At 42.4% G+C, this 288358-nt stretch overlaps 1 protein-coding gene and 2 long non-coding RNA genes across 12 annotated transcripts in view; 2 read left to right on the forward strand and 1 right to left on the reverse strand.

The window, feature by feature from the left end:
* Nucleotides 1-3020: 3020 nt before the first annotated feature.
* Nucleotides 3021-227420, reverse strand: PLEKHA7 (pleckstrin homology domain containing A7). 9 transcript variants are annotated; one of them, XM_066640650.1, is made up of 27 exons: nucleotides 227206-227420; nucleotides 226993-227069; nucleotides 226714-226771; nucleotides 122691-122774; nucleotides 112699-112810; nucleotides 91927-92031; nucleotides 89772-89844; nucleotides 86531-86631; nucleotides 72047-72165; nucleotides 68385-68858; nucleotides 63135-63654; nucleotides 62668-62754; nucleotides 58455-58508; nucleotides 44573-44641; nucleotides 44380-44460; nucleotides 41947-42096; nucleotides 39477-39578; nucleotides 29681-29789; nucleotides 28444-28679; nucleotides 27628-27816; nucleotides 27344-27461; nucleotides 25945-26024; nucleotides 25220-25420; nucleotides 17655-17807; nucleotides 15384-15517; nucleotides 11411-11553; nucleotides 3021-6301 (listed from the first exon to the last, which is right to left on the reverse strand). In XM_066640650.1, exons 1-27 carry the CDS (start codon nucleotides 227292-227294, stop codon nucleotides 6279-6281), a joined length of 3741 nt encoding a protein of 1246 aa, XP_066496747.1. In that variant the 5' UTR covers nucleotides 227295-227420; the 3' UTR covers nucleotides 3021-6278. The 9 variants fall into 9 exon arrangements, with proteins under 9 accessions (XP_066496747.1, XP_066496739.1, XP_066496730.1 ...); XM_066640642.1 differs by having other exon boundaries at nucleotides 28486-28679; nucleotides 72047-72225; XM_066640633.1 differs by having other exon boundaries at nucleotides 72047-72225; nucleotides 227206-227419.
* On the forward strand, nucleotides 154343-156881 carry LOC136663783 (uncharacterized). Its single transcript, XR_010795045.1, has 4 exons — nucleotides 154343-154437; nucleotides 154717-154799; nucleotides 155653-155778; nucleotides 156697-156881. It is a non-coding gene; the product is annotated as an uncharacterized lncRNA (long non-coding RNA).
* Nucleotides 227421-281704: 54284 nt separating the features above from the next.
* Nucleotides 281705-288358, forward strand: part of LOC136663787 (uncharacterized) — a 13487-nt gene continuing 6833 nt past the window's right edge. Inside the window, exons 1-3 of one of the 2 annotated variants that reach the window (XR_010795046.1) lie at nucleotides 281705-282274; nucleotides 284066-284243; nucleotides 284840-286907. This is a non-coding gene — a long non-coding RNA (uncharacterized lncRNA). Of the gene's footprint in view, nucleotides 282275-284065; nucleotides 284244-284839; nucleotides 286908-288358 lie in introns of those variants that run through there. The other variant, XR_010795047.1, reaches the window with a different exon arrangement.

The following is a 288358-nucleotide window of genomic DNA, read 5'->3' on the forward strand; positions in this document are numbered from 1 at the left end:
GCAATGGGGCCCAAAAGAAACTTTGCACCCCCTGATAAAATTCCTCTCAGTGGCCTCTGTGTTTCTAAACACATAAAAAACACACATATAAAAACACAACACACATTAAACAGCAACAAAAAGCAGAAGTGCCCATTTCTTTTTTATATGTTTGGAGGTGTGGGGAGCCCTGTGGAGGGCTCCCCAGACCACCAGGACTCTGGCACTGGCTGCCAGTAAGTGAAAAAGCCCCTCCCATCTCAGCAGCAGCAGCACAATCCCAGGGATTGTGTTGCTGCCTTCCCCCCTTCCTGCCCCTTAAAGGGGCAGGGACAAGTGCTTCCCTGGCTGGTGGATGGCAACCTACCAGTTTGGGAACCATTGCACATGAGAGATTTAGTTCATGCATTGCATCTATTACAGACAAGAGGGTTTGTGTAACAAATTGTCATGATTAAAAATAGTAACAATGGGTTTTTCTGCATGCTGAGCATGTATGTTCTTCAACTATTTTAAATGCATATTATATAGTATCAAGAATTTGGCAGGTGAGAAAATACCTTCACCATGCAGAAAGGAAGTAAAATTTAAGTCTACATAAGGCTGTTCCAATCAGATATAAAGGAAAGAACAAAGTGCTTTCCTGGCCTGTCTAAGGCATCAGAAACACCAGTTCATACATATACTTTAAGGAGATGGAAACTGTGCTTGGTATAATTATAGCAGATAATGAAGATTTGAAGTATGCAACTGCCATATTATTGTTAAGTGCAAGCAGATTAAGAGTACCATGGATCCTGGAACAGGTATCCAGTGCCAAATTCCATATCCAGCAGATGAGTTCTGAAATTTTTATTTAGCATCAATAGCGAGCATGATCTTGCACAGAGCAGAGAAGTTGGAGCTTGATAAATCAGGACCCTCCATGCAACTTGCCTGAAAACAAGCCCACTGGTTGCTCATGAGATCATACACTTGAACAGATTTAGTCAGTCATTCAAAAATGTGTCATCTACACTCCTAATTAAATTCCCATGCAGTGTTCAGTGGCACCGGTGCAGGCTCTGCTGCATCCTGTGGAAGAATTTCGGGTAAGGGGACATGACATGCATGGATACTGCTGATGCAAGTCCAAGCTGATCCATGTAGGACAGTGGTTCTCCAACATTTAGCACTGGGACCCACTTTTTAGAATGAGAATCTGTCAGGACCCACCAGAAGTGATGTCATGACCAGATATGACATCATTGAGCAGGAAGATTTTTAACAATCCTAGGCTGCAATCCTATCCATACTTACCTGGGAGTAAGTCCCATTTACTATCACAAAAGCATATACAGAATAGCCTGTTAAAAGTACATATCTGAAACATTTCCCCAAATGCAGTTACATTCCATGGAAGCATCAAGTCTAAAACATTAAAAGTAAAATATTGAAATGAATTGGGACCCACCTGGAATTCTTGCAATCCACTTGGTGGATCCTGACCCACAGTTTGAGAAACACTGGTGCAGGATATGGTGCACCAGTCCTGCCCCCTCCCAGACCTTATCTGCCTATTTCTGCCCCCATCTCCTCCCTGTTCCACCCTGTGCCAGACTTACCTGCTCTGGCAGACATTCACTTTGTCAGCATATATGGAAAGGCTCCAGCTTTCCTACTGGCACAGCAGACATTAACACTGTTGCAAAATGCTTTATGGCACTTTTGCAACAGCACATGCTGGTGGAACAAGCGTTCCACCAGTGCTGAAGATGCATAGGATTGGGCCAAAAGTCCCTGCTTAACTACAGGTTAGGTTCCAGGCTCTGCACTTTGTCACTTTTGCGAAGGTGCAATATATCCCTCAGCAGTGTGTTGCGCTGGTGGGATAATGCTGGACCAGCAAGAACAATGTTTCAGCTTAAGTGCTTTTCAGCCTAAGCAGCTGTTCATAGCTAAGATATCTGTAACTCAGGGAGCCAGTGCAATTCCAAAAACTTTCCTGTGGGCAGAAGTATGACTATTTGGTGTCCGCCAGGCCAAAGCAATTAACAGCACAGAAGGATGCTGCCATATGAATGTTCCTTTAGTCTTAATTTTTCATCACAACCATAATTAAATTATAAGATTTAAAATGTAAGATTTTGTCTGTGTTGGATTTTCAAAGAGAGGACATGGCAGCTCCAGAAAGCCTTGATCAGACTCAGGTTTAGTCCTTCTCTCCTTCCCTGGTAGTGGTAAAAAGTGCCCATATTTTGTTAATCTGTTGTTGGAGTTGCCTCCATTCAGGGCCCACTTTTTCTCAAACAGTATTAACGCTTGACTGCGCCTCGCAATATCTCAGCTCTCCCTGTGCTCAATCAGCCTTGACCACACTGACTGCTTCTTTCATCCTCTCCCTCCCTTCTGTCCCCAGGAATCCCTATATTTTGAATGTTATCCAATGTTATTGAACTGTTGTTTTTTCCCACTGCTACAGCAAGTGGTCGCTATTCTAAAAGTTATTAAGTTGCTCTAGTTATCACTAAGCAACATTTCATGGCTGCATCTGCATCGAAGCCCTAAACCTGTAAGTCGGATGCTCATAATTCAAACTTCTGTAAGTTGTGGACCTTATGTATTCTAAAAGTTCAGTGTTAGATTACAGTGTCTTCTTTTATCCTCACAATCAGTCTATAGCTTAATCTGAGTAGCTTGCCTGTGACTACCCAGTGAAGCTTAATGACTGATCATTGCCCAAATCCAATACTTGATTTACTGCCCCAAACTTGCTTTTTTGTATTACATTTATCATGAAATGGCATTATATTTAGCTCATAGGAACTAGCCATCAGTTGAAAACATTTGCCATGCAATGCAACATCAGGTACTAACAAGACATAGGAGATAATGATTCAAATATTTTTGAAGTCAATCATCTCACTGGGCTCATCACAGATTTGAATCAGTAGTTACAAAATATATTAGCAAAGCAAACAAAAAATTCCACAGAATCCTAGATGGGTTTTAAAACTATTACCTTCAGACAGACAAACAACGGTTGGAAATCCAAAGGCAGATTAAACATCATGTTAATAGTTTAATATGTACATATAAATTTTTTCCCCCAAAGGGTTACATTTTATTTAAATTAATGTTTTGTTGCAAAATATTTATTTCAACATTTTTATAAAAGGCAAAAATAAAATCATTTGATTTGGCAAAATGTTACAGACTTGACACTGTGGCAGTATTGAGTTAGTTAAAAATAAACTTCATATTCTAAATACATTTCTCAAGAATAGCTTCCATGTATAATCAAAATAGAATAAGAATTTTTACATAATAAATCTAAACAAAATTGCAGGTTTTTTTTTATAAGAGACATAAGGTAGGTGGAGACAGTATTCTTGCAATTTACTGATTTCAAACAATAACATATGTGAACTTTTTTGTTTGTGAATAATTCTTCAATCTAAAGTGTCACTGCCAGACTAGAGCTGCCTTATATCCCTCCTTGATATGAAAGAGTGTGGAAAAGTCAGACTCTACTAAAGGGGATTTGTTCATATTTTGGAAGAGACCAACAAGAATAATACTTGAATAATAAAAATAATAGCAAGACTGATGAGCTGGAGAACAAGGCTAGAGACATATGACTTTTTTCCTTCACAGAGATCATCTCTGTGAAGGAAAAATTATGGATACTGCCCACTGGCAGTATTATTATAAATATGTTGCAAGAATTCTGTCACAAGTGCATAAGTCAAATACACCAGTTGATGGGCACAAAGTTGAAAAACAAGACTGCACTACTTTAACAGATGTTCTTAGTAGCATCATATTCAGCCCCTTTCCCAGATGATCTTCCTTGTGTCTCTTCAAGTGTTAAGCAAAGCAGTCCATACCAGCTTTCCCATCTCCTGCATATGCAACTTCTCCACATTTGTTCTGACCATTCCATTCTAGCCCAAGGCAAAAATGACAAGAAACTAAAGCCTTGCCTTCCCCACAAGCTGGTTCAATAAAAGGTATGAGCTACAATGCAGGGAGTTTCTGAAGACATTGCAAGGTCCCAGTGGCGCTTACAAGGTCCCAGTGGAGCTTCTGAATGGCAGCTCCCCACCTCAACACAGAATCAAACGGATTTTGACACTTTCCCCCCAAATCAGTCCTGGTCTACCATAGCACACAGGGAACGGCTGTTCAAAAAAGCAAACACCAATTTAAAAGCACCACCAAGTGTAGCAAGTTTATTGTGCAGCTCTCTGAATTTTGATTATCTCCAGGTATGCTACATTCCTTATTTTGGGACCAACGTGGAATGACTTCCTGAACTAATATTTAACCCAATGCAATCCATGCAATGCACTCAGTTTATATTGTAAGAACTCAGGATTTTTGGAACCTCACGAGCATAGGACCTTCCTTGTTCCTTACATCAAAGTTTGCAATGTTCACCACTGCCCATGGAAGGCATTTCTCACAGAAGAGACTAGAAAACCCTGCAACTGCAGGCTTTGGGGTCACAGCCAAATTACTGTAGCAACTTACAACTAGCCTTACAGGTTCCATTCTTCCCATGAAGACTAGTCAAACAGCCTCCATATAGCAAAGGTTTTACATAGCATATCAGCTTACTTTATGGTATCACTTGGAGAGTCTTCATGAGTTCATGTCATTGCTAGATGTTCTTGTGGCAGCAGAGGGTGGCATGAAGACTGTCTTCTCCATTGCAGCACCTCTTTCTGGGTGAGCAATGTAATGTGCAAACCAGTCCTAAGGCATATTATACCATTAATTTGATCACAATAGTCCAAATGGGTTAGTATTATTTTTCAATATGGTCTGTATAAAAGGAATATGTTATAGATGAATGATACAAAAAGGATACAGTTTCACAATAGACTGCAAAGCATTTATGAATTTAGTTTTTGCATCGGGCTAAAGTCAACCCAATACAAACACAGTTGCACATTTGCAATTCATATACAGAGTACATTCACTTTTTCAAGTAATGCCACCTCAGCTAAATCATTGCATTTCTTCTCTTCATGTGTCACTAGTTGGCCATTCATTGCCCAAAATTCAAGAAAATACATCCTATGCAAATGTCTGAACAAGACTGAGGGCAGCAGTTGAATTAAAAAGAAAGATTAAAAAAAGAATATAGATCTTTCATAGAAAATTATACATTATTGCTTTTTTATTGCTCACTTTCTATAATTCATTTTAAGCAGACAAAAAGTCTGCATGCACAGGATTCCTATTCCGCTCATTAGAGATCCAGTGGCTTCCTCCCCTTACTCTTAGGCATGAACCCAGACGCACAAGCAGCACAGCAGACTCTTACAGGGAACATCTCTCTTTGCTTGGACTTGAGTAACTCAAATCCAGGCAAGAGGGGACTAAACCTCCTGTTTCATGTAAAGGTCTATCATGCTGTTTCTGCACACCATGCACACAGTTTGAAGAGAGGTGTGGGGGAGGAGAAGAGGGGGAACCAGGACTCTATTGAATCTTCTAGGAATCTTCTGTGTATATGTACTGCTTCTGTGGTGGGTCAGGGACCTAAATGTTTCTCTACCCAGACCCCTCAAAATACCTTTTTAATAATAACCAGACTGTTGTTAAATTGGAGCAGGATCAAGTTATTAAACCACTGTTGCCAATGCTAACTGGCTGTACCGTTTACGTAATGCAGGTACATCTTTTGTAAGTTGTGCATTTGCCTTTTAGCATAGACACAAGATTACAGGAACACTGAAAATTTTAATACATAAATAAGATGCCACCAGATTGTTAGTTAGTGGACATGAAGGCATTATCAACTCTGAGAAACTAGGAAAAGACTGCAAGTTACTCCTATTTAAATGCTATTATGTGCTTCCAAAAATTTTCTTTTTTAAAAGCAAGAGCAAGAACATCTGTCTTTAGAACATGCATCTGAACTGCAGCCCTTAGGGGCTTTTTTGTCTCAAAAAATTATATATATACATATATTGATATGTAGTCTGTTTGCAAAAATAAACTGGATGACAATCCATCATATTACACCCTTTAGACCCATTTACAGAACTTGAATGCACTTTATAGCAGGTTGCAGCCAATGTCAATATTTTACATAGTATATTCAAAAGTGCTGTTTTCATATTAAAAACCAGAAGACAGGTAAACTTAAATTAGTTAGTTTGTAAAATCCCTCTTATTTAATCTGCATTTGTAAAATGTGTTCATATGAAGAATAGGCCTGAAAGAAAGTTAAAGAAGTGCCTTTCTTCTTCCTCCTCCTCCTCACTGCACTCCATCAGATGTTTGTTGCTGATTTGTACCAGGTATCAGTGTTCAGTTACCGCTTTGGCTAATATGGAGAGAAACACAATGTGGTTAGACATGATTAAGCAGCATTGTTATCGCACAAATTCTGAAAAATGTGAATTTTTCAACAGCCTTTAGCAGAATGGGAATGCACAGTAAGTGCATATTTTAAAACATATGAACAATGAACACCTGACATTACAGGAATTTGATAAATGTGTCTTGAATAAACATAGCCCTTATGTTAGACTATAACCAGAAATTACTTTTCCCTCTGCTTTTTGCAAAGAGAATACCAATTCAGGTCAAATGCAATGTGGGAAGCATGATTTCGAGTTAGTCTGTGTTATGTCATCCTGGGGTGCAAAAGGTGCAAAAGAGAGTGACTAAAATGATTACTGGGCTGGAGCACCTTCCTTATGAGGAAAGGCAATGGCATTTGGGCCTCTTCAGCCTAGAAAAGAGACGCCTGAGGGGGCACATGATTGAGACATACAAGATTATGCATGGGAAGGATAAAGTGGATAGAGAGATGCTCTTTACACTCTCACATAACACCAGAACCAGGGGACATCCACTAATATTGAGTGTTGGGAGAGTTAGGACAGACAAAAGAAAATATTTCTTTACTCAGCGTGTGGTTGGTCTGTGGAACTCCTTGCCGCAGGATGTGGTGATGGCATCTGGCCTGGATGCCTTTAAAAGGGGATTGGACAAGTTTCTGGAGGAAAAATCCATTATGGGTTACAAGCCATGATGTGTATGTGCAACCTCCTGATTTTAGAAAAGGGCTATGTCAGATGCAAGGGAGGGCACGAGGATGCAGGTCCCTTGTTATCTGGTGTGCTCCCTGGGGCATTTGGTGGGCTGCTGTGAGATACTGGAAGCTGGACTAGATGGGCCTATGGCCTGATCCAGTGGGGCTGTTCTTATGTTCTTATGGGGTGAGATAATGGTAAGAAGATTTTTGCACATTCAGGATGCAGCAGGAGCTTTGCTCTTTGTATATCGTGGCTAACATACTGTTGTGAGAAGAAGTATTTCATTGCTCCAAAATTTGGTTAAAAGGGAGTATTCTTAAAGAAGATGGAAACTTGTTTGGGATACTTGAACTCGTATGGAATGAGTACAGATGCCATAAAAATAGATTACTGCCATTTGAATAAATACTACTATTCTGATAAACATGTTGAGTTTCTAATGCTTATGACCAGAAACTGAATTGGGAGTAGAACGCAGAGGTAACAAGTCTTAGTTCATCAAAGTCTCCTAGCAGCCTGAGTAATCGCAGAACAATTTTTTCTGTCTTTTATGAGATTGTCCTCCTAAATAAGGTCTATTTTTTTGAAATCTTTTCTGATGAACGATTTCAAAACAAACACACACAGAAGCAAACTAAATCAGAGATGATTAAAGAAAGTCTATGTGTTACATCCTATCATGGGTTTTAAACATCCTCCTTAACCTATTCCCATTCCAGGTTGGAGATGAAAGACACCTGCCCGACTGGAAAGGGGTCACCCAGAGAATTTTGTGATGATGCAGAGACCTCTTGGGAGGTTCATTCTTCAGTTTGGCCAAACTTTCCCTGATTGAGATGCTCAAAGAGTTATGATATCATGGCTGGTAATCTGTCTGCACTCTCCTCCACTTAGGCTGAAGAAGATGGCTATCACTGATCTAAGTGAATGGTGACTTCTTTAGGACCCTTGTTAATGCTTTCATTGGGTGATTTCCTAAGATTCAACAATGACCTGCAAAATCAAAACTAAAGTATCAAACAAGGTTCTTTGGATCTGTCTAATCACACTTCTTATAATCTCTCTTAGCAATATGTAGAGGCTAAACATTTGCAAACAGACCTTAGCAAAGACTAAACAGTAAGTTAAAAGGATTAACAAGAAAAGGCATCTGCAAAGACCTAATGCACTACCATATGTTGTTAACTGGCAGAGAAGTGAAAAGGAGAAAGTGCAGTGATATTTGCTTTATACTGGAATTATTATTATTATTATACATGCTATTTAATCTACAATATTTCCTAGCTATAACTATGTTGCTGTTAAAAACTCATGTCTAAGCATTTAATATTGGGCAGCCCAGTTCAATGTAAAGTCCCTAGTGCCGATGCAGCTGCAGCAATGAGGCACTTGCAGCATGCTGTGGGGGAGTTTTGAGTCCTAGAGGCCTCCTTGATGTCAGGAAACGTTTATCCCTTGCCCCAGGATAAGCCTCCACTGTTCTGATGGGTTTACTTGGACCTGTGCCAGGGATTTTGCTGGCCTAAGTCCAAGTGGACCCAGTTAGGTGGATGGAGACCTGGAAGGGAGATAGGATATCAGCAGAATTGCTGCCTCTGATAACCATCCCTTCCCTCCCTTGACATATCTTCATCCACACCCTGGTCCCTGCCCCATTCCTCCCCCTCCCAACTCACCACCCACCCCCTGTGCCATCTTTCCGGTACAGGGGCTTCAGGAGTAGCCACTGCTGCACAGGAGCAGCCAAACCATTTGCGGTAGTGGCTCAGCTGTGCTCAATGGTACTTTGTGTTTTGCAACAGCTGTAAAGCACGCTGCACCACTGGGACACAGCGGTCTGATAGGATTGGACTGAAACTTTATTTGATATCATAGTGCTAGGGCCACCAAAATAACTTTTCACAAACTTACAGCATTAATGAACATTCCCACAAGTTCATATGCACTTCCCAGAAGGACACTTTTCGAAAATGACAGGAAGAAAGATTCTTTAGATCACTGACATATGCATGCACTAATTAGGATTGTTTAAGATTTAAAGACAATGTTAGGTTCCAACTATGTTGAAGCATACAGTTAATGGCAAAATAGACAGCCAAGAGCAGTTAGTTCTTACTTTCAAGGTGTTTAGACAAATGTGTAGTGAAATCCATTGCTTAAGGGGGGTGGCTGAGGTACAGAAGGTGAGGGTGCTTTAGATAGGTAGGTCAGTTGCGGAGCTAGAAGGGATCATACACAGGAATTAGGCACTATGATTTGCACATACACATACACGCTCTAAAACAAACAAGTCACTTGACTATAAGATGGCATGGTCAGCTATTGGCAGTGCTAAGCAAGATATTCTGTGCATTGAAAAAATATACAAGTTATATCCTGCAATCTGAATTATTTTTGAATTATCTGAATACACGGTACAGTTGCGGAAACAGAAACTGCCACTTTTCATTAAGCCATATTTCACATTCTTACAGCTATGTTTCGTTGCCTCAGAGAGTCTCAAAGTGTGTGCTGCTGTGCGGCCTCTTCCCGGCACGCTGGGCTGACATAGCACAAGATCTCACATGAATAGCATGAGATCTTGTGTAATGTTGGCCTGGCAACCTGGAAAGAAGAGGCCGTGTGATAGTACACCGCACCCCTGGGAGTGTGAAGGATGTCATGGACCTGGTAAGTTTGGGAACCACTGCCCTGTCTTCTGCCTTACGTTTGCTCTCTGTTAATTTGAAGTAGGAGCACAGAGTGAAGTATTTAAGAAAGGAAGCTTAAGTACTTTCATCTCTAATGACAAAATTGAGGATGGACCACTAAGGATGCTCAGTCGCACTGCACATGTGTTGTATAATGAAGAGTCCAGGTTCAATCCCTTGGAAACACCTGTCTGAAACTCTGGAGAGTTGCTGCCAGTCAGTGTAAACAATACTGACCTAAGTGGATCAATGGCCTGCTTCAGAATAAGGCAGCTTCATGGGTTCAGAGGTGGTTCTCCAGAATGTTTTTCCTCCAGCAGTGCACCAGAGCCTGAGCAGTGCTGGCTTCCATTTTGTGACCAGCTGCTAAAGCTAAATTTGGGTCTTTCAAATCATCTATTTTTCAGAAATAATTTCTTCAGTGAGTAGTCAGAATTAATTTGCAATTATCAACAAACCAAATTATATTTTGATGGTCTTGCTGTGCTGTGATTTAGAATTGATGCAATCTACCCTTGAAATCAATCCATAAAACAGTCACTGGGGCGCCTGTAAGCAATCTGCTGGCCCTGCCAGATAAACCAAATACACCGCATTGTATCAGTAATGCACTGAAGTGTTAGGTTACATGGGGGGGGGGGTGGTGGTACCATTTTTGCAATAGCATCTTCTGCTGTTTCTGTATCATGCTATCATTCTCAATGTACAGTGCACAAATATACATTTTTTGCTTTTATCATATTAAACTCAAAAGAAAGACAAATCACTAACATTTCAAGAACAAGGTGCACAAAAGTCAAAGCCAATCACCAACTCTAAATCTTGAGATACCACTACAATTACTGTCAGCATTATATTGTTGAGACACACACACACACCCCATATACATTAACAGAAAAAGAGATGAGAAAATGTGGTATAATCTATAATGCTAACTCTGAATTTGTCGGGATTCAATTGGAATTTGGAATATATACAGTATATGGAATTTACTGCTCAAGTAAAAATCACAAAACAGTCTAATGATGATCCTTTTGGTAACTGACTTGTTGAGAGCATATGAATGGAAAATTCCCTTATGCTGCATCAGTAAACTATACCTTCAGCACAAAGGAAACCTGCCAACAGAGCAGTACTTGGACTTACTGCTTGGACATACAGTCCAAGACATGGCAGTTGAATGGACATACAGCTGAGTAACCAATGGCCCATCTTCAGATATCGTTCCAGGTTTCTACTGCATGTTTCCAAACTACTTTAAACTCAATTCCCAGGCGAACACCTTGATGTTTGCCATTTCATTCTTGCATTTGGAGTTGGTACAGTTCATTAAATCTCAGTTACTTGTGGTATGGATGCCATCCTCTTAAGCAGGAGTGGAAGGAACTATCGCAGAAACTGTGTGGCATGCAACAATCTCCCTGTCCTGTCCACTGAGTGCTCTGGGTGGTGATGACACTGTGCCCACCACTGCCTATAGCACAGATTGATATGGTGCAGGTGAACGGTGAGTTCAGAGGCTCAGATCCACTCTGGTGTGCCTCCAAATAACACTCACCTACGCACTTCCACTAGAGTGAATATAGTACTAGCTTCACCACTGGTAAGAATACAACTCCAGAAGGAACATACTTAGGTGTTTGTAGAATTAAAGAACATATTGTCACAGTCATTGCTTTATAAAAAACAACTGAGCAATACCTGCCACCTCCTTGCTCCGTTGAGAAGCTTCAGAAGCCAGTGCGTATGATATGGTAATGATGCGTTCTTGCTCTTGCAACTGTGAATCTAAATTAGCAGAGTTGTGCTTGTCTTGAGCAACTGGAAGCTGTAGGTTGTGCATACTAGGATGGAAATAAAAAACAAAAGTCAGAATCATTAAGTTTAAGCACATGCATGTACATGTACACGTACACACAGACACAGACATACACACACTTAATCTATCATGCTGAAGCGGGGATTTATTGTATTGTGCATAATCCCAGATGTAATTTAAACTTTTCAACTTGGTAAACTTTTGTTAGCACTAGGACAGAGACATGGTTTGAAGAACTAAGGCATGGTTTGCAATTTTAACTACTATGTTACAAGACAAGCTGAAACAGTCTTACACTAAAGTCTTTCAGTTTATCCCAGATAGGTGCAAACTCTGGTAAAAATGCAGAGCATAGTGCGCCCTCAGTACCATGGGGGATCCATTCCAGGATCTCTCACTGATACCAATTTCCATGGATAATTAAGTCCATGGAAAGCCCTTCAATTACCTCCTGGACGCAACCGTAAGGCACTTTCAGTCATATCCGGGAGGTTCATGTGAGACCTTCCAGCGTAGGTTGGCACCTGCAATGAGTCAAATCTGTGGGTGCCAACCCCGTGAATAAAGAGGGCCTACGCCTAAGCCCTTCTCCCTCCATTACATTTAGGGCACGCATGAAGATTCTGTGGAGCCATGTAGCAGGGTATAAATAAGCAAATATATAGATGATTATGAAATACATGTGTGCTTTCTCCCTGCAAGACCATCTTGTTGTGCTTCTTCTGCCTTATCCAAACCCCTTCCTGGGTTCTACCTAGGCTCTAAGCCCTTGGAAGATTACTGGGTCATCTTTTGCTGTCCCCTGAAGCTCCCAACAACTCGTCCCTTCCCTTTTCTGTCCCTAACCAGATCCAGAACTTCCTTTGCTGTCATCACCTTCCTGCCTGCTCATCCAGTCGCTGGACCAAGAAGAAAATTCTGGGACTAATTTGAGGGGAAAGATTTCTGGCCACCAGCCACTCTAATTCACCTCCCCCTTCTCTGGGCTCTCCACCATCATCTTGTAACATAGGATCTGGGTTTAGATAAAGTGCTGTGTTATTCCAAGCTTAATGAGCTACACATTTCTGATAGTTCAATACTTTTTACTGAGACATAAAAAGACTGAATGAGTTTGAGAGCACTGCTCTCAAAATAAAATGCAGAGAAATCATTAGGGGGCTCACGCACAACAAGAAAATGAAACCCACTATCTAACTGCTATTCACACATGATCTGACTTGGCAGATCTTCCCAGGCTTCAATATTGCCTAGCTGGAATGAGGAGAAAATTGCCAGAAATTTGTGCATAGCCCTTGGCTGCAATCAGTGAGTGCAATGCACACTGATGGGACTAAATTCATTCTTGTACTTGCACCAAAAATAAATAAAACCAGCTCAAAGAGTGCTGAATCATGGTGCCTGGCTCCATGCCTTCAATCATGTGACTTTCCTGAAAAAAAACTTCTGACTTTGTGCCATTGGTCCCATAATCTGTTTGAAAAAATGAACCTGCTCCATTCTCACTCCCCTCCCACTAATAAAGAAACCAACTGGATTATTTTAACTCGTTCAGCATTGTTTAACTGCTGCATCTTCCTGGTGCCGAAAGGAAAGATGACTCAGCAAACAGCTCAATCAAATAGACAATACATTGTACATCAATGCCTCTGTAAGGTTCCTTATTCACATCTTAAACCCCAGCCATTCTGTCACACAGGCCCTCAATTTTCCCAGAAAACAGTCCTTCCCTGGGAAAGCAGAATGCTAGCTCTGAAAGGAATTCCATATACCAAAGCCAGCCACGTCATCCTATTTTCTCTGGACAATGATATGTGTTCAAAGATTTAGGGAGCAATCCTACCCTGCACTGGAACAGGCAAGCCAAGAGACTTGTGCTGTATCCAGCATGGGAATGGGGCCCAAAGTGGCTCAACCAGATGTAAAGTGAGGTAAACTTTTCCCCTTACCTCCGGGGATCCATAAGTGCTGGATCCCAGCTCTGCCTCCCACTGCCTGCCCACCCGCCCCTGGAGCCACCCACTGCCCGCCCTCCCTCCCCCCGCCCAGGAACACTTTCCTCCTGCTTCCTCCCCACCCACTCTGGAGCCTTGCGTCAGCCCAGCTGGGCAAGGCTCGCTGCCTCCGTTGGCGTGGATGCTGAAGTCAGCCTCCACAGGCCAGTGTGCCTCTGTGCATCGGCCCTGCCAACTCCCAAGAAGGTGCAAATGTGCCTTATGGCATGTTTGTGACCCTCCTGGGCCAGTCCTCTTCATGGGTGAAAAGGGCGCCTCTGGATTGTGCCCTTAGAAGTGTTATTTCTCTTTGCTGCATTCAATGAATATATTATGGACATACTGTATAACTTTTTTTCTATTGCATTTCAAAAGCAAGCCAGTTTGAACTACTAGTTTGGCTTGCTACTTGTACAGCAACAGTGAGGTACCAGCTAAAACCTGAAACCATTTCTTCCCTCCCCTGGCACTTGCCAAGCTCAGACAGCACTACTGTGGCACTGTTTGTGGGCAAAACCAGTACTTATTGGATAGTACAGGTTGAGTCTCATTATTTGCAAGGGTTTGATTCCCAAAACTCACATGGATGGCAAAAATCACATTAAAGCAAATCCATTTAAAAAAAAATGTCTCTTTGCTAGGTGATTTAAAAACAGCCTTACTTACCTTTGTGATGTAAGACAGAGGTATTACGCAGACAATCCACCAATCAGTCTCTCTCGACGTGCTTAGAGAGGCTTCACTCCGAGCCAGCGACCCCTCTCTTCACCCAGAGCACAGCACTGGGAAAGAATGCAAAGTGATTATCATTCTTTCAGGTGCTCAGGAGGAGGGGAGGGGTTGCTTGCCTTGGAGTGAAGCTGTTCTATTTGCCTGGAGAGAGAATGATTGATGTTCAGGGGAAAGGACGGGTAAGTGCCTGGAGACAGAATGATTGATGGATTGTCAGCCGGCTGCCCTCTCTCACATTAACGAGGTTATTGTTAAACAACTTTTTCCCTTTAATTTAAAGGGCCCTTCCCATCGCTGAGATAAAACCACAGGTGAAAAATCCATGGATAATTAGGTTATACCTGTACTTATGAAATCGCAGTTACCTATGCTTGCAGTCACTGATTGGCTGATTTATCACTCATGAGATTCAGTTGGCAGCAATCAGGCAAACATAAGCACATTGTAAAACAAATAACCTATCACAGTAGTGCTCAAATTTGTGGGTCGTGACCCACCAGCCTGTGTAACACTGTCCCTTTCCCTTTAAGTGGTGGGGCAGAGGGAAAACAGTGACGCGATCCTCAGGATTGTGCTGCTGCATGGCAAGGAGGACTATTTTTAGACAATTTACATGCTGCCAGGGTTTGGGGGATGTGGGGAGCCCCACAGAGCACTCTGCAGGGCTCCCTGCTATTGCAACCCACTTCTGGTTTCATTGCAATTGCAACTTTCACTTTTTACAAGCCAAGGGAAGCCCTGCAGAGTGCTCCGCAGGGCTCTCCACACCCCCAGGACCCTGGCAGCACGTAAATTAAGTCTAAAAATAGCCACTCTTCCCCCGTGCTTGACTGCAGCACAATCCTAGGGATCACATCACTGCCTTCCCCCCTCCCCGCAAAGACATCTCAAGAGATTTACTTCTGAGAAGTTTGAGTATCAGTGACCTATCATATAGTTAGGCTTATTTTGCTAGAGTCCATTGAAAAGTTATTTGATTGCACTGAGAATCATTCATAAAGCAGGATTCGACTTTACTCTAGTATAAAGTATATAATTGATCATATCTTTCAAAATGGTACACTAGCAGTTTCTTTCAGTTTAAAACATCAAAAATGAACAGAAGAAAAAATATATATAGGAATCTGACCTTGACTTGGTAAGAATATTCTTTATTTTTTCTGCCTTATGACGTCTTGCTGCCAATTCTTCAGGTGTGAGAGGTTCATCAGGTTCAAGCTCAATATAACGCTCTGGAATTGCAACCTTTTCAGGTTTTGACAACTGGGGGTGGGAAAGATTGTTGTAAGTTCTTGGTCTACTATATATAGAAATTGACAATCAATGGAGACGAAACCCATCAAATCTAACTAGAAAAAAATCTTTCTTCTGTTGCAGCACATTTATGAGGCTTGTAACATACCCGTGGGTCAAAAATTCTGAATGCTGTTCAACTTTTTTTGAAAAGAACATTTACGTAAAGAAAAACAATTCTGGTATAGAATTGGTGTGGGTACCACAACTAAATCTAGCATTATGATATAGAATGGTCAGAATTTAACAAATGCACCCAATCTGGCATTAACTATTCCAGGGGTCTCCAAACCCTGGCCCGGGGGCAGATGTGGCCAGCAGCAAGCCTCTATCCGGCCTGCGGCCAGCCTCTTGTCCCCTGAAAGAGGACTGAACGCTCAACTGAACATGACCAGAGCTGTGCTCTGATTGCATCTGGAGGGTGCTCTGAGGGCCGGAAAGGCTGAGTGAATGAGCCCACTCATTCATTTATTCATTCATCTACGTTCCATCCCTAATTTATTTATTTAAATTTTATATTTAAATTTTTTCCCAGCCCTCAGCACTGCACCAGATATTTCATGCAGCCCTCTGGCCAAAATGTTTGGAGACCCCTGGCTATTCAATGGCTATCACCACATTGTGTACATTATGTAATTAACTAAAATAAAAACTGGTCTAAACTGAATTTACTTTGAATGAACAAAGAATTCAATTTTTTTAAACACAGAAGTTAACACTAGTGTTTCATGATTGTCCTGTTTTACCTGAATATTGTATAGATTGTAAGGACTGTGTGAACTGTACTACTGGGTCAAAGCTAAGGCTCAAGCTACATGTGATGTTTAAAGTATCATTAGTCTTGACTGGCTTGTTGCTTTTTTTTTTTAAAGGAAACAACAACCAAACCAGTCCCTTGTAGATCAGAACCAGACAGGGGTAGAGCTACTACAATCCCTAATGAGGTTCCAGTCCACAATGTGCCCCAATTTGGCTACCATTTTCTAAGGCAATCTGGGCTTATGTCATTTTAAACATGATACGCATCATTTTATCCTTGTGCAAATAAAGAAGGGAAGCTTGGATGCAAAGATGGCTCTAGTGAGCTAGGAAGCTGCTTGGAAAGACAGAAAACAGAGAGACATTAGGTAGCAATATGCCATAAACACAAGATACCACCCGATTTCTTCACATCATCAAGAGGAATGGGGCATCCTTTTGCAAATGAACCTGCAACGATTAAGCTTAGACCTGGATGTGGTCCCCATGTCAATAAAAAAAGAGTTTACCGATTCCTCAATTAAATGTATTAAAATTATTAAAGACACTTTAAGATTTGTTTTTAAAAACATGCCCTTGTGTTCAGTAAACATTTTCTATTGCTTCATATGTATATGATACAACACGTTTCCTCTGAGCCACCAGATGGCTCTACAGCATTTCAAATATATGCTTATAAAACTGGTTAAAACCACTATTTCCACATAGTCTATGATGATAATGTATACATTCTTGGGCTTAACATTTACCTTGTTTTCTAGATTAGCTAAATTCTAACAGATCACACATCTGGATAAAATTGTGACTGACAGTATACTTCTTTATTAATTCTTTTGCTCTGTTTGGAGACTAGTAAATTAATACTTTAGTAAAGTTAGTCTAATAACTAACTGGTACAAGTAGGGTGTTGGGTCAGTGATACAGGGCATGCTTTGCATGCAGGGGTTCCCAGGATCAATCCTGGCATCTTGAGCTAGGGCACAGAAAAATTCCTGACTGAAACTTAAGAGAGCCACTGCCAGCCTGTGTTGACTGTAATGATCAATGGTCTGATTCAGTATAAGCAGCCTCCTATGATCTTACAAAGCAGTCTTCATTTTCTCATTTTCTCTAACAATATTCTAGTTTTCAACACTTGTTAGAAATGCAATTTAATGTTCACAGAACCCAAACAAACAAAACAGAGAGGTCTTTACACTGACACCCCCTTAAAAAGTTCCCTAGTAAATTGCTGATTAATACTAAATAAAAACTTTTTAAAAAAAGTTTCTAGTAGGTATAATTTTGAAAACAAGGGAATTAAAGATTTTGCAAATAATGTAAAGACAAACCTGATATCCAGCCTTACCTCTCTGCTAATATCTAAGTTATAATCCTGAGGGTCTAGGTCTGCTTCTGTCACTGCTACAGGTTCAACTTTTAGCCAGTTATTTTCCTCTTTTTCTTCTGTGCGTACTGCTCTTTCCAATAGCTGCAAGTCAAATTCTTGCTCCCGCTTCCACTAGTAACAGATAGGAAACAATTAAGAGTTTGCCCATTCTGATCATATAGAAATGTTCACTCCTGTAACCTCACATTTTCAACGGATGAAAGTGAAAACTGAGACTTACCATAACATTTGTTTCTAGATGCTTATTTGATGGCTGTCCTTGATGAGATACTCATCCTCTCTAGCCAGCAGAGGGCACCCTAACCTTAGTAAAAGAGTTGTTAATTTATTGGGATTCAGTCCTGATTGTCCTGATCTTTCAAGTCAGGAGCCACCTGTATTTCAAATGTAGTGATCATCATGATAAAGGCATTCTATACCTTAAATGAAAGTACTGCCAGGACAACTATAGTCAGCCACACTATACTATGAAGACCAGTATATCTCAACTTTGATCACTAAAGATAAATAGCAGGCAGATAATAAATTCAAACCTTCCATTCTCAGATCTTTACTGAATGGGGAATAACCAAACAATTACCATGTAGACAAAGCCACTCTCTCAGTAATTCACAAGCACGCTCTCTCTCTCTCTCTCTCTCTCTCTCTCAATTCACAAGGTATACAGATAACAGAGCAAGCTTGTGAGTTATATGAGTTACACACACACACACACACACACACACACACAATTTGAGGGTAGGATTTTGTCTGTGATATGTTACACTTTTGGACTGCATGTTACCTCTCAGTAATGCATGTCGATCAAGCCATACCATGCATAAAGATGCTGAAGTTACCTTTGGATGCATCTGAGAAACATGATGACATCTCAAAGTTAGAAAATGGGCAAACAAAGAGTGAAAAGTACTACAATGAAAAAAGCCTTCCTTGGAAACAATAAGACCTTAAAGAAACATTTGAGCTTAGGTCCTCTCATGGAGACAGAAAAGAGGCTCCTGACAGGAAAATAAAATCCAGCTTCCTCTACTGATTCTAAGCACTTTTCTTTGGAAGTAAAATAAGCCTTTTTCTTGCCTTAAAAATACAACACAAGGCTTGAAGGAAAGGATTGCTAACTACTGCCTGAGAGGATGAGTATTCCATGCAGGTCCACCATCTAAGAGAAAAGAATCTATAGTCTTTCTGTTAAACCATCTGCAAAAATTATAAGTCAGAGCAATGTTTTCATGACAACTTTTCGTGATGTGTTTGGAATATAGATGTGGTTCATGTACTGCATGGCTGAAAAAACTGTCAATTATACTGCCAATTAAACCAAAAGAGATAGTCACTGTGTTCATATAATGACACCAAATGTCTACAACCAATGCACCCTTTAAATCAAAAGAGTGAATGAGAACCTTCAAGAATGACAGGATACTGAGAATTCTCACTAATTGACAAGATTTAGGAGTAGCTGTTCTTAGTTCACAAGGAAATCATTAAAGTGCAGTCTTAATATTTTATATAAAACATCCTTGAAAATGTGTAAAATACCACTGGAATTATATTACATAACAGTAGTTTACATTTGATAGACCTTGTAAAACCATCCTCAAGCTAAGTTACATTAATCACACAAAAAAATAATCAAAGTATCTTTGCCCAGTAAATGTTCACCTGTTACAAAATAAGAGAAGGCTTGAATAAAACAGCCGTTTATTTGGAAAATAAATTTGAAATTCTGAATTTTTTTTGCCAGCTGCATAGGCCACAATCCAGAGAATCATGTGCTCACCAGGGCATTACACCTGCAGTGATAAAATCAACTTCCCAAAAATGCTATATGGCAAATAGCTTTCGAAACAAGAATGTTTCAAAAACAGTGTGTTATATAACATGCAGGGAGTGTGCGCGCTCACGTATGCTATTCATAAGAAAAATAAAGTCAAGTTCAGTGAGTTCCTGCAGGTCTGGCAAAGTGAATGCTATCCAAGTAACTCTCCAGATTATAGTCTGCAAGGTTCACAAACATAACTGCATCGTTTATGTTCTCATTGAATACCTCAAGTATTTTATAAGGTCACACAAAGGCATTCCATCTATTAAGCACCAAAACATAGCTATGAATCTGCAGCACTGAAAACAGACACCAACTGGTTTATTTTCACCCAGTGTTCTTAGTGGCATGAAAATCTCTTTTCATAGTGAACTCAGATAATTGATGAGGGAAAATGTTATTACAAGCACAAAAGTGAAAGACATTACTGTATTTTTCGCTCTTAGCTCAGCATAGGATAGTATCCAGACCTTGTGTGAGCAAAAAGAAGCTCGGGCAAAGGAATTTTCCGGGCTCTCCTCCCCACATTAGTCTCTTGTGCCATCTGAAAAGCCAATCCTGAGGGTTGGGGAACCCTTGGGAATAGGGTGGGGTGGGGAATGCAGGGGAAGGAAGAAATTGCTGAAAATAGGAGGAGACACATTCTCTGCTGTGGAAAGGAGGGAATAGGAACATTCCTCCTACTTGCACAGATATAGCTCACGGTGATTTTGGTTTTGGGGGGAGAACTTATTCATGCACAAGCTCTTGATTTTCACTCACAAAATATTTGTACTTGTTAAGAATATTAAAAATGTAACCTAATTTAAAGGCAATTATTGCTCCAGTAAATATTGGAGAACAATTTTTTAAAAGAAGGTTTTCAAAGGGAAAAATACAATCTTCTTCACAATTAAAGTACACCATAACCAGACATCTACTCAATATTCAAACCAGGCCTGATTGCCAGAACATTTAACAAGTAAACACAATATTACTTCTAAATTAATTTTATGCTATAAGAAAAACGTGCATTCAGTATTAGGAAGCATGTTTATTGGCGCAGATATGGAGTCTTTTACAACAAAATTAAACGAACAAATCATGTATTCTGCTCAACATTTTTATATCATACTACATTTAAAAAGTGATTTTTAAAAAAATATCAGTGCATTGTAATAAAAGTAGATTTACACATCCAATGTATGCAATGTTATAAATTTTGCACACTATTACATATTTCACTGTTTTCCATTTTGGCTGCTAAATAATTGTAGCGCTGTAAATTGTGCTATCAAATATTACTTTTTGTGCACTGGAGCCCTTTGGACACATAACAAAAATAATCAGGAAACATTATTTTTATGGGCTAAACTATGCCATATTTTTACAGCAAGAAAACACCAATATGGCACACAAATATGTAAAATTATTTGTTAAAAGTTATGAAATGTTTGTGTTAGAAATAAGCATGTGTGCAAGAATAGTACAGTTTTTTAAAAATCAGGTTTAAATTATGCTACTTAAAACCATGGGTATGGCAGGGTTTTTCATTTCCTAAGATACTGTACTGTTTCTTAATCAAAGTGAGGCTGTTAAGATATAAATTTGACTGCACCAGGTCCCTTCAGAATGAAACGTATATTAAGTAAAGTAATAAATAGTAAGTGAATTGCAAATTAGTGCTATTAAAAAACTATTTAACATTAGAACAAAAAGGTTAAAGGGTAAAAAAGCCAACAAAAACCCAGTAAAAATTTAACAAAAAATTACTAAAATGCAATTAAGCCTGGCAGAAACTGAGCAGTCTAGTTAGAAATAGTTTTAAATAATTAGAAATTTGAAAAAACAACAACAAAAAGGTATTATGTATGATGAGTGACAACTCTAAAAGCAAGAGACCTTGTGCAATGAATTAGGCAGGTGATGAGCATTCTGTGGTTCAAATGTACCAAAAGGAGGAAACAAAACAAAAAGTCATGCTGCAGTGATTGTGTAAAACCGTTGGTATTATAACAACAGTATTATTCCAAACAACAGAGTCCAATGGCACCTCAAAGATTAGGACATTTGCAGCCCAATCCTATACATGCATACTCAGTAGTAAGTCCCATTGGGTTCAATGGTGCTTACTCCAAGGCAAGTGTGCATAGGATTGCAGAATCATTGTAGCATAAATGTTTGTGCACCAGAGCCCTCCCTGTCAAATGCATATGGTCAAGTGAGGTATTCCCAAGTGGTCATGCATGAAGAGGTCACACAGGTTTTCCCAAAAACAGAGAGAAGGCGAAAAAAATACATGTGAAGCCACTAGAACAAGAAATAGCTATAAGTGTGCCACAATACTATGCAGAGCACAAATGAATATAGAGTCCAAACAGTGTGAATTAAACATGGAAACAGAAGTTTACTTACAATATGGGTAAAATTATTGATATGGGTAACATTATAAATTACTACTGCAGAAGAGTTGCTCTCTGTTGCTTGCAAGGGACAGCTCGTGAGAGGGAAGGATCATTTTCCAGGGCAAGTTATAGATCCCTCAAGATGGGGTGGAGAACATTGTGGGACCAAATAACATTAGTCAAGGACCCATTCACATGCACATCTTCTAACATTAAGTATGCCATCTGCCAACAAACCCATTCTGCTATTTACATAGGCCAAACAGGACAAACTCCATGCATAAGAATTAATGGACAAAAGTCAGTCACAAAAATAGTTACACTAAGGACACAAGCCTAACCAGTTCTACTCAGAAGTAAGTCCTATTTTGTTCAATGGGTCTTACTCTCAGGAAAGTGTGTTTGGGATTGCAGTCTTAGAAATCACTGGAGGATTATTTCAGTGTCCCAGGAAATTCTGTAGTAGATGTTGAAGCTACCATATTCCAACAAGTTGAGAGGAACACTCCCAGGTGAAGTGCTAAAGTGGAATTTATTAGCAAATTTGATACTGTGGAACTTTTGCTCAACAAATCCTGGGAATAGTTAGCTCGCTGTGGCTGCAATTCTATGCAAACGTTCCTGGGAATAAGCCATACTAAAGATAAAGGGATTTGCGTCTAAGTAGACAAGACTTAGATTGTGCTCCAAGAGAAGAAACTGACCCGATTTAGATGCTCAGCTAGTCAGGAAAGGGTCACACCCATGGGGATGGAATGTTGTACTCATTTCTGCTCTGCATAATACTGTTCTCTCTTGCACCTTTGACTTTTTGGCCTCACTGTTAAAAAATGATAACACAGCACCTCTTCTCTATATTCAGGATCTATATGCCTTCTATATTAAGTGATTTAAAGAATCACTTCATGCATCTGATGAATTAGAGTTCTGGTACGCAAGAGCATATGCAAATAAATGTGTTAGATTTCTTGGTTTTTTGTCTGCAACAGACTAACAACAACCCCACAGGAATTTATCACAGTCCTAAAGTCCTAAACACATGGACCACAAGTTAGCACATCCCTAGCATAGCTCACAGGGGTAACACCTAACATTGCCTTTTTTCCCCCAAAACCAACACTGTAAAGCATGTTCCTTTCATTTAATATGACTCTCTTTTCTGCTTTCTGTGTTGTACCAACAACATTAGCAATGAATACATTCCAGAGAAGGAATCATTCTGAGAATCACTTGGAAAATGCATAATACCATAGATACTCGCCTATAATATGTAAAATTTTTGCCAAGTAATCAAGCTCAAATTATCACTTCACCTTATCTCCAGGTCAGTCAGAGGGCAAAGCCTTTCAACTCTGATAAGTTTCCTTTTTCAAGCAGCAGGCAGCTCCTTAGAAGCAATTTGTTAACCTTTTATTCTCCTTCCTTCTGCTGCAGCCTGGTTCTGCTTTGCAAATGCTTGCAAAGCAGGTCTGTTTTTTGAAACACCAGGATGGGAATCCTCCTTTCCATTTGAAGCAGGCTACAATTCAATGCACCCTTACTTAAGAATAACACCCATGGAAAGCAGTAGGCCTACTTCTCAGTAAAAAGGGTTGCAAATATATGCAGCTCCATCTCCCTGCTGTGAATTGAATTGCACACTCCCAGTTATGTGTTATGGGTTGTATGTTGTACGTAGAGCTTCTGGCTTAACACACCAGACACCTTAAAGGTGGATTTGATTCATGGTTCTCCTGCAATGGTTCCCAACCTTTTTCACTTGCATATCCCTCGGCAGCCCATTTCCATAAATTGTACCCTTCATATTAGCAAAATGTTTGTAATTGTTTACAAACAATTGTAAGTTGTTTACAGTGCACTTACTCTGATAGTGCTTACAAAAAGGTGATGAAGACCAGAATTTAAAAAGAATAAAAATGTATCTTTTAGTATGTTTTTAATAAATTAGAGACTACAGTTCTTAGGTAACAATTACTGGTGGGTTATTTTTCAGGATCTGGCCTCGAGTAAAATCAGACAAAATTAAAGTAGGACACCCCCCTAAATTTAACCCCTGACTAATCCGAGGGTCACAGAAAATTCCGTAATTGTTGACTCAAAACCTGTCCTTAACTTATCTGTGGGGTCGACATGGGCGAGTATCTGCGGTAAGTGCTGAAGTTCAGCTGTTTTAATAGACTTTAAATTCTCTCAACTGTGCAATGGACTGAGATCAAATACGAAAGCAAATCCCACTGAAATCAGCCAAAATTACTTCCATGTAAAGATGATTAGGAAAGCAGCATGGCACCCTAATTCAAAATAGAGTGGCTATGATAAAAAGAAACAATATGCACACGAGAGAAAAACAGCACATGTAGTAAGAGTAACAGCACATGCCCACTGCTTGTCACAGACAATTAGAATTGCTGAAGAGATAAAATAAACACACAGCTCTTCTCTTTGGCGGTGAAAGTTGCTGCAACAGAAATAGTAAAAGTAAAGCTTTGATTCTGTGTGGAATTGTCTCTTCTGCATGTGCATATCGCTTCTTTGGATTATGGCCATTCCTTGGAAGTAAATCCTATTAGCTGGAATGCAATATACTTCTATGTAATGCATTTAGGATTGGTGTGTAAAATAACAATGACTGCATCAGTAAGGATTGCTTTGGTTAGTTGCCAAAAATTAATTCCCATAGGCTTATGTTTAACACAACTTTTAAACTCAGAAATAATTTATTTTTCACTAACTGAATGCAGAGCCTTGCTAGAACATTCTATGCACTTGAAACATAATTTATAAAGGGACATTAGCAGCTGTATAAACATCTATTAAATTTGCTTCTATGCTTAATAGTTAATATATAAAATTTGTCAAATCCTATTTTTTAAAAAAAATCTTTTATAGTACCATAGGTACTATGGTATACTGAAGTTGCAATATAGCTTTCTAATGCACTAAGAATATTCTATGGGATTCATTCTTATATGGCGCAATCAAGAAAATTTACAAACTTATTTTGCTTTCATAGCCTAGTTTGAATCAATAGGGGGAAAAAGCCAAGACCAACTCAATATCCCTCTCTGAATGTTTTCCAGGAAATTCTTTTCTCTTCTTGCTACACGTTTCTTATGCCAATTTATTTTTGCACCTGCTACATTAAACTGCAAGTGTTTATAGTAAAAAGCGATTTCCTGTTATTCACACTTCAGAAACTGATATAACGCTACAATATAATGAAATAATACAAGTGTCATTCACTTTCATTTGAAAGTGCTTACTAGAGAAGCTACAGGTATTTTTACTCTAGTCCTTTTAAGGCATGTCTAACATACTGAGCCTATGTCTGCAGAAACAGGCCGGATGAATGCACGTGATGAGACAGACTGTCTTTCTCCTTGACCAAGAGTCCTCTTGCGTTCACGAACTAATTGCTTTTGATGTCGCTTCATTCTTTCAAGTTGTTCCTCAGCACTCATCTTGCCTCTTTGGTGGTCTCCAGAATATAAACGCTCCAAGGCACTCTTTGGTCTTTCCTGTCAAAAGTGACACAAAACATAATTCACAAATAGTAGCTTGGAAAGTGTACACTGGAACTGCTAACCAATTCTGAACCAATTGTATTGATTTTATGCCCAACCTTTATTCTCTTTTTTCAATGCAAACTGATCCAGAAAACCTCTGAGTCTGTCCTGTATTTTTAAGATGTGCAGTTTGACACTACTGTAGGAATACAAAACACAAATTTGGTTTGTCTATCATATCTTATGGGAGAATGCGCTATGGCTGCCATCTTAAAAGTAGACACACTCTGGATGACTGACAAGCACTTGCTTCTCCAGAAGACAATTCAAAACGCTCAGAATGTTTGAAGCAATCACTATAACTTCTAACTTAAAACCTATAACCACATGTCTGTTTCAGGTTGCAGTGGTACAGTCTGTTTATCTTCCTAGATAAGTCATATACAATGTGCCATCAGATATGAAAGTCAAATACATCTCTATAGATCATATTGTTCAAAATGATCTGGCACATGTAAATAAATGTGAAATGTTACCTTGGAACTCTCTCTTCGAAGTGTTGCATATGATGAAACTGTTGAAGATTGTTGTAGTCTGGAAGTTGAGCCAGATAACCCTTTAAAAGAAGGGGGAAAAAGTTTTAAAGTACTACTGTACTGTACAAATGCTGCAGGTGCTTTCTAGGTTTTGGTTATATGATTACTGTCATCTACACAGCACAGCAACAGGACTACAAGACCTTGTATCAAAAGACCACTACCCATTTGCCAAGGCTATTAAAAACTCATCATGATCTGAACAGTCTGAAGGACTATCTGAATGATATTGTAGTAAGTCAGCTTGCTCTCCTTATATGTTGAATTCCAATGTGAGTTTTGATATTAGCTTTATAAATGTCCAATGTCCATTCAGACTCAGTATCTGAACAATTTGGCTCAGTTTTGATGTGCAACTAGGGCATAACCAAAGCTAATAACAGAACTCAAGTAGGAATTTAAAGTGGAATAACAGCAAAGAACAACTTGAATAACCACAGGAATGGAGAACACATCTTATGTGAGAGCTGCAGAAAAAAAATTAAGAGACAATGTGGTGTAGTGGTATAGTTGTGGTGCTTCGCTCAGTGCTGGAGCATAAACAACCAGCAAAGCTCCAAGATCTCATGAGAGCCAAAAACACAGGATCTCATGAAAATCGGTGAGATCCAAGATTGTGGGCCACCAGGAAGTGGCAGTGAGAGAAGCTCTTGGGGGTTTAAGAGAAAGGTAAAAGCAGTAAGGAGGCGGCAGAAGAAAGGAGAAGGTTAGAGGGACAGAGAAGGAAAAGAAGTAGGGGAGAACACGAGAGAGGGGGAAGGAGATGGGGGGCAAAGAGAGTCCCTCAGAGGAGAAGGGTAGAGGAGAGAAGGAAAGCTATAGCAAGAAAAAGGAGAAAAAAATAGAGGGAAGAAGGGAGCAGATGGACAAGAGAGAACAAGCATATATAGGAGACAGAGGGAAAGGCTGTCTCCCGGAAAAGACGAGCAAGACAGAAGAATACTGGGCAGCCCTGACCTGGGCAAGAGAAGGGAAACAGAAAGGAGGGCAGTTCTTCTGTAGTGACACCAGCTGGAGAGAGTTCACACCAATGGGAAGGGAAGTGAGGAAGATTCCTGCAAGGGAAGAGGCTCAACTAGTGAGCACAAGAAAAGAAATACCATTACCAGAACTATACTGCATGCCAGCCCAATACTGGATAGGATTGGGCTATCTGTCTGCTGAAGGGACAGATGTAATGAGACAGGATTAAGAATGGGACTCAGTCTGGTCTCTTTTAGCCTTTTGCTTCATGACCAAATGAGACTAAATATGAACTGTTATCCTGAAACAGCACATCAGAACTATAACAGAATACTCTTATGAGATAGCTATACAGAAAATCAATTTCTCGACTTACCTCTGCTGGGTAAAGTCTGGTATCTACTGTCAGTACCTAGAAAACCAATGGAAGGTTGGCTCAGATCACTGCCTATTGTTGCCAGTTCGGGTTCACTCACATATGAGCGGAGTTCTACCTATACAGAAGAATACATGATTAAACGAGGACAGTTTTATAGTATTGTTAGAGATTTATAGTATTTCCCTGCAAACCCTACATATCAGAATCACCATACTAGACATACTTTATTTAAAATTTTAAACAACTCAAATACATTTCAAAACCTGTGGTTGAATGCTTACTCTATAATCTCCATTCACATACTGCCCTAGTTCTCGGTCTCTTTTTCTTTCATCTGACTGACGTTTCAGGCCCCGCACGGATGTGTGCCTGATAACAGTGGCCTCCTTGGGAAGAGGTGGGATGGCTGGTGGATGGTCATCAGGACTGTACAACTGTGGGAGAGGAGGTCTTGGTGGTGCTTCATCTTCCTAATAAAAGGTCAAGAATCAAACTTGCTTAAGTATGCGCCAGAGTGTTATGGTTATTGCTGAAAAGAAGTGCAGTTTAAATATATGCTAAATGGTAAAACAATAAATTGCAATAATGTGTGTGTAGCTGAACTTCTTAGCCTGAACATTTCTTCAGAAATGGTTTCCTTGGGATTTCTTGGTTTCTTGTGCTTAACATTTGTATAGCATTTTCTAAGTGTATTACCTTTATGTAGTTCTTACAGCAGCCTTGTAGAATAATAATTATTATCCCCATATTGCAGCTGGGGAAGCTGAGGTCAAGAGGGAGTGGCTTTCCTATGGCTACCTAGGGAATCATGGCAGAGGTAAGATTTGCATGGGTAAGTACTGGTTCATAGCTTAGTTTTTTAGCCAGTATGCTACACCAGCCCTTATTTCCCCCCCTGTCTTTTTAAAGCAGTAGTAACTGAGTATAAGACATTGCATTATTACAATCAAGAGCACTCTTAATCTGACATAAAGAGAGCCAGAAGGAGACATTGTTTGGTATCAGGCATCATTACTGGAAGTTGTATAAACACAACAAACTCAGTCCCGGCTACATGACCATCAATAATTATAAGATACAGTAGTCACTGACACAACCTTTGGATTCAATTTAACTGGTGACTGAATTGGAGGTTCAACCTTCTTCAGTTGTTCAGAAGGAGAGAACATTCTAGGCTGCATATAAGGCTGAGGAAAAAGTCTGACTTCCAGAGAGGGCTTGACTGGACTAGATGATGAATTTTGCTGAGTAGAAAGTTTGTTGTCTGCTGATCTGAGAGTAGATGACAATGAAGGCACTGGAGGCTTTGAAAATGAAGGCACTGTTTTTCTATCTGCAAAGGGAAACACATGTTACACTCATATGTAGATCAGATATACTGAGGAATCCTCCTGCATAATGGAACTGAGCATAAGATTCAGATATACCACCTTAATATTTACTGAACAGTTTCTGAAGATATAAAATGATACATATAATTTTATTCCTCCTCTAAGATAACTGATATTAACCAACAGCCAAATCTGGTGCAAACAGAGCTGATGCCTGAAACAGTGTCAAATTCCTCCACCCACCCTGTTTTGCTCATGCCAGAGTGTACCTCCCATCACCATTGCTGCCACATCCACCACCTCCTCTGCTTTTTCTAAATTAGATGGGTGTGGAGGGTCCTGGGAGCAGAAGCTGTCTGCTCCCAACATCCTCCCCACCCACCCAGTTTAGAAAAAGTGACAGGGGAGGAAAAAAAGCAGCAGTAGCAGCTGTTTTCCTGACTGCAGGAGTGATCAAGAACAAGATGGCAGCAGTGGCTACATCGTCCTCTAGCTCCACTGCCGTAATCTTTGGAAATTCAACTGGAGGAGGAGATCACCTGAGCCCCCAATCCTCCTCTCACTCACTTTCCAAAGAGACCACGCAAGAAGAAGATGGGTACACAAGAAGAGGGCTGTTCTGAATGACTGGGCAGGTGGTGGTCCAAGGAAGAGGGCAGGTGGGCAATGGGGATCTACCCTCTCATCAGTTTGCCAAGTTCACTATTTGAAGTAGCTGCTTCACCTGCCTAAAAGGATAGCCGACTCTGGGTAAGCTAATGAAAAGTTGCTAATAGTGAAAGGCACAATTAAACTTTGCAAGAAAAACATTTCCTTACCTTAAGGAGGCCTCCGTGACTGCCTCCCCCCCCTTTGCAGGATACAGTGCACATTCCATTGGCATGGCTACATCAGCACTGAAAAACTGGATAGGATTGGGCCCCAAGTGCCATTCAAGTGAGATCTTCACCAGGAGACACAATTATAACAAGTGAATACAGTATCAGTGCCCCGTTTTCCTTACCTGGATTCTTTATTGATTCTATGATTACTTTATAGTTGGATTTATTTGCACTTAAACCAGCTGTAACGTCTTCAATTCTCCATAAATCTTTTTGCATTTGAGCTTTCTCCTAATAAGCAGTAAAAGGTGGGGTAGGAGAGGAATTGATATTGGTTATTTCACTATATATTCTCAATTTATTTTGTTTTAAATCATAGTTTGATTGCTCATTGTCAAAATGTATCCATTATAACTAAACAAGCCATAAAAGAGCACAGGAAACTCTGTCATAATATAACTTTACTAATTCCTGTGCTTGTGACATACTATTCATAAAGGGGTTAAACTGTAGGGTGTTAATATTGAACACAGATGGTAACTAAAACATCCTGCCTTTTATAACCCTGCAACTTAAAATATATGGTTAAAAAAGACCCACAAAGTGTGAAGCTCTATAAAATAGACACCAAGAGGGAAATATAGTGGTTTGGATCCAAAGAAACATGAAGAAAAGGAAAATAGGGGCTAGTGCTGCTGTGCAAAAGCTAGGCAAGAGTTCACACTGGTATCAGACATGGTCCTACCATGTGGGATCATTACTTTGTACACCAAGGTATAATCAATTGGTCTCGATATTGAATGTCTGGGTAGTTGGCATCCTTCAGTCTTGGAAGACTATGGTATCACGCTCTGAATGGTGGTTCTGGAACAAAGTGTCCTCTCCAGTGCGCAAAGCCTGGGTAATGTAGATATGGAGGATAGACTGTTTCCCATGCAGCAAATCCCCCCTCTCCACGTCGCTGAAATGGTCCAATGGAAAGGCAGAGGCCAATACGGTTGGTTCCAGCGGCCTCACAGGAGTTGCCAGAACGTGACTGTGTTCAGCCATGAACTGCCTCAGGGACTCCGGCTCCGGATTTTGCCTCGAGGTTGACTCCTGAAGCCTTTTCCTTAACTGGATGTAGCCACAAGGCAGTGGAGGTTTGGGATCAGAGTTTTCCTTCTCTCAGATGAGCTGCCTTCCCAGGCTGACGAGCCCCATCTACCCGGTGGCTGTTTAGTCGCCTCTTACGACAAGTACAGCCAAACTGAGGGCCTATTCTTATCCCCAGCCCCCAGTGGATAAGAACTAGAATCCAGTTAAAGCTCAAGGCTGTGGAGCAGCTAGATAGGTCCAAAGTAGATAGAGAGCAGCTAAGCAAGCACTTTTGTCAGTAGAGGAGGGAGAAACTCTTCTTAACATCTCTTGCTTTGCCGCTGCAGTCATAAGTACCCAGGAAATGAGACCAAAAGCTTAGCCCTGTACGAGATTAGTTTATGGGGGCATTATCGACTACTGGATCTTCTCTGTGTGTGCGCCATGTAATTATGGATCATGGAGCCATCTTGTGATTTTATATAAATACTGAATTTTATCTATATATTGCTATGATGTACATGCCAATAAGGATTACAACAACAACAACAACAACAACAACAACATAGCATTTTTCATTATTCTGCCTGTGTAAAAGTTTTCATAAGTTCTTGCACAAGCATAACTTCTTTCGATTACTGTCACTTATTTCCCCTGCAACATTACAGCTCTTCCATGAACAGAAGGCAGCATTCACATACATAGGGTACTTTTAGATACAATACAGTATGTCAAATACAGTTGTGCACCATTTAATGATGGGGACCACAATCCCCGTTGTCAAGCAGCACTTGACACAATGCGGACCCTTCACAGGGAAGGGGATGCTCTGCTTCCCATCCTTCCAGAGGGTCATCTGAGCCTCCCAGAGGCAGCGCATGTCCGAGCACTGCCTCTGCAAGGCTCAGGCAACCCTCCAGAGGCAAGGGAAGCAGAGGTCCCTCCCCTCGCATTCAGAGGGTGGGGGTGTGCACCCCCAGACAAACACATGACTACACGTGGTTGTCGGATATGTGATCCCGGTGTTAGCTGGAACAATGCTAAGGGGCGCACACATAAGAACAGCCCCACTGGATCAGGCCATAGGCCCATCTAGTCCAGCTTCCTGTATCTCACAGCGGCCCACCAAATGCCCAGGGAGCACACCAGATAACAAGAGACCTCATCCTGGTGCCCTCCCTTGCATCTGGCATTCTGACATAACCCATCTCTAAAATCAGGAGGTTGCGCATACACATCATGGCTTGTACCCCATAATGGATTTTTCCTCCAGAAACTTGTCCTATCCCCTTTTAAAGGCATCTAGGCTAGACGCCATCACCACATCCTGCGGCAAGGAGTTCCACAGACCCACCACATGCTGAGTAAAGAAATATTTTCTTTTGTCTGTCCTAACCCGCCCAACACTCAATTTTAGTGGATGCCCCCTGGTTCTGGTATTATGTGAGAGTGTAAAGAGCATCTCCCTATCCACTCTGTCCATCCCCTGCATAATTTTGTATGTCTCAATCATGTTCCCCCTCAGGCGTCTCTTTTCTAGGCTGAAGAGGCCCAAACGCCGTAGCCTTTCCTCATAAGGAAGGTGCCCCAGCCCCGTAATCATCTTAGTCGCTCTCTTTCGCACCTTTTCCATTTCCACTATGTCTTTTTTGAGATGCAGCGACCAGAACTGGACACAATACTCTAGGTGTGGCCTTACCATTGATTTGTACAACGGCATTATAATACTAGCCGTTTTGTTCTCAATACCCTTCCTAATGATCCCAAGCATAGAATTGGCCTTCTTCACTGCTGCCGCACATTGGGTCGATACTTTCATCGACCTGTCCACCACCACCCCAAGATCTCTCTCCTGATCTGTCACAGACAGCTCAGAACCCATCAGCCTATATCTAAAGTTTTGATTTTTTGCCCCAATGTGCATGACTTTACACTTACTGACATTGAAGCGCATCTGCCATTTTGCTGCCCATTCTGCCAGTCTGGAGAGATCCTTCTGGATCTCCTCACAATCACTTCTGGTCTTCACCACTCGGAAAAGTTTGGTGTCATCTGCAAACTTAGCCACTTCACTGCTCAACCCTGTCTCCAGGTCATTTATGAAGAGGTTGAAAAGCACCGGTTCCAGGACAGATCCTTGGGGCACACTGCTTTTCACCTCTCTCCATTGTGAAAATTGCCCATTGACATCCACTCTCTGCTTCCTGGCCTCCAATCAGTTCTCAATCCACGAGAGGACCTGTCCTCTAATTCCCTGACTGTGGAGTTTTTTCAGTAGCCTTTGGTGAGGGACCGTGCCAAACGCCTTCTGAAAGTCCAGATATATAATGTCCACGGGTTCTCCCACATCCACATGCCTGTTGACCTTTTCAAAGAATTCTATAAGGTTCGTGAGGCAAGACTTACCCTTACAGAAGCCATGCTGACTCTCCCTCAGCAAGGCCTGTTTGTCTATGTGTTTTGAGATCCTATCTTTGATGAGGCATTCCACCATCTTACCTGGTATGGATGTTAGGCTGACCGGCCTATAGTTTCCCGGGTCCCCCCTCTTTCCCTTTTTAAAAATAGGCATGACATTTGCTATCCTCCAATCTTCTGGCACAGTGGCCGTTTTGAGGGACAAGTTGCATACCTTAGTCAAGAGGTCTGCAACTTCATTCTTCAATTCCTTAATAACTCTTGGGTGGATGCCATCAGGGCCCGGTGACTTATGAGGTCTGAAACATCTTCTCTTTTAACCTCTATCTGACTTAACTCCTCGGTCAGGAGGGGCCGTTCGGGCAGCGGTATCTGCCCGAGGTCTTCTGCCGTGAAGACAGATGCAAAGAACTCATTTAATTTCTCTGCCATCTCTAAGTCTCCTTTTATCTCCCCTTTCCCTCCCTCACCATCCAGAGGGCCAACCGCTTCTCTGGCGGGGTTCCTGCTTCTAACATATTTGAAGAAGCTTTTATTATTCCCCTTAATGTTGCTGGCCATGCATTCCTCATAGTCTCGCTTGGCCTCCCGTATCACCTTCTTACATTTCTTTTGCCACAGTTTATGTTCCTTTTTACTCTCCTCATTAGGGCAAGACTTCCATTTATGGAAGAAAGCTTCGTTGCCCTTCACAGCCTCTCTAACTTGGCTGGTTAGCCATGCGGGCACCCTCCTGGATTTAGTGGAACCCTTCTTTCTTTGTGGTATACACCTCTGGGCCTCTATTACTGTTGTTTTAAGCAGCCTCCATGCACTCTGGAGAGATTGGACTCTTTTTACCCTCCCTTTCAACCTCCTTCTAACCAGCCTCCTCATTTGGGGGAAGTCTGCCCGTTGGAAGTCAAGGGTTTTTGTTAGAGATTTGCCTGGCATTCTTCCCCCAACGTGCATGTCAAAACGAATCGCAGCACGATCACTGTTCCCCAATGGCTCAGTAATGTTTACATCTCTAACCAGGTCCTGCATACCGCACAATATTAAATCCAGAGTCACCTGTCCTCTGGTGGGCTCCGTGACTAGCTGCTCTAAGCCACAGTCATTTAGCACGTCAAGAAATCCGGTTTCCTTATCGTGACCAGAACACAAATTGACCCAGTCAATATGAGGATAATTGAAGTCCCCCATGATTACAACCCTGTCCCTCCTTGTCACCTCCCTGATCTGTTTCCTCATTTCAAGGTCCCCATCCGATTTCTGGTCTGGAGGACGATAGCACGCCCCCAGTATTACATCGCTACACAAGCCTGGTAATTTAACCCACAGAGATTCTACGGTGGAGTCGGACCCACCTTCAATCTCTACGTTGCTGGATTCTATCCCTTCCTTAACATAAAGGGCCACCCCACCTCCAACACGCCCTTGCCTGTCCCTTCTGTAGAGTTTATAGCCCGGGATTGCGGTATCCCACTGATTCTCCGCATTCCACCAGGTTTCCGTTATGCCCACTATGTCAATGTTTTCCCTTGTCACCAGACATTCCAGTTCTCCCACCTTTGCTCGTAGACTTCGGGCATTCGCATAAAAGCATTTGTACACAGAATGCCCTAGGATGGGCTGCTTATTCGCTCCTTTGTCCCCACATCCTCTCATTGTGCCAAACCGTCTATCACATCCCATCACGCTACCTTTCTCAATTTCTTCTCCTACTCTGCCTTTGTATTGTTGTTCTCTAACCTCCCCATCCTCATCCCATAGGGATGAGGAGTCCCGAACTGGATGCCCCTCGGCTCCTGTCAGCCTTCCCCCAGTTTAAAAGCTGCTCTGTTTAAAAGCTGCTCTGCCACCTTTTTAATGTTATGCGCCAGCAGTCTGGTTCCATTCTGCTTCAAGTGGAGCCCGTCCCTCTTGTACAGGCCCCGCTTGCCCCAAAACGTTCCCCAGTGCCTAACGAATCTAAACCCCTCCTCCCTACACCACTGTCTCATCCACGCATTGAGATCCCTGATCTCCGCCTGCCTAGCTGGCCCTGCGCGTGGAACAGGTAGCACTTCAGAGAACGCTACCTTTGAGGTCCTGGCTTTCAGCTTCCTGTCTAAAAGCCTAAATTTGGCCTCCAGGACCTCCCAGCTACACTTGCCCACATCGTTGGTGCCGACATGCACCACAGCCGCTACCTCTCCCCCAACACTGTCTACTAGCCTGTCTAGACAAGAAGTGATGTCTGCAACCTTTGCACCAGGCAGGCAAGTCACCATGCGGTCCTCACATCCATCGCAAACCCCCCCTCTATGTTTCTAATAATCGAATCCCCCACTACAAGAAGCCCCCGACCCCCCTCCCGCCAAGGAGTATCCTGAGTGCGTTTGGATACGGGCCCATCCCCTGGAGAAGGGGTCCCCCCTAGGGGATTGTTTCCCTCCTCTCCAGGATGACGTTCTCCAGCTCTGAGACTTCCCACCCGGGCAGCTGAGGAGCTGCACACCTGAGGTTGGGACGAAGCCTGATCGTCCCCGGAAGTCTCCCCACGGTCCTCCTCTGCCTGCCTGCGCTTCTCCAGGTCGGCCACCAAGGCTTCAAGGGAGTGGACGCGTTCCCTGAGACCCTGGAGCTCCTTGCACCGAGGACACACCCATGATTTATGCCCCAGAGGCATATAATCATACATGTGGCGCTCAATGCAGAACACTGGATAGCCCCCACCCTGATGCTGGCTGTCTGACTGCATAGCTTTTTTGTTGTTGTTGTTGTTTTATTTAGGTGTCCTTTTAAAAACCCTACACTGGATAGCAGCCCTCTTCTCAAGGGAAGAGGAAGGGCAGTGTATGGGGCCCTGGCCTCCTCGCCCTGCTGTTGAACTCGCCCAGATGCTAAACTCTTAGTTTACCTGACACTTGGGGTCCCAGAGGCACTTAGGGTTCCCAGAGGCCACATGCGTCTGGAGGGCCACACGCGTCTGGAGAGTGTACACCTGTACAGTGGCTTGGATTCAAAAGCTCCCATGTGTTATCAGAAGGCACATAATCAGGCGTGAACAGGCAAAACAATTTCTGTTGAGTTCCCCATCCCCTGCAGTAACAGATGTGCACCATTCCAGAGGGTCTGATGACCTACAACAGCAGCTTTTGGGAAGGTCCATGGCACAACAGTAGGAGGAAAGCAGGAAAGCCCCTGTTAACATGCCATGTTCTTTGGATCAAAGTCACTGAAATGAATGACACAGAGAAGCTAAGGTAAAAGAAATTTCACTATATTAAGTGTCTTTTGATAGTGAGTAAAGAGATCCCAATAAAATTTAATTTTAGAAGAGTTTTAGAAGGGCAATGAAAATGTTCTGATACGTTGGGTTTTCATTATTTAAACGCCTGTTTAAGTATGACTTTATGGAATGCTTCATTGGTCCACAGTTTAAATTATCTGCAAGCTGCTTTTGAATCATATAGCACAGGCATATAGCCCCAATCTGGCCTGTGGGGAGCCCTCAGTCTCCAAAGAGCCTCTGGCCCTTTGGAGAGTTGCTGGAGCCCACGCTGGCCTGATGCGACTACTCTCAGCACAAGGACCAACTGTTTGACTTCTCGTACAAGCTGAGGGCTCCCTCCACTGCTTGCTGTTTCACATCTGTTAAGCTGCAGCAAAAGATAGGCTGGCCTTGTTTTGCACAAGGTCTTTTATCAAGTTATCGTGAGACCATCATCATTCATTCATATAAGGTCCATCTCTAATATATTCACATTGTAAATGTAAATTAATTATTTTTTTCCCTGTCCCCAACACAGTGTCAGAGAGATGACGTGGTGCTCGTGCCAAAATGTTTGGACACCCCTGATATAGCACAGTTCTAGGCATATCTAGTCAGAAGTAAGTTTCACTGAATTCAATAGGACTCATTCTAGAAAAGTATATATAGGATTGTAGCCAAACTGTGTATAACACATGACATTCTAATGTATAGTTATCCATTCAGATATCAGTCACAAGTTTCTGTTGCTTTAAAAAAAAAAAAAAATCAAGCAAATGTCAAGAATTGTAACAAAGAAAAATAATGCTTGCGTAATTAGTTCCCAACTAAGTGTTGGGCTGGATCCTAGGTTTCAGTGGGGCAATCTGAAGTGCTGGGTGATGATCAGGATGCCTGACAACAGAAGCTAAGCAGGGTCAGGCCTGGTTAGTACTTGGATGGGAGACCACCTGGGAATACCAGGTGCTGTAGGCTTATACCATAGTCTTTCGAGACTGAAGGTTGCCAACCATTTATTCAATAGATGAAAGCTCCTTCTGAGAATGGATGAAGAGCAGTGCTCATTCAAGAGATCTTTCTGGAAGTGCAACTCTCCATTCCTTGAAAGACCTGCTGATGATGGAGGAGCACTACATCCAAACATAGGATTCAACTCCTTATTACACAGGCCAAAAATACATTTTGCTTCCTTAAACATTACATCAATTCCTGGGTATATTTGGGGTGCTGATTCAAAAAATGGCATCCATTTTGCCCTATCATGTCTAGTTTTGGAGACACGGCATAGCCTCTTTAGTGAATGGTTCAAGCAGCTTCCTCATGAGGAAGCCTACACCATGGCCTTTATATATCTGGACTTTCAGAAGGCGTTTGACACGGTCCCTCACCAAAGGCTAATGAAAAAACTCCACAGTCAGGGAATTAGAGGACAGGTCCTCTCGTGGATTGAGAACTGATTGGAGGCCAGGAAGCAGAGAGTGGGTGTCAATGGGCAATTTTCACAATGGAGAGAGGTGAAAAGCAGTGTGCCCCAAGGATCTGTCCTGGGACCGGTGCTTTTCAACCTCTACATAAATGACCTGGAGACAGGGTTGAGCAGTGAAGTGGCTAAGTTTGCAGACGACACCAAACTTTTCCGAGTGGTAAAGACCAGAAGTGATTGTGAGGAGCTCCAGAAGGATCTCTCCAGACTGGCAGAATGGGCAGTAAAATGGCAGATGCGCTTCAATGTCAGTAAGTGTAAAGTCATGCACATTGGGGCAAAAAATCAAAACTTTAGATATAGGCTGATGGGTTCTGAGCTGTCTGTGACAGATCAGGAGAGAGATCTTGGGGTGGTGGTGGACAGGTCGATGAAAGTGTCGACCCAATGTGCGGCGGCAGTGAAGAAGGCCAATTCTATGCTTGGGATCATTAGGAAGGGTATTGAGAACAAAACGGCTAGTATTATAATGCCGTTGTACAAATCTATGGTAAGGCCACACCTGGAGTATTGTGTCCAGTTCTGGTCGCTGCATCTCAAAAAAGACATAGTGGAAATGGAAAAGGTGCAAAAGAGAGCGACTAAGATGATTACGGGGCTGGGGCACCTTCCTTATGAGGAAAGGCTACGGCGTTTGGGCCTCTTCAGCCTAGAAAAGAGACGCTTGAGGGGGGACATGATTGAGACATACAAAATTATGCAGGGAATGGACAGAATGGATAGGGAGATGCTCTTTACACTCTCACATAATACCAGAACCAGGGGACATCCACTAAAATTGAGTGTTGGGCGGGTTAGGACAGACAAAAGAAAATATTTCTTTACTCAGCGTGTGGTCGGTCTGTGGAACTCCTTGCCACAGGATGTGGTGCTGGCGTCTAGCCTAGACGCCTTTAAAAGGGAATTGGACAAGTTTCTGGAGGAAAAATCCATTATGGGGTACAAGCCATGATGTGTATGCGCAACCTCCTGATTTTAGAAATGGGTTAAGTCAGAATGCCAGATGTAGGGGAGGGCACCAGGATGAGGTCTCTTGTTATCTGGTGTGCTCCCTGGGGCATTTGGTGGGCCACTGTGAGATACAGGAAGCTGGACTAGATGGGCCTATGGCCTGATCCAGTGGGGCTGTTCTTATATTCTTATGTCTGAACCATTCACTAATGAGGCTATACTATATCTAGCCGTGATAGGGCATTTTTTGAATCGGCACCCCAAATTCATATCAAACCACCATAAAGTTTGGGAAAAACTTTTCTGACCCTCAATTTTGTAATCAGCTGTTTATAAAGTTATAATTAATTGTAATTTCCTAATAACTAATACAGTTTCTGTATTAGGTCTGTAATATACTTTAAGTGTTTACAAGCAATACCTCTTTATAAACATCAATATAAATTTTTATTATATGGTCAGAATGTATTAATTCATATTAGCAAAGGGAGAAATTTTAGTACTGTATCTTTAAAAAATGGAAATACATTGTGATATGCAATCTGAGAAATATTGAATTGAATCCCAAAGAAACATTCATGCAAGCTATCTCCTCTACAGTAGGTGCCTGAGCCCCTTGAAAATCCAAGTGATCCTTGGGAATGGTACAGAATGTGGCAGAAGGGGGCTGCTGTGGAAAGGAAAAAAGATTGAAAGTTGTGTGTAGGACAGCTGCATTCTCCTAATTAGATTGTTGTCTCACATTTGGAAGATAAGCCCAAGGGTTTGGGCAAGAATTAGTTGAATGATGAGACTGAAAATGTTGTCTCACCTGAGAAAAAAATGATCTGTTCATCTGTTCTTGTAGGGCTTGCTTCAGTAGGTTTACATCTTTTTCCAACTTCAGGTATTCATTCCAAGCATTTTCCATCTCCTGTTGGCAAAGAAAAGATAATCAGCTTTGCTTTTGAAAGCAAATACAAGGTATGAAATACTGTAGGGTAGACTAAGAATTTAGGTGTGCACTTTATGCAGGTTGTTACTTAGTACTCCTAAATGCACTGGGGTATCTCAGTCACATGTCTTTTTTCAAGGTTAATGCTAGGAACACATGAAGCCCAAGCCAGATTTAAAAAGTCATCTTTTTTCCCCTAAGCCCCCTTCTGTGGGGGCAAATCTTATCCCTCTATCCCAAATTGACTACAACTGCCTAGTGATCGAATCTGACCTGCAAGGCAGAACACAAACATTCAAGCATCTTCTACTAGAGGTGAAAAGGCCATTTAGGCGAAAAAGAGTTAATTGACTTAAACCTCAGAAGTCCTCCATCAACTTTATGCTAATGACATCCCCTCCATATCTTATGTTTGGGGAAGGGTGCAGCAATTCTTTCAACAGGTTGGTGACAATTGTTACTCCCCAACTTTAATTCAATTATCTGATTCTGGTTTAAAAACACTAGGTCAGTGGTTCCAAAATTTTTTGACTGGCAGCTCCCAACCTACTGGGCCTTTGGCCATGGTTCCCCATTAGAGCTTCAATCCTATGTATAGGGCAGTGCATTTTTTGCGAAGATTCCGCAGCTCCCCTAGGAGTCATGGTTCACAGTTTGGGAACCACTGAACTAGGCAACATGTCTAAGATAATTAAATCTGTGGGAACAAAAGGAAGTCAGGAAGTGCCCCTACTAGGGAACATCCACTAAAATTGAGTGTCCGGAGAATTAGAACAGACAAAAGAAAATATTTCTTTACCTAGCATGTAATTAATCTGTGAAATTTCTTGTCCCAGGATGTGGTGATGGCACTTGGCCTAGATGCCTTTAAAAGGGGATTGGACAAATTTATGGAGGAAAAGTCCATCACAGGTTACAAACCATGATGGATATACCTCCTGGTTTTAGAAGTAGGCTACCTCAGAATACCAGATGCAAGGAAGTGGCAACAGGATACAGATATGTTGCTGTGTGCTCCTTGAAGCATCTGGTGGGCCATTGTGAGATACAGGTCTAGATGGGCCTTTGGCCTGATCTAACAGGGCACTTCTTAGATACTTGTTCACTCCCCCCCACCCCCACTGGGTAAAAGCCTTATAAAAAGTCTGACCAAACAACACCAAATTGTTCCCTCCCTGAACCTGGTTCCTAATTAATCTATTCTTACATTCTTATATTTTGATTTTTTTTTCTTAGCTGCCTCGGGCATCTCATCTTTACCAAAAGAAAGGTGGTCTATAAATATTTTAAAATAAATTAAAATATATTATTTTAAAGGATGGCATTTATTACTGACTTGGAACAGCTAACAAGCTGCTAGAAATATTATAGTGCAATATTTAGCAGGATAAGTTTATCTTATTTTTAGAAAAAATATTTTAGCACTCTCTTGACTTTATTCTTCTATCGTACATGGCCTATATATTTAAAGCAAGTAAAAATATAGATGCAATCTAACTAAATACTGTTTCGATACAGCATTAATCCAGCGGTTCTCAAACTACCAGGGAGTTCGAGAACTGCTGTAAGTCCTTGCTGGGGAGCAGGGAAGGCAGCGGGGGCAGGGGGAAGGCAGCGACATGATCTCCAGGATCGCATTGCTAAGGGGGCTCAAGGACTGTCATGAACTTACCAGTTCCTGCAGCAGCCTCCTGGGCGTGCAGGGAAGAGCATCCTGAGCTTTAGAAAGTGAAAGCAGAGCAATCGCGCCCCACGTCTAGTCTGCAATCACAAACTGGAAGTGGAGTATGAATGCTCTACTTTCACTTTCTAAAGCTCTGGGAGCACTGTGGAGGGTTGTGCAGGCCTCCCTGCACCCTTGCAGGGACTAGGAAATACATGCCAGTCCCTGTGCCCCACTTAGCAATGTAATCCTGGGGTTCATGTCACTGCCTTCCCCTTGCCCCTGGCCCTTAAGAAGGATCCTGGATCCAGGGCCCTCAGATTGGGGCATCACAACACCCCAGTTTGAGAAACACTGCCTTAACCCATTTGAACGGACCCGACACGAGTATTACACTGAAGTGCTTAATCCACAAACAATCCTGACTACTTCTTCCAGAATAACTGAATATCTGCTCTGAATATCTGAAGATTCCATGGCCGGCAGGAACCTCAAGGGGTGCGGGGGGGGGGGGTGTGTGTGTGTGCAAATGGAAAAGATCAATGAAAATCATCACTCCTCCCCTTGCACAGCAGAGTTTCTCCTGCAAATGGAAGAACTACTTGGGGTATGCAACCTCATTTTTCTAGAAGCTAACTGCTTATTCACTTGAATGATGCATCTTTAGTAACATCAATTACTTACTGTAGATACTTTGGATATTTCAGCCCGAATATGTATAAGATCCTCCTGTAAAAGTTTCTGCTGGTATGAAATTTTTTCTGTGTGCTGTGGCTGGTCTTTGTACTGTTCCATCTGCCTATGTAACACTTCCAGGACAGATTCTAACTGATCCTAAGGAAGAGAATTTTTTTTTTTAAAAGAAGAAACTGAACAACAGTTTTTATTAAATTAAAAAAATTTCTTGTAGAAACAATAATATTTTTGATATTTATTCCTTGTCTGGTGGGATCGCCATGGTAGGGTCAGTCCTTGTCATCTGGGAAGCTCCTCCTTCTCAGGCAGGCAGGTCAGGTTACAAAGTCTTCCTGACAGGAGAGGCTCCCTCAACTCCCCAGACTGACCTTGCATAGTAGGTTTGGTTTTTTTCTTGGACAGCTTATCTAACCTTCAAATTTTTTCCCCTGGGGTTTTGGCCCCTTTGATTTTTAAACAAGCTGTGAGGGAAAGGGTTGTGTCTGTTTTGCCTGAGCTTCCCTGACAATGATTTTGAACAGATTTTGCACAGGAAAAAGAATAACTTTAGCTACCTACACAAAGTAAGATTATGCATGTCTACTCTGAAGTAAGTTCACTGAGTTCAATGAAACAAGATCCTAAAAATCTGCATAACTGCTGGTAGTTCTTCATTCCCAAGAGACTTGAGTAGCTCAAACAGCAAAACAGTCAAACTGCTTCTGAAATTGAGTTTCAAATGCATCTTGTGGCTGGGCATAAGAGTCTGCTTTAAAGGAGGAAAAAGTAAACAAATGTATTGAGACACTTAAGGCTTTGGGTGCTCCTAAGACTGCTCTTTAAATCTCAGTCAGAATGAGTAGATGTCCAAAGTATGGTTTAAAATGGGTTTGATTAAATCAGAATAATTTAGAAAAAGTCAACTGGCTGCTCAATATTAATACAACTTTAAATCTGACTCATTTCAAAGTGATAAGGATTCTAAGGTGTCGATCCTATGGGGCCCTTGCACTGCCAGAACTAGTGTTCTGGCAGTGTAAGGTTCCTTATGGCTGTTGCAAAAGACAACACACTGTTTTGGAATATAGCCAAGCTGTGTTCATCATCAGTTGTGTTCTGGTAATGCTACCATCATTTCAATATCTTTTTATTCCTGGTTACAGCCAGTTTAAGGCTGGGTCCTGACTCTCCCACATGTGACCCCCACACATAGTGCATATTCCCCCTCCCCCCAGCTTATTGGGGTGGTGGAGGCAGCAACAGCTGTGTCTCCCCACCATCCAATTTGCTCAGCTCTCTCCCTCTCTCTATTGGTACTGTAGGGATTTGGGGAGGATAGCTGAGTTAATTAGCTGGGGGTGATGGTGGTGGCAAGAAGAAAGAAATGCTGCGTGACTCTCAGGTGGTAATGCCTCCTCTCTTCCATTACACTGGGCAGCTGTAGATCCTTGTCAAGGTAGGAGTTCTGTGGCGGGTGCCTTACCTGGCCCCACATCATGATACCAAACATATATTTACCCCAGTAACCCTAATTTAGGGTGCAATCCAAAGAATGACTTTGGCAGGCCCAAGTCCCTTAGGTGAGCCCAGGAGGGTCGCAAACGTGCTGTAAAGCACATTTGCACCTCCGAGGGAGGAAGCTGTGTTGGTGCATCTAAATGTGCCAACACACAGAGGCTGACACAAGCCTCCTTGGCAGCTTCCCCGCAACCGCTTGTGTCGGCGCACCTGCACTGACACAAGCGGCAACGGTAGGCAGGTGGGGGCGTTCCTGGGTGGGGGGAGGGTGGGTGGTGGGTGGCCCCAGGGAGCCGGAGGCGGCGCTGGGACCCGGCAGTTATGCCAGATCCCAACCCCCTTCCTCTGGGAGAACCTCCTCGGACTTGCACTACCTCTAGAAGTGGCGCAGGTCCGAGGAGACCCATGGGCGCAAGCAGCCCTTACCCAGGGGTAAGGGGAAGAGTTTCTCCTGGCCTCTGGCTGAGCGGCTACTGCCAACAAACCTGCATTGGATGCAGCACAAGCCTCCTGGCTTTTCTGCTCCAGCGCAGGTTTGGATTGCGCCCTTAGTTAGATACTGATAAATAGAATTTGGCAGTGCAGTCCTATAACTGAGGAAGATGTAGAAGAGAGTTCCAATTCTATAGGGTGGTTATATAGTTATCCAATGTTGACTTCTGCTTTGAACATTCTCATTCCAGTTCCATTCCCAACAGCACAGCTGGGCAATAACACATACTTGTCCCTGTCTTACATTTGCCCATTTTAGTATTCAAGTGGCAGCTCATTTTCATTCCCTCTCCTGTTCCCACCATGAGCACAACAGTTGAGCATAGATTCTAAAACAAACAACTGGAATAGTTATACCACGCAATGATTTTCATATTTTGATTGTGAAGCCTATACAAAATTAAGATGGGTATATACTGCCATCATATTTACTTTATTTTCCTTCAGAGCTCTTATTTTGTCTTCTAGGTCTTGTAGAATCCTATCCTGCTCACAGAAGACACTTAGTTTCACCTACAAATAAGAAAAAATATACATATGGTTAGGTTAACACACAGGACTGAATTTTGCTTGAATAAGGAGAGCTGTAAAGCAAATTTTTGATTCTTTGTAAGATTATACTTACATCAATATCACTTTCTGCAATCTTGATGGGCTTTGTATTTCGTTCTTTTATAGTATCACGCCCTGTTACCTAAAAGTAAACGATTGAAGATTTTAGGACAATATTTAGACATCTTAAGAGGACAGCAACAAAAAGCACAATTTTGTTTGGGTAACTCTTTAATTCCCTCTGTATTTTAAGACTGATTTAATACTGTATTTATAACAAACTATTTACATAAAAACTGAAATATTTTAGAACAATGATTTAAACTATTTATAGAGTTTTATTTCAGCTGTGTAAACTCTAAACCAGTGGCTCCCAAATTAGCAGGTCGCAACTCACTAGGGGAACTGGAAATGGGTCATTCCCCTTAAGGGAAGTGGCCCAAGAATAGGTGCTCCAACAGCACCGCAGTGATTGTGGCATCACTGGGCCTTCCCCCACTTCCACCCCACCCCTGCCAACACTTACAATATTCCCGAAGTCTGAGTAGGTCTTAAGCAACCACTGCTCTAAACTAATGGTGAAATCTGGCAGATGCTGCTGCCACCACCCAACCTCCATATATTCAACAGATCTTCCACAGGAGCCCTCAACAAACACTTCTAGTATGATTACAGGATATAGCAGGACATGCTGTATGACATCTTGCAGATAAATGATAAATCACTAATCCTATTCAAACTTTTGAAAATTTGTCCCTAATATTAAGCATCAGTGGTCCAAATTCTAAGTGGTTAGGTGCCTTGAGATTTATTAAAAATGTATTTCTAAAAACTGCGTTCATATTCACAAAGGCCACCTGTGGCTATACAATAGATAATTTGACCCTCATCTTTAAAAGTATCATGGTCTAAAATGCATAATCACCCTTTCTATTTTGGCTAAGATCCAGAAGATCCCTTGTGTGAGTCAAAAGCACTCCAATCACACAAGCTCCACCACCGAGCTTGCCATTTTCTAACAATTCCTCCTTCCCGCAACAGCCCCCTGTGCTACTTTCCAGATGGTCCATTCTCAGCAGTGGTTCCTCAGGAGGCAAAAGCAAGTGTAGCTGGTGGGAGAAAACAGGAAAGCCCTGTTTCATATGCAGATCCAATCTTTTAGTTTGCAGCACTGATCCTGCAGGTTGCATCAGCAGGTGTTATTTAGCTGCCTCAATTTTAAGTATTTTGAAAAGAATATGGGGAAAGCTGCATTAGCACAAGTAAGAAGTCTTGCAGCAAAGCTTGCCTGTGTGAACTGCCTTGAATAAAGTCAAAGGAGCAATCCAATGACCAAAAGGGTAGTATATAAATACCAGTTATTATTATCATTATCCTGCCTATCACAGCTGCCCATTCTTCAGCTGGACTTGGCATTAATTACTAGTCGGGTTGAACCTAGGGGCCTAGGATTTTGCAGCGTAATTACAAATAATGTGTGCTGAACCAAGCAGGGTAGCTTTTTGAATTTGACTGATAGTGATTTTATCAAAGTTCAGATGTTTTAAAAGCAGTTCAGGCATTTTTGGGACTGTACCCAGTGTACCAATCACAACTGGGATGACTAATGCTGGTTTGCACCATAATCTTTGAATTTCAGTTTTTAGATCCTGACATTTACTGATTTTTTCATGTTCTTTTTCATTAGTCCTACTATCACTGGGTACTGTTATGTTGATAATGGTCACTTAATTTTTTTCTGTTACTGTAATATCTGGTGCAGCGGCATAGCTAGCAAGGGACAGGGGGTGGTGGTCTGCCCTAAGTACCAGCCTTGGGAGAGAAGGTGTGACATTACAAATGACCGCAACTGCAGTGTTTAGGAATAATACCATCATGCTATATACCGTTGGATGCAGAATTTACAGCAGAATGCAATGAAAAAACAGGAGTAAAATATCTCCTTGTTATCAAAAGTTATGCCCCAAAAAACAGGAAAACAAAAATGCATGAACCCCTATGGAAAGTGAAACTGGGCCATATCATGCATTTACTTGTGAGTAGATGCTTGCCTTTGTCCATCAGAAAGGGCAGGCTGAGAGGAATCTAACGACACCAGAATGGTCCTGATCTGATGAACGCAGCCCCCCCAAAAAAACACCAGAGAAGGAGGTCCCTCCCCTCCAAACTGCGAATGTTTTGAGCCCTATAGAAAGTGAAACTAAGCCACTTGATCATGTTTACTCATGAGTAAGCAAACATGCCTTGGCTGATGGTCAGGTCAGGCAAAGGGGAATGCAGGGATAGCAACATGGTTCCAATCTGATGAAAGTGGAGCTAAGCAAATGCTCTAAAAGCCAGCTCCTCCCCCCCCATGAAAATAAAAAAACAGAGGCTTGAGCTGGTAAGGTCAATTTTTTTCTCTTGTAAAGCCAGGTGGATCCTGACAGTGATATGGTTTAAATATAAGAACTTCCATTGAACTGGGCACTGGGGAGGCCTGAAAATCTCACTGGTTATTTTGAGGGGAGGGGATGTTATTGCAGGCAGGCTACAGTAAAAATTCACTTGGTGGAACAGGGCTGTCTTCCCCTTATTTAATTTTCTGGCCATTATTATTATTCATTTAATGTCAAGACTATTAGTATCGCTCAGTCTCACCTACCTCACAGGGTTGTTGTAAGGACAAAATAAGGGGAGGAATCATACACACTATCCTGAGCTCCTTAGAGGAAGGGTGGTATAAAAATGTGAATTAATTATGTAGTATGGGGTGACAAAAATATATGGGCCGCAGGTGTCAAATGACCTAGCTACCCCACTGATCTGGTGTAATATGCACCAAAACTTTATCAGTTTGTATTCAAAAATTCCATAAGATCTTGACTTTATCATTTCCTGTCATTTTTTCAGGTTTATGCTCCCACCAGTTATTAACTGTTTCGATGTTGTAATTTCCACATAAATTCCAATTGGTCATTTGAGCCACTGTATCGTATCTAAATTTATAATCTGTCTGTGCAATCTTCTTGCAGGAACTAAGTACAGGTTGAGCCTTATTATTCGTGTGGGTTCCAAGTACTCACATGGATGGCAAAAAATGCACTATAGCAAATCAATTTAAAAAACAAAGTTTCTTTGCTCCGGTGATTTAAAAACAGCCTTGCTGACCTTAGTAATGTAAGATAAGAGTCATTAACATAACAATCCAACAATTAGTCGCTTCACTCAGTCCCTCCCTTCACCAATGCAAAGTGATCACCTTTCTTTCACGTGCTGGGGAAAGGAAGGGTCGCCTGGAGATTGATGGATTGTCAGCCAGCTGCCCTCTCTCTCTCTCATTAAGAAGGCTATTTTTAAAGGACTCTTCATTTTTTAAAACTGATTTTAAAAGGATGCATTTTTCCCCTTCTCCAGGGATCAGCACATTCCTTCTCATTTGCAGGGGCCATTCGTGTTGACTCAAATCTGTGTATAAAAAATCAGTGTATAACAAGACTGGATCTGTATATGATCAATTGTTTCTTTGGCTTTTTTGCACAATCTGCATTTTGCATCATTTGATGATTTTTCAGTTCTGGCCTTTATTGCATTTGTTTGAATAGCCTGCTCTTGAGCTGCTAATATTAATGATTCTGCTTCTTTCTTTAAAGTTCCAGATATTAATCATAGCCAGATTTTTTCATTATCTATTTTTGTCTTTGAACCTTTCCTTATATTGGCCATGCAATGGCTTATTGTGCCAACTTTCAGTTCTTATTTTTATAGCATTTTTCTTAAACACTTGTTTTGTTTGCTTAGCTTTTAGTCAGTTCCTATTCTTTACTTCAACAAGTGCTTGTTCCTTACTCTCTTTTATCTAATCAGCCAGTTCATGTTTCTCTTCCTCCACTGTTTGTTTTACAGTACTTGCAAAAGCCCTCTGCTGTCATGTTTCCAAAGCAAGTTCAGGTGTGCGCCACTTAACAACCATTCACTTAATGACAAACCCCATATATGATGGTGATCAAAGTACAATAAAGATGTACTTAATGAGGCAATCACGTCTCCCATAGCCTGCAGCAGAGTGACTGTTTACACAACAGAGAGGCTCTTAAGAGGCAGTCTATCTCCAGTAGCCTATGCAGCCTGCTAGTGTCAGGCAGGGAATGTCTGTTTACACAACAAAGGCAATTGATGGCACTGAATGTTCACTTAATGACCTAACTGCATAACAATGGGGATTGGGGAATGTATACCCGTCATTGAGTGGTGCACACCTGTACAATCTGTCCATATCACTCAGCGGGTGTAAAGCATAGTGTATTGTCATAAGTTTTCATATTTTCCAATCCAAGGTATCCAAATCGGCTTGAGTCCAATTAATTATTCCAGCAGAATATCTTATACCTGGTAAGGCCCAGTTGTTAATGGCCTTAACTGTATTCCCACCATTTAACTTATATTTCAAAATGTTTCTAACCCTCTGGGTATATTCCTTTTTGACAAAGGTTTTCACTTCTTCATGCTTGATGTTATCCAATTGTAGAATGGCAAGATACAAGTATTTATAGACTTCTTTCTGGTTAGACTTTATTATTTGGCCATTTGGCATTTCAATGCCCTCTTTCTGTGATTTTGACCTCTCTTCATAGCTAGTGTAGCACATTTTTCTAGGCCAAATTCCACTGAAATTTCTGTACTAAATATTCAAAAAGTTGTTGTTTATTGTCACTGCACAAGACCACCAGCTTATGGACATGTGGTAAGACTGATCACTGCATCAGGTGAATTGTATTTTAGTTTTACAGATTTTAATTGAAAGCTATACTCAACTAAAACTGAAGTTTAAAATCCTAGAGCTATCCTAACTGATGGAAAAGAGTCATGCTGCAGCAGTCATATCCCTACCCTTGCCACAGATGTGAACCATCTTCCTTCAAATGGATCACCCGATATCCAAAGTAGATATTAGGTGGGCTGTTACTGAAACCACTATGCCCAGATATTTGCACCTTATAATGGACACATACTATTGATACCATTATTTATGCATGTTTTGGTCAGTTATCTCAATTTCAGTATGTGCACACACACCAGATCTTCTTTTTGTCCCATCTCCTCTACATAAACAAATATCTACAACTATATCACTCCAACAGTAAAACTTCCATCATTAAGGTTGCCTTCTCAGGGAACAGTTTCTAGACACACACTTCTTCAACTTTGCTTAAGTTACACAGGTCTGACAACAGACACAGTGCCTGGCAACAGAATCCTGTGTATGCTGCCTTGTATGCTGCATTCTCTTTCAATGCAGAATGAGTTCTGCATTGAAAGAGAAAGGGCTATAAATGTGATAATTTCCCATCAAAGTAGGGGAAAAAGTAGCTTACAGTATAATTCAAACTGAGAAAATATGTCATGTTAGAGAATTTTCCTGAGCTTTATTACATAAAAACACACTATGCCTCCAAGGTATCTAATTATCTTTGCAAGACAAAGGTGTTTTTAACTGTAGCTAAAATCTATTTTCTGAAATGTGAAGATCTCCCGTGTAATATTGAGAATCACTGTTTGCTACTGGATACAAAGGACTTCATGGCTATGGATGTATACTGCATGGGGAGCACACTGACTGGGCACCTCCATATCCATGGAGACTTCATGGTAGTGCTGCACCCTAGATCACAGGTGGAAGCCCTGTTGCGAATTTTTGATGCAGAGTTGGGTGGATCAGGATCAGAATGAAGGGGGATAGAAGAGATAACAAAGGAATATGGTATCACCTTAAGGAAATAGAGAATAGACTGAAAATCCTCTCATCATACATGATCTCATAACATTTTCTTGACCCGCACAGCCAATGGCAGAACAATCTCTATTTTGAAAAGAAGGCAGACTAAAGCAAGGCAGACCAAAGCCAATTATCATTTCCTCTCCATGCTGAATATACTATGTCTGTGACCCCTGCTTAGCCTCTAAGGTTCATGTGCTGGAAGTTATATCAGAAAGGGGGTACCAGATTACATGGAGGACCTATATTCATGCCCATACAGCAGCTTGAATATAGGTCCTCTATGTAATCTGGTACCACAACTAGGCATGGAAACTGCTGCCTGATTGTATGTGGAGTCTCCACATGTAAGTTTGTAAGCCACATATGTCTCCATATGTAAGATAAGTGCTGGAGATACTGATGTCAAGAGTGAGTGTGGATGAACATGATTACACTTTCCCTTCCATGTAAATAGCAAACAGAGGAATAACAAGTGAACTGATCTTAGGATACACCAATTACTTAATGAATATAGGAAGAGGTTACCTAAATAATCTGAAAATACTGCAAGCACCTTAGAAGTACAAAAACAACAAGAAGGTTGGGAACCACTGTGCAAAGTTGTAGTTATTTTATCCAACCATTTTCAGAGAAGATGAATCTTGAATTATTATTTAATTTCTTTTTAAAGTTACTAAGGTTTGGTTTATAATAATTTAATTTTATAAAAATTCATATGCCATCTCATTAAAACATTCAAGGTGACTGACACAATTTTACATACAACATATAAATACATAATAATTAAAACCACAATGAAACATGAACAAACAAAAAATCCTCCCTCCAAAAGAAATATTTAAACATAGCCAGAGAAAGCCTGGAAAAACAAAAAGGGCTTTAATAAGTGCCAACATGAAAAAAAATATGAAGTACAGCAGATCTTCTGAGGGAGAGCATTCCATAAGGATGGTGCTGCCACCAAAAAGGCCCTCCTGTACAGCTCCACTAATCATAGCTCAGATGGATGAGGGATGCACAGGAGTGCCTCCCCAAAGACCCCAGGGCATGGGTATATTCATGGGGAGAAGGCTGTCCTCTAGGTACCCTACTCCAAGCCAATAAAGATGGTGTTTCCCACTTACACTTAGGCATAGCATTACCTCTACATATGTATGTTTACATCCTTCATGCACATTACATCAAAATGCAAGAGCGAGAGACTACCAAGTACTTATTTTTTAAAACCTGAATATATTTTTCTTTCCTTCACAAGTGGAACAGCGGATAAACTTTACCACACTTCAATTAAAATTTGGGTGGACACAAGATTACCTTAGGAACCAAATCCAACCCACCAGCTGCCATTTGCCATTTTGTGGTCTACACAAGAGGATTTTAAAATGTTATTCAATTCTTGACGTAGCAGGCAAGAGTTCATGCAGTGTAGTGGCAGTGTATGAGAGAATGAGAATGAGCAGTGTATGAGAATGAGAATGAGAAAGAGAATGAGCAGTGTATTATGTGTTGGGAAATAATCTCAACTATAAATTTGCAAGTATCATAAATTCACAAATATGATACTAAATGCATACTACATGTTTAGGGTTATGACAGGTTTACTTTTTTGTATTGATAGCAGTCACAGAGGTTCAGTCCAGATCGGGGCTGTGGCACAGTCCTTTAACAATGGTAGCTTTCCTACTGAGCAAATAGCACTACCGGGAGCCTGATTAGGAACTGGTCCATGGTGGGGCAAAGAATCAAACCCCCCTCAATCTGGATTTTCTCGCCTGCTGCTGTTATTCACATAAGAAAAATTAAACCCATGAGGTTTAATGATGAACTCAACATCACATATACTTTGGCACTAAGGCACACTCTCAGCATCACCCCTGTATCTCTAAAATAGATGTAATAATGCTAACCTTCCTAAAAACGTGTCAAAGATTGTGGAGATAACAAATGTGAACTGCTTTGAATGTTCAGAAAGCACTATATAAATGCTAGGAGTTACTAGTATTATTATTAGTTCCATTTACCATTCATGACTATTTGTCCCAGCTCCATCTTCAAGTTCCCACAATTGTAAACTGATAAAATGCAAGCCAGATCATCAAATACAAGAGAGTGTATTGCCTTTTGGCAGTATCCATGTTTAGTTCTATTCAATCCAGCACAATACACGTTTTAAAAGTGCTATTTTGAATATTGTGTGAATTCAAAGCTTTCTATAATAAGCAAAAAATAGAGAAATACTAGATATTGGCATAACAGAGCATGAACAACTAGTATAACAACAAATATGCAAGCAAGGGAACCTTTCTGAAAGCTAGAAGAGACACAATGAACAGTGGAAAAAATACAAAACATATAAAAACAGTTTTGTACAGTAATATAAAATTAATTTATCAAAGCAGCAAAAAATTGAAACATAATATATAATTAGCATGCTTTCATACTTTCATAAATATAGAAATGGAATCACCACCACTAGTTTCCAACACATGAGAAAATGAAACCAAGCATTACTAGGCCAGCCATCAATATTGCACACTGCCTCCAAAAACACATATCTTGCAGAAAGCTGTGGTGTATATATGTACATATACCATGAGACACCTGTGAAAGCTTAGCTTTGGAAACACTGATTGCCATTGGAGAAAGCAATGGAATGGTGACGTTTCAGCTACAGGCACTCTTACATTTATACTGGACAGTAACCCTTGTGCTGAGCTCTTTAGCACTTTGTAAACCATGTTGATCAGAGGTCCATTATTTTTTATCTGTTTCAAACAAAAGTTTAATAAATATTTTGTTATAGAGGAAAAGTTGACACCAGAAGTCAATGAACAACATAATAGGAAAATATATTGACAGAATCAGTTGTAATAGCATGACTTTGCCTTGATGCAATTTTGCCCTCCATTCTCACACAGCACATACATACAAAGGGTTGATCAACACCCATTTCTTGAAAACTGGAGGAAGGAGTTGATAGGGGCAAGAGTTCATGGGATTAATAACTGGTGATTTTCTATAACTGATAAATTTTCAAGTCTGGGTGAACTGCTCTTCCAGTAACCACAGAATACAAACTGGGATTCTAAAGAAAAAATATGTAGAACTACTATATGGTCTTCCAGGCTGCTTCTTTATGCAAATCTGGCTGGTCACTAATGCCTGAACAGCCTTCAAAATGGCGCTTTGTTTGGATTGCTAGGGTAATTAAATATTCAGAGTTTTCTTTTGGTAAGTTGTACGTTCTGACAAACAGCTACAATGGAGAAAGAGATGACACCTTTCCTAGTTTGCTCCTCACCTTGAGGGAATGATGATGTCCTATATAATACTGAAATCAGGTGGTTGAGTACATATAAGTTTGGACATGAAAACCCATCACCCACCCAAAAATAAGATAGTAGTTTATACATATTCAGAGCGCTCCCTAGGAATGCATAAGTAGACAACTTTGCAAAACGAAAGAAAAACACATCTTCAAAAATGGCCCAGTAAGCTTCAGAAACCTAAGAAAGCTCTTGAAAGTCAGGGTGTCAATTAAAAAGTAAAAAGAAAAACAGTTTATGGGAAGAGAAGAAACTGGCCTGCACAGTCTTAATACACTTTATACAGCAGTTAGTTGCTAACTGTGACTCACTGCACTTAATTAGTAGTACTGGGGAGGCGTATTTGTGGATCCTGTATCTGCAGTTTCATTTATCCGCTGATTGGATCTGCGGGGCCCCTGCGACCCCCCTCCATGCGTCCGCTCTGGAAGTTAGGGAAGCCCTGCTCTCCTTGCCTCTGGAGCTTGGGGGGGGGGCATTCCCTCCTATCCGCAGTTTCATTTAACCATGGAGGATTTCAGAATGGAACCCCTGTGGATACAGGGGCACACCTGTATTGCAATTACATCTGTCATTTTGAATTGTACTATATTATACTAGTAATTAAACATTTTCACTTGCTTTTGGTTTGTTTCTGGTCACAATTCAAATTACTGGGATTGACTTATGTCAGGGGTGTCCAAAGTTTTTGGCAGGAGGGCCACATCAGCTCTCTGACACTGTGTCAGGGGCCGGGGGGGGGGGAGAGAATTAATTTACATTTAAAATTGGAATAAATTTACATAAGTTTACATAAATGAATATATTAAAGATGAACTTATATGAATGAATGAGGGTCTTGCAATAGCTCAATGCCTATAAAAGGCCTTGCACAAAGCAAGGCTGGCCTTTCCTTTGCTGCCACTGCTGCATCACAGATGTGAAAGAGCAAGCAGTGGAGGGAGCCCTCATCCCACAGCTCACACGATAGGCCAAACAGTCACCCTCACGCTGAGAGAAGTTGCATTGGGCCACTGCAGGCTTCAACAAATCTCCGGAGGGCCAGAGGCTCATTGGAGGCTGGGGGCTCCCTGAGGGCCGCATTGAGAGGCCTCAAGGGCTGCAAATGGCCCCCGGGCCGGGGTTTGGGCACCCCTGACTTATGTGGTCTATGACAAGGGTATCGGAAGGGCTACCTTCTCTCATCTGTACCTGACTCTTTGCAGAAGTTGTCCTAAGAGGCCCAGCTACAAGAAGGTTACCAGAAATGGTATTTTCTAAGACAGTGTCCCCTAAGTCATGCACGTAGCACCTATTTCATGTTTTAGCCACCAAATTAAATATATTTTGTTTATACACACTTTTGGTGACAGGTAATTTTGAATTGTTCCTTCTACTACCTTTATCTACTATAGGATGTCTCAAAAAATGTACAAACATTTTAATGAGCTCCAATCCATACTTCACTGCAGAAAATGTGCACCGCTTCCATATTGAAAGGAATCAACTGAAGAGATATATGGAACCATCCCAGCACACGATCAGAGGCTGTCTGCAGACCCCATTGTCAATGACATCAGCAGTGTACAGACACCAATGGGGAACATTTTAAGCACTTGGTCTAATCAATCAATCAATTAATCAATCAATCAATCTGTGACTTGATTAACTAATAAGCAACTGCTTCTGTGTATACTATATGCAGCAAATGTGTGAATTATAGTTTCTTAGTATGTTTGTGAATTTTAACAGATGACGGCCAGGTGTTGGGTGGGGTTCTCAAACTGTGGATCTGGGATCCACCTGAAAGTCCTAACCCAATGTTTGGTGGCTCACAAAACTGACAAGACAGATTAGGCTATGTGCACTGAAGGTTAAACAGGCTGCTATTGTGGGAGAGCACTGCTGCCCAATCACCATTATAAATCCCAAAAGGTGAGGCTGTAAGTCAGGCAGCAGGCTCTAGGGCCTCTAAAAAGTCTGAGAACTGATATAATGCAGTTTTTTTTTTACGCATGCTGCTGCTTGTCTTGATTGAGTTTTGCTTCAAGTTGTTTTATGTTGAATTATATGAACTGCAGTCATAAAAAGTAGACAGTTCAACTAATGATCAAACAATTAGTTCAGCCATTATGTTTAAGAATTAGTCTAGATAATCAAAGTATCATATTGCATAAATTGAAACCAGCACGATAGTACAAAAAAGCTGCATCTTTGACATGGATGAGCCCCTTCATCTACGCGAAGCTCCTTCTGCCCACTCCCTTTAGACTCCTACACACGTTTATTGTACATTTCAATTTTTATTTAAATTGTAAATCGCTTTGGAAGCTTGTCCTGGCTGAAATGTGGGAAATAAACAAGCCCTTGACTGAACCATTTTGTAACAAAATTCCTGCCAAATGGCAGATAAGTGGGAAATGTTTGTATATCTCTTTCTTACAGTTAATAAATCTGAATTTGTCTTTATTTTTCTCCAGGAACCAAGACAGAGTTTTATTGTTGCTGACCAAAGGAAGGCCCTACCATGTTGCATGACGGACACCTGACAAAATTGCCAGGCTAATGGCCCAATCTTATCAAGGACATGCTAGCAGAACTCATGTCCTGCCAGTGTAAAGCTCGGACTATTGTTGCCACAGTTGCTCCATTGTGGCTCGTTAACAATGGCACAGGAGACAGTAAGCCCTGTGCTGGCAACAATGAACCTCAGTCAGAACAGATAAGTTGGTAGAGGAGTTGGTAGTTCCGGTTTAGGTGGTGGCAGCTGCACACATCAGATATTAATTCCCCTTTCCCAGATTGGACCTGCTAGAGGCTCTTCAGACTTATGCCAGTCAAAGAGCTGAGAGAACCCGATGTGAACAAGGAGACTTATAGGCAAGTAAGTAAAAAAAAGTCTTTGCTCATCTCTTCTGGGTAACCTGGTCCCTGGCCAGCCCATAGCATGCAGTGGAAACTGCATCAGTGGCACTGCAAGCTTTAAACTGGCTAAGCATATTACTGGCCCTTGATGGACATTGAATGGGGGGGGTGGATGGATTATGCATTTATAATCAGTTGACCTAGCCTAAAGAGCTAGAAGAGGGAGAAAAGCAACAACATCCAATCTCAAAAAGCAACCTAACAGATTAACCTTGATTCCTAAATTTAGGAGATCTTGGGCAGCACTTCAAAAGGAAGAACAGTAGCTGCAGTCAAGGTCTTTTACCTGATCAAGAAAAAAAAATGGGTAAAGGGATGCTCAAACTGGAAGAACTATAGAACCCCAGATGGCAGAGCAGCGGACACTGCAAGCATTTTTCCCCTTGCAAAATGCATGTCTGTACACGCGTGAGTTTCTTTTTCTTGTGTGCTACTATGTGTTCCACTGGCTAGAAATAGAGAATGTGACGATGGAGCTGTTAAGGACAGGCTGCTCCTACAGCCTTCAACACTTGGTGCATTGCTTTTTGTGCTCTCTCTCGCTCTCTCCCTGAGAAAACCATGCAAGGAGCGTGAGCCTGACCTCACCTTTGCAAATCCAAGAGAGACCCCCCCTCCCCGCAAATGCATAGCATCAGCAAGAAAGAGGTCATGAGGACAAAAACGCTCTAAAGAAGGAAAGGAAGATACAAATTAGGCAGGGGGAATTAAGCTCCACAGATACCCCCTTTACCACAGTTCCAAGCAGCAGGTAGGGGAAAGGCAGGTAGCAAAAGATTTTGCATAAGAAAGGGTGCTGGATCAAGGAGAAGAGTTTCCTCACTGTGTACATTTTTGTTGGTCTGCTCAGGCCACTGTACCTGACTCTAGCAACTTGCTCCTTGTGCATATGTCTGACACAACACTTAACTATCCCTTAATTATAATTCAGGAACCAGTGGCAACATTGTGAAAGATTTCCCCTTTGTTTTTCTTAGTAATGAACTTCTGAGGGCATCTGCATCTTCCAACCTCAAGGTGCTACAAATCTGTTATGCTGACACAATGAATCACAACATTTAATCCAAAAGGGACTCCTTAGTGTTGTAGGAAGTCCAGCCTCTGAAACATACCCCAATGGAAAACTGAGGCAAAAGAGAAAGCTTTGTGCCTCAGTCTTCTCATGTTGGAGACATTAAGATAAGAACATTAGTCACATTGTCTGTATTAAGCCCACATCATGTTAATTACTACACTTAAATTTGATTCCCTTCACCACACAAAATCTTGAACGGTATCAGACATCAGTAGAACATAATGATAACAAAAATATAGGCCAGATTGGTGCTTCTTTTACACTTGTAACTTGTGCGTTCCACCAGTGCAGGCAGCTTTAAAGTTCTTTGTGGCAGCTGTAAAGTGCTTTGTGGCAGCAACAGCAGCTGGCATGCCAGTGGGAAGGCTGAAGCCTTCTCCTGAGTTCGTCAGTGAACCTTGGGAGGCCCGCTGGAACAGGTAAGTCCAGCACAGGGGGGTAGAACGGGAGGAGATGGGATGGGGGGTGAGTGTATTGGGATGGGAGGGGCAGGTTCAGAGATAGAGGCACATGTTCTTATCCAAATCCCCTTCGCAGGCCTGTTCCACCTGCATGGAACAATGAAGACCTGCAGGTCTGAATTGCCCCACAGAGGTTGCTGGGGATTACTCCAGGGCAAGGGAACAAATGCTCTCTTTACCCCAAGGAGATCTCTAGTACCCCCCTCCCGCCACGGTATGCAGTGGAAGCTGTGCCAACATCTCTGCACTGCTACACAAAGATTTAGATAGGATTAGACTGTTAATGTCGCTGCTAGTATTCATATTTTTTCCTTACTGCACTTAGTTACACTGCTGACATTCATAATTTGAATTCTTATTTCTTCTTGTGTCATTTGTACAGACACAATGATTAAATTACTGGAATTGTGCTTTCTATAGATATGTGTTACCTTTAGATCCAGATATTCTAGGTCTTTCTTTAGCTGGATGTAGGTATCATCAGCCTGCAAATGGAAGGACACAAAAAGAATAAACAGCAATATACTGCATATTGTACTCTCTGACTAACTGGCAAGGACTTCTGGAAACTTGTGCAAAAGCACATAAAAGAAACTAGTCAACTAGGAATGTTCTTAAGCATCAGCACACTGATGTTTATGGCTGAATGAAGAACGAACAAAAGTGCATCAATGGCAATGCATCACCTCCATCACCCTCTAAATTAAGATAGCAAAATTCTTTTCCATTCCTTATATTAGGCAAATGTATAGGTATATCATAAAAGTTATAAAAACCACCTGTACACCATAAATTATTTTAAAAGACGAAGATACTTTTAAGAGTAAGATGATACCATTCTTGTTTAACTCACCTTATTTAACTTTATTTATTGATGGAATGATACTCCTTTTCATAGTTTACTTTTTGTAACGTATTTACCATTTTCACACAAACATCAGTCATAGGGAACACAATGTTGCATCTCCCCAATCCTAATACATCCAGCTGTTATATACTCAAGGAGGCAAAATCCATCCCTCTCTCCATATTCTTATTGATGGTCCCCCCACTACCATCTCAACATTATATGGTCCTTGCGGGCAACAAAGAAGACTATCTGCTTCAGGGTGTTTTCAGAGTTTTTTTCACCCTTACTTTCTTCTTTTAATTTACAGGTGCATGTCCTTCTGCCTAAATACATAGAAACTACGTTTGGCATGGTCCCACTTTGCTTGCAATCCGATAGGCACTCAACCACCTGGGTTCCCTATTGGAATATATCATGCAAATTCCTTTGTTTAACTGTCACCTAGCTAGTAGCTATAATAAAACTATATAAAACTGAACTTTTAATTGCCTGACCTATAATAATGCTGCTCTTTATACACTGCAGCGATTTATGGAAATGTGTGCAACTGGTATTCAATGTGCCCTTACATATGACATTCATAGCAAGGTATAGCGAAACAAATTGAATTTCTTAATTTAATTGCTTCTAAAACACTGTAAGAAAATACGTGACACTAAGAATTAGTGATACTACAGTGAGGGAAGCCTACTCCAATACGATAGCTTGAAATTTCTGCACTTTGCCCTACACATTTTTGGATAATGAAAATATTCTATATCAGCATTTCACAATGTTTGTTCCCCATTGTACCACTTTCCATGGTCCACCTATTGGAAGTACCTATTGGTAATGATGTCATTACCAGATACTTTTGGATTGGGAGGCAGATGCAACGCAACAGACACTGGTTATAGGCTTAGGGCAGATGCAAGGGCTTTTTTGAGTGTACGAAAAGTGCATGCTGGAGTTCTGCCCACTTAGCCAAATCACTGGTGTACCTAGGAGGGGCAAGTGGGGCAAATGCCCCGGGCGCCGACCCTCCAGAGGCGCCTCGGAGCCTCGCCCTGCCCCCGCCCCTGTCAGGAGGAGTGCCCAGGAGCGCTGCAGAGAGGTAGCTTGCTCTCTGAGCCACCCCTCCCCTCCCCTCAGTGGATTGAGTTAGTCCTGAGTGGACTCAGTGGACTGAGTCACCCCTCCCCTCCTCCTTTATAAGAGGATAGGAGACAGGCGCCCTAGAGAGGCACTTACGCTCTAGGGCACCCATCTCGTGCCTCAGGGGCGGAGCGGAAGTGGTGCGCGCCCCCGACGTCGGAGCGGATGCACACTGCCTTCCGGCCCCCATGGAGCCTCTGCACAAGCTGCACAGAGGTCTCCACTGCAGCAGTCTCGGGCCGCTGGGAGCAGCCCCAGACCGCTGCCATGAAGACCCCCGCGGCACGGAAGGCTCCGTGGGTACCTTGGCTGCCTCCCCCTTGTTTTCAAAGGTGGAACGGTGGAGGCAGCTGCGTGGAAGTAATTGCGATGATGATGATGATGATGTCACCGCAATTACTTCCGGGTCACATGCATGGGGGGTGGAGAAGAGGGGTCGAAATGGGGTGGGGGTGGAATTCTGGGGGTTGCCCCGGGCACGGGGACCCCCAGGAACACCACTGCCTCCTTCAACTGTTTGTTGCATTGCGTTGCTGTTCACATTGCCTGGTGGCAGGGATCTGGGATCCCATGAGTACCACTGGACACCGCCTCAGGTACCACTGTTGGTATGAGTAGCACTGGTTAAGAAATGCTGTTCTACATATTATGCATTAATTATGTCTTGCATATATATTAATATATATTAATATACGTGGGCAAAAAACAGAAAATCACGAGTGACTAATCAGTCAGGTTTTAGTTTTGATTATTTAGTTCAACTATTCAGGAATGGATACCATTTTTTTTCTCTGTGAGAGATCTTAATATCATGATTGAGTAATGTTCTAAACCAGTGGTTCCCAAACTGGTGGGTGGGGGCCCACCAGGGGAACCAGAAGCAGGGCTTTACCCCTTAAGGGGAAGTGGCCCTGCAGTGATGGTGTTGCAGTGATCATGCCACTGCCATGACCAAGGAGCTTCTTCACATACTTGGGGGGTAGTGCTACTCTTTGGCAGGGTGCAGGGGGCTCGTAGCTCCTCTGCAGGTCTCCCTGCTGCTCCTATCAGCTCTTATGTTCAATTGCAACCGACTTCCAGTTTTGTGATCGTAACCCAGAAGTGGGTTGTGACAGAAGTTATATGCTGTTTGGATTGCAACTGGAGATAAGCAAAGATAAGAAGGGACTGTGAGCTTCTGCATCCTGCCAAAGGCCAGTACTACCTCCCAGGAATGCAAAAAAGCCCCATGACTGTGGCGGCATTATGATAGCTGTGGTGCCATTGCTGGTCCCCACAAAGACTTACAGGGTTCCCAACAACTCTGTAGGAGTTTGGGAACCGCTGTTCTAAACTAAAGCTCCTTTACTACATTGCTATATGTCCAGTATTTCCTCCCATAATGCCGCTTCCTTAGTGCTGATTTGTTATAGCACTCTTTATCTTGGCATGGTTAACAGCTATTCTGGCTAATGGGAGCAACGCATTTTGGGCCAATGATCTCTCATTTCCTGTTCATCAGATTAACAGTGTATTCTATAGTACAGTTTCGCACAGTGAGTAGTTGCCTTTCCAGAACAAATCTTCAACCTCACAAGAACTATTACTGCAGTGATTTATTAAAGAAGCATTATTGTTACACACACCCTTTTGATTGTTCAATTGGTCAGCAATGAAAAAGGACAACTAGACTATGATAAGCTAATGTATACATGAGGAACTGATACAATGCTGAGATAATACATGTTAATGTATCTCAGTTTGAAGGAGAAAAAACAAGCAGGATGTGTGAAGTAAGCCACTTCCATCATGAAGGAATAGAAAGACTTACTTTCTTCAGCCAGAATTAAAACATCTGCAAACGAGTAAGCTTGTTTTTTCAAGCATATTTTTTTTTAAAAGGGCAACATTCACGAAAATAACACTGAAGCAAAACAATATTCAAAAAGCAATTATTCATATGCAACAGCATCCTGCAGCTTAAATATGCTTATAATCTCCAACACATGCCAGAGCAAATAAAACTATGAATGATTCAGGAACTGGAACATAAGAAGGGCAAGAAACACAGACCCAAGCATGGCACCACTGAAGCACTTGCAGTGTCACAGACTATCATATACAGCACAGATAATCCAATCAGCAGCTAACCTGATAGGTAGAATTAGTTGGCAAGTGCTGTAGTAATTGGGCGATTGTGTAATTTCGTATACTAGCCAACTTAGCCTGATGTCTCCTTAATCGAATGAGAAGCAATGTTAGCTCTTCAGGCTGTAGGTATTTGGACACATTGCAAAGAGGTAATTAGCAGTTTTCAGGGAGAGTCATTGTAGCTATATTCTTCACCTAAAGGTGCCCAGAAAGTGTTTATTTGATACAATTAATCAACTATTGCATATTTTTGTTTTTGGCTGGAATATTGAATTTGTCAAATGTTAGAACACATAAAAGTAAAGCAGGACCAACCTCTCTCCTCACTATAGTAAACATTTCAGCCCATAGTTACCTCAATAGCCATTGAATGCAGAATACATTTAAAGCCAGGAAGTCATGTTACCTGACTCTGTTAACAAGGCATGAAAAATCAATAAAGAATGCTTTGGTCTCAGACATCCTTAGAAGTTCTAAAAGAATCAGCTGGTACATAGAAGGGGAAGGAAATTGAAAATGCTTGCACTTACCGATTTCCCATGCAAACTTGGAGCACTTACAGTATGGGTCATATATCCCATTGCAGGCATGGAGCGCCTATCTACGTGCGCAGAATTCTACACAAATTGAAAAGCAACATTAACTTCAAGTGCAGTCATATATTTTAGACTTATTAAACCCATAAAATTTACAATTCCTAGTTGTTGCATCAGAGTAGGATGACTGGAACCAAATTTCCTATTGAGACCAAATATTTCCTAAACAATTAGGCATACTAATTGGTTCTTCTAACAGGTAAAACATGCTAATTTCCAACTAATTTGATCATTTATACTACCTTGAAGGATATACTTTGAATAAATTACACAACTATAAAGTATATATTTTTTACTAATTTCAAAAAAACATTACATAGAACACTGTTTATTTAACAGGTAATTAACAATCCAAAACTTTAAAGTATATCAGTAAAAATGAAGCAATACAATTTACTCACCTTTATAATATGGTTTTGAACCTTCCTTGGTGACCCAGCAAAAGGAACATCTATCATATGCCTATCAGATGGTTTGACAGTGACTCTTTCTGCAGGAGTGTGTGGTCTTCTGGGTGGAAATATTTTAGGGGGTCCTGGTGGAGGTATATCAGAAGGAGATGGAGGAACAGAAACTGAACGTGGAACTTCTAGTGAACTTCTTCCCTTTCTATGTTCTGTAAAGTCCGGAGAACCTCCATAAATAGGGGCTGTCGGACTGCCATGTTTAAACTGTTGTCTCTGTTGCCACTCATACAGCTGCCATACAGTACCATCTTTGTTAGCTTTCCTTTCATCATGGGACATCTTCAAATGACTAACTCGGTCTTGAGCGTACTTGTAGTCACTAGGTAAATTCCGATTTGGGGGAGGTGAACTTCCTGAAGGCTGCCTGGTGTTCTTTGGCAAGGTATGATAATTCTCAGGAAAGGATATAGAATGACTGGGTACTTGGTGAATAAGAGTTTGATCAGATGTATGACTGTGAGAGAAAAAATAATTAGATATTAAATTAATATGCAGGTAGTCAGTTCTTCACAAAACCTAACATTGGAAGGGATTTATTTAACTAGGTGCCCAATCCTAACTAACTTTCCAAAACTGATGCAGCCCTGCCATTGGGACATGTGCTGCATCCTGTGGTGGTGGTGAGGTAATCACAGAAGCCCCACTACATAAAATGTTCTCTTACCTTGGGGCTACATGGGCACTGGAAAACTGAATAGGATTGGGCCCCAAAAGAAGTAAATGCAGTATCTTACTGGCCACAGCAACCAGTTAGCTTGAAGGCTGGAAATAGATTACAGTTTTTTCATCAAGTTGAAGGTGATTTGAAAAAGTGATCTCCCATCACATTATCTGTACTCACCCGACTTTCTGGTAAATGGATATTGCAGATTTTTGTATTGTTCAAAATATTTCAAGATGTGATAACCAAAGTTAAAAATGGGTCAAAAACATGATAGGAAGCCATGGGAAGCCATGCCGATTTTAGGTCACTTTCTATTCTATTAAAAACTACTGTCTGGCTCCCACCTAAGGTGCCACTATGAAACATTTTGGTCTATATTTTTCTTAGCAAGATGTTGGCCACTAGGTGGTAGGGTACACCAGTCAACAAATAGAATTCTTTTATCCAGAAGAAAATAATCATCTTAATAACTAGAAAGAGAAATTGTTTTTCAATTCATATGTTTAGTTCACACACACACACACACACACACACACACACACACACACACACACACACACACACACACACACACACACACACAGAGGGAGGGTCAGACCTTACACTAAATCATGGCTTACCATTACTAGCATAAACCTCATGCTTGCTCATGAAGAGAAGAGATCAGCAGCTTCTGTTTATCATTTCAGACAAACCTGATCTGTCATCATGTCTAAACCCTATGAATCAGAGTTTATTCTAACCACAAGTCAGGATATCAAACAAGTTCTGGTCTGATATCTTGGATGGTTAGTAAACTATCCATGTCCTTAGGGATTACCATATTAAAAGGACATCCTTCCACCAAACAAGGTAATTTGTTTGAGGTTCCACCTCAAGTGAAATTGTGTCTTTTACCACCTGGTTTCATGACAAGATGATTGATTATGGTTCAAGTCAAAAGTAGCTCAAAGCCTGACAAGTCAATTTAACAGGAAATCATCATGCCTCATAAGTAGTTTCAAATTTTGCACAATTAGAAAGTTACCGATTTATGCATCAAGTGACTCTACTGGGGTTTCTGCCAAAGTTAGCATTCAAAGAAATATTCTCATTTTTTGTCTGGAACAAAGAAAGCAAGGACGTATAACATTTGAATGTCATCCAAGACAGTATATGTGGGCAGTATGGACTCTTGCCCTGAAAGCAGCCACACAGAGAGTAAAGTTAAGATAGAACAAGCATGCTGATCGCCCCAGAAATAACCCCCAGAAAACAACAATTAAAGTTGGGGTCTGTTCAGGGTAGTTATGGTAAGTTATGGCTGAGTGGAGCAGTTGAGAAAAGCAAAGATAATGAGGTACCACTCACTTTCCTCTTTTAAGAGGACTCTAAGACTAAGTTCATGATGGAAATCTGAATAGTTTCTCTTTTAACACCTTCTTCAGTTCAAATTTTGGGTACAATCTAACAATTTACCAGCCTGTGTATTATGTGAGAATCACTGTTGTTCCTTAAGGTATGATGGCCAGTGACATAGTTCTAGTTTTGCCAAGATTTTTGCTTCATTGAATTCCTTTCCATGTACACTTCAAAGCATCCAAGAGCAGACACCCTCCTTTCCTCCACCCATCTGCCCAAATACTTTCCTGTGACAAGAGAGTTCCAGTAGTCCAACTGTGTACTGGGTGGGGGGACTGAACGACTGGCTTCCTGACTTACAAAGGTTTCCAAAACTGGAGACTCACAGACTCTACCAGAAATGTCAGATGGATAAATCTTTTATCCTGAGCATGACAGGACACTCTCTTATAATGAGTATGCTTAGTTGGGAATGGTCAAACCCATTTGACTGTATCCAACGTACCGTTCCACATGAAGAATGCATCTTCAACTGAAGGAATGGCTGTTGTATACCTCATGCAAAGGCACTATGTGAGAAAAGTGATTCTAAATCCAAAGGGACACTTCTGTTTGCAAAAAAAGTTGTGCAAAAACTTGCACACCCAAGAGCATGAGAACTGCAATGGAACCTACAACTACGCACTGTGAAAAATTTTCTGCATAAGTTTGTGAAACATTGCTAGTGGCTATTTTTATTCTGTTGAAGTTCTTTGAATCATCCACAATTTCTATTAGTGTGTGTTTGTCTTATAAATAAAAGCAGGTGCTTCACTGTACACAAAGTGCTTACCAAATAGTCCTCTTAATCAGGGCTCATATCCTGAGAAATGTATGTTTGGTACTTCATATTGTAGGATGACAGTAACATAGGCTGTGACTGCTAAGTTCTGTGGTGTTCAAGATTATAGGCACCAGTAATCAACAAACCCTGTTTACAACAAGGACCCAATCCTAATGTGGCTTTGCAATGTTGTAAATGCATACATTCCTTTATAACATCATAAACAGAGTGATGCCAGGGGCCATTTCGAGGATGTGCCACAAACATTGGTAGCCCCAGCATGCTGCCACAGAAGACCACCTGTGCTTAGGTAGGGAAACTGTTGTGGGAAGGAGGCAATGGACAGGGGGGAAGAATAGGGAGGGAGAGGGTGGATCCCAAAAAGTTCCCTTATGGTTGTTGGGGAACAAAAGTTTCTTTAGAAGGCCCTTGGGACTGCCCCCCCTTGGCAGGATATTGGTATTGCTGTATTGGCAGGGGTGTATATTAGTATTGGGCTGTAAGTATCAGTACAGACAATACTTCTGTTTTACAGTGGTATCAAACTTTTCACCCTAGCTCAAAGCATTTATCCAATCATTACTGTATTTTATCATTTATCATTCAAGTGCATCATGGTCTGTGATGGAAAAACAGGTACAGCATACAGATATGACATTTTGCAGCCTAGGCTGTGGAAAACAAATCATCTAGATGAATTACTCTACTATACAAAGTGCTAAGCAAGCAAAATCTAAAAAGCTCAAATTGGATTTTGGCTGGGAAGACCTTCATGACATCGCATATTATACTGGATAGTTTGCTATATGAATGAAGGATAGTCAGACCCAATTATTTTATCTTTACTATAGAGAAAAGTTGATGAAATGAAAAAAGAACACAACCAGTTGTTAGCATTATCATAATTGGGAGTGACCTGAATTGTGAGGACTGCATTATGCTTACTGTAATCTGAAAAAATTCTTGCATTGATAGTCTTTTTTCATTTTTCTCCTGTGCTTTCTTGTGCAGGACCTAACCAGGTTTGGATCCAGCCTTATCCTATTCTTGGATTTGATTGATCAGGGTATCCACAAAGTCTCTAAGAAGTGATTTACAAGTAGGTTCACCTTTGTTTTACCACTGAGGAGTGCTAAGGAACCTTCTGGGGACTTTATTGTGTGGGTAACTCAATATCTGCTGGGTCTCTCCTATCTAGAGTCCAAAAGACTCACAAAGATACCACTCATGTCTTTTTGTTGTTTTGGCATCTGAGTAAACACTCACTGTTGTCTTCTATTACTAGGTTGATAGTACTGTAAAACCAAATGGAAGAGGCAAGATTTGGTTAGATGCGCCTGCTAGAAGAGGCGCTTTTTCAAGTGGATGCTCCTCTTTTATTTAGCAGGGGGAGAGTAACTGGCCCACCTCACCCCAGCAGTGTCTTTTCTAGTGGCTGTCTGCTGGTGTTGCATCTTTTTAGATTGTGAGCCCTTCTGGGACAGGGAGCCATTAGATATTCGATTTTCTCTGTAAACCACTTTGTGAACTTTTTGTTGAAAAGCGGTATATAAATACTGTTGTTGTTGTTGTTGCTAAAAGCAGAGGAATATACTGTACTCTAGCACCACTAGGCAATGTTTGCCTTAGGGAACTTGCTCTTGCCCCACAGCAATCAAAATTCCTGTCAAGCAGAGAGAAAATCATCAGCCTGAGAACACATCTGGATATTCCTTCCATTAATGGAATCATTTAAAAAAAAAATCAAGCATTTTGTGTGTATGCATCTCTCTCTGACCTTTGAGAGCACAGTTCAGCTGCACATGGAACCTTCCTATATAAACACCCAAAAGAGCAAGCAAGGAGAAAATCAGCTTATACTTCTCCTCAGGAACACTTTAGAGTCTGACCTGAAGACTCCCTGGTTTTGACAGAAACTCTCAGATGTGGTAAAAGGTGGGCCCCTCTGCTCACCTCTCTGCAATGTCAATAAGGTGCCTGAAAAAAGAATACAACTCAGGATTCTGAGAAGATGTTATGACAGTCAAGGTAGAAAAGAACATCCCCAATGAAGCTGAAACAAACATCCTGCTCCTACAGAATAAAGAAATACTGCAGATCAAAGCACTTGTCAGGAAGACATATATTGACCAGTCAACTTCTGTGCACTTGATGCAAAGAAGCAACTAATAATGTGAAGAAGAAAACAATTCCTTATCCAGTCACAGAAATTCTTTATTCTGCCTTCTGAGAACAGAGACAGGAAGTCATGCATTATTGGAATGATAAGCATTTCTAGGAGAGAAAACCAAATTATCACATACACTGTATGTCAATTTGCAGCATCAGAAAAACTCATTCTAATTTTTTTACTGACCTCTTTGAATCTCCTTTTTGGGCTTTTACCCAGTGCTCTATGTGAGCCATGTTGTTTTTCCTTTGTTTCTGCTTCTCTTGATTTGGTCTGGAAACAAATCCTTGCTTATACAAACTGATACCATTCTGCTCCACTGGGCCAGGGCTTGTATTTAATGAATTGGAAAGTGTTCCATTCTTCTCAACAGGCTGAGCTGCCTGGGACCGAGATACAGTTAACTCCAAATTCAGTGTGCCAACCTCTGATGTCAACGGATGTTTAGATTTCTCCCTTTTTGATTGCATAGTGTCCTTTTTGACAGCATAGCGCTCATCTTCTCTAGCTTTCTTCGTATCTTGCTTATCATAGCCAGAGCTTTCAGGTGATTTTCTATAACTTCCTTTTGCATCAGCAGATCCCAACTTTGCACATTCTTTGCAGGCATTCATGTGATTGACTTGAGGAACAGCTTGTTGATCTATCTTCTCTGCTTCTCTAATTAAAAAAATACACTAAAATCAGTATTCTATTTAGACTGGGTCAAAATAAAAGATCTGGTCAGCTTTTCTAAAGTACTCAAACAGCCTTTGATTGTTGAAAGGCATCAATAAAGGGGGCAATGGCCCTCTTCTCATGTGCATTTGCATTGATGCTTCAAAGTGAATAGTGAGAAAATGAAATAGGAATTCAGCCACCTGCAGCTCATTTATTTATTCCTCTTTTCTACATTTCTTATAAAGGCACACATTTAAATATATCTTTTAACATTAATTTTTAAAATACACATCATACTCTTTAAGAGCCATTAATATTAAAAAGCGTTTTTTCTGATAAATGTGCATCATAAAAATGCCTTTTAAATTATTTCTACAGTCCTGACTAAACTTAATGTGAACAAATTTTATATGCCTTTAATCATCATACAAAATTTTACCATTTATGACATTTACTGAAGTATCACTGAGATTTTCTTTGGAACTTACTTCCACAATGCACTTGTACAAAGACCTTTAAACAATAAAGAAGGAAGTGAAAAAGAGATGCCCAGTGTGGCTACATAATTTACCACCATCAGATCTGCTGCAGCTGCTGTACAAACAGGATATTTCACTTTCACAGCAGTCATTTTCAGCACCATTTTCATTTTCAGTCATTTGCAGTCATTTTGTAGGATGGTTTGGGTAGGGGTCAGGGTCTACAAACATCGCAAAGTCTCCTGTTCATGCCTTCCTCCCCACAATGGTCATTTTTAGGTCTGGGAGGCTAGAGAGCCCTCACACTAGTCACAAAATATCTTTACTATCTTATCTTTACTGTCTATGCCTTATCAAAGCACAAGAGAGACTGCAGGCAGGCACATAAGTGCATAAAATACAATACTAATTGCTAATATTTTTACATATTACTATCTTTTTCTAGTAGCTGCAAAGAAAATTAGTTCTCTAGCCAGATGCCATATTTTTGCTGGAGATAATACTGTTCAAAAATTCTATGTAGATTTTAGAAGGAGTCATACCATTTTGTGACAAACCTTTAGTTATAGACAGAAATTGAATTGAACAATTTTCCTGCTACCCCCAGCACCTTTCCTACAAATTTCTTGGGTGATGCAGGATTTCATCTGCTTATAAGTCAATTTAATTTTCTTCTGAGTCTTGTATAAACAGTATTCTTTGTTCTGAATGGCATTCACATGGGCACTGCTGGAATGTAAGAATTTTTGAAAAGCAATATTGTGTATTATCTGACCATACCGAGAGATTTACCTCTATAATTTTTTTCTTCGCTATCTACATCCTGAAGTTTCCAAGCTCCTCTTCCCCCTGGTGAGGGCATTCATTGTGCCAAGCATGGAAGTGTGAAGCAGGGTGACACAGGGTAACCAGAGGGACCACAACTAGGGCTGCTTTGTTTCATGCCTGAGGCTTAGGTGCACTTCTACTTGCAAGCCCCACCTTCAGTCTGCAGACTGGAGAACTGGAGGCCAGAAGTGAGACCAAACCAGGAAGATCCATTCTGAAATGTTGTTGGTTCTTGAAAGAGAGAACCTTTATGATTGTAAAAATCCCCTTGAGGGATTTAGAAACGGCCTGCCTATGTAAACCTCCTTGAATAAAGTCAGAGGAGTAATCCGATGACCATAAAGGCGGTTTATAAATACTGAGTTATTTATTATTATTATTATTATTATTATTATTAGACTGGAGGATTGCTACTGTTATTTGTAAAACCTGGGCTCAGTCTGAGGAGGACCAGAGGGAAAACTGCAGCAGGAGAGAAGGCTGCAGTACCAGCAGAGGGAAGGTAGAGGCTGCTGTGTGCAGAGGCCTATAAAAGGGGCTGCACAAGCAAGGAGTGGATAGACCACTGGGGAAAAGCTGCTGTGAGGAGCCTTGGAGAGCAATCTCTGCAGAGGAAGAAAGATCACCAGGCGAGCTGGGAGAGAAGGAGCTGCAGAGCAGAGCTGAAACCTGAGAGCTGAGGAGACCAAGCCAAAGGAGGAACTGAGGAGAGAGAGCTGCAGCAAGGAGCCCCTGGGAGAGCCAGGGAGCAACCAGCCAGCCTTTGCCTCAAGTCCTGCTGCCTCCTGCCTGCCTAGTGCCTGCCTCAGGTCCTCACTCAATCAGGGAATTTGGGTGTTGTTATTTGGGTCAGGTTCAATTCCTCACAATAAAAGCCTTAAAGTTACGTTGGTTTCAGAGGCACTTTTTCAAGTGGGTGCTCCTCTTTTATTTAGCAGGGGGAGAGTAACTGGCTCACCTCACCCCAGCAGTGTCTGTTCTAGTGGCTGTCTGCTGGTGTTGCATCTTTTTAGATTGTGAGCCCTTTTAGGACAGGGAGCCATTAGATATTTGATTTTCTCTGTAAACTGCTTTGTGAACTTTTTGTTGAAAAGCAGTATATAAATACTGTTGTCGTCGTCGTCGTCGTCGTCTCTTTCGATCCTGTATAACACTGGATTAATTCACATCCTGCACATCTTTTTCTATGTGACATATCACCACTTTTAGATTCTTCAGATTATTTACACTGTACTATAGCTTGTTTTAAAAGCCCTGACACATAGTTTTTGCACAGCATTGAGATGTAATAAAATGAAAAGCATGGAAGGATTCTTTAAATGCAAAAGGCATCATTTTCTTGCATACATGTCATACTCAGGTCTGGCCTAGCTATGACGCAGAGTAAGGCAGCCACTTTGGTGAGCTGGGAGGATGACAAACTGACAAGGAATGCCCTGGACACTATCTGCCTGTCATACATGCAGCATTGGGCAAAAATGGGTTAAGCACCACATCTTCCTGTTTACTTTTATCTGCATTCCCAGTATGTTCTGTCCATCCTATTTGTTTCAAACAGGACTAATGGGATTAAGAGAGAAGGTCAGCACTGGAACTACAGGTAAGAGAAGGGGACATCAGACTGCTGTACTTTGCCCACCCAATTGCTTTCTTATGCAGCTGGGTGGACAAGAAGGTGGTAGCGGCAGCAACAGATGTGCTCACAAGCTTCTAACATGCACAAGGTTTTTGCTTTTATTTAAAAGGGGGGGGGTGGAAAGCTAGCAAGGTCAGCGGATCTGCCCCAGTGCAGGCAGCAGATCCATTCAGGCTGCTCCTGGTCACATTAATGTTTGAAAAGTGCAAAATTGAGTTAAAATGGGAGGAAATTCCTGAACTTACTTCTTTGGTGAGGAACGTGTTTGCATAAGGGCAGCTTGATTCATAGCTTGGATCCAGCTATTCATATCTTCTTGAGTATCTGCACTAAAGTAGTACGTGCGCATCCCTGAATGTTCTGCCTGAGAGCCAATAACAGAACTCTTGTTATAGATATATGCCCTCATCCCTGTATGGACAGCCTGTAAGAATGAAGAGAGAGGCATTAATTTTTTTAAAAGGGAGGATTTGCAAAATGGAGGGTTATTTTTAAAATGCCACAGTATTTTGAATAACTAGCATGGCCTCTGTTGCTAAAAGGAACATTGCACTACCAAAATCACTGCAGTGCAGAAACATGGTATTCTATAGTGTTTCCACTAAGCCCATATATAATAGAATACTTCTGCATGTGTCTTCCTTTCATTTCACTGCAAGACCATTAAAGAATTTTATTCAGCCTTTGTACCTGAAGTTTTGACTTTTCATATTGTTTCTCTTATTTGGTGCCTTTCACTTACTAAAAATGTAATGCAAAACAACCTAACATGTTCATTCTTGTACTGAATTTTCTACAAATATATTTTATGAAATCACAGTGTTAAGGGTAATCTGTTCAGAAAAAAGCAGGTTGAAAATCTTATGATGTAATCTATTTTCCAAATGTCATTTTCAGAAAGGAAAGCTTTCCATTATGTGCGTGTATGTACCTTAAAAAGCTTTAGAGACTAATGAAAATTGGCAGTATTTTGAATTTATATTCAGTAAAACATGTTTTAAGAAGATAATTGAAACATTCACTTACACAAAATAATTACTGCTAAAAACTTAAAGATGATGAGGGGTTTAAACAGTTTGGACCCAATAGGCTGAGGCGTTATAACATAAGGAATCACGCCCTACTACTTTGGGTTTATAAGCCATATTCTCAGTAGCTAAAACATGCAGGAAAGCACAGAACAAAAGTACAAAGACTTGCTAGAAAAAAAAGAGGCGGGAAAATTCCACCAAGGCAGAACACGCAACCAATGCAGAATACACACAATCAAGATATGCCGGCAAAAAACATGCCACAGAGATAAGGAAGAAATACATCCATGATGCCAAAGCAAACATTTCTTGTCTGCAAACCTACATCACTAAGGCTACACAGATATGCATGATCCACAGAATCATGAAATGCTACCAAAAGAGAGTGCAGTTTCATAAATACAGCTAACATGTTGCATTTGTAGGCTAGCAATAGCAGGCATCCAAAGCAAGAAGCCATACATATAATAATAATTCCCTGTAGTTTACAGAGAGTTAAAATAATTGGCAATAAGAACCATCTTCCTGTCACCATTGACAAATTGTAAGTGAAACTACTCCAGGATATGTATAAAGCATTAAAACAGGAGGCTGAAAAAAGCTCAATGTCTTGTGCTGCTCTTATAGCTACTGAATTCTAGAATCCCATTTTCTTTATGTCTTTTCTTGCTAACAGTCTAGGAATTGCATCAGTCATCCAGAGGAGCATGTAAGGCAAATGAACATGTAGTAGAGTTGCACAATGTAGTTGATCTTGCTCACAAGTTAACCTATTCTGGCTGGCCACATTTGTAAGGGAATAAACGTTCCCTTACCCTGAAGAGGCCTCAACACACTGAAATTCCCCTGCAGGATACAGCAGAAGGAGCTGTATAATCACAGGTTTTATACATCTACGCATGTTAAAAACAAGTACAGGTCATGCCTTGTTATCCATTGGGGTTCCATTCTGGAACCCCTAGTGTACAAAAAAAAATCAGTGCATTTCAAATCAGCGGAAAAATAGCTTAAAGACCCACTTCCAGGTTTCTTGCTCCTCCATTGTCACCCCAGTATGCACTGGTATACGCCAGGGGTCTCTAAATTTTACGGACAAAGGGCCACATCAAATATCTGGCACAGTGTTGAGGGCCCCCCCAAAAATTAAATATTAAATTTAAATACATAATTAATAAATAAATAAATTTAAATATTAAATTTAAATACATTAGATATGTAAATACATTTGAGATGAATGAATGAATGAATGAATGAATGGACCGGAGTTTGGAGACCCCTGGTATACACTATAACACATTCAGGCACTAGATAGGGTAAATAACAAAATCCAATGAATGAAATTATAATTATTTAACTGCGCGAAGGCAGAAAATTGAATTTGGTGCTTTTTATTACAAGACATTTAAAGGTGGATCCCACTATCAGTAATGAGTTAAATCAGTGGATACCAAGGTCTCACCTGTACTGCTTTTGGAGCAGTATTGCACAATAAAGGATTTGATCTTGCTCACAAGTATAGGGAATACAGGTTGAATCTCATTATTCATGAGGGTTCCGTTTCAAGAACTCACATGGATGGCAAAAAACACGCTATAGCAAATGAATTTAAAAAACAAAGTTTCTGTGCTCTGGTGATTTAAAAACAGCCTTGCTGACCTTTGCAATGCAAACAGAGTCAGTCTCTCTCCAGGCACTTAGGCTTCACTAGGATGCAGCAATCCCTCCCTTCACCAGGAGTCCCAGCAAGGGGGAAAGAACGGAGAAGGTGATAATCGCTGCCATTAAGCCTTCTTTCGAGTGCTCAGGGGGAAGGGAGGAGTGAAGCCTGCAGAGAGAATGATTGATGGATTGTCAGCAGGCTGCCCTCTCTGGCATTATTAAATGACTGTTTTCCTTTAATTTAAAGGGCCCTTCTCATCAGCTTTGAGACAGAAAATCTGTGGATACTTAGGTTATACCTGTAATCACTTGTATGACTGTCTCTCTGCAACAGTAAAAAGCAGTTTTTAAAACTGTGATTTTAAAGGGGTGCATTTTTTCCCTTCTCCAGGGATCAGCACATTCCTTTTCATTTGCAGGGACCATTCGTGTTGAGTCAGATCTGTGTATAAAAAATCTGTGTATAACAAGGCTGGACCTGTACTGTGGTATACAGACAACAGTTATTCTAGTAATGTAGAGGTTCCCAAACTGGGCACTGCAACACCCCAGCCAGGGAAATTCTGTCACTGCCCCTTAAAGGGGTGGGGCAACAGTGACTGTAACAACACAACTGCCATGATCATACTGCTGGGGGGGGGAAGGGGTTACTTGGGGGTCGCTATGGCTCTCTGGAGGGTCCAGGGAGCCTTCGATCCCCTCAGTCCTCCCTACACCTCTAAATACTGTAAAAAAGGGGAAAAAACCTGTGCTTTTGGAGGTGCGGGGAGGGCTACAGAGGGGGGTCGCAGGCTCCGCAGACCCTCTGGAGAGCCATTGCAACCCCCAGGTAAGTTTTAAAAACTCCTTCCCCCCCAGCAGAAGTGCGATTGTGTCACTGCGTTTGCCTCTCTCCCTCAAGCATTTACCATGGTTCCCAAAATTCTGGAGAGTTTGGGAACTGCTGCAGTAATGTATGAAGCTGCCTGTTCTGAAAATACAGTCAGGCTCTTACTATTTCATTCGAGGAACTGTGGATCCTCAGTGCTCGCTATAAGAATATACTCTAACTCAACTATTTTCAACCTTTTTCATCTCACGGCACACTAACAAGGCACTGAAATTTACAGGTCACACCATCAGTTGTTTAACAATTGACAAGGCACACTACATTGCTGGTGGGGGGCTCACATTCCCAAAATAGCCCTATTAATAAATGACCATCCTCCAAATTGGTATGGCACACCTGTAGACAATTCACTGTACATTGGTTGAAAATCACTGCTCTAATTACACTGTTCTTTAGCTTCTGTGATTGCAACATGTAGCCAGATCAATTTGCCAGACTACTACCTACATTTCTTCAACATGTAGGCTTGTTGAAGGCTTCAGCATGTGCAATTACGGCCTACCACTCCACCTACATGCATTCTGTCTTACAAACACTGGTGAATTGAAGCATAGAGCCTCTGCTGAGCCTGCTACCCTTTAGAAAAAGGGGAACATAGCCTAGATCATACTACTGGCATGTCAAGTTTGTGCAAAGAAATGATTGTGGTGGGGGTCCATCTTATGGCAACTCTCTCATGGGGTCCCATATAGGGCTGTTCTCTCCACTATCAGCTCAATATCTCTGATCCCACAAGAGCAGAGCACTGGAGGGATGCCTAGAATAAAATTCATTCATCTTACTCCCATGCTTTCCATTTTAATTGCACAAGATGAGGTGATAGCTACTAGCTTGCTAGTTATAAAAGGAGGTTTGACAAATTCATGGAAGACAGGTCTATCAAAGGCTACTAGTCATGATAGCTATAAGCCACACCCAGGTTCAGCCGCAATGTGCTTCTAAATACTTGTTGCAAGGGAAAAGTACTGAATGTCTTTCTCTTCTGGCTTCCCAGAGGCAGCTGGTGGGCCACTGTGGGAAACAAGACTATGGCCTAGATGGGCCTTTGGCCTGATCCAGCAGAGGTGTTCTTATGGACAGAGTGGAAGCAAAGCTCATATTCTACTGAGACTCAAAATATATTGAGTGGAAACACCATCAGCACTAAAAACACATCAAGAAAGGAGGGGAAGAGAACGTGGCTGAGTATAATGTGAGAAAAATTCACACACATTCTACCCCAGAAACTATATTCTTTGAGGATGAGGCTGTCATAAACACAACCTAAATAGGTAAAACAAACAAAAAAAGATGGTAGTAAGGAAGTTTGGCTAAACACCATACAGAAAGAATAGAATGGTGCAAAAGTGACCACTGTTTGGCATATATATTTGGGGGGAAAAATTGCAGATAACTGTGAAACACTTTTATGAGAGAAAGGAATGTGACAGACTAACAGAAACAAGAAGGATCTGATCCCAGTTTGAATAGGACATTTATTTATTTATTTTAAAAAATTTATGCTTCGCCTTTCTTTTGCATGTCAAGGCAGTTTACAATCACAAACACACACTAAAGCAGTAAATCAATTGTGATTTATATACTAGACTCTGAATGGGAGCTTTAGGCTGCAATCCCATACACCAGTGGTTCCCAAACTTTAGTTTTGGGATGCACCTAAAAAAAGTTTCACTTTACCAACCACTCAAGCCTCTGTGGGTATAATGGTGATTGGGCAGCAGGGCTGCCCCCCAAGTAGCAAGTTGATGCACATAGTCTAAACTGCCCTGTCCGTTTCATGAACCACCAAAAGCTGGGCCATGACCCAGGTCCTAGAGCCACAATTTGCAAATCGCTGGTATATAGGATTGCAGCCCAAGACAGCTTTAAAAAAATAAATAATAAAAGAAGCAAATGTGATTGCTAGGAAAGGAATTCCATGAGGAAAATTACTTTTGACAGGTATATCTATGCTGGACAAAGTAACAGCTAACAGTTTAGAAATCTGAAAAAAACAATATTTAAAACTGAAGATGAGTTGCTGTTGGTAAATGTAACAACAACAAAAAGGAGCAATATCCATAAGGTTCAGAGCAGCATGCTTCTGTTACCAACTGCAGGGAACCAATGGCAGGAAATGGCTGTTGCTTCTGATGCCACAGGCATCTGATTGGCCACTGCGGCAAACAGGTTATTGGACTGGATAAACCCTTGGTCGGATCCAGCAGAGTTCTTCTTAACAAACTGCAGCAAACTTTCTTTAGGGTATGGTTTGGTCTTTAGTGTATTGGTTTCTTTAGTGTATAACAGGTATTTAAAACCTACTGACTAGTTAGACTACTTGGTTGTCAAACTTTTGACCTGTGCAGCAATTCATACAATTCTTGTGCAGCCTACAAAGGTTATAGTTTGTATAAAGTATCTTCTTCCTGTTGGGACTAGGCTGAAGGATAATTTAATAACTCTCGCTTGACTTCAAAAACACAATTATAGCTTTGACAGCACAAAATCTTTTTAATCTTGCGTGAAACCTCCTACAGAATCTCAACTATACACAGAACTCAAATTGCTGAGTTAGTATCAAACCACTAAACACCCATAAAAACAACAAATCACATCCCCCTTCTCACACACAGACTTTTACAGAATCAAGTCTTTCCTCTAGCATTACTTTATTTAATATTTTGTGAACTTCATTTTACAGAACAGCACTGAAATAATCATAGCCTCATCTGTTTAACGCTATGATGAATCTGCTACACTTCCTTCAATATTTAATATGCATTGGGTTATACATTCTTTTGGCTACCATCATCTTCACTGCTATAAGCTGTTTTCCTCAAGCGCACATGTGAGGCAGCTGCAATCTCACTATACAAGCAGAAGCAGCCATTGGGTACTGTTTTATTAACAATCTTGATAAAATGGCAGCAACCAGAATGAAATGAACATTGCACATTTCCACATAAGGCAACTAAGGAAAGCATATTCACATTTGAAAGAGCAACAAATATAGAGTTAATAGCAAATCCTTACCAATGGAGGGGCTTTCTGCAGCATGTATAACTGGTTAAGTAAAACAGAGCTAGCCAAATATGTTAGGTTTCACTTAGCAGAACACTAAAATGGCCAACACACACACAAAGAGTGTTATCATAAGGGGGGCAATTTGTGCTAGGAAAGATCAGAAGAGTTTTGTGAAGTCTTAAATTATAAGTATGTCGATAGCACAACAATCTGCGGAACACCACATAAACATTCACAACAGGGATGAAAAAGAAATATTGGTACCTATTCATGCATTCAGATGCCCTGATTCTGGGAAGAAGGAGAAGTAAAGGCAGGCTCCCTCCCATATTGCACAGAAGGTGGAATGGAGAGCAAACCCCAGAGCATACCAATAAGAACAAAACAAAACAAAAATATAAACAAAAAAAGGTTGAATAAGTTAAAAGAAGAGGAATCCTTAATAATTCATAGAAAGTTGGCATAATGAAATGTCTCCATACCCTCAAAGACAGGCATCATTACTTATTTTCATACAATATCTCTGCACATACGCAGCTCTCCAGAAACTCACATACTGAAAATGCCTTCATCTTACTTCCTACTATGCAAGCTCTCAGAGTTGGAAAGCAGCAGTAAGTTTCAATGCAATCAGGTTGTAATTCTGAGCAGAAATAACCAATTTTTCTTAATTGAGCCAATTTAGCTGTACTCATTAGAGGGTTTATGTAACTGCCAGCATTGTGCCTTCCTAAATTCTATCAGCTCCAATCAGCCGATCCAGATAAGTGCAGTTCAGTGCAGACCTACTACAAGATAGGAACAAATGTCTTTTTTTAGATTTGGTCAGATGAAGGCACTGAGGGTCTCTGAACTTCAACTATGAAAGAGCATATTAGCCTCTGAGTTTCAAGGAAGAAATCAATATACAATGAATAGACTTTGGGTCCCAATAGTTCCAGCAAAGATAGAACAGTCTATTTTTACTAATTTGGGTTAAAAATGTAGTTTAACACAAATTAATACCAAGCCCCCTGGATGCTCTAGAACAGGGGTGTCCAAAGTTTTTGGCAGGAGGGCCACATTGTCTCTCTGACACTGTGTCGGGGGGCCGGGGGAAAGAAGAATTAATTTACATTTAAATTTGAATAAATTTACATAAGTTTACATAAAGGAATATATTAAAGATAAACTTATATGAATGAATGAAGGTCTTGAAATAGCTCAATGCCTATAAAAGGCCTTGCACAAAGGAAGGCTGGCCTTTCCTTTGCTGCCGCTACTGCATCACAGACGTGAAACAAGAAGCAGTGGAGGGAGCCCTCATCCCACAGCTCATGCGAGAGGTCAAACAGTCGCCCTCACACTGAGAGCAGTTGCGTCAGGCCAGTGTGGGCTCCAACAAATCTCCGGAGGGCCAGAGGCTCATTGGAGACTGTGGGCTCCCTGAGGGCCACATTGAGAGGCCTCAAGGGCCACAAGTGGCCCCCGGGCCGGGGTTTGGGCACCCCTGCTCTAGAACAAAGGTCTCCTGAAAAAGTCCTCCCTGTCTCGAGCGGTGTTTACTGTTTTGCCGCAGCACCGCTTTCTTTCAAGCTGATTCGGGCACAGAGATACATAATGGTAAGTGCCACTTACAGGAGGGAGGGCTTTTTCCAAACCCCAGATCTGGCCCATGGGTTTGGAGAGCCCTGCTCTTGAAAATTTTTTACATGATCACTACTATTCATGCAAGGAATGAGTTGTATAAACTACACTAGATTTGACAAAATTCTATTTTTAAAACAATTCAATAATGAATTCTGTATTGGAACAATATATGTCAGGTTTGCTTCATGAATAAGCAAAGTTACTTATTTTGAAAGCAATGTTTATGACACAATTATCATTTGTGAAAAGAAGTTACATAAATTTACATCAATAATACTAAAATAAATATAAGACAAAGACCTTCTACCATGAACATTTTTTTAAAAGAAGCCAAAAGTACTTGAAAAGAACAAATGCAACTATTATAATGACATGTACATAATGATCCTAAACCCTGAATTATTTCAGTTGAATTTACTCCCAAGTATGTTTATAAATTGTCTTTATAATTGTAACCAAAGTGCAAGTGATAAATCTGAAGGAAGGTTGTTCACCAAATATATATGTGTTAATTTGGATGCAATATCTGGTAAGTTATGTGAGGGGAATAAACTGAGCCCAAGCCTTAGGCCAGAGAAAAGAAAAGAAAAGCTTTATAAAAGAGGCAAATAACCAGACAGGTTGCCTCTAAAGGCCAATTCAGATATTGCATTTTCCACCTAGGGAAAGGGAGAAAAAACAAAGATGAACTGCCTAGGTATTTACTTTTCCTATAATTTATTTCCTTAAGTAGAAAATGTAATGTCTGAATAGACCAGCCATTTTCAACCACTGTACCATGAGAGTTTGGGGGAGGCTCATTTGTTAATAGGGCCAATGGGGATGTGAGCTCCCCATCAACAGCCTTGTCAATGGTTAAAAAACTGATGGTGTGCCTTGACAATTTTAGTACCTTGTCAATGTGCCATGAGATGAAAAAGGTTGAAAATCACTGGAATAGACCCTTGAAGGCAAACTGTCTAGGAAGGTAATTTGGATGTCACATTTTCCCTTAAGGGAAACCTCAAGAGCAATTCACATGCTGTGTGAAATTGTGAACATATAATGAAATTTTCCAGCAAACATGTTTCAGGATTCTGAAGTTTAACCAAACACACTCAGTTGGCGGAGAGGCAAGTTATTGCATGTTCACGATTTTTTAAAGGATTCAGACTATGGAATTACTGCTAAAAGCAACCTGCAAGTAACAAGTAACACATATAACTTGATGTAGATGCAATATAGCCTAGTTGGTTAGTCATGGCAATTACACTACTAGGAGCTCCTCATGTGTTCACAAAATCTTCCTTTCCTGTGATGGCATTTCTCCCTCCATCCCCACCTTAAATTTTAGAACTAGTTATGGTTAGCATTACAAGTGTAGCTGTTGCAAGGTGTTGCAAGGTTCAAAAGCAAGACTAAGTAGGCAAGAGTGGTGATCGTCTGCAAGCTTTATTTCCTTGCCAGCAACAGGCATCTCAAGGAACTCCAGTCCAAAGCAGTGAGAGTAATTTTCAATCTGAACCTGACCCTTTTATTACATTTTGGGTCCTTTGTTTGAGGAGTTTCACACTTTTCATTGGCTGGAGTTTGACAACATAGATGGGGCTTACTCTGGATTGGCCAGAAATAGCCTTACAGACATTTGATTGGTTAGCTTCAAGTTACAGGTTTCAAATAAGGCAATACCATACATTTAAACATATAGAAAACTTTGTTTTCAAGTACCAGTAGAGTGCACTGTAACCTCATTTTTATTCAGAACTGGCCTTTTGGGATGTCTTTGTACTTATTTCTTAGCATCCTTAATTTAGATGGCCTTGGTAGGAGCCACCTGTTTATCTCTCTACATTCTTTCTCCTGTTTCTACCAGACACTGTGGGGCTCTCTGCCAACCTTTGTTAAGCCAGGTTCTTTGGACCTTCCTCTATTCCATGCTGTGATCCTATATGTGACCTGTTACCTTTGAGTTCCTTTAGAGATGTATAGTGGTGTATTTTCATATATTTAATACAAAACAAACCAAACTCTTATTGTAAAAAAGGATTTCTTTTGAGAAATCTTTTCTCATTTACTTTTAACCAAATTACAGCTCCCTCTGTCTGTTGCAGCCCAGACAGAGGCTCTCTCATGGATGTTTCTGTTATCTTCTGTCTAGCTGTTTCTGCAGGTGTTTGTATCTTAGAAAATTCTATTTTAACGCCAACAGATAATGTTGCAAATACGTGTATTTTCCCTCTTGCTTTGCCCGTATGCTGCTGCCAAAAGTCTATCTGAGATGCAACTCCATTGTTCAAATTCTAAAAGTATCAATGCAAGACCTTGAGTCCTCAAAGTCCACAGAGATACAGGCTTAGCGAATGCTTTTGCCAAGACATCTGCCTCTGCCAAGGTTGCATCTGAGTTACATTTCAGACTTGAAGCTTAAGCATCTTTAATAATAAAACCTAATAGCTTTTTACTATTCTGTGTGTTTCTATGATTTTATTAAACATTCTAACAGTTAAAACTCACTTCTAATGCTACTACATCTTTATATATATATATATATATATATATATATATATATATATATATATATATATATATAAAATATGTTGGTTACACTTTAAGACAGTAACTATTAAAATATTGAAGAATATTTGGCAAACATGCAAACATTGTAATCTCTTTGGCATTTCTATGAAACTTTGGTATAATACCTTCTAAATAGCTCTCCTAGTGTTTAATATATGTATATAACACTGTCCTTTGGTTTAAAAGAAGCCTGAAAGAATAATGATTTTAAAACTGCAAACTGTTCTCTGTTTAGTTTGCCATACAAGCAGGGAACTTCAGGATGGGAATTTTCAGCATACTCAATGTGTGTATTGTTCTGAACTGTTATCTCCTGCTGGATGCCTTGGTATGCTGCCAAGAGCTTCCTTGAGACTTTGCTAATTTTAGCAAAGCTGCCAGCCTGCAGTTTCAGGCCTGCTTCAAGCAGAGACAGTGATGTGGATTTTAAGTTTTGTGAGCATGTGAACATTTTCCCTATTAAGCTTCCTTACCCTAATCATTTATTCTAATAGCATAGCATAAATGACTTTCATTCTATATGACCCTGTATCATAGCAGTGTTTTTGCTAACAAGAGCACTCAAACACAGTTTGCAATGACGGTTTGTAGGGTTATGCAAACAGTAGCTTACAGTAACATCAGTGCAAATGAAATGCAAACCACAGTTAGTTCCAAAACTGAAACAGAGAAAGGACAGAGGAGCCCATGGGGCACTCCGTCACCTAGCCAAGGTTACATCTGTGCTGGGTCATAGTCTGAGTTAGCCCTTAGGGTCACCAATAACTTTCACAGTATGGATTTAAAAATAGAATCAAGTATATTATGCAAGTTGCCTGGTTTTTGTTTTTTTTAAATCACTGGATGCAGCCCAACCAAATTTAAGCACTTTTATACCCAATTGATGTCAATGGGAGAGTGCTCAGCACTAACTTAAGCATCTCACAGTGCAATCCTAACCCGACAATCTACAGGTACAGCAGTCCCTGCTCTAGTGCAAATGTGCCATAACACCTGTTGCAACACCTGGAGAGCAAGTAGCACCGGTGGGGAGGCTTGCGCTGGGAAATCAACACGGCATCCAGGCATCCAGGCATTTCACCAGACAGCACAGGTAAGGTTGCGAAAGGTAACTGCTTCCTATTAACCTTGTTCTAATTTGCTCTAACGGGCACTCTAATCACTCTAATAGGCACACAGGGGTGCGCAGGGTGTGGGGGGCCATGGTGACAGGTGCCCCTGTATCCATGGTTTCTGTATCTGCAGGAGGTCTGTGGAATGGACCACTTCCGGATACAGGGAGCACACCTATATATTGGGACCCAAATGTTCCATACCAGGAGGCATTTGATCAGTTGTCCAGGATGCAGTGGTCCCATCACCATTTGAAACTATTATAAAAATAATTTATTTTTTCCAAACAGAGAAATACAATTTGGCACTGAAGTAGGGAGGGCAGATATCTTGCTCTTAAACCTGGGATTAAAGATCAGATGAATTATTTTAAAAGGACAAGAAAAATGCCAAAAGCCACAACAGGTTTTCTAGGAATAATATCCACTGAATGTTCCCATATTCCAGCTATATGAAATTTTTAACCAAGAGTAAAGTCCCAATTTGACAGATGTAGGTATGAATAGAAAACAATGTAACTGTCACTCAAAAAAAATTGTGGATGATACACAGATTTGGTAAGATTCCCATGAACATATGACACTGCCTTACAATGTCAGGCCACTGGAGTCAATACTGTCGACACTGAACATACTGCTAGCTGGATGTGCCCAGTGGAATCCCTGATTTCTTCCATCTGAGTAGTTTGTATCAGGGTATGAGGATCTGTCACTCGAAGGGGAGAAAATCAAAGATTCCAGTGCACATGCCCTGAAGGAAGATCTCCAGGATTTCAAACAAGGGTCTTTCCAAACCTTTCTGGAAATGCCAGGGATTGACTAAATCTGGGATCGCTTGAATGCAAAGCATATGCTCTATCACTGTGCTACAGCCCCTCCCATTGAAGGGAGGAATGTCCTTCCCTAATTCAATCCACAAGTTTACAAAAATACATAAAATGCTATTAATATGAAACTTAAGAAGCAAGTTGAGGATTTAGCACAACAGTTGCTAAAATGGAAAACAAGACTACCAGCAGGAAGACTTTCTCTTCAAAGTACTTTCTGAGTGCGTAGGTGGTACATGTGCCTGCTTCTGATCAGAGTCACTGTCTGTCCACGAAGCATAATCTAGTATTCACTTTTAACAATAAAAATGCTTTCGAGTAAGTTTTTTTGAGAGGTGTTAAAAACAAAGCTAGTCTTTGATTTTTTTTTAAATGTACAGTAAAATTAAAAATCTTACACTTTGCTGTTACTTCTAATAAGAATAAATGCTACAGTCATACACAGTACCTACTGTAATTCAGCATGTACTTCAATAGGCTTGTGAACAGTCTTCAATGCTTTGAGGCAAAAACCAGCAATTTTTTTTTGTTTTTTTAAATAACTCGCATTAAGCTAGAATAGCACACTGCTGTGGCAAATTCTACATTCAACTACACATGGAAATAATTGCCCAAATGCAGTCAAATTTATGCTGGATAGTCCATTTATATATTCCACACTGAATTAAAATGAAAATACTTTAGATCAGTGGGCTGCAGAGGGGATTGCAGGCTCCCCAGACCCTCCGGAGAGCTATAGCGACCCCCAGGTAAGTTGAAAAAACCCTCACCTCCCCAGTAGCAGCACAATCATCCCAACTGGGTTGCTGCCAATTTCTGGGCCATTCCCCTTAAAGGAATTTCTGGGCCATTCCCCTTTTCTGGTTCCCCTGGTGGGTCATGACCCACCAGATTGGGAATCACTGCTTTAGATAGGTCGAAGAAAGCATTATATGCGATCATGGGTAATAAAGTTATCTTAATATTTCTAATTTCAGTTCAGATGTTCAGAACATGCTGATGGCTCCCATGCCCCTGCTCCACTTCCTCAACCACAGTTTGCCCTATTTCTTTATTGCATTTTTTTTATTTGTACATCATGTCAAACTATGATTATCAAGAACCAGGAACTGGGGAAGAGAACAAGCATACAGAAGGAGGGAAAGGAGAATGCAAGTCCAAAATAGATTCCTGATGGCCAAAATCATGATTTGACTATGACACTGGAATTAGCTAATAGAATTTTAACAGCCAAACTTACTGAAGCTACATTTAAATATAACCAAAATGAAAAATGATGGCAACAGCTACTAAATTATATTTTAATATTACATATGGATGTAAACTAGCTGTTCAACCTCCTTGAAAACAGAATTTTTCATCTTCAGTGACAGAATTATACATGTTTCTATACTGTTTGGAAGGCATATTGATAAACATTTACAGCACACTGTGTTCAATCAGACTTACAAGCAAGTGTGCACAGGATTACTGACAAAAAATGGAAATCATTGATGGTACTCGATATACAATGCCTATAATATTTAAATGTTTCCATTCTCTTTTACTGCAAAAATAAAACTGGCAATTTCATTGCAAAATTTTGAAAGCAGTATTTATTTCAAATAAAACAATTACTTGGAAATGAAATATTAAAAGGGTGAAATGTATAAAACTAACACATTGCAACTGTACTACTCTTAATAACAAATTACCTAGAGGACAACAGGTAAACATAAATTAAATCATGAATAGCATGATTTGTTTATGATGCAACAAAAGTCAACTGTGATAATTTATTCCAAGGAAGTTATGTTATTGCAAAAGTATACTTCCAAGAACAGATTCTTCTCTGCTGTCTTTTGGATGAAGAAAGAGTATTATGTTGTAGTATGTGATGTATTAACCCATTAAGAGACTATAGGAAGATCTTCCTATAGTCTCTTAATGGGTTAATACTACAACATAATGTGATATTAATAACAATGTAGTGAATTTATTGCTTAAAATACATCACAAGCATTGCAATGGCTGAATGTACCTTAAAGGAGCATTTCCGGTTTATATGATCTTCAGGTCCAACAGGTGATATGACATAGCTAGGCAATGGTATACTTCCAAGAACAGATTCTTCTCTGCTGTCTTTTGGATGAAGAAAGAAATATCTTAATTAATCTCCATATTATAATTGGAATACTAAAGTGCATTCATTAGGTCCAACATGGCTTGTGCAAGAGTCCCCAGTTCAGTGTGACAAGTCAGCTGGGCTAAATGAAAGATTTACATGGTTTTGCTGGCAATAGAACAGTTAAAGAGGATAGAAACAAAGACACCTACGTCCCATAAGCCATTCAGCAGTTCATGAGCTAGAAAAAGTGCTACTGCTTTTGTATCTGGCAATAGAAATGAAGAAGGTGCTTCTGCCTACAATACCAACAGGATTCTACTTCTGCTACAGTTTGCAATTTCTCTTGATATCAGAAGAGCAGCCCTGTTGAATCAGACCAGGGATCAATTAAACCTAGTATCTGTTTTCCACAATGGCCAATCAAATGCTCTCAGAAAACTCACAACAGTGTAAGAAGACAACAGACCTCCCTTTCTCTCTCAGCAACATGCCTCAGAACCTGGAAGTTCCATTTAATCATCATGATTAATAACCACTGATAAACCTGCTCTTCATATGTTTAATCCCATTTTAAAGTCATATAAACTCATGTTTACCACCTCATCCTGTGGCATATTTCATAAATTATTGGCTATATGAAGTACTTTCTTCTTTTATTGTACTGTTTAATAACAATAACAATAATAAAAGGACTGTAAGTCAACTTGACTAGAACCTTAAGTGCTAGTATTATAGGAAACAGAAAAACTTACTTCTACCCACTTTTTCCTTGCCATGCATAATTTTATAAACCTTGGTCATTTCCTCCCTTACAATGCAATTCTATCCACTTGACTCAGAAGTAAATCCCATTCAGATCAATGGGATGTACATCCAGGAAAGTAAAGAAATCTTAGTAAACAAACTATAAGTGTTAATCATTAATTGATTAAATCAACAAATTTACACCTGAATAATTCTGAAGGAAAAAACCACAGGGTTTTGAGATTACTAGTGCACTAGTCACACAGCAGGCAGCATCTTAGAAGTGGCATTCAGTCTTGTAAAACAGAAAAGAATGAATGCCTGTTTTAAAATGCTGCCTACAGTTTCTGTGGGTACATTTATTCACTACAGACATACCCCCATATCCACAAGGAATACATTTCCCTCCCCCCACGGATAAAAGGGAACCCTATAAAAAGGTTCAAAAATTCTCCCATTGTGCAAATTACTAAGATGCTTGTGTTTACAGCCTTCCTGTCACTGTTCCTGGGTCTCACTGGGTCTTTGCTGACTGAAAAATTGAAGCAGGAAGCACCCACAGGAAGCAAGGCAGAGGACCGAAAAGTACGTGAGGCAAATGACAGAATTCAAAAAAGCTTAGTGTCACTTTCTTTTCAGTCAGAAAAGAGCCGGTGAGACCCAGCAACAGGAAGCTACAAACATAAGCATCTGGACGATAAGGAGCACGAAGGGGGATCTTTGATAATTGAAACCGTGGATATTGGGGGATGTCTGAATAATTATTTTGTACAACTACTTTGTGATTATCACATGCCCCTTTCTAGCAAATCAAAAGGCTTTTGATTATTCAGCAAAACTTTGCAGTCCTACTTTTAAGTAAATATCAGCACTATAAATTATGACCATCAGGCAAGAGCAAGCCAACAGAGATCTTGGAGCACTGGCCCAATTTGCCAATGGCTGCCCACCCAACCTGGAGGAAGACAAAGCTTCTGAATGAGCATCAAGGATAAAGGAAACATGACATATATCCCTTTGCTGTAAACATGAGACCAATTTGCAGACAGTCTCAGTATCTCCTCCACAAGCAAACCTTGGGCTCTCGCTCACCTTCCCACTGTGCATAGAGTATAACATGGAACCCACAAGCATGAATTCCATAAATAGGTGAAAGGTTCACATTGTTGAGGCTGACACACATACAAATATACATGTGTGGGCTTTACATTATGTCTTATGCAATATGTATAATGGCTACCCCATGCATAAATAGTACACCCAGGACTTGATTCAGCTCAAAGGCTTCAGATAAGGATGCACTAGCTGCTCATTTCCTCTTAGCATTCATACCTTATGCCAATGGTTCTCAAACGTTTAGCATCAAGACCCACTTTTTAGAATGAGAATCTGACAGGACCCACCGGAAGTGATGTCATGGCCAGAAGTGACAACATTAAGCAGAACAGTTTTTAACAATCCTAGGCTGCAACCCTACCCACACTTACCCAGGAGTAAGCCTCATTGACTGTCACTGTTAAAAGCATATACATAGTAGCCTGTTAAAAATTTCCATTAAAAAATTTCCCCAAATGCAAGTCTGATATATTAAAAATAAAATACTGAAATGAATGGGGACCCACCTGAAATTAGATCGCGACCCACAGTTTGAGAAACATTGCCTTATGCTAATGCAACATGCAAAAGTGTAAGCTACTCCCCCCACTCCTCCTTCCCAAGGCCTTCAAGAGCTTGTAGTTTACACCCTTGGTTTCTGAAATTCCTCCCCCAAAGGTGTAAGCTACCCCCCCACTCCTCCCCAAGGCCTTCAAGAGCTTGCAGTTTACACCCCTGGTTTCTGAAATTCCTTTCCCCACAAATTCCTTTCTTCTCGGTGGTCTCCATGGCAGGGTCAGTCCTTGACATCCGGAAGCTCCTCCCTCTCAGGCAGACAGGTGAGGTTACAAAGTCTCCCTGAGGGGAGGGGCTCCCTCGATTCCCCAGACTACAAAATCCCCACATTTACCTTAAATGTGGCCCCACATTTACCTTGTCTAAATATTCCTTCACTTCCTCAAGACAGGGACCTGTACTCTCATTATTTTTAATGTGAATAGATGGCTCAGTAATAAAAATAACAATTTTAAAATGTGGTGCTACATTGACATTATATGCATTTTCTTCAATTAAAAAGCTCTACTGGATATCAGAGTAAAATCCACTAAAAGCTTTTCCACCATAAGCCTTCCTGAAATAAACACAGGTGATAGGCAAGGAAAATGAGAGGTGGTTTTTCTGGTAAATATTTGGTTGATTCCTTAAAAGCTCAGTTTCTAAGACTTTAAGAACACTTTTGAGCAACAAATTTGGCATCTATAGTCAATTGTCAGTTGCATACAATTTCTAAGAACCAGAAATTTTATTCACTAACCTTTGTAGTAAAACAAACAATAATCAGCAAGCACAAACCAGCGTCTCTTCCATAATCTCATGCCAGAGCTATCCTGAAAATACAAATAATAATAGTTTTCACTTTGAACTTCTAAAAACTGGAGAAAACAACATTGTTTCAAATTACTATACATATTCTTACATGTACAAAAATACAGTCATCAAGCATGGGCAGGCTTAGCAAATCTGCCACCTGAGTTTCCAGATATCTGCAGACAGCCCAAAAGGTAAGAGGAAGGAAGGGGGGCTGGCCTCCATCATTTTGCCTGCTTGTCCTTCTTGCTTTTATTATTAGTTTTATACATCTTCGGCAATTTTTTTGCACTGCTATTAATTTGCTTACTATTTTATTATATTTACATTATAGTATTAATTTTTTATATTTGTTATTTATAGTTTTATTGCTAGCTGCCTTGGACACCCTATGGGGGGAGAAGGCAGGGTATAAATGTCTTAAATAAATAAATATTGTTTGCCTTAATGGAACCTGTGGCAAACCATAATATATCTGCCATGGGATTGAATGGTCATTCTGTACCACTACCTTCTGGAAACAGCCCTGTAGATAGGAGCAGAACCACTGCAATGCAGTTCTCCCAATCTCCATTTAAGACAGCCATTACAGAACAATATCATGGTCAATGGTACTGATAGCTGATAAATGAAGTCATTATCATGAACCAAAGCACATTAGAAAAAGGGATTGCTACTTGGCAGATATGAGTAATGCATAGATGGCAGACATTAGTATACTGGACAGATCAAGTTCAGCTCTATAGTGGACAAAGTCCTTTAAAACACACCACACCACACCCACACATAAGCATGAATGAGAATGTCTCTACGCTTTCAATTTTTCATAATTTGAGAACAAGGTTTTGTAAGACTGCAGTGGGATCCATTTTTCAAAAATACAGAACATACTAACATGCACAAAACATCTTGATCTGTCTACAGAACTGACCTGCCTGCTTAGATAGGCGCCAATGGTTTGTTACATAATTTGCAAGGAAAAAAACTATTTAAAGCAGTGGATCGCACACATTTAGCACCAGGACCCACTTTTTACAATGAAAATCTGTCAGGACCCACCAAAATGATGTCACGACCAGAAATGACATCATCAAGCAGGAAAATTTTTTAACAATCCTAGGCTGCAATCCTACCCACACTTACCCAAGAGTATGTTCCATTTACTATCATTGCTAAAAGAATATACATAGTAACTTGTTAAAAGTACAGGCCTGTAACATTTCCCCAAATGCAATCACATACCTTGGTGGCATAAAGTCTAATATATTAAAAATAAAATATTGAAATGAATGGGGACCCACCTGAAATTGCCTTGCAACCCACCTAGTGGGTCCCAACCCACAGTTTGAGAAACACTGATTTAAGGGAATATACATGCAGAAAACAAATAATAATTTGACCTGAATAACATTCCAGGTTTACATTTACTAAAATATTTTCACTGGTACCAAGTATTGCTTTGCATTCAGCAAGCGTTCCATTCCCAAGGTTGAATGATATGTAAATTAAAGCATACCACCTTTCTACTAGTTCAACTTTTGATGCAACTGAGATTTATCCCTCTGTGCCTTAAAATATGGCACCCTAGGAGTGTGAACTTAAAGTACCCTCAAATAAGGTCACAATTCTGCTTTACCCAGACAAAAAGAATTACAGTAATATAGAATACTGAGTAGTATATTTACAAAGTAAGGACTAAAAAGCTCTCATTGGTGGACTATTACACCAATACAGGGCCCAAACCTATGTATCTAACTTTCCAGCACTGATGCAGCCTCAATGCAGCCCTGAGGTAAGGGAACAAACATTTCCTTACCTTGTGGAGGTCTCTGTGGCTGCCCCTCCCCCCAAAGGACACAATGCATGCCCTATTGGCATGGCTGCATCAGCACTGGAAAATGGGCCCACATGACATTTTGTTTGTAACCCAAAGACAGACTGAACTTTTTATTATAACAGATCAAAAAGTTACTTAATGAATTTGCAAACCAATCTACACGCTAGGATTGTTCACATAAATATAAATTTTCTTAATGCAAGTTTTCCTACATAGAATGTACACCTAGCTGAAATTCATTAAGACAGATAAATGACACACTCACCTGCTTATGGAGCCAACCTCTCACCACAACAGGAACATTAGGATTCCTCCTTATAGCCTGGTCCCTTTTTCCAAAGCTGTGAATTTTATTGCCCGATTTTATCACCTTAAAACAAGCATAATACAATGCTTATACTACAAGAGATATACAATTTCCATATACTGTATTTTTATATCATGCTCCAAAATTTGCAATGCAATAATGACGTAGTCAAAGCTTTTTTCCAAGTCAGAAAATCTGAGTGCTATTAATTTTATGCGGTTGAAACACTATCATAGGTTTTATAATCTATTGCGCTATCTTCAAGTCCTTTCTCAAAATCTACTTCTACATCAAATCTTTTTTGTAAGGAGAGAACATTTTCACCTGGGACTACATCCTGGAATATTAAATCAAAATTATTATAAGGTTTCTAAAGACTGGAGTAAGTCTGAATGAGACCAAGAAAGCTGCTCAATATCTTGGCTAAGCAGTAAGACTGAACCTGGATAAACCATTTAGCATATATATAAATATGGCAATGTATTAGAAATAAAAAATAAAATGCTGAGATCTTTTCAGCAGCTCCAAAGAAACTGCAATTATCTCTTGTTACATTAACCAAAGTGAGGGAAAACTTACAGAGGTTCTTATAGAGGAGGATGTTGTCCAATCCTAAACAACTGCTGCCAGTGGTGTAGGGATGCCAGCATAGCATAAGTCAAATCCTATGCTGGCAGCTTTGCCATATCCCAAGGGAAAGCCCAAGGCAGGCACCGCCAGTGCAAGCAAACAGGAAAGAACAAAAGAAGCAAGGCACAAAGGGGAAAAAAGTTCTAACTGCACAGTGACCGAGCTTCGCATGTGCAGACTCAGCCTAGCAACCAAGTTGCACATGGTTAGAAACTCATCTGCACATGTGCACAGACAGCCTGGCAAACAAGCAGTGTGTGGCTAGTGACAAAGCCGCACATGTGCACAGATAACCTAGCAACCGATTAGCATGTGGTTAGCAACTGAGTTGTGCATGAGCACAGACAGCCTAGCAACCAAGCCACGTGTGAACAGAGTTGAGTGTAACCAAAACACATGTCCATGCCTACTCAGAAGTAAGCCACATTGAGGTCAGTGGAGATGACCTTCAGGAAGAGGTGTTGAGGGCTGCAGCCACAGGTTGCAATTCCATGCAGTCTACCCTGGGTGCAAACACCATTGAACTCAGTAGGTTGCCCATCTGAGTGGACAAGCCTAGGATGACACTGACAGTGCCACATGCTGCCAGGTTACAAACAAGAGACTGCAAACCCATACAAGTGTGCCTGGGAGTGAGTCCCATTGAATATAAAGGGCATTACATCTGAGTAGACATGCATAGGAGTGTTCCAATAGTATTGCACCAGGTCCATGCAGTCCCCAGGCAGGCAGATGAGTCATACCATCCAGTCGCACCTGCACAACACTCTGTGCATCAGATGCACACCCGTAGACCCGTAGACATTATATATCTGGACTTTCAGAAGGCGTTTGACACGGTCCCTCACCAAAGGCTACTGAAAAAACTCCACAGGGAATTAGAGGACAGGTCCTCTCATGGACTGAGAACTGGTTGAAGACCAGGAAACAGAGAGTGGGTGTCAATGGGCAATTTTCACAATGGAGAGAAGTGAAAAGCAGTGTGCCCCAAGGATCTGTCCTGGGACCGGTGCTCTTCAACCTCTTCATAAATGACCTGGAGACAGGGTTGAGCAGTGAGGTGGCTAAGTTTGCAGATGACACCAAACTTTTCTGAGTGGTGAAGATCAGAAGTGATTGTGAGGAGCTCCAGAAGGATCTCTCCAGACTGGCAGAATGGGCAGCAAAATGGCAGATGCGCTTCAATGTCAGTAAGCGTAAAGTCATGCACATTGGGGCAAAAAAATCAAAACTTCACATATAGGCTGATGGGTTCTGAGCTGTCTGTGACAGATCAGCAGAGAGATCTTGGGGTGGTGGTGGACAGGTTGATGAAAGTGTTGACCCAATGTGCGGCGGCAGTGAAGAAGGCCAATTTTATGCTTGGGATCATTAGAAAAGGTATTGAGAACAAAATGGCTAATATTATAATGCCGTTGTACAAATCTATGGTAAGGCCACACCTGGAGTATTGTGTCCAGTTCTGGTCACCACATCTCAAAAAAGACATAGTGGAAATGGAAAAGGTGCAAAAGAGAGTGACTAAGATGATTACTGGGCTGGAGCACCTTCCTTGTGAGGAAAGGCTACAGCATTTGGGCTCTTCAGCCTAGAAAAGAGGCGCCTGAGGGGGGACATGACTGAGACATACAAAATTATGCACGGGAAGGAAAGAGTGGATAGAGAGATGTTCTTTACACTCTCACATAACACCAGAACCAGGGGACATTCACTAAAATTGAGTGTTGGGAGAGTTAGAACAGACAAAAGATAATATTTCTTTACTCAGCGTGTGGATGGTCTGTGGAACTCCTTGCCACAGGATGTGGTGATGGCATCCGGCCTGGACGCCTTTACAAGGGGATTGGACAAGTTTCTGGAGGAAAAATCCATTACGGGTTACAAGCCATGATGTGTATGTACAACCTCCTGATTTTAGAAATGGGCTATGTCAGAATGCTAGATGCAAGGGAGGGCACCAGAATGAGGTCTCTTGTTATCTGGTGTGCTCCCTGGGGCATTTGGTGGGCCACTGTGAGATACAGGAAGCAGGACTACATGAGCCTATGGCCTGATCCAGTAGGGCTGTTCTTATGTTCTTATGCTTGCTGTAGGGAGGATCAGACAGCTGCCAATGTTGGCTGCAGCTTGCCACCATGCCACTTACAGAAAGAGTTGTCATCCCTATGCTACAGTGAAGCTGCACATAGGATTCAGGGGGATGCAGGGGAAGGGATAATCCTTACTGCTATCTTGTCCTGAAAATTCACCCTGGCCCTAGACAGGCCAAGCTCAGTCCACCCATGCCAGAATAAGCACAGTCTGCCCATGCCAGATCAAGCCATGGCCCCATGGCAATTTACCAGTGTGATCATGGTCCCAGAAGTTGGGCTATTCCACATGCTCCCAGAGCCACAGCATCTTGAAATCCCAGAGTCGGGGGGGGGGGGGCTGTGGCTCAGGTGCCTATTTGAGGCCCAGAAGGCCCATACTTTATAGATGGTTGCCTTGATAACCTTCCTTAGTTGGCCACCAGTTTGAATGAGGACATGGAACCCCATGGCCTGGGCCACTGTCCTCCAGGCAGCAAGATTTGGGGCAGTGGTAGAGTCCATGAGGGTGAAACCCCTATGCTCTGACAGTGTGGGTGCCAGAGCTGAGATTATATGATGGGGTGGGTGTGCATTGATTGGCTGATAGTTACATTGTATCCTATGCTCCATGGTATAGGGGTGGTTTCGGAGGCAGGAAGATGTTGTGCTTTTTTGTGTGTACTAGTAACATGTGTATGGCCCCCTTGAGACTCCTCTAATTTTCATCTGATCTGTGGCTCTTGTAGTAATTTTCTGCCGAAAGGGGTGTGTCTGCCCTGTGGTGTGGACAGGATTTGATGCTATTGTACCTGTGGCACTCCATCTGCATCACACTCACATCATGCCCAAAAACCTCCCATGGAACATTCCCAGAGCCAATGGAGTTACGCTGGCGGTCGGTCTGCATCAGGTATGTGTCTGCACATAGTATCTGGCACCAGTGGCATTGCTGAGGGGCAGGGGTTGCGGGCTGCACCAGGTGATTGCTGGGGGAGGGTAACATGCCAACTACCCCCCCCACCCCCCAAAGGAACCTCCTGCCCTGAAGTCCACCTAAAGCCCAGCTGAAGTTCAGCTGGGCTCTGAGGCGACCCTCGCAAGTGCATATGATGCTGCAGGAGGCTTCTGCCTGATTTCAGAGGTTTCTGAGGCGCAGCATGCATGTGTGAGCCTCATACCTGCAGGCAATGTGTGGAAACCTCCAGCTCCAGCTTGGAGGGGCTTGCCCCTGCAAATGAAGGGCTGGAGGTTGCTGGGGCGATGCACTCTTATGCCCTCCCCTCTTTCCTCCCATCCCTCACCTGAGCAGCCCAGGAGCCCAGTAGACAGGACTTTGCACGTTCCCTCCTCCCCCTCTGTGTGCCAGGTAAAGGGAGTTACTGCTGCCTTCGGGGAAACAGGCTCCTCTATCCTGTTTGGTATTTGCTTTATTTTTGCAAATGACTGCTTTTTGCAACTCACTGGGCATGCAAGAAACAGGCTTTGTTTTTAAAGGGACAGCAGCCCTTCCAGCCCAATCCTATGCGTGTCTACTCAGAAGTAAGTTCCAGTAGTGTTGAAATGTTGCAAGTTCAAAAGCAAACTCAGTAGGCAAGAGTGGTGATCGTCTGCAAGCTTTATTTCGTTGCCAGCAACGGGCTTCTAAGGGGCTCCTGTCCAAAGCGAAGAGAGCGGGGGGGCGGAGCTAACTTTCAGCGAAGTTGCAGTGAACTTTCGGGGTTCCCGAAGAGACTGCGAAATAGATATGTTTTCATGTGCCTAAACAACTAAGGCACGCTTCGGTGCCAGGAAGACGGTACGAAGAGCTGAGAGCTTGAACGGGGGGTCCTTAGAAACAGGCAATTTCAAGGATTTCTCTCTGTTTTGCTCTGTGCTGAAGCATATCTATCCCGGGCGACATCTTTGAGAAGCTCGGAGAGCTGAAAACCCGTCCTCCCACGGCCTACATACAACAACATTGCAGCGAAAAAAGCTATTAAGAGTGAGTGAACTTGGCTCCTTAAAAAGTTTTACTGAGAACTGTAAGTAAGAAGTCTGGAGGAGGAGGAGATAATTCAAGATTATTCACGCTGGCCGTTAGCCACCCAGGGGGGGAATAGGTGAATTGGTATTTCCCCTGCTGGAGTAAGTACAAGATTATATATTTTTTAATGGTGTACCAAAGAGAAATAAATAAGTAATCTTCAACGAAGGAAATAAAGTCTACCTTCATTTTCCCAGCAAAAAGCCTTTATTTAAGCCTGGACACTGCTGGTTTCGGTTTCTCAGCAAGAGGCTTGAATTTTTTTTTCTTCTTTTGGTCATTTAAAGGCATACTAACCTAATTTGACTGTGGATTTGATTGGCTTTTTTTGGATATAAAAATTTGGAAAGTAGCCCTGGATACAAAATTAGAAAGTAGCCCTGCAGGAAGTGGCTCGAGTTGGTGTTGATAAAAATGGCTTTTGAAAATCTAAAAGATGATCATGAAAGCCAGGCCTTGTTGGTGGACTTTCTGATGGATTTTAGAAGAGAAATGGAGCAACAAGTCAGAGAACTCTCTGAACAAATTGGGCAAATAAGCTTCTCCCTTGTAAACTCGCGGGAACAGATTATAAACAATAGAGAATAAAAAAGAATGGATCAGATGTCAGGTGAAGTTAAGGAAGTGGAGTATTTTGAAATGGGACACGAGATGGAAGAAGCAATTGTTATAATAACTGGAAATCTTAAGGAAGAAAAAAGACGAAATGTTCAGAGAGCAAGCTGTCTCAAGAAGAGGAAGAATTTATGGACTGAATTCAAGAATAACAGAATGAAAAAGAAGAAAGAAAAACAGAGGGGGGAACTTAAGAAGAAAAAGAAGAAGTGGAAGAACCAGTAGGAGGACTAAGAGGGAACACCAATAAGATAGAGTACAAAGTAAACAATAAGAAGGGCGAAATGGTTGAATAATAAATAGAATTTTTTTTAAAAACATATTAAATTAAAATAGATGTAAATGAAAATTTGAAATATAAATATTGTGGAAATTAAGTGGTATTAAGATAAATATTTTATTAATTAGATTAAACTAAAGTGGATGAAAAGGGAATTTGGAATATAAGTATTGTGAAAATTAAAGTGGTAAATATATGAAATAAATCAGATGGAACTGCAATTTTGGAATATAAGTATTGTGTAAAATATAGTGGTATTAAGATAAATAAAAGGGTTATTTTATAAAAAAAGAAGGTAAATAAAGTAAATTATAGATGTCAATTTATTTTGGAGAAAATATTAAACCTGTATTTTGGGTTAATAAATATGTGGTGGATAAGCGAAGTATAATATTATTGTAATTTGAGATATTTGTTTTTAGAAGTGATATTAGAAATTAAGAATCAGATAAGAGATTGTATTTTAGAGGTTAGTTTAGTGGTAAGAAGAGTCTATAAGTAAAAATTTGAAGCCTTTTTTGATTGGATAGTTATGGAAAATGATGTATAACATGTTATAAGAGATATTGAAGGAGGTAATACCATGGTAAAAGGAGACTTCTTTTTTAGATGTCATATTAGAAATTAAGAAACAGATAAGAAAGATTTTATTTTAGAGACTAGTTTAGTGGTAAAAAGAGTGTATAAGTAAAAGTTTGAAGTGTTTTTTTTTATGATGGGATAGATAAGGTTAGAGGAAAAATATGGAATGTTAAAGTATTAACCAGTTGGGTTAAAGAATATGATAATTTTTGTATTGATTATTAATTTCGTTTGGATTAATGTTTGTTGTAATCGATGGCCACCACCCTCGTGTGTAACCTATGTAGTCCTAGCCCTAAGTCTATCCAATTTTCCTTACCTGTATCTGTAATAAATAAATAAAGCATTATATATTTAAAAAAAAACAAAGCGAAGAGAGCAATGAGAGCCATGTGGGAACTCTCAGAGCCCTCAGAGAAAAAACAATTTTCCAGTGTGAGCCTCTCCCTTATATTTGATTCTGGCTCCTTTGTCTGAGGAGTCTTACATTTCTCATTGGCTGGTGTGTGACATCAGAAATGGGGCTTTCTCAGGATTGGCCACAGATAACTCTACAAACATTTGATTGGTTGGCTTCAAGTTACAAACTCCAAAAAAGGCAAAATGTACATTTGAGACATATAGAAAGGAAGGCAGCTCATCTGAGAGAAGGAAAACTCTGATCCCAAACCTCCACTGCCTTGTGGCTACATCCAGTTGTGGAAAAGGCTTCAGGAGTCAACCTCAAGGCAAAATCAGGAGCCGGAGTCCCTGAGGCAGTTCACGGCTGAACACAGTCACGTTCTGGCAACTCCTGCAACGCCGCTGGAACCAACCGTATTGGCTTCTGCCTTTCCATTGGACCATTCCAGCGACGTGGAGAGGGGGGATTTGCTGCATGGGTAACAGCATATCCTCCATACCTTCTTTACCCAGGCTTCGCGCACTGGAGAGGACACTCCAACTTCGCCATACGGCGTCGGCACAACACGGGAAGCAGCAGTTTACCGGTTATAAGTCTTCACACAATTGGCGTAGAGCGTGACGCCAGGGGCTGCTTCCGATGGTGGGAGAGATCATTGCATCTCATTGGGCAACTACCGCCCGCCTTAAGCTGGGCAGTCCCCAGTCAGTAAGGTGCTGCCTCGCCACGGTCCGTTAACCTCATGGGGTGCATCAGGTTTAGGGTGAAAACTGACAAGCGGATCAACAACTCTGCACCATGCAACAGAAAACAGAAAACTCCTGCCCTAAAGCTGGGCACCTGGAACGTTAGGACAATGACACCTGGCTTCTCTGATGACCTGCAAGAAATAGACGATGCCCGCAAAACAGCTGTCATCGACATGAAGCTGAGCAGACTGCAGATGGACATCGTCGCCCTTCAAGAGACGAGGCTTCCAGATTCCGGATCTGTCAAGGAGAGAAATTTCTCATTTTTCTGGCAGGGAAAACCACCAAACGAAACCAGGGAACATGGTGTTGGCTTTGCGGTCAGAAATTCCCTGCTGAAGTCCATCATCCCACCTACTGTGGGAAGTGAAAGAATTTTGTCCCTGCAGCTTCAGTCATCAACAGGACCTGTTACTCTCATCAGTGCTTATGCACCGACTTTGTCATCTCCAGCAGAAGCCAAAGACAAATTCTATGATGACCTGGCCACCACTATCAAGAAGATCGCCGTGAAAGAGCCATTGTTCATCCTCGGCGATTTCAATGCTAGAGTTGGTGCTGATAACAGTTCATGGCCCACTTGCTTAGGTCAGTTCGGCATTGGGAAGATGAACGAAAATGGCCAACGCCTGCTAGAGTTTTGCTGTCATCATGGTCTCTGTGTCAGCAATACGTTCTTCAACACGAAGCCCCAACATAGAGTCTCTTGGAGACACCCAAGATCAAAGCACTGGCACCAGCTTGACCTGATTCTCACCAGACGCTCCAGCCTTCCCAGCACCAAGATCACACGCAGCTATCAGAGTGCTGCCTGTGACACTGACCACTCCCTGGTGTGCAGCAGAGTGAAACTGCAAACAAAGCGACTGTATCACACGAAAAGGAAGGAAGACCTCGCATTGATACCAGCAAGACCCGGGATCAGAGAAAAGTGGAGGAATTTGCACGAGCGCTTGAGGAATCTCTTCCAGGCCCGGTCGATGCAAACACATCCAACAGATGGGAACATTTCAAGAATGCCGTTTACAACACCGCCTTGTCCATATTTGGCAAGACCACCAACAAGACGGCAGACTGGTTTGAAGCCCACTCTGAGGAGTTGACACCAGTCATTGAGGAAAAGAGGAGAGCTCAAGCAGCACACAAGGCCTGTCCCAGTGAGCGCAACCTGCAGGTCCTCCGAGCTGCTCGCAGCAAAGTCCAGCAGAGTGCCAGGAGATGTGCTAACGACTACTGGCTTCAGCTCTGCTCCCAGATACAGGTAGCAGCTGACACAGGCAACATCAAGGGGATGTATGACGGTATCAAGCAGGCCCTAGGTCCAACACAGAAGAAAATTGCCCCTCTGAAGTCTGCCACAGGTGAGGTCATCCAGGATCGGGTGCAGCAGATGGAACGCTGGGTGCAGCACTACTCTGAGCTATATTCCAGAGAAAATGTAGTCGCCGAAGAAGCGCTGAACAACATTGAGTGCCTGCCTTTGCTGGAGGAGCTTGACAGTGAACCAACCCTAGAAGAACTTCACGTGGCCTTGGACTCCCTTGCCTTTGGCAAGGCACCTGGAAAAGACAGCATCCCTGCTGAAGTCCTAAAGTGCTGCAAAGAGATCATCGCTACTGAGCTGCATGAAATCCTCTGTCTCTGCTGGAGAGAAGGTGGAGTACCTCAAGACATGAGGGATGCAAACATCATCACGCTGTACAAGAACAAAGGTGACAGGGGTGACTGCAACAGCTACCTTGGCATCTCTCTCCTTAGTGTTAAAGGAAAGCTCTTTGCCCAAGTTGCACTAAAGAGGCTCCAGGTACTTGCAGAGAGCGTTTATCCAGAATCACAGTGCGGATTCTGAGCCAGCAGGTCCACCACTGATATGGTATTCTCCCTTAGACAACTGCAGGAGAAATGCAGGGAACAACGACAGCCACTCTTTATAGCCTTCATAGATCTCACGAAGGCTTTCGACCTGGTCAGCAGAGATGGCCTCTTCAAGATTCTCCCCAAGATTGGATGTCCACCCAGGCTCCTCAGCATCATCAGATCCTTCCACAAGGACATGAAGGGCACTGTTGTCTTCGATGGCTCCACATCAGACCCCTTTGACATCTGAAGCGGCGTGAAGCAGGGCTGTGTTCTTGCACCAACCTTGTTTGGGATTTTCTTCGCTGTCCTGCTGAAGCAGGCCTTTGGAACTGCAACAGACGGCATCTATCTCCGGACCAGATCAGATGGAAAGCTCTTCAACCTCTCCAGACTGAGAGCAAAGTCCAAAGTCCAGCTGAAATGTCTTCGTGACTTCCTCTTTGCTGACGATGCAGCTGTCACTACCCACTCTGCCAAAGATCTCCAGCAGCTCATGGAGCGTTTTAGCAAGGCCTGCCAAGATTTTGGACTGACGATCAGCTTAAAGAAAACACAGGTCATGGTTCAGGATGTGGACTCACCTCACAGCATTACAATCTCTGTGCATGAACTAGAGGTTGTCCATTACTTTGTGTACCTTGGCTCAACGATCTCCGACACTCTGTCGATACTGAGCTAAACAAGCGCATCGGTAAAGCAGCTACCACGTTTTCCAGACTCACAAAGAGAGTCTGGTCCAACAAGAAGCTGACGGAACATACCAAGATCCAGGTCTACAGAGCTTGCATCCTGAGTACACTTCTGTACTGCAGCGAGTCATGGACTCTCCGCTCACAACAGGAGAGGAAACGGAACGCTTTCCACATGCGCTGCCTCCAATGCATCCTCGGCATCACCTGGCAGGACAAAGTTCCTAACAACACAGTCCTGGAACGTGCTGGAATCCCTAGCATGTATGCACTGCTGAAACAGAGACGCCTGCGTTAGCTCGGTCATGTCGTGAGAATGGATGATGGCCGGATCCCAAAGGATCTCCTCTATGGAGAACTCGTGCAAGGAAAGCGCCCTACAGGTAGACCACAGCTGCGATACAAGGACATCTGCAAGAGGGATCTGAAGGCCTTAGGGATGGACCTCAACAAGTGGGAAACCCTGGCCTCTGAGCGGCCCGCTTGGAGGCAGGCTGTGCAGCATGGCCTTTCCCAGTTTGAAGAGACACTTTGCCAACAGTCTGAGGCTAAGAGGCAAAGAAGGAAGGCCCATAGCCAGGGAGACAGACCAGGGACAGACTGCACTTGCTCCCGGTGTGGAAGGGATTGTCACTCCCGGATTGGCCTTTTCAGCCACACTAGACGCTGTGCCAGAACCACCTTTCAGAGCGCGATACTATAGTCTTTCGAGACTGAAGGTTGCCAATACAATGGTTTCCTGTAATTTTGACTAATAAACAACTCAACAAATATGCATTTTGAAGTACATAAAAGAAGATATACATGGAACAGACCAGGTGAAGTGACACAGGAAGATATCAAATAGATTACACAATAATAATTGGTTGGTTGTCCAATCCTATGGCATAGTGAGGATGGCTGCCATTATGCTGAAGCTTATTAATTTAACCTCTTGGCATTTTATATTTGTCAGGAGAAAAGTCAAAATCGCAACAGTAGCGTTAGGAATTATTACATGGTCAATATTTTATTTCAAAGTATGAAAGAGACACACATTCATTCACATGTTCTTGGTGCTGTGTGCCTGCCTGGACCAGTACCAGACCAATAATGTGGCCATGAAAGCATGGTATGAAAACAAAGGCAGAACCTATCAGGGTCTGTCAAACAGCAAAATAAGATTTCCTTGATTAGTTCAACTCACTTAGGATCACAAGAATTGAATGGGGAAAAATATCTATGAAAACCCAGAACTGTAGAAGCTCAAGTTCTTCCCTGTTCTTCCTTTTTCACTCGTTCCCCTAACTTTGCTGGTTTTGGGGGGGGGCTCACTGGTGCCACGATAAGTCTTCCCCATTTCAGTTGCCATCCAAGCACCACCATGACACCTGGCTGCCAGGATTGGTAACACCCTGCTCCCGCTTTCCCTTCCAGCTTCTCTTTCTCCTCCTCTTCCCAAGTGTAACCAAAACTGATCAGGCAGCATGGTCCAGTCCGCTAATTTGCATGGGTCGCCTGTCAACATTCCCCCCTTTCCCTCTGGAAAAGCAGTCTGGCTCCTGTGCCCCACTTCTCCCTTCATTCAGATTACTGCCTGAATGCATTCAAGGGCATGTTTCATAGCTCTTTCTTTTTGTGAGACTCTGCTTTACCCAAAGAGATTTGCTTGCTCTCTTGCCATTGCAACCCCTGCAATGTAACATTTTAAGCCTTGCAGAAAAGGAACAGTAATCTTGGTCCTCAGTACACCCTTGCCAAAGACCCATAAATTCTCCTCTGTCTTGTCTCATATTAGTCATACTGACTGCATGTTTAGTGCTTATCGCTTATCGCTGTGAGTATTACAGGTTGCCAGCGAGAGCTTTTTTAGTGTGTTTTTCAGCATTTTTATTGGAGACCTGAGATTAGCCTCAGGTTTCAGTTTCAAACAAACCAGCTTAACCAATCAATCAAGGACTCCAAGAACAAGGAGAATATTCCATTCCAGATGTCGTCTCCTTTTGGATGCTTGAAACTTAAGAACTAAGTTGGTTAAGAATGTTTATTCAGTGGGAGAGACTAGCAGGCCAATCCTATCCATCTTCAGTGCTGGTGGAACGTGAGTTCCACTGGCACATACTGTTGAAAAAGTGCCATAAAGCGCTTTGCAACAGTATTACTAGTCTAAGTGCTGACAGGAAGGCTGGAACCTTCCTATGTGCACCAAAAGAGCAAAGGACACCTGCCAGAACAGGTAAGTCTGGAACACGATGGGAGCTGGACAGAATGGAGTGGTGACGAGGTAGGGAATGGGTAGATTGGGCCTGGGAGGGGGGATCAGTGGTGCCAGTGCATGCCTTATCCTTATCTCCTTTCTGAGTCTGATCTGCCTGAAATCAACTCAGACATGTCAGCAATATCGCTGGTGCAGGATCAAATTGACCCATTGTGGTTACTGGGGCTTACTTTGGGACAAGGGAACAAATGTCCCCTTACCCCAAGAAGACATCCAGGAATCAAAATTCCCCTGTGAGATACAGTAAAGTCCAAGTCTGCAACGCTGCATCACCCCACAAGAATTTAGTTAGGATTGGGCTGTAGTTCCCCCAACCCAAGTGGGTCAAGTGCTTACATGGCCTGTCTAGAGGCTCACCCCTAGCTCTTGATTCAGGATTTACAGTGAGTCACTGCCCAGCCATGGTCTTTCTGAACTACAGAACGCTTCTTCCCACTATTTCATAAGACATAAGAAGAGCCCTGCTGGATCAAGCCCAGGGCCCATCTAGTCTAGCTTCCTGTATCTCACAGCGGCCCACCAGATGCCTCAGGGAGCAAACACAAGATACTCGCATCTCGCTGCCATCTCCCTGCATCTAGCATTCTATTTACATTCACACACCCCAGCGAAGCCACCAGATTGCAATTGGGTTGAACTTGTGCTGCTTTATTAAACACAGTGACCAATTTTTAATGCATGAAACCTACTGAAGAGCAGCCCCATCCTGAACTGCCCAGAGCTGCAGGACCCAGCAGCTCCACAAAGGGCTCCTGCCGGATCCAGAGTCTCCTGCGCTACCGCGGGAGGCTTCTCAGGAGAAGGGGACATTTGTCCCCTTCCTCCGAGTAAGGAAAGCAGTCCCACAATGGAACTATTCACTTTAGTGGTGACTGTTTGGTCGCTGCTAAAGTGAAGGCGCTCGTATAGGGCGCGCAGCCCTGCCCGAGCGCCCTGGATCCTGTGGAGCTTGGCTCCGCAGATCTGCCTCTTTCCCGCCCTGACACACCTCCTCCACGCCCCCAGCCTCACCTTTCCCCTCCCCGGAACGCCTCCCCCACGCCCCCAGACATGCCCCCATTTCCCGTTCCGCAGCCCGGCGGTCACAGGCACCGCTGAGCCGTGGAACACTGGCGCCCGCTGTGCACTGGCTCAGCGCCTGCTGGAGCTGAGCCAGCTCTGGTGGGAGCCTGGCAGTAAGCCCTGCAAATGTGCCTTATGGCACATTTGCAACTGTGGTCCATACCACGGAGGCGTGGCGCAGACCACAGGATTAGGCTCTAAACCTTCCTTCCCTCCCCAGTCTGGGGTAGACAAAAAACTGCCATCCACAGCCAATTCGGAAGACAGAAAAAAATTCCTACCTTTCTCTCATGATGAGCAACCAACTAAACTCTTGACTGTACATCCCATCATGACCTGTAACCTGTGACAGAGTTTTTCCCCAGAAATCTGTCCAATCCCCTTTTAAAGGCATCTAGACTGGATGCCATCACCACATCCTGTGGCAAGGAGTTACACAAATTACACGCTGGGTAAAAAAAAATTTCTTTTTGTTTATCCTAACTCTCCCAACACTCAATTTTAGTGGATGTCCCCTGGTTCTGGTGTTGTGTGAGAGGGAAAGAGCATCTCTCTTTCCACTCTATCCATCTCCTGCATAATTTCATATGTTTCAGTCATGTCCCCCCTCAGGCACCTCTTATCTAGACAAGAGCCTCAAGCACTGCAGCATTTTCTCATAAGGGAGGTGCCCCAGTAATAGCTCTCTCCTGTACCTTTACTAGTTCCACTATATTCTTTTTAGGGTGTGGGAACCAGAACTGAACACAATACAGTCATGTGTCACTTAACGACAGGGATCAGGACTGCGATCACCATCGTCAAGCAGCACTTGACGCAATGTGGACCCTCCGCAAGGAAGGGGATGTTCCGCTTTGTGCACCTCCAGAGGGTTGCCTGAGCCTCCCAGAGGCAGTGCACGTCCAAGCACTGCCTCTGCCAGGCTCAGACTGAGAGCAATTGCATCTCTCGCACGATTTCTGGTTTCCTCCATGAAACTGGAAGTCGCATGAAAGACGCAATTTCCCTCAGTCTGAGCCTTGCAGAGGCAATGCTTGGACGGGCGCTGCCTCAGGACCCTCCGGAATAAAGGGGAGCAGAGCTCCCCTTGCATTCGGAGGGTGTGGGTGTGTGCCCCCAACGACCACATGACTGTGACAGAAAAGTGAATATTGGTGATCAGGAAACATCAGAATAAGGAAAGCTTCTGCTTGTAGCCATGTTGCTAGGCCTGAACTACAAGGCCCAGCTATAACCAACTTCTAATTAGTGCATACCAGATCGGAGAGATCTGTGGAGGAGGCTGCTTCACAGGGCCCTCAGATATGGTAGCAATCTACTAAATTGGCTCCAAGGCCAACATTGGGAGGGGGAGTCCACCATGAGCAAGGAGGCTTGTGGCAGGTTCACCCCTAGAATGTTCGGCTGGATTTGAGTTCTAATTGGTGGATTGGTCAGGAGACCTATAAAGGGGAAGGGAAAGCTTTCCTTTGCTACAGCTTTGTCTCTGGCTAAGGGGGCCAGAGCCTTGACCATTCTGACAAGATGGACCCACCTTGACTGCAGCAGGGATGGGTTAGACTGGATTCTGGGAATGTAAGACTGATAGAGTTAGGAAGTTAGCTCTTTGTTTTATTAGTGCTTAGTATTGTATTGATATGCTCTACCCTAAATTCTGAAATCTATGACTGACTCAGTGCTGTCTGTATAACTATTCTTTAAATCTATATTCAATAAATCCTATCTATTACAACTGACTGGATTATTGGGACTGATGGAAGAAGGGAACTTGGTTGTGGGAGCTAATCCAGAGTGATTGAGTTGGAAACTGCAGACCCCAGTAACAGGAACCTACTCCTAGGTTCAAGCAGAGTCAGAGGGGCTCAGGCTGGAGCATGGCTTCAAGGGGTTTACCAAATTGGCCTGACTACCAGGACTGAAAGCTCTCATGGTGAGAGAGTAATTGGTAACTGAAACCGGAGAAGCCTGAGAGCTGTTAAGTGGCTGGATGGGTTTATAGCCATTTAGTTACTTCTAGGGGCAATAAACGAACTACACGGCCCTCAAGGGGGAGGGTCGTGCAGGGCGTCCCAGTGCCACACGTGATCATCGAATATACGATCCTGGTGTAAGCTGGAACATAGCAAAGGGGCACACACCTGTACTGTAGGTGCAGCCGTACCATCAATTTGTACAATGGCATTATAATATTAATTGCTTCATTCTCATTTCCCTTTTTAATTATCCCTGGCATGGAATTTACCTTCTTCACTGCTGCTGCACATTGGGTTGAGACTTTCATTGGGTTGTTCACTAGCACCCCAAGATCTCTTTCCTGAGCTGTTGTAAATAGTTGTGTAATCTCCTCAATCTAGATGCCTTCCCTTCACCCCCTTCTCTCCCTTCTCCTCTCCCCCCCAAAAAGGAATAGCCAAAAAGCAATCATATTCCACACAATTTTATATATTTAAAAGTGGCGTGTGTGTGTGTGTGTGTGTGTGTGTGTGTGTGTGTGTGTGTGTGTGTGTGTGTGTGTGTATATATATATATATATATATATATATATATATATATATAAAGTGATACATATACACATACACTTATTAATATTATTAAATATATAATATAATATATAGATATATATATTAATATGATATATAATTTAATATATATATAAATATATATATATATTAAAAGTATATCTATACAGTGGTGGGGCTTGTTAGCGGGAATGATGAGTCTGCTTATAGGAAGGAGGTACAGGAGTTGTTATTGTGGTGCAAAGAAAATAATCTCTCACTTAACATCAAAAAAACTAAAGAACTTATAATTGACTTCCGGAAAAAGAGGGATGTACACACACCATTATACATAAATGGTGAGGAGGTGGAGAGGCTTACTAGTTTCAGATTCCTAGGTATATCACAGAGGACCTCTCATGGACTATTAACCCTAGCATGTTGATAAAAAAAGGCACAAAAGCTGTTATATTTTCTGAGGAAGCTTGGGAGGTTAAATTTGTCACAGCAGCTGCTTGCGTCTTACTATCGTTGCACCATTGAGAGTGTCCTAACCTATGATATCTTGGTGTGGTGTGGAAATTGCTCTGCAGGGGACAAAAAAGCTCTGCAGATAATTATTAAGATCGTGCAGCACATCATCAACCTTCATCTACCAGCTTTGGAGGACATCTATACATCTTGCTGTCTGCAGAAGTCACATAGTATTCTGAGAGACCCCTTCCATCCGGCTCATAAGTTCTTTGAACTGTTGCCTTCGGGTAGACGATACAGAACTATTAGAGCACGCACCACACGATTCCTGAACAGTTTTTATCCCACAGCCATAATTACATTGAATAAAGTGATACAGTTGTTACCATGCTCCTGGGCATTATGGTCTGTTATACTGTTTTTATATTATGATGCATGTTGTATAGAATGTGTGGGTGAGTGTGCAGAGTGTGATTGTTGGAACTGTAGTATATATTTATGCTTGTATCTCAAAGGTGCATAAATTTTGTTGGGCTGTAGCACGACAATAAAGTTACTACTGCTACTAAAACCTTCCAGTCATGGTTCCCAAAGTGGCTTTTAAGTAGATGTGTGTGAAAAAGTGTTATTTACTTTACACAGAAGTAAGCTCATTGTGCTCAGTAAGATTTAGGCTGTAATCCTATCTTACCAGAAACAAACACCTCTATTTGTTTATACGTAAAATCTATACAAAGATATGATATGATTACAGAGAAACTGTGGAGCAGGGCAAATCTTCGCCCTTTTGGCATGCAAAAGTTATACAACCATATACTGTAATAATGATGGGAGAACTATTGAATTTGATTTTTTTTTGTTTCCTTTGGTACAGCAATGAAAGCTAAACAGATACAACAAAAGTGAAATTCTTCCTACAACAGATTTTGTCAACACTGTAACTTTCTTTTTAGGTAAATATGAATGCTCCAAGCTAAATGGAATATACAAAAAACAAAACAAAAAAACTATTTCAAATGCTAGATGCCAATCTGATTCCATGCTGATTATTTTTCTCAGCCATCTATTCTGAAGAATACAAATGATGATCATATATTATTTCAGTATTTGACTACTAATGAATTTGTCAAATATACATGCACAACCTTTTACATTATTTAAAAAAATATATTAACCAGTATTCTATTTACATGATTATGCATGTCTGCAGAACAATGACCTTTTTGAAAACTAACTGTAACAAACTGGCACTGTGAAAAACTTCAAAATAAACTTAAATCGCAAATTTGGAAAAAAAACTTCTGAAAGAAGTTATGTATAGCTTCCTCTAGTATAATAAAAATTTACAAGGTACTAAATCAAAATAGTCGGGCATGCGGCAAACATCTATCTTTTGGAATTGTTTAATGTTGCTATGCACTTTCAAAATGTTTGTTTGATCCGTAACAAGAACACTAAAAAAAATGGACTAAAATAAATTTGAAAAGCTTAATCTGATTCCCCACTTAATTCTCAGAAAACATTAGCACCCTGACAGCCCAATCCTATGCATGTCTACTCATAAGTAAGTCCCATTTGAGTCAATGGGGCTTACTCCCAGGAAAGTGTGGATAGGTTTGGGCTGTAACACTCTTATTTTCATAATATTAAAATATTTCTATATCACCTTTTGAAATCAACAAGTTTTTGTTCAGTGATTACTGTATTTTTCGCTCCATAAGACGCACTTTTTCCCCCCAAAAAAGTGGGGGGGAAGTGTGTGCGTCTTATGGAGCGAATACTGCAAAAAAAAAAAAACAACTCCGCCCCAGCCCTGGCCCCGCCCGCTCACTTTGCTCTGCTTCCCAGTCAGAGGCTACTCAGAAGTAAGTCTCAGAGTCAGTGGGGCTCACTCCCAGGAAAGTGTGGGTGGGGTGGCAGTCTCACTGCCCAATCATGTGCATGCCTACTCTGAAGTAAGTCCCATTAGAGTCAGGGGGGCTTACTCCCAGGAAAGCCTCTCTCTCCCCACCCCCCCAAGCCTGGAGCATCACAGCCTCTCTTTCCCCCCCACCCCAAGCCTGGAGCATCACAACTTCTCTGCAACACAAACACTTTCCCCCCTCTCTCACACACACAGGCTGCCCCCTTCTCTTACACTCAGCTTCTCTCGCTCAGCTTCGGCTGGTGCGCCAGCTGCGGACGTACTTGGATCGTGCAGACCTGGCCACGGTGATCCATGCCTCTGTGACATCGAGATTAGATTACTGTAACGCACTCTATGTGGGGCTGCCCTTGAAGACGGTTCGGAAACTGCAACTAGTGCAGAATGCGGCAGCCCGTGTGGTTACTGGAGGTAGGCGGTTCGACTCTGTCAGTCCGCTTCTCCAGCGGCTGCATTGGCTGCCCATTCGTTTCCGGGCCCAATTCAAGGTGCTGGTATTGACCTTTAAAGCCCTATACTGCTCTGGATCAGGGTATCTTAGAGATCGCCTGCTCCCGTACAATCTGGCTCATCCTCTTAGGTCATCAGAGAAGGCCTTTTTACAAGTGCCGCCGCCTAGGGAGGTACGTGGGGCGGCTGCAAGAAATAGGGCCTTCTCAGTAGTGGCACCAACGCTATGGAACTCCCTTCCCCCTGACTTAAGAATAGCTCCCTCTCTTGAGACCTTTCGGCGAGGCCTGAAGACCCTTCTGTTTAAACAGGCCTTCTGAGTTCTCGGCCTTTTAACATCTTTTAATATTTTTACAGGCCTGTTTCTTTTATGACTTGCTGCTGCTCTATGCTCTTTTTACCTATTTTTTACTCTGACTGCTGTTTTTTATGATGTGTTAATATGTTTTTATTTGTTTTTAAATTCTGTTTTTATATGTTGTAAGCCGCCTTGAGTCCCTTTGGGGAGAAAGGCAGGATAAAAAGAAAGTTATTAATTATTATTATTATTACACACACACAGATGCTCTGCCCCCCCCCCACACACACACAGCAGGGGAGGGGCACTTTCACTCACCTCATCCAGCATCTGAATGTAAGCCCCCCCCATCACAAAGAAAAAACTGTCTCCTTGGTCAGAATGCCAGTGTTTGCTTATTGCACAAGCCCCAGGTAAGGCTCGGTTCTCACCATAAATCCAGAGGTTTGTTGTGTCTTGAGAATTCAAGTTGTGGTTGGACTTTCCACTTGTTCATTTGTATTGGAATCACGGAAGAACTGGCGAGGAGGTAGATGTGGTGTCAGCAGTGGCCCCTTTAAGTGTAAGGCCTGGGCATCCAGCAGAGTGTGCTGCACAGCTGCAGCCACTGGAAGGCAATAGGGCCCTCAGGGATATAAGGAGTACCTGAGGCAGAAAGGGTTTGTGGGTTTTGAAGGAGTGCAGGTTGGAGGTAGGAGAGGAGACTGACTGGGTTTATTGAATTTGGAATCTGACTGTGGATTGTGACTGGACTTGGATACCCTGATGGATTTGACTGACCTCCCTGGAACCTGACCTTAGACTGTAATTTGGCTTATTGGCTCTGGACTCTGATTTGGTAACTCTGATTGATGGGACTGATTTACTTGGCATCTGTGGACTGGAACTGGACTCCCTTTGCTTGCTGCACTGGTGAGTTGCACAAGGGGGACTGATCAGCCTTAAGCGAGCATGAGGCCCAGTGGATTGGAATTTAGCAGAACATCATTGTAGCAGAAAGATAATGTGATCCCCTATTTGTGTGCACCTGCTTTTGTGAGCTTCATAAGTGCTGACTCTAGCGATGATGAGTTCTTGGGGTTTCCAGAAAACTAGAGTACTCAAACCTTTAAGTCTCTCCTTTTGTTAATGACAGTGATAATGATTCTTAATGCCACTGTTGACTGTTGTTCACTTTACATGGTTTCAATGTTATTCTGTTATAGCTTATTAAATATTTTATTACACTATTTGGTTCAGAATATTTTTTTTCCTGTTTTCCTCCTCTAAAAACTAGGTGTGTCTTATGGTCAGGTGCATCTTATGGAGCGAAAAATACGGTAGATGCAAAGGATCACATGGAACAGTCCTCCCCACAAGAGCTGCCCTTCACTTTCATAAAGTAACACTGTACAGTAAAGTGAAAAGTACATCTTGCATTTGGGAAAGTTCTGAATTATTTACTGAAGATCACAAAGCTCTAGACGTGGATATAATCAAACCAAAACTAGAATTGGGTTGCACCCAAAGGAGCACAAACAGAAGAAACCCTGCATTAGCAAATTTCCTTGCTCTGTCCTCAGCACAGCAACACCCTTCAAAAATATGCTCCTGATGGTTAGGGGATACTAGAACAAGACTGTATTGGGTGTGGAGGGCTGCAGGAGTAATGGGAGAGTAGTGAAAATCATTCCCTCTTTCTGCATAAACAGAAGTTCTATCTATTCAGGCAAGAAGTGAATCATTGTATGCCCCCATAATTATCAATGTGCCATATCTGTGAAAATCTAAGGAGGTTAAATAATCACCTTTCCCAAGGGCTAATCTCTGTCCTTGCAAGATGCATTGTTCACCTTTCAGAATACAAAAAAAAGTTAAGCCTTACCTTGGAGCCAGGTCTTGTATCTACAGTGGATGCCGTTACTGCAGTAGATGTTTCACTGACCATGCTTGAGGGTCTTTGGTTTATCTGATGCTTGGACATATGTGAATTCTGCCTAGAAAAGAAAAAAATACACGTAAGGTATTCCATATTTTCCTCGGTTTGAAAGGTGGTTTTTTTATTCTTGTATAAACACACAATAATGAGGCATAGGCTGCACTTGCCAGTTTTTTCACACTTGCGCCAATGCAGCAAACTGTTCAGTTACAACTGCTTTTATTTAGGCACCACTGTAACATAAGCAAGCTCAGCTCATCAAGCAATTTAACCAACCCCTTTCAGGTAACTTACGTACATCATCAATTTGATATTAAGTATTTAACATACTCCAAGATTAATGGATATTAGGAACCTAAAAAGCTATTATTACCATGGATTGTAATTTCCTACACAGTGCAAAACAGAACATTTAGGGCCAACCTACACATTACGATAAATGCATATGTTTGGCCTTTTTTCTTTATTAACAAACTGATAAAGTTAAGGAGATTGAAAGCCTTTTTGCACTTTACACTATAAATAGCAAAGGAGTAGGGACAGCTGAGATAGGACTCACAGCAGGGACTAAGTGGGAAAGCTCCCCCCCTCCACCTCTAGTTATGGCTCTGCATTGTTTTACATGTCCCCCCCCCCACTGTTAAAAAGGAAAAGAAAGCAGCAAAATATAGTTATCTTAATCCTTACTTTGACTCTAAGCAATTTCTGCATTTTAACTAAACTTTGAACAGTACTTACTTTTTTACTATTATAAATAGTGCATGGGAGTATGAGCCAGACTGAAACCATGATAGGTTCAGTATTAAAGGTCTCCTACCCCCAGTTGTAATTTCACTTCAGAGCTATTTTTAAATGAGATATTTTTTAACCAAAACAAACTGAAAAGGCCAGCACATACATTTATTGTAACATGTAGTTTGTTCCTCAGAAACAAAGCACTTGAAACCCCTGTACGTCATCAAACACCTATATCCCATGGACATGCTTATAAGACAGATCATGTTGTTTCATATCTTGTCTATCAACTATGTGAAGTCATCAGATATATTTTTCCACATCTGAAGCAATTCTCATAACTCTCCCCCCTTGAGCATTCCCATTCCTGTATAAACCAAATTCCAATTCCTGTATAAACACATTCTATTAGTGAACCAATATTAGGAACTTCAGAAACAGTGCGTTGTAGATGACACACAAACCAGAAAACCTTAGGTAGATCAAGGGTAGGATTTTCATTAATTTAAAGGAAAAACATATTTTAATTAGCAAAGCTAGAATTTCAAGTGCGGGTAATTTTGTTGATTTGAGTTTATGAATCTGTACAGACAACAGATCATTGCAGTAGAGTAGGCTTATTTTTTCTGTCTCAGCCCAGTAAGAATGATGGTGGATGAGGCTAAGGGCACAATCCAAACCCACGCTGGAGCAGGCAAGCCAGGAGGCTTGCACTGTATCCAATGCAGGTTTGTTGGCTGCAGCGGCTCAGCCAGGGGCAAGGGGAAACTCTTCCCCTTACCCCTGGGTAAGGGCTGCTGGCCCCAATGGGTCTCCTCAGACCTGCGCCACCTCTGGAGGTAGCGCAAGTTCGAGGAGAGCGGAGCAGCTTGAAGCTGCTCCATTCTCTGCGGGGACAGGGGTTGTGATCCAGCATAACTGCCAGGTTCCAGCCCTGCCCCTGGCTCCATAATTAACCTTGCATAGTAAGCACAGAGAGAAATATAGAACACTTGCTAATACTTCTCCTCTTACTATGAAAAGAAGGCCTATGTAGATGCGCAGGAGAACCTGTGAGGAGGTCTTTTCCCCTCACAAAAAAATCATCATGTCCTCTGTGGGCTTCAGAAAGCCCTCCAGTCACCTTTGGAGGTCTCAGATAGGGCTGAGTTTGGTTCAACATGGGTCCAGGAGACCCACGTTTAGCCAGATTCACAGATATAAAATCTGCAGATAAACAGGCTCCACCTGTACTGACAAAAGTAAGCAAGCTCATATAAGAATCTGGAGCAGCATTAAAAAAAATCACCACATTAAAAATTAGGGCCCAATTCTTCCCCTCTCCCAGTGATGCAGACATGCCACTGGAGCTCATGCTACATCCTGGGGGGGGGGGGGGGGAATCCAGGTTTCCTCCAGGCAAGCCTTCAGTGCCAGTATGGGTTTGCTCAAATCTGTGCCAGTGTTGAACAACTATCGGCCAGTCTCCAACATCCCGTTTCTGGGCAAGGTAATTGAACGGGTGGTGGCGGCCCAACTCCAGAGGGTCTTGGATGAAGTGGATTATCTGGATCCTTTTCAATCTGGTTTCAGGCCGGGCTTTGGGACGGAAACTGCCTTGGTCGCCTTGGTGGATGACCTACGCCAGGGACTGGACAGGGGGAGTGCGTCCCTGTTGGTCCTGCTGGACCTCTCAGCGGCTTTCGATACCATCGACCATGGTATCCTTCTGGGCCGATTGGCCGAGTTGGGAGTTGGAGGCACTGTTTTGCGGTGGTTCCGCTCCTACTTGGAAGGTCGGTCCCAGATGGTGGTGCTGGGGGATGCCTGTTCGACACCCTGGCCATTGAGGTGCGGGGTGCCGCAGGGCTCAATTCTGTCCCCCATGCTATTTAATATCTACATGAAACCGCTGGGAGAGGTCATCCGGGGGTTTGGAGTGGGGTGTCATCAATATGCTGATGACACCCAGCTTTATCTCTCCTTTCCTCCAGACTCCAGGGTGGCGGTTGAGGGCCTGGAGCGCTGTCTGGAAGCAGTGAGGATCTGGATGGGGGCTAACAAGCTGAAATTAAATCCGGATAAGACAGAGGCTCTCCTGGTTCGGAAATCCTCGATGCAGGTGCTGGATTATCAGCTTGCTCTGAATGGGGTTGCACTCCCTCTGAAGGAGCAGGTCCGCAGCTTGGGGGTCCACCTGGACTCGCAGCTGCTCCTGGATTCCCAGGTGGCGGCTGTGGCTAGGGGGGCCTTTGCTCAGCTTCGGCTGGTGCGCCAGCTGCGTCCGTACTTGGATCGTGCAGACCTGGCCACGGTGATCCATGCTACGGTGACATCGAGGTTAGATTATTGTAACGCGCTTTATGTGGGGCTGCCCCTGAAGACGGTTCGGAAACTGCAATTAGTGCAGAATGCGGCGGCCCGTGTGGTCACTGGAGCTAGGCGGTTTGACTCTGTCAGCCCGCTTCTCCGGGGGCTACATTGGCTGCCCATTCGTTTCCGGGCCCAATTCAAGGTGCTGGTTTTGACCTTTAAAGCCCTATACTGCTCTGGGCCAGGTTATCTTAGAGATCGCCTACTCCCATACAATCCGGCTCGTCCTCTCAGGTCATCAGAGAAGGCCTTTTTACAAGTGCCGCCGCCTAAGGAGGTACGTGGGGCGGCGGCAAGAAATAGGGCCTTCTCAGTAGTGGCACCAACGTTGTGGAACTCCCTTCCCCTTGACTTGAGAATGGCTCCCTCTCTTGAGTCCTTTCGGCGAGGCCTGAAGACCTTGTTGTTTAACCAAGCCTTCTGACGTTCTGGCCTTTTTAACATCTTTTATATATCTTTTAGTTGCTTTTTTACAGGCCCGATTCCTCTAAGAACTGCTGTTTTATGCTCTTTTATTCTGACTCTTCTGACTACTGTTTTTATGGGTTCTGCTAATGTGTTTTTTAATATGTTTTTATCTGTGAAATTATGTTTTAATTTGTTTTATATGTTGTTAGCCGCCCTGGGTCCCTTTTTGGGAGAAGGGCGGGATAAAAATAAAGTTTTATTATTATTATTATTATTATTATTATATTCTGTTTATACTTTAAACTTCGTGCAAGAATGGAGCACAGGGAGAGAAGTGGATGATCCAATTCCTGCTTGCATTCAGTGAGTAGCACTGGATGCTGCGTGACAACAGAAGTTTTTCACCTGATACCTGCTATAGGTTCACCAAGAAGGAATGGCAGTGCATGAGGGGAAATGGGAACATAAGCCAGTGGCTATTGTATCAAACGAGTTCATAGTGTAGGAATTGTTTTCCTTTTTAAATATCCCAACAATGTGGCAGGCTCTTTTGAAATCTATGTTTTACTGTGCAGTGTATTTGGTACTTATACATTGGTGAAAAAGGAAGATTGATTGATATGTTAGTGTCATTAAAAGAATTTTGCCAGCTCTGCATACTAATTAAAAATCCAAACACACTGCAGCTTTTGAACAAAAGGTTAATGTCATTATGCCACAGGAGAGCATGTCACAGAGAACAGGGCCAGAAACAGTAAAAAAAAAAAGGAAACAATGAAGCATTATTTGGGTTCAGAGGAGGAAGACAGACTAAAAGACAAGGTCTTTGGAGGACAAGGAGGATGCCCAATTTTGCCAACAGAAAAAGCCACATTAAGTTAATTATCTGTTTCAGAATCAAGTCACAACATGCTAGTTAATGAAGCCACTTTTAACTGAACATTTATTTAATAAACCTTAATTAAGGTTTACACACTAATAGAATATACTTTCACAGGCTTTACAAAGTTACTCAAACAAGTAACAGTGCATGAGTGCACTCCTTTCCATTTAATGACAGGTATTAAAAGATGCTCTTGCTTTTAAAATAAATAATCATTGTATATGGGTTTGTACACAAATACCAACATGCTGTGATGATTGTTACATAGCCTGTGCCACAAAAACCCACAATGCAGCATACAAGTCTAATTTAGAGCAGACATCTTCCACTATTAGGTAGGATTTATCCATGTTTTATAGGACAAAAATACTGTGGCAGAGCACAGAGGAGAAATTATTTATTCATGTGTCCCTTTCACTATCTGTTGCTCTTCTTCCAAACAATCAAAGCACTCAGGCCATACTGCCCTTTAAAACTCCAGACTACAGAGCCTGTTACATAAGCAGAACAACTTGGCATGTGAAAAGACAACTCTAATTAGCAATACAAAAAACAGAAGGTTCAAGCTAAGAACACAGCTGAATGAGAGTACAGCATACAGTGTATTGCTGCACTGAAACCTCAGTACTCCTTATCTATCCTTAACACAGCCAAATGAAAGCTCAGACAAATTGGCTGTCCAGAATATTTCTGTGGCTGTCACTGATATTCAATCAAAGAATAGAAAGGTAAGAGCAATTTTTAGGTCATTGTTCATTATTTCTCCTACAAAAGAGCAAAACAATCAGAGGAAAACAGCTCATGAACATGACAATCAGCTTCAAGGTTACATTCAAGAGAGCAGCAGATCAACCTCCAACACCTATTTGGGATTAAATTGCGTGTTTTCAGCATGCAATAATTAATCTGATTCTATAATTTGGGAGTCTGCAGTTTTTAAAACATTTTGAAATATTATATACTTGCATGTTCATTATTTTAAGCATCTGCTGCTGGTGTGAATGTCTTCATAGGATAGTTCAGTTTCAGAAAGAGGAGGTTTCAGAGCCCGCAATGAATTCATACACTTTTTGAACAGCTTGTCTTCTATATCAGTTCTTGCTTTCTTACCTCTACATCAGAAGAAACTGATATTTTACTGTTTGGCTATCTTATTTGGCTTTGTTTCCTTTTAACCAACAAAACAACATTTGAATATTTTTCACTGGCTACATTAGCTAAACCAACATAGACAACATGACAAGTTTTGGCTAGCATCCATTTCTTTTTAACTGTCCTCCACTATATTGCCTGTGTGTTTCCATTCTAGATGAAAGGGTTAAGGACTTGTACTTCTTTCACATGTCTCATACTTTTAGAGGAGCTTCCACAGAGAAACTCCCAGTGAACTGTGCTATAAAATGCAGGTTTTTTTCTACATTTTGTTTAAAATACCATTCTTCCTCAAATACATTTTAAAAATAGACTTCAGTCTCTCACATTTTTAAGATCCAAAGGATCAGAATAAGTATTCTTAACAAGTCTGGGTTGAGTTTACTGTTCAATTCAGTTTACTGGGTTGGGTTTACCCTATCAATCCCTGGCCACTTCCTCCATTTCCATCCTGTGTTCATTCAGTGCCAGTACACAGCAAGCTGTATGTGAAAGATGGAATCTAAAGAATTATATTAAATATATCTTTTTCAACATTACAAATTGCTTTCTGAGTGTGCAAAGTTCATATGTATTTTTCTTTATGTTGTCCTTCAACAACCCTAGAACATGAATAAGGAGTGGTGTACCAAGGTCATAGTCATCAACTATGAAATCAACATCAACATAGATTCCATAGATCAACACAGAAATCAACTAATAATAATGACCACAGTGAACATTTTCTTTTATTGAAATAAGAAGCACAGTGAACATTTTCTTTTATTGAACTCTGTGTGTATGTACACACACACACACACAGTAAGTTTGCATATTTATATAAAACTTTTTATATATAATCATACCAATAAACAATTGAAAAATAAGTTTAAAAGAAATAAGTTCTTCTTGAAAAAAATTTAAACATCTTGAGGCGGCTTCTCAGACACCGCCCCCCCCTGCAGCCTATCATCCAAGGCTGGTGGGGCCCTGGCCACCCTCTTTGTATGTAGAATCTCTTGATTCTGTAACAGTTCTATGAGAATGCTGTACATTGTTTGGGGTTGACTTTAAGTGATATTAAAATTCTGAGTTGATGATTAATCTGCAATGACTAAATTCCAGGCGTAAATTATCACTTGATGAAAAGTGTGGATTTTTTTCACAGTAACACAAATAAGCATTATTTTCCTCATATTGTAACTGGGAAGGGGAAGTTAAGGAGGAGTGGCTTGCCTAAGGCTTGCTTAGTAAAACTTCATGGAAAAGGAAATATATGAGCTGGGGAAATTCCAATTTGCAGCTCAGACACTTAGCCACCACACCACATCAGTTCTCTTATCCTATCCAATCTTTTATGCTTATGTAATAGTTCAGTCTTTTAAAAAAAACAACAAGATAAATGGAAAGTAATTTCACAATATAGTACACAGCATGAGAATGAAATGGAGCAAGTTTGATAAGGGAGACTTAGGGACTGTAGAGAATGTCATGCAGTCCTGAACATGATTAAACCAGTATTATCTCCACAGGCGTACCTTGTCCATGACAAAATTTGAGAACTTTGTGTTAGGTAGCAAACTGGAGGGGGCCCTGTGCCCATTTACCAGCTGCACAGCCTCCACCTCCTTGAAATCCAGACTGGCTCCCATTCTTTTCTTGTGCTATAGCATGAGAGAGGAAGTTGTAGAGGGCTTTCCTCACTCCCTTGGCATTCAGCACAACCATAGCTGCCTCCTCCCCCTCTAACAGCCAGCAGAAGGAATGCTAGGAGCCCAGCATTCTGTCCATGGTCATTAAAGGATGTGGCAGTGGTGGCATTGGGTGCTGAGGGAAATTGATAAGCCCTCTTCTTGGCATCTAACACCACTGCTACCTCCTTGAATGTGTAGTGAAGGGAATACTAGGAGGCCAGTATTCCTTATGTGATCTGAAACAGCAGATCAGGATGCTGCAGGAAATAAGTAACTGGGTGGTTTACCTCTACCTCAGGCAAGGGTTGGGGTAGCTTACTTCTCTCCTGCAATGCTGAGCACTGCTGCTGCCACTACTGCTTCCTCTGACAGCCACAGAGGGAAAGCTGAAGGCGGCAACTGGAGGCACCTCTTTCCCTTAGCATCCAATACTGCCTCACCTCCTTTAACAGTTTGTGGGGATAATGCTGGAAGCCCAACATTCTCTCTACAATCATTGGAAGAGGAGGAAGAGGAGAGGTAGTGGCACTGGACACTGAAGGAAAGAGGTAAGCCCTCCCCATTCTCCTTTCAGTGTCCAGAATTGCCACTTGTACTACTGTTAGATACAGGAAGCTGGACTAGATGGGTCTCTGGCCTGATCCAGTGGGGTTTTTCCTATGTTCCTATTGATGCAAACCTTGCAACATTATGACTGGGATGAATCCCCAACATCTGTGTGGCCATGATGGGGGGAAAAAAAAGAGTCCGCTTCTGTATTGATTGTGGACATAACGTCTAAGAGGAGGTCCCACTTCCTTCTGGAAACTGGATAATAATCAAGTCTGACCTTGCCACAGAAATTTAAGACAGGGTCTTTGGTACCAGTGTTTGGAAATGCTCAAGTACACTTAAGACTACATGGAGTTTTTTTACTCTCGGACCGGGGCAGAAAACTTGACAAATTTCCAGAAACTTCCAAGGTTAGCAGTGCACACATGTAGAACAGCACTATGAGTGCTGAACAGAGATTACAAAGAACTTTGAACTCTCCTCCCTGTTATTGTGGGAATGGTGATCATTAAGCAATTTAATGGTCCTGGCCTCCCATTAGACTCCAAACCCAAGTGAGCCCCCCCCCCCACATACTCCATGTGGAGCGCCTGATCCTTTTTTATTTCCTCAAACTGAGATGCAGTAAATGACCCCATGCTTTCAATTTGTAACTTATGCTGGAATTCTAAAATTATTTCTACATCATTAGAGAAGTTTGAAAACACAACTACAGTTGCATTTGGGAGGTTATTTAATTGACCTGTTTTGTAGTCACACCACAGACTTACCGCAGACACCCGCCTATAAGTCGATCCCACAGATAAGTCAAGGGCAGGTTTTGAGCCAACAATCATGGAATTTTCTATGACCCTTAGATAAGCCAGGGGTTGAACTTAGGGGGGTGTCTGACTATAGTTTTGTCTGATTTTACCCAAGACCAGATCCTGAAAAATAACCCACCACTAACTGTTACCTAAGAACTGTAGTCTCTAATTTATTAAAAACATAGTAAAAGATCATAAGATACATTTTTATTCTTTTTAAATTCTGGTCTTCATCACCTTTTTGTAAACACTATCAGAGTAAGTGCACTGTAAACAACATACCAGTAAAACAGTGGTTCCCAACCTGGTATTCATGTATTCCCAAGGACACTCAACAGAGTCTTTAGGGGTACTTGAAAAAGAATGGAATAATGGCAGAAAAAGGCAGGTCATGCTCCAGAATGCCTTGCAAGGACCAGCAAGGCAGGAAGGGAGGTAGCTATGAAAACCCCACCAGTAGCTAGTTTTTAGTCATCAATTCATGTATGAACCAGTGATTGAAAACCAGCACAGTGAAAAAGCTGAAACATAATATGGAAAGTGATCAATCACCCAGAATTTCTCAGCACACTTCTGGTGCAAAACAGTGCAAAGGCAGAGTCTTCTGTTCTTCAAACAGAAGAGAAAATATGTGATGAATACATGAAGTCTGGGCTTTCATAGAGAGGAGATGAGGGCTTGTATTATTAAACATTTTGCTAATATGAAAGGTACAATTTATGGAAATAGGCTGCCAAGGGATATGCAAGTGAAAAAGGTTGGGAACCACTGCAAGAGATCCATGAATCAAATCCACCTGCAAGGTGTCTGATGTGTTAAGCCAGAAGCTCTACATACAACATATAACCCATAACACATAACTGGGAGTGTGCAATTCAATTCGCAGCAGAGAGATGAGATATTTGCAACCCTTTTCACTCTGAAGTAGACCCGCTGCTTTCCATGGGTGTTAATCTTAAGTAATGGTGCATTGAATTGTAGCCTGGGACTGCTTCAAATGGAAAGGAGGATCCTATCCTGGTGTTGAAAAAGGAAGACTTCTGCCAAATGCATGCATTTGCAAAAGGAACCAGGTTGCAGCAGCAAAAGGGAAGGGAGGAGAATAAAAGGTTAACTTTGGCTGGAATTTCCCAGGAAAGTTGCTATAGAAACTAATGAGGTGCCTGCCTGAGCTTAGGGGAGAAGGGAAACTGTTCAGAGTTGAAAGGCTCTGCCCTCTGATTGACCCGGAGATAAGGCAAAGTGATAATTGGAGCTTGATTACTTGGCAAAAATTTCACTTACTATACATGGGTATCTGCAGTATTCAAAGGTTTCTAATGCATTCTGAAAAAATATTACCCTGATAAAAGCAGTAGGATTAAATAATCTACTTACTCTTCTTGTAAAAGAAACTCAGCGTTTTCTGGAGAAAACTGACCAGTCACAGGATGCCTAAATGTTGTAGTCTGCTGGTTATGGCTGAAAAGAAAATCAGAATGCATTTTAATGCAAAGCAAGCACAAGTCTCAGAAAATAACAATTTTTCCAAAATTGGTCCTAGAAATGTGTTATGCTTCCTGCAGTGCACTAGAAAGATGAAAGACATTCATCTACTTTGTTGTAGACTTGCTAAATCTACCAGAGATCTGCTGTCATATTTAAGGCTAAAGCCTGTCATATTTAAGGTCATTTGTTACATGCACTTTTGATATTACAGAAATCAGAAACACATGCTTTTGTTTTTCCCCCCAAATACACTGCTGTCTGTTCTCTTAAAGTGTAATAATTGATACAATTGTAATTTAGTTCTCAGTCTACTCTCTCTGTTTGTAAAAGAGATGTTGCCAGAAATCTAGTTTCTTGCACTTTGTGAAATGCCACTAGAAATGGCTACTCTGCATTTCGGCTGCTTGAAGGGAAAGACTGAGCAGGCTTCTTCTGTAAAAGAGATGTTGCCAAATTCCCTGACATTCATTAGAATTTAAGTGTATATAATTGAGGAAACATACATCAAAACACACACCGCTAATTCACAAATTAACATTATTTGTTCTTTAATCACTTGATTCTATAACACTTCTATGAGAACGGTGTACATTGTTTGGGGCTGACTCTAAGTGATATTAAAATTCTGAGTTGGTAATTAATCAGCAATGACTAAATTCCAGGTGTAAATTACCGTATTTTTTGCTCCATAAGACGCACCTGACCATAAGACGCACCTCGTTTTTAGAGGAGGAAAACAAGGAAAAAAAATATTCTGAATCAAATAGTGTAATAAAATATTTAATAAGCTATAACAGAATAACATTGAAACCATGTAAAGTGAACAGCAGTCAACAGTGGCATTAAGAATCATTATCACTGTCATTAACAAATGGAGAGACTTAAAGGTTTGAGTACTCTAGTTTTCTGGAAACCCCAAGAACTCATCATCGCTAGAGTCAGCACTTATGAAGCTCACAAAAGCAGGTGCACACAAATAGGGGATCACATTATCTTTCTGCTACAATGATGTTCTGCTAAATTCCAATCCACTGGGCCTCGTGCTCGCTTAAGGCTGATCAGTCCCCCCTTGTGCAACTCACCAGTGCAGCAAGCAAAAGTGAGTCCAGTTCCAGTTCACAGATGCCAAGTAAATCAGTCCCATCAATCAGAGTTACCAAATCAGAGTCCAGAGCCAATAAGCCAAATTACAGTCTAAGGTCAGGTTCCAGGGAGGTCAGTCAAATCCATCAGGGTATCCAAGTCCAGTCACAATCCACAGTCAGATTCCAAATTCAATAAACCCAGTCAGTCTCCTCTCCTACCTCCAACCTGCACTCCTTCAAAACCCACAAACCCTTTCTGCCTCAGGTACTCCTTATATCCCTGAGGGCCCTATTGCCTTCCAGTGGCTGCAGCTGTGCAGCACACTCTGCTGGATGCCCAGGCCTTACCCTTAAAGGGGCCACTGCTGACACCACATCTACCTCCTCGCCAGTTCTTCCGTGATTCCAATACAAATGAACAAGTGGAAAGTCCAACCACAACTTGAATTCTCAAGACACAACAAACCTCTGGATTTATGGTGAGAACCGAGCCTTACCTGGGGCTTGTGCAATAAGCAAACGCTGGCATTCTGACCAAGGAGACAGTTTTTTCTTTGTGATGGGGGGGGCTTACATTCAGATGCTGGATGAGGTGAGTGAAAGTGCCCCTCCCCTGCTGTGTGAGTGGGGGGGGCAGAGCATCTGTGTGTGTAAGTGAAGGGGGCAGCCTGTGTGTGTGTGCGAGAGGGGGGAAAGTGTTTGTCTTGCAGAGAAGTTGTGATGCTCTAGGCTTGGGGGGGAGAGAGGATGTGATGCTCCAGGCTTGGGGGGGGAGAGAGAGGCTTTCCTGGGAGTAAGCCCCCCTGACTCTAATGGGACTTACTTCTGAGTAGACACGCGGGCTTGCTCAGCAAGACTGCCACCCCACCCACGCTTTCCTGGGAGTGAGCCCCAGTGATCCTGAGACTTACTTCTGAGTAGACACGCGGGCTTGCTCAGCAAGACTGCCACCCACACTTTCCTGGGAAGCGGAGCCGAGCGGGCAGGGGGTGGGGCCAGGGGCAGAGTTGTTTTTTGTTTTTTTTTTTTGTTTTTTTGCAGTATTCGCTCCATAAGACGCACGCACTTTTCCCCCCACTTTTTTGGGGGGAAAAAGTGCGTCTTATGGAGCAAAAAAATACGGTATCACTTGATGAGAAGTGTGGATTTTTTTCACAGTACCACAAATAAAAAGGGTTATCAGAAACAGTTTATTCAGAGTCCTGAAAAAGTCAACAATATTTAAGAAAAACAAAAACAGAGTGTACTACTGCCACAAGTTAAGTACAGTAATACCAGTAAGCCTAAAACACAAGCACTAATGACCAGATATGGTGGGAGATTCACTGAGGGCCCCATCCAAACCTGCACTTGGGCCAATGCAAGTCCCTTGCGCCAACCCGGGAGTGCTGTAAAGCTCTTTCATGACGATGCAACTGCAGGAAGGTCGGCATAAGGGACCTGCATCCACAGGCCTCAGAAAGATGTTCGGAGGTCTTAGAAGGGCACTTCCAGTTTTTGGGCGAAAACCAGAAGTGCCTTTCTAGAACCTCCAGAGGCCTTTTTGAGGCTTATGGAGGCTTATGGGCCTCAGAATAGCCTCCGGAAGTGACTGGAGCACAGCACAGCACCAGTCACCTCTGGAGGGCTCAGGTGGGGCCAGGTCTGGTTCCACATAGGTCCTGGGGATCTTCGTTGAGCCAGATTTGCAAATAGAAATTCTGCAAATAGGCTCCACGTGTATAGTATGGCATCCAAAGAACTACACAATTAGTTCTCTATGGCAATGTAGAAACCCTTTTTCAAAATTAATTTCAGATACAACATGGAAGTTGGCTACTTAAAGGTTAAAAGTTTAAAATTTCACCAGGTATGTCCAAACCCTTAAGCAGTGGTGCACCAGAGGCTGGAGATGCCCAAGGTGGTGGTATCATGATAGCACAAAGTCATGGCATCACTTGTGGGTTCTTCCAGATGAAGATAAGAAGGCAACCTCCTCCTCTTTGTATTCAGTAAACAGGAAGAGAAGCAGGAGGCCACAGCAGTTCTTAATTTGGCTATTGCGTCCCCCTTCTTCCTTTGGAGTCTCTTGATCTTCCAAAAGAGGAAGTACCAGATCAGAGAGATCTAGAACCTACTCTGCTGAGCATGAACTGACTTCTTTCTCAGGAAGCGGCTGGAGTGCATGCACACTCACAGCAGTAGCTTTGGCAATTTTCTGACATTGCCACTGTGAGTGCTTATGTGCTTCAGTCACTTAGTGAGTCACAACATCAGCTGGAGAGTGTGCATACTCACACTTCCGGCTTGGCAGCCCCCTCTTGCTACACCATCAGATTTTTTTTGTGCAGAGCATATGAGCATATGTATAGCATTCTCCGGCTATACAACCATTCACAGTACTCTGCTGTTCACAGTAGAGCCATGAGCAAACTACAAAGGAGATTATGTATTCTAAACCATATATATTATTAATATTTCAAGCAAGCAAGACTAGTTCTACTGTGTAAAATAACAAAACAAAAACCAAAGACACCCTGAAAAATATCTCAAAACACCTACAACGAAAATATCTTCTTGTGCTTAAGAACTATATTTAAACGCTTACATGAGCTCCTTAAATAAGCTGCCAAAAACAGTAATCAGTTCTGTCTAAAACCTTTGTATGGTCTTAAAAAAAATTCAATTAGCATTGCATACTTTGAACAATTATTTAATCTGGCTACAGTTCATTCCAACAAGGCACACCTGGCTGCAGAGGTCAGCAGTTCCTCTTTTCTGCCAGCAAACGCTCCTCAAATTCTGTCCTTTCCAGTTGGTTGGTTAATTATTCCTGCATGGCTCAAGGTTAATTGCTAAATACTAATTTAACTGTACTCAATAGACAGCTTGAGCACAACTGGGTAGAAAAGCATTTGCAACTTAGCACTGTATTTCCATGTTTTCACAGGTTCAATCCTACACAACAGAAGAGTCTTTCTGCACTAAAATACTTGTTCCTACATTATTTCCCTTTTATCTTTTAATTAACTTTTCAGATACCTACCTAAAACCAAGTTCTGACTTGTTAAAAAATACACATAGAAGAACAACATTATGTTCATAGGACAGCATCCTCACTAGTGCTTGCACCATCAGCAGCTCCATCTATGAATGGACAGCAAGTTCTGCTTGAGTAAGGATCCTGTTTGCTTGCACATCATCCCTTGTGTAGGCAGAATACTATTCCATTCTACCCATGGAAGGAGCTCCCAATAGCAGAAGTGCTAGTTGGGATGCTAAGAACTCATAATTTGGAATTCTTTTGTCCCAGAAGTAGGTAATCATCAGAAATATACACAATAACATGAATTCCAGTTACAGTCAATTCTTGTTATTTGCTGGGATTAGGCTCCTGAATACCCCAGTGGATAACAAATCCATTGATAGGAATCCTATGGGCTCAATGGGGTTAGGGGGGAGGGGTAGCAGCGGAGACCATCAGAATGCAGCACAGACCTTCAGAATGCCAGCAATGAATAGCATGAATAGCTTTAAAATGGCCATGGGAAGCTTCAAAATGGCATGGATAGCTTCTGAAGGTGGCATTCTGAAGCTACCCATGACATTTTGAAGGTCTCTGCTGTATTCTGAGGGGCTCCACTGCATTCTGAAGGTCTCTGCTGGCATTCTGAATACAGCGGAGACCTTGAAAATGGCATGGATAGCTTTAAAATGATGCCTATAAATAACTTCTGGGATCCCCAAATCTCTTCAGGATGCCAATGGATGGCATGGAGACCTTAAGGATGCCATGGACAGCCGAGAACAGACCGCAAATGGAGCAAGGTGAGTTTCACTTCTGTTCCCCATGGATAAGCAAATCTGCAGGAATAGAGTGTGTGAGTAACAGGGATTGACTGTACTGTATATCCAAATAGTATTTTATATTAGGAGTTGTTTTTCTATTAGAATCAAGCTCCAAAGGTTCTGAAACACACTCTCAATTCATAAGAGCCAGGATCCAAAGCAAAGCCGTGGAGTCAGTACACAAAATCTCTGACTCATCCACAGCCCTGATCCAAAGCATTACACTTTGGGCAAGCAAAATGAAATTTTATTTTGTAAAAAAATACTCAATGAACCTCTCTGCCTATCATAAGGTAGGTTGTAATTCATTATGGTGGATGCTCAAGAAATACAAAGCCTTCTTGTAAATTTATTGCCCATTATTTAGGATCTAGGCCACGCTTAGAAATCACAGGTACAATTCCATAAAACTGTGTTCCTTACACTATATAAAAATACAGACAGCTAACAATGCAAGTGTGATGAATGTCATCTTCCCCTATTTTTTGCCTATTTTTTGTGTGTTCTTGGTCACTTAATTCACTAGAAGCTCGTGTGCAAGTTAAGCAATCTAAAAAACTGCTGGAGTATCCTTTGCAAGAAGCTTTTGTGCTTTGTTTGGAAACTTCATTAGTTTCCAAAACATGGGCTCTTTGTGGTTTTGACTTTTGTACCTGTCTGGAATGGCTACCCCTGCCCAGAACTCACATGCACTTAGCAACTGGGCAGCCATACCTGTCCATTTAGGTCAAGAGGGTAGGATGGAGTGATCAGTGAGTTCCACTCTTCTGGTTAGTTACATTGAATTGATCCCCCGCAGATACCGAGGGCCATCTATGTGATCTTGCACTGTCCAGGGCAGGGCAAGAGGATGCAGGAAGTGGTGGTAACTGAGGTAAGGTGACTTTTGACCCTAGGCTGTAACCCACATGTACAGACACAGTATGGTAAAAAGCTGTTTGGTATTAAGAAAGAATCGTTTTAAAAGTCTGGCTAAAGCATGGAAACACAGAGAATAGTAAAAGGCTGTTTGACTTCATTTAAAAACAAAATTGTTTGTCTCATAGGTGTTCAGGCCTCAGAGTGAAAACACTCTGGAATGTAGTAGGTATAGATAAGGATACTAGGCAACGAAGAGATGAGCCTCATCTTGGTTAAGGTACACACATCTTAGCAAGGACATTCACCACTGTGCCTGCCAATATTCACTTATAACTTTATATTATATTCTTTCAGGCTTTCAGAGCAAAAGGCAAAAGCTAGGGCAAAATAGTCTTTGCCCTAAGTTGGAAACCACATATGGGGACATAGTAGTTATTAGAAGTAGGAACCAAAGGTTGCTTGATTTTAGAAAGGTCTTAAGAAAAGACAAGAAGTTTTAGTTTGCAGAGAGGCTCCACAGGTGTTCAATGTTTGGACCAGGGGTGTCCAAAGTTTTTGGCAGGAGGGCCACATCATTTCTCTGACACTGCGTCGTGGGCTGGAGAAATAAAGAATTAATTTACATTTAAAATTTGAATAAATTTACACAAGTTTACATAAATGAATATATTAAAGATGAACTTATATGAATGAATGAAGGTCCTGCAATAGCTCAAGGCCTATAAAAGGCCTTGCACAAAGCAAGGCTGGCCTATCCTTTGCTGCCACTACTGCATCACAGACATGAAACAGCAAGCAGTGGAGGAAGCCCTCATCCCACAGCTCATGCAAAGAGGTCAAACAGTTGCTTTCACGCTGAGAGCAGTTGTATCGGGCCAGTGTGGGCTGCAACAAATCTCTGGAGGGCCAGAGGCTCATTGGAGACTGGGGGCTCCCTGAGGGCCGTATTGAGAGGCCTCGAGGGCTGCATGTGGCCCCAGGGCCGGGGTTTGGGCACCCCTGGTTTGGACTAACACATAGAAAAGGAACGCAGAAGAGATAAGATAGGCCGCTTGTACCAGGCTATGCTAATGAGGGATGAGTAAGTTCTGCCAAGAAAATATCTTATGAAGTCGGCCTTCACACCTGTCTTTATGTTATACTGCTCTCTTTTAATGAGGTTAATAAGAGGACGTGTCAAATTACTCTTAATTGAAATGATGGATGTGAATTAGGTTCAAAACTGAGTAAATGATGTTACAGCACATCCTACTGGTTTCTGAAAACTTTGTAATTCAATATGTTTAAATGTCTGATTTTACCTTTTATGGAAACCTGTAACCTGAAACATACCTATCAGGTGTCTCTAAGGTTATCTATAGCCTTTTAGGAGTTTGCCACATCTATGATGTAAAATTTCAGCCAATGGGAAGTTTAGATTTTCAAACAAATAACCCAGAATAGTATAAAGGATCCAGTTAACACTGACAATTGCTCTCATGCTTTGAGACATTAGTCCCATGAGATGCCCACTGCTTGCAATGAAATAAAAGCCTGTGAACCTTCACTCCTGAGTACAGAGTTATTCTTCAGTTGCATTTTCAACCTTGCAACAGTACATCAAATGCTCTGGGTGAAGACCATGAGTCATTCTGAACATAGACCATACATGCCCACCTCCCAAGTTGGAACAGAAGAAAAAGGAAGTCAGAACTCTGATGCAGCTTTGTCCATGCTATGGTTCCAATCCTAATTATGTCTCTCTCTCTCAAACACACACCCTCACCACATGCTGTTTATAATGGCAAAAAAGAGCAATAGAATAGAAATAGAATATTGAAATAGAGCAATAGAATAGAAAACTAATAGAATAGAAAACAATGGGTAATTTAGTGGCAGCCCACTGAATTACCCATGGACATAGACTAGGTAGGCAAAGAGTCAAAAGTATTTCCAGTTTATTTAAAAAAAACAAAAACCCAAAGTATTGAAACAAATGGTGAAAAGGGGTCGAGGAAAATGCCCAACTCAGCTGGATGGGCACAAAGACAGAGCTTGACCAAATTGGATGCAGTAACTAGTAGTGACTTGCAGAGGTAGCTGGGAAAGTACTAAAGAAGTCAAAACACCACAAGTTGCTAAGGCTGAAATTCACAGGTTGTCCTTGAAGTGAAAATGGAAAGCAAAACAAAACTAAATTCCCTAACCACAGCTAGCTAGAAATACAGTCCCTTCTGCTAGCTATTTATGCTGTCCCAGAAATCCTGGTCCCTGCACCTACAGATGAGTAAGTGGGTGTGCCTTTCATAAACCAGCAGCTTGGGGCAATGACAGACCAGGCAGGGCACACATAAGCATCTTGGTGCTTGAAGTGAAGTAGCTTAGGTCTGATGATGTCATCAGCTTTCCTGATTGGATGAGCAGAGGCCATGTGCCCATTCCACTCCTTTACCCAGACACTGATCTGGCTGCCTAATCAGTAGGAATACATCATTCTCAGAAGGAGACTTGGCTATTCCAGGCATGACAAAAGACTCAAATGCATATCATCCACAAGGATGTCTCGGAATGGCATTTCAATGAAAGGCAGAGACTACTGTTCTAGGCAAATGGCCCAGCAGCTTTTAGGCTGCTGAACTAGCACATAACCTTCTGGAAAATTAGATGTGTTTAAAATAAAGACAAAATAGGCACAAAAGGGGGGAGAACATTTATCACAGTTCATTTTGAAGAAGTATTTAAAGGATATCAAAGGTGGCATTGCAAAGTCTGGGAGGCAGTTTCAGGCATAAGGGGCAGGAAAGGAGAACGGATGGAGTTGCTTGAGCAAGGGGGGCAGCTCTGAATTTGCTGAGAACGGTGGAGTTGGATGAGCAATGTTGTCGGTAGTGGTTGTCAGGATACAAAAGCACACCACTGTGCTTTGGCAGGGGGAGAGAGTACAAGACCATGGAAAGTCTTGAAGGAAAGGATAATCAGTTTGTTCAGCATCTAGGAGCAAACAGAAAGTCTGTGTATAGTTTTCTACCAAGTGGCGTCACTAGGGTTGGTGTCAACCAGTGCATTAGGCCAGTGTGCCACCCCTATGGTGGACCTCCTACCATGGAGTGGGCAGGGCAACACCCTGAGTGGTGGGTGTGGTGATGCACTAGTGCCCCACCCCTACTGGTTTTCTGACTATAACTTTTGATGGAATAGAGATATTTCAATGTGATTTGTTTAATTGAATTCTGCACGAAGTTATGCATTGATTGATATAACATGATTACATTATTCAAAACTACCAAGACTTAAAACATTTTGGCCAACAGCTGTATCACCCAACTGAGCACATCACCCAGTGCGGCCTGCATGTCCCCACACCCCCCTAGCAACGCCACTGTTTGTACCAAAACTTCTTTGCACTGGGTAGAATCCACAGTTTATGCTCATACAACTTAGTACAAATCAGCTTTCCCACTCTACCTACTTGTGATGAATTCCTAGGCTTTCCTGCATTTTTCCTTGCTTTTTCTGTGTATTTTCAGCCGATATTCCTGTTTTTCAGCAATTTTTGGCTCATCAGCATCAGTGCCACTCAGTACTGGGATCCGTCTACAGGCAGCTGTTGCCATTTTGTCTTGCAGTCACCATACCATGAAGGAGAATTCAGCCTCTCATCTGAGTTACTGAGTTCCCACCAGAAATTGGAATGTGACTGCCAGTTGGTTCACATTCCTGTCTATCTTGTTTCACTCCTCCAACCAACCAGTGTGATGACGTCATCTTGTGATGATGTCAAGACAGGAAGGCTTGGGTTTTTCTCTTCTGGCTGCCTGAAAGCCCCCATTAGGGGATTCAGAGAGGAACACCCACTCACCACACAGCATGTGAAAAGGGCTGGTGATTTCTGCATGAAGGTGACTTAGTTAAGGAAAATATTTAGCTTGAACTCATCAGTTTTCTGGTTAATTTTGGTCTATTTGTAAAATCCTCCATTTAGTACAGGTAAGCACAAACTTGAGCAATGCAAGTAGTCTGAGTAATGTTGTGGCTCCATCTGCTGGGTATTAGAGGTCACTGCACCTTTACCATCCCTTTCCATTTTATGTAGGCCTCCACCGTTTTCCATTCAACTGCCAAGGATGGGAAAATCCAGCGTGACTTGACAAGAGTTGAGTCACAAGTTACCGTCCCCCTGCAACTCAACTTGAAAACGAGTCATAACAAGGGCACTTTCTGAGTCACCGAGTCCCCTCTTCACAAGTCTAAAAGACGTAGAGTTGCCCCCTTTAAAAAGTTTGCCGTGGAAGAAAACAGGGCTGCTGCTGGAGTGTGCGTGTGTGTGTGTCTGAGTTCTCTTTAAACACTCCCCTGATGTCCCCATCTCATCTGCAAACATGATGGGAGGGGTGGGACGACTGCATGAGAGCAGGGACATAAGTGGCAATTGGGAGGAGGGTCACGCGCAGCAACTGCAAGGCTTACCAGGACAACCTAATCTTTTGCAGCTCCACTCAGAAATAGTCCCACTGTAGCCGGTCATTCAATGAGGCTCCCTACTCCCAAGTAACAACACAGCTTACATGAGCCATGCCATGTGGTTGGCAAGCTTGATCGCTACAAACCTGCCTCCCTCTCCCTCCCTGGGATTCTCCAGTCAATCTTAAGGCAAGAATCCCCTTGGGCTCCTCCTCCTGCCCCCCCTCAGTCAAAGAAACTATCAGAATGCCCATCCTTTGTCCAATGATAATTGGTTCCTTCCTTCCTATCAGAGACAGGCAAAAGAGCCTGCTCCTGCCTCTCTCCCCCCTCATTCCAATGCAAAAGCAAACATTAACCCTTCTGTGCCTCCTGGCTGGAACTTCCCTTCTGCTCGCCTGGTCTGAATGATGGCTCCATGAGGTCTTTCATGCTTCAAAAAAGCAAACAAGTACACCCAGACACAGGCAGACTTGAGTCTGCATCTGTGGGGTGGAGTGCTGAGTCAAGGGGCCTTTGACCCAAGTGTTTTTCCGAGTCTTCCATGCGAGTGACTCAAGCGGAAAGGAGTCAGTGAAAAAATGCTGATTTTCACAACTCCAAGTCGAGTCACCTGACTCGAGTTCCCATCCCTGCCAACTGCTATCATTTTAAATCTCCCCTTCTTCTACTGCTGTTTACATTTGAATAAAACCAGTTCTATTCAACCTTTAGTTTGTCTGGTTCCTGGTAAAAGGGAAGTTCAGTGGATTGTCACATCTCTGCCAATGCTATTCGGGGGGGGGGGGAGGACTAATAGGAACCTCTGAGGTTTAGAGTTCTCCTAGGAGGATCCCCTGCCCCAGATGGCCCCTTTGTCTGGTCTTATAACATGGGCTCAGGGCAGCAAATATTCTACCTAAGTGTTTCTCCATTCAGCTGCCTATTCAAAAAAGGAAAAGAGGGGAGCACACCAGCTACTAGGTACTATTGTCTGGGTCAGCCTGCATTCTCTTGGGAGTCCCCTTTTGACCATGACACCAGCAAGCCTCCTGAAAATCTATCACTATTAGGGTGACCTTGGCACCAGCGTGGCATATGGCCTGGGGGGGGGACTACTGAAGGTGGGAGAAATAATCACAAACCAGGAGTGGAACTGTGAGTAGAGCATGCCTCCACTTATGGCTCCCATTGTGGCTTCCATTAATGAGCCTTGGTATAGTAAACAAAGTTATAGGTTGAACCCTAGTGAGCATAAAGTAAAAACCACTGAATGCACCTCCACTGCCAGCAAATTACAACCAGAGAATATATAGATTCTAGTTTCCGCCAGACCACAATCTGTGACAATAGGGCACAATAGGGAGTGCCCTATCGTCCTCCTTTCTTCTAGAAACACTTTACATAAATAAATTTTTTTCTGACATTTACAGAATACCATAAGCCAGTGGTTCTCAAACTTTTAGCACCGGGACCCACTTTTTAGAATGAGAATCTGTCGGGATCCCCCAGAAGTGATGTCATGACCGGAAGTGACATCATCAAGCAGGAAAACTTTTAACAATCCTAGGCTGCAATCCTACCTACACTTACTCGGGAGTAAGTCCCATTGACTGTCATTGTTAAAAGAATATATATAGTAGCCCATTAACATTTCCCCAATGAAGTCACATACCATGGTAATATCAAGTATCAAGTCTAATATATTCAAATAAAATATTGAAATGAATGAGGACCCACCTGAAATTGGCTCGCAACCCACCAACAATCCACAGTTTGAGAAACATTTCTAAGCCATTCTGAGCCCAAGGCACAGAGGAGAATAGATACTGAATACTGAAATAATGAATATTATTTGATATTTGATAGAATGATATTTTTGGAGCTCCTGTAGAGGTGGAATGGATAAACATTTACTGAATAAATAATTGCTGCAAATCAAACCATGGTTCAAAGACAAGGAAGCCTTCAAAAGTTGACTATCCCAGCTAGCAGGTTCCTCTTTCTAAGTATGTTTTTCCTCAGTGAATGATGCATGTCAGGAATATTATTTCTATGTTTGCTCACTGTAAAAGAGCAACAAAACTTTAAACGTTCCAGCATTTTAATACATAAATTTACAGTGACATTTCAAAAAGCCCATTACAGAGAAGTCTGCAATTTTGTCCTGAAAACTATTATGTTTTAATTATTCTTAGAAGCAATTACTTACTTTTACACCATCATTCAAATATCACTATGGCAACAACAAACATCTTTTCTTGACTAAAAAGACAATGGAAATTTTAATTACTGCCATTCATTTTGCAGTGTGAATGAAAACATTTAAACGAAATGTTTCCCAAAAAATGAAAAGGCAGTAAATACTAATTGAGACTTCAGGAATAAATGCTGCATTATGAATAATGCGAAATTTCACAATAATTTTGATTTTTTGGAGCTTTAAAATTTTACACCAAACATCATCTGTTTATCAAATGTTTCTGGTAATGGACTATTGAAATCTAAGAAACAGACTCAGAAATAAAACTACTATCTCATTCTTTTTGAAATATATTAATTTTTACCTATTCCAAATCAAGATGAGTAGTGCCAATTGTCATCTCTACTTATAAAAGCATTGTCAGGGTACAAGACATATGAAGTAATGGTCTGCTAGTGAGAAAACAGACACTGCGTGTGTGTGCGTGAGTGCGTGCGCACGTTCATATGTATGTAAGAAAAGGGTGTGGTTGGAGTAAGGCCAGCCTTAAGAGCTGTGGGGCCCAATGCAAAACATTTTTGCAGGGGCCCCACCCCCACAGGCTCCCTATTCACCAGGATGAATGGCAGCAGTGAGGTACCTGGCAGCGGTGTCACTGCCAGTTGCTATGGGCGGAAATTTCAAGCCTGTTCGACCCAGGGGAGAGAGGGTCATCCAGCGACAATGCTCCGCTTGCCATGCTCCCCTCACAATGCCTCAGTATGGAAGATTCCATGCCACAGCATCAGCTACAGAGTGAGGTGAAGGCTGCAGCTGTGGGCACTCTACTCACCACCCTAGTGTGGGGGCCCTCCAGAACAAGGCCCAATTTGGCCAAATTGCCCTGGCTGGCCCTTCAGGATGGAGAATACTGAAACTATGTCAACAAAATGACAGCTACTAACAAAAGATGTCACAAGTTATGAGAACCACATTTCCTAGGTTCCTGGTCCCAGGGCCTCTGAGAGGAATTTTATTAGGGGGTACAAAGTCTCTTTTGGGTCCCTTCCCAAAGAGGGAGGGGTGAAACGGGGGTGGCAAGGATGGTGGCAATGGCAATGGGGATAAAACAGGCATGAGGACAGTGGCAACAGCCAGAATAGTCTTTGGAGCCCAGGTCTACCAACCTTCCCAATGCAGAGTTCAGGTCTACATGCCTGCTTGGCACTGGCAGCTAGATACAGTAATACAGAAAACCAAACACACTCCTAAGTCTCTCTAAAATCTTTCAAATATAGAAAATCATTGCATGAAATTAGCATCATTGCGTTTAGGCTCACACTAGAATGGAAAGTGTCCTGTGTACATCAAAACTGACTTTTGCAGCAGCTGTAGTCCTGCAGCTGTGTCCCTGAGCTCCTCTACATTCCTTCATGGGAAGCAAATCCACAAGCAAAGAGCAACTGTAGCAGGTTTGTTTCCTCCCAGATGTGATACTGTTAAGGAATGTATGCATTCCTGGGCTTGGTGTGTATAGCTTGTGGCAGTAGTTGCCACCGCATGGGCAGTGAGTCTGGGTGAGATTGGAAAATGGAAGATCCCAGGAAATTTCTGGGCCCCCTCCTTTGGCTCCTGGAACCCCTTTCTGACCCTGGGACCGGGTACAAATTACCCCCTTTACCCCCCCCCCTCCAAGGCCCTGCCTGGTCCCTGTGGTGCAGTCACAAACAGGCATAGCAGATTTCCAGTGATTTCCAGCCGCCTTGGGTGCCCTTCGGGGAGAAAGGCGGAATACAAAACCAATAAACAAACAAACAAACAAACAAACAAACATCTGCTGCCATACGCAGCATCAACTTTCAAAAATGTGTCCAAATGGGCTGTAGATCAACGCTCCCACATCTTTTAAGGAAGTATCTGTCTGAAGACTTGGAAGAGGGATTAAAAGAACCTTGAAACTAAGTTCTGGGAGCCCATGGGTTGTTCCTAGAACACCAACTCTCCCTTCAGGCCTCTGTCTGCCTGAAGATAACATCCACAAGGTTGCCAGTTCGAGGCCACCGGCACCGTGCGACCTTGAAGTAGCTGACAAGCTGAAGCTGAGCTATTCCATCTGCTCTGAGCGTGGGAAGATGGAGGCCAGAATGTGAAGCCAGATCGGAATGAAACACCTGAATGTAGTGGTTCTTGAAAGAAAGAACCTTCTTTCAATTGTAAAAATCCCTATTTAATAAGGGATTTAAATAAGCCTGCTTATGTAAACCGCCTTAAATAAAGTCTTGAATAAAGACCAAGAAAGGCGGTATATAAATACCTGTTGTTGTTATTATTATTATTATTATTATTATTATTATTATTATTATTAATTGTATGGAAAACTGTTAAAATCGTGGGGGGGGGGGCGGCAGAATAGTTCAAAAGTAGTTTGTAATTCCATTAGGCTCAGCTGTCAAAAAAACACACCAAAGTCAAATGTGCTAATGCAAGCCTCTTATATGAACCTAAATAGGTCTTTGGATCTCACCCTTAGATTAGAAGAGAAATTGTTTGATCTAAGGATCTTGTCTGCATTGCAGTATTGGCCCCTAAAATGTGCATTACCTTTGCATTAGACTATCTGCACTTAAAGCTGCTGTGGAATTGCTAATTAACCCTGTATTATATAGCAGCCAGCTACTTATGTCATACTAAAAAGACTATCTCAGGCTTGCCAGTATCCTTTTTTAAAACCTCATGTTCTGGTGAGGCTTTGCTTGTTAGACACTATAATAAACTGTCATATCTTTTACACTTTCACCATTTTAATGTCATTGAGAATTGCACAGCTGACATGAACTCATGGAATTATATCAAGAGAAATATTGGCATAAACAGACTACCCCACCTCATGCTCAACAAACTAAGCAGAACAATAGGTTTGTCTGAGATGCTACTCCTTATGAACTAGGCTCAACTAACAAAGCCTGAACATTCATCTCCACATATTTATGTATTTGGTTAAATTTTATTGGGAGCACAATCACATTTTTAAAGTGGTGGAGCTTGAATTGTGCAAACCAGTTCTGGGGAGTCTATGCCAGATCTCAGATGCTTTCACTACAAGCAGTGCAGGTCAACTGTTGGTAAATCACATTCAGATTGGCACTGACCCCATGAACAGAATGCAGATGAATAGTCCTGTACATGGAATAATATTGCTGCATTTCTGAAAAATGGATATATTGAAAAAAATATTTTAGATTTTTTCAGGGTGTACTTGCATACTGCTAGAAATGTTCCCTTCCCTTAAAAGCAGTTTACTTGCTCAGTTCTGTCTGCTCCATTCCATTTTGTCAAATGTTAACAAGTGTGTCGCTGACTAATTCATCTTTTAAATCACAGGACATTAGGTAATATCAAACCGTTTGCAAACTGTGCAAGGGCTTGCAATAATTCTTCATTCAAGTATAGCACAACTTCCAAATATACATCTCTTTATGTTATATTCAGTAATTCATTTCCTACAGACAAATTTCGGTCAAGCATACTGCTGTGTCTTAAAATGTTTTAGAGTAAAGATAAAAGCAAAAAGATACTTATAGAAAAACCTGTACGTATTTTCAATGAATGCGTTGAAGATACCATAGACCTATTTCTGTGACAACAAATTACGTAGTTTGACTTTTGAGAGGGACAAGTCCTTCTATGTATGCTTTGAGCTGTTGAGATCTATGACTATGATTCAGAGATCCAAAGTCAATGTGAAAAAGCAATCCACATGTAAATACTATGTTTTTCTCCATTACCCACTGGTTCCCAAATGTATGTGGGTCATGAGTACCCCCACAGCCTCTTCTTCCCAGATCAGGCAGACGCCACCATCTTGGATCTCACAAAAGCTCATATGGGCTACACTGCATCCCTGCAGGGAAGTTTAGCAGGCAGAAAGTCTCAGCAAAGTAAGGGGACATGCATTCTCTTGCACCAAAATTGCTGGTGCAGGTCTACAATGATCCATGTTGCTGGATCAGGCCCAGAAAAGGGAATAGGATACAGCACTGCCAATCCCTTTCCTGGGCCTGATCTGCCCACCCTTGTCACAGCCCTCCCCTGGCCCCTTCCCCTCCCCCACCACTGTGTTGCTTGGCATCCTGTGTTGTGCAGGCACACATGGGAAGGTTTTGGCCTTCCTGTTGATGAACCTGGAAATCACAGTGTCACAACATGCTTTGCAACAGCTAGTGTCAACAGAACACACTCCACCGGCAAAAAATGAGTATAGGATGTGCTATAAATGAGATTACATCAGGTGGTTTCTGTCATAATGTATCAATGATCTACGTATGTAACACAGTATAGATCAGCATTCAATTTCAATTGTGATGGAAAAGTAGTTCAGCGTTCTACAAGATCTTGCTCAGCCAAATCTTAATCTACAACACACTGTTCCATCTTACAATGAACATGGTACAGTAACTAAGGGCGCAATCCAAACTGCGCCCTATGACGGCCCAAGTCCCTTGGGCCGGCCCGGGAGGGTCGCAAATGTGCCATAAAGCATGTTTGCGCCTCCATGGGAGGAAGACAGACCGACACTCCAAGAAGCACCAGCCTGCAGAGGCTGACAGAAGCCTCTGCGCCAGCTTACCCCCAGCTCCTTGAGTCAGCTCAGAAGAGCTAACGCAAGGACGAAAGGTAGGCATGGGGGGGGGTGGGAAGGAGGAAGGAGAGAGGTGTTCCTGGGCAGGGGGAAGGCGATGGGTGGCCCGGGGGACGGGTGGGCAGGGAGCAGGAGGCGTGGCTGGGATCCAGCAGTTATGCTGGATCCCAACCCCCGTTCCCGGAGAGAACGGAGCAGCTTCAAGCTGTTCTGCTCTCCTCAGACTTGTGGCACCTCAGGAGGTGGCGCAAGTCCAAAGAGACTCATAGGCGCCAGCAGCCCTTCCCTAGGGGTAAGGGGAAATATTTACCCTTGCCTCTGGCTAAGTCACTGCTGGCCACAATCCTGCGCTGAATACAGCGCAAGTCTCCTGGCTTGCCTGTTCCAGTGCAAGTCAGGATTGCGCTCTTAATTAATGCATACTTCAAATGAAAATAATCAAAGCAGTATAGAAAAAATGAAAGAGAATGTTATTATTTTCCAAATATGAAAATATTTAAAGACACCATGCAATAGAACTATTAAAATATCTACAATGTGAAAGACTTAAGATCAACCCTATTCAGACCATGGTTCAGAGCTATCAGCTGCAAGCTTGCACTGTGTTCTTTTTCCCTTCCTTCCTCCCTTTACCCAGAAGGCAATTTCTGGTTTAGTAGCAGATATGGGCAGGAGGTCTGGTCTAGAGGGTAGAGCCTCCGTCTGCCTGAAGATAACATCCACAAGGTCGCCAGTTCGAGGCCACCGGCACCGTGCGACCTTGGAGCAGCTGACAAGCTGAAGCCGAGCAATTCCATCTGCTCTGAGCGTGGGAGGATGGAGGCCAGAATGTGAAGCCAGATCGGAATGAAACACCTTGAATGTAGTTGTTCTTGAAAGAAAGAACCTTCTTTGAAATTGTAAAAATCCCTATTTAATAGGGATTTAATAAAGCCTGCCTATGTAAACCACCTTGAATAAAGTCTTGAATAAAGACTAAGAAAGGCGGTATATAAATACCTGTTATTATTAATTATTATTATTATTATTATTATTATTATTATTATTATTATTATTATTATTAAACCACTGTTTCTCCATTTCATATAAATCACAGTCTGCCAGCAAAGCAGGATTGCAAACCATAGTTTGATTCTGGTTTGCAGACAAACTATAGTTTGCTGTTAAAACCAGCAATGGAAGCTTCTAGTCTTCATAAGTGAAGGAAAGAGGAACATGCAAATCTGAGGCTGCTCATGCTCACAACAATAAACCAGGGGTCTGTAAACTTTTCGGCCGAAGGGCCACATCCATTAACGTAGCTAGCAGGGGGTCGGGGCGGTCCGCCCTGGGTACCACCCTTAGGGGGGTGACACACCACAAATGCTCCAACATCGCTACCATCATGAAGCTTAGAAGTAACCCCATCATGCTATATACCGTTGGATGCGGAATATGCAGTGGAATGCAATGCAAGAAACGGGATTGAAATATCTCCTTTCCATCAGAAGTTATGGCCAAAAAACCGGGGGGAAAATGCATAGAACCCTATGGAAAATGAAACTGAGCCATATCATGCGTTTAGTCACGAGTAGGCAAACATGCCATAGTTCGTTGGAATGATACCAGAATGGTCCAATGACACCAGAATGGTTCCTACCAAATGAAAGTAGCCCCCAAAAAAACCCAAAAAGTAAGTCCCTCCCTCCAAGCAGGCAAATGTATGGAGCCCAATGGAAAGAGAAAGTAAGCCACAATGTCGTGTTTACTCATGAGTAAGCAAACATGCCTTGGTTCCCGGTTGAGTCAGGCAAAGGGGAATGCAAGGCTGGCTGCATGGTCCCAATCTGATGAAAGTGGAGCTCAACAAATGCTCCAGAAGGCAGCACCCCCCCCCCAAAGAATAAAAAAGAGGCTTCAGCTGGTAAGGTCCATTTTATTTGTTTTTAGACTTGTAAAGCCAGGTGGGTGCTGATAGTGCTATGCTTAAAATATAAGAATTAACACTGAACTGGGAACTGGGGAGGGCTGAAAATCTCACGGATATTTTTGTGGGGAGGGGTGTTCTTGCAGGCAGGCTACAGAGAAAATTCACTTGGTGGAACAGGGCTGGCTTCCCCTTATTTAATTATCTGTTTTTCTTTAATTTAATTATTTATAATTTATTTTATTAATTATTTTATTTTGCTTGATGATGTCACTTCCAGCCATGACATCACTTCTGGTGGGTCCTGGACAGATTGTCATTCTAAAAAGTGAGTCCCAGTGTTAAAAGTTTGAGAACCACTGTCTTAACAGGCCAATGAGACATCGGGGCGGGGGGTGACACTCAGTGACCAAAACTCTGGAAACTGTGGCTTTTAGGAATAATACCATCATGTTATATACCATTTGATGCAGAATTTCATCCATTGCTTGTGGGGAAATATTTACTGCATTCATTTTCTGGCCATTATTATTAATTTCATGTCATGACTATTACTATCTTTCAGTCTCACCTACCTCACAGGGTTGTTGTGAGGACAAAATAAGGGGAGGAACCATGTACACCACTCTGAGCTGCTTAGAGGAAGGGTGGTATAAAAATGTGAATTATTAATTAATTCACATTTTTATACTACACTTCCTCTAATAATTAATTAATAATATAATTAATAATTAATTAATTATGTCATGTGGGGTGACAAAAATTTATGGGCCCCGGGTGTCAAATGACCTAGCTACGCCTCTGGCCGCATCAAATAGCTGGCACAGTGTCGTGGATCGGGGGGAAAAATTAAATATAAAATTTAAATAAATACATTATAGATGGAACTTGAATGAATGAATGAATGAATGAATGAATGGGCTCAAATGTCCAAGATTTCACCAAGCACCAACACAGCTCAAGAAATAAAGCATACACTTATATGGACTCCCATTCCCCCAGCTCACAAGCACAACTCTGGTTGTGTTTGGACAACTGGGCCAGAGGCTCTCAGGGGATCAGAGGCTGGTCGTGGGACAGATAGAAGCTCTCCATGAGCCACATCTGGCCCCACGGCCGGGGTTTGGAGACCCCTGCAGTAAACCATAGTTTAGTATTTTATCCAAATATAGGTACTGTGGTGCTGAAGCAAATACACAGTAGTTCCCCATGTCTCACATTTTTGGCATTTTGAAACATGTCTGGTTTACATTTGTATTTCCATTGAAAGAATGTGTTGAAAATAGTCCCTGTGACTCATGTATTCTGGTCTGACACCATGCAAGATGCACTTTAACTTATCTCTATTCACCATGCAGCCTCCTTCGCTTACGTATCTTTTAAAAAATCGTGCCTGCTCAATTTATAATCCAAGCCAAATGTAACACCAGCAACATACTGTCATAAGAACATAAGAACAGCCCTACTGGATCAGGCCATAGGCCCATCTAGTCCAGCTTCCTGTATCTCACAGCGGCCCACCAAATGCCCCAGGGAGCACACCAGATAACAAGAGACCTCATCCTGGTGCCCTCCCTTGCAGCTGGCATTCTGACATAGCCCATTTCTAAAATCAGGAGGTTGCACATGCACATCATGGCTTGTACCCCATAATGGATTTTTCCTCCAGAAACTTGTCCAATCCCCTTTTAGTAGCATCCAGGTCAGATGCCATCACCACATCCTGTGGCAAGGAGTTCCACAGACCAACCACACGCTGAGTAAAGAAATATTTTCTTTTGTCTGTCCTAACTCTCCCAACACTCAATTTTAGTGGATGTCCCCTGGTTCTTGTGTTATGTGAGAGTGTAAAGAGCATCTCTCTATCCACTCTGTCCATCCCCTGCAAAATTTTGTATGTCTCAATCATGTCCCCCCTCAGGCTTCTCTTTTCTAGGCTGAAGAAGCCCAAACGCCTCCTGTTGCTATGAATTCAATGCCCCTTCCCCCATGTTTTTATACTCTCAGAGTAGGTGGCAAGGCCAGGTTCATCTAGTGCAGTGTTTCTCAAACTGTGGGTTGGGACCCACTAGGTGGATCATGAGACAATTTCAGATGGGTCCCCAATCATTTCAATATTTATTTTTAATATATTGGAATTGATGCTACCATGGGATATGACTGCATTTGGGGAAATGCTGCAGATCTGTACTGTTAACAGGTTACTATATATATGCTTTTGACAATGATAGTCAATCCTGGTTAAGTGTGGGTAGGGTTGCAGCCTAGACTTATAAAAAAATATTCCTGCTTGATGATGTCACTTCTGGTCATGACATCACTTCAGGTGGGTCCTGACAGATTCTCATTCTAAAAAGTGGGTCCCGGTGCTAAATGTGCGAGAACCACTGATCTAGTGCATGTTGGCCTGCCAAACAAACTGACAAAGCAAGCCTGTTTAAATGTTTCCTCACATTTCTTTAACCTTGATTTAGTCAACCTAAGAAGAGCCCTGCTAGATCAAGCCAAAAGCCCATCTAAGTCCAGCTTCCTGTATCTCACAGTGGCCCACCAGATGCCTCAGGGAGTGCACAAGGCAATGAGAGACTTGCATCCTGGTGCCCTCCCTTGTCAGCTGCACATAAGGAGGGCCTGCTGGGTTATGCTAAAGGCTTCCTGCAGCCCACAGTGGCCCACCAGATGCGTCAGGGAGTACACAAGACCACAAGAAACTTGCATCCTGGTGCCCTTCCTTGCATCTGGCATTTCGAGGTAGCCTACGCATAAACTCCCCCACACACAAAGACTCACAAAATCTTACCCAGAGTGTTACAGAGTGCTGCAGGCATAGCACTGTATTCAGACAGTTTCTATCCAAGGGGTTTTCTCATTCATTTGAAGGCAGTGGGAAAGCCATATGGTAGAAAGTGATACATGCCACGTTCACTAAAATGAATGTACTGGAGCCCCTCCAACCACAACAAAATGATGGAATGGGCCGATTGTGTTTTACACTTTTGCAAAAGGCATCTGTCCTATAAGGAACTCACAGAAAAACTCCTTTACAACTTTGTTACATTCTGAGGTTCTACCTCCAGAGTCAATTGCATACTTCATGACATAAATTCAGGTTTTCAACAGCACAGTTTACTTCCAATAGTAAGAACTTATTTATGCATCAATTAAGTCATAATACTGCCATCTAATCGTAATAAGATTAACTCTAGGTGTGGGCTAAGGTTTAAACATAAATACAAGCAGCTCTCAATTTATGTGGGGGTTACATTCCTGGAAAGTGGTGCGTATTTCAAAAACGCATATATGAAAATCAGCTTTCCCATAGAAACAATGGGATTGGTCTGGGTAAGGGGATAAGTCACCAAGCACTCCCATTGACAACTGCTGATTCTGGGAGCAAGGCTGCTGTTGTTGATGGCTCACTAGCCTGGTAAATCAAGTTGGGTGCTAGGGGTGGATGTGTGTGTGTGTGTGTGTGTGTGTGTGTGTGTGTGTGTGTGTGTCCCAAGAATGAGTCTCCCCCTCCCTGCCAGCCAGAAAAGACTGGAAAAGAAAACTCAAAAAAGGCAGAAAGACTGTAGTCACCACAACAAAGAAAGTCTCAGCAACCAGTAGTCCCAAAAGCCAAGTCAAGTCCCTTCAGGATTTAAGTAGCAGTGTGGAAGGTTTCACAACTTCAAGGAGGAGTGGGAGAAAGGAATTGGAAGTGGAATATTCGTTCTAGGGGTTTAAAAACAACACACACCTAAAGCCCTCCTCCAGTACTGAACTGAATTGACCATCAACATCGTCTGGGCCTGGATCCATCCCTCCAGGATCATGTTGCAAACGTTTGCCTCCCCCGGATGCACTTCCTTCAAATCTCCCTCTTGAACTTTAAGGTGAATAATAGCGACCAAACATCTACAAGGCTTCAGAGGAAGTTATTCATATGATCTTCACACGAATGCTCACCACACCATTTAAAATATTAGCCCACACAAATCACACTTCTAATATTAATTTGTAAACTGCACCATTTCAGAAACTGGCAAAGAGCCATGCAAATCTAGAGCTAGCTGTACCAGTTATAGACACTTTGGAAAACAGTGATTTCTGTGTCTATTCAAAAAAGAAATGGAATATAGATATTTAATATTTTTCAAGAAGCCCTGTGTGAAAACTCCTACTTCTCCCTGTTCCTTGCATAGTTTTCACTGTTTTGAACCTTTCTATCACCTCAGAGGCTTTTGTGATGCCTCAGCATCCCGAAGTAACATTCAAAGACAGCAGCCATGTTTCTCTATTGCATCTGGGGTGTTTCAGCATCTATTTCTTTCCCAACAGACTAGTAAACAAAAGGACCTCGGTTTGAGCCAGCTCACTGGACTGTGAAACCTACCCAAATTCCAGAAGTGGGAAATGCAAATTGTTCTGGGGACCCCAAATATCCAATTGCATAGCAGGGCCAACACCTACATGTTATTAAATGTGAGGTCGTGCACCTGATATCAGGTCTATCCAAAACTCCATGGGGATTCACCATCAAACCTACTGAAGACGACCTGGAAACTGTAAGTAGGATTAAGTAGGATACAGAAAGTATGCAAAAAAGTCATATAAGATTTGTTTTATTTACAGCCTGCATTTTAACTTTAAGAACATAAGAACAGCCCCACTGGATCAGGCCATATGCCCATCTAGTCCAGCTTCCTGTATCTCACAGCGGCCCACCAAATGCCCCAGAGAGCACACCAGATAACAAGAGACCTCATCCTGGTGCCCTCCCTTGCAGCTGGCATTCTGACATAGCCCATTTCTAAAATCAGGAGGTTGCACATGCACACCATGGCTTGTAACCCATAATGGATTTTTCCTCCAGAAACTTGTCCAATCCCCTTTTAGTGGCATCCAGGCCAGATGCCATCACCACATCCTGTGGCAAGGAGTTCCACAGACCAACCACACGCTGAGTAAAGAAATATTTTCTTTTGTCTGTTCTAACTCTCCCAACACTCAATTTTAGTGGATGTCCCCTGGTTCTGACGTTATGTGAGAATGTAAAGAGCATCTCTCTATCCACTCTTTCCTTCCCGTGCATAATTTTGTATGTCTCAATCATGTCCCCCCTCAGGCGCCTCTTTTCTAGGCTGAAGAGGCCCAAATGCTGTAGCCTTTCCTCATAAGGAAGGTGCCCCAGCCCAGTAATCATCTTAGTCACTCTCTTTTGCACATTTTCCATTTCCACTATGTCTTTTTTGAGATGCGGCGACCAGAACTGGACACAATACTCCAGGTGTGGCCTTACCATCAATTTGTACAATGGCATTATAATATTAGCTGTTTTGTTCTCAATACTTCATGTTCTCAAAACTGTCATGTCAATGTTGGTAGTGGATTGTAATATCTGGTAATGGAAGAAGTCAAAAGGATTGGGTTGTTAGTATATTTTGCTGTTTTACCTGCCTGATCTCAGTTCATTCAATAGGAAGCAATTTGTCATGTCTCCCAGAGCACCCACATTCCACTGTTGTTTGATTTAAGGACCCCCTGTTAACCTGGGAGTAAGGTTTCCCCAAGATGGCTTCCGTCTGGGTCTCTCTAACTGTGTGACACCAGTGAAAACTACCTTTCCCTAGTTCATCCCCAGTTTATCCAGCAAAAAAAGGTAGTGAGGGGCAGTGAGATGGGTGCCAGTTGCTAACTGTGAAGTGCTGTGCCCATCTTCCCAATCATCTTCCTTTACAGGCCCAAAGGAAGAAAAATTGAACTATAAAAGTTTAAGAAATTTGGGGGTTAGGCTCTCATTGAGGCATTGAGGCAACATGAAGCATTCCAATTAGTATATCCATCAGCAGGAGCTTCCCCCCCAAAAAACTTCCTCTGTGTATGTTCTGAGGGCTGGAAAGGTTGACCTCCCGAATGCCTTCTATGGCCTTCTGGAGACCTTAGAAGGTTACTTCTGGTTTTGAGGGGGAAACCGGAAGTGACATTTTAGGCTCTTATAAGACCTTCTGAGGCCCAGGGAAGCTCCCATCACTTCTGAAGTGCCCATGTCAGGCTGATCCCACGGGTTCAGGATGAGAAGATGATTAAATCCAAGGGGTAATAAGGGCCCATTGTGTTACTCACAATTAACTGAGAGAAATAGCATTATAACAATGCTAGACAAATAATGAGCATGGGGAGCATCACCCTTTACAGTACTACTGCTTTGCTTTATATGTAAATCTTTTGAAAAGAACAGTTTATGAATAGAGAATCAAGGTTCCTTCATTTCAAGACCCATTTTTCATGCCAGAAAGATAAACAGACACACAAACACACAGTGTAAGTCAGAAGACAACTGTGAATGTAGTAACAACATGAACAAGATTTTCTTCACTTATTACGCCTACTTCAAAGCAAGGGGAGAAAGCAGTTGGAAGCTACCTCAGTTTGTTTCCTTCTGTGCTGTCAGCTCATCCACATTACCAAAAAGAACATTTTGCCAAGAATAAGAATTCACAACAAAAAAACTATTGCAAAAAAAAAATCTATTGTTGCCTGACTGCAGTCTCATCCTCGACATACCATTGATGCTAATCTATTAGTCAATCTTGTAGATAAGGGCAAATATTGAGCCAAAAATCATGAAATTCTCTATAACCTTTGGATAAGTCCTCAAAAGGGAATGGGTGAGCAGGTTGCAGTTATCCTGCCCCTGCCCGTGTTCAACCTCCTCCTCCTGCTTGTCCCAGCAGCCAGACCCACCATGTCTCACTTTGCTCTTATGAATGGACTGCTGGGCCAAGAAGGTAGCACCCCAGCATGCCCTCTATGCAGTCCGCAGCCAAATGGCCTGCTCCATCCCTGGCTCAGCAGCAGCTTCCTGCAGAGCTGGTCCGTGTAGCCAGGCGCAGAAGCTTCAGCCTGGTTGCCAATGGGGGGGACACATCATTCCACCTGCCCCAGGCAAGTCCAGCCCCAGACATCACTTATTCATGGACCCGCAGATAAGTTGAGCCAGGTTTTCAGAGTAAATTTTAAGACTAAAATTTTGTGACTTATAGGTGAGTATCTGCATAGGAACATAAGAGCCCTGCTGGATCAGGCCCATTTAGTCCAGCTTCCAGTATCTCACAGAGGCTCACCAGTGGCCTTAGGGAGCACATAAGACCACAAGATAGTTGCATCTCACTGCCACTCCCCTGGTATTATATTTACCTCATATCCCCCAACAAAGACACCAGACTGCACTTGGATTTCTTAAACACAAGTGACCAATTTTTAATGCATGAAAACGAATGAATACACCCTTCCTCTCTTGCCAGTCTGGGGTAGGTTATAAAGAACTACCATCCACTGCCAATTTGGATGACAGAAAAAATTTCCTACCTGTCCCTCATGATGAGTGACAGTTAATCTCAGACTGTAAATACCCATCATGGCTTGTAACCTGTTACAGAGTTTTCCTCCAGAAATCTGTCCATTCCCCTTTTAGGCATCCAAGCCAGAGGCCATCACTACATCCTGCAGCAAGGAGTTCCACAGACTAATTGCATGCAGGGTAAAGAAATATTTTCATTCATCTGCTCTAACTCTCCCAATACGCAATTTTAGCAGATGTCCCTTAGTTCTGGGGTAAGAGAGAAAAGAGTATCCCTGTATTCATATCCTGCATAATTTTGTATGTCTCAATCATGTTCCCCCTTAGGTGCCTCTTTTCTAGACCTAAGAACCTCAAATGCCTATAGCCTTTCCTCATAAGGAAAGTGCCCCAGCCCACTAATCATTTTGGTTGTTCTCTTCTGCACCTTTTCTAGTTCCACTATGTCTTTTTTAAGATGTGGTGACCAGAACTGAACACAATACTCCAGGTGTAACCGTACCATCTATTTGTACAATGACATTATAATATATTAGCTGTTTATTCTCAATCTCCATTGGGTCGAAACTTTCATTGAGCTGTCCCACAGCCCCCATGATCTCTCTCCTCAGCAGTTGCAGATAAGCTTATATGTGGTTTTGGTTTTTTGGCCCCCATACGCATTACTTTACACTTACATTGAAATACATCTGCCATTTTGCTGCCTATTCTCTCAGTTTGGAGAGATTTATTTATTTATTTACTCACATTTTTATGCCGTTGTTTCTCCAAAGAGCTCAGGGCAGTGTACACAGCTGCTCTTCCTTTTGTTCGCACAACAACCCTGTGAGGTAGGTGAGGCTGAGAGAAAGTGACTGGCCCAAGGTCACTCAAGAAGCTTCATGGTTGAGGGGGGATTAGAACCTAGATCTACCATGTCTAAGTCCACCTCCCAAACCACTACACCACCCTGGCCTTCTGGAACTCTTCACAATCCCTTCTGGCCTTCATCACCTGGAAATGTTTGGTGTCATTTGCAAACTTAGTCACCTCACTGCTTAACCCTGTCTCCAGGACTTTTATGAACATGCTGAAAAGCACTGGTGCAAGGAAAATGGATACAGTCTATTTTCAAATACAGCCTTGCTTAGCAAGTTATTGTTTACAATATGAAACTGCCAAATGTGGTGTGTATTCTGCCAAGCCCAAGTAAATGCTGACATTTTCAACCAGAAAAATTCCTTCAAAATCAATCGTCTGATTTGCAAGTTGAATACTTATATTTAACATTACTTCATTAAAACTACTCCTGTACAGTATACAAAACTTCAGGAGCATATAAACAAGATAGGGTCTTCATGGTGCATTTTGATTTTCTAATCTAATCTTTTCTTGTCCAGTGCCTGAAATATTTCACTACTTATGTTAAATATTTCACTTTACATTCTAATATCTTCAGCATCAAATTAAACCCTCCCTCACCACTGTTGCAAGGTCCAAAAAGCAAGACTAAGTAGTCAAGGGTGATCGGTTTGCAAGCTTTTATTTCGTTGCTAGCAACGGGCATCTCATGGGACTACTGTCCAAAACATTGAAAGCGAGTATCAGTGTTAACCAGACCCTTTATAACATTCTGGGTTCTTTGTTTGTAGATTTGAACTTCCCATTGGCTGAAGTTTGACATCATAGATGGGGCTAACTCTTAATAGGCCTTAGATAGCCTTAGAGACACTTGATAGGTGTGCTTCAAGTTACAGGTTTCCAAATAAGGTAAAACTAAACAATTAAACATATTGAATTACAAAGTTTTCAAGAACCAGCAGGAGATGCTATAACATTATTTTATCCAGGACTGTCCCTCTTGGCAGAACTTCAAACCCGTTTCTTGGCATACATTCCCTTCAGACTCTTAGGATGACCTTGCTTGAGCCACCTGTCTTACCTCTCCTGCATTCCTTCCTGTTTTTAGCAAAACACTGTGGGGCTCTCTGCCAGCCTCTGTGAAGCAAGGTCCTTTAAACTTCCTTTTAACAGTTTTACTCTATGTCTTAATTCTATTTGTGACCAGTTACTTTGAGTACATTGGTACTGAGGGATGTATAGTGGTGTATATCCTTGCTAGAAGTGACCTCTCCCTTTAGTGGTTAGCCTAGCACCTTGAGCTAAGGCTTCAGCCAGCTTCTTGTGATTTTTCACATATTTTAACATAAAACAAGCCAAACTTCCACTGCATCACATTTTCTTTTAAAGAAATCCTTCTCCCATTTACCTTCAAACAAGTTACTCAGACATTACATGCCAGGAAAACTGCTTGAAGCAACCCTGCACCAACCCCCTCTAAACATTCATTTCTCCATTTCAGTTGCAATTCAAACAAAGTCTGATTCTCAAGGATGCTCTTGTTTATCTAATTAAATGTATTCTTTTTTCTAAATTCGTCTCTTGCAGGAGTCCGAGGTTAGCTAGCTCGACGCTATAGTTTGCCAATAAGCCTTGCCAACTGATAAGTCAGCAGCTAAAACGTACTTCTAATGACTACAATTGTTACTTATATGTGTTTTCTCAGCATTCTGATATCTTGGCAAGCCGTATACTTCTGCCAAGATGTAGCCTATCTATCTTTGCCTTAGATACGACTCCCTTTTCCAAATTCCAAAATGTATCAACGCAAGACTTTGAGGCCCCAAGGTCTCAGCTAGCAAAACAGCTTTCTAAAATGAGTTTTTCAAGCAGCTTTTCTGTGAGACTAACTATGATTTTTAGATGAAAACAGCTTTCACTATTCTATGTGCCTTTCATGCTCTAGCAGTGTGACTTTTAAGCTTTTGCCCCAATGGCATATTACTACCCTGGTTATTCTGTCATCTTCCATCACCACAACAAAACTGAGAATTGTAATTTTTCCCCTCTAGGTTCCTATCTAAAATAGTAGTAAAACCTCTGTCACGATAATAGGTGGGGGACAGTATACATGGCAGAAATACAGTGTGCTGTCTGTGGAGTCAATAAAAGGGCGCAATCCTATCCTGCGCTGGAACAGGCAAGCCAAGAGGCTTGTGCTATATCCAGTGCAGGATTGTGGCCATACGCGGCTCAGCCAGAGGCAAGGGGAAACATTTCCCCTTACCTCTGGGATAAGGGCTGCTGGACCCTATGGGTCTCCTCAGACTTGCGCCACCTCTTGAGGTGGCACAAGTCGAGGAGAGCGGAGCAGCTTGGAGTCACTCCGTTCTCCCCGGGAACGGGGGCTGGGCTCAGGCATAACTGCCAGATCCCAGCAACGCCTCCCACTCCCACTCCCAGGCCGCCTGCCCCCTGGGGCTGCCCACCACCCGCCCAGGAACACCCCCCTCCCAACTCCTCCCCACCTCCCCCGGCCTACCTTTCTTTCTTGTGTCGGCCTGATTGGGCCGACGCAACTCACAAGGAGGAAGGTGGCATGGAGGCTTGTGTTGGCCTCTACAGGCCAACGCTTCTTTGAACGCTAGCCTGGCTTCTTCCTGAGGAGGCGCAAACATAAGAACATAAGAACAGCCCCACTGGATCAAGTCATAGGCCCACCTAGTCCAGCTTCCTGTATCTCACAGCGGCCCACCAAATGGCCCAGGGAGCACACCAGATAGCAAGAGACCTGCATCCTGGTGCCCTCCCTTGCATCTGACATAGCCCATTTCTAAAATCAGGAGGTTGTACATACACATCATGGCTTGTAACCCGGATGTGGTTTTTCCTCCAGAAACTTGTCCAATCCCCTTTTAAAGGCATCTAGACCAGGCCTTACGGCACGTTTGTGACCCTCCAGGGCCGGTGCAAGGGACTTGCGTCGGCCCAAGGGTGCCTCTGGATTGCACCCGAAGTCTGACAGGGTTGCCTCTGTCTGAAGCAGAGAGACACACCTCCTTGATCTCACTGAACAGGTCAGAAATAAAACTGTGACTGAATTAGAAGTCACACAGTGAACAGGTCTCAATCTACTGACTATGGAAAGAGCATAATGTATTGTCTCACTACATATGTCAATGCTGAAAAAAGGAATTTCACTTTCAGTGGCATAAAACAGCCTCTCACCCACTATGGAATCAGTCAGTATGCTGCTGAGTATCCATGTTAAAACAGTTCATTTCTCTTAGCCTCTCAAACTAAAATAACTTGTACAGAAACAATGCTGCATGAAAAAGTATCATACCTACTTTGCTTTAAATAATTTTGGGAAAGAAAAAGATTGAAAACTTTAGATAGTTAAAATCACAATCTAAAAATAATAATAAAAAACACTAGACCTGAATTATGCAGGAGTTTATTTGCTGTTTCTTTGTACATATTCTATATATGTATTCTATATGTATGTATTTTATACAAACCTTTTACACTTAAATACAATTATACACACATATATTTCACACGCCCCCAGTCTAGTGCTTTACACCCCACTGCTGCATTTATACTGCATTTGCAGAGACTGTGCGGTGTATATACCACTACACGCACACACACACAGAATCCTACTAAAGGAAGGATCCATAACCAGATTCATTGCCATGTCTCTCTGTGCAGATTAATAAGGCAGATCTGCTTCTGGAGTAACACAGTATGATAAATGTACAAATAGCCACAAGGGCAAAAACACATGGATAACAAATCTCTCCTCCCAAATCAGATTATCCCATCATAATGCAGATAGAATTTTGTTATCTAATTTCCTCAAATTGACACTTCTGAAATAAATTACCATTTCAGGGGTGGGTGGGCTTTGCCTTCAAAATGGTGGGGGGGGGGGGGAATGAAACTCCTTGTGCACCCTAGTTGGACCAGAATGTTCCCAGTCCCTCCCCCCCCCCATTAGCCAGGTTTGGTTTCCAAAAAAAGAAGTTCCTGTTGGAAGAACGCTTACTGTACATCTGTCCACATGTATGTCTAGTGTGGCCCTAACTGAAGGTTTGACTTGAAAATGGGCAAAGATGTAAAGCTAGTAAATGCTGGCACTGACTTTCTGCACTACTGTGGTGCAGACTGGCAAGAATAAACAGGGGACAATGCGTAAGGCCTATGGATGCACAAATACCTTCCTTTGTGCTGCTGCTTTGAAGACCAGTTTTTCACATAAGAACCAACAGTTTGTAAGGCTGCATAAGAAGCAGCTTTACACAAATACTCATTTATACAAAGAAGCAATTTTCCTGTAATATTACTTTAGGTTTCATGACTATGATGCTGTACCCCACAGTACATTTCTTAACAAGTAGCACAGAAGAGCACAAGGCACCAGTAACTAACAAGCAGCAAGGTAGTTACTGTACTCTATCATTCTCTCTGCAGAACAGCTATGAGTTCTCAGCATGCTGATTTCATTCTAGAAACAACAAGAGAATAATTTACCAGGAATCTGAGACAGGTAATGACAATGTTCCACTTCTTACCAACAGAAGACCATTACTTAAGAGGGAAATGCAGGAATCCTGACCACATTCCTCTTGCGACCTCCCTCCACACGCGTTGCAAAATTTGCATGTTAAGAAACAGCAAAGTACAGTATTATTTATTGCTATTATTATGAAACCAATTATTTATAATAGTGGTTGACTTGTTAGAAAAAAAATACTCCACACACAATATTGCAGGAATCCTCAGAACTATTATCAGTTAGGCTAATGTTATTACTGCTATATTACAGGTGCTGAGATGGAGAGACAGGGCCTTGCTGAAGGCGAGAACTGAATTTATTGGCAACATGAGTTTCAAACTATGAACTATCAGGTTATAGCTTTAATTATTACCATTCAGTTATTTGATTTTTCTCTGTAAACCGCTTTGTGAACTTTTAGTTGAAAAGCGATATATAAATACTGTTAATAATAATAATAATAATAATAATAACATTACATTAATTCTAAATTATACTTGTTACATGTTCTAAAACAACCCTTCACTGTTTTCACTTTAGAGAGATAATAAAAAAATCGAACTCCGATTTGAGCCCCTACTTTCCCCATGCTCAATTCTGACTAAGAAATTAGGAGATCTGAATACTAAAACTTCTCAAGCATTGCTAAATCAAAATTCAAATAAACTTTAAGTCAAATAAATCAGCTTTACCATTTTAGATTTAGCAGCCTGTAAATAAAACAACAAAGAACAACAGAAAAACTACATGTGTACTGCACGGGGGGGGTCGGGTCGCCAATATGCTTTAAAAGGATGCTTTCTAGATAGTACACCAACTGGTGTATGAGCCACAAGCTGACCAATGAATGAATTTTACCATGACTCTTTAGGAGACTGAAAATTAGCGCAAATGCCAACATTTTCAGTCCTATTGCCAAGCACATTCTTACGTTTAGACACATTAATAATTAAACTTGTTCTCCTACTGTTTTCCTCAAAACTCATTTCAAACACATGAGTCATTGTACAGATACTCTCGCTAAACTCTAGTTTACACTTCTTTTGTCAATCTTGCACCAATAAAAAGGCAGAGGCTTCAGATTTGGACACACTGAGTAAACAAAGACTGCATTCCTTCAGAAAGGTGTGCCAGAAACCCAAGATCTTTTAGCTTGTGAGAGCCAAGAATAAAACTTGTTTAACTTCTATTTGTTCTTTATTGCAGTTCACTCATCATCACAAGGAAAATACATTTAACAAAAGTCTTTGAACCTTCAAGCCATGCCACAACATGCTTGAAAAAGTTACATGAGTTATTAAAGGAAATGTGTATTAATCTCTTCCTTACCAGGTAAAAAGCACAAAAATGTAAGAATCATTCTTCATACCAGCATTCATTTATTTTTACATATATAATTGTTCAGAGCCTGCATTGCGCTGTAGCTTTGTAATAAAGTCGGTCATTACAGAACTGATTTATCAATTCATGTCTGACTAAACAGGGGGTTGTTTTGTTTTTAACAGAAAGATAACACCACTCAGTAACAGGCATATCTTGGTCTCGGTGTGACAAAATAACCACCGTCACTGTTGTAATGCAACATACACACCATTCAGAAAAAAACTGTGCAATAAAAGCTTCACTTTCAAACATAGCTCTGCTCAAAACATTAAGAAGCCCCCAAAATTCTGATCACAAGAAGTCAGCTGCCTGTTTAGAATGAAACTCCTTTTTAAAAGACACCAACATAGAAAAAGATAAGCACAGAAAAACACACACAATCAATGATTTACTGTAAACATTGCCTTTGTTCTCCAATTCAGAATGTTTTCAGGCAAAGATACATATTGCCACTAGCAAGACAGACATTACCAGGCAATTTTACAAGCCTAGTACTGTACATCAATAGAATGAAAATCTAAACATGCACATACCTGCATGACACCTGGAAGAATGGATGTTCCAGCTGAGAAACAGAGTTAGGAAATCCAGATTTACTCCCCATTGCCTTCATGAACAGGAATCGCTTACATTTCTTTCACATTCCACATGCTAAAGCTGGACTACTACAACACACACACATCCATCGGCACAGCATCGTTCAGCAGACAACCAAAGAAAAATCAAGTGCGCTCCGAGCCAGTCTTAAAATTCCAACTGCATAGCTGCCTGACACCTCCTCAACAGCAATATTTCCCTCAATCCTCCTAAAAACCACACGAGTCTTATTTCTAGCTGGATATAAAATCTTGTACTGTATTCTTCCAGCAAAGATGGGACATGGAATGCTGTCGAGAAAGAACAAGGGAGAGGAAAAAGAGCGAGAGACCTGGTATCTTAAACAGCAGCCTGGCTTGGCAGCCAGCCAGCAACCAGCAGAACTTATTGCCAATGCTGCAAATCCCTCCTATCAGCTAATGAAGATCAAGACTGCAGGTGAAACATGATTTTTATCTCCATGACAAGAATTCCTTTGGAAATACAAAGTATGACCTTGAATTTCTTCAACACAATTCTAAAAAAAAAAAAAAAAAAAAAATTAGACCAAATAGCACCATTTCCGTTATTTTATCTACCATAATATTGCCAAGTACCACAGCAATAAAATAATTCATTGGATTGAAATGCTTGTGCGTGCTAATTATCGTAGCTAAAGGACAGGAAAGGGAAGCTCTTAGGCCACACAAGTTACTTTCTTACTGGTACCCTATCTATTTAAAACATTTCTTTCTTCATTCTCACTGATTACATGTAAATCACACTGAAGCTATTTCTTTGAATATAAACTAAAGGTAAACCTCTGTGATGTTTAAAGTTTCTGCTGCAGTTAGTTTTCTGACAAGGCACACGTGATCCTCTTGCATCTGACAGCCCCCTACTCTTAAGAGATTGCTTAAGATACCCATTTGGGCAACACCATTACAGGACCTAATGTCAACTGTACTATCCAGAACTGATTCACTTGCTTATATTTCAATGTTATATATGCTCTTATATACAAACAGTGGTTGTCCACAGTCTACATACAATCACAAGGTCATTTTTTATGTACAAAAATAAATGTACACAAATCTAAATCAGAAATGGATACATTCAGAAACCTGTGGAAGAACATTTACATTTTCCAAAACAAACTGCTGAAAGCTTTAAACTGGCAATTCTTCAACAGAAAAAAATTCAAAGCTCAGAGCACAAAAAAGTGGAATTAGAATTTATAGTTTATTTAGATGCCATTACCTTAGGTCTGAATCAAGATAAAGGTTCATTTATCACTCTGATGAATCCCCCACCCCACATTTTCCCTTATTTTTGAACACTTCTAATCCCACAAAAGATTGTGTACTAGTTCAGCAGCCTGAAAGCTACTGGGAAATCATCCTGCAATAGCATTAGCCTTTTATTTGAAAATGCCAATCCCAAACAGCCATGTGCTAGATGTGGGTTTGTTTCTTCCCTCTCTCTGGAGTAGCCAAGCCTCCTGCTGAGCCACGGATGTACCTATCTACTGCGAGTCTGTCTAGTTGATAAGGTGAGACAGCCAGGTGGGTTCCACTAATCCAATCAGATAAGCTGATGACATCATTAAATCTAGACTACTTCAAGGTCCAAGATGCTTGTGTGTATGTCCTGATTGGTCTGCCACTGCATCCAGCTGATGGTACACAGAAAACACTTACTCATCCATAAGTGCAGGGACCAGGATTTCTGGCGCAAGTAGGTAGCAGAAGAGATTGCATTTCTAGCTAGCTACATATAGGGAATTCTGTTTTGCTTTCCATTTTCACTCTAAGCCAGCCTGCAAACTCCACCCTTAGCAACTTTTGGGGTTTTGACTGCTTTGCTATTGGATATAATAATAATAACAGATACCTCCACAAGGAATCAGAACATAAGAACAGCCCCACTGGATCAGGCCATGGGCCAATCTAGTCCAGCTTCCTGTATCTCACAGTGGCCCACCAACTGCCCCAGGGAGCACACCAGATAACAAGAGACCTGCATCCTGGTGCCCTCCCTTGCATTATTAGTTATGCATTCAGGTTGGTCAAGCTCTTTCTTTGTTGAGTCAGGCATTTTCCTCTACCCCCTTTTCCCCATTTGGCTTAATTCTTTTACGTTTAACTAGGAAAACTTTTGTCTGCTTGCCTGCCTAGTCTATATTCATGGGTAATTCAGTGGGCTGTTACTCCCAACTGCACACAGGCACTATTATGACCTAATTTTAAATAAGAACTCCGGGGTTCTGTGTTCTCCTGGGAGGGGTCTTTTTCCCCAGATGCTCCCCACCTACTCAGGATGGTGGCAGCAGATAAATCTACCATCCCCCCCCCAATTACTGACTCAGTTACTTGTTACTGACCCAGTAACAAGGGAAAGCAGAGAGAGGAAGGGGTGAGAAAGTGTAAACTACGAGGCACTACTCATCTCGGCTTGCAGCCTTCTCCACCAGTGACTTCCCTGACAATCAAGTTATATAATTACTTAGTACTGCTAAGGGGATGTAGTTATCCCCAATTATTACTATTGTGCATTGTCACTATACTTACCTTTTATATCTTTAAGTTTGTCACAAAACTAGGCCCCTTGCATTTTGCTCCCATCTCTTTTTTTCTTCTTCCTCTATATCAGGGTGAGCAAACCCTAGCCCACAGGTCATTTGCAGCCTTTGGGGACCCCCAATCAGGCCCTCAGGGAGCCCCCAATCTGTTGGAGCCTGCACTGGCCTGCGACTGCCAGTAGTGACCGCCAGACATGAGCTGTGGGCTGAGTTAGAGCAAGACCTTTTATAGTCCCCATGTGTCTTCTGTTTTCCCCTAGGCATTATTTTAAACCCCCCCCCCATTGCCTCTGAACAACTTATGTCTCCATGTGTTTCTGGCTTGGTCAGTATGTCTTCACTCTGCAAGTGGTGTGTGGCACAGTTCATATTTCTCATGTGGTTCTACATGCCTATATTATAGTTCTCATGTGTATTATAAATAAGCTCAGTAAAATTCATTCATTCATACCAGTTCCTTCTCTGATATATTCATTTATGTAAATTTTTTTCAAATTTGAAATGCAAATTAATTTTTTTCCTCAGCCCCCAACACAGTGTCAGAGAGATGATGTGGCCCTCCTGCCAAAATGTTTGCCACCTCTGCTCTATCCATGTATATGTATACCTTATACTTCATTAATATGATGAAATAGACTGTTGTCCATGAAAATTCCATACTACAATACAGATACCTGTATTAATTTAGAAGGCGTCACAAAACAATTCATTGCTTTTGCTGCTATAGAGTAATGAGGCTACCTCTCTGGATCTGGCCACATAACTGTTCTTTGAGTTCATACTACCTCATGGTAGTGACTGTTTCTGACTACGCTTTGCGAAACTGAGGTTAATATTCAGAAACTGAACTCTGCAACAGGTTGCAAGGCCACAATCTCTGTACACATATTGGAATTTTGAGAGGAAAAGAACAATACTTGGTGTTGTGCACCTTAGGAGCTCCAAAGGTTGTGATCTGAGGTCTTGAGCATATCAGAAATATTTTAATTTCCAAGTTATCAATTTTTAACCATTCATTGCCCAATAAACTGTAATTTTTCGATGAACTAAAAAAATGTACATTCACCTCAAACTGATCAAAGAGATCAAATTTAAAATTTTAAAAATGGCCTGAAAGTCCTTTGGCCTGAGGTTTTCATCTAGAATATCCTGGTTAAAAATTAATTCACCTAAGCAATGACCAGCAAGCTAATTACACATAAAATAAAAGTCAAACCAAAGACAGTATTCTAAAGCTTGAACATTTGCCTCACAAATGAGATTGCATGCATTTTTTCTGAACTCCCAGAATGTGCTCCCCACAGATCTTAAGAGCAAAGATGAGTGTTGTAAAGAATCACACTTCATTTGAAATCATTCCACATTCCTGCTACATGCCAGCACTAAGAATGTAAACCTAATTTGGCCAGATGAAGCAAAGTTTCTAGACTGTCAGCTGCCAAGTCATATCAAGAGCTGTTGTATAGATTAGATGTTTGATAATTTCCCTTATGGTTTGCCTGCACAGAATTATTTTCATCAGAGAATAAATACTCTGTTCAGATACTATCAGGGAAGTTTAGATAAATTTTTGTTCTTTGTGCCTTTCAGAGAGCACTCCAAAACATTTGGGTAGCACCCAGGTAGGGCTCTTTACTTTTGTATATCCTCTTCAGGGAGAGGGCTTACCCTCTCCTATAGACCATGTTGGAAGAGCAGCTGTATTCCCTCTACCCCTTGGTTTCATCTTCTACTACTCCACCACAATGTCACTTGCATGGAAGGCCCAAAGGACAGTGTTCATACCAGAGCCACATGGAACAAGAAACCCACAAGATTCCTTCTACCTCCCACAGCAGATGTAAGCAGCAGGTGGGGTGTCCCCTGGAAGGGACAGAGAACAGGAATTCAAGATAAGAAATTTTTTCTCTCCTTGCTGTCATGAGGCAGGGCTAGTCTGGAGGAGAGGTGGCCCCTTCCTCTGCAAAAGAAGTGCAAAAGTAAAGGCCCTTGCCTACACCTACAGGGAAGAGGTGCTGACTGAAGGTTCTGGAGCACCCTCTGGAAACACAGGAAATCACCTTTAGTAAAAGCACCTTTACTGATTTTAGTAAAAATTACCATTTCCTAGTGCAGGTACTCACTGGTTCAACTAAGGGCACAATTCAAATCACCTGCTTGGCTGGTGCAAGTCTCTTGCACCAGCCAATGAGTATTGCGAAAGTGCCGTAAAGTATTTTTGCGCCACTCTCAGGGGAGATAGACTGGCACATGAATGTTTGCTGGCTTCCCTGCGCTGACACAGGTCACAGCGAGTTTGTACTGGCTGAGCTCAGCTTGCACAGGCGTTGAGGGGGACATAGGGAGGGCAGCAAAGTAGTGTTTCAGAGTGGGGGAGGTAGAGTGAGGAGCAGGAGGCTTGGCCAGGATTTGGCAGTTATGCTGGATCCTAGCCCCATTCCTGGGCAGCCTTTAGGTGGCACGGATCCAAGTAGTCGCATTGGGGCTGCTGCAGTGTTACCCAGGGTAAGGGGAATTTTTTTCCCCTCACCCCAGGCTGGCCTGCAATTGGCCCCAAACTTGTGCTGGATACAGTGTAAGACCACTGGCCTGCCTGTTCCAGCGCAAGTTAGGATTGTGCTATAAGGCAGTTTCTGTCCACTGTTTGGTCAAAAGCCAGATTGAAAAGCATTTAATATCATTCAAGAATCTCCTTCTGAAGCTCTGTTGCCACACCTTTCAACATCTTTCCATACAGAACACTAGTGACAGGTCTGAAGTTGTAAGGTAGCGGGGTCCAAAGAGGGCTTTTTAAATGTGTGAACCCATCATGGCCTTCTTCAAGGTTACAGGATTTACCACCTCTGTCACCCAGCAGACCATCCCTCCCTCTGGATGACCTGATTAGCCAGGGTGGGCATGGTTACAGGCCTTCCTAAGGCCCAGAACAAAACTGCAAAAAACACCCACAGAAATCAGCATTTCCCACAAATATAGTGCCCATGCGAGTTTTTGTATCCACAAGTGATCCTTGGTTCCCCCCACCCCCCCACACACAGAATAAGCTAAGTACCCTTTTCACTTCTTAATTCATGAGTTAGGGGTGTTCCATGTGGATTCTGAAGGTAAGAATGGAAACCTTAACCTAGCTGTCAGATATTCATGAGTCCTCAGAGGTGATGAGATGATATCCTAGACTGCCCCCTGGTGGAGTCCTTCTTTGTTACAGCTTGTCTTCTTGTTTTCAGTTTTAAAGGGTAGCCATCTCCTCTGCTTTGCTTGTGAGAAGTAGGAGGAAAGGAGCAAAAGCAGCATTGGCTCGAACTTTAACCCAATCTTTTAATCAATTCATTTGGAGGAAATCTGTATTCCAACCTTTCCAGCTACTACTCTCAGAAGCAAGGGGCTTCCTTGCCATATGAGAAATCATATAAGAACTGGATCAGGCCAAAGGCCCATCTAGTCCAGCTTCCTGTATCTCACAGTGGCCCACCAAATGCCCTAGGGAGCACACCAGATAATAAGAGACCTGCATCCTCATGCCCTCCCTTGCATCTGGCATTGTCATAGCCCATTTCTAAAATCAGGAGGTTGCACATACATATCACGGTTTGTAACCTATAATGGATTTTATCTCCAGAAATTTGCCCAATCCCTTTTTAAAGGCATCTAGGCCAGATGCCATCACCACATCCTGCGGCAAGGAGTTCTACAGACCAACCACACGCTGAGTAAAGAAATATTTTCTTTTGTCTGTCCTAACTCTCCCAATACTCAATTTTAGTGGATGTCCCCTGGTTCTGGTGTTATGTGAGAATGTAAAGAGCAACTCTCTGGATAGTTGATAGCAACTCTCTATCCTTCCCATGCATAATTTTGTATGCCCCAATCATGTCCCCCCTCAGGCAACAGCTAATATTATAATGCCGTTGTACAAATCAATGGTAAGGCCACACCTGGAGTATTACATCCAGTTCTGGTCACCACATCTCAAAAAGGACATAGTGGAAATGGAAAAGGTGCAAAAGAGAGCGACTAAGATGATTACTAGGGTGGGGCACCTTCCTTATGAGGAAAGGCTACGGCGTTTGGACCTCTTCAGTCTAGAAATTATAACATGAGATCATTGATATTTGATGGGAATAGGCAAAAATTACTGAAGCATGGACATGTTTTGCAACATTTTGGAAAAGTTCTAAGACTGGGCTACCTGAGGAACCGCGATGCCAAGGAACCGAGGAACCACAAAATTGTGAAGGAGGAGGATTAACAGCTGCTCTCATGCTTCAGTCAAGCACGCCTTTTTTTGACTTGTTCCTCTGTGTGGACAATGTAGTTGTTGTATCCTGCATGAGTGGCATAGGGGTAATGCAGTAGAAGAAATGCACTGTCACACTGATGGATATGTAGAAAGGAATGGACAGCAAGGAAGAAGTAATCTTGAGGCTGGTTCCCACTTAGTCTTCATCTCCACAATAATAATTTGTCACCAGTTGACATATTGGTTACTGGGGAGATCATTACAAACTATGTCTTAATTATTTGTCCATTGATATACGTAATTTTAGGATTGGATTTGGCTAAGGGAATTCTCCATATGCATCATATAATACTATATCCCACAACCCCCTGTCACATCACTTGCAGGACCAGAATGTTTGTTGCCCTCAAGGGTAAACCCCATCTCTTATGACTGGCAAGTGCTGCCAAGAAACATGTAGACATAGGAAGTCTGTGGCTGTAAATTCAGGGTGTAAAATGTAAGATGTTCTCAGATTCCACCCCCCCCCCAATAAAAACCGCTAACCTGATTGTGAAATTCCCAAACAGGTTCAATCCTGTTTCTAACCTTTGTTTCTTGTATCATTTCAGAAAAGAATGATATGGCTGTGGGCAATGCAGTTTGGTTCCAATACCTATATATTCTAACTATTTATATAGACAAGATTAAGCCAGAAGATAATTTCTAGACTTGTACCCAAGCAGTGGCACCAGCATGTCCTGGCTCCTCGGCTAAGATCTGATCTGGACACCCGGTATACACAAACCAGCCTCTATGTCCCACAACTGCCACATTCTCCACCACCACTATTCACTGCTACCCTAGCTTTCAGCGTTCCCTCGCTCTGCTTACCTGAATGCTGGATGTCACGACAGTTAAGACAACAGGAGACAACAGGATGGCACTGCAGATGGGCAAGTCTTTTCCCTCCCACCCTTCCCATCAAGCCTTAAGCTTGCCTGGGACCCATGCTGGTCACACTAGAATCTAGGGGTTGAAGGGAGCTGAAAGTGACTATGTCAACTGGATCCTATTTCTTCTGCCCACAGGCCACTGCAGCTGGGGACTCCAGATGCCTGGAAGCATCTAACTGGTCTCCAACAATAAGTATTAAGAGTCATTTCTCTTGCAATTGAAGGAAGCCAGGCAACAAGAATGACAGCCATGAGATGGCAAACATAAAACTCCAATAAATGGTTTTCGGTTTGATCCAGTTCTACATTGTCCATGCACTTTCTAATCCAATTTCTCATTCAGGAATAGCATCAGGAATCTGTAAGGTATCCAATCCTATTACAAGTCAAGGTCTCCTGAGTTTTGAAGTCCTGGCTTATTTCAAATCTCGTTCACTAGTTCTGGTAATAACTGGCAATAACTTAGTGTCAGTAAGTGGTTCACGCTGTTAAAGTGATTGCCTTCTTTGCTGCTAAGAATGATTTGTTAAAGGAAATTCATTTTCACCACAGCCAAATTACTAATTCTAGTACCTGTAATGCAATGTTACAAAAATCCAAGCATCCAAATATAGTGATCAATACCTACACAGATATTTTTATAGGTTTATCAATACATTTCATAGTTTCAGCACTATCCCCAAAAAGTCTAAAATCATTTGCTATGGTCATTTCAATTAACAATTCTGAATTAATATTCTTCTCTCTTGCAAGGATAAGGTCCAAAAAACAATCAGTTGACAGACAAAACATAATAGAAAGGAATGAGACTTCTTTTCCATAGCCTTCATTACCCTGAAAGTATAGAATACATATGCCTTTACCTCAACCTCCAGACCAAGCACCAACATGCAACAATTTATTAAAATAAGTAAGCAAATAATGTATATGTCCCATGTAAGAAACAGTGGCATGACAAGTGTATTTTGAATAGGGGCTAGTGACATCAGTAAGATACATACATCCAATACATACCCAATACACGCAAAACACATTTCCCATTTTGTGCATTTAATGTACCTTCAGCACTACTGGGATAAGTTAAGGGATAACTTATGTTCAATAGCCTGTATTTTATATGCTTTGGAGAATAAAATATACCGGCATTCCCCCATATCCATGAGGGTTACATTCCAGCCCCCCTCCTCTGATTTGCAAACCATGGCTACAGAGGACCCTATATAAATTGCTGTCTCCAAGGCCCCATTACAGTATCTTTGTTTTTTAGTAGTAATGCTTGCAGCACAGGTGTTTCTTGCTTAATATTCTTGCTTAACTGAGGAACAAAACCTGCAGGCAACCAGTCTGCATGCTAGAGGGAGACTAACAGAATGTTAGCAGGAAGCAGGACAGTTCTTGCTTCCTGTTAACATTCAGTTAGTTTCTCTCTAACAGGCAGGCTGGTTGCCTGCATGGTTCCTCAGTTAAGCAAGAATATTAAGCAAGAAACACCTGTGCTGCAAGCATTACTACAGAAAAACAGTAATGGGCACACCCTAGATCCAGATAAGTGAAACTGCAGATATAAGATCCATGGATACAAGAGGAATGACAACACCTGTAGTAACCAAGGCCTTTTAAACCTTTGGCTAACCATCTGTGAGATCACAAGCTGCACCTGCTGAAATTCTCTCTTCTACACAATTGTTAAAGGTCCAGGAGCCTTAAAGTTGAAAGGTTGGCCATCCCTGTTTTAGGCCATGAGACAAAATGGGGAAAAGTGCTTAAAAATGAACAACATAGCATCTCCATGGGGAGCATGTAATTTTTACATTTTTGGACAGAATTGTCTCAAGTTCTTGCAAGCTTTTATTTATTTTTACAAATAAAGTCCATTAGAAATCCTAATTAAGTAGCATCTGGGGAAAAAAGAATTATTTTTCCTGAAAGAGACTTGGGGGATTCAGTTCTAAGACCCAAACTTTCTAGTTTCAGACCAGTTTCAATCTCCCAGAAAGCACAAGCAGACTCCAGAAATACAGCCTACGAAATCTGTAGTGGAAAATATTTGAACACTTTAGGAGTATTAATACTCAAGTGTCAACTATGCCTCCACATTTCAGAACAGTGTTATTAAAGACACTTGTTGAGATGCTGTAAAGGAACTGATATAGCTTATAAGAGCTCCTAACCTAATGGACAGATAAGAAGAGAGTTTCCAAAATTAGCTTTCCTTATTAAGGCTTAGGAAACTGTGCTGGCTGGCATTCAATTACTATCACTTCTACACATACTCTAAAATATTCCTGATAAAATATCTGAACTACTGCTATTGCTTAGCTTCAACCTACAAGAACAAAATGAAGGTCATTTTTAGCCCAGGGAAAAATAAGATAAAATAAAGGCTAAAACAATTACCCTTAGAAACAACAATACAGACAATATTGAGAAAATAACATGTGTGCTATTCTAGTTTATGGGAACTACAATCTAATGAAAGCTGAAAGTAAAATTGGCTGGATCATTTTTATAACCTTTACCATAAATCCACTGGATTTATTTAAACAGTTATGACCCATATTTATGACCAGATTCCCTTTGGTGACAGTTCACAAATTACTTATAAAAAAGATTGTGCATTTACTTTCATAATGTAGTATTAGTGCAGAAGTGTCATGTTGTAGAAAGTATTATGGCACACGTAGTTTCATAGATAAAATAAAAACATGGTAGAGCAAGTTTGTGTTAATTTGTAATGACAAGAACAACGTAATCTTTGGCACCTTAAAGACTGACAAAGCTTATGCCAAAACATATTTGTTACAGCCCAATCCAGTTTTTAAAAAATCTTACCAAGCAGCCTAGCCACTTACGCACATGCTGCATCCTGCAGGAGAGGGCAGCGTCCAGTTACAGGAACATAAGTTCTTTTGCCTAGAGAGGGGCGGGGAGCCTCTGCTGCCTGAACAGGTCTACTTGGATCTGCACCAGCAATTTAGCTGGAACAAATCAAAGTAGACCTAGGAAGATGGATCAAGGCAGGGAAGTTGAATAAGATATCAGTAGTGCCGATATGGCCCCCTTGCCAGCCTTTATCTGCCATCCTTTTTGTTCCAGATCTGTTCCTCCTTTCTGTTCAGGCAGGCTGTGTGTGTGTGTGTGTGTATACACACTCCACCCCATTCTGTCCACACCCCCTTTCTCTCACACTGACACTGAATGCACATTCTGGTGGCACAGTGTGCCTGTAAGATTGGGCCATCTTAGTCTTTAAGGTGCCACAAGACGCTTCATTTTCATAAAATTTCAGCACAATCCTATGCATGTTTACTCAGAAATAAGTCATACTACGTTCAATGGAGCTTTCTTCTATAATTATGCACGGAACTGCAACCTTATATAACTTTATTAGAGAAACAAAGTGTAAATTCAGCCACTAAATTATGAATTAGGATTTTTTTGTACTTTTTGGTCAATGTGCCGGCAAGCTTTATATTTTTTTATTTAAAAAAATGAAAATATAATTCTGACAGCACAATCCTATGAATGCCTCCTCAGAAGTAAATCTCACTAAGTTCAATCTCACCAATATTTTTGTATCTATAACTACCTTCAGGGAAAAAAGGATAGCAATAAATTAGAAACACCCCAAACAATCCTAGAACTTAAAGGAGAAAAGAATTTTCAAGTATGCACATTAATTATGTTGATTGATTGAGATTTTTTTTTTAAGGAATCCATCAAGGAGGTATGAAAATTAAATTGTAATACTATCTAATGAAATATTGTGAAATTTATATACTGAAAAACATGTGTGTGTGTGTGTGTAAGTTACTTACCAAAGATATGTATATTTTTGCCAAGTAATCAAGCTCCAATTCTCACTTGGCCTTATCTCCAGGTCAATCAGAGGGCAGAGCCTTTCAACTCTGAACAGTTTCCTTTCTCAGCTGAGCTATTGCTCAGCTCAGGCAGGCACCTCCTTAGTTGCTATAGTTACTTTCCAGGGACATTCCAGCCAAAGTTAACCTTTAATTCTCCTTCCTTCTGCTGCAGCCTGGTTCTGGTTCTGCTTGGCAAATGCTTGCAAAGCAGGTCTGTTTTTGAAAACACCAGGATGGGACCCTCCTTCCCAGGCTACAATTCAGTGCACTATTAATTCAGAATAACACCCATGGAAAGCAGTGGGTCTACTTCTGAGTAAAAAGGGTTGGAAATATCTCATCTCTCTGCTGTGAATTGAATTGCACATTCTCAGTTATGTGTTATGGGTTGTATGTTGTATGTAGAGCTTCTGGCTTAACACACCAGACACCTTAAAGGTGTCTTTAATTCAAGGTTCTCCTCATGTCCACCTTAAAGGTAGATTTGATTCATGGATCTCCTGCAGTGGTTCCCAACCTTTTTCACTTGCAGTATCCCTTGGCATCCAATTTCCATAAATTGTACCCTTCCTATTAGCAAAATATTTGTACGAGTAATAATACAAGCCCTCATCTCCTCTCTATGAAAGCCCAGACTTCATGTATTCATCACATATTTTCTCTTTTTATCTGTTTGAAGAACAGAAGACTCTGCCTTTGCACTGTTTTGCACCAGAAGTGTGCTGAGAAATTCTGGGTGATTGATCACTTTCCATATTATGTTTCAGCTTTTTCACTGTGCTGGTTTTCAATCACTGGTTCATACATGAATTGATGACTAAAAACTAGCTACTGGTGGGGTTTTCATAGCTACCTCCCTTCCTGCCTTGCTGGTCCTTGCAAGGCATTCTGGAGCATGACCTGCCTTTTTCTGCCATTATTCCATTCTTTTTCAAGTACCCTAAAGGTCCTGTTGAGCGTCTCTGGGAGTACATGAATACCAGGTTGGGAACCACTGTTTTACTGGTATGTAGTTTACAGTGCACTTACTCTGATAGTGTTAACAAAAAGGTGGTGAAGACCAGAATTTTAAAAGAATAAAAATGTATCTTATAGTTGGCAACCTTCAGTCTTGAAAGACTATGGTATCGTGCTCTGAAAGATGGTTCTGGAACAGCGTCTAGTGTGGCTGAAAAGGCCGATTCGGGAGTGACAATCCCTTACACTGGGAGCAAGTGCAGTCTGTCCCTGGCCTGTCTCCCTGGCTATGGGCCTTCCTTCTTTGCCTCTTAGCCTCAGACTGTTGGCAAAGTGTCTCTTCAAACTGGGAAAGGCCATGTTGCACAGCCTGCCTCCAAGCGGGCCGCTCAGAGGCCAGGGTTTCCCACTTGTTGAGGTCCACTCCTAAGGCCTTCAGATCCCTCTTGCAGATGTCCTTGTATCGCAGCTGTGGTCTACCTGTAGGGCGCTTTCCTTGCACGAGTTCTCCATAGAGGAGATCCTTTGGGATCCAGCCATCATCCATTCTCACGACATGACCGAGCCAACGCAGGCGTCTCTGTTTCAGTAGTGCATACATGCTAGGGATTCCAGCACGTTCCAGGACTGTGTTGTTTGGAACTTTGTCCTGCCAGGTGATGCCGAGAATACGTCGGAGGCAGCGCATGTGGAAAGCATTCTGTTTCCTCTCCTGTTGTGAGTGAAGAGTCCATGACTCGCTGCAGTACAGAAGTGTACTCAGGACGCAAGCTCTGTAGACCTGGATCTTGGTATGTTCCGTCAGCTTCTTGTTGGACCAGACTCTCTTTGTGAGTCTGGAAAACGTGGTAGCTGCTTTACCGATGCGTTTGTTTAGCTCGGTATCGAGAGAAAGAGTGTCGGAGATCGTTGAGCCAAGGTACACAAAGTCATGGACAACCTCCACTTCATGCACAGAGATTGTAATGCAGGGAGGTGAGTCCACATCCTGAACCATGACCTGTGTTTTCTTCAGGCTGATTGTCAGTCCAAAATCTTGGCAGGCCTTGCTAAAACGATCCATGAGCTGCTGGAGATCTTTGGCAGAGTGGGTAGTGATAGCTGCATCGTCGGCAAAGAGGAAGTCACACAGACATTTCAGCTGGACTTTGGACTTTGCTCTCAGTCTGGAGAGGTTGAAGAGCTTTCTGTCTGATCTGGTCCGGAGATAGATGCCTTCTGTTGTAGTTCCAAAGGCCTGCTTCAGCAGGACAGCGAAGAAGATCCCAAACAAGGTTGGTGCAAGAACACAGCCCTGCTTCACGCCGCTTCGGATGTCAAAGGGGTCTGATGTGGAGCCATCAAAGACAACAGTGCCCTTCATGTCCTTGTGGAAGGATCTGATGATGCTGAGGAGCCTGGGTGGACATCCAATCTTGGGGAGAATCTTGAAGAGGCCATCCCTGCTGACCAGGTCGAAAGCCTTTGTGAGATCTATGAAGGCTATAAAGAGAGGCTGTCGTTGTTCCCTGCATTTCTTTTCTGTATCTTATGATCTTTTACTATGTTTTTAATAGAGGCTACAGTTCTTAGGTAACAATTAGTGGTGGGTTATTTTTCAGGATCTGGTCTTGGGTAAAATCAGACAAAACTATAGTCAGACACCCCCCTAAGTTTAACCCCTGACTTATCCGAGGGTTATAGAAAGTTCCATGATTGTTGACACAAAACCTGCCCTTGACTTATCTGTGGGGTCAACTTATAGGCCGGTGTCTTCGGTGCTTTAATGTGGAATTACAGGTGGAGCCTACTTATGCACGTGAGATCCATTCCGATTTAGAACTCACTCATGTGAGTGACCACCTTGATTAAGAAAAAATGCATTGCGCTAAATTGCATAGAGTTATGCAAATACACTGCAGCCTGACACTTGGGGCTGACACTAAGGCAGCTGTTCTCAATTGTCTCCCCCTCCTCCACCCCATACTCAGCCCTCCTCCCTTGTCAGCTGTCCCTGCTTCGGCTTAGCTTTTAAGAGTCCAGTCCTATGCATTTTTACTCAGCCCCATTGTAGTTAATGGTGCTTACTCCCAGGAAAGTGTGGAGAGGATTGTAGCCTGAGAGCCCAGTCCTATGCCTGCCTACTCAGAAGTAAGTCCCATTCTAGTTAATGGGGCTTACTCCCAGGAAAGTGTGGATAGGATTGCAGCCTAAATCTCGTGCTTTGACTTGCTGGGAAGACTTGCTTGCTGGGCTGTTTTGTTTGTGTAGGCTGGAGAGCCTGCACCATCTCAGTTGGGGGGGGGGAATTCAGCAAACACTCCCTGGGTTTTTTAAAGCAATCCCCTCTGTTACTACCACACCTGCCTCTGTGTGTGTGTGTGTGTGTGTGTGTGTGTGTGTGTGAGAGAGAGAGAGAGAGAGAGAGAGAGAGAGAGAGAGAGAGAGAGCGAGCGAGCGCACTCTCTCTCGTGTTCTCTCTCTCTCTGCACACGTGCTCTGGCTACAGAGGTTTTCCACCCCCTCCCCCTCTTCAGCCTCTTTGCTAGCTCAAGGGCTCTAGGAGTCTGACTGTTCCTTCAGAAGGGGAACCTCTTCCAGGGCTATTTCCTTTCCTGTGCGAGGTGAGGCGGAGCAGAGCCTTTTTACAGTGTTTTGGGCTGCCTTGAAATGGATTGAGACGCCAGTGAAGGGCAAAGGTGTGTGCAACTTTCAATTCCCCCACCCGATTTGCTTTGAGACAAATCTGCAGATGAAAAATCCGTGGATAAATAGGTTGCACCTGTACTGTTTCCTCATATCCTTTCTACTTCCTCAATTATTTTACAAACAATAAAATAATTGTTCTCATCCATGCGTAACAGGATATAGCAAAAATCATTCCTCCACAAATGATCTGGAGACAGGGTTGAGTAGTGAGGTTGCAAAGTTTGCAGACGACACCAAACTTTTCCGAGTGGTGAAGACCAGAAGTGATTGTGAGGAGCTCCAGAAGGACCTCTCCAGACTGGCAGAATGGGCAACAAAATGGCAGATGCACTTCAATGTCAGTAAGTGTAAAGTCATGCACATTGGGGCAAAAAATCAAAACTTTAGATATAGGCTGATGGGTTCTGAGCTGTCTGTGACAGATCAGGAGAGAGATCTTGGGGTGGTGGTGGACAGGTCAATGAAAGTGTCAACCCAATGTGCGGCGGAAGTGAAGAAGGCCAATTCTATTCTTGGGATCATTAGGAAGGGTATTGAGAACAAAACGGCTAATATTATAATGCTGTTGTACAAATCGATGGTAAGGCCACACCTGGAGTATTGTGTCCAGTTCTGGTCGCCGCATCTCAAAAAAGACATAGTGGAAATGGAAAAGGTGCAAAAGAGAGCGACTAAGATGATTACGGGGCTGGAGCACCTTCCTTATGAGGAAAGGCTACGGCGTTTGGGCCTCTTCAGCCTAGAAAAGAGACGCCTGAGGGGGGACATGATTGAGACATACAAAATTATGCAGGGGATGGACAGAGTGGATAGGGAGATGCTCTTTACACTCTCACATAATACCAGAACCAGGGGACATCCACTAAAATTGAGTGTTGTGCGGGTTAGGACAGACAAAAGAAAAATATTTCTTTACTCAGTGTGTGGTTGGTCTGTGGAACTCTTTGCCACAGGATGTGGTGATGGCGACTGGCCTGGATGCCTTTAAAAGGGGATTGGACAAGTTTCTGGAGGAAAAATCCATTACGGGGTACAAGCCATGATGTGTATGCGCAACCTCCTGATTTTTGAAATGGGTTATGTCAGAATGCCAGATGCAAGGGGGGGCACCAGGATGCAGGTCTCTTGTTATCTGGTGTGCTCCTTGGGGCATTTGGTGGGCCGCTGTGAGATACAAGAAGCTGGACTAGATGGGCCTATGGCCTGATCCAGTGGAGCTGTTCTTATGTTCTTATGTTCATGAAGTAATTCATTCTCACAAGGGTCAGTATCTGCAAACAACACACAATCTTAATCTTTGTTCCCCAAAAATTAACAAGCTTGGAATGTAAGCAGTAATATCAGAGAGTGCCAAAAACACTTCCCAAGTGGTGTCCTAATTGCTCATGATATTATACATACATAACCTTCAAACAAAATCAGTTACCAAAATCAGTTTATAAAAATCAGTTACCAAAGCCATAATAAACAGTACAGTCACATAAATTATATCATCACAACTACTATCTGTTACTGCATATTTGAGAATTTTGGGATGATTAGCAATGTCTCAAACAACCCTTAAAAACAGTATTCAGCATTCAAGGGTAATGAGTATTCAAGTGTAATGACCACCAAATCTGCTGGTCAGAGGATTGTGGGCTTCACCATTTCAGTGTTGCTCTACCCACTTTTCATAGAAAAGCATTATACATGCCTCATCCTGACAGGATATTACTAGCCACTGACATAACTATTTAGCCTGCCTTAAAAACACATGGGTATATAAAAATGAAGAAATTTAAAAACCCACAACATCCGTAAAAAAATTTTCTTAGTAGAGCTGATTGGATGCAATTTTTTATTTTAGTAGTGACACACATCCGTGATCAGTGTGTAGCCATTTTGTGTCACCTCTGCTAAGAAGACTTAGTAAATATTTAGCAATGATAGCTGTTAACTATACTGTTACTAGACATGCTCAGTAATATGTGCACTTGGGGAAAGTCTGCTGGGCATGCAGGGACTAACTGTAGTGGCTCACAGCACAACTTAAAGGAATGGAATGAGAAGAGTGGCAAGGATATAGGTGAAACAATAGAAAGGTTTTATTGTGGAGATATACAATACATGAGAAAGGGAATCAAAATGGTAATGCAGTATAATGTACACAAAGGATCACTCATGCAACTAGGTCTTAAAAGCAAGGTAGGAAGAAGGAGATAGAGAATATAAGGAGAAAGGGGCCACATAATGGTGCAAACAGGGAGGGGAGAAAAGCGGGGTAGCAGAACATTAGCAACTTAGGTAAATCGGGGTAAAGGACTGATGGTTATGCAGTAGTAGGAGGGGAATGGGAGAAGAGAAAGACTGCAGGGAAGCTCAAGGGTTGCAGTAACAATGCAAGACCCCAACCAAGTCTTTGAAATAGGGCAAGAGGCAAGGAGTTAACCTCTTGGTGAGCCATGAAAACACTGTCCTGTGGTGGAAGAAGCTTTCCCACTATGCAGTTCCTCATTTGACAAACACTGGAGGTGCTTAAAGGGGCACTCCTTTACACTACTAGGTAGCCCAGTTCTTTTACCAGTTGCTGTGATAGTTAAAGTAATCTAGCTTCACAGGGGGCCTGGGGTAAATCACTATGCCTCTCCCTTAACTAGTAAGATAGAGCAACCACACATAACCACACTTATAACACTCACACCAAAAGAGCAATGCTATAAGACAGTGGATCACCAGCCTGAGACCCACTGCCCCTTTCTCTTTAACAGATGGGGCAAGAGAAAGTAGCAACTCGATTCTCAGAATCATACTGCTGCAGGGGAAGGGGGGCTGTTTTTAATTTAACTTACCAGCTACCGGGGTCTGAGGGAGTGTGATCGCCAAACTGGAAGTGGGTCCATAGGGCTCCCCGCACCCCCTAGACCCCAGCAGTAGATAAATTAAATTAAAACAGACCCTCTTCCCCAAATGGCACAATCCCCAGGACTGCGTAGCTGCTTTCCACCTCACCCCCACAAAGACTTACCCTGGTTCTTGAACTTCCAGAGACTTTGAGAACAAGTGCCATAGGATGCTAAGTGCAACCCATGACAGGGAACACTGTGACCCAGGAGAGTGTTTCTCAAACTGTGGGTCGGGACCCACTAGGTGGGTTGCGAACCAATTTCAGGTGGGTCCCCATTCATTTCAATATTTTATTTTTAATATATTAGATTTGATTCTCCTATGGTATGCAACTGCATTTGGGGAAATGTTACAGACCTATACTTTTAACAAGCTACTATGTATATGCTTTTAAAACTGATAGCAAATGGGCCTTACTCCAGGGTAAGTGTGGGTAGGATTGCAACCTAGGATTGTTAAAAATTTTCCTGCTTGATGATGTCCCTTCTGGTCATGACATCACTTCTGGTGGGTCCTGACAGATTCTCATTCTAGAAAGTAGGTCCTGGTACCAAATGTGTAAGAACCACTGCCATAGGACAACTAGGAGGCTTCTACTGGGCAAGTTCAACAAGAACCATTATTTTATTTCTTATTAGCCCATCTCGAATTGGCAAAGATTACCTTCTGCTGTATTGTGTTTTGCACCCCAAGGAGGATGCATAAGAAGACTCCTCAATTGCTCAGGAGGTATGTGCCTCAATTACCATACAGCTAGAAGAGTTTGAAAATAATGTTATTTATTTTACTCAAAAAAGTAAGACCTAGTCCTAGACTGTAATCCTATCTTACTCACTGGAAACATACACCTCTACATATAGCTCTATACCAGGGGTGCCTAAACCCCGGCCCGGGGGCCACTTGTGGCCCTTGGGGACTCCCAATCCAGCCTACGGGGAGCCCCCAGTCTCCAATGACCATCTGGCCCTCCAGAGATTTACTGGAGCCCGTGCTGGCCCGACGCAACTACTCTCAGTGTGAGGACAACTGTTCGACCTCTCACCTGAGCTGTGGGATGAGGGCTCCCTCCACTACTTGCTGTTTCATGTCTGTGATGCAGCAGTGGCATCGAAGGAAAGATTGCCCTTGCTTTGTGCAAGGCCTTTTATAGGTCTTGAGCTACTGTAAGACTTTCATTCATTCATATAAGCTCCATCTCAAATATATTCATTTATGTAAATTTATTCAAATTTGAAATGTAAATTAATTCTCTTTTTTCCTGGTCCCTGACACAGTGATAGAGAGATGATGTGGCCCTCCTGCCAAAATGTTTGGACACCCCTGCTCTAGAGGAAAAACTCCCCTTGCATATCAATAAGCAAACTATATCAAAAGATCAGCACATCCAGCCACCGGTAATATTCCCGTTGTTGGGAAGAAATCATTTGTGATATTACATATTTGAGGGGAAGTGTGTGGCTGAAATGTGTTAACCAAATGGAACACTATAGCCCAGGGGTCAGCAACCTTTTACTTCAAAGGCGTTAGATGCCTGGTGCTGACATCATCACCAAACTTCTGGATTGTTGAGCTACTGGAAGTGCCCCATGTGGAGCTTGGGTTAGGAGGCTTTGGCTCCCATACAGTTTGCGCTGGACAGGGAATGGCAGAGTTGTCCACCCAGGCTTGTAGAGTTCCTGTGCCGCTTTGGATAACACATTGCAATGAATGTTTCTAAGGAAAGAGTAAGTATGTGTGAACATCCTCTGCACTGTATACTTTGATTTATGTCTTCGTAAAGACAGCCACCAAATAATGAAAAATCACTTGATCTTCTATTCCCATCCTCAGGCTCTTATAAACTAAATGAATTTGACATGTCATTCATGAAAAATGTGCCAAACAATTGGTCTAAGACAATTACTTTCCTAATCTGACAGGTAACCAAGATAAATTAAAACAAACTCTGAATTCAGCTGGCAGTCATATTTTCTACAGTGATTAATGGAATAGAATGGAACAGTGTTTCCAGGTAACAAAAATTGTTGTGACTTATCTCATAAAAATTGTATCTCTTTCAAAGAGATACAGTCAAAGACTTGCTGCATTAGCAAACCAATAATCATGATAGGAGTATATGGACTCTTGCACCAGCAGATTGTCACAAATTACATACTGTATTATTGAGCGTATTGGCAACCTTCAGTTTCGAAAGACTATGGTATTATTACGGTAATGCATCAGTGCAAATATATTACTGTGGGTCCGAGACAACAGTACACAATCTCTCACCAGCAGTACACAAAGTATATGCAATCAGGTTGTTGAACATATATCCCACAAACATCTCACAAAAGAATAATTCAAAGGTATAAGGTCTTATTATGAATTGAAGCAATGAGGATTATTATACAGCCATCTTATACAGATTGATTACCATAGATACTCACCTATAGTATGTAAAATTTTTGCCAAGTAATCAAGTTCAAATTATCACTTTGCCTTATCTCCAGGTCAATCACAGGGCAGAGTCTTTCAACTCTGAAAAGTTTGGTTCTCAAGCAGCAGACAGGCACCAAGTTTCCTTTCTCAAGCAGCAGGCAGGCACAGCTCCTTAGAAGCAATTTGTTTCTACAGCAACTGGGAAATTCCAGCCAAAGTTAACCTTTTATTCTCCTTCCTTCTGCTGCAGACTGGTTCTGCTCTGCAAATGCTTGCAAAGCAGGTCTGTTTTTTGAAACACCAGGATGGGACCCTCCTTCTCAGGCTATAATTCAGTGCACCATTACTTAAGAATAACATGCATGGATAGCAATGAGTCTACTTCTCAGTAAAAAGGGTTGCAAATATATGAGGCTGCATCTCTCTGCTGTGAATTGAATTGCACATTATAATTGAATGTGTTATAAGTTGTAGTCACCGAAGAAGCACTGAACAACATTGAGTGCCTGCCTGTGCTGGAAGAGCTTGACAGTGAACCAACCCTAGAAGAACTTCACGTGGCCCTGGACTCCCTTGCCTTTGGCAAGGCACCTGGAAAAGACAGCATCCCTGCTGAAGTCCTAAAATGCTGCAAAGAGATCATCGTCACTGAGCTGCATGAAATCCTCTGTCTCTGCTGGAGAGAAGGTGGAGTACCTCAAGACATGAGGGATGCAAACATCATCACGCTGTACAAGAACAAAGGTGACAGGGGTGACTGCAACAACTACCGCGGCATCTCTCTCCTTAGCGTTGTAGGAAAGCTGTTTGCCCGAGTTGTACTAAAGAGGCTCCAGGTACTTGCAGAGAGCGTCTATCCAGAATCGCAGTGTGGATTCCGAGCCAACAGGTCCACCACTGATATGGTATTCTCCCTTAGACAACTGCAGGAGAAATGCAGGGAACAACGACAGCCACTCTTTATAGCCTTCATAGATCTCACAAAGGCTTTCGACCTGGTCAGCAGAGACGGCCTCTTCAAGATTCTCCCCAAGATTGGATGTCCACCCAGGCTCCTCAGCATCATCAGATCTTTCCACAAGGACATGAAGAGCACTGTTGTCTTCGATGGCTCCACATCAGACCCTTTTGACATCCAAAGCGGAGTGAAGCAGGGCTGTGTTCTTGCACCAACCTTGTTTGGGATTTTCTTCGCTGTCCTGCTGAAGCAGGCCTTTGGAACTGCAACAGAAGGCATCTATCTCCGGACCAGAACAGACGGAAAGCTCTTCAACCTCTCCAGACTGAGAGCAAAATCCAAAGTCCAGCTGAAATGTCTGCGTGACTTCCTCTTTGCCGACGATGCAGCTGTCACTACCCACTCTGCCAAAGATCTCCAGCAGCTCATGGATCGTTTTAGCAAGGCCTGCCAAGATTTTGGACTGACAATCAGCCTGAAGAAAACACAGGTCATGGTTCAGGATGTGGACTCACCTCCCTGCATTACAATCTCTGAGCATGAACTGGAGGTTGTCCATGACTTTGTGTACCTTGGCTCAACGATCTCCGACACTCATTCTCTCGATACCGAGCTAAACAAGCGCATCGGTAAAGCAGCTACCACGTTTTCCAGACTCACAAAGAGAGTCTGGTCCAACAAAAAGCTGACGGAACATACCAAGATCCAGGTCTACAGAGCTTGCGTCCTGAGTACACTTCTGTACTGCAGCGAGTCATGGACTCTTCGCTCACAACAGGAGAGGAAACTGAGCGCTTTCCACATGCGCTGCCTCCGACGCATCCTCGGCATCACCTGGCAGGACAAAGTTCCAAACAACACAGTCCTGGAACGTGCTGGAATCCCTAGCATGTATTCACTGCTGAAACAGAGACGCCTGCGTTGGCTTGGTCATGTCGTGAGAATGGATGATGGCCGGATCCCAAAGGATCTCCTCTATGGAGAACTCGTGCAAGGAAAGCGCCCTACAGGTAGACCACAGCTGCGATACAAGGACATCTGCAAGAGGGATCTGAAGGCCTTAGGGATGGACCTCAACAAGTGGGAAACCCTGGCCTCTGAGCGGCCCGCTTGGAGGCAGGCTGTGCAGCATGGCCTTTCCCAGTTTGAAGAGACACTTTGCCAACAGTCTGAGGCTAAGAGGCAAAGAAGGAAGGCCCATAGCCAGGGAGACAGACCAGGGACAGACTGCACTTGCTCCCGGTGTGGAAGGGATTGTCACTCCCGGATTGGCCTTTTCAGCCACACTAGACGCTGTGCCAGAACCACCTTTCAGAGCGCGATACCATAGTCTTTCGAGACTGAAGGTTGCCAATACAAATAAAATATAAGTTGTATGTTGTATGTAGAGCCTCTGGCTTAACACACCAGACACCTTAAATGTGGATTTGATTCTTGGTTCTCCTGCAGTGGTTCCCAATCTTTTTCATTTGTATATCCCTTGGTAGCCCATTTCCATAAATTGTACCCTTCATATTAGCAAAATATTTGTATGAGTAATAATACAAGCCCTCATCTCCTCTCTATGAAAGCCCAGACTTCATGTATTCATCACATATTTTCTCTTTTCATCTGTTTGAAGAACAGAAGACTCTGCCTTTGCACTGTTTTGCACCAGAAGTGTGCTGAGAAATTCTGGGTGATTGATCACTTTCCATATTATGTTTCAGCTTTTTCACTGTGCTGGTTTTCAATCACTGGTTCATACATGAATTGATGACCAAAAACTAGCTATTGGTGGGGCTTTCACAGCCAACTAGCTACCTCCCATCCTGCCTTGCTGGCCCTACAAAGCATTCTGGAGCACAACCTGCCTTTTTCTGCCATTATGCCATTCTTTTTCAAGTACCCCTAAAGGACCTGTTGAGTGTCCCTGGGAGTACATGAATCCAAGGTTGGGAACCGCTGTTCTACTAGTATGTTGTGTATAGTGCACAGATAGTGTTTACAAAAAGGTGGTGAAGACCAGAATTTTAAAAGAATAAAAATGTATCTTATGATCTTTTACTATGTTTTTAATAAATTAGAGACTACAGTTCTTAGATAACAATTAGTGGTGGGTTATTTTTCAGGATCTGACCTCGGGCAAAATCAGACAAAACTATAGTCAGACACCACCCTAAGTTTAACCCCCAACCTATCCGATGGTCATAGAAAATTCCATGGTTGTTGGTTCAAGGCCTGCCCTTGACTTATCTGTGGGGTCGGCTTATGGGCGGGTGTCTGCGGTGGATATTAAAATGATAGGCTGAGACTAGTTGACACTAAGTTGGTGAAAGTATTACTATTAGTCAAAAACAGTAACAACAAATGCTGTACACCAGAAGTAGTAAGAAGATTCAGTTAAAATTTTAGTTGAGCTAAAAGGACTTGGCCTCCAAGGAAAACAAAATTTAAATTATATCACTGTTACATTACATTTGTTATATAAGTTAACACATCCTTCTCACTGAACAGTTGTAATCTTAAAACAAAAACATCACAAAGAAGAGTCCAAAATAGTACCCAAATCAAGAGACGCTTTTAAGGTTAAAAGAAACTTGAACTTTCCATATGCAGAAATTAAAACGTCTAAAGAAGATTTAACTTTAGATTTAAAGATTTAAAGATAAAGATTTAACTTTAAAGACTATCTGTATTACTGTGAATGAAGAAAGATGAGGCAGGTGGTTGAACTATGTAGTAGTTCAACATGGCATTCTAGAGCAGGGGTCTCCAAACTTTTTGGCCAAAGGACCGCATCAAATATCTGGCACGGTGTAGAGGGCCAGAAAAAAATTTAAATATAAAATTTAAATAAATAAATTAGAGATGGAACACAGATGAGTGAATAAATGAATGAATGGGCTCATTCATTCAACCTCTCTGGTCCTCAGAACACTGTCCAGATACAATCAGAGCACAGTTCTGGTCATGCTCAGTTGAGCAGGCCAGAGGTTTTCAGGGGATAAGAGGTTGGCCGCAGGCCGGAAAGAGGCTTGCTGTGGGCCGCATCTGGCCCCTGGGCTGGGGTTTGGAGACCCCTGCTCTAGAGTATTATTTAATTGTCAGAGTGTTGATTTGCAATAAATAAACATTAATATGGGTACACCTCACAACAGCCGAACAAAAAAAAAATTAATCAGTATTGCCAGGTAAAAGAAATACTTTAATTTTAAGCTATACTTGACTTCAGTGAGACTGAAACAATTCCTGTGTGCACAAACTCATGAGTAGACTATTTTACCCCTCTGGCATTCTTTCAAGATCACCCAGGCACTATGAGAATACACTTGCATAAAACAAATATATCACATGGATTTCTGCATGTTCAAATCACTTCTAACTCCATTTTAATCCAAGGCACTCTTTTAAATTATGGGACAAGCTGTACATCTGATGTCCAAGAGGGAGTCATGAAAAACGTTTCCTCTCAACTGAAATGCATATTAGTGCAACACCTTATGGTTTAGCCCAGGCCTGGTCAAATCCCAGCCCAAGAGCTGAATCCGAGGTTCGGCCGAAACCTTCCCTCACATGACCAGCACTCACACTTTTAGAGCACTGCACCTCTTCTTGTTCCCAGATCAAGATGGCGTGATGCTCTGGTCAGTCGCATCTTCGTGGAAATCTGGGCTCAATGCCCGGTGGGGCATTGCACGATAGATGTCACTGGCCAGAGTGTCGCATCATCCCAATCTGGGGACAAGAAGAGCTGCGGCGCTCCAGAACTGTGTGTGCCAGTCGCACCAGGCAACACATTCCTGGTGTGCAGCAGTCATAACTTTAAGTGCCGCTGGTTTAGCCCAGAGGTTCCCCAACTTACTGTAGTCATGGTGCCTTTCTTCCTGGCTCTCTTGGATGCCATGTGTCATGGGATCTCAGATGGCAGCACCCGGGGAAGCTGGGAAGAGGCTTACGGGATATCCCACAGCACCCCTGTGAGTTCACCACGGCACTTGAAGGCGCTGTGGTGCACTGGTTTAGCCCTAATGCAGACATTACTGAATCTGAGCACAAGAATGTGGGGGGAGAGGAAGAGTTGCCCTTAACCATGCAGCCTGCTTCCACACATACAGTGAGCCCTTTTTATCATTGGGTTCGGAACCCACAGATTTGACTCACCAGGGGTTGCGAACCCATGGTGTAGGGCCCACCTGACCTCCCAAAGGCAATCAAAAGTGCCCATGGTTTTCAAATGCTTGAAAAAGCTCTCTCGCCTGCCCTGAGGCTCTTACTGCCATTGGAATCTCCCATCCTTGTCTCAAAATCTGGAAGTAACTTGCGATAATAATAATAATAATAATAATAATAATAATAATAATAATAATAATAATAAAAACTTTATTTTTATCCCGCCCTTCTCCCTAACGGGACCCAGGGCGGCTAACAACATATTAAAAAACAGATTTTAAAAAACATTAATACATAGCAGATAAAAACATTTAAAAACACATTACAGAGGCCATAAAAACAGTAGTCAGATTAAAAGACAGAATAACAGAGCAAGTCACCGAGGAATCAAGCCTGTAACAAACTAAAAGATGTATAAAAATGTTAAGAAGGCCAGAAATCAGAATGCTTGTTTAAACAACAGTGTTTTCAGGCCTCGCCGAAAACTCTCAAGAGAGGGAGCCAGTCTCAAATCGAGGGGAAGGGAGTTCCATAATGTTGGTGCCACTACCGAGAAGGCCCTATTTCTTGCAGCCGCCCCCAGGACCTCCTTGGATGGCGGCACTTGCAAAAAGGCCTTCTCTGATGACCTGAGATGGCGAGCCGGATTGTAAGGGAGTAGGCGGTCTCTAAGATATCCTGGCCCAGAGCAGTATAGGGCTTTAAAGGTCAAAACCAGCACCTTGAATTGGGCCCGGAAACGAATGGGCAGCCAGTGTAGCCCCCGGAGAAGCGTACTGACAGAGTCAAACCGCCTGGCTCCGGTGACCACACGGGCCGCCGCATTCTGTACTAATTGTAGTTTCCGAACCGTCTTCAGGGGTAGCCCCACATAGAGCGCGTTACAATAATCTAACCTTGATGTCACTGTGGCATGGATCACCGTGGCCAGGTCTGCACGAGCCAAGTACGGTAGCAGCTGGCACACCAGCCGAAGCTGGGCAAAGGCCCCCCTAGCCACAGCCGCCACCTGGGAATCCAGGAGCAGCTGCGAGTCCAGGAGGACCCCCAAGCTGCGAACCTGCTCCTTCAGAGAGAGTGCAACCCCATTCAGAGCAAGCCGATAATCCAACACGTGCATCGAGGATTTCCGAACCAGGAGAGCCTCTGTCTTATCCGGATTTAATTTCAGCTTGTTAGCCCCCATCCAGATCCTCACTGCTTCCAGACAGCACTCCAGGCCCTCAACCGCCAGTCTGGAGGAAAGGAGAGATAAAGCTGGGTGTCATCAGCATATTGATGACACCTCACTCCAAACCCCCGGATGACCTCTCCCAGCGGTTTCATGTAGATATTAAATAGCATGGGGGACAGAATTGAACCCTGTGGCACCCCGCACCTCAAAGGCCAAGGTGTCGAACAGGCATCCCCCAGCACCACCATCTGGGACCGACCCTCCAAGAAGGGTCGATGACATCATCACCAGTTACTTATGGTGGTACTTCTGCAAAAATCGCCAGAGCAAGTAGTATATCGGGGAGCAGCCTTGAGAAGTGCTGTTCTAAGGCATGCGCAAATTTAGCCAAAGTGATAACATGCCACAGTTTGTATTTAACCATAATTGGTAAACCAGTCCATACCATCCTGTCAAATGCCAAGTTTTATCACACATCAGGGGCGGATTATGGTAATTGTTAAAATTCATCCTCTGTAAACAACATAAATGTAGAGACTGAGAAACATGTTGTTAAAGATTTCAGAACTCCATATTATATAACTACCCCAGAGAAAGGGAAGACATGTATAAAGTCTGCTCAGTGAAAGCAAGTATTTGTTCTTATATTTCTCCATTACATTTAAAATTTTTGGAAAAATTATAATTACACTATGTTGTTGGATAACCCACTTTTAATGCCAATTAAAAATTAAGCAACAAAGACTTTTTAAAAAACCACTTTGATATAGGGGACAATCAGGAAAGAACAAGCTGGTTTGAAAGGCAACATTCTGACAAAAATAAAGTTAATGATATTTTATAGATCTCCTCATGATGGCAGCATAAACCATTCTGAATTTTAGCTGGCAACACAGCCTTTGCTGCTTTTTAGTTCTAAGATTTAAACTAATCTGTAACACTAAATGCAATTGACCAGTTGCAAGTTTTATGCAAAACTTGTTATATTAAAATGTTTCCATCTGAGATGTAAAAGTTGGTATTCAATAGAATACAAAATCACCAGGATTATGGCAAAAGTACGAGTAAAACACAGCAATCTTGAGAGACTGAAGCTGTTACAGTGGATTTCTGACCAGGTGGTGTATGCACCTTTATTTCTGGTTTATTAATGTTTTCTAACATACCTAGCCAAGCATCAAAATGATAACACAGCCCAATCCTATGCAGACTGGGTTGTCACATGGAAGAGGTTAGGGCAAAGAAAACACTTTGACTTTATAAACGGTTGCCAAAGGTGGCCATTTTACAAGCGCTGCTGTTACAGACAGCAGCATCGCAACTCTTCCGCCAGACCCTGCTGTGCCTGCCAGACTAGGTAAAGCAGCATAGGGAAGGTGGAACAGGGCAGGAGGAGAGTAGCAGCATGAGGGAGACAGGAGGGGATGTGTTCTGTCCCTTTCTCTCCTCTGACTGGTGCAAGCTCTAGAGATAGCACAAATCAAAGACCATTGGCGACTGGGATGCCTACTCAGAGATAAATGAAAATATTTTCCCTTACATCTCTAAAGCCTCCTGATCCTTGCAAGCCTTTTTGGCACAGCTGCATGGGCAGAAGGGGGGTAGTTCGGACTGGGCTCTAAATGAATATACTATACTGAAGACAAACTGTTTCTCCCATTTTCAGAAGTGAATATGAGGCTACGGAACTACTAGATACTCAAGACACAAAGAAAGAGGGAGGCTGACTTTAATAAAGCCTGGAGAATGAATACTAAAGTCAACATCCATCCAGCTAAACAATGTAGTGAATGGTGTAAACATGGAAAAACACTGGGAAGTTTAGTAGCTCAAACTCTAGGTATAACTGCTCAACCATCAGTATGTAATACAGGCATCGGATCCCAGGGAGGCTCTGCCATTTCTCTGCAAGTATAATTTCATTATGACACTTTTCATATCTGTCACAGGAGGATCAAAACAAAGAAAACCGCTTATCAGGAAAACAAACAAAAGATGTGTGCAAAACATCTTCAACAACAGCCAACATAAAATAAAGATCGCATGACATCATTACTTAAAACATTTCATAAGATTCTTTCTGTTTCTGTACTTTAAAAATCTGTGTTTAAAAAAAATCATTTCAACAGAATTTTATCACTGCAATACAACTCCCAGAAACACACAGAAAAATGAGTGCTGCACTATTAAACTATAACTAGTAATGTAAAGGAGGGCACCTATTCCAGAGATACGTTAGACAAACCATTGGTCACCTGTGTTGGAAGTACTGCATTGTCAAATACAAAGTTACAACTTCTCATGCCATGTCTCAAATTTTCCTTTTCTTAATGTTTTCAAGAGTTGATAGAGAATATCTTGAGAACGATCTCAAAACCTCTAATCCCAATTGTAGCTTCAATTAATTTAATTTAATATAGCTGTATTTGAATTACATGTAGACATTTCATTTGTCTGGACATTAAAAATCATATTGTGAGTCATATCTGCATAGAGATCTGAAAGCACCTAGAGCTTGTGGGAGGTTTTCTGTTCATCTAAATGTTTCCTTAGTTACTTTGTTTAATGTTAGCTATTATATCTACACTACAGCAGAGTAAGGGCCAAGGTCTACAGTCATCTGACAATGATTCATCAGTCTAGGAAAACTTTTCCTACAATAATTGCCTTCATTCACTCTTGCTATTGATATTACAACCTGACAGAAATCCAAATTCAAAGTTTTATTCTCACACATACAAATGCAAAATTAGTTAATCATACCAATCATTACAGTATATTTAAAAATATCCCCAGCAGTTGTGTAAAGTTAGATAACTTTACAACTTCAACTTTACAACTTCATAGTACTGCTCCACACAGTGAGCATAACGTTTGAAAATGCTTTATCTCATCTGCCAGCAAAAAATGACAAGAGACTATTGCATGCAAACACAAAGCCTTGTGAAAACAGACCTCAGTACTTCCATATGGGGGCGGCAACATTTAAATCAGCCATGAATAGCAGAAATTTTCTCTCAGCAAACCAATGAATCTCCACCTTAGGAGCTGCATGGCCCAATTGAAAACATTTTTTTGTAGGACCCAGGTTCACAGCCAAGGTCTGTAGAATCATGCAGCACAATCCTATCTTGCACTGGAACAGGCAGGCCAGAAGGTGCCCAAAGTAGCTCAGCCAGAGGTAAGCGGAAACTCTTCCCCTTACCCCTGTGTAACCTCCGCAGCCCCAATGGCTCTCCTTAGACTTGCAGCACCTCTGGAGGTGGCATAAGTCAGGGGAGAGCGGAGCTGCTTGCAGCCGCTCCACAATGCTGGGAAAAGGGGGCTAGGATCCGTCATATCTGCTGGGTCCCAGCCCCACCTCCCATTCCCCGCCCACCACTAGAATCGCCCTCCCTCCCCCGCCCCGCCCACCCTGCTCTTGCAGCCAACACAAACCTCCCTGCCTCCAAGTGTCTGCCCAATCCTGACTGTGATCATGGCATGTAGGGAAGGACAAGGTTAACTCTTTCCCAATGAGCTGTCCACCCACCCAAAATTCATCCTGCTGTAGCACCTATTTGCTGTGAACAGCTACTTTAGGACAAATAGCCACTTCTGGTTAGTAAATGACATGTAGAGAAAGAGTTAAACTCCCAGCACACTATAGTCCCAATCAAGATCAACCCCACCTGTTTTTGTTTTGCCTTTTTCAAAAAGAAGAGGTAGCATTTCCATTCTTGGACACATCTCTTATGCATACATTTAAGAGCATGCCTAGTCCAACCCAGAAATTGCATGCCTAGTCCAACCCAAAAACTAAATATTATTATTATTATTTAATACCGCTTTTCTGCCTTTTCAACAAAAAGTTCACAAGCAGTTTACAGAGAAAATCAAACAAACAACTAATGGCTCCCTGTCCCAAAAGGGCTCACAATCTAAAAGGATGCAAAAGAACACCAGCAGACAGCCACTAGAAAAGACAGTGCTGGCGTGAGGAGGGCCAGTTACTCTCCCCCTGCTAAATAAAAGAAGAGCACCCACTTTAAAAGTCCCTCTTACCCAGTTAGCAGGGGTTTTACAGCATTTTACAGGGATAATGCAGTATTTTTCTCCTGTTCAATTCTGCCTCCCCTTCTCTCATATTTCTTTGTTGTCTCCCTTGAGTCTGTTTGTAGACCAAACCCAGACCCTGGGGCCACTTGTGGCCCTTGAGGCCTCTCAATGCAGCCCTGAGGGAGCCCCCAGTCTCCAATGAGCCTCTGGCCCTCTGGTGATTTGTTGGAGCCCACACTGGCCCGATGCAATTGCTCTCAGCGTGAGGGCGACTGTTTGACCTCTCGTGTGAGCTGTAGGATGAGGGTTTCCTCCTCTGCTTGCTGTTTCACATCTGAGATGCAGTAGTGGCAGCAAAGGAAAGGCCAGCCTTGCTTGTGCACGGCCTTGCATAGGCCTTGAACTATTTCAAGACCTTCATTCATTCATATAAGTTCATCTTTAATATATTCATTTATGTTAATTTATTCAAATTTTAATTTTTTCCCCCCCGGCCCCCCGACACAGTGTCAGAGAGGTGATGTGGCCCTCCTGCCAAAAACTTTGGACACCCCTGTTGTAGACTATAAGCCTCTTGGAGCAGAAATCTGTCCTCTCACTCTCTATAAAACATCATGAAAATAGATGACAGGAAAAATATCCTTTCCTAATGTTGGCTTCTGCGTAACTATCTGAAGTGCTTGAACTGAGTCAAATGTGTTGTTTTCATGTTATTATTAGCGTTAATAAAATAAAGCACTTGCAAATGGGTTCCATATTACAGATTCCATCCCATTCATGGGATGGGACAAGCAGAAAACCAGAAATCTAGATGAGCTGTTCATTTTGCTAAAAAAGAAAAGAAAAGGCATTTCCTCAGTGGCATAGCTAAGGGGGTGCAGGGGGTAGCAGCTGCACCAGGCATCAAGCTTATTGGGGCAACAAACTGAGTTTGACACTAGTGACCAAAATTGTGAAAATCTTGGTATGTATGAATAATACCATTATGTTATATTTCATTGGAAAGGTAATTTAATGCAGATTGCAATGCAACAAACCACACTGGAATATCTATATTCTATCAAACATTATGCCCAATTAACCAGAAAATGAAAACACAACTGCCTTGTGGAACAAAAAGTGGATTTGCTTAACTCCAAACTGATCTACAAGACTGTTTGTTCTGAGTGCCAATGAGATGTTATTATAATACAGCATGGAACCAATAACTTTTTATTTATTTACTTAATTAAATTTGATTTTTGTCATGGGGGGGCTACAAAATGTTCTTTGATCCCAGGTAGCAGATATATGCCTTAGCTATGCCACTGACTGGGGGGAGACAGCAGAGCAAGCAGGTGGTGAGCTGCTGGGGGGAGGAGGTAGGTTTCTCCCACTTTTTAAAAAGCTTAGGCGTTACATCACTTCCGGTTGTGACATCACCTCCGGGGCAACATTTTGAACTTGGCACCGGGCTACACAATCATTAACTACGCCACTGCATTTCCTCCATATACGGTAGATTCATTAATCAGCGGATCTGGAGGTCCCCTGCACCCTTCGCACCCTTTAATGTTTAGATGCTTACTGGGGTGAAGTGTTTCTTTCTTTTACAAGCATCCAAGCTAATAGCGCATGCAGGTAGACTAGACTGAACATTAACAGGAAGCAATCAACTTCCTGCTTCCTGTGAATGTTGCGTCTACTCTCCTCAAGCATTCAGGCTGCCTTCAGTCAGCCTGCATGTGCTATAAGCGACCATGCTTATAGTGTCCTGTAAAATAAAAACCACCCCACTAAACATCTAAACAACGTTAATGGGTGCAGGGGACTGCAGGGGGTGTGCAGAGATATAGTCCCCCTGTATCTGTGGTTTCCATATCTGCAAAAGCGCTTCTGGAACAGATCCCTTATAGATAGGGGAGGATTCCTGTATGCTGCTTCATGAACCTGAAGACTATTTATTTCAGTCTCATCTTAAGGCCCCTGGTTCCACCTTTAATTTAAAGGACTGAATGAAAGAAGCTGTACAAGTTCAGTGTCTGTTAAGAAAAAAAAAGACAATCAGAAAATGGGGAGATATTTCAGAACAATGTTGATATGAAATTAAGCAGAACACCTAAGTAGTTGCTCCCATCTACCACAGTGACCTCTTTCAAATACAGTCATACTTCCAATAATGCACCTTCCTTTCGTGCTGATTCATTACAGCATTCTTTGTCCTGCTATGGTTAACAGTCATTCTAGCCAATGGAAGCAGTGTATTTCTTGCCAATAAAGACCCATTTCCTTCCTATTAGATTAAGGATGCCTTCTCTAGTGCTTTTTCATGCAGCACTCAACTTTTAGAGAAGGTATATCCTGCACAATTGGAGCTATTGCTACCTAGAAGTTGTGGCTTTATTTTTAACATGTTTAGTAAAGTGAAAATAGAATGCAAACGCAATCTTAAATTATTCTCCAAGTAGAATAACTATTTATAAATCAAATTAAAGTGTCTGTTTAATAAAATCCATGACAGCTGAAAAATGTGCCTATGCATATGATTTTCAACTTTTATTCTATTAGTTTTTATGGGTACCAGTACAGTAACTATGAATTAAATTCTAAAACTAGAACTGACACATTTGTAAAAAAAAACAAACTCACTTCAAAATCAATAACAAATCAATGTAGTGAAACTGAATTAGCTTTGTGAAGGCATCATTTACATTCCACTCTGATTAGGAAGCAAGAGTCCACACTTAGCAGAATCTGTGGTTTAATCCGATCTGTGATTTACAAAATTGAAAGTACAATTTCATTATCAGTGGGCTGCTCCTTGCCTTGGTTTTTACTCTCAAGGCACTTCCCAAATGCTATTTAGCTACAAGGCTATTATCATCAAACAGAAGAAATGTGATGTGCAGAGCAGCCCCTAGCTGGCATACATTTTTTTCTTACTTCTGGGTGTACATCACAGGAACAGGATTTTAGCTATCATGTCCGAAGCAATACACAGTTAACACCACAAGTGTAAATATCACTCATCAAATACTTCCTGTCATATTTAGCCGTATTTTTCTTCTAATTAGGTTTAGGTCAGAAATATCTGGATAAAAGTCAATGATGGCACAACATTCCATTTCATATCATTTCTCTTCTAGAGTTTATCACTATATAGTTTTTGCCCTCTAATGATAATACCTATGGAGGAGGAGCCAACAGTGGCTGAACAGATACGTCTCCAGGGGCTCCTGAGAGACAGTCTGTTTCCCCCCAAAAAACTGCAGGTCTGAAGAGGATCTGAAGATCTTTATCAGGAGAGATAAGATCTTTCCATGGTGCAGGCACCCCAACCGGGGGGGAAGGGGCCTTTCTTCTCGGAAACCTAATCGTCAGGGACAGTACTGGGGGAGGCGCAGTATCTGCAATCAAGCTGCTGGTTCCGTGCTATGGAAGAAAAAGCATGAAGCGTAAAGTTTAAGTTGGAAATTTAAAATAAGTAAGTGTTAATATTGTCCGCGGCTTTGGTTGACTGATTTGGCTAAAAGCCCTGGATACACTGAAGGCGTTAATGAGAAACGTTTTAAGGATGTTGAAAGTGCTCTTTATCTTTGTAGTGGAATAAATCGGTGGTGGATTATAATTATAAATATAATTTGGTGTGTGGACTAAAATCCAGAATTACTTGTGGACATAATTTTTACTAGACTTGAAAGAGTTTTGTCTCCTTGAGACTGTTTCTTTCATTTTGTTTTTCTCCATTAATCACACTGTTATCTGTAAGAAAAATTCAAAAAATGCCTGACTGAAAAAACATGTGGTGGAAGTAAGGAGAATAATACGATGTGGACATCTTGTGCATTAGAGAAAAATTGCAAGATGGAGCCTGTTCCAGATATTTGGACTCAAATTATCCTCAAAAATTTGGAAAAATTGCTCACAATGAGAAGACAGCAGTTGAGTTGGTCCTTGCAGATTCAAGCCAGTTTAAAGACTCTCTCTCAACAGACAGATGTGTGCAAGGAGCAATTGGAAGATGTGAAGAAAACAGAAGGAGAAAGCGGAAAAGATGGTGAGGGATGAAATCATCATCAGAAGAGTGGATACAGAAATTAGAAGAGTGGAAAATCAACAGGATCTAGAGGGGACGCTGATGGAGACTGAAATAGAGAAGATGGACAGAGTAACATGGGTGCACAAAATACAAAATTTGTTGGAACAAGAAGAAGAAAACATATCCCAGTTAATTGGAAGAATGAACATACCTTATACAAGAAAGTGTGGGCTTATTGGATTCTGTTATGGAGATAAAGATATTACAGGAGAAAAAATGGAAAGAAAAAAAAAGAAAACTGAGGGTTCAAGAAAATTGGAGGATTTTATTTAGTTAATAACTTGTTTAAATTTACTTAAAAAATAAATAAATACGAAATTGATATATATGAGAATGAGAAAAAATAGCTGGAAATGTTAGTGTGTGGATGAATTGTTTTATAGGCGGTTATTATGTTAAAGAAAAAATATGTAATCAGATTGGAGAATGGTAAAGAACATATTATAAGAGATTGTTGGTTTTATTATAATTTGGAAATTAGATTATTATTTGATATTAATGAGTAATTGAACTAGTTGAGATAATAAAAAGTGAATATTTAGAAAAGATATTATAGGGAATTAGGAAAAATCTATTATATTTGATATAAGAAATATATAAATGAGTAGAAGTGTTGTAGATGGAAGAATTGTTTTATATGTTGTTATACTTTGATAATTAGATTATTTTGTTTTAATATTAATGAGTAATTGAAGTAAGTTTATGTTTGATAGAAAGTGAAAATTTAGAAAATATAGTACAGGGTATTAGGAAAAATTTAGTATATATTATATAAATAAATGGATAAACTAATAAGAGGCAGAAGCAGATGGGTAGTAGATTAGGAGATATAGTATGATTAATGAGTAATGGTATATGGTATTTAGCACTCCTAAATGTATGTTATATGTTTGTATGTCTGTGTTAATTAAAAATAAATAAATAAATAAATAAGAGAATATCTACAAAATACTCCTCTTGAAGTTATATGATTGTATAATAGGAAGACTCAAAGCATTTAAAACATTGAATTCTCTCCAGCAATATTCCACAAAACACAATGTGATGTCCCATTTTGAATTCAACATGAATTCATCATGAATTTGTACTATTAAAAGATTGAACAAAAGATAGATCCCATGTAATGTGGAAAAGTTTATGTGGGAACCACTAAAAGATCAGTTGCTACCTGGATTAAAGAACATCAGAGAAATGTAACGTTAAAGTATATAGATAAGTCAGCCATTGCAGAACACATGGAAAAAAACAGGACATAACGTAAAGTTTGACTCCACAATTTTATTGAGAAATGTATCACATTATTTCCAGAGAATGCAACTAGAGATATTTAAGCACAAAGATAACATGAATAAAAAGGAGGAAACATTATCTCTAAATTGTATTTGGATGCCAATTTTGGAGCACTCTGGATCAGGTCTGCTATCCAGAAGATGAAGTCTCATGTCATCAAAGAAATTGATCATTGATCTTTTAATATGATTGGAATCTTGATTAGTAAGATCAGTAATCTTGATAGTAAGAACTAACTTAAAGGAAACTGTCACTTTTAAGTGTTTCTTACAATTACATTAGAATGAAGTCCCATGTGAATTGTATGCCTCTGATTAACTCAATTGGGTTTGGGAGGACCTTTGCTGATAAATAGATAACAGGAAGTTCATGCCTCAGAATGGTGGAGTTTTGCCTTTGGATGCCTGATGATGTCTACAGTGATTTTAGGACAAAATGTTGCTTTTAATTCATCAAACAAAATTACTTTTCTGGAATTTTATGGTCAGAATACTCAGAGATTTTAACTATGAGTGCCCTTTTCATTCCTGTTTGGTTCCCAACAGCCCAATCCACCAGGAAGGGTGTCAGGATTCAACATATGCCGCTGCCAAACCCATCACCCCTCCTAGGCCTGATCCATCGTCCTCCCCAACCCATTACTGCCCTGTTCTGCCCACTCCTTTCCCTGTCCCATTCTATTCTCTGCACAGCCTTACTTGCTCTGGCAGGTCTTCAGCTATGAAACAGCACAAGGGAGGTTGATCCAGCCTCCCCTTTAGTGGTACGGAAGCACATGCCAGTGGAGGCTGCTTTGTGACTGCGGCAAAAGCAGCTTTCAGGTGCACAACATAAATTATGCTGATGCCCAGAAGGTAAAGGACTGGGCTGTAACTAATTAGCATCAATTATTTATTATTGCTTGAAAAATCAAAAACCAAACTGAAGGCAATATCAGCAGTGCCAGTACCTCCACCACTCTCATTCCCCATCAAAATTTGAGTAAAACAGGCAGCCCAATCGTAAATAACTTCCTGTGCTGCTATGCAGCACCGCTGGAACAGCCTCCAATGTATGCAACACAGGAAAAAGCGCAATCCTACCTGACTACCCATATGCTAATGCAGTCGCACCAATGAAGCATGTGCTGCATCCAGAGGTGGTTTCGAGCCATGAAGGCCTCCTCATGTCTACTCCCCATTCCTCCCTGTCCCCACCCACCCCCCAAGCTGACCTACCCGTGCCAGGGCTCTAGCCACTTGTGCACAGACTCAACCACTTGCAGTGGTGGCCAGGCTGAGCTAAATGGTGTCACATTTTGGGGCAGCTATATAAGGACCTTATGCTGCTGAATGATAGTCCAGTTGCTGATCACTGAACAATATGCAATAGGTCATTAAAATCAGCCTCCTTAGTAGATCTGTCAGCAAAATTTCTGTCTCAGATAAACTAGTAAGTGTTATAAAAGCCAGAACTGTTAAACACATAAAAGAACAAGCATTGCTGAAGACTAATCCGCATGATTTCTGTCAAGAGAAATCCTGCCTCACCAATTTTTCAAATTCTTTGAAAATGTCAGCATCCTCTGTAGGATAGGAATGATCCAGGAGACATTTTATATTTAGATTTCCAAAAAGCTTCTGTCAAAGTTCCTCAACAAAGACTCCTAAGTAAATAACAGTCTTGAGACTAGAAAGCAAGTTTAATGGATCAACAAATGATTTCAAGAACAGAAAGTAGGATGAATAAACAGTTTTCCCAGTGAAAGAACACAAGCAGACAAGTTCCCCAAGGGTCAAAATGGAGGTCAATGGTAAGATCTTATTATTTATTGGCGTTTCCCAATTTTTATTATTTTACAACAATCTTGTTAGCCACCTTAAGACATGACTATAACAAGGCACAAATGGATATAAATTCTTATAATAAATATTATATTTATTGGGAAGAGGAACTGGGAAGATGAACGAAAATGGCCAACGCCTGCTAGAGTTTTGCTGTCATCATGGTCTCTGTGTCAGCAACACGTTCTTCAACACGAAGCTCCAACACAGAGTCTCTTGGGGACACCCAAGATCAAAGCACTGGCACCAGTTCGACCTGATTCTCACCAGACACTCCAGCCTTCCCAGCATCAAGATCACACGCAGTTATCAGGGTGCTGCCTGCGACACTGACCACTCCCTGGTGTGCAGCAGAGTGAAACTGCAAACAAAGTGACAGTATCACACGAAAAAGGAAGGAAGACCTCGTATTGATACCAGCAAGACCCGGGATCAGAGAAAAGTGGAGGAATTTGCATGAGCGCTTGAGGAATCTCTTCCAGGCCCGGCCGACGCAAACGCATCCAACAGATGGGAACATTTCAAGAATGCCGTTTACAACACCGCCTTGTCCATATTCAGCAAGAAGACCAACAAGGCGGCAGACTGGTTTGAAGCCCACTTTGAGGAGTTGACACCGGTCATTGAGGAAAAGAGGAGAGCTCAAGCAGCATACAAGGCCTGTCCCAGTGAGCACAACCTGCAGGTCCTCCGAGTTGCTCGCAGCAAAGTCCTGCAGACTGCCAGGAGATATGCTAACGACTACCGGCTCCAGTTCTGTTCCCAGATACAGATAGCAGCTGACACGGGCAACATCAAGGGGATGTATGATGGTATCAAGCAGGCCCTAGGTCCAACACAAAAGAAAATTGCCCCTCTGAAGTCTGCCGCAGGCGAGGTCATCCAGGATCGGGCGCAGCAGATGGAACACTGGATGCAACACTACTCTGAGCTATATTCCAGAGAAAATGTAGTCACCGAAGAAGTGCTGAACAACATTGAGTGCCTGCCTGTACTGGAGGAGCTTGACAGTGAACCAACCCTAGAAGAACTTCACGTGCCTTGGACTCCCTTGCCATTGGCAAGGCACCTGGAAAAGACAGCATCCCTGCTGAAGTCCTAAAGTGCTGCAAAGAGATCATCGTCACTGAGCTGCATGAAATCCTCTGTCTCTGCTGGAGAGAAGGTGGAGTACCTCAAGACATGAGGGATGCAAACATCATCACGCTGTACAAGAACAAAGGCGACAGGGGTGACTGCAACAACTACCGTGGCATTTCTCTCCTTAGCGTTAAAGGAAAGCTCTTTGCCCAAGTTGCACTAAAGAGGCTCCAGGTACTTGCAGAGAGCATCTATCCAGAATCGCAGTGCGGATTCCGAGCCAACAGGTCCACCACTGATATGGTATTCTCCCTTAGACAACTGCAGGAGAAATGCAGGGAACAACGACAGCCACTCTTTATAGCCTTCATAAATCTCACGAAGGCTTTCGACCTGGTCAGCAGAGATGGCCTCTTCAAGATTCTCCCCAAGATCGGATGTCCACCCAGGCTCCTCAGCATCATCAGATCCTTCCACAAGGACATGAAGGGCACTGTTGTCTTCGATGGCTCCACATCAGACCCCTTTGACATCCGAAGCAACGTGAAGCAGGGCTGTGTTCTTGCGCCAACCTTGTTTGGGATTTTCTTCGCTGTCCTGCTGAAGCAGGCCTTTGGAACTGCAATAGAAGGCATCTATCTCCGGACCAGATCAGACGGAAAGCTCTTCAACCTCTCCAGACTGAGAGCAAAGTCCAAAGTCCAGCTGAAATGTCTGCGTGACTTCCTCTTTGCCGACGATGCAGCTGTCACTACCCACTCTGCCAAAGATCTCCAGCAGCTCATGGAGCGTTTTAGCAAGGCCTGCCAAGATTTTGGACTGACGATCAACCTTAAGAAAACACAGGTCATGGTTCACGATGTAGACTCACCTCCCTGCATTACAATCTCTGCACATGAACTGGAGGTTGTCCATGACTTTGTGTACCTTGGCTCAACGATCTCCGACACTCTTTCTCTCTATACCGAGCTAAACAAACGCATTGGTAAAGCAGCTACCACGTTTTCCAGACTCACAAAGAGAGTCTGGTCCAACAAGAAGCTGACGGAACATACCAAGATCCAGGTCTACAGAGCTTGTGTCCTGAGTACACTTCTGTACTGCAGCGAGTCATGTACTCTTCGGTCACAACAGGAGAGGAAACTGAACGCTTTCCACATACGCTGCCTCCAATGCATCCTCGGCATCACCTGGCAGGACAAAGTTCCAAACAACACAGTCCTAGAACGAGCTGGAATCCCTAGCATGTATGCACTGCTGAAACAGAGACGCCTGCGTTGGCTCGGTCATGTCGTGAGAATGGATGATGGCCGGATCCCAAAGGATCTCCTCTATGGAGAACTCGTGCAAGGAAAGCGCCCTACAGGTAGACCACAGCTGCGATACAAGGACATCTGCAAGAGGGATCTGAAGGCCTTAGGAGTGGACCTCAACAGGTGGGAAACCTTGGCCTCTGAGCGGCCTGCTTGGAGGCAGGCTGTGCATCATGGCCTTTCCCAGTTAGAAGAGACATTTGGCCAACAGACCGAGGCAAAGAGGCAAAGAAGGAAGGCCACAGCCAGGGACACAGACCAGGAACACACTACACTTGCCAACTACTAATAAATATGTACCTACATAGAATTCATAAATGAGCCTTTATGGTGATAGCCAAGTTCACAAAAGACATCAATTTATTCAGAATGGCAAAATACACAGGAGACTGCAAAGAACTCCAAGATCTCACCAATGGACAATAAAACAAAATAAGATTTTCGATGTAAATATATACAAAAATGATGCACATTGAAACAAAACAGCCTAACCGCTCTCTTTCTCTCAGACACATACGTGCATGCACACATGCATACGAAGTTTGAACTGATTGTGGTTTCCCAGAAATCTTTGCATCATGGTAGGTAAGGAAAACATCAAACCAGTATGCAGCAGAATATAAAAGGCAGAAAATTACAAAAAGGGTTATTATTGATTACTTGACTCAAAGTATTTGTACCTTATCCTTCAGGTTACAAGGCTCCAGAGCAGCTTACAAAAACAAAACACGAAGTTATGACATCAGAAAAAGGAGGCAGGCAGGGAGAAGTGTCTTGTGTGCTTCTTTTCTTCTCCTCCTCAACACAGGACAGTTCTGTGGTCATAGGAGGGGAGGAGCACAGTCCAAGTTTAAAAATCATGGTAGATAATAAAATATCAACTCACTGTGCAGTAGGCATGAGCAAGCAACTCACTGTAGGGAATAATTTGGAGACAGGTTGAACGCAAAATGTACCATAAAGCCTTTTTATAAATCTGTAGTTCAACTGCATTTGGAATACTGGCCCAGTTCAGTCATGACAACAAACCATGTTTTACGATGATGAGAATGAGAAGCCATGAACTTCAGGTTCATGTGCTCCCCACCTTCTCTCCGCATGAGGGAGAAAAACTGGAAGCTTTAGATTATGATTTGTTAGATACCATAGTTTCCCATTACATCCACGTGTAGGAGGAACCTGTAGGTTGTTCAAATCACAATTTACACCAGTATATCAAATCAAGACCCAATCCAGGCCACACAATGCAAATGCGCCTGCTTCAAAATTCCTGACCAAGAACATCTGTTAAATCATGGACCTTCCGTTTTGGACTGCAGCCTCAAGTTGGGGTGATGGTCACTACTACAGATGGCATTAAAGGGAGGGTAGTCAAATTCACTGAGGCTAGCTGGAGGCTAGCTAGCAAACTCATGGAGGCTAGATCTATCAGTGGTTATTAACTAGAATAACTAAAATGAAACTTCTAAGAACAGAAGCAGTATACTTTCAGATATGCTGGAGACCAAACAGGGAAAGCCCTTGCCTTCATGCTGTGCGTGTTGGCTTTCAGTAAGCATTTGCCTTGACATTGTTGGAAACAGGATGAACTACAGGTCCAGGCTTGTTATACACGGATTTGACTCAACACGAATGGCCCCTGCAAATGAGAAGGAATTTGCAGATCCTTGGAGAAGGGAAAAATGCACCTCTTTAAAATTAGTTTTAAAAACTGCTTTTTACTGTTGTAGAGAGACAGTCATACAAGTGATTACAGGTATAACCTAAGTATCCACAGATTTTTCTATCTCAAAGCTGATGAGAAGGGCCCTTTAAATTAAAGGAAAACAGTCATTTAATAATGCCAGAGAGGGCACTGGCTGACAATCCATCAATCATTCTCTCTGTAGGCTTCACTCCTCCCTTCCCCCTGAACACAAGGCTAAATGGCAGCAATTATCACCTTCTCCATTCTTTCCCCCTTGCTGGGGCTCCTGTTGAAGGGAGGGATTGCTGCCTCCTAGTGAAGCCTAAGTGCCTGGAAAGACATACAGTAGATTGACTCTGTGTGCATTGCAAAGGTCAGCAAGGCTGTTTTTAAATCACCAGAACAAAGATACTTTGTTTTTTAAATTGATTTGCTATAGTTCATTTTTTGCCATCCACCTGAGCGCTTCGAACGGAATCCTCACAAATAATGAGACACAACCTGTATATGGATCCTTGGCCTGATCAAGCAGGGTTCTTCTAGTGTTTAAGAAGAAAATTCATCATCCCAAATACAATGATTAGGTCAGCCAATTTCAACCACTGTGCCATGACACACTGGTGTGCTGCGAGTGGTTCACAGGTATGCCACAGGAATTCGGGGGAAGGTCATTTATTAAAAGGGCCAGTGGGAGATGTGAACCCCCACTGGCAGCATGGTGTGCCTTGTCAATTGTCAAAAACCTGATGGTGTGCCTTGACCGTTTTAGTGCCTTGTCAGTGTGCCGTGAGATGAAAAAGGTTGAAAATCACTGGATTAGGTAGACGCTGAACTGCCATCTACCAAAACTTCCTCAAAAATAAACTGTATTTGTAGGTTTGCATCCCATCAGCTACACACATCTAGCCCCTCTCTCTAATTTATTATATATGTATGTAAGACTACCTTAAACTGGGTGGATTAACATTAGAACATGGTACACAGCTTGAAAAAATGATAATGAGCTTTCTCATTAATGAGCATTCTAGTGTACTAATGCTTCAACATTTTGACAGTGCTTCAGCTGTGCTAATCTAAATACAATGCATATCAACTTGTAAACAAGAAACAGGGCATGAAGGAGCTAATACGCAGAGTTTTGCCTTCAATTAAAACTGCTGACCTATTGTTGTGTGTCTTTAGTGCAACTTAAAGTATCCCCCCATTTTTAACAACTTACTAGGGGTGAGGAGAAATAAGTTACATTGCCAGGCAGAGCAGCAGCAGCAACAGGCAAGCCAACTAGCAGCCACGCAAAACACCTGAGTTACAGCACCTGGTATGGAGCCCCAGCTCCCTCTGGATTGGCCAACTCTGGGGTGAGAGGCATTTTTCCCCAGATGAGCCTGCAGTGCAGATCACCGATTGGGGTAACACATAAAGGGGATCTTCCCTTCAGTGAGTAGTGAGAAAGAGGACTTCCTCTCTTTCTTTATGAACTTGTCTTGCCTGGTAAGACCAGGAGTTTCATGATTAGGAATTTCAGGAAAACTATTTGAAAGAAGTTCAAGATGGCCTGGGCTGGCTGCTGGACTGAAATTTGGGACATTTTTCATTAAGACCACTGTTAATGGTTCTCCCTCTATGTGAGCGATTCTTCTTGGGGGAGAGAGTGTGGTGTTGGCAGTGGTGATGGCAAGGAGATTGCTGGTTGTGTCTTTTTTCTTCCCCGTTTGTTTGTACATAGGGTGGGTTGATGTCATTGGGGGGTGATTTTAGATTTGTAGAAAACCTCATCGGAACCATGCATTGGTATGATGAGAGGGGTTCAAGCGGTGACACTAGGGTGATGGGCTAGGGCAGACATGGTGGTGGAGTCACTCAGGCCATTGCAGGAGAAAGAGTCAGAGGCAAACTGTCTCTTTCTGGCCTTTCCTCCAACACAAAGACCACTGGGAGCTCTGGCAGCAGCCCTGTCAGCTTAAAGCTGCTATTGCTAAATGCTAGGTCAGAAAGTAATAAGACCAGAATTATCCAGGATCTGATCCTGGCTTAGCTTGTTGACTCCTTGGCATGTATCATGGAAAATGATTGGGGGGGGGGTTCAGTTTCCTTCTCACAGTTATGCCTGCTGGGTTTCCATGTGCCTGAGCAGCCACAGCAATGGGGAGCTGTGTTGGTCTGCCATGAGTCCATCTCCTTTGCCAGACACCCTGTTCAGCTGTTTGCTAGGTTTCAGTGCCTAGGTGTAGTGTTAGATGAGCAAGCCAGGACAGGGATTCTGCTGATATACCTTTGACCTTGTTGCCCAGCAGACCTTCCCTGAGCAGTCTGGGGTGATCTCAGTGATGGTACTAGAATGCCCACAACACATCCCTGCTGAAGTCCTAAAATGCTGCAAAGAGATCATCGTCACTGAGCTGCATGAAATCCTCTGTCTCTGCTGGAGAGAAGGTGGAGTACCTCAAGACATGAGGGATGCAAACATCATCACGCTGTACAAGAACAAAGGTGACAGGGGTGACTGCAACAACTACCGCGGCATCTCTCTCCTTAGCGTTGTAGGAAAGCTGTTTGCCCGAGTTGTACTAAAGAGGCTCCAGGTACTTGCAGAGAGCGTCTATCCAGAATCGCAGTGTGGATTCCGAGCCAACAGGTCCACCACTGATATGGTATTCTCCCTTAGACAACTGCAGGAGAAATGCAGGGAACAACGACAGCCACTCTTTATAGCCTTCATAGATCTCACAAAGGCTTTCGACCTGGTCAGCAGAGACGGCCTCTTCAAGATTCTCCCCAAGATTGGATGTCCACCCAGGCTCCTCAGCATCATCAGATCTTTCCACAAGGACATGAAGGGCACTGTTGTCTTCGATGGCTCCACATCAGACCCTTTTGACATCCGAAGCGGAGTGAAGCAGGGCTGTGTTCTTGCACCAACCTTGTTTGGGATTTTCTTCGCTGTCCTGCTGAAGCAGGCCTTTGGAACTGCAACAGAAGGCATCTATCTCCGGACCAGATCAGACGGAAAGCTCTTCAACCTCTCCAGACTGAGAGCAAAATCCAAAGTCCAGCTGAAATGTCTGCATGACTTCCTCTTTGCCGACGATGCAGCTGTCACTACCCACTCTGCCAAAGATCTCCAGCAGCTCATGGATCGTTTTAGCAAGGCCTGCCAAGATTTTGGACTGACAATCAGCCTGAAGAAAACACAGGTCATGGTTCAGGATGTGGACTCACCTCCCTGCATTACAATTTCTGAGCATGAACTGGAGGTTGTCCATGACTTTGTGTACCTTGGCTCAACGATCTCCGACACTCTTTCTCTCTATACCGAGCTAAACAAGCGCATCGGTAAAGCAGCTACCACGTTTTCCAGACTCACAAAGAGAGTCTGGTCCAACAAGAAGCTGACGGAACATACCAAGATCCAGGTCTACAGAGCTTGCGTCCTGAGTACACTTCTGTACTGCAGCGAGTCATGGACTCTTCGCTCACAACAGGAGAGGAAACTGAGCGCTTTCCACATGCGCTGCCTCCGACGCATCCTCGACATCACCTGGCAGGACAAAGTTCCAAACAACACAGTCCTGGAACGTGCTGGAATCCCTAGCATGTATTCACTGCTGAAACAGAGACGCCTGCGTTGGCTTGGTCATGTCGTGAGAATGGATGATGGTCGGATCCCAAAGGATCTCCTCTATGGAGAACTCGTGCAAGGAAAGCGCCCTACAGGTAGACCACAGCTGCGATACAAGGACATCTGCAAGAGGGATCTGAAGGCCTTAGGGATGGACCTCAACAAGTGGGAAACCTTGGCCTCTGAGCGGCCCGCTTGGAGGCAGGCTGTGCAGCATGGCCTTTCCCAGTTTGAAGAGACACTTTGCCAACAGTCTGAGGCTAAGAGGCAAAGAAGGAAGGCCCATAGCCAGGGAGACAGACCAGGGACACACTGCACTTGCTCCCGGTGTGGAAGGGATTGTCACTCCCGGATTGGCCTTTTCAGCCACACTAGACGCTGTGCCAGAACCACCTTTCAGAGTGCGATACCATAGTCTTTCGAGACTGAAGGTTGCCAATACAAATGTGCTGGGGGATTTCAACATCTATGCTGAGGCCCCAGTATAGATATGGCTAAGGACTATGGTTGCTATGGTGTCTATGATGGATAAGAAGTAGAAGCCCCTCACAAGCTAGGTAATTAGCAGGGCTGTAAACTCAGCAGCCCTCTAATTACCCAGTGGGCTTCTGTTTACAACCAATGGCTCTCTCAATCCAAGGAGCTTGCAGACCACACAGCAGGTCACTTTGCAATTGCCCTCAATAGTCTTGACTTCCCAGCCAGAGTCCCCACTTGGCTTGAAACAGGGAACCAGGTATGCTTAATAGGCATCAGGGTGGTGTAAGACCAAGTCACTGGAAACCAGTCACATTTACCACTAGTTCCCCCCTCTCATGGTTCCAATAATCCACACAGATGTAAATAGATAGGATTTATTAAAGGATTAGACAGATTTAGGAATTTAAAGAGAGCATACAATACATGACAAAATTAACATAATAAAAACTAACACTCTTGGTCACCAAAAGTCTCACATCAATAAATCTCAGTCCATCAGCTGGCCCTGCCACAGTCAGGGTCATCCATCGTGGAACAGAGTAGTAAAAGCTCAGGCCCCACAGGCCAGAGAAGAACTAAGACGAAAGATGTTCCCAACAGGTGACTCTTAAAACAGACTTGAGCTCAAATAGAAATCAGAACCAGATGAATTTTCTAGAGGCAGACATGCAGTCAAGCCACTCACTCATGGAGGGTCAGCCCTCCCAAACTGAAAACCTACAGCTGGAACAGATTCGTAATCAAGGTGTCCTTGGCCAATCGGCCACTCTGAAAACTGCTATTTCCAGAGATGAGGGCTGGCCGCTCCCACATCTCCAAGAAGCTAGCGCCTTTCGAATGCTTGAATGAGCAATTTTCTCACAGCTGCATCTGGCTAGCATGGCTCAGACGAACATGGCTTCAGGAAGATACCTATACTTTACCTTTACCCAGTTTTCTGTGACAGTGACCATGGGCCTAATCTAGCAGATTGTGGCCTCCACACAGATGGCTGGGCATACTTTGGACCTGGTTTTTAACATCTTCACAAAAATCACTGGAAAAGATCATCTGGCAATCTGGAGCTGGGTATCATCAATATGCTGATTACACCCAACACTATCTCTTTTCACCAAATGCCAAGGGGGTGGTCAAAGACCTAGAGTACTGTCTGGAGGCATCTGGGACCTACATAGGGTTCATAAACTGAGGCTAGACCCAGTCATGACAGAGGTCCTCCTGATCCAGGAAACCATGACTTGTGCAGTAGATGAGGTTGCACAACCCCCTGAAGGAGCAAGTGCACATCCTTGTGGTCCTGCTGGATTCACAGCTGCTACTGGATGGCTAGGTGGCAGCTGTGGGCCTGGGGGTCTTTGCCCAGCTTCAGTTGATGCATCAACTGCGAACATACTTGAGCCAGTTGGAAGTGGCTACGACAGTTCACTCCTCAGTTACATCATGCTTAAACTACTGTAACACACTCTAAGTGGAGATGAAGACAGTTCAGAGATTGCAGCTGGTTCAGAATGCAGCTGTTCATGCAGTTACTGGGACTCAACTATTTGATTCTGTCAGTCCACTGCTCTGGCAAATGCACTGGCTGCCAATTCGTTTCCAGGCCCAAATTAAGGTGCTGGTTTTGACCTACAAAGCCCTATACAGCCTGGAACCTGGATACCTTTAGGATTGCCTTTTCCCATACTGTTTGGCTTGCCCCTTAGGTCATATGGCAGGGCCCTGCTAAGAGTTCCACCACCATCCAAGGTAAAGGGAATGGTGACAAGAAACAGGGCCTTCGCTGTTGTGTCACCACACCTCTGGAAAATGCTTCCAGAGGATCTTCAATTAGCCCTTTCTTTGTAGCAGTTCTGGAGAGGCTTAAAAACATTTCTACTTCACCAAGCTTTTGAGGCTTCTGAGACACTTCCGGTTTTTTCAGCAAACTAGAACTGTGTCTTAGAAGCCTCCGAGAGCCTTTCTGCAAAAGCACCATAAAATGCTTCCCAGCAAGAACTGAGTAGTATGATGCCAAAATGCTGGTGGGAAGGCCAGAATCTTCTTGCACATGTCATTGGCTCTCCTGACACCCACTGGAGTAGGTAAACCAGTGGGGGAGACAAGAGGGTGAGGGAGAACATAACGGAGACAGGTAATGGCAGGCACCAGATCTCCACCCCTTCTGGCAGCAGCCTCCCTGTCCCCTTTCTCTCCTGGGACTTGCACTAGTGAAATAGCTAACTCAGATCCAAGGAGCAGCAGGAGCCTTATGCAGGGGTAAGGTGATTAAAATTCCCTTTCCCTGCAGAAGCCTCCCAATTTGTCTCCACACTGGATACAGCGAGCCTATTTTGGGCATAGGGGGGAGGATAAGATTGGGCAGCTAGATTATTCCCCCCCCCAACTTAGGTCACATGGAATTCAACTACAGTTGAACACATTAATGTACCAACATAACCGCTTATATAGTATAAAAATGCTAGTCAGCTGTTTTATAGCCACCTCTATGGTTCACCAACTGAACCAGGTCCCCATTCAAAGACCATGCATTGTAATTTATCTTTATGCACACCTTGCATAGCTAAAAAGAACAGCTTGCAAATTTAGAGGTCAAAGAAACAGTGCCCACCGCATTAGAGAAGGAAACAGAGTCCATTTATAACAGGAGACAAATGTTTGCATTTCTTATGCAAAGAACATTTTTAAGTCATGTGGTACAAATATTGAAAATTATCACCTGACATTGTGTAACTGTAAGTCACTACATAACTATTGTAAATCAAAGCAAAAAAAAAAAAAACCCCCAAAGGACTGACTATAAGCAACTCTATACATTTAAAAGCTTTATTTGAACACATCAAAACAAGTGACCAGTTCAACTGTCCTTGAATACAATCAACCTTCACAGCTACTGCTTCAATACAGAGAAATCTGGCATTCCAGTTCTGGTATGCAGGAATTGGGGCTGTTGTTCCTTGATCCAGATTGTGATTCATTTGGCATCCTTCTACTGATCTACTAGCCCCAGATACTGGATTAAACCCAACTAGCTCCAGATTGGATCAAAACTGATCATAAAGTTCAGTTTAAATATATACTTTACGTGTTTATATGCCTGTTTATATGTGAACTGCCACCACCTGTTCAGTTGCCTTGCCCAGGAATTCCTGAGATATCAAAAAATGTACCTCACAAATCCTTCTTAAGAGCTGCCTGTACACAATATGACGGTGCTTTGAAAGGAAGATAACTTTGAAAAGAAGATAACTACAAATCATGCTCTATTACTGCTAGCTAAAAGTGTAAGCTGTGTTTAACATGTATACAAAGAAAACTAGAAATGAAGCAAAAGACATAAAACACTAACAATCCAATCCAAAACCCTGCATGCCACTTCAGCAGTGCCAACACGGCGCCCACTGTATCTGGAGGGCATTTCAGCCCCTGGAGACCTCCTTGGGCTAAGGCAGGAGTCTCCAAACCCCGGCCCAGGGGCCAGATGAGGCCCGAGGAGACCCTCTATCTGGCCCGCAGCCAGACTCTGATCCCCTGAGAGCCTCTGGCCTAGTTAACCAAACACAACCAGAGCTATGCTTGTGGGGTGGGGGAATAGGGATCCATTTAAGTGTATGTGTGCTTTATTTCTTGGGTTGTGTTGGTGCTTGGAGAAATCCTGGACATTTCAGCCCATTCGTTCATTCATTTCAGTCATTCATCTAAGTTCCATCTCTAATGTATTTATTTAAATTTTATATTTAATTTTTTTTCCGGCCCTCGACACCATGCCAGATATTTGATGCGGCCCTTAGACCGAAAAGTTTAGAGACCACTAGGCTAAGGGAACATTTGCATCAGCTCCATAGCTGGCACAAGTCCACATAGACCTGTGAAGGTGAATCGAGGCAGGGAAATGAATTTGAATTCAGTGGATGCTGCTGCCACCAAACGTAGCCCCTTTCCAGTTCCAATTCACCTTCCTCCCCATTCCCATTACCACCCCTTTCCACTCACCCTGAGCCCTTCTCCCTCCCACCCTATGTACTCATTTACCAGAACTGGCACGTATTAATTGGCTCCTAGTGCAGTTGCTGGCCCCTTGCAATGGCAGCCAGTCCATGTGCTCCAGTGCATCACCTTTTGGGAAAGCCGGAAAGTGTCCAATGCCACCAAAATGCTGATTCTGGCAACATTATGAACCATAGATTTGGGCTGCTAGTTTTCTTTTCAGAGTATAAGAAATCATTGCTAATGAACTCATAATACACTTGAGCAACATATATTGCTAATGTATCAGCCCCAAACTTCCATGGTTGTTCTTCACAATAATTCATTATTACCACCCACAAGTTCACTGCTAACACAATTCATTGTTATATAACATATTCAAATGAATGTGAAGAAGTTTGAGAAGAACTGTACTCATGCAGTGAAGCTTTCCTGCTATCTCCATCATACCACAGCCTCCTGAGCTCCCATAAAAGCCCAAGAGTCAGAGGACTGTTCATGCAACAAGAGGCTACCCGATTTCCCGGGGTACCACAGCCCACCATGCCACAGACCATACCCTGCCTGAAGGTCTCCTGATTTCAACACATGACCTCGAGGTGAAGTAATTAGCATACAGATAGCTAGAAATTCCCTAAGACAAATAACCTTATCAAGAGATTTGCAGCATAATTCTATGCAAAAATTCAAAGACGTTTAACAGGGCCTACCCCTAGAAAAGAGTTATAGGATTGAAACATTGACCATGAAAGATGGAAAATTGGCCCGTAGCTGCAGCAGGTTAACAAATTTTGCTATCTTGGAGTAGTGTTCCAAACTAACCTTGCATGGTCCAAACATATACAGTATCTTAAGGGGAAAATTGAATTGACGCTACTAGCACTGAAAATTTTTTTTTACATCAAAGGAGGACAGTATGTGCCAGCACTCCTAAAGGCATATAATGCAATGGTATTGTCACGTATGTTATATAGCTCATCAATCTGGTTTTTGGAACCAATAGAACAGATCGAGCGACACCAGTAAGTCTTTTTTCGGACGCTTTTAGCCCTACCCCCATGTATAGCCTCTGAAGTTACACGGTTGGAATTGGGGCTTCCAAATATTTCAACCTTGATTTGGAAAGCTATTATTGGATTTAAATACAGACTTACAATTGCTGAAAATCTTCCTATTTTTACAAAACAAGCAGCACAAGAACACTGTTGGGTAAAATAGAATAACAACATTAATATGAAAATATGTGAGCTAGGCCTACAGTCACTAGAAAAATTTAGTGAAAGAAGCCATTTGCTGCTTGTTGAAAAGCTATTAATTCAAGATTAGGATGGCCTTTTAAGGGAGGCTAAGCGTAAATGCTCCCCTTCTTATTTCGGAATTAAATTTCCCACTAAATTTTCATTATCCATCAATTTTTATGTACTGATGGTTCCCAAGTTGAGGTGTGCTTATATGATTGCAAGATATAATGCTTTACCAACTGCACAAATGAATGGTCATTTTCAAAGGATACCTCCCGAGCAGTGTTATTGTGATTGTCCCTTAACTGAATTAGATACCCCGGAAATCTTTTCCCGATGCCCAAAATATACAGCAGGAAGAGACAGATTCTTAAAGAAATGGATACATCTCTCTATGTTTTCAGACTCTTTAAGATTGAAAATACTGTTAAGTAGTCTTTGTAAAGAGTGTGTTGTGGATGTAGCCAAATTCTGTTTCTATGTGGTTTTAAACTCTGGTTTTAAGATTTTAGATAAATAGATGTATGGTTTATGTGCTGATCAACCTAATAAACTTGACTTGAAACATTGGCCATGGTTATAATTTTGCCTAGTAGAAATAAGGACCCACAATTTGCCTTCAGTTAAATTATTTGATAACCCACCCACTCCCCAGACTGGACTAAGATAGGGGAAGAATGTGTGGTTGCTCACTATGATGGATCTGCTAGGCAGCCAGTGGGATTGAAAATGGTGGTGGTGATGCATCCCCTCCCGAAAAAGTCCTCCACAGAGCTCACCATACTGGACACTTTTTAGCCCGTTTCAAAACTCCCCTTCCCAGACAAGGCAACTGAACAGGGGGTAGCAGCATTTCAGCTCCAGAGAGTCCTGGATGAAACTATCCCTTTCAGTTCAGCTTCAGGTCAGGCTTTGGGATGGAGCTAGCAGTGTCACCCTGGTTGATGATCTGTGCTGGGCTCTAGACAGGGAGAGTGTGTCCCTGTTAGTCCTGCTAGACATATCAGTGGTTATCAACACTATTGACAATGTTGTCATTCTGGGACAGTTGCTCAAGTTGGCATTAGAAGCAGTTTTGCAATTGTTTCTCTCCTCCTTCTTGGCTAACATAACCCAGAAGGGATACGCTAAGAGACACCTATTGGACACTCTGGCTACTGGTATGTGACATGTTTCAGATTTGTTGTTGTCATTGCCCATTGTGTTTAATATCTACATCAGGGGTGCTCACACTTTTTTGGCTCGAGAGCTACTTTGAAACCCAGCAAGGCCCGGAGATCTACCAGAGTTTTTTTTACAATGTTTGCGCCATCATAACATATAACATTTATGTGTACAATGTATGTTGGTGTACCTTGCATAACCGCATGAGCCAATATTGCACAACACAACATAATTAACTATAAACATTTTTTGTAATTACTTGAGTTTACTTTGATGACTTGCACTGAAGTGAATCAGCCAAGGATGCATAGTCTGAACAGTAGCTGCTGACAGCCAGCCTCAAGCACACTTCCAAATGTTCATCAGTCATGGTGGAAGGTACTTGGACTTAATGATCTTCCTGTAGGAAAAGGCTGACTCACATAAATAAGTGGAGCCCTTCCTGCCTCAGGTGCTCTTATATCCCTGAGGGCCCTACTGCCTTCAAGTGGCTGCAGCTGTGCAGCACACTCTGCTGGATGCCCAGGCCTTACCCTTAAAGGGGCCACTGCTGACACCACATCTACCTCCTCACCAGATCTTCCTCGATTCCAATACAAGTGGGGGGGGGGAAGCAGATCTCTATACAAACCAGTGCAAAAACAGGGGAAAGGTGTGGGGGAGGGAAGATCTCTATATAGACATCACAGCAAGACCAGTGCAAAACCCCTTGCACACAGAACCAACAGATGGAAGTTGGGGGGGGGGGCAGATCTCCATACATACCAGTGCAAAAACAGGGGAAAGGTGTGGGGGAGGGAAGATCCCTATATAGACATCACAGCAAGACCAGTGCAAAACCCCTTGCACACAGAACCAACAGATGGAAGTTGGGGGGGCAGATCTCCATACATACCAGTGCAAAAACAGGGGAAAGGTAAGTCAGCCCCAGTAGAGTCAACGGGGCTCACTCCCAGGGATGCGTGGACGGGAGAGAAGCCTGCCAGCAGCTCCTCTCCAGGTCTACTCACGAGTCAGCCCCAGTAGAGTCAACGGGGCTCACTCCCAGGGATGCGTGGACAGGAGCTCACTCCCAGGGATGCATCACTCCCAGGACAAGGCTCACTCCCAGGGATGCCTGGACAGGAGCTCACTCCCAGGGATGCATCACTCCCAGGGAGCATCACTCCCAGGACGGGGCTCACTCCCAGGGATGTGTGGACGGGAGAGAAGCCTGCGATTGACTCATTTTGCCTCGCGATCGACCGGTGGATCGCAATCGACGTACTGAGCACCGCTGATCTACATGAAAGAACTGGAACTGATCATCCAGGGCAGGGGTTTGCAAACATTTTGGCAGGAGGACCACATCATCTCTCTGACACTGTGTCAGAGGCCAGGGGGAAAAAAAGAATTAGTTTATATTTCAAATTTGAATAAATTTACATAAATGAATATATTTGAGACGGAACTTATACAAAGGAATGCATTTTATTGAGCTTATTTATAATGCACATGAGAACTACAATACAGGCATGTAGAACCACATGAGAACTACTTTTTGCCACACGCCTCTTGCAGGGTGATAACATACAGACCAAGTCAGAAACACATGGAGACTAAATTGTTCAGGGGCAATGGGGGGGGGGTTAAAATAGCCCAGGGAAAAGCAGAAAACACATTGAGACTATAAAAGGACTCAGCCCACAGCTTGTGTCTGGCAAATGCGATCGGTAGTTGCGAGCCAGCTTGGACTCCAACAGTATCCAATGGGTCAGAGGCTCATCAGAGACTAGGGACTAACCAAGGGGTGGTCTGGATTTTCCCAAGGGCTGCAAATGGCCCACAGGCTGGGTTTACCCACTCCTGATCCAGGGATTTGGAGTGAGGTGCCTAATATACTGATGTCATCCACCAATATCTCCCCTTTCCATGAAGAGCTGGAAAAGTCTTGAAGCACTGCCTTGTGGTGGTTTGGAACTGGATGTTGGTTAACAAGTTGAAATTAAATTAGGACAAAACAGAGGTCCTCTTGGTCTGGAAATCCACAATGCAGGTGCTAGTCTATCAACTTGTTCTGAATGGAGTAGCATTCCCTCTGCATGACCAGCTTGGGAATCCATAGTTGCTCTTGGATAGCAAAGTGGCAGCTGTGGCCAGAGGGGCCTTTGTCCAACTTCAGCTGGTGCACCAGCTGCAGCCATACCTGAGACAGGCACCAAATCCTGAACTGGGTCAGCACCGGCACTGAACTCCAGCCTCAGCACTGGGTGTTGCAAATGTGCTGTAAGGCATGTTCGCGACACCATGCATGGAGTCAGCACCGGCACTGGCACAGCACAGCACCAGTTGGACATCATCTGGAGCTAGGTAAGAGCTCTGGGCAATGGTGAGGGTCTCAGGGCAGGAAGGAGGTGTTCTGGTGCAGTGAGAGGGTGAGGAAAGAGCAGGGTGGGGGTGGAACCAGGATGGGAGGGGGCAGGACCAGCAGAGTTCTGCTCCACCAGATTCTGAACTCCAGTCAGGTCTCTCAAGTCTGCACTGGCAAAGTAGCTGGCACAGACTTGAGAAGCCCCATTGTGGGGCTTAGGGCTTTCCCCGGAGGAAGGGGACAAAATCACCCTTCTCCCGAGGAGACCTCTGGTGGCCTCAGCGGTGCAGCTGGGTCCAGAAGTAGCTGTTTTGGCACCACTGTATCTGGCGGAGCTGCCACCTTCAGGATTGGACTACCCATCATACCTGACCACAATGATCTATATGCCATGGTACAATAATATGCTGTATTTAGGATATCTCTAAACATGGTCTAAAAGTGCAGTTAGTGCAGAATGATGCAGTTTGTGCAGTTATAGAGGCTAGCAGTTGGGTGTTTTAATGGTTTTTCCACTACTTATTGCCACTTTTTATTATTGTCCATCTTTTACAAATGATTTTATTGATTTTATTGTCTTTTTATTGTTTTTACTTATTTTATTGCCACTTTCTCTTATTTTATTACTGACTTGTGTTTTGCTGCCTGTTTTGCTACCTATTATTTATTGCAGCTTTTGATTGTTTTATTGTTTTACTGTTTTGTATGGCTGTTGTAATGGTTATTTTTTATTATTTTATGCTTTTAAAAAAAAAATCCCTAGTGTAAGCCTGAGAAGTCCCATGTAGGGTTTTACAGCACAGGAAGGAGGTTAGGACATGGCAGAAACCTTGTCCGCTGAACCTGCGCCTTCCCAGGCCTGAACCACTCCTCCGCCACCCTGAAACATCCCCTCCCCACCTCCTTTCCACCCTCCTCCCACCCTAGTGCCACTCCATATTATACTTACCAGTGCTAGTGGCCACTGGGCTGGGTTGAGCGCCAGTGGGACAGCACAGTCAGAGCTTCTTACTTCCAAGTTGCTGCAAAGGTGCTTTATGGCACATTTGCACTAGTGCTGTGCAAGAATAGATTGGATCATAAAGAAGATCCAGAGGAATGCCATAGAGCTACATGTCATCTTGGCTCTTTGCCTCTCTGGAAATCAAAACCTGTTCCAGCTATTCTTGTCTTGTGTTGACACAAGAAGTACTGTTAATTTTTGAGGAATAATTCAATGAGAAAACAGGATTCCATTTCAGAAAAGAGAATAATCTTTTATTCAGTTTCCACAGGAATGCAGAGTGATAGCATTCATATGCTGATGCTGTCATACTTACAAAATAGTTTATTCGCATGAAGTTCTACTGGACCTGGTACTGGATGGGAAAGCCAGAAATAGCCGAAAGTAGCCATAGCAGCACTGAAGATTTGTGAGTTCGATGTAAAGCCACGAGTGTCAGCTGGTGCTGTATTAGGGGCTCAGGAAGTGATGCAGTCACCCAGCCACTTGATGCAAGTATGATGAATGACTTGATGTGAACATTCTACTAAATAATCTTTGGCAAGAAACCTGTCCTAACAGGTCAGACATTCTAAACAATTCCCAAAATGCACCACAGTTGCAGGGGGAACATCTCATTAAATATAAAATATATAACAATGAATATGGCATCAAACTGAACATTGTTGAGATGAACAGCCCAATCCTACCTAACTCCCTGTGCAGCAATGCAGTGGTGCCAACATGGAGTCAGCTGTATTCCAAGGGGGAATTTCAGTCTCCAGTGGCCTTTTTTCTTTTGCCCCAGGTAAGTTCATAACACTCCGCGAGGTCTCCTCATACTTATGCCATCTCCATAGCTGGTGCAAGTCCATGTAGACTAATGAAGGCAGATCAAGCCTAGGAAAAGGGTGAGGTTCATCACTGTCACTGAATCTGACGCCTTCCAGGGCCCAATCTACCTCCCTCCCACCACATTAGCTCCCCATTCTGCCCCCTTCTCCCTCCCACTCTCTGTGAGGTCTTACCTGCTGCAGTGGGTGTCCCTAGTACATAGCCGCAGACTCTGGTAATTCACTGCTTCCAGCAGTACCCAGGCTGCACTCTCTGGTATAATGCGTTTGCAAGAGCTGGAAAACAAGCTATACTGCCAGAACATGTGTTCTGGTGGTGTAATCAACATATAGGATTGGGACACCAGAAAAATAATGAACATGTTATCGTTACTGTCAAGTAATATTGTACTTGACCAGCTTGAGGAAAGCTTTATTTCCACTTTTCACACAACTATAGAATGTTGATTCAAATACATTAAGATGACAATGATGTGTAGTAAACAGGTACAAACACTACTAGGAATCAGTTATTCTGGTTGGGGGGGACCCAACAAGCAAAGCTGTTAGTGAGATATGGCTTTCCCTACCCCTTATACTCACAGATAACCAGGTGCAGCAACACGTGCAGGAGAAGCCACACATACCAGATTGCCATACACCTAGTTCATGTGATGGTCTTGCAAGAATTGCTGCCTATATCATGCTTCCGTGTAGCGTATTTCAACATATGCTCTGCTCTCGTTTCATTACTAGACACAATGCTATCTTCTACACAATGCTTACGTGTGGCACGTTCCATGGGGCACTGATGTCTGTGGGGTTCCTGCATATTGCTATATATTTCTGCATGTTGCTGTACATGCTGTTATGCACAGTGCCCTTCCACATATTTCATACCTGTGAGGATGTATTTAAAAGAAAGGGGTGACGAACTGACTTGAAGTTATGAAGTTTGTACACACTAGCTTTTACCTCTTTGTAACAGTATCTTTGCATACGCAGCTATACACACTCCCATGATAGATAGTAGGAAAAACCATGCTAGTGCTTGAACTCTACAGACTACTGGCATGCTGATTCAACAGTTTCAATGTTGAGGGCTTGAGTGAATTTTCATGTGTACAATAACTACATAATACCCAGTCTGATGGAGTTTCAAAGTTGTCTCCTGATTCTGTATTCACTTGTTAATTTAATCTCTATACTTTAGTGTTACTGCTTCTCTGAATAGGAAATTTTATACAAGACACTTGAGTGCCTAGTCCACAAGAATCTCTACTTACACCAGCAGAGGCTGGTGACAATGTCAGTACTTGTAATCCCCAGGAAATCTCTTCTTACGCCAGTACAAACACAAAGCAGTTCTCAGCAACAAACTGGAATAAAACATGGTCCAAAAATATCAGCTAACGACCACTTCCTCATTATAGGGACTATCAAGACAATTAATATATTGGTCAGGTGGGAAAAAGGTTTGCAGGGGTGGGGTGTTTATAATATTGGCCATTTATGTTCTAAATTTGCATGTATAAATACTGAGGAAAATGTCAAATGGAGGGGTAATGTAGGTGTATTTTTTGCAAGGTAGGGAGGGGGTAATGAATTTATAGAGCTTTACATTAAAAGGGAATGTAAAAGGGAATTAACAACTTTTTTAAAGGCTTTAAAAAGATTGATTTTGTAATAAAAATAAGAGGTTTTAATTACATTATGACATACTTTTGATAAGAACTCCTGAAAAGTGATCAGTTAAGAGTTAACTAGGGGGAAAAAATGCAAACCACACTACTTCAAAAAGTGTCTAGAAATATACACTTTATTCAGGCATTAAATATTTAATTTCAACTATCCTGAAGAAAAATATTGTTTAGATCAGTACAGGTGATACAGAACTGGAAAAAGTGAAAGGGGGGAACCTTCAGTGGGGAACGGCTTGAAATCTCAAAGTATTGTTGATCTTTGAATCTTCATATATTCCCTTGAAAAAGACTGAACAATCAAAACATATCAGGAATTAAATCTTATCCCATTTTTAAATCATACCAGCTATTCTTTGTTTTTGGAAGTTCAGGTGTACAGTTGTTTATCCCATGAAAGGGTTAAATAGCAACTTCTAGCATTCTTCATTCCCGATTCTAATAGGTCCTACTGCAGCTGGTATTTTAATTAAGAAAAAATGCAAGCACAAATGAGGCATTTAGCATCACGTCTAGTTTGACCCTAATTATCCAGAAAACACAAAAGTGCAAATACCTTCTTAGACCATATTTGCTTCTGCAATTCACTCATTTTGGTACACTGTTGAATGAATTAATGTCTATTTTTTTCAGTCTTTGCTTAAAGCATATTTCTAAAGAGCTACTGAAGTGATTCCTGAACATTTATTTGTTATTGGAAGTGCATTTTCATACTTGCATGAAATGTAATGAAGAAGCATCTCAGAACACATTGTTTGAGCTAGGGAGTAGACACGGAAAACAGCCAACATTGTTACTATGGAGGTTTTCTTACCAAATACCTTTTATTTATTAAAAGAACCTTACAGCCCCAACACTGAAGAGGCTAAAATACACTTCTGGGAGAGATCGCACATTCCCCCACACTAGTGGCGTAGCTAAGGAGGTGCAGGGGGTAGCAACTGCACCAGGCAACAAGCTTTAGGGAGGCAAAAAGCTGAGCTTGACATTGGAGGCCAAAACTGTGACAACAACCACCACCACCACGGTAGGAACAAATACCACCATCATGTTATATACCACTGGAAAAGTAACTTAATGCAGAATGCAGTGAAACAAACCACAATGGAATATTTGTATTCCATCAAACGTTATGGCCAGTTAGCCAGAAAATGAAAACACAACTGCCTCATAGAACAAAAAGTAGATTTCCTTAACTCAGAACTGACCTATGAGACTGATTGTTTTGAGAGATAATGAGATGTTATTATGATACAGCATGAAACCAATATGGTGTTAGTATGAGTCATCTCTCATTTCCATGTATCATAATGAATTTACCCCTGCTAACTGGGTAGAGGTGCTTTTTCAAGTGGCGTTCCTCTTATATTTAGCAGGGGGAGAATAACCATCCGTGTTCACCCCAGCACAGTGTCTCTAACCAATAAGGAGCACACTTTTTATTTACTTAATTAAATTTGGTTTGGGTGGGGTGGCTCAAAATCTTCTTTGATCCCAGGTAGCAGATAGGTGCCTTGGCTGGGGAGGAGGCTGGGGGGAGGCAGCAGAGCAAGTGGGTGGCAAGCTGCTGGGGGGACAAGATGGGTTTCCCCCCTATTTTCACTTTTTTAAAAGTACAGGCATGATGTCAATTCTGGTTGTGACATCACTTCCAGGGCATCATTTTGAGTTCAGCATCAGGTTACACAATCATTAGCTATACCAATGCCCAACACTGTCTGAAACTCAGAATCAATCCCCTGTTCATTGCAAACAGAAGCAGTGTGGAACACGGAAAGTGCCCACAATGTTTATTGAAAGTAAAAGGAATGGGCAGGCTCCAAACTTATCTTCCCCTGTCTATTTGGTGTTTTGCAGCGGCTTTCTTTTTCCTTCTCAGTGGCATTCCTAGGTATCAGGTTGCCTGTGGCTGTGGAGTAATATCATTACCTCACTTCACTCTCAGATGTGTGGCTTGATGGTCTCACAGTCACACCATTCTGGCTTCTCCTTTGGTGAATGGCCTCCAGAGACTGTAGCGGTGCGACAGCAGGCCCGCCAAGCAGGTGAAACAGGAGGCAGCAACTTGACAGCTCTCTTGGTTTTCTCTCTGCACAGCAGAGAAGTGGTGATGGCATCTGACCTAGATGTCTTTAAAAGGGGATTGGTCAAATTTCTGGAGGAAAACTCCATCATAGGTTACAAGATATGATGGGTATGTGCAACCTCCTGGTTTTAGGAGTAGGCTACCTCAGAATGCCAGGTACAAGGGAGAGCATGAGGATGTAGGTCTCTTGTTGTCTTATGTGCTCCCTGAGGCATCTGGTAGGCCACTGTGAGATACAAAAAGCTCGACTAGATGTGTCTATGTATCTATGAAAAGATAAGCAAAGGAACTTCCTTTCTCCTTCCTACCTTCCCATGTTTTCTTCTTTCCTCATTTATTTGGTGAAGGAAAAATCCACAAATGCTATTGCATTACTAATATACGTGTCATAGTAATTGTTCCTTTTCAGTCTGGAAAGCTGCCACATATCAAAACAGACAAGCCAAGCTGAACACAACAGAAAAAAAGATGTACACAATAATAAAACTGTGGGATTTCAGGAGGTGGAACCTTCCCCTAGCAATTACTTATACCAGGGGTCTCCAAACCCCAGCCCGGGGACCAGACGCAGCCTGCAGCAAGCCTCTTTCCAGCCCACATCCAACCTCTTGTCCCCTGAAAGCCTCTGGTCCACTCAACTGAACATGACCAGAACTGTGCTCTGATTGTGTCTGGAGGGTGTTCTGAGGGCCAGAGAGGTTGAATGAACGAGCCCATTCATTCATTTATTCACTTACCTAAGTTACATCTCTAATTTGTTTATTTAAATTTTATATTTTAAATTTTTTTTCCGGCCCTCCACACCACGCCAGATATTTGATAAGGCCCTCTGGCCAAAAATTTGGAGACCCCTGACTTATACCAATGTTCCCAAACTTTTTCTACTGGTTGCTCCCTTGACCTACTGGGCAACTGGACATGGATCCCCTTTAGGGCTACAATCCTATACATTGTATAGGACAGTGGGCTTTTCCATGGCTCCTCTGACTGGTTTCCACAGCTCCCCAGGGAGCCATGGCTCTCAGTTTGGGAACCACTGACTTCACCACTTCACAAGGATATCCATACTCTGAGAATCCTGAATTCTAAAATATAAATAATAAATTTATCTGGTATGAAAAGAAGTAGACAATATTATAGTAGTAAGAAACTAAGGCTGGACAGACTGAGCTTGCACAAAAGCACACACAGAGCTATCTGTAACTCAGAATGTCTGTAAGTTGGACATCCTTATGTCAAGGAATACCTGGCTTTTGCCAGGGACTATCTGGCCATTAAAAAATTATAAAAATATAAATTCAAATATCAGAGGAAAAACTGTCAAAGAATAAATCATTGGTGTCGTTTTAAGTCATCTTTCATTATATAAAACAAAACATAACTTAATTGTCACATCACAAATTTCTCCAGGAAGATAGAAGATCAGTGTTTTTCACACTGTGGGTCATGAGCCAATTTCAGGTGGGTCCCTATTCATTTCAATATTTTATTTTTTAATATATTAGACTTGATGCTACCACGGTATGCGACGGCATTTGGGGAAATGTTACAGATCTATGCTTTTAACAGACTATTATGTACATGGTTTTAACTATGATAGTAAATGGGACTTACTCCTGTGTAAGTGTGAGTAAGACCGCAGTCTAGGATTTGTTAAAAAAAATTTCCTGCTTGATGATGTCACTTCCAGTCATGACATTATTTCCAGTGAGTCCTGACAGATTCTCCTTCAAAAAAGTGGGTCCCAGTGCTAAAAGTTTGAGAACTATAAGAAAATATATATCAGGCAAGAATAGAATAAAACTGAACTCACAAAAGTTTTCCATGAACCCTTGTTTAAAGATCATTTGACAAACTCAACGCCTAAAAATGTCAATATCCATTAAGAAGCTGAAAGGTACACTGCTTCTCTGAGTTACAGAAACCCATGAGTCACACTTGTGGCCATTAGCAAGTCTTTGGAATTATACTGGACATCCAAGGTACAGGTGGCTGCGTTGCCACTGTTGCGCATACATAGTAAAAAGCTTGCTTTTGCACTGGGTCAACAAGAGCTGGTTGTTTCAACCTACGTACATTCCCATTTCCAGACAGACTTCCAGAATGGAACCATTACGTAAGTTGGGGATTTAGGTACTCTATATAGTTTTAGCAGAACGTTTAAAGAAAAATAATTTAAAGTTTTACTATAGTAATTCAAGAGTCTTCAGGTATACTTTATATGAACTGTACTAAATGCATTTCATTTCTTGAAGTTCTTCCTCTTGGCTGTTCACATAAAGTAATCTACCCAATTCTATTTAGATATGTGGTAAATGTCAATAATTTAGTGCAGGCCTGATCAGAAAAAAAACACATACGGCAAGTTACCAGACTCGCTGGTAAAAACAGGTCTTTGAGTAGCTCAGGATAACAGAAATTATTATTATTCAACAACAGCAAGATAGAAGAAAGTTGCCCTAGAAAACCAACAATAAATTAAGCAAAGCCACTATTACAAATAAATTACTAAAGAAATTAATTCAGATTATTCCACTGCTTTCAGAGTCAGGATCAATTTACATGATGACCAGACTCACAGCAGAAAGGTGTGCTTTTTTTTTTTGCTCAGCTTGTGCCAGTTCCCTTCCAGTGTTAGGCAGATCAAGTTACTCACGTGACAGAAAGAGATAGCACCAATTCTGCTATGCAAGTTGAGAGATGCTGCATGAACTGATGCTTCAGTCCGTAGCTAAGTGAGGTATAACACACACAAAGAGGAGGCAGCCACTATATGCTGAGAAAAAGGCCACCACAAGCCCAGCAGTTATGCAAATCTGCTCTCAGAGTTCAAGTTAGCTACGGCTCAATCATCTGGATTACTCTGAGGTCCAATTTATAGTTTGCCCTTATATTACCTACACATTATTACTTCCCTATTCATTTCAACCATAAAATAAAAAGGGTAAATCATGTGGGTCACATGCACATAGAACAGTGATGCACTTTCATTAGAGCAGTGGTTCTCAAACTGACCCACCAGTTAGTGTAAAGGTACCCCGTCCCTTTAAGGGGCAGAGGGAAGGGGATTCCCAGGATCGCGTCTGTAGGGGGGGGCAAGGGGGGTGCTTGTGACTTACTTTATGAAGGCAAAGCTGCAGCAGGCTGCAGGAGGTGTGGGGAGCCCTGTGCAGCCCTCTGCAGCACTCCCCAGGGCTTAGAAAAGGTGGACCAAAGCACTTCCGTTTTGAAGGAGGTGCTTTGCATCTGCTATTACAGAATGTTCCGAGCCCCGGGGAGTGCTGCGTAGGCCTGCACAGGGCTCCCCACACCTCCTCCAGCCTGCTGCAGCTCTGTCTTCATAAAGTAAGTCACAAGCACCCTCCTTAGCGATGCGCCCTAACCCCTCCCCCACAAAGAATTACTGAGGGAGTAAAACTCCCTTAAAGTTTGAGAACCACTGCGTTAGAGCTTTATACTGTACAGTTTTAACTTATCACTGTGATACAAGAGCCAACCACAGCAAAGCTAAAGCGGAAGTGGAGCGCAATCGCTCTGCATCTACCTTCAATGCTGCGGGGAGCCCTGCTGCAGGTCGCGCTGGCTTCCCGCACCCCCGGGAGGCTGCAGGGGCTTGGGTACGTGTACTCAAGCCCCTGCAGTCCCCCTGAGCGGCATGATCCTGGGGATCATGCCGCTGCCTCCTCCCTGCCTCTAGGCTGCCCCTGCCCCTTAAGGGGGCAGGGCCAGCAGGCTGGGGCATCACGACACCCCAGTTTGAAAAGCCCTGGTTTAACTGAATATCAGACACTATACTTTATGACCCTGAATTGCTCTTTGTGAGTGTGAGAAAGAAATAACACAAATGTTTATTGTACTCCTTAATGAGATTACCTTGATCCTAAAACAACCACTAAATATAAAAACTATGGGCAGAGTCAACTGTAGGAGGGGGGAATCTTCCTAAATAAAGTACAGTAAATATCACGGAAAGAGCCAACAAACATTTATCTACTGAAAAACAATTTGCTATTTTGAGACTATTAGCATTTATTTACCTCTTATTGAGACAGATAACTGGACATTTAATCATCAGTAGCAATTTTGAAAATCACAGAGGTGGAAAATCTAGTTACTGTCACAGTAAACACATCTTATGAAGATAAAGCATGAGTATGTTTACAAAGGCGTTTTTTCCCCTGGGGTAAGAGAAATACTTTCACTGCAAGTGCCTTGCTGTTTTGTGGTACAGTTGTCTGTACTAGAGAGGCAACTCTCTCAGGTAGTGCATCTCATATCAACATATGTTAATGTTAACTTTCTGCACCATATCATCCCTGCATAGAGAGCACTGTTACGCTGAAGACTAAAGTGGTAGTAGAGGGAAACTACCATGCTCATGTGATCTGAATAAAGGTGTGGGAACAAACCGATGTTCGCACACACCCTGATAAACCTGAGGTCTATTAATCTGCAACAAACCATTTTGTAGAATTATTTGCATAGCCATTATGTTTGGACAAAGTTTACAAATTTGATGGAAAGAGAAACACTATTTTCCTAAAGAATCAAAGCAATCTTTAGGAGACACCCATATTACTGAAACAAAAACAACAATTATCTTCACATAAAACTCATGGATTTCCAGTGTTCCATACATAGCCTATAGCCAATCCATGGCCGTAGTTGAGTGTTCACACTCCCTCCTCCTTCACACTTTGCAATTGCCAATACCTCACTCTTTTCCTGGTTATGACAACTAAAACTTGCCATTACAAGTACCTTTACAAGTTGGGAGGGGAAACTGGAGCCCCTCCCCAAGGCTTAATTAACCCACTTTACCCAGCCCACAGGTGTATACATTTGATCCCTAATGCATATATGCAATGTGGGGGGGGGGGGGGAATGCCTTAATCTAATTCTCAATGGCAGTATTTCCCAAAGTGTGTTCCTAGGAGCTCTGGGGCTACTGGAGAACCCTTCAGGGGCTCCATGAGCACACCATAAATAGCAGCCATCTGCTTGGTGCTGCACCACTCCATGCATGTGCTGGAGCTTTGGGGCTCTTCCAGACTTTGCACATGCCCCCCAAGACTCTTCTTAGGAGTGCAAAGGGTTGCAGAGACCAAACTGTTTGAGAACTGCTGTTCTATTGCATCAGTTGTACTCCAGAAACAAGATCCTTAAATTTTTGATGAATGAGTCTTAACCTTCACTTCAATAAATAACTGTGATATGGCAAATGAGTTAAAACAATTGTAAACAAGACATTTACACTACTCCTTTATTTCAAGACAAAAGGGATAATGAGTCCAGCTTTCACCATTAATCTTTGCAGAACATATAACAAAATATTTTTCAACAACCACCAATTTTAGCTAACTTTTCCAGCTAAGCACAACCAAAAAACTAACTTTGCAAAAAGATTCTGAATTTCAGTCTGACAAGCAAAATATTCCAAAACAAAAGGGAATCTTCAGAAGTGCTCTATACCATATTTGCATAAAGGGTGAAAAAAAAAATCTATGCTCTGAAGACCTTTACACTGACCACCATATCTATCTGAATTAGAATGCAAGGCATTTGAAACTTGTGCTAAGCACCAAGGTAAAGAAATCTTAAACAGTTAGTTCAACTGTGACAAAATTTGTTTCAACAACTCTTGACAGGATTAGTTTCAATCATGCAAAAATTAAAAAAAATCAATCAGATTATGAGAGAATGAACATTGCATCTCAAACTTAGCTCATAAGGTTAGTTTCCAACTTCATTCACAAACCAGAGAAGTTTGCAAATTTTTGATTAATATTCAATTTTGGTCTCACATGAAACCTTAATGAGCTCAATATTTCGCTAATTTGTTCAAGGTTCCCACACTGGAAAAATCTATTTGTAGCTTGCCAAATTCTTCTCAAGCCATCAATGGTTGACCACTAAACACGGAAAACCAAATCAAGAACGTGTTTTACCTCTGCTCCTCCTTCTCAGGTACGATAAGACACTACACTATGACATGCCCAAGAGATTCCCTCATCATAAATTTTATAATGTGCCCAAATGACTTCTTATTGATACCATTAATGAGGCATCAAGCATAAACAAAAAAGAATATCAAATTGAAATATAGGAAAGAAAATAATGTCCTCTATATTTATTCCAGTTGCTGATGATTTGTATATAGGTGCCCTTGGGTGCCCTTCGGGGAGAAAGGCGGAATATAAATCGAATGAATGAATGAATAACAGGTGTATAAGTCTAGTTGTACACAGATGTAAAGATTCAGAACCCCCTTCAAGGGGTTATTTCAGGAGACAATATTGTCAGTTCCTTCCTCATTGCAAAAGAAGGTGTGCTGTCCTGGCTATGGAGTCATCCAATGTGGTGATAATATGGATATTTTTATGATTATAATTAGAATGCAGTCCAGCTTTTGGAAGTTATGGTGTACACCCAGGGGCTGCTAGTTGGGTACTGTGCTGCTGCAGGCAGAATAAAATTTTTGGCAAGCTTTCGTAATTTATCTCAAAAACTAAATTTGCCATCATGTACCAACTTTGCCTCATCTTCAAAGTTGTGCCTTGAAAGGGATGAGGTAAAGATGTTAACACAGAAAATATTTAAGAACCCAAACTGTCAGGCTTTGGTAAACAATACCCAACAGCAGGGGTCTCCAAACCCTGGCCCGGGGGCCAGATGCGGCCCGCAGCAAGCCTCTTTCCGGCCCGTGGTCAACCTCTTGTCCCCTGAAAGCCTCTGGCACACTCAACTGAACATGACCAGAACTGTGCTCCGATTGTGTCTGGAGGGTGTTCTGAGGAACACAGAGGTTGAATAAAGGAGCCCATTCATTCATTTGTTCACTCATCTAAGTTCCATCTCTCATTTATTTATTTAAATTTTATATTTAAATTTTTTTTCTGGCCCTGCACACCACGCCAGATATTTGATGTGGTCCTGTGGCCAAAAAATTTGGAGACCCCTGCTCTAGACTTTTGAGCCATCTACAAAACTACTCCTGAGGGTTGGGAGACTCTCCAGAATGGCATGAACTATGGCATGGTGGGAGGGGAATACTGGGAGAAATTGGACAGAGGGATCTTGCATGAATAGAGCTTCTGCAAAGGCGTAGACACCAATCTGGCAGAATCAAATATATGATAGAGAATCCGTGGAAAGGCAACTTTTGTGGCCAGTGAACAAACCAAAATAACTGTGTAACTAAAATAACTAATCATGGTCAGTTAATAATCTTGTACGTATCTTATTTGTTAAACCACAATCAGAACAAATTACCATTCTCCTCAAACCATACCATCCAAAGCAGCCAACTTTACAATCTTCTGATATATCAATTTCTTTTGACTTCAATATTTAATATGCACTGCATCTGAAACAGCTTGGAGGGGGCATTGATTCACTCTTAAAACACTCTCCAGGAGAAAGTCTTTTGCAGCTCATGGAAATATTATAACATTTTAAACTAACATTACATACTGAACAGGTGCAAAACAAAACTGTAATTCAACACCGACTTTACTTTTCAAAGTGAATGCCAAGTATTTCAGTGTTTTTGTTTTAGTGGTGTCATTCCAACCTTACAATCTAAGGGCTCAGGAAAGAAACTGTTTCCCTCAGGTAATGCTGAGAAATTGTTTGTTACTCTATCACTCAGTTTTTCTAGTACAATTCCATCCTTTCTGTCTCTGTAACAACAACAAGCAAATGTTCCCACTCAAGTGGAACAAGCTGTGTTGCTGACCAAAAGAATACCAGTGATCCAATCCAAAGTCTAACACCAGATACACTGTTAGTGTACCAGATCTACAACACTTCAGCTTTATTAAAAATACACCAAGGGAAATGGAGTTATCTAAAAGCACAAAATAGAAGAAAACATATCGGTAAAATTCTTTATCACCACCACCGCAATAATAATAATTTGAATAGCACTTTCAGAGTGTGCAAAATGTTTTAAGTGCCTTGTCTCGATGTAGTCTTTACAACCAATCTTGTAGAATAAGTATTAATATCCCTATTTTGCAGCTGATGCTGAGAACAACATTTATGTATTTATTACTTAGAAGGAAGTGGCTTGCCTAAGACTACTTACAGCATAATCCTATGCATATTACTCAGAAGTAAGCTCCTTTAATTCAATGGAACTTATTTTCAGGTAAGTTATAGGATTGCAGCCCTAGAGAGTTCATGGCAGAGGCAAGTTTTAAACTAGAAAAGTCCTGATTCCACAGCTCAGTTTCCCAGCCACTACACTATACAATCTCAGTGGTCTCTTTGCAAATGAAAAGCTAAAAAATGGTTAAGATATCATTTTTTAATTTTCTCTGTAGCAAAGCAGGCCAGTGTCAGAATTTAATCATTCCCTGATTTTCTCTCAATGCCTTAACTAGGATGCATGCACAGCTTTCCACAATGCTGTTTGCATCTTCAGAATGGATCAATATAGCCCACTGTTTGCTTTCACAGGTTTGTGACTGTTTAATTTGGCTTAAATACCTTAACACAGAAAAAAGTGACAGTCTGTCACATCAAATGCCATTAGCCTACCCTATAACAGTGCTACAGTTCAATTCAGCAGGCAACAGGTTCTAGCCAGCCTGTGCGAGTAAGACATTCACACCAAGTTTGGCTGACATTCAGTCAAGCCACTTGCTACAGCACAAAATCCAGAAGTAACATAAAGCATCCACAACGGTGAAACTTATTGTCTGTGCCAACAAGCGCCAGAATTGTCCAAAAGAAAAAAACAATGAATGAGCACCAAAAATGATTAACTTCTAAACCCTATGATGAAATTCCAACACACAAGATGAGAAATCATGCTCCTCCCCATATGTCACAAGCACAATATTTCTCTAACTTTGGATACACACATACAGAACCAAAACAAGAGGATGTAGATTTCATTTCACAAACATAAAGCAGCTTTCTTTGAAGTAACCAGAGAAAACAAAAAAAACACCCAATTTTTCTTTCTATAGAGCAGGGGTGGGCAAACTTTCAACTTTAGGGATCCTGAACCTTTAACAATTGTATAGAAGAGGGAATTTCAGTAGGTGCAGCTTGTCATCTCACAGACAACAAGCTGCACCTGCTGAAATTCTCCCTCCTACAGAATTGTGAAAGGTCCAGGATCCCTAAAGTTGAAAGTTTGCCCACCCCTGCTATACAGAGATAGTTAGCTCAATCTTCTGCATCTCTACTCAGAAGTAAGTCCCATTATAATCAAAGGGGCTTTCTCCCAGGTAAGTGTGGATAGAGTTGCAGCCACAGTCTCATAACAACAACTAGTACTTTCTCCTCCTCAATAGAGAGATATTTAGCCCAATCCCCTGCATCTCTACTCAGAAGTAAGTTCCATTCTAATCAAAGGGTTTGCTCCCAGTGTGGGGTAAGTTCGGATAGGGTTGTAGTCATAGGCTGCAATCCTAACCACACTTTCCTGAGAGTAAGCCCTACTGAACAAAATAGGACTTACTTCTGAGTAGACCTGGTTAGGACTGTGCCCATAGTCTCATAACAAGAAGCAGTACTTCCTCCTCCTCTATGGAGAGATGTTTAGCCCAATCCCCTGCATCTCTACTCAGAAGTAAGTTCCATTCTAATCAAAGGGGCTTGCTCCCAGTGTGGGATAAGTGTGGACAGGGTTGCAGCCACAGTCTCATAACTAGCACTTCCTCCCCCCCCCTCCAAGTGGGAAATACTTACTCAATGAAGTAACTGGCTCCCTCTTCCGAGAATCCCTCCTCCCAGCCACGGGGGAGATCTGTTTTAAGGGGGGGGGGGTGAGAGAAGTGGGGGGGAGGCAGAGAAAAGGGAGTGAGCTGCGGTGCCCTGGAGCTCGCAAATCCCAGTCACACAAAGGTCGTTATCCTCCCCCTCCCCTGAGAGGCAAACAGGGAGCCGGGAGGGAGCCCGCCAGCCAGCCAGCGCGGGGCGGGGGGAGCCTGCGGGTCTCCCCCGCGGAGGGGGTCGGGCGGCACCCACCTGAGCGGATCATGTGGCCCGAGTTGACGGGCTCCCCGGTGCGAGGGTGCAGCCAAGTAGTTGAGCGGCTCAGGTCGCTAAGGGGAGAAGCGCAAACATGCACCTGTTAGTGCAGCCGGAGGGAGAGGGAGGGGGAGAAGGAGCGGGGAGACCGCGAGCCCTCCCGCCCCCCCCCCCTCACTTCCCTCGCCCGCCCGCCGGCCCGCGCCTTACTCGATGAAGAAGACCCGGCCGTCCCTGCAGACGCCATAGGACCAGTGCTCAGGTAGAGTGTCCCGCCCCACCGCTTCAGCCGCCGCCATGTTCGCCCGCCGCGCGCACTGCCTGCGAGGGGGGTGCGAGAGAGCGCGAGGGCAGGCGGGCGCCCAGTGCCGGCTCAGCAGCGCCACCGGGCAGCGTCCCGCCCGCGCCTTCTGCAGAGGGGGCGACCGTTCCTCCCTCTCCCCCCCCCAGCTGAACCGCGGAGGCAGACCTGACCCTCGGGGGTCGCTGCCCTTCCTTGCGAAACAATGACCGTCGCTGGAGGAGGACAAAGGGGCAGGAGAGGGTCCCTTCCCCCCCCCCCCAGTCTCCTCTCACAGCACTCAGGCAACAGGTTCTGCCTCACAAGTCTTCTGGAGTTTGTATTCAGGGCTCACTGACGACCCAAGCCTGGCATGTCTACTCAGAAGTAGGTTCCATTGAGTTCAGTGGGGCTTACTCCCAGGAAAGTGCGGATAGGATTGCAGCTTTAGTACGTGCTACTGCTCCCCCCTTCAACTTCAAAGCTTTGAGAGGGGGAGAAGGTAAAGGCTTCATAAGAATGTATTAAGGGGACAAATGTTCCCTTACCTTGAGGTGGCCTCTGTGACTTCTCCTCCACTGCATCATGCAGCACACACCCCACTAACATGACTGTATCAGCGCTGGAAAGTTGGAAAGGATTGAGCCCATAGTTATTCATTGCTCATGGTGGATGGTCTATAGGTCTTTCCTTTCTGAGGCAGGGTAATCGCATTTTCCCTGTACATTTATTTTATTTTATTTTAAGACATTGCTGTCCCACCTTTCTTAACTATTAAGTTAACCCAAGGAAACTTAGGGTCCAGTTCTATCCAGTTTTCCAGTGCTAGTGCAGTTGTACCAGTGGGGTGTGTACTACATCCTGCAGTGGAAGGGCAGTAACTGGGGCCACCTTAAGTTATGGGAACATGTGTTACCTTACTATGGAGCTGCACTGTGGCTACACCAGAGCTGGAAAGTTGGATAGGATTAGGTCCTTAGGTTACAATCCTATGCACCCTTAGCTGGTAGTAAGACCTGCTAACTATAATGGGATTTCTGAGTAGATGTGCATAGGATTGGGCTCCCACAGTAGGATACAACAAAATATTAACAAACAAAACAGACTAAACACAGGCAGCATAAGACAAAACCCAGTGCCATCGGTGAAAAAACACAGCTAAATAGCCCTACTATTATTTATTTTTCACATTTTTATACCGCCCTTCTTCCAAGGAGCCCACATAGCCCTACTAGCAGTTAAACATATCCCCTCTCCAAAAGCTGAATAGAAAAGGCAGGTTTTCACATTTAATAAAGGAGTGCAGGGTATGGGCAAACCGGGTTTCCATGGAAAGGACATTCTACAAAGTAGGCATCACCATCAAGTAGCCCCTGCTCCTATTGCAGTAGTTCCCAAACTTTTTTGACTGGCAGCTCCCTTGACCTATTGGGACATTGGCCACAACTCCCAATTAGGACTACAATCCTATACATTGTATAGGGCAGTTGGTTTTTCATAAGGATTCTGCAGCTCCCCTGGCTAGTTTCTGTAGCTTGCTGGGGAGCCACAGCTCACCGTTTGAGAACCACTGCCCTAGTGGATGATCACTGCGTCTGGAGACAAGGGCACCCAGGCCAGAGCACAGCCTGAGAAGACAAGAATATATCAGAAGGAGGAGGTGGTGGTCCTTTAGGTATCAATATCCCAAGCCATTCAGTGCTTTGAACTGAGACTGGAAAATGGTAGCCAGTGCAATTCATGAAAAATTTGGGTGATATGATCCTACCACAAACCCTCAATTAACAGCCTGGGTGCCACATTTTGCACCAATTTAAGCTTTTGAACACTTTTCATGCTCAGCCTTGTAGAGTGCACTACAACCCAAAGGTAATCAGAACATGGCTAACTGTAGCTGGTAAATCAACTAAAGCCAATGAAAGGTTCTCATCACTGAGGCTATGTGGGCCTCCAGAAGAAGCCCCAGACTGCAAGCCTGCTCTTTAAGAGAGCCCACAGCCTTGTCAAAGTCAGACAGAATATTCTCTCCCAAATCAGTGGGATACCCAACTAAAAGCATCTTGTTTGGATACAGGTTTAGCTTGTTCTTCCCAGTCCAAAAGCAAGACATTAGTCCAGGGTCTCCACTGCCTCCCCAGAACTGATGTAAAAGTGAGATGCAGCTGGGTGTCTTCAGTGTACTGAGGACTCCACAGCCCAAGTCTTCTGATGAGTTCACTTAGTGGTTTCATACAGGTGCTGAATAGCATAGGAGACAAGATAAATTCTTGTAAAACCCACTGGCTGGGGATAGAGCAGAAGTTCCCCAATACCACCTTCTGGAACCTGCCCTCAAAAAATGCGCAGAACCACCCATATATGGTATAACCCACACCATCCCCACCAAGTGGCCCATGGCCCAAATCCCAGCATGAAACAAAATGGAAATGGGTCCAGATAACCCTCCAGAGAAACCTGGAGCTTGGAAACAACTACACACTTGAGCACCTTGCCCAACAGAGATGGGCAATACATAGGGCAATGGTTGTTAGGATTAAAGGGAAACATTAAAAGATGATGACAAATAGAAGCCCCAAATTATCCTAATGCATACAGTAGTCTTCCCATATTTGTGGGGGATACATTCCAAGACCAAGCATGGGTGTTCAAAACCTCAGATGGTAGTGAACCCTATATTACTATATTAGGATGGTATCGAAGTCCCTTGAGGTAGCAGCAGGAACAGGTTCTTGATGAAGAGCCTCAGCCTCAGCCTCTGTAATGAACCTGTCCTGGCAAAGAATGGCAGGTCACTGTGTGGGGCTGCAGTCCAGTTGCCTATCCTGGCTTAGGGTATAAGTGTGGCTTTCTCAGTGGTACTGCTTTTCTTTCCTGCTTCTGCGCTCTAGTTGGCAGTCTCAACCCAGTATGGGTATGCAAAACAGGAGTCACAGACTACCTTGTCAACCTTCTTCGTCCCTTCCTTGTTGGGCAGGGACGGATCTGCAACAGCTGGGAGGTTGGCAGGCTTGTAACCCTGGAGAAAGGAGCAACAGCACTGGCTTTGTCAGGCTGCAGCAGGAAAGATAGAAACGTGTGAAAGGAAGAGTCTTGTACAGGTGGTAGGTTGAAAGCTACATTTATTAAAACTACCTCTTTGGGAAGCACTGCTCTATAAGTCTTGCTCAAATAAGGCACAATAAGTTTAAGTAATAGAGTGAATTTCAAAGGTCAGTGCTGGTAGGCCAGGAAGGAGGAAGCGGGAAGCTGGAATTTTTTCAAGTATTTTCAACCTGCAGATAACTGAAACCACAGAAACCGAGTCCACAGGTATGGGGGGGGGCAGGGGGGACTACTGTATATCTGTTACACAAATGTCTAGGTGACTACCATCTGGGTAGTAATTCTTTACTGCAGTATTTCTCAAACTGTGGGTCAGGACCCACTAGCTGGGTCGCAAGCCAAATCCAAGTGAGTCCCCATTCATTTCAATATTTTATTTTTAATATATTAGACTTGATGCTGCATTGGTATGTGACTGCATTTGGGGAAATGTTACAGACCTGTACTTTTAACAAGCTACTATGTTCTTTTAGCAATGATAGTTATGGGACTTACTCCTGGGTAAGTGTGGGTAGGATCGCAGTCTAGATGGTTAAAAATTTTCCTGCTCAATGATGTCACTTCTAGTCATGACATCACTTCCTGTGGGTCCTGACAGATTCTCATTCTACAAAGTGGGTCCCAGTGCTAAATGTGTGAGAACCACTTCTTTACTGTGCTGTATCTGTTTAAAAAACGTAGCTTTCATACAGTCATTTTTCAAAATGGTAAATGTAAGGAAGACTACTGTTTAGTAACACCATGCCAATTTGTGTACCTTTAGCTTCATTTTAATTTTTTTAATTAAATTGTTTTTTGAGTCTATAGTACTAGAAATTGTAAACACACCTTCTCTCATTAAAAAAAAAAGTACATTGATACCCCACAGCTAGACAACCCCTTTTCTTAATATGAAGACCAGCTGCCCAATACAAGTAACCATAGTGTTCCCCAGTTATTCTTATCTCCATACAGGTAGCATGTGGTAGGGGACTTTTCAGTGGTGGCCCTGCCCCTGTAAAATAGGTTGCCATATTTTATGTCTCATGGTTTAGCTCAGTTCATCCCAGCAGTTGCAAGCTTTTCAGTTTTAAAAAATTGCTTAATAAATATTTAACACTTTTACAAAACAGGCAATCTTATTTTCATACAAAATTGCTTAATTCAGGGGTTTATAACTTTTTTACAGTGGATTGCCCAATATATCCCCATACCGCCTTCGCCATACTGTTGAAATAATCAATCTTATTAGGTACAATTTCAAAAATGTCAGTAGCTTGGCTTTACTTTACATATGGGTAACTAGGAACAGAATATCTAAATGTGTATTGATAATGGTTTTACAGTAGTTAATCTCATCTAACAATAATTTTTTTTAATTGTTTAGAGCTTGAGTCCAATGCTCCCATCATTTGGTGGTTCCCTCCTCTGCTTTGCTCTCACTGCCCAGAATAGCTCTGATGGGGGGGGGTAGCTTACATGGTGTGTTAAGGTGCCTGCAAAACTTAGCACTGTGTTCTCCTGTGGGAACACTATTGGTATGGGTAGCCCCAGTTAAGAATCCCTGGCTTAGTTGATAGGTTGTCAAGATAGTATCCATCAAACATTGGTAGACTTATTTTCCTAGTGCATTTTATTTTCAGTGAATTTATTCCATGTGGAATTTTGAAAGGGCTAATGTCACTTGTAAGGGCTTGTAAGGCAGAGAAGTTAGAGTTGCTATCGCTGCTGCTTCTGGCTGTGTTTCCATGAAATGCTCAACCAGACAGCACAGAGCAAAAGACACCAAATGATAAACCATAGAGATGGTCTTTTCCCTCCAAACTGGAAGAACAATGTGACATTACGAGACAACAAAACAGACTTTACAAATTTTTTGCCTACAAAACTAATTGCAACGGCACCAGTTGACAAGGATATTGCAATATCTAGACCATTTGCTGATTCACTAGAACAATTAAATGACGTATTAGCTGTTATTCCTCAAAAGGTTTCCCATTTTAAACACATACTGTATTCATATATTCAGCCAACTTTTTCTGTTGTGATTTCCTACAGTGATACCAATGTCGTGGTACTTATGCTTACTTCCAGGGAGCTCTGTTTGCAATCAGGAACACGTGCAAAAATAAAACATATTGATCTATACCAAGTTCACAAAGTCAGCACTGTTACCTTTTCATGCCCTGGATATCTGTGAAAATACTTCCTACTTCAGCAACCATACACAAGTTTCAGTTATCCACTATTATCTGTTGAAAGGACTTGGGAGAAGGTAAATTGCTAGATAAATTGATGCTGAAAAAGTTATATGTCAACTATCATGCCCCTGTCATAATGTACAGAATGGGAGACATCAGCATTTAAAAGTGCTCTGAACCAGAGCATGGTGTAGAAACAAGCAAACTTTTACCATTACAAGCTTCAAGAACATGATATGGATATTTTTCTTCCCTTCTCCTTTATTAATTGGATACTCTGAAATGGAGAACTGCTTATGACTATTGATACCCTTCCAAAATTCAGCACAGAGATAATATTTTGTGGGTGCAAAAAAGGATGTGGGATTATCAGTCAAGTTGTGAAAGTAACAAACTTGTGTGTACTCCAAGCTGTAAATGTGGCTGAGGGGCTCACATGAGCTAACAGAAAAATGGATTCAGCCTATAAAACAAAACTGACAAGTGTATGCTGGTCACTTTTTAAGATTCTAGAAAGGAGAAACGTACTTTCTATAATAAAATAGTTAAATATTACCCTTTGTTTTATAAACATTGTATTTATAATAATTGTATTTCTGCTTACAATAACATACATCCAGTAACCTATACTTAAGCCCCCCTCAAAATCCCATATGGAATATGGAATTCCATATGGAATAAATGCACAGAAAAATAAAATGTGCAGGAAGACAAGCAAACTGCAAGCAGTTGCTGCTATCCTGACAATTTGCTATCTTGACCAACCTTTCAGCTAAGTATTTTGTACAAAAATAAGTTTGTCCATGTAAAACTAAGTGTTAATATTTAGTCAGCATTTGTAACAACTGAAACTGTTGTCTTATTGCAGGCATGAGCTTTCTTGTTTGTATTGTCCTTGTTTGTATTGTCTTGTTTCTTTCTTATTCAAGCTGTCTTGAGTATTTTTAATGGGAAGACAGGGTACATTTTTAAAAAAATTAAATACAAATAAATGAATAAAAATCACATATACATGTACACACCCTGAATGAATACTCATGGTGGGTTTTCATTGCCCTCCGAATGCATATATGTGAAGCAGAACTGATTATATGTATTGGTGGTTGTGAGTGGGGAACCAGAGCAAAGGGCAGATATTTTATTAATTAATGTGGAAATGTGGTCTTATGTGATGTCCAGTTAAAATTTTCATTTCCGCAATTAGCATGTATTGAAGAGTTCCCACTGATTATAAAAACACATCAGTTTCTCCTTCTAGTTACTGGCACCCTGCCTACCAGCATTACCACTCTGTCCTGGGAAGAAGTGTAGCCTTGCAGTCACCTAATTATGGATACCTTGAGCTATTGTGGTATACCCTGTGAACAAGTTCTCAAACATAAATACCATTCTTGTCTTTTTCTGTGCACCAGGTGTTTTTCATAACTCCTACTTCTACCAAATCAATAGCCGGTGAAGTTTGACAAGTGCAGAGAAAGCCTGATTGGTGTCCCATCCACAATGGGTTGATTCTGTCCATCTCCAAAATGTATTTTGTGCCATTCACGCATGTGGATACCATTTTAAATTATGCTACAGATTCATTAGCTTGGAAGCGATGGAGCCCCTTTTTAATGCAATGTTTATCCTTTTGTAACTCCACTGGAAATAAAAGAACAGTTCATTAATTGGAACTTAGTTTGTTTCAGTGGACTTGTTTTCCTATTAATTTTGTAAGATGTAAACTTCTCCTATAATAAAAGAGAATACATGCCTGTTCACCCAATATAATTTGACCCAGTTCTACAAAGTGTCTTCTCAGGATACGATGACTTGCTTTTTCCTTGCTGTAAAAAATTTTCTCCCTTGCTTTCATTCCTGTTGAAACTGTTAAATGTAGAAAAGCTAGCAGGGCATGGAAAAGAAAAAGAAATCAAAGTTGTTGGAATAAATCGGTATGAAAGATAAATATAAGTTTGTTCCTTTATTTGCCACACAGGGTAAAACAGTTTAGGTCAGCCTAAACCTGCTAGGCAGATTCTCACATTACCTGTAGCCCTGGGATACATTAAAGTAGTCAAAGATGAAGTAGCAATTGATTAATAGTGTGTGTGAGAGAAAGCAATAATCATTTTTAGTTGTTTAAATATAATAGTGTGCATGTTTAGCAGATATTGTTGCATGTAACTAATACAGTTGCCCTAGGATGGATGGCACATCTCCATTCTGAATTTTTGTCTGTCTGTCTGTCTAACCTTCCAACGCTCACCTTCCAACCTTCTAGGAACTCAAGACAGCTTACATAATAAAAGACAACACTAAAAATACAATAAAAGCAGCCAATAAAAATAATCACACCCTAATTAAACATGCTGTGAAGTAAGAAGGTCTTCAAATCTCTGCAGAAGGCCGGCAAGGAGGGGGCAGTCCTAGGTTCAATGAGGAGAGTTTTCCAGAGGCAAGACGCCACAACATGTCACAAATGGCCATGTCACACATCACTGCCACCTGAATGTCAAAAAGCCACAGCACCCACAATATGGCAGTGACAGGGAGACTCTGGTAGAATGAGATTATCCTTCAAGTGCCTAGGTTCTAAACTGCTTAGGGCTTTATAGATCATCTCCAGCACTTTCAGTTGTGCTAAGAAACGTACAGGCTGCCTGTGAAGACAGATTAATGAGGATGAGACACAGCCATGCAAATGGGTCATGCAGGCTTCCAAGAAGACCTACAGATCTCTGAGGACCAAGATGTATTAGACTACTTAGTCCAGGATGTTTAGTTCTATCAAACTTTCACTATGGCTGGAATCTAGATATCACCCTCCTTTTTTCCTTTCTTTCCTCTGGTTCTTTTCTTATTCTCTTTCCCTCTCACTACGATTAAACCTTTGGTTTTTCAGCCCTCATTCCCCCTCTTGATTTTCTTATGTCCTGCTCCCCCGCCTTTTCTCCCTGCCACTTCATGCTCTGCAACCCCTTCTCCTTTTAAGGATTTCATCCTTTTTCTATCCAGGAACCACTTCTGTTTAGGGTTCAGTTGTGTGAGTGATTGCTGCATATATTGCATTGCATTTTGTTTTTGATTCTTCCTTCACATCTCTCTAGTTGAGATGAAGATTCCTAAAAAAATCTAGAGAAGATTTCATCACTCTTAACTGATGGCCGACATCTCTAAAGTTGCAAGAGAGCTCATGAGATGTGCAGCCTCCCTACTCTCTGTGTTCAAATGATTCAATTAAGAGGAATAATTTGTTAGAAGGCTGGTGCTAATTGCATTATTATCCCCACAATAAAAGTTATCTGTTATTGCACCTTTAAACATCTCCCTCCTCCTTTCATCACATTCCACTGAGTTGTGCCATTGGCCACTGCACTTTGTCCTGCACATGTAATAGATATATATGCTTTTAAAAAGTATGTGCGCTTCTCCTGGATTTTTTCTTCCAAAGGAGTACAAAGGGAATGGATTTCTAAAAGTTATCCAACACAGTTCAATGTCTGATGTGTAAGCAATTCTAAACTTTCTAAAACAAGAAAACCATAGTACTGCCAGAGATAATGACTTCCCACTATTGATTCTGGCACTTTAACATGTGCATTAAATACCTATTTTCACCCCCGCAAAGATACTAAATTCTCGTATAGATATTGACATTCTGAATCAGTAGCATTCTTTAACTTCAGGTGGTGACTTTAAAAATGGGGGGGGGGGAAGATTTAAAGAACATATTCTTCACGCTCATGCACTTCAGGCTTTAATCTCAGGTCCTTTCCAATAAATTATTTTTACCTATTAATTATTTATTCCCTCCCCTCTATAAACAACAGTACATTTTGAACACAGTTGATTATCTTTGCCTAGAGCACCATAAAAGAAATTGTACCCTATTGATCCTACTAGATTTTTGTGAGGCACTGAGTACTCTTGATCATGAGGTGACAATAGTGAAGCTGTAAAATGTTGTACAGAATAGCAGCTGCTTCCTGATGGTGATGCAACAAGAGAGCACATTACACCATTCATCAGCTTCTGCAGTGTCCACAGATTGTTTTGCATTAGTAATTCAAGGCAGTTTTGCCTTCTCCACCAGCACTTACTGGTTTGGATCCTATATATCCAAAAAGGCACCTCTAAGCCACAACTAGCTCTAAGACTGAATTTACTATACATACACCATATAGGCCAGCAAGAAACCCTAAAGAGGTATTTTCAGCAGACACCCCACAAATTTGTAGCTCAATTCCCCTATTATCTTTTGGAAGGGAGATAGTTTTCTGCAATATTTTTTTATTTGGTTGGCTTTTGGCAGCTGGAAATAAGCAGTAGTATAGCAGTAGTATAATAGCAGCAGTATAATAGCAGTAGTATAATGGTTAACTAGTGCTATCTGTTTTTAATTGTATGGAGATGGATTTTAACAGAAAAGCAACTCCTTCTCCCCCACCCGAACAACAAATTTCAGAAGAAGGATGTCACCCTGTGCACGCTGCTTTTGGGGAACAGACCACTGAGCTTTATGAGACCTGCTTTTGAGTAAACATAGATAGGTTGTACTGGGAATTAGTGAATTAATATAATGAATAGGAGGATATGCATAAGATCAGCCTAAAATGCCTTTTTAATTTGAGAATCAGAAAGATTATCATAATGAAGAAAGAGGGGAAACTGAGACTGGCTAGATGAGGAACATCATGAGACATTTACTCAAATTACTGTAGAAAAGCTAGCATTCTTTAGATGAGTTTCAAACATTAACATGAAGAAACCATGTGGTGGGTTGCTATTTAAGAACAGAAATTCCTCAGGTCTTTACATAATGTTGAATGAAATGCAAATGGGAATGAAAGTTAACTGGTACAGACATACCTTTAGTGTTGCTACTGTTTTGTAGTCTCTTTCTGTTGTGGGCTTCCTTCTTGTTTCACTTAGGGCGCAGTCCTAACCAACTTTCCAGCATTGACCTAGCTACAGTGCAGCACCAAGGTAAGGTAACAAACATGCCTTTACCTTGAGGAGGCCCCCCTGATTGCCTCCCCACTGCAGGATGCAGTGCATGCCACACTGGCACAGCTATGTCAATGCCGGAAAGTTGGTTAGGTTTGTGCCTTAAGTCAGAATGAAACAGAATGAAAATAAAATTGTCATTCATTTCATTTTCAGACATTTTTCAGTAAATAATGAAAATACACATGAACTTGGCCAATGTACTTTACTGCTAGCTTCCCTTCATTAAACCATGTTCAGTATGAAGAGGAGAATGGAGAATAATAAGCTAAAGAATCATCTTTAAGACATATTATAAACACTGCCTTTGCAAAAGTGAAATGAATACAAATCTTTCATCAAAGTTATAAAAAGCAAAAATAAATTGAAAAACAAACAAGCTACTTTCCTAACAAAACACTGCCAATAATTTTTATAGCTTTTGGATCCTTTGAGGTGTTAATACCTTAACAGGAGTTACACAGTCTCTAGAACACATAATTTTCCCATACAATTATTTTACTGTAGATGAATATACCTAATAAGATAAATGAAGTTGGTTTACTGGGACAGGTTCCCAAGATTTTAGGAAGGAGTATTTTTTTCCTGGTATTTGGAAGGAATACTGTACCAATATATGTAAATTGTTTTATACAATTCCTCTTCAAAAGACAATGGGGCATCAGATACTATCAGAGAATATTTATCATACTTACTATATCTACCTGCTGTGCAATCTGATTGATGAGGTCACAACATTGGTCAGCCTATAGGGACTGTAATGCACTCAAGTGAAAATATGAGAAATTGCCATGAAGACAGTGCTCACAATGTGACAAAAATGTGATCTTCTCCTTTCAGAATATGAAGCTCCATTGAAATATACATGTAAATGTTTAAAAATTCAGGATTGTACTATTTGGTCTAGAAAATAACTACATAAAAATAATTTATTTTGTAATATGACAAAAAAATTACAAGATTTTCTTTTCATGATGGAGTCGAGCATACTTACAGAGTTGCTTTCAAAAGGTTTTACACAATTGAAGTCTTAAAATTAGCATTTGTAGCATCCTTTAGGTTTTTCATGGTCTGTTCTGATATTAGATTTCTTACAGTATCACAAAATCTGGCATGAATATACTGTATTCCAGAGGATGGTGAAGTTGGGCATTTGCTGGGGTCTCCAAACCAGCAAAGTCTCATAATCTCAACTGGGCTGCCATTTTCACTTTGAATGGAGCACCAAAGGTGTGGGAGAATTTTTGGTGACATATCCTGCCCCTCGTATATTAAAAGGGTCCATTGAGAGAATGCTCTAGCCCTATCAGATTTTGAAGCTGGCACTGCTATACTCATTTCAAAAGTATATGCTAATGCTATACTCATTTCATATATCACATGAACACATAAAACTATTAGGTAATACTCCGTATTGAAAGAAGCAGATAGGTAGCTCCTACCAAAAGCCATTATTCTGTATCATAAAATAGTCAGATAGTCACATGAAGCTGAGGCATTTGGGGTCCAGAAGTCATTCTGGCAATAGACTTAGATCAGGCAAGAGAGGTTGTTTGATACGGTGCAGCAAGGGAACATCCGCAGAATTTCAAATTTTTTGGCCGCAGAAGATGTTGGATATAGGAGGGCTTTCTTTTAGCTAGTTGAAAAGGGCTCCCCTCAGCCATTGTTGAAGGTCGCTATAGAAGGATACCTAAATTAGAGAGGGTTTGCCCTTGTGGCTCAGAAGTGGAAACAACTAAGCATGTTTTTGTTTACTGCTTGTTTTACCAGCAGAAAGTTTGTAGAAAGTTTATGTCTCCCCTGATTAAAAAAGTTTGTAGAAAGTTTATGTCTCCCCTGATTAAAAAATTTTCAGGCCTTCCTGATGTAATGGTGGCCAAGATGCTCCTTTTGGGAGTTAATCCATGGGTCACAGTTTGAAGCACAAGTTTCTTGGCAGCTGCTTGTAAAACTCGCAAGGGTATTGTTAGCAGTGAGCAAAAATTTTAATGCTCATTTATCCTTTGCTTTCCTACTTTTATGTTATATATGTTATGTGTATTTTATCTATATAGATTTTAGAGTTTTAATTATAATTTTGACATTCAGTAATGTAAGTAATAGGGATTTTGTTATTACTGTTGACTTGATTATGCTGGTCTTTGACTGTATTAATAAACTGACTGATTGTCTATCATATAATATAAAGACCATACAAATAATTCTGATTCACTTCCCAGAAAGTGTAGATAGTATCTTAACAGTCTTAGGCCCAAATCCTAACTCACTTTCCAGCACTGGTAATGGGATGTGTGCTGCATCGTGCAGTTGGGGGGCACTCACGGAGGCCTCCTCAAAGTAAGGGAATATTTGTTTCCTTACCTAGGAGCTGCATTGCCCTTATGTCAGTGCTGGAAAGTGGTTGTGCCCTTACATAGTTGCATGCAAAAACAAACACAACCAGAAGCATACCGTATGAAGATTTGCCAAAAATTCTATTTTAGCTAATTTGGCCTAAGTAATAGGAACTGAAAATTGAAAAAAATATGAGGTAAGTGCAATCTGCAATTTTTGACAACTCCCTTGCCATTCATTACTTGTAATGCTACTGAAGCCTGTAGATCAATAAGTTCAATCTTTATTCATTATTTGAGTTTTGTGGTGTTGTAGAATGCTCATTAATATTCTAATAAAAGAGGAGTGCTTTTGGAAAGAGGTGAAAAGTGGTGTGCCCCAAGGATTTGTCTTGGGACTGGTGCTTTTCAACCTGTTCGTAATTGACCTGGAGACAGGGTTAAGCAGTGAGGTGGCCAAGTTTGTGGACGACACCAAACTTTTAAGTGGTGAAGACCAGAAGAGATTGTGAGGAGCTCCAGAAGAATCTCTCCAAACTGGGAGAATGGGCAGCAAAATGGCAGATGCATTTCAGTGTAAGTGTGAAGTAATGCACATTGGGGCAAAAAATCAAAGCTTCACATATAGGCTAATGAGTTCTGAGCTGTCTGTAACAGTTCAGGAGAGGGATCTTGGGGTACTGGTGGATAGCTCGAAGAAAGTGTTAACCCATTGTGAAGAAGGCCAAATCATCACACACAGCTCAATTCAGTTCAGTTCAACAAACTTTAGAAATAATGGGCAATTTCTGATGTCAGCAGAGGTCTATCAAACCCCACCGTCCAGAGTTTCCATGGCAGCAGCAGGACTTCAGGTGCTGACACTGCAGCTTTCCTTTCTATCCTTGAGCAGTGCACTCTAGGAATGGAGATATTTCTCTATTCCTGAAGCCGCTCTAGGAATGGAGAGTTCCTCAGGAAGCAAGATCCTCTTCCTGAGGAGCTCTCCATACCTTGACCAGTCTCAGGAATGGAGAGTAGGAATCTCTATTCCTAAAGTGCCTTGCTCAGAGGTGGAAAGAAGAATGCAAGCACTGGTACCAAAGGATGTTTCTAAGGTAGAGATTTAATGGTCTTATAGGAAGAAGAGATGTCTGGATTTATGGACTTGCAACATAAATGGACACACACACCCCATTTAGTCCATTAAATCAAGGGTTGACTATGAATGGTGTTGTGAATGGAGTGTCTGGGTAGTCTGCATACGATTGTGTGAATGGAAAAGATGTGTATGAGAGAGGGGGCAGAGGGTTAGGCTGTAATCATGTGCACACTCCCTTGGAAATCAGCCCCTTAAACAGAGCAGGGCTTACTTCTGAATAAACATGAATATGTTTATGCTATTCGTGTGTAACTAGGTAACATGATTGTGTGTGTGTGTGTGTGTGTGTGTGTGTGTGTGTGTGTGTGAATGGCCAATGTGTACAAATGAAGTGTTGTAGCTGGTGAATCTGTCAATTGTCAAAGTTGGGGTTAAGAAGTAACTTTAAAATACATTGTGTTCTACCTTACCTTTAAGTCTTCATAGTTTCCCTTCCACATAAGAGACCAAAAATAGATTATGTATGTGATCATGCTGCTTAAGAGAAAAGGTCTGCAGGGTGCAAAATCTTGTTCTGTAATTTAAAGTACTTATACACATATTTCACCTTTCATTCCTATTTTCAAAAATAGAGTCTTGCCAAGTTGATTGACAATGCAGACAACTTAATAAATAGGGTTATTAATACAAACATCAAGTCCTAGAATAATTTTATATTGTCTTGTTTGAATTGAAATAATATTTTTCCCCTAATAAAATAGTGCGGCTAAGGCCCAGTCCTATACAGATGCCACACCAATGTTGCACAGATGCCAGCACATCAGTCATCATATTCTAGGCCTGTCCTAGCAATGCTAACAACATTCATAGAAACCTCAGTACGGCCCATCACCCATGGAGCAGCATAATGACATAGGTGCATCATTGGCACAATGTTGGAGCAACATCTGTGTATCATCTGTGTTATGTCTGAGCATCATCGGTGTGATGTCCAAGTAGCCAATCACCGCATTCACTGAGCTCCAGCAACTCTTTAAACTATGGAGAGGTTTAAAGAACACCATACACAAGGATGCCACAGCACCCCACCTCCTATGGGACCTACAGTGGTATCATCAAAAAGGGGGGGGGGAATGCAAAGGCATGCTAGGAATCCACCCAGTGTTCAAGATGCAGACTGGGATCCAGGCAAGATGGGTTCAAGCCCAGCTAAGGAACATGTCCTAACTAGTACAGCACTCACCTTTTGTATGACCTGCCAGAAACATACATAGCAGGGACAAAAGAGGAGGGAGCAGGTCTAGAACTCACACCAGCTACTCTACAATCACTCTCTAACCACTCAGCCCCAGCAGAAGGCAAGCAGCGTGCACCTGATCTGGCTTTCTTTGCATCTCTGCAAACAGGCACACCTAGCTAGGAGGCTGTAGCATATAGGCCTATTAGAGGGAGCACTGCATCGACCAGTTTTGCCATGACCCCGCATTTGATGATGTCCTGGATAGTCTGCACCTCACTACAAGATCTTGCAAGGACACTCTGGTTGAGGACATGTGGGCACTCCAGATGAGATCTCAGAGGATCTCATGAGATCCAAGATGGCGGCACCCATGAAAAGGGTGACAAGAAGGCCAGGGGGATAAAGGAGAGTGGGGAGGGCAGAAGGCAGTAGGGAGACCCAGCTCCACAGAGCAAAGCACTAGCAGGCCAAGGACCTAGTATGGTGGTGGGGCCTTGGACAACTCTCTGCTCTGAGGTGTGCTCTCCTCATCCTGTTGCCCTGACACTGCAAACAATATACCATGTCAACAGTGAACAGGGGGCTCATGAACACTGAGAAGTCTCCCTCCTTTACTCCATGACTCCAGGATATTATGGAGTGAGGATGTTACAGGCTCTGGGAGCTGAGCCCCCCACCACCACCACCACCACAGAGTCCCATCCTGAAGCTAGCTGAGGAAAGAAACAACTAAGGTGGGGGAAAAGGATTCTTATCTGCTAACAAAATAACAACTAGTACTAAGTTTTCATTGAATAGTTTCAGTGATAGAAATAGAACATCTGAAAGAGAAATACATGTGAAGTTGCCAACCATGTCCTCCCAGCAGCGCCGTTGTGCTATTGCAAATTATAGCAAGAATGCCTCCCCCAGAGGCATTCTGAGGACTGGAGAGGCCGCGCGTGGCCTTCCCATCCCTCAGAAAGCCCCCGGGGAAGGCAGCAGGTCAGGCAGTCCTCAGGGCAGATCAGCTGGGGTGGTGGTGGTACCCTCCAGCCACCCAGGGCCACCCCCAGGTACATCACTGACAAAACGCAATATGCAGTCCAGAGCAACCAGGCTGCTCCACAAGTGGTGAGCAGCAGCAGCCTGCCAGCAGATCCATCACATCCCCCAGTGCTGGAATCAGGAAGGAGGAGGAATAAAGGAGACCAGGGTGAAACCGGATGAAACAAATGCTGGAAGGAGGCAGTACTGGTGGCAGCGGTGCCACCAATATCCTAGACCCCTTCCAGGCCTTGATCTGTCATCCTGGGTCCACTCAGACTTGCGCAAGCAAAATCAAGGCACAGGTCCAAGTAGACCTGTTCCAGCATTGGAAGCTTACTCCTAGTCAAGGGAACACACACGCTCCAGGATGCAGCACGTGCTATGGCAGCACGGCTGCAACAGGTGAGGGAAGGGATAGGTTGTGGTCTCAGTTGTATTAAATTCCACCAACTGCTTATTCCAGAGGACTATTAAAATCTGCAGTAAATTTCTTGCCACAGCCCAGAGCCCAATGCATTCACTAATACGGTGATGAATGAGCTCCCCTTGCTACCTTCTTTTTCCCCATATGTTTCCTTTAGGTAAGGCTTAGTGTAAGGTTCACTAGGAAAGAGGCTTGCTTGTGCTGAAGTCAGTGCCATTTGAAAAGGACCACAGACAGGTCCTTTTGTAGATTTGCTGTCCTTATCTGGGTCTAGCCAAAAACAGTAGTCCTAGCCAGCCAGCCTACTTGCTGGGATTGGCTTGTCTCAGCTGATTGGGCATCTAAAGGTGCAATCCTAACCAACTTTCCAGCACTGAGGTAAGGGCAACATCACCTTGAGGAGGCCTCCATGACTGCCACCCAACTGTAGGATGCAGCACATGTCCCATTGGCACAACTATGCCAGTGCTGGAAAGTTGGTTAGGATTTGGATCTCAGCCTACCTGACCAGGTCAGAGGCAGATAGGGATGCCTCAACCATTCAATCAGATGGATTAGTGACATCATCAATCATCTGTTTCTTAAACTCAAGCCCAAGGATGCTTGTGTGTATTCTGGCTTGACTCCCTCATTTCAATTGATAAGGTGAATTTGTGTACACAAAGACATGTACCAGGTAACCCTTCTACCACAGTTGAAATGAGTGGAGTAGCTGCTATGGACATAGGAGATCTGGAAGCCTCACATTTGTAAGGAAAGAGGAATGTGCTTTTGGTTCCAAATATTCTATTTACTCATTCACGTTCTTTAAAAACAACTTATTGCAAATTATTTTACTAATAGATATACATAAAGAAACATTAATCTGCCCTGATGCATTCACAATTTGATAGTTGACTTGGGGCCCAATCCTAGCCCACTTTCCAGCACAGGTGCAACTGCAATGCAGCCCCAAGGTAAGGGAACAAATGTTCCCATATGTTGAGGAGGCCTCTGTGACTGCCTTCCCACCACAGGATGCAGTGCATGCCCCGTTGGCATTGCAGCACCAGCACTGGAAGATTGGGTAGGACAGGGCCATTGAACTGCTAAACAAAAAGCAGTTTCTGCTTTTCAGTTTTTTCTGGAAAAAATAAAGGATATAAGAAGTTCCCAAAGCTTAGTATTTCATACTATCACTTCAGACTCACTAAATATCTTATATTTCTTCAGTATCTCCTTGAATTTAATTTAATTTTAATTTGCATATTGATTCATTCATACAATGATACTAATCAAGTGAAAATTTAATAAAACTAATTCCATTTATGTTTCAGAAGGCTTAACAATAATTATTCCCTTGTCCTATTAGCTGAACAGATGTCTTTTTACATTATCAGCTTCTCAAATAAAATGGCTGCACATTTTGTTTAGCCACAAAATTCCATTAAATCATTATTATGTGGGGATAGTGCCCATTTTACAATGTATCACTTAAGGGTTTGTGCTTCACAATATTAGTGTTATGCTTAGTCAACAGTAATTATATGGCAATTTTAATTTCCTATCCTATTCTCTATTATACTTATTATAATACACATTTTTAGATTTGTTAGTCAAGTGTTTTCGAAAGCTGAAGCATGCATATGAAAAAAATCGGCAAGCGCAGTGTTTCTCAAACTGGGCTAGGACTCACTTCGGTGACTTGGGACCTGATTTCTTGTGCAGAGCCTCCAATGAAAACAGGGTGATAGAAAGATCAGATAACTGATTGCTTCAAGTCCTAGGGACTTTAAAAAATCAGATAGTTGCTAATGAGATGGGCATTCTCATATTGTCTTTGGGTGAGGAAGGACAGGAAGAGGAGCCAAAGGCTCTCTTGCCTTACAATTGGTTGCAGAAGCCCAGGGAGGAAGAGAAAGGAGGAGGGGAAAGGGGGGAGGTTCGTAGCATCAATCAGCACATGGCTGGCTGCTGTAAACTGAGTTCTATTATTATTTGGGAGGGGGAAGCCCCATTGAATGACCAGCTACAGTGGGACTACTTCTGAGTAGAGCTGCCAAGGATAGGGTCATCCTGATAAGCCTTGCAGCTGCTCTGCATGACCCTCCTCCCTCTTGCCACTTCTGTCCCTGCTCTCTCACTGACTCTCCCATCCCTCCTGCCCTCTTTACAGATGGGCAGGGACATCAGGGGAGTGTTTAAAATGAATTCTCTCTCTCTCTCTCTCTCTCTCTCACACACACACACACACACACACACACACCTAGCAGCATCCCCATTTTTTCAGCGGAGCCATGGTGGGCTTTTTAAACAGCGGGTTACTTGGCTCACTTAGAGTCACTAAAGGGTGACTTGGTGACTTTTAAAAGTGCCCCCATGACTTGCTTTCGAGTCAAGTCGCAGGGGGTGGTGACTCTGACTCGACTGCGTGCTGGGTTTTCCCATCCCTGGTCATAATCCATAAAACCATTTAGAAGTTCAGTGCACAAATGTACAGCTGTTTGTCTGGGTTTTCAGCCAACAGAAGCCCTGTATATTGTGGCAAGCACTGAACCAATGATAGCAGTGTATTCTGGCTAGCATGCTACTATAGCTTGCTACTAGGAACTACTTCAGGAGAAGAAACATTACGAGAAGCAATCTAATCCAGTGGCTTCCAAAGTCCTCCTTAGGAGGAGGGAATTGCCTAAGTGCTTGCGGGGGCAGGAGGATTGCAGCAATGCAATCCCCAGGATCATGCTGCTGCTGGGGAAAGTGGGAGAGTTCTGGGTTTCCTGTAGCCAGTGACAGGGTCTGGGGGTTACGGAGAGTTCCCCTTCCTGCACTTCCAATTGAAAGTCACTTCCGATCGTGATTTTCTTTATTTTCTAAGCTTGGGGAGCCCTGTGGAGATGTCCACAGAGCTCCACAGAGTAGCAGCATGATCCTGGGAATCAAGTTGCTGCAATTCCCCTGCCCTGCCCCTTAAGAGGTCAGATTTCAGTGCTTCCCTGGCTGGTGGAATTGCATCCCACCAGTTAGGGAACCACTGATCTATAACACAATCCTGTGCATGTCTAATCAGAAGTAAGCCCTATTGAGTTCAGTTCGGCTAAGTCCCAGATAAACGGGTATAGGATTGCAGGCCCAGTTGCCTTCTTCAACAAGACACCTGTAGCTCCCAAGGATGTAGCTCATCCTACTTGGAGTCATTCCTCCCATCATCTTCCACCATTGCCTTGTAGGAGGACTGTCAGTAGTGGTGGTCAATTACACAGCAAGCTCTGGTTCTGACTCTGACTGGTGAGTACAGTACTGTAAACACATTTACATTCAAACAGTGTCATAATTACCTTCTATAGTGCTGTTTCACACAACACTCGGTTTTCCAGAAACACGTACATTGCATATGATTCTACATGCCTCAAGTCGATGAGTCTTTGAGAAAGGCGATACGGGGGGGCCCGTATCTGTGGCTCCCATATGTGTGGTTTCAGTTATCCGCAGATTGGGTCTTCAGGCCCCTCCACACACACACCCCACTCTCCTCTGGAGGGTCTTCTGAGCCCAGGAGAGACCAAACACATCCATCCACTGCCTCTAACTGACTCGGAGTACCTCCCAGACACTGGAAAATGCAACTTCTAGTTTTCAGTCAAAAACCAGAGGTGATATTTTTATGCCTTCGAAAGGTATTAGGCGGGCTGGAGCATTAGAATGGCTCTCCAGGGCTTCTCTGGCCCTCCTAATGCCTTTTAAATGCATAAAAATGTCACTTTCCATTTTTGGCCGGAAACCGGAAGTTGCATTTTTTGGCCTCTGAAAGGCATTCTGAGCCAAACAGAGGCAGTGGGCAGATGTGCACAGTCTCTGCTGGACTCAGAAGACCCTGAGCTTGCCTCAAGAGTGTGGGGGGACATTCCCTTATATCTACGGTTTCACTTAACCGTGCAGGTTTCCGGAACAGAACTCCTGTTGATATGAGGGCACACCTGTACATAAATACTGCAATAAATAATAAATAAAGAGGCTTTACTCTTTTATAGTCAACTTAACCACAAAATGTCTTGCTACCTTGTTTGCCACTGTCAATTAACTTTGTTCCAAGCAAGTAATTATAACCAGTATCAAATATTACACACCCAGATAGGCAGTTACATACTTCACTCAAGTGAGAAAAAATGTTTGTGCATACCCACAGGGTTTGTAATTCTCTTTGCCCCAGGATGAAATGGAAGGCATCCTATTGCCAGGTGTGTTTTCATGAAGGTCACTTGAAAGTTCCAATCATATTTCCTTTCTAAATTGGTCTTTTGCCAGGTTCTCCCATATGGTTGGCATCTTGATATGCCCAACTCACAGGCTTTCTCAAATCCATCCATTCTGCAAGTAGCTCCTCCTGCTGCTCCTGAAAAGCTCTCTGACTTGAAAAGCTTAGACTTGTTCTCTGATCCAAACTGATGATCTAATGACTGCAGATTTATTGGTGGTGTATTCAGTCAGATTGTTTATACTGGACATGATCTCACACTGAGACAGATGGACTAGAATGCCTATTACCTCCATAAGTCATGAGCTTCTGAATTATTCCCACAGAGTAAGGGTTGACTCTAGGGCAAGTGTTTCTCAAGTGGTGGGTTGGGACCCACTAGGTGGGTTGTGAGCCAATTTCAGGTGGTTCCCCATTCATTTCAATATTTTAATTTTAATATATTAGACTTTATGCTACTCTGGTATAAGACTGAATTTGGGGAAATGTTATAGAGCTATACTTTTAACAAGCTACTATGTATATTATTTTAACTATGATAGTCAATGGGACTTATTCCTGGGTAAGTGTGGGTAGGATTGCAGCCTAGGATTGTTAAAAATGTTCCTGCTTGATGATGTCACTTCCGGTCATGACATAACTTCTGGTGGGTCCTGACAGATTCACATTCTAAAAAGTGTGTCCTGTTGCTAAAATTTGAGAACCATTGCTCTAGGGCAGGAGTGTCCAAAGTTTTTGGCAGGAGGGCCATATCATCTCTCTGACACTGTGTCGGGGGCCAGGGAAAAAAAGGATTAATTTACATTTAAAATTTGAATAAATGTACATAGATTTACATAAATGAATATATTAAAGATGAATTTATATGAATGAATGAAGGTCTTCCAATAGCTCAAGGCCTATAAAAGGCCTTGCAGAAAGCAAGGCTGGCCTTTTCTTTGCTGCCGCTACTGCAGCACAGACATGAAACAACAAGCATTGGAGGGAGCCCTCATCCCACAGCTCACACGAGAGGTCAAACAGTTGCCCTCACGCTGAGAGCAGTTGCGTTGGGCCAGTACGGGGTCCAACAATTCTTCGGAGGGCCAGAGGCTCATTGGAGACTGGGGGCTCCCTCAGGGCCACAGTGAGAGGCCTCAAGGGCCACAAGTGGCCCCAGGGCCAGGGTTTGGGCACCCCTGCTCTAGGGTACACCAGGTACATGAACTTGATTTCCTTGTGTGTGGCTCCAGATGCAGCTTACCTAACTCCTTGCCTTGCAGCACTTTCCAGAATTTCAGAAGGGATTTTTCTTGGAGATGGCAATGAAGAAATGACAATGGAATGTTTTGCATGAATGTACTCTACCACTGAGCTATGATCCTTCAATGAGGACTGGAGAACCTTGCTACAAGTGTGGATACTAGGATAAGAACCCCAGAACCAGACCCCAGAATAGTGTAAGTGGGGTAGGGATTGTATCCAATTAGACATATCAAGATTTTTGCTTTTTTCCACCCACCCACTTTGTCCTTTATCCTTGTTTTACACATTGTGTGTAAAACTATTTTGTCTTTTCTGACATTTCCCATTCATTTCAGGATTATCCACATTGCAGCTCTTGTAGTTTTTTCTGCTTAGAGCCACGGCTGAGCATTAGATGATAGATACCATACCAACATCAAAGTAAAATCCATTCATATTTTGTCAAGTAAATGTAGTGTGTGTGTGTGTGTGTGTGAGAGAGAGTTTTATATAGTACATAGTAGTCAACTATTGTAAGACTGAACCATGGTAACTAATAGTGGCATAACATTTTACTGTATATATCAGGGGTGCCCAAACCCCGGCCCGGGGGCCACTTGTGGCCCTTGAGGCCTCTCAATGTGGCCCTCAGGGAGCCCACAGTCTCCAATGAGCCTCTGGCCCTCCGGAGATTTGTTGGAGCCCACACTGGCCTGACGCAACTGCTCTCAGTGTGAGGGCGACTGTTTGACCTCTCGCATGAGCTGTGGGATGAGGGCTCCCTCCACTGCTTCTTGTTTCACGTCTGTGATGCAGTAGCGGCAGCAAAGGAAAGGCCAGCCTTCCTTTGTGCAAGGCCTTTTATAGGCATTGAGCTATTTCAAGACCTTCATTCATTCGTATAAGTTTATCTTTAATATATTCATTTATGTAAACTTATGTAAATTTATTCAAATTTAAATGTAAATTAATTCTTCTTTCCCCCGGCCCCCCGACACAGTGTCAGAGAGACAATGTGGCCCTCCTGCCAAAAACTTTGGACACCCCTGGTATATATCTATGTCTTTTTAGAGCATTACACATAAGAAATGGGGGGAGAGATTCTGAACAAAGCCATGGCTTTTATTGTAAGTTTTAAATCTAAGAGTATAATTAGGTACCATTTAAAATTCTAAAATACTTCTGCTGTGAGTGTGATTTCCCTGTACATTTTGATTTAATGAGACATTTGGGTGTGAAAAAGAGTTATTACTATTATACCTAAACTGCAATGCAGTCTATAAAACTGCATTGACAAACTTTTCTGTAGATAATAGCCATTATAGGTGAAAAGGGAGGAATTTCTTTATTGCAGGAATTATTTTATGGTTAGGCAGCAAGCATTACATGTCAATGTTACTCATTAGCAAGTCTTGTTATGGAGATTGGCTGTAAAATTATCAACTGTGGGGAAAAAAGGAATGAGAACTTTATGAAAGATTGCTGGAAAGATTCAAATTGCATTAAAGCCAGTACACTGGCCCAATCCTATCCAGAGCCAGCCCAGGGCATGCAGTGCTGCCGGCAGAGTGTTGCAACCAGCAGCTTGGGAAAGGTAAGTAAAAAAATGTTTCACTTACCTCTGCAAAAGACCTACACCAGCTCTTTGAAGAGCTACACCAGTCTGAAGAGCCTTCAGGCAAATCGAGACTGGGAAGAGGGGATAAGATCCAATGTACAAAGCTGCCACCAAGATCCATCTCCCTCCCACATCAGTCCCTAACACCACCACCTTACCTGCTCCAGTGGGGGTTTTGAAGCCCACTGCTGCCTGCTCAGGGCTTACCAGTTCCTGTGCCATCAACAGGGGGCTGCAGTGCAATAGAGCAGCTGTGGCCCCAGTGGTCCCAGCTTTATGGGCCATCCATAACTCAGGGATCCAGTGTAGAGCAGTTAATTGATCAAAGAAACCTTTGTAGTGCATTCCTAAGCTTTTTACTCAGAAGTAAATTTCACTTAATACAATGGGATTATTCCCAGGTACTTGTGTAAAGAACTACAACTTTTGTCAATCACATGTGTATTCATTGACTGATTAATATTGAATTTGCAGGCTTTTGGATTGAACAATACTTCTGATGGGAAAATATCATACTTTGAATATTGCTGAAGGCAAGGGTGGCCCATCCATTAGGTGAGGTGATGCAGCTTGCATCAGTAGCAGGTTGCAGGAGGGCAGAAGGTGGTGGATTCTGGGTGCCTTTCACTCCAAGTCTGCCACTGCCACCACCAGTGCCTCCCTCCAACCTGCAGTGGACACAAGCCACACTGATCTGCTTTTCGCTAACAGCAAGTGGATAATCCATCTCCTTACACTGCTCTGGATGCAGTTTCTTTGAACAAAGAAGTGCAGGACTTCCAATCTGATTTACAGGGAGTGCATGAACAAACTTCATCATGTGGTCCCTTGAAACCAGAAGTCCTGCACTTGCATCATTGAAGAAACTGCACCAAGAGAGAAGTGAGCAGCTGCTTTTTTTTTTTAATTGTGCGAAGGCAGTGGACTCAAAGTGGCATTGGGTGGCATTCCAGCCACCCCTGGATATAGTACTGTATTGTAAGAAGCATTTCAATGTCACTGGTGGAAAAAAAATGCCTCTTTCAAGATGGTATTCACTGCTTATTATTTGTTTTTAAGTACTTGAATTAAAAATAATTTATCTTTGTAAAAATAAATTGCTGCCTTTTAATTGGGGCCACCTTTTTAGTTGATCAAATAGATTTTAATTGACTAATCCATCAAGTTAATTGATTTGGGGCACAATACTGCCCTTGACTTGGGCGTTTGCGCCTCCTCAGGAGGAGCTGGACTAGTGCTCAGAGAAGCTCCAGCCTGTGGAGGCCGATGCAAGCCTCCGAGCCAGCTTCCTTCACAAAGCTTGCATCGGCCTGGCTGGGCTGACACAAGCCTCTGAGATAGGCGAGGGGTGGGTAGGAGGTGGGAGGGAGGCATTCCTGTCCAGGGGGAGGGCGGGTGGTGGGCGGCCCTGGGGGCAGGTGGTTGGGGAAGTGGAGGTGGGGCTGAGATCCAGAAGTTATACCAGATCCCAACCCCCGTTCCTGAGGAGAATGGAGCAGCTCCAAGCCACTCCACTCTCCTTGGTCTTGCACCACCTCAAGAGGTGGCTCAAGTCTGAGGAAACCCATGGGGGCCAGCGGTCCTTACCCATAGGTAAGGGGAAATGTTTCCCCTTACCTCTGGCTGAGCCGCTTATGACCCCTATCCTGCACTGGATATAGCGTAAGCCTCTTGGCTTGCCTGTTCCAGTGCAGGATAGGATTGCACCCCACAGATCATAGGCCAAGTATATAGAGGTCATTGACTTTCAGTATCATCTATTCAATCAATTAATACTGTTGTAATAAATTTAAGCGATGAAATAGTATTAATCTTGCATTGCAAGCTTGCATGAAGCCTATGCCTAATGACATTTTCTTTGAAGCCACGTTTTTGCATAGAGAACATTAATCAAGGCCGTTGCACAAGGAGGGGTTTCCCTTTGTATTGTACCCAATTGCTGAGTAAGGAGCAGCTGATGTGGTAAAGTGGTTAGAGTTGGATTGGTGAGGTGGTTCAAATTGCTGATCTGTCATGAAGCTTACTGGTGACCTTGGGCCTGTCACCATCTCTCAGTCTAACTCACCTCACAGGATCTCTACTGCCCTAAAGCTCCTTCAAGGAAGAATAGTATACTCGTATAAGTCAGCCCAAACTTAATAGGACCTTCTGCTGTCTGAACTAGCATTCTGGCAGTGTCCTTCACACCATTCAGTGTGGCCTGGCCAGGAATAGGGCTCTGGCACCAGCAAGTCAGTGCGGGGGGCAGGAGGGAGCTGTGGATGGGGAGGAATGGGGCTAAGATTGGGGCAGGGAGGAGGACAGACTGATGTCAAGAAGGGGGTGATATTGGTGGCAGTGGCAGCTCCAATTTATTATCACCCTTCCCAGCATCAACCCGTCTTCCCAGGTCTACTTGGATTTGCGCCAGCTATATAGCTGGCACAGTTCCATTTAGACCCAGTAGTGCAGCAAGGGCTTAACCTAGGGTGAGGGAACAGATGTTTCCTTACCTCAATGAGACCTTCGCAGTCCAAAATTTTCCCACAAAATGCAGGACATGTCCCGTTGGCACAGTCCCGTTGGCACAGCTCTATCACCATGCAAGGAGCTATGTAAGATTGGGCTGTGTGAGAAATAAAACAGAAACCTTCCAATGAGCTTTAATTGCTTTCCATTTGTTTCAGAAGTGTTACTTTTCATATTTCATTGCTGCCCATTTGCTTATAGTTTCTCCAAAGCTATCCTGCAGCTGCTCACATTTGCATAGAGAACCAACAGATGAACCTGGTACACAGACACCAGTAGCAGGAGGAAAAGCAAAAGAAGGCTAGAGATTACTTAAGCAAACACACATGAACTGGAAAGTGGTAGTCTGCGAACCAGTGCCGGTCTACTCGGCATTGGCTGCCAGTCCTTTATGAATTTCCAGGAAAGAAACAATGGTGATTATATGGCCTGGATACGTAATGCTCCCAGGCACACTGGGGAGGGAAAAATTGCCAGCCTGCCATATTAGATAGTTTGAGAAGCACTGATCTAGTCAACATCAGGTGCTGCATACATAATTTAAAATAACAATTAGCCCAAACATGCACCCTTCTTTCTGTGGAACTTCTAGGATACAGAAGGGAGGTTTTTCATAAAAGAGTTCTCTGTGAACAGAATGCCCTCCAGGCAGCAGAACTGGAACCACAGCAGTTCCTCACCCCCTTGTTTTAGTCTATGAAAAGAACATTGAAATTGGGGGGGGGGGGATGACGACACAAGGCATTTCACATGCATTTCTGCAGAGAAGAGTTTTTCACAAAAGGTTAAGTGCAATTTTCTGTAGCTGTGGGCAGACCACCTACAGTTTGCAAGCGACTTTAAGCAGGATAATAGTATTCATGTGTGGGAAGTAAGGAAAATACTGCAATAAAGAATAGACAACTTGTGGGTTATTTATCAAGTTAGCTAGTGCATTATTAAAATAGCTTTGCAAAACATTTTGACTTGCATCTGGTGACATTTTTAATCTAATAAAACCATCTCATCGACATAAATATCCAGTATGCCGCTGCCAAATGACTGCTGCGTGAAATTAACATGCAAGGCACACAGCAAAGGAGCAATTCAGATAAATCTCTTTGGAATTCCAGGAGGAATTCAAAGTCACTTAGAGTAAACATTTGCCAGCTCAACAATTTGGAATGCTTTATACACGTCTGTAATAGGACAAAGTAAGGATGCCAGCACATCATGAAAATATAAAGCTGTTGAGAAGATTAAACATAATCCTATTTAGTGAAGAAAAAAAGCAAATAAGAAATAATGCTGTAAAGAGATACATTGTCCAGGGCTACAGATATATTCATTACAGTGCTTGGACATATTGTCCACATTACTAAGAAAAGGCACAAATTATAAGGAAACTGGTGAAGTTGCTAATTATGATGGGTCAAACAAAAACAAAATAATTGTCAAATGATTTGCAAAGATCTTGGATTTGGCTCAGATACTTTCCCAAGTGAAAATCAGAACAGCCTTTACTAAATCTTTGTCATTGTTGGCTATCGGATGTTTTCTGATATCAGCATTTTAAAATTTGCTTTTGGTGTTGCAAGAAATGTCACTGTTTGAAGTATTTCCAAATTCCTGGCAAGCTCTCTTGCATCACATGTGTACGTAGTTTTGAGCCTAGTGTTTCTCAGCTTTTAATACATGGGGAACATTTTATTTCAGGGTTGAAACTGGAGGCACACCTACTCTTAAAACTATACATATAGTTCTCAACTAACTTCCAGATCAAAGGATAAGCAAGCTCCTTGCAATTGTGGGACAGTCCAATTGGTTTTGTCTCCCGCCTAGTCCAGTCAGGGCTCAGAGATGGAACCATGCTTTCTGGGCAGCAATGATGTTGCTTTTGGTCCACACCTGTGGTCCACTCACAGCACACCAATGTGCCACAGCACACTGGTTGAAAATGGCTACTCTAAAGAAACCCTAGTCATGCCCTTTGATTGCAGCTTCAGTGGTGCAGAGCCAAACAACAGACCATTTCATGCCACTCAACAGCAACTGCTACCCCGTAGCATTTTCCCTTTCATGCTGTGCCCTTGCAGTGGAAATGAATGCTACCTCTCTTTTACTTATCCTGTGACAGCTACTTGCATGATACAAGTAGCCATAAAAAGCACTGTATAAAATTGCAGTGTGGTGTTCTTATTGAAACTAGGACAGATCACTGACTTCAGATATAGTTGGCTAATACCTGGAGAAAAAAAACTGGGACATTTGCGGGTCACTGCAAGGGGCATACTGTGTGTATGTGTTGGGGACACCAGTGAGATTCAAAGCAGAGTGGATTGGGAATATTTTATCTACTTTACAAAATACTTCTTGGACACACAAATAAGTGTGAAATACATAAGCTAGCAGAATTTCAAAATCAGGCTTAGTTCTCAAGGGAAATTAGATGAATGGTTTTCTATTTGATGTTTTCAGAATATTCTTTTTGGCACAATTAGCTCCTCTGTGCAGGAGCAGCTAATACTGAAATTTAAAACGTGTTACAAAAGGACAGAGAGAGTTGTATTGGTAGCCTCTACAGGCCCTTGACACAGATAGCAAATGTAAACACCAAAAGATTTTTACAGTATCTCTCTCACTGAGAGGAAAGGAAACTTGTCTGTGTCTGAATGCATTATTTTTACCCCAACTGAATTGATTGTTTCTAAATTCCTGCGCCTCAAAAAGATCATCACAGTAGTTTTTTAAAAAATGGGAACACTGATTGTTTATTTAGTGCCCAGAACAATGCAATTTTGATGTACACATCTGAACATGAACAGATGTTTCCAAATCATCTAAAATGATTCATTGCAACAAAAGGCTATGTCTGGCTGAAGTGGGGCTAGGAACTAGGTAAGTGGGACTAGGGCAGTGGTACTCAAACTTTTCTGGCCAGTGGCTCCCTTGACCCCCGTGGCTGTTGGCCATGACTCCCCATCATGTTCCTGAGGGCTGGAAGTGACATCATTAAACAGGAAGTGGCCAGAAATATTAACTATATTAAATATAATATTATAATATTATATTTATTATAATATAATATTAAATATATATTAACTACATTAATATTAATTATATTAATCATATCATTAATTAAATGCAGATCTTAAAAATATATTAATACACAGCAATATACATGCATTATAAATTATCAGCTGCTGATCACTGTTGGAGACAGGATGCTGGAGTAGGTAGATTTTGTCTGGTTCAGGAGGACTCATTTTTTAAAACTTTGTAAGCATACCGATAGAATTGTTTTATCAAATGAACTTTGTGAACAACCAGTCTGACCAACATTACACACACCCCTGTGAATTCCAGTCCAACTAGTCATTTCTCCCATTCTCCTTGGATAGGATTGAACCCTTTATTAATTTAATGAAATTAAATTTTTCCAGCAGCTGGTGGGGAAAACAAAAATAGACCATGACAATATATCAGAGCTGATAAGGGTTTGGTTAGGAAGCTGATTTGTCTCCTATACTAGGAGATGCACAGCCCAATCATATGCATGCCTACTCAGAAGTAAGTCCCATTAGAGTCAATAGGGCTTACTCCCAGGAAAGTGTGGAAAGGATTGGGCTGGCAATCACTTCATCAATGGCTGATAAGTATGCCCTTCAAATAGCAAGATTCATCACTTTAAAAATACAGCCTTTCTCTTCAGTCAAACAAGATTAATAAATCACTTTAAAAACAGTATCCTTTTTCTGCTCCTGGCCAAGTAAAGTGTATGCTTCTCTCTTCCCCCCTCCCTTTGCCAACTGCATGGAAGCAACTTTAAGACCCCTGGTGACTGGTAAAATAGGAAGCGTTTTATTTGGGGAAGGGGAGGAAAGCGGGAAGGTTTGGAGATGAAAGGGGGGAGTGGAAGAGGGAGGGGGTTGAAAAGAGAGATTTCACTTTGAAGAGAATCGATCCCAGGCTGGGAACTAGGAACCAACCAGACAAGGATCAGGGAGGGTTAGGACTGCAAGCCGAGCATGCTCAGAAGAGGGCAGGGCGACAGCAGCCACTTTCGCAGCTGAGCAACTCCTGTTTCTTCTGCTTTAAACAAAAGCACAGACTACGGGCAGAAGACGGGCTCATATTCTGCCCAGGGGTGTGACTTTATCGCTGTGAGAGGACACCCTGCGCCTCCTCTTTGAGTTCCTGGTGCCGCCCTAAAGAGCGTAGCCTCACAGTTTGAATAACACTGGACTAGGGGCTAGGAACTAGGTAATGTGCCTTTTTTGGTTGGACACAAGGCAGATGTGAAATAGAGATGTAGTGATTGTATACATTTTTCATAGAATGAGAACCAGGGAGGCAGCAGCCCCTCAGATTTGTCTGACTTTGCAGGCTTAGATTGTGGGGAAAATTCCACTGCAGGCTCTGAGCTTCAGATCTTGGCAGTATAGAAATGGAGTAGGCCTCCAATATGTGATTTTATTTGAAAGATAATCTCCAAGGATCATAAACTGATTAGTTGGGAAATCATCTCAGCAAGGTTGATTTTTTTCCATTTATGGTAAGAAGGGATGATACAGAAGACAAATTAAGAGGGACAGACATGGTGAGAATTCTAATTTCAGCATTGCAGTAAATAGCATTTTTGATGTTTTAAGACGTGATTCCTGCAGATATTTCAGAATGCATCCATGTATGTATCTCTCTCTCACACATACAGACACACATAGAAACACACACACATTTCAGCTAAATGTCATACTGGGAAAATAATGCAACAAATCATATCAACAAATGAGCGCTGTATCCTTTATAACACCCTTTTTGTGCTAAACACCAGACACACAGGTTTATATTTGTTTTATCACTCACATATGGTGGGCATTTGAAAATGAACAAGCAGGAGCCTTCTGCACTGAAGTGATTATGGAGGGAAGTTTTTATGGATAGCACAACAGCCATCATACAAAATCATCACACAGTATTCCCAAGCTCCCATAATAACAGGCTCTGAGCTCTGCTTTGGGATATTTCCTATCGCTTTGTCTTCCGTTGACATCCTAATCCTACCTAAATCCCCACACAACAATGCAGCAGCTCTGGCTCAGGCTACATTGCATCCTGTGGGGGATGTTCAGCTGCTGCATGTCTCCACAGGGTAAGGGGACATTTGTCTCCTTGCCTGCAGTGGGTCAACCAGAACTGTGGCAGCGGTGCAGGTGGCTCAGGCCCTGGAAGGGGGTCAGGATTAAACAAGTGTCACTGCTGCTGAATCCAGCCCCCCCCCCAGATCCAGCCCAACCTTCCACCCCCCTTCATCTCCGTCCCATTCCACCCCCTGCACTTGCCTGCTCTGGCAGGCCTGTCGCTCTGCCAGCAAGCATGGGAAGACTCTGGCCTTCCTGCCAATGAACTGACTCACTGCACTGCTGCAAAGCACTTTACAGTGCTTTTATGGCAGCCAGCATCAGCGGAAAATGCATTCCACTGACACTTCCTTTGAATAGAATTGAGCTATTAGTCACTGAGAACCCATCATCTTGAAATGCCCTGAATCACTGTCATAGGGTGAACATGTCAGAAGAGGTATGGAGGCATTGGCTGAGAAAGCATTTTTGTTTACTCTTATACAAGACTGCAGCAGCCATTTGATGTAATGGGCACATCAAGGGACTATCACTGCCATGGTGGCAGTGATAGCCTGTAATGCACCATTATTGGGAGCCCTGGGTCCAAGTCATCAGTTAGCGATGAAATTTTGTACATAAGTTTGTATTAGTCATTATCTCTCAGATTAATTTATCTTGCCCTGTGGTTATGAGGACTAAATTAGAAAAACAACAGTCATGTTCCGTGCCCTGAGCCTCATGAATAGAGGTTTTTGAAAACAGTGTTATTTACTTTATTAAAGTAAGCCCATTGTGTTCAGTAAGACTTAGGCCAATGGTTCCCAAAGTCCTACTTGGACTTTGGGACCACACTAATTTGTTGTGGGGGCAGGGCAGGAGCTGGAGCGGGGGTATGCCACAGTGATTTTGGAGCATCCTAATGTACCTTGGGGCATCCTGCAGCCTTCTGGAGGGACTTAGAGATTTGCAGCTGCCTCTGTGACCCTCTGCGTGGCTGCACTGAGCTTCATTCTGCTATCGGGGCTCACTCCCAGTTTGCGATCATGCAAACTAGAAGTGAGCTCTGATCTGCTGTCAGAGCAGTTTAGCCGAACAGAGGGTTGCAGAGGCAGCTGCAAGCCTTCAGGACCCTCCAGGAGGCTGCAGGACCCTCCAGGAGGCTGCAAGCCCCCAGGTACATAAGGATGTCCCTGGGTCCCCATGGTGATGCAATTGCAACAGCAAAACAGACAGGTGAGGCCTCTTTAAAATAAAAAAAGTCTCAATTTGTACAGAATGAACTTACTATGCCATTACAATTAAACCATTATCACACAGTTCTTTATTCCTCAGGAAAACTTGCAACCTTCCTGAATAAACTCACTGACTTCCTCCCATATGCCAGCAACTATATTCAGAGAGTGAGGAAATATGGTTTGTCTCCCTGTAATGACTTATTGGTCTCCTCATGTTTGCTAGATCACCTAATTTTGTATTCAGTCACCTGATCCAAATGCCCACAATGTGTATTTGTACCACACCACATGAATATTTTAATTTATTTAAAAATAAATTGAAATAAAGTGGAACACATATGGCCAGGGCCTAGTGAAGTCTTGGATGCCAGAACTGGAATTAACCATGATTTCTAGTGGTTCAGGGAAAGGGCCTACATAGTGCATTGTTGTTCCCACCCCCCACCCCCATAGTTAGCAGAAACTGAATAGATTGTGCAAAGAAATTTGTAAGTCACTTGTACCAACCCAGAGGTGTTGCAAACATGTTGTAAGGCACATTTGTGCCAACTTAAGAGTCAAGGAGGCCAACACAAGGAGTAGCACTGGCTTCCCCATGCTAGATCCAGGTTTGGTGGGGTAGATTTGTGTTGGCCAAGCTCAGCCAACACAGGGGTCAGGGATGTGTGTGGAGAATGGGGAGGAGGAGTTTTGGGGCAGGTGGAAGGCAGGTAGCAGGTGTTCCCGGGGGCGGGTGGGGAATAGGAGGCGGGGCCTGGATCCGGCAGTTGTGGTGGATCCTGACCCCATTCTCGGGCACCCTGTCCCCTGGCTGCTCCATTCTGCTTGGATCTGCGCCACCTCATCAGGTGGCGCAAATCCGAAAAGACCCATTGGGGCCACTGCAGCGTGACATGGGGTAAGGGGAAACGGGGTAAGCCTGACATGGGGTTTCCCCTTGCTTCCAGTTGCACTGCTTTAGGCTCCAAACATGCAGTGGATGCAGCGCAGGCCTGCTGGCCTGCCTGGATTGGGCATGCTAGGATTGGGCTGTAATTTGTATTAATTATACATGCTACGGGATTTAGTTTACTTTGGGACAGAATTCTGATTTTTTTTCCCTTCCCCAAAAGCAGGGGTGTCCAAACTTTTTGGCAGGAGGGCCACATCATTTCTTTGACACTGTGTTGGGGGCCGGGGGGGGGGAAGAATTAATTTACATTTCAAATTTGAATAAATTTACATACATGAATATATTAGAGATGGAACTTATAAGAATGAATGAAGGTCTTGCAATAGCTCAAGGCCTATAAAAGGCCTTGTGCAAAGCAAGGTCGGCTTTTCCTTCGCTGCCACTGCTGCATCACAGATGTGAAACAGCAAGCAGTGGATGGAGCCCTCACCCCCACAGCTCACACGAGAAGTGGAACAGTCGCCCTCATGCTGAGATCAGTTGTGTCGGGCCAGCACGGGCTCCAGCAAGGCAGAGGGCCAGAGGCTTGTTGGAGACTGGGAGTTTCCTGTGGGTTGGACTCCCTGAGGGCTGTAAGTGGCTCCCAGGCTGGGGTTTGGGCACCCCTGCCCAAAAGTATATTGTAAACTGTCTTGCCTGTGATCCTTGAAGGCCACTGAATAACTGCAACATACGGCCCAATCTTATACATGTTTTTGCCAAAATAAGACCCACTGAATTCAACAGGCCTGACTCAAAGATCCATAAGATATCCATAAGATGTAATGATGGAGACTTATAAAAAATATTTGCTATGTAGGATAGAAGTTATAGCTCCATAGTAGAGCATCTACTTTGCATGCAGAAGGACCCAGGTTCATCTTCATGCAAGACAGAGAAAAATTTGTGTCTGAAATCCCACAGAGCTACCAAACCAGTGAGCACTGTTATGCATACTGAATATATCTAAGTGAATTTGCAGTTTGGTTTCACTTAGCAGTTAGTTATGTTGAATCTGCTGTTTTATTGTATCTACTAGGTCTTACATACATACAGAGTACTGTGCTTGTTACATAACAGAATGCAAAGTTATGAATCCAGCCTTGCTGTATGGGTGTCTCCTTTGAGTTGCTTTCTAGCTTTCTAGCAAATATCTTAAGATTGGTGACAAAGGTAGGGTTCGATGGGTGGTACAGAACAGTAAATACCTTGAAGTTGTGTGAGGTGGCAGGCTATATTGGCGTTAGAGTTCTTTGACAATGCTGTGGAAGCCCAGCTAACTTATGTAGAAAGGCTGGAACAGTGTTGTGAAGTCAGTAAGATTCACCAGGAAAAACAAGACCGTGACTTCAAGGAGGGCCATATTGATGCGTTGAGAGACAAGGTTGTATTTGGATTGCACGGTGAGTGTATTCAAAAGAGGCATTTAACTGAGAAAAATATTTCAAATGTACATGGGAACTGGAGTGGCAATGGAAACAGCAGTTAAAGCTGCAGTGGAAGTAGAGGTAGATGAGAGACAGAGATACACAAAATGGTTGATGAACAGAAGAGACAACCTATTCAAGCCACAAGTGTACGTAATCAATGTGGAAATGGATTCCACTTCCCTGCTAAGTGTAGATTTAAAGATGTACAGGCCCAGCCTATTTATACACAGATTTTTTATACACGAATTTGACTCAACACAAATGGCCCCTGCAAATGAGAAGGAATGTGCTGATCCTTGGAGAAGGGGAAAAATGCATCCCTTTAAAATCAGTTTTAAAAACTGAACAGTCCTTTAACAACAGCCTCCTAAATGAGAGAGAGAGAGAGAGGGCAGCAGGCTAACAATCCATCAATCCTTCTCTCTCTTTCAGACCCCTCCCTTTCCCCAGCATGTGAAAGAAAGGTGATCATTTTGCATTGGTGAAGGGAGGGGCTGAGTGAAGTACTGATGGATTGTCTTCTTAATGACTCTTGTCTTAGAGTCAAAAGGTCAGCAAGGCTGTTTTTCAATCACTGGAGCAAAGAAACTTTGTTTTTTAAATTGATTTGCTATAGTGCGTTTTTTTTAATCCACGTGAATGCTTGGAACCCACACGAATAATTAGTCTCAACCTGTATATGTGGATTTAAAGATGTATATGGACATATTCAGAGTGTAAGAGCAAGTTCAAAATTCTTCACCTTTGATGAAGACAGTAGTATCTCAGACTATGGGATTGATTTAACAAGCTTGGAAATATATGTGACCAAAAAAGACAAATCAGCATTTTACTTGATCCCAAGGGCAGCTGGAAAAATGTTCAAGATGCATCTGGACACAAAGGCTGCAACATATGAAAAATTTTTGCAGACGTCAAAATGAATCACAGATCTTTATTGCTGAGGACATACACAGGACAAAGCATAATGCCCTTGGGAGTGATACAAGTTGATGTGGTACATAATAATAGCTGATGTGGTTGAATAAGGTGAACCAGCACTGTGGGGACATGAACTAGGACAGTGTTCCTCAAACTGTGGGTCAGGACCCACTTGGTGGGTCGCGAGCCCATTTCAGGTGGGTCCCCATTCATTTCAATATTTTTTTAGAATGTTTTAGACTTTATGCTATCATGGCATGTGACTGCATTGGGGAAATGTTACAGACCTGTACTTTTAACAGGCTACTCTGAATACTTTTTTAACAATGATAGTTTAACTCCTGGGAAAGTGTGGGTAGGATTGCAGCCTAGGATAGTTAAAAATTTTCCTGCTTGATGATGTCACTTCCGGTCATGACATCACTTCCAGTGTGTCTTGACAGATTCTCATTCTGCAAAGTGGGTCCCAATGCTAAAAGTGTGAGAACCACTGAACTAGGGGATTGATGGAAAGATCTGTGCAAAATATAAAATAAACCCGATGGCAAGTGAAAATGGATCCTTAAAACAGATCCTTACTGGCACAAATCCAAAGACAATAAGGGAGAGAGGAGGAGACAGAGAATGGGGTTAGGATCTGGAGCATGCTAGTGCTGTCAGGTCCACCGCCTCCCACCTGCCCCCCTCCCCACCCAGAAACTTCCCTTTTCCTCCTACTCCCCCCACCACTGCCCACCTTCACTGCTGGCTTATCTTCACGGCTGGAGGTAGCCTCCAGCACCGCTACCATTTACAGAGGTGGACCCAAAATGGCCACTGGCAATGCACTACACACACCACTATGTAGCCATTTACAATAGTGGAACAGAGTTTAATTGTCATAAAGGGCAGCCCAGTATTGTGATATGCACCTTCTGCGATTATTTGTCAAATTGTCAAATTGTTTTTATAATCATGGCGGTTATGCCAAATCCTGACCTTGTTCCTGGGCAGCATGGCACAGCTCTGAGCTGTTCAGATTTGTGCCACCATTTCGGGTGGCGCAGATCCAAGTAGACCCATTGGGGCTGCTGAAGCGCAACATGGGTTAAGGGGGAAATTCCCCTTGCCTCGGGCTGCACTGCTTTTGGCCCCAACCCTGTGCTGAATACAGTGCAGGCCCGTCTGTTCCAGCGCAAGTTAGGATTGGGCTGCCTGTGACATAAGCAAGGAGCCTCTTGAATTAGCAGCTCAGAATGCAAATTCTACATGCGCAGGAGCAACTTGGGTCACGCCACACATTCTGCTAGTGGAAGAGGCACGTGTGCAAGTCAGAGACTTGTATAAAACATCATATCTCAGGCGTAGCATCTTCCTCAGTTATCATTCCACCTGGTCATCATAACATTTATGTAACTTTTAGCACAATCCTATGCAGCATGTTTACTTGGAAAGTATGCAGGGATTGCAACCTTTTTTAAATAGCTGGCACCCAATATTTTTATTTTTCTCTTCACTCCCTGTCTTTTTTTCTTTTGTCTCATATCTGTTAGATTGTATGACTGCAAGGGAGGCCTGTGTTTATTATTAAGCATTGGTAGTGCTAATTTATTGCTGTTGCTATCTGGTTAATCGCAGCCCACCTGGTGGTAGCTGGTATTTTCTGAATAGCGAGTTCTTTCCAAGGACCTAGAATATAAGAACATAAGAACAGCCCCACTGGATCAGGCCATAGGCCTATCTAGTCCAGCTTCCTGTATCTCACAGCGGCCCACCAAATGCCCCAGGGAGCACACCAGATAACAAGAGACCTCATCCTGGTGCCCTCCCTTGCATCTGGCATTCTGACATAACCCATTTCTAAAATCAGGAGGTTGCGCATACACATCATGGCTTGTACCTCATAATGGATTTTTCCTCCAGAAACTTGTCCAATCCCCTTTTAAAGGCGTCTAGGCTAGATGCCAGCACCACATCCTGAGGCAAGGAGTTCCACAGACCGACCACATGCTGAGTAAAGAAATATTTTCTTTTGTCTGTCCTAACCCGCACAACACTCAATTTTAGTGGATGTCCCCTGGTTCTGGTATTATGTGAGAGTGTAAAGAGCATCTCCCTATCCACTCTGTCCATCCCCTGCATAATTTTGTATGTCTCAATCATGTCCCCCCTCAGGCGTCTCTTTTCTAGGCTGAAGAGGCCCAAACGCCGTAGCCTTTCCTCATAAGGAAGGTGCTCCAGCCCCGTAATCATCTTAGTCGCTCTCTTTTGCACCTTTTCCATTTCCACTATGTCTTTTTTGAGATGCGGCGACCAGAACTGGACACAATACTCCAGGTGTGGCCTTACCATAGATTTGTACAACGGCATTATAATACTAGCCGTTTTGTTCTCAATACCCTTCCTAATGATCCCAAGCATAGAATTGGCCTTCTTCACTGCCGCCGCACATTGGGTCGACACTTTCATCGACCTGTCCACCACCACCCCAAGATCTCTCTCCTGATCTGTCACAGACAGCTCAGAACCCATCAGCCTATATCTAAAGTTTTGATTTTTTGCCCCAATGTGCATGACTTTACACTTACTGACATTGAAGTGCATCTGCCATTTTGCTGCCCATTCTGCCAGTCTGGAGAGATCCTTCTGGAGCTCCTCACAATCACTTCTGGACTTCACCACTTGGAAAAGTTTGGTGTCGTCTGAGGTATCTAGAGGTACTTCCAGAAAATATGTGCAGTTCCAGGTAGAGGTGCCTTTTGCAGCTGATATGGAGTAATTTTATTTACACCTAAGATGTGCTGGTGTTTTTCCAAGTTTTTCAGTATAACACCTATAGTACTACGATCAGTATAATTCCCCCCCCCCTTTTTACCAGGGTAGTAGTAGTTGTTGTTTCTGCATAAAATGGGCTTTCTACTCAGTTTTTTTTCACTAGTCCGGCCATGAGTATACCGGAAGATATTAAGAGGAGAAATGTTAGAGCTGTGCAAAGACACAATTCTAAATTCACAAACATAGCTCTTCTTCTTTGCCTCATATGTTTTTCTTTTTTTTCCAAAAGAATAAACTGGCACAAGAAGCAATTATCTTTGATCCCAATTCGTTTTCTCATCCCTTCATGACCTAATTCTTAAAATGTCTTATATGGGTATACCAGCAGCTGATTAAAGAGTTGATAGTGGGGTCAAGTTGTGCCAATGAGGAGGACTTTGCAGAATGCCAAATGTATGTCATGACTGACTGGGCTGTTAACACAATCCCCTGGTGAAATTCTGCTGCATGTGCCTTTCATCTGTATGGCAGTCACTGGCGTACCTAGGGGGGCAAACGCCCTGGGCGCCAACCCTCCAGGGGCGCCTCAGAACCTTGCCCTGCCCCTGCCCCACCAGGCCCCACCTGGGTGCCAACTTAGTCACCCGTCCCCTCCCCTTCTCCTTTATAAGAGGATAGGAGGCAGGCGCCCTAGAGAGGCACTTACGCTGAGCGTGCCCCGACTTCAGAGGGGACGTGCGCCGCTTCCCGGCCAGGTCACCCTGCTTCACCTCTGAGGGCATCCCTCAGGGGCAGAGCAGAAGTGGTGCGCGCCCCCTCCGACTTCGGAGGGGATGCGCGCCGCTTCCTGGCTGGATGGCCCTGCTCTGCCTCTGAGGGCATCCCTCAGGGGTGGAGTGGAAGCGGCGTGTGCCCCCTCTGATGTTGGAGGGGACATGCGCCGCTTCCCAGCCCCCATGGAGCCTTCTGCGCAGCTTACAAGCTGCGCAGTGGTCTCCACTGCAGTGGTCTGGGGCTGCTGGGAGCAGCTGGGAGCAGCCCCAGACCGCTGCCATGGAGACCCCCGTGGCATGGAAGGCTCCATGGGGGCCTTGGCTGCCTCCTCCGTTCCCCCTTGTTTTCAAAGGAGGAGGCAACTGCGCCGAAGTAATAGCGGTGACAATGACTTCACCGCAATTACTTCCAGGTCACGTGCACAGGGGGCAGAGAAGGGGGGCAAAATGGGGTGTGGGGGGGCGGAATTCTGGGGGTTGCCCAGGAACGCCACTGATGACAGTGGCATAAGAACATGGTGTTCATAATAGTTCTTTGTGGGCCAAGTAAGGTAGCACCTCCCTTTTTTAGGAAAAATTGTACATGTCATGAAATGGATTGGAATTGTGATGGAAAAATGGTGGCATATTGTATGAGATATTGTCACTTAAATTTATTGTGTTATTCAGTCATACATTTAGCACCGGGACCCACTTTTTAGAATGAGAATCTGTCAGGACCCACCGGAAGTGTTGTCATGACCAGACGTGACATCAACAAGCAGCAAAATTTTTAACAATGCTAGACTGTAATCCTACCTGCACTTACCCAGGAGTAAGTCCCATTTCTTCTGTTGGCAACCTTCAGTCTCGAAAGACTATGGTATCGCGCTCTGAATGGTGGTTCTGGAACAGCGTCTAGTGTGGCTGAAAAGGCCAATTCTATCATTGTTAAAAGCATATACATAGTAGCTTATTAAAAGTACAGGTCTGTAACATTTCCCCAAATGCAGTCACATACTATGGTAACATCAAGTCTAATATATTAAAAATAAAATATTGAAATGAATGGGGACCCAACTGAAATTGACTCAGGACCCACCTAGTGGGTCCCAACCCACAGTTTGAGAAACACAATGTTATTCTATCTATTCCCTGATTAGGGAAAATTTACTCCTATACTTAGGGAGGTACACATCTGAGCGTTAGGGCCGGCTTTAGGAACTGTGGGCCCAACTGGAAACATTTTTTACAGGGTCCCCGATTCACAGCTAAACTCTATGGAATCTTAGAGGTATAAATAACGTTTATTTTTCATTAACATCCTTCAGTCTCGGAAGACTATGGTATTGCGCTCTGAATGGTGGTTCTGGAACAGAATGTCCTCTCCTGAGCGCAAAGCCTGGGTAAAGTAGATATGGAGGATAGACTGTTTCCCATGCAGCAAATCCCCCCTCTCCACATTGTTGAAATAGTCCAATGGAAAGGCAGAAGCCAATACGGTTGGTTCCAGAGGTGTTGCAGGGGTTGCCAGAACGTGACTGTGTTCAGCCTCAGGTACTGAACTGAACGTGAACTGCCTCAGGGACTCCAGCTCCAGATTTTGCCTCGAGGTTGACTCCTGAAGCCTTTTCCATAACTGGATGTAGCCACAAGGCAGTGGAGGTTTGGGATCAGAGTTTTCCTTCTCTCAGAAGAGCTGCCTTCCCAGGCTAACGAGTCCCATCTACACGGTGGCTGTTTAGTTGTCTCTTACAAGTACAGCCAAACTGAGGACCTATTCTTATCCCCCAGCCCCCAGGGGTGACATCTGGGATGTCAAGACTTGCACGTGAATTGGATTAAAGTGAGGGAGAGGTGCGCAAAGTCAGCCTCACTCTCTCTTCCCTGATTTCATCTTGCTCCAATGGCAGGACAAAAGTCGAGACGTTTATTACAGACTTTATAACTCTATGGTATAATGAAAAGCAACTAAAATGTGCACTTAAGTGCATGAGAGTTAATAGACCAAACGAATCTAAGCACATTTTAATATAAAATTGCATACATGTAAGCCAACATGTAAACAAACAAAATGTGTAGTTTACCTTTGGAAAGTAAATAGAAACCACTTGTTCTAGTGAATGTGAAATCATTTAGCAAAAATATTTTCTTTTTGTTTAGGGAAAAAAAAACATTCAAAATGTCTTGCAGTGTGTTATTGTATGTATTTGACAAGACTAGAGTAGATTACCCTAACATGGAGGCCCCTGAGATGCGGGGCCCAGTTGGGAGCAATTGGTCCAGTTGGCTTAAAGCCAGCCCTGCTGAGTGCTAGAATACCCTATAGTTTCCTATAGTGGTGCACACAGTCTCTCTTTCTCACCTAGGGGAGGGTGTGGATCAGCAGCTCACATAAGAACATAAGAACAGCCGCACTGGATCAGGCCATAGGCCCATCTAGTCCAGCTTCCTGTATCTCACAGCGACTTCATTCTGGTGCCCTCCCTTGCATCTGGCATTCTGACATAACCCATTTCTAAAATCAGGAGGTTGCACATACACATCATGGCTTGTAACCCATAATGGATTTTTCCTCCAGAAACTTGTCCAATCCCCTTTTAAAGGCATCCAGGCCAGACACCATCACCACATCTGTGGAAAAGAGTTCCACAGACCAACCACACGCTGAGTAAAGAACAACAACAACAACAGGTATTTATATACCGACTTTCTTGGTCTTTATTCAAGACTTTATTCAAGGTGGTTTACATAGGCAGGCTTTTATTTAAATCCCTTATTAAATAGGGATTTTTACAATTGAAAGAAGGTTCTATCTTTCAAGAACCACAACATTCAGATGTTTCTTTCTGATCTGGTTTCACATTCTGGCCTCCATCCTCCCATGCTCAGAGCAGATGGAAATAGCTCTGCTTCAGCTTGTCAGCTGCTTCAAGGTCGCACGGTGCCGGTGGCCTCGAACTGGCGACCTTGTGGATGTTATCTTCAGGCAGACGGAGGCTCTACCCTCTAGACCAGACCTCCTGCCCATAAATAAAGAAATATTTTCTTTTGTCTGTTCTAACTCTCCCAACACTCAATTTTAGTGGATGTCCCCTGGTTCTGGTGTTATGTGAGAGTGTAAAGAGCATCTCTCTGTCCATCCCCTGCATGATTTTGTATGTCTCAATCATGTCCCCCCCCCAGGCGCCTCTTTTCTAGGCTGAAGAGGCCCAAACGCCGTAGCCTTTCCTCATAAGGAAGGTGCCCCAGTCCAGTAATCATCTTAGTCGCTCTATTTTGCACCTTTTCCTTTTCCACTATGTCTTTTTTGAGATGCAGCGACCAGAACTATCAAGAATGTTACTTGTTTCACTCTAACCAACAATTCTCACAAGTTCTAGACATTTCATATAAATATAGGGAAATAATTGTTTATGCAGACATCCTTGGGTTGTGTCCTCAGGCAGTTTGGCCTCAGTTTTTCTCGTCACAGTAATATACTTGTAATCCAGACTGGGTCCCCCTAGGCTTATAGGACCTGGTAAAATGTCCCCTTCCTACCCTACCCTCCCATAATGTTTCCCTGGTTATATTTGCTATGGTCTGTTACAATACTCTCTCAAAGATCACTATGAATTTCTTGATTTCCAGGGTCATGTGCAAACCAGTGCTCTATAGTTTTGTGCATTGCGCAGACACTAGCAGGCAAACGGCCAATTAGGAGAGGCACCAGCAAAATACTAATTTAAACCCATCTTTTTTCATAGGCTGGCACATGACGCAACCAGAACATTATTTTCTTTTCTGACAACACCTTAGAAGAAATGAAGCACTTGAATTATTAGTGAGTAGACAGCCAAACAAATAGTGTAATTGTAATCACTCTTTGCAGTTTATGCCACCAACCTTAATTGCCTCATACAAAAATTTTACAAGCTGGAAGATTAGATTTTATGAGACATGAAACCTTTGAAGTTTTCATGAATATCTAATACCTTAGGTTTGCTTTAAAAAAATTGTTTCAGTAGTTCACAAAATGCTGATTGGTATTAAATTTAAAACTTGAACAGGAGCATTTTGTGGAATCTGAAACTGTCAAAAAGTTATGTTAATTATGGAGAATTTCAGCCTTAATTAAAAAAAAAATAAACCCTGTGACCACATGGTTACTTAAAAAAAAAAATTGAAAACATGTAGGCTACTTTATGGCAGGCTCAGAAATCAAAGCGGGAACTTGAGAGATGGAACGAAGGAGATAAAGAAATTGAGATGCCACAGCCATGTCTGTTTTGAATGGCTTGCTGAATACATATTCATGTCCACTGTTGCATATCAAACAGCAGAAAAGCTATTTACACTGGTGGAACGCATGTTCCACTGGCATAAATGGCCAATAGGATCAGGCTCAGGCTGTTCAACTGCTATGACTGTAAAGCGCAGCCCTTATAAAGTTACTTCTTTTGAAGGAGAGAGCACCATTGACGTGCGTAACCTTCACAATAATCTGTTTATTTATAAATATACAGGTTGAGCAACCACTCTCAGGGTAGAGGAACAAGCATACAGGAAGGATCAGTTAGTCCTAAAGAAATATCAGCCTGTCAGCTTCCCAACCAAATGCTGTATTACTGCTATTGAGTTCTCCTTGCAGACACTCTTCCAAGCAAAACCCATTTCAGTTCCACTGGTGCCCTAAAGGTAGGTGTTCCTAAGGTCACTTGAGACAAAAAGGAGCCAAAGCGCCAATTAAGCAAAATAGAATATCAGTAATTAGCAAGCTGTAGAAAAACCCACAGAAAGAACACTCTCTTCACCGTCAGAATCTGTTTCGAAGATTAAAGTTTTGGTTTATACTCAGCCAAACTAAAACTAAGCTAAATCCCCAGCTGGCCAGCCTTCCCATGAGTGTGGTGGGGTGTGGTGGCTGATTCAGGCAATGAAATCCACACCACCCCACACAGGCAGTTACGTGCTATCACTACCTGAATGTGACCTGGAATAAGATGAAGCAATGCACTCTCACCTTTTTTCCACTTTGAAAGAGTTCACCCCCTCACCACCTTCCCCCTGTCCCATAACACCCCTCCTCACCATTCCCCCACTTCAAGCAGCCCTTACCTGCTTGGGTGAGTGCTCCATCTGGATCTGGGGATGGCGCAGGTCTTCCCACCGGCACAACTAACATCTGCGCTGTCACAACATGCTTTACAACATGTTTGTGACAACCTGCACTGGCAGAGCGCTTGCTGTTAATAATGATTATACATACATACAGCCAACAGCTTACCTTATCACCTTTAGTGTGTTTAACACTTAGGTTACCACAGAGAGCTAGATGAATACCTCACACGTACACACACTAACAATGAGTTTGTAGATCCTGGAAAGACAACAATCAGAAGAAATAAGGTGTTGAAGGTGTTCATAGTGTACCACAATGGTAATTTCACATACCTGGCTACTGAGGTATTCAATCTGTGTGTCAGGGCTCTCTAGAGAGATGTAGCTAGCCCTCTGGGGCATCATGAGGTATCTTGGGGGGGAGAGGTGGCCTCAGCTGCACGTGCTTTCTCCCAACTTGCTGCTTTTCTGCAGCTGTGAATGAGGTGGGTGGGGCACTGTGAGGTGGGGAGGGCCTGTGAAACATGGTGCGGGGAGGTGGGACAGAAGGCTGGCAGGGCAGCAGTGGAGGTGCTGCATCTCATCAGCACAGGGTGCACTCCTGGCAGGCTTCAAACTGGGAGGGAAACCTGACCTAGAGAGAGCTCCGCCAGTAATTACAAGCAATGCAGCACTTTCCTCCTTGGGAAGGAGGGAGCCCAGCCTGCTCTTGGGGGGGGGGTGTCCAAATGCCACAGCCTGCATTCCTCCATCTTGCCTGTGGGGGAATAGGGGTGGTATCTGCATGTTGCGGTGTATGTGTGTGAACATGCCCCATCTGCTTTGGGGGTGAGTTGTAATCTTGCCCTTTGTGGCTGCAATCCTACCCACACTTTCCTTGGAGTAAGCCCCATTGACTCAAATGGGACTTACTTCTGAGTAGACCTGCATAGGCTTGAGGTCTCTGTCAGCTTCACCTTTCTCTTTCTCCTTCCCCTTCCCCTTCAAAAAAGGGGGAAAAAGCCACTCTTGATGGCTTTGTCTCCAAAAACAGATTAAAAAAATAAAAATACCCATTTCTTTTCAGCCATCCCCCTTTTTCCTCCTGCCTCCTTTTGGGGGCAGGGGTTACTTCCCACGTTGGCTGCTATTATAGAAGGCACAATCCTAGCTAGGTCTACTCAGAAGTAAGTCCAATTGTGTTCAATGGGACTTACTCCCAGGAAAGTGAGGTTAGGATTGCAGCCAAACAGTCTCTGGGTCTCAGTTTCACATCAGTTTGCAATTAGCAGATACACACAAAACAAAGTCTTCCCCTCCCCCAGCAAATTTCATCACTTCTTCCACCCCCCCCCCCTTACAAGAAAGAAAAAATGTCCCTTCCAAAACCCTCTGGGTGTGCTGCTAACAAACTCAGGGCGCAATCCTAACCAGGTCTATTCAGAAGTAAGTCCTATTTTGTTCAATGGGGCTTACTCTCAGGTAAGTGTGGTTAGGATTGCAGCCTCAGAGTGCTGGGAGCTGCTTTTTTTATTACTAGTGTATAATTATAACACCTTCATCCCCATTTTGGGGGTAACTGAGGTGAGGTGATATAATGGGGAGCCGTGGCCAATGACCACAAGGATCAGGGGAGCCGCAGGCTGGAAAAGTTCAAGAACCACTGCCTGGCTAGAAAAAGGACCCAGAATGGGCTCAGCCGCCATTCTGGTGGGAAGTACATCTTTTATAAAATGTGACTAATAACCATAACTCCAATTAGTGACAAGAAAAACAAATTTGTAACTTACTGAATCATTCATGCAATGTTTTTGCTAATATAGAAACTGAACATTAAACAGTTACAGGCATTAGACATTTAATAAGATCATAAATTAACATTTTTGCATAATTTTTTTCAACCAGAAATATGTGCTACATCGATCAGTATGAACAGCTCTACATTTAAGATGTGTGGCATTACACTGCACAGCACAAGAAGGATACTGAAGGCTTTGGACATATTTTCCATGTTACAGATAAGACAAAATATTTTGGTCAGATATCCAAGTCTATTTTGGTGACGATATCAAGTGTAATTAATGGTTTCAGACTGTTTTATTCTTAAACTCTTATCCACACTTAACAAGGCTCTGAATAATCTTTGTCCTAAGTGACAGTTCATTATGAATGGCTGCAACTAACAATTTGTGTATGTGCAATATCCAGATAGGGATTAATGATGCCTAATGGTTTAGGGCAGCAGTGGCAAAATATTTGGATTAGTGTGCCATAAGCCAAGCTCAAAGTAAAAAACAATGTCATTGTGGTGCACATGAGGTCCATACGCAGATGGCCAGGGCCACCACTAACCCATACTGTGGGTATGAAATTAGAAAAGGCACCCATTCCTCCCTGCCAGAAGTGATGTTCCACGGCCATTCTTCCTTCCAGTGTGAATGATGCCGCCTTAAATGTGGTGCCATTGTGCAGTACACAACCTGAACAGCCATATGCAGCAGCCCTGCAGGTGGCCATACATGGGGTGCTTTTGTCTCTAGGTCATTGACCAGCAAAGCACTGTAGATGCAGGCACATCTGACACTATGCACACTGGCCCTCCACCTTCTGCCCAGCATTTTCACAATATCTCACTAGTTGTGGCACCCATACTGTAGGACCTATAGAATGCCAGTTACAGGATTTACAGTGCAATCCTATGCCTGTCTACTCAGTGGTCCCATTGTGTGCAGTGGGGCTTACTCCCTGGAAAGCGTGTATAGGATTGAAGCATAATCTCGATATGGGGTTAATTGTGTTGAAAGGAAGCAAGGACTGGTCTGATTCCAATACTGCAGACTGCCTGATGTTGATGGAACATGTTCCACTTAGTTCTCTTTAGAAAGTGCCTGAAAAACAGGACAGGAATTCATACTTGTGTGAATTCAGTACACACACACACACACACACACACACACACACACACACACACACACACACACACACAAAGCCCTTTCTTCATAGATGTGGGTTTTCCTTGATCTTTTCTCCTTTCTAGCTTCCCAACCCAGCTATACTACTGCCCTAATAAGCTACTGCTCTTATGTTGTCGGCTATAGTGGTAGCATAAGAACAGTAATACTGAGGGGGGCCTGCTGATCTAGACACTGCACCCATCCTAGCACTGGGCCTAGCATCCCCTAGCATCAAAACACTGCAGAGCCTGTGCTGATCCCACATTCCTTCCGGTCAGTCTTGTGAACAGTCAAAAAGACCAGCACGGTCTGAATTTTCCTGGTGTTGTAGGCTCTGGATTTTACATGAATGCATACAATCTCAAAGCAATGATAATGTCCTTTCTCCCCTCCCATAAATGTTACCTGAGGACATGAGTTTAAAATAAGAAGATCCTGCTATGAAGTGCTTGAGAATTCATCATTTTCAAAATGAATCACTCACATGTATCTGCTTATCTAATGTGTTTAATTTCTGTGTACATTCATAGTACAACAGGAATACGTTTTATCAACAGATGCAACATTCTGTTTGCCCGTGCTTTCCAGAACAATTTTCTTGCATTTCTATGCACACTTATATGCATTTCCCATTGTGGAACCTTTTTCCCAAGGTCCATATCCATTCCATATTCTTCTGGGCAAAGATAAAGAATTTGCAGGTTGATTTGTTATTGGTCTTTACTTCTGACATTCCAGAGCTTGTAGAAAGTACTCTAGAATTACATTACTGATGATCAATACAAGATCAATGATAATAGCAGTGATCCACCATGTTTAGCAATTTAGCAGTCACATCTTTACACTGTATTTGATTTTTGTTGCCTCATAATTTGAGAGACCTTAGTCTTTGTTGCAGTACAGTATTTGTATGTCTGAGCAATTAGACAATGTAGATGTATATTTGCTTATATTTGTCTACACTTTTACTTTTAAAAAATCACTTTGGAACCCTTGCAATACGTCCAGCCTCCTAATGAGTCTTTAAATACCACAGATTTGTAAATAGCTACTTGTTTGATTGCAAATAATAATTTTTTAAGCAAAGATGCCTCTGGGCTGGTTCAAATGATATTAGCTCTACTGATCCTACCCATATCTGATGCAGCATGTGAATTGCTTTTCCCTCCCACTCTTGGTATGCCAGGTTTAGTAATCAAATTGGGAAGAACCATTCCATAAACTAGTAGATACTCAAAAGTTCGTAAGCATACTTTGCACCACTGATTTTTTTTTCTAGGTAAACATATTGAGAAGCAAGTGGAAAGACAGAGAAATTCCCAAAACCTTATATTATCATTTCAAGAAAACCAGTTCCCAGTTCATACATCATTAAAATGTGATTTCCAAGTCCACTAACCTTCCAGAGCACATCCTATTGAATCTGAATTTTTGAAGCTTTTTGTTGCTTGTTCAGGCAAAAGTTAAAATCTGCTACAAATTTGCAAAACAGACTGCCTCATCAACACTGCTCTCTTGTGGCAGAGAACTTAACACAAGATGGGGGATTGCTGTGCATTCTTCACCATAACTGTAGAACAGCTTTTGATTTGTGAGGATGCTACAGGATAGCTACCAATAGTAACTGTACAAGGAAACGCCAAAACAAGCTCATTAGGATTGCCTACTCTACAAATAAGTAAAGGGTAGTTTTAAAACTGATATATAACATAACCATAGAAGAGGGTCAGGAGAATTCTACCCATCACTAAACTTTTCGAATGGCCCAGGTCTGCTTTGAATCTCATCATGGATAATGCAGAAACACACTTTCCTAAATATTTTTCCCTTCCCCTCCACCATCTTCAAAATTATGGAAAAATTAAAACACATTGAGACATAAAAATAACTCAAAAAGGTTAACTCAAATGCAATAGCAAACATTATATAGGAGAAATCAAATTATGTATTGATAAATTGTCCACAGAATTTGCAAAAGTTATGCAATAATGCATCTGGCATTAGTACAACAAAGACAGAATCATACCAAAATATTTTCTGCTGTGGATGCAGCAGAGGGCACAAATCCAATGAGGGTAGGCACAGCAAAAGTCTAAAAAAAGTGTCGACTGTGATCAGAGTTCATTCACATAACTATGAAAGCCACAGTTCTAATTTTGCTCATATGCTGATCTGGTCACATGCTTAGTCCCACCTGCCTCACATAGAGCTCAGACTGGTTTTCTGGGTGATGTCACAACCCCTTAAAAAATTTGTAGTTCCAATGATGTGTGGAAAGCCAATCTGGTCTCACTGGATGGCTGGCTCACTAGCAAAAGGTTAGTTATGATGTAGCTGACATGGACACAAATGTTATGTGAATGAACCAAGCTGAATAATCTGACCCATCATTCAGGAACAAAAAGCTACCCCTGGTCTCTCTAAGGCTGTGTCTACATGTCCAATGGGGCATTGTAGCCCTCAACTGGAAGTACAGAAAGTGTGCCAGGAAAAAAGTCAGATGAGGCTGAAGTTGCTCTTTGCTCTAAGGCTTCAATCCTAACCACACTTTCCTGAGAGTAGGCCCCATTGAACAAAATAGGATTTACTTCTGAGTAGACCTGGTTAGGATTGTGCCCAAAGTTTCCTATTGCCCTTTCCTAATTCTTTATTCAATATATAGCTGCAAATGTAAAGACCCCCTTCTACATAAATATTAATTAATATGCAATCATGTATCAATAGTATTTAATTTACATGCAAATTAAAATGAAGATTGGAAAATAATGAGTTGAATATGAAAACTGAGAAAGACACTGGGATCTGGTCAGTTCTGCATCCTGATTAACTGCTGGCTCTCAAATTCTGTGCCCAGACAAGGTCTCCTTTGATGTACATTAGCTACATAGCTGGTGCAAGACCGAGGAGAGCTAAGAGGCAGGTTGGACAGAAAAATGGAGGATAAGATGCAAGGTATGCAACTGGACCATTTCCATTGGACCATTTCAGCGACATGGAGAGGGGGGATTTGCTCCATATCTACTTTACCCAGGCTTCGCTCACTGGAGAAGACACTCTGTTCCAGAACCACCATTCAGAGCGCACTACCATAGTCTTCCAAGACTCAAGGATGCCAACAAAAATGCAACTGGATCCACCCCTTCCCCCCAGTAACATCTTCTGTTACTTCCCCCCCCACCCATGAAATGCCTCCCCGAGGCTGTTTACCTGCTCCATTGCAGGTTGCCAGCTACAACACCAGGCTTCTGATGCTGCTGCTTTGCAGCGGTTGCTTGGAAATGGCTGCCAGTGGCATGCTGTACATACACCAACATGTAGTTAGTAACAATGGGACTCTGGTGGTAGGATAAGGTTGTTAATTCTTGATATCGGAGGAGCCCTTAGCACAAGATCAACTTACCCTGGATCAATTGAGCTGTTTAAGCATTGACCTCATTTCCTTTCTTAAGAATGTAATGTTTTAACCCGGTAAACTTGCTAGCCTCAACACAAAGTCAGGGAATGTCCTTTAATCACTTCAATAAAGCTATTGCTTTAGCAGAGTGGCAGTGCAGATGCAATTTGCTGATTCAGCCACATGAATAATGATCCATTGGGTCTTCCTGATGGATACTGAGCTCTAAAAATATGCACAGAACCAAGAAGTAATTCTCATCTGTTCCAAAAATACCAAACATCATTAGGACAGTATTCCTATAAAAAGTTCACCGTCTATTTTGTGCAAGGAAATGCTGACCTTAAGGAGAGGCATACTCTTTTTCACAGTAGTGCCAACAATTCTGGATCTAAAGGCAAAAGAGAAAAATGGCAATCAATACGGGACTTGGCATGATGATGATGATGAGGAGATCAGATTAAAAAATTCCTTTCAACAGACTCTTTGAAAACTTTCGCAATAAACTGACTGATTGAAGCAGGTTCCCAAAAAGAGATGATGTTACCTGCCTTGCCTGTCATTTGGGGCTTTCCAGACGATTTTCTTTTTTCATGCACTTAAGTGTACAGATTTCACTAATTTGTGATGCAAGATCGCCTTACTGATACTTCTGCTAACAGATTTGGGACTTTTCTTCCCACCTTAGCTGTTCCTAATCTCAGCTGGCCTCAGGGTGGGACTCTGCAGAGGGGAGGGGCCTCTTTCTCCCATAGTCTGCAAAATCTTGACTCTGAGACTCCTTGAACTCCAAGGCAGGGGAAATTATGATCATAAGGACCCTGTTCTCTGCTGCCATGGTGTTTGGGCATGATAGTTGCGAGGGTCAGGGAGGGCAGCTAAGCCGGCAGGTGCCAGTGAAGAGCATGGGGTATGTGTCATGCAGCGAGATGAGTGGGTCACTACAGTGGAGCAACTAATTATTGAGCCATTCAGTGCTCCCTCTGATAGGACCATGCGCTAGAGTCTCTCCTCCAGGTGTACCTGTTTGCAGTGATTTGAGGTGTTAAATGCCAGGTAAGTGCTCTTTGCTTCTCTCCCACTGAGCTGTTAGAGAACAGCATTGCAGATGATGAGCGTTCAGGACCTGCCTCCCCTTCTTCCTTTGGGCCTATCACAAGTGCATCTGACCAGTCATGTAAAAGGTGTGTACTTTGCTGATTAGGGTGAGTCTTATGGCTGGCCCAACTCTGTCTTGACTAACTGCCAGCCTGCATCTTTATGCAGTGAGCTATAAGCACCCTGCTCTGTTTCGGCTCCCCTTGTGATTTGCAGGGGAATTCCTTTCAGCTAGTAAATGTCCCTATAGCAGTGGTTCCCAAAATGTGAGCTATGGCTCCCTGGGTAGCTGTGGAAACCAGCCAGGGAAGCTACAGAATCCTTGTGAAAAACCCACTTCCCTATACAAAGTATAGGATTGTAGTGCTAATGGGGAGCCGTGGCCCAGTATGTCAAGGGAGCCACCAGTCAAGAAAGTCTGGGAACCACTGCCCTACCAGGACACAGATCCTCACTGTGATGAGATGTGTGCATTTATGTCCATAGCTGCCATCTTTGAGGATGCTGTGTTTCTACCTGTATTCTTTCTGCTCAAAAAGATATTGATGTATGTGTTTGGGTGAATGGAACAAGGGGACTTGAACCATGGGTGCAGGGATTCCTGCACAAAACATTTTTTGTGTGTTTGCCCCCTTGCTGTTGTTGCCACAGTAGTTCTGTAGATAGTTGCATACCATGTGTGATGTCATGTATGTGCATGTTTGCATGTGATGTCCTTGGGGCATTTCCTCGTGGTTGGTGGTGGTGCCTGCTGCTATGTCACTCATTCCTAGGAGACAGCAAGGGGTGTCCTTCCCAGCAGTGGCCACTCATAGGCCCTGTGCTTTCCCCTGCCCCCCTGTTCAGTTCACCCTGGCAGAATGTCTCTGCTTACCAGGAGTAGGGCTCAGTGGCTACAGTGATTGGCTCCCTGATGCACTGACATCAGGGTGCTGCTCCATATATGATGGGCCATGTCAGGGTTTTCATGTTGTCGGTGTTACTAGGAAGGGCTGTGCCAGTGTTACATGTCATTACATGGATGGGCTTAGGATACAGCAGTCATTGAGCCAAAATTGGTGCACTGTTATAATTTTGATCCACAGCATCAAAATAGGATCAGACTATCAATATCTAGGAAAACGTGGAGCCTGTGCTCTCAGAACTTGATCCATTATTATTGTTTGTACTGTCAGATAATGACAATGATTGAAATGAATCACTTATACTTCTCTTTTCATGTGAAAAATGTTTAGTCTTTGGGCATGATTTATTCCCCTGGGGGCTGGGGATAAGAATAGGCCCTCAGTTTGGCTGTACTTGTCGTAAGAGGCGACTAAACAGCCACTGGGTAGATGGGACTCGTTAGCCTGGGAAGGCAGCTCATCTGAGAGAAGGAAAACTCTGATCCCAAACCTCCACTGCCTTGTGGCTACATCCAGTTATGGAAAAGGTTTCAGGAGTCAACCTCGAGGCAAAATCCGGAGCCGGAGTCCCTGAGGCAGTTCATGGCTGAACACAGTTACGTTCTGGCAACTCCTGCGACGCCGCTGGAACCAACCGTATTGGCCTCTGCCTTTCCATTGGACCATTTCAGCGACATGGAGGGGGGGGGATTTGCTGCATGGGAAACGGTCTATCCTCCATATCTACTTTACCCAGGCTTCGCGCACTGGAGAGGACACTCTGTTCCAGAACCACCATTCAGAGCGCGACACCATAGTCTTCCGAGATTGAAGGATGCCAACAACAATATTCCAGCTAAAGTTAAGCATCTTTAATTCTCACTTATTTCAATGGGAGAGCTAAGAATATGTTTCAGTTTCCTGTTGAGATAAATTATATAAAGAAGTGCTTAAATTCAGCAAGACAATATCCTTTTTTATATTGATTTTTTTGCATTGGTGATAACATTCAACAAAGAAAGGATTGCAAGAGCTTAGCAGTTGTATACCAACTTAAAATGAGAGTTATCGCTTTCCTTTTTTTATTTCTGTGGGGTGGGAAGGAATATCTGAGAAGTTTCCTTATCTATCCGAACAAAACCTGAATGCACAGGATGGTAGTCCATATCCATACAGTTTGACAGACGTAAGAAGAGATGTGGCATACGTTAAGGAACATGGTAAAAGGTAAAGGTAAAGATCCCCCCCCCCGATGTTAAGTCTGGTTGGGTCCAACTCTAGGGGCGGTGCTCATCTCCGTTTCTAAGCCGAAGAGCCAGTGTTGTCCGTAGACAGTTTCCGTGGTCATGTGGCCAGCATGACTAGACACCTAAGCGCACGAAACGCTGGAACATGGTGGGTACATGCAAAATCATAACAAGGACTGGGAGTGACATATTATAGGAGGAGAGATGTTCTTCACATCTCTTTATAAAGCAGCAACCCTGAAACTGGAAGCCAGTTATATCACTTTTTTGTTCCACTCCCAGGACCGTAAGCTATACTGATGTGAATGGTCATTGCTGTCAAACTCCAAACAGTTCCATGCCCACAGATTCTCCTGAATTATATCTCTGTGTGTTCTGCCAGCTAGTTCTTTTCTATGAGTTCATAGCATTATTTTTATTTAAACCCTTGACCTCTCGCCCTGTCCCTTTTGCAGTCAAGATGACCCTTTTTGATGAACGGTGGTAGTTTTTCCTACTTCTGGGAACCATTTTGAGATTAGCATATTTCTCCAGCCAAGATATGGAACCAACTTATTACTTTAATTATTCCAGGGGGAAAAATATTCTGTTTTAAACAATGCTTACTGAGAAGTATCGAATGCATTGGAGAAACACTGTCACAAAATGCATTGCTAGGTCTCCTTTCTTCCTATGGTAGGCAACTGAAAGAGGACTACAAACAGCTGAGTTGACATGAAAAGCGCACAAATACCTTATTAAGTGCACTGTACCCAATGGCCTGTGAAACCTAAATGAGTCTAAGTAGATTATCCCATTACTCAAGAACAATGGCAGCAGTAATACAGCAGAAGCGAAGAATGAAGCGACACAAGGACAAAAGACACAGCTTCATGTATTCTGCCTATATTGAAGGACAATTATTTCCACAATTTAGCAGTTGCAGTGTGATTCCTATCCACATGTTTGTGTCTCCTGAATGACAGCACTGGCTTCTTCCACCATCACTGGACTAGCCTTGTGCTTTCTGCCTATGGGTCCTTTCCACCACTTTCTAGATATCCTAAATTCAATCAGGAGGCAAGCAATATGTTTATGTTTAGCCTGGAGAAGAGAAGGCTGAGAGGGGATATGATAGCAGTCTTCAATGCCTGAAGGACTGTCATACAGAAGAAAATTTGTTCTCAGCTACCTCTGAGAGTAGAACTAGTTCAAATGAGCCCAAACTGCAAGAGAGAAGATTCCGGTTGGACATCAGGAAGACATTCTTGATGGTAAGGGCAGTGAAACCAAGTGAGTGATTGCCAAGGTGGGTGTTGGATTCTCCCTCACTGGAAATTTTCAAGCAGAGGCTCAACAGACACCTGCTGGAGATGCTCCATGAGGATTTCCTGCTACAGGCAGGCGGTTGAACTAGATCATCTTGTGGGTAGCTTCCAGCTCTATGATCCTATGAATATAAGCTCAGCCAAAATTATTCACATAGATTTGGCAATGTTAAGAAATAACATAAGAAATAACAGTAACATTCCTGCCATTGAGAGTATACTGAAAACTTTTGTAATTGGGGGATGAAAAAGCCACATAGATTTTTACCATATTTCTTACTTAGCTTAATGGAGAATGTGGTTACTGGTACAATTAAATTTCTCCCTGACCCCAGAAATTTTGTATTCAGAAGAAATAATTTAGCAATTCTTTGTGTAGATTGTGCTGCTATGGAAATTAAGTAGTTAAAACCTCTGATAATGATTATGAAGAAATTTTGAAATTGCTTCAATTAAATGCATCCTGTTCAAAATAAATGTGGAACACATGGGAACACTGCTGAGAATAGCCCATTGGGAGTGAAGGATTAGTTTCTTCATGAAACTAATTTCTTCATGAAATAGGGCCTTCTCAGTAGTGGCACCAACACTATGGAACTCCCTTCCCCTTCACTTAAGAATGGCTCCCTCTCTTGAGACTTTTTGGCAAGGCCTGAAGACCCTTCTGTTTAAACAACCCCTCTGAGTTCTCAGCCTTTTAAACATCTTTTCAACATCTTTTAATATTTTTTACAGGCCTGATTCTTTTGTGATTTGCTGCTCTATGCTCTTTTTACCTGACTATTTTTTATCTGACTGCTGGTTTTATGATATGTGTTAATATGTTTTTATTTGTTTTAAATTGTTTTTAATCTGTTTTAACCTGTTGTAAGCCACCTTGAGTCCCTTTGGGGAGAAAGGCGGGGTAAAAATAAAGTTATTATTATTTATTATTCATGTGCTTAAAAATTTGACTGTAGTGGCTCAAATATATAGGCACACATCCCCCCCCCCCCAAAAAAAAGCTCATCCGGTCCAACTCCCAGCCCAAAGGCAGGAACCTCCACTCTGAGTCTCCTTCTCCATAGATCAATCTGTGTAACACAATAGAATACACCACTGAGAGAAGGCAGGTGTACTTATAAGAGAATCTTATTGTATAATAGCTGTAGAAAACCTAGGCAAAAAGCCAAAATATACAGTACCACAGAGGGCAAAATAACATCATGATTAAGCCATTCTGACCTTACTGGAATTCTTCCTTGATTCCAAATCCAGCTATGGTTGTCCATAAGCTTACAAAGAGAACACACCTATTGACTAATTCCAAGGAAATTTCATTGGTGCATTTCCAGACCATTCAACATTCTGCATCTAACTTTCCTTGAGACCCCCACAAAAGGGGATTAAAAAAACCCCTTGCCCCTCTTCTAGACCCTGGAGTCCCCAGTGTCTAAACAAAAAGAGTAAGTTTTATATAGCCCCTCAAATGTCTCACTGGTTTTAGCCCTGTAAGCTTCTCCTACCATTAACTTGATAGCAATGATAACCATTAACTTCTTTGCCAGAAGAAAAGGGTGGTTACAAACTGTGAACCTAATGAGAATGATTGCCTTGCAACCATGCTACAGCTCTGGCAGGATCCTTGTCTTGCTGGACTTCTTGTTTGACTTTATCCCCTAAAACATGAGAGTGCAGTAAGTTAGAAGCCTAGCAGAGCTCAGAGATATAATACTGAACTGTAATTTTTATACACAGAGGCTACATGCCAGACTGAAACTCTGAAGTGATTTATTCCATGGTGTTGGCAGCAGCCACCAGGCTATCCAAGAATTGGTTCCAGGGATGCATTACAAAGGTTGTAAAGAAGACCCATTCAAGCATTAACACTGCTATTAAAGAAGATGCCATGGAACACTGAGTTACATAGATCCAGGTCAGTTTTTGACTCAGAGACTGAGATGAAGGTTATTATGAGTTCACACTATGGTCAGCAAATCTTGCAGTAGAAATGGCACCTCTGAGTGTGTGTGTGTGCATATGTGTGAGAGAGAAAGAACTCTGCGAGCACAGTCACATTAATCACAGATATCATTGAAGTAGCTAGCAAGGTGAGACTCTAATACAGGGGTGCCCAAACCCCAGCCCTGGGGCCACTTGCGGCCCTCGAAGACTCCCAATCTGGCCCTCAGGGAGCTTCCAGTCTCCAATGAGCCTCTGGCCCTCCAGAGATTTGCTGGAGCCCGTGCTGGCCTGATGCAACTGCTCTCAATGTGACGGCCAACTGTTTGACCTCTCACATGAGCTATGGGATAAGGGCTTCCTCCACTGCTTACTGTTTCACATCTGTGATGCAGCAGTGGCAGCAAAGGAAAGGCTGGCCTTGCTTTGTGCAAGGCCTTTTATAGGCCTTGAGCTATTGCAAGACCTTCATTCATTCATATAAGTTCCATCTCTAATGTATTCATTTATGTAAATTTATTCAAATTTGAAATGTAAATTAATTCTTTTTTTTCCTGGCCGCCGACACAGTGTCAGAGAAATGATGTGACCCTCCTGCCAAAAAGTTTGGACAGCCCTGCTCTAATACATTAACAGAAGCTGCATATAAAGACAAATGTACATAAATGCCATTTATATTAGCGTTTGAATTGATGTATAGGTTCATGACTATTTTGAATGCAGTGGTGAGGAGTTCTTTGGAACTCATTTGTTGCCTTCTTCGGAAGCTCTGAAATGTATGGGGAAATTCCACAGGTGGATTTTTAGATTCTGTTCCATTAGTATGTTAAGATTCTATAGAGGTCCTCTCATATAACTGGCTTCTGTAACTAAATTATGAACCAGCAGTGATCATTCTGACACAAAAAATCTGCCTGTGCTGTTAAATATGCTCCAGCTATTTAAATTCTGTTCGAAGTTTTATAAAATGCACCAGATATCTCAAAGAGCTACTAAGTTCAGTCACCCCACAATGTTGATTCTTAAATGTGGAGTATTGTGGATCTGGTGGTAGTGCTATAATGTTAGTCCCATAATGTTGGTTCACTAAACCCTCTTATTTTAAATTTGATCACTTCTCACTGGTATTCACTGGTAAGTTAAATCTGAGAATGGATCTCCAAGAAAGAAAAGTAGAAGCAAAAGACTCTTCCCCCAATAAAGGTGGAGCCTGTTTGCCCACAGATTTTATATTCGCCAATCTGGCTCAACGCAAGTCCCCTGAATCTACATTGAACCAGATTTAGCTCAGCCTCAAAACTCCAAAGGGAACTGGAGCTCTGACTTGGCTCCACCTGAACACTCCAAAGGGGACAACAGCTGGGCTGTAGTTGCCTCAGGAGGGCTTCCTGAAGCCCCCAGAGGTGGGCCTCCGCCTCTGCGGGCTTCAGAATGGCCAAGAAGGCAACAAAACAAACAAACAAAACCTGCTACGTTTTTAAGGCCTTATAAGGTATTAGGCCTGAGCATGCCCTCCAGTTAAATACACTTACAGTGTGATCCTATACATGCTTATTCAGAAATAAGCCCCAATGAATTTAATAGAACTTACTCCTGAGTAAGCATATAAAGGATCCTAGTCTTACAGTAAGCCTCCTGATCTCAGTTGGGACTTGCTCCCATGTGCATTTGTATAGGATTGCAGCCTTAATCTGATTGACTTCAATGAGATTACAGTACATTTGCTTAGATCTGTATTGATCTTTTGGCTCTGTGTTCTCACATCAGAGAGATGTCATTGACATGATAACTTTTAATATTAGACCCTTTTAATATTAGATCAACCCTTGTGCTTGACAATCATGTAATGTGTAACTGTAGCCATTGTGGACAATTTGCTCTGCTAAGTGGGATCTGGAGAACACAGGAACAAATTAATAATACTTAGGATTTCTATCCTGATTTTTAACATTCGAAGTGTTTCACATGTATTATCATAATGTAATTCTTATAATCACCTTGTAAGGTGAGAACCATTTTAAATCATCCCCATATTAATAATACTGTAATAATATTCCCTCTTTGGCAGCTGAGGTTGGGAGGAAGGAGCTTGCTTGTCTGACGCCACCTAGTGAGTTCATGACAGAGGTGGGACTTGACTCTGGGACAGCCTGGCTTGCAGTTCAGAGTCTTAAAGTACAATCCTATGTTTGTCTACTCAGAAGTAAATCTCATTATGTTCAATGGGTCTTACTCTCAGGAAAGTGTGCATAGAATTGCAGCCTTAGCTATGTTATGCTATTGCTTAGCTGATGAGAATGCTGAACTACTGCAGAGGTTGTGACTCTTCAGATAATATCACAATAAGTGCAAAAGTACAAAGCTAACAAATTCCAGCTTCTGTCACCCAAACAAGAAGGCTAACAACAGGAAGAATGTACTCCATAGCTTTAGTGGAAATGCATTGGCCAAGCCACAACAGGAGCCTTGCAGTCCGGTTTCCCACTGAAGCAGATATTGAAATGCTCCATTCTCAATGTGAAAAAAACCTTCCTTTCCACTGATGGCTGTACTAGGAACTTGTTGGAGCTAATAGAATCAGCCCAGAACAAAATTACCAGTTGTAATAAAGGACTTGCTTCTTGAAGCATTTGCTTGCTTTTCTTAGCTTCGTTTTTCTTTCAGTTGTTAATAATTCAGCCCCCAAGAAGAAGATGAAAAGGGAGAAATCATAGTGTAAGTGCTTTGTCCCCTGAGCATAAAATGAGAGCTCTGAGCATAACTCTGTGTGATCAACAGGCTTGAGATTTGCCACAAGACTGAGGGGAAATGGCCCCCACATCTCCAGCATATTCAGTGCTGTTCGAACAGACTGCCGCAGGAAATCTGTGGGAGGATATTGCTTCGTTTGTAAATGCTGGCCTTTTGTGCTGCTCCCATGGTTTCTTTTAGTTCAGCTTTAATTTGCACTCTTTGAAAAGCTCTTTTCAGGACTCATTAATCTAGCTGCCTAGAAAGCTTTTTAACCACTATATACTACTGCATACCCTGTTTCCCTGACTTTTAGAGCAACCACAAATCTCTCTGAAACCAATGCGAGCTGCAAGCACCTCCTGTTTTCCTTACAAAGTGGCATTTGCCTTCCGCCTGCATGTAGGAGCTGGGCCCACTGGGGAGTGTGTCATCCTTGATTACTCATGTGCAGCCCTGGCCACCTCCAGCACATTTATTACTGACTAGCTGCCTGTCAAGAGCTGCACTTAGAGGCCAACTTGGCCCAAGTCTCTTGCCATATGTGTGTTTTATTGGCCTGCTTTTCTCCCTCCCAAACTCCCACTTGTGCCAACCATTTATATGTCTAGACCTACTTCCACCTGATTTTGGCCTCCGCACTGGATAAAATGGTATAAAAGCCTTGCCTAATGCCTGACCACTTCATGAAGGGATATTTCACAAAACCTGACACCCTTGTGGGGTGGGAGAGAATGGCAGAAAGGCAAAGCTGGTGATATGCTGTTGTGACCATATACTACTGAGATACACAAGCCTTATGGGCACTAAAATTTTACCCTGCTGCCCAATTGAATGACAGGTAACATGCATCTGCATTGGTTATATGTGCATTGACACAAATGCGCATAACCCAAGTAACACTGAAAAAACAGATGAGACATTTTCATATGACAAGTAAATGGGAACCAGTGTATAGTGGTACTATAAACTGCTTTGTGAACTTTTTGTTGAAAAGCGGTATATAAATACTGTTAATAATAACACAGGCCTACAAAATTGAGGGTCAGAAAAGTTTTCCCCAAACTTCATGGTGGTTTGTTATGAATTTGGGGTGCCGTTTCCAAAAAATGGCATCCGTTTTGCCCTATCACATCTGGTTTTGGAGATATACATAGTATAGCCTCATTAGTGAATGGCTCAAGCAGCTTCCTCATGAGGAAGCCATGGTGTAGGCTTCCTCATGAGGAAGTTGCTTGAACCATTCACTAAAGAGGCTATGCCGTGTCTCCAAAACTAGACAGGGCAAAACAGATGCCGTTTTTGGAATCAGCACCCCAGATATACCTAGGAATTGGTGTAACGCTTAAGTAAAATGTG

This window comes from Tiliqua scincoides, chromosome 1 (genome assembly GCF_035046505.1).
Source record: "Tiliqua scincoides isolate rTilSci1 chromosome 1, rTilSci1.hap2, whole genome shotgun sequence".
NCBI lineage: Eukaryota > Metazoa > Chordata > Lepidosauria > Squamata > Scincidae > Tiliqua > Tiliqua scincoides.

Bases quoted from the DNA above. Each gene is read 5' to 3' on its own strand.
- PLEKHA7 (XM_066640702.1), bottom strand. From the start codon at position 227,294: ATGGCGGCGGCTGAAGCGGTGGGGCGGGACACTCTACCTGAGCACTGG. The intron at 29,790-39,476 runs GTGAGACAACAT...ACTGCTTATTAG, and splicing joins ACAGATCATTTTTTTCTCAG to GAGAAAGCTCAAATGCAAAA. The intron at 17,808-25,219 runs GTATGTTAGACA...ATCTGTTACTAG, and splicing joins TTTCTGCAGACATAGGCTCA to TGGAAGCGGGAGCAAGAATT.